The sequence below is a fragment of the Spermophilus citellus genome, assembly GCF_964194105.1.
Source record: "Spermophilus citellus genome assembly, chromosome: 5".
Classification (NCBI taxonomy): domain Eukaryota; kingdom Metazoa; phylum Chordata; class Mammalia; order Rodentia; family Sciuridae; genus Spermophilus; species Spermophilus citellus.
The window spans coordinates 151,584,797-151,873,154 of record NC_138186.1 but is presented as its reverse complement, the minus strand read 5'-3'; the positions used below and the strand labels follow the sequence as shown (position 1 = coordinate 151,873,154).

At 39.1% G+C, this 288,358-nt stretch overlaps 1 protein-coding gene and 1 pseudogene across 14 annotated transcripts; both read right to left on the bottom strand.

Moving 5' to 3' along the window:
• Positions 1–50,153: 50,153 nt before the first annotated feature.
• AIG1 (androgen induced 1) lies at positions 50,154–283,695 on the bottom strand (the record flags this gene model as incomplete). Of its 13 annotated transcripts, none has more annotated exons than XM_081294568.1 (7): positions 283,588–283,695; positions 283,281–283,400; positions 229,629–229,784; positions 200,202–200,303; positions 93,598–93,713; positions 56,290–56,453; positions 50,154–50,817 (listed from the first exon to the last, which is right to left on the bottom strand). In XM_081294568.1, exons 1-7 carry the CDS (start codon positions 283,678–283,680, stop codon positions 50,780–50,782), a joined length of 789 nt encoding a protein of 262 aa, XP_081150694.1. In that variant the 5' UTR covers positions 283,681–283,695. The 13 variants fall into 13 exon arrangements, 11 of the variants coding, with proteins under 11 accessions (XP_081150694.1, XP_081150696.1, XP_081150695.1 ...); XM_081294570.1 differs by lacking the exon at positions 283,588–283,695 and adding an exon at positions 55,753–55,871 and having other exon boundaries at positions 283,281–283,561; XM_081294565.1 differs by lacking the exons at positions 50,154–50,817; positions 283,588–283,695 and adding exons at positions 55,361–55,681; positions 55,789–55,871 and having other exon boundaries at positions 283,281–283,561.
• On the bottom strand, positions 212,696–213,509 carry LOC308650217 (small ribosomal subunit protein uS2-like; annotated as a pseudogene). The gene has a single exon. The product of its transcript is annotated as a small ribosomal subunit protein uS2-like (transcript).
• Positions 283,696–288,358: the final 4,663 nt, after the last annotated feature.

Genomic DNA, 288,358 nt, shown 5'->3' with positions numbered 1-288,358 from the left:
AATAGCAGATGTAGTGCCATCCCAAGATCCAACACCGAACAAGAAGAATAGAACAACCTCCTAGAACCTCCGGCACCAGCGCTCACTTTCAGAGCAAGGCAGGCAGGATTATCCATGAACGCCATCTTTCTAGCACAGTGACCTTTTAACTAGCTTCTACAAGACAAAGGAAGATGGGGCCCAGGACCCATGTGGATTGAGGAAGAGGAAGAAGAATTATGAGACACTCTTGACCAGTCAGGCTCTGGTTGGTGTTTTCTGGGCTGCCTGAATTTGATAATCCTCTCTCCTTGCGTTACAAACATTGAATCCCATTCTACATGTTCCAAGATGATCTACATTTACTGATTCTACGCCCCTTTAGACTGCCATCTGCATGCTGATGTAAGAAGGGATATCTCATTCTGAAAATCTCCAGCAGCTTTTGTTTGTAACAAAGCTGCAAAATTCATAAATTTTAAAAGGAAGGAGATGGGGTGGGGAAGTACATTTCACTTTTAACATATTGTCAGAAATGACTTGATACCCACGATTCTGATCTGTCACACTGATGAGGACAGACTGGTTCTTTCCGAGAGACTAGGGGCCCCCAGATGGTGGCTGGTTTTGAATAAGAGTTGAGATTTTCCTCTCATTTTCAGACTGTGTTTGCAGCATGCTAACCAGACATGGTGACCTAGAAGAGCCGCTGAGAGCTGATAACTATATACAGTATGTACAACACAGTGTATTTTTTGCAGGGGAGGTACCGGAGATAGAACTTGGGGTGGTCGACCAATGAGCCACATCCCCAGCCCTATTTTATCTAGAGACCGGGTCTCCCTGAGTTGCTTAGCGCCTCGCTTTTGCTAAGGCTGGCTTTGAATTCTTAATCCTCCTGCCTCAGCCTCTTGAGCCACTGGGATTACAGGTCTTTGCCACTGCTCAACGCATTGTATTTTAAATGTGGACTATACACATGCTTAGGAAATGGAATATCCATATATGTTATTTGGATGATCATGATACAGTATGAATACTTGAGAAAATGTACCTGTGAAAGATATTAGAATCTCTGGTAAGGTCTAAAAATTCCTATACAGATGGGTCTACCTAATATATCCCAGGGGTGTGTGTGTGTGTGTGTGTGTGTATATATATATATATATATATATATATATATATATATATATATAATATATATATATATATATATACTATTAGTGAATTATATCCCTTCACTAATATCACAGGTGCTCTGAGATTAAGGGTTACAACTAGGGTTTAATTCATACACCAGTTTTACATGTTCAATGATAAATCTACTCAACCTTCCTCTTACATGTAATAGTGACGTCCAATCCAAGGTAGTGTCCAATCACTATGAATTCCAAGGTCCCCTATGACCTGGCCCATGCTTATACATCCTACCTTCTTTCCTATTCTTGTCCCTTCCAATTCTCAGCCACATGGACTTTCTCTTCCTAGAATATGCCAATCTCACTTCCTTGGGGCCTTTGCACTTTCTGTTCCCTCTGCCTGGAATGCATGTCTAATACTAAGGCTGGCTGTTTCTTGTCAGTCTGTCTCTGTTCACAGGTCACAACTTCAGAGGTCTTTCTTAACTCTCCTACTTCCTCCCCATCAGTTCATCACATGAATTTTTCATTTTCCTTGCAACACTTATCTCTCTTAGACCTGATGTCCATTGATTGGCTTGCTGTTTGTCCATCTTCCAAGAAAGAATGCAAGTCCCATGCTAGCAGGGACATGGCTGGTACTGATCAAGATCCCATGTCAGCTCCTAAAGAGGGCGTGGCACAGAGTTGTGGCTGGGTCTATATTTGGGCCACATAGGTGCTGACTGCAAAGTCAGCTTATGTCTTAAGAGTTGAAAAACAAAACAAAACAAACAAACAAACACCCCTAACTATAAATATGTCCTATTGAACAACTGTCCCTACGAGCCATGTATCTGTGTGTAATGGTATGGATATGAGTTTTCTCCCAAAGCTCCTGTTAATGTGGGAGTATTCAAAGGAGATATGATTAGACTGAGAGCTGTGACCTAGTTCTAGTTTGAATGGACTGACTGGGTGGTAACCATAGGCAGGTAAGGAATGGCTGGAGGGGCTGGGTCACATGAGGTGTGCCCCAGAAGGTTCCACATCCTGTGGTCCCTTCCCCTCTCTCTCTCTGTTTTCTGACCTTACCATGAGCTGAGCACATGCTCCATTGTAATTTTCTCTGTCCCTCTGCTTGGCCCTATAGGTCTCCTCCAAAACCCGACTCAGAACTCACCCCTCATAAGATGCCCTTACGAAACCCTCTTGCTCTGCACCTGCGCTGGGCCACTCTCAGGTGGCATTCTAGTTTATGGACTAACATTGCTGATATTCTTTTATACAAAAGCTACTTTTTTCTTTGGTGTATTGACAGGGAAGAAGGGGACATCTTAATCATATGTTCAAGTATTTAAGAATAAAACTTTGTGGGATTGTTTTCCCTTGTAATTTTTTTTTTAATTTCGTTAACTTTATGACTTAGCTGATATAAGAAACCACCTTGGTCTTCTATGAAATAGCTTGCTGTCATTATCAGAAAGGTAATTTGTTCCCTGAGAAAAGCAACAATGCCATGTTTGACTGAAGTTTAAAATACCCAGTAAGAGTGTATCTGTTCACAACGGTCTTGTCTTCCGCAGTAATGACAACATGCAGTTCTATATAGCCCTTCGTGAAGTCATTTACTACTGAGCATCCCCAGTTGGAAGGACTTCCTGGTCCTCTCTGCCAAACTCCTACTCAAGAATGACCCTGTGGAGCCTCTCAACACAGAAGCAGAGTCATAGCATCTAGGGTTAGTCATCTCATCCCTCTCCTGCCTCCGCAGGAACAAAGCTAAAGAGTCTTAAGCAAACAGATAGCTTCCACAGGATCCCCACAGACTCTTTTTGGTGTTGCCAAAGGCAAAACCTTGGTGTTGGGTGTCAGCTGACCTCACAGGAAATCAGTCATGGGGCCAAGCCAACCGCGAAGCTCAGCCCAATCCCAGGTTTGAGACCAGACCGCGTTCCTGCTGTTTCCATGGCATCCAAACGTTTGTGTGGGCATAGTCATTTCCAGTAGAAGCTCATCATGAGGCAGCTGCCTCACCCCTGTTGGTGCCAGGAGAGTGCACCCAGTGACCTCACGCAGCAGGCTGCTCCCCCACCTCCTCTACCTGGTGTTCTGAACGTCAAACATTTCACAACTCTGCCTGACTCAGTGTGGGGTGTTATTAAATTACATGATAAAACAGGGCTACATGGTTTTCAGTGTTCACACATGTGGGATGTGGAGCTACAAAAAGCAGAAAAGGAGAAAGAGCGGAGGCCAGTGAAACCCTATAAATCATCTTCATTTCCCACCGCCCCCGTGTCTGATGTTCAGGCGTTTCTTCTGCCATTTTCTTCTTGCTGAGTTTCCATAGCTCAGGGAGAAAACAAACAAGGAAAGAAACCACGCGGCTCCATCAAGCAGAAAGGACTTCTGGAAGGTTAGTTAGAGTGGTTCAGACCTCCTGTGTCTGCACCACACAGCAGTGGGGTCTCCCCACTGCAGTCCTGTGGGCATCTGCCATGCACAGGCCAGCAGCTGGCACGCAGGCTCAGCCAGCCCTCACCTCATGTGGAGGGCTCTATGCATACGTGTGCATGTGCGTATGTGGGCATGTGGGTGTGTGCAGAGAGGAGAGTGTGAAAAAGCCTCAAAATTCAACCTCCAAAGAGGATGTTTTAATTCAAGACAGTTCCTACTAAGGAATCTGAGTACAAAACTAGAGACAAACATGTCCTTTTGTCAAAAGAGATTGCCAAGAAACATGTCAGATACTTGTGCTTTCATTCAAACTTAGAATTAAGTCACAGTAAATGGCTCATCAGACAGTTAAATAGAGATGCTCAAAAGAACAGAATTATCCAGTGCTCCACAAGAAGTCTGTTGGTGCCATCTGTCTTTGGCTTTGAGATGTCTTCTTCTGCTGATGTCACCATGTCCTGGGTGACTGAGCTTCTTATTGCCCATGTTTGTACTGCCTGTCCATCCCACTCCTAATCAGTCATTTATTTGAATGATCTCTTATGTGTCTCTTTTTTTTAAAAAAAAAGGGGGGTGCCATTGGTGGGCTCTGATGAAGTGTCACAGATTCATGACTGTGACATCTCAATAGCAGCTCAACAGAGCCAAGGTTGTCCCTACTTTGCTAAATGACAGGTCAGAGGGGCACACAAATTACTTTCTCTCAACTTCCAGCTGTTCTCTGCTTTAATGCATTTTCAGCCAGATTTCTGAGAACTATTAACATTTTAAATCACGTTGGCAGAGTGATTGCCAGGTCAGTTCTGAAACCTGAATTTTCCTGCACATTATCTGTAGCTCAGTGTTGACCTGGTAGCATGGAACCCTCTTAGTTTTCCTATTTAAGAAAAGGCACAGATGAAATGTGTCTTCCATTTACTTCTAAGAAGACATGGTTTTTAGAGTCATTTTGAGCAATTTAGAAATGAGAACAATTGCTTTTTTTCTGTTGCTTGGCTGGTTAATAGAGAACAGGGTTTCTCAAATGAAGATGGCCCTGGGATCAGAGAGTAGCCTCTAGGTCAGTGCTTTGTGCCTGCATCACCATAAGCATGTGATAGACCTGAGCCAGCAGATTGGATCCTGCTGGGATGACCCTCCTCCTCCTCCTCTCCCTCCTTCTTCTCCTCTTTCTTCTTCCTCCTCCTCCTCCTCCTCCTCCTCCTCCTCCTCCTCCTCCTCCTCCTCCTCCTCCTCCTTTCTCACCAGGCCTGCATGGCTCTTTCTACCCAGTGGGGGTCTTTCAGTCCACACTCCCTGTCTCAGCAGGAGGAACAGCACCATGCCTAGTATTGGGGGTGAACTCAGGACAGACTTTTCCCCATCATTCTGAATTTTCTAGGTTTCGTCAGTGTAAGCCAGATGCTTAATGCTATTTTAACGCAGTTGTTTTGTGTGTGAATAATATGCTCTTTTTGCCAAACCTCAAGCCCTGGAACTAAGATCTCATAAAAATGCCTAGAGTCCAAAGCTAATAGCTATTATTCAGGTCTTATGGGATGCTGAGGTCTCTGATAAAAGACATTTTAAAGTTTGTTCTTTACTCAGTTCCTACTGACAGCTTCTCCTTAGTCTCCAATGCAGAGAATAGCCTCACCTCCCACCTATGTTGAAAGTTCTGGAAGTCATCTTTGACACCTGCCTTCTCCACCACCACCCCCGCCCTCACCATCTTAAGCATGCATATCTAATCATTACCAGCATTCCTCCAACAAGTGCATCATGTAAAATGCAATTACATGCAAGCTTCTCTCCATGTACAATGATAAAGTGACTGCCTAAGGGCAGTCCAGCATCATGGTTAAGCATATAAACTTGGGGAGATGAGGGTGGTAGAGCACTTGCCCAGCATATGTAGGGCCCTAGTTTTTAATCCCCAGCACCACAAACACACACTAAAATGAACTCAGAAGCCAGACAGCCAGGATCACATCCTGCCATTGCCACCAATGAGCTAGTTCTGTGATCTTGAGCAAAGTCTTCCTGTCTTCCTCTGGGATTAATAACAGTACCTGCTTCATAGTTACTTTTCAATGCATAAATTAATTAATATTTATAATGTACTCAGTGCTTGGCACATGGTAAAAACCATGTAAGTATATAAAAAATAAAATAATAGAGGAGAAAATATTGGTACCAGACTTTACACAGACAGGTGGCATTGCTGCCACGAGACCCACATTCCTGAGAGCTCTGGGAAGCTTGAGCTGGGGGGGGGGGCTGAAGGATGAGTGGGCATCAGAGTCCTGTGGGGTTCATCTCCTGATACATTCCTCACTCAGGCCACAACCATCTCCCATCATGACCACATAGACAACTCTCTAAGGGACAGCTAAGGCCCCTCAGTGACTCCTAAATACCCTCAGGTTTACCTGCAAACTCCTCAGCAGGTTTACGGTGTCTGCATGGTTTTCCTTCCCACGTTGTCTCTCTCCTCCTGTCCCTTCTTAATACCTAGGACATGCTCACACTTGCCACACTTCAACCCCAAGGAATTTCTTTTACTCTTCTCCACGAGCCTCAGTCTCTCTCCCCTCTAACCTTTGCCCTGTTGTTGCCCCATAGGAATATGGATCTGCTCCACTCCGAACTTACCTTGGCAAATGCCTAACATCCTGCAGACTTCAGACTCGGCCTCACTTCCCCAGGGAAGCCTCCCCTGGGTGCATGGCCAGATTGCTCCTCCTCCTCTGTTCTCTTGCCATCTCTTCCAGGGCCCTATTGCAGCATTGGTCACTTTATTGATTGCATCATTTCTCTCTTTACTCCCTGCACCCTCCACTAACCTTGAGGAGAGTAGAAATTGTATTGGCCGGGCACACAGAATCCAGCACAATGCTTGCCCATGGCAGCGTATAATACATACATGACGGGATGAATTGTGTCCCCCCAAAAATCATCTATTGAAGCTCTAACCCTCAGTACCTCGGAATATGATCTTATTTGGAGTTGTTGCAGATATAATTTGCTAAACTGAGGTCATACTGGAGTAGATTGGGCTTCTAATCCAGAGTGTCTGTTGTCCTTATAAAAAGGTCAACATGTGAGGAGAAATGTACACAATAGAGGAAAGATTACATGAAGATACAAAAGGAAAAGGCAGACATCCACAAGCCCAGGAGAAAGGCCTGGAACAGAGCCTTCCCTCACAGATCTCAGAAGAACTACCTCTGCTGACGCCTTGATCATAGACTTTTAGCCTCTGTCCAGGACTGTGAAATAATAGATTTCTATGGTTAAGCCATCCAGCGTATGGGACTTTATTAAGGCAGATTGAGTAAACTAGCATAACATATTTTTTTTTTTCCCGCAAAGACTGGGTTTCCAACTCTTTTAAATGTGCTTCTGTAAGTAAAGACAGCATGTGCACAAATAAACCCTACACAGTTCCATATTCCGCAAATAGATGGATCCACAAGAATGGCAGGCCCAGGTGGCTCTTAGTCATTGCGGCAAGCAGCCAATTTTAGCTTCCTATGACCCCCTCTTCCTGGGTATTCCAAGAACTTCACCCAAGTAGGCAGGGGAGGCACCCCTTTCAGCAAGCCTTCACAGCAGGGGGATGTGAGCTGGTGGGCAAATAGGTGCTTGTTTTTCTCTCCCCGTCAGAGGAAGCAGCTGAGAAAGAACCAGAAGAAGTGGGGGGCAGGGCTGAGCCAAGAGCAGGGAGGAAGAAAAATGTGAACAGGAATGTGGAGCCAGAGTCGTGCTCATTCCAGACTCCAGTACCATGCCACAGGATGTCAGTGCCGGCTGTACGGAAGCCAAGATGTCAGGCAGGAATTTCCCCCCTTAGAAAAGTTCTCCTCCTCCATTTGATTGCAGCCTCTAATAAGCAATTCTTCCAAATTTCTTGACTTCAGAAGTTCAGAGTATGTTGAGCTGAAGAGACACAAGGCTCATAATCACGGTTATTATAGGGAGTCATGTGCCCATCACCGCAGCATCTGGCTGTAATCACATACTTAATGGAAGGCAAGATGATCCGCTGCTTATAATGGGCAGTTTCCGAGCCAGGCAGCCACCAAGTGCCCACCCTCTCACTTGGAGACCCAACAGAACAGATGTTTGTGAAAAGAGATGATGCTTGTGTCTGTCTGGAAGGTCAGTGACCTCAGGGATAGTGCCAAGGAAAGCAAGTTCCATAAGCAGGTCATGGAGCCCATATGATTTCTACCAACCAGCAAGGGCAAGATGTGGGCTTTCCCTCAACGCCGGTGGCAGGGAAGGGGTGGAGTGGGGCACGTTCCATGATTCAACTCACAGATGGTGAAGTTAAGGGATGTGACTGTGGGTCATAGTGGAGCATTTGATCCTACTAATACCAAGCACCTTGCCTCATTCTTCAACAACGCTAGAAAGGTAGGCTAGAAATTTCTCTAGCCAAACTGATAATCTAAAGCACAATTATCTCAGGCAGTTCCAGCTGCCATAGGAAAATGCCATGGGCTGCCTGGTTTGAACAACAGAATTCTATTTCTCACAGTTCTGGAAGCCGGGAAGTCCAAGATCAAGGTGCTGGCAGATTCAGCTCTGGGTGAGAACCCTCTTCCTGGCTTACGGATACCTGCCTTCCCTTTCCTGCTGGGTCCTCTTGTTGTGGAGAGAGGAGCCTCAGGGGTCTCTTCCTCTTTTCATCAGGACACAAACCCCACCATGGAGGCTTTGCCCTCATAGCCTCATCCAAACCTAAACGCCTCCCAAAAGACTTCCTAATCCAAGATATGGGGGCCAGAACTTCAAGAAGGGACAATCAATTCGCAATGATGATCACATTTCTCTATATAGTATGTGTGTGTTTGTGTGTGTGTGTGTGTACACTATCCATTTTTTTTTCTTCAGAATAGGAAAGACCATTTATGTTGGTGACATATAAGGTGGCAGTGGAGGACAGGAACAAGAGTCAAGAGACCTACAACCTGAGCAGGCCGCATCCCTACAGACAGGGCCTCTAGTGCCCTGAACTGGTTGTTCCACACTTTGACTATACTGAGTCTTAACTGGTGTCTTCAGTGGGTCCCTGAACACTATCACCATTGGGAACCCTGAAGCCAAGTACTGGAAACTCTTGTGCCATACATTCTAGGCACCTTGGTCACGAAGTGCCTATAATACCCAGACCTACATGAGGCAAGTCATTGCAGGTGAATGTGTCCTCTCCAAAAACAGGGTGACCACATGCCTAATTGGTCAAGATGGTCTTGGTGCAATACAGTATGCCTGTGTAGTCATCACAGGACCATCTCAAAAGTGTCACAGTTTAGATAATTAATCATATCATCAAATACCAGTTCATTAGTACAACTGAAGTAATTGAGAGAACTCCCCTATGTTAGTCAGCTTTGCATTGCTGTGGCCAAAATACCTGACAAGGACAACTTAAAGAAGGAAAAGTTGATTTGAGGCTTATGGTTTAATAGGCTCAATTCATGGTCCACTGACTCCACGACTCTGGGCCTGAAGTGAGGCAGAGAGCATCATGGTGGAAAGGCACGGTAGAGAAAAGCTGCTCAGCTCAGGACAGCTGGGAAGTAGAGAAAGGAAGAGAAGAGCTGGGGACAAGGTATAGATCCCAAGGACATGCCCCTAGTGACTGTCTTCCTCCAGCATGCCCCACCTGCCTAGAGTTGCCACCCAGTAGTCCATTTAATCATTGACCCAGCAAGTGGATCAACCCACTGATTAGATCACAGCTCGCATCCAATCATTTCACCTCTGACATTCCTGCATTGTCTGGCATGTGAGCTTTTGTGGGACATTAAATATCCAAGCCCTAAAGTCATCTAAAAAGAATGTGAAAGAATTCAAATATAAGGTGTCCATTTTTTCTAAGGGAATATGTGGGTCACATATCTTATATGTAGGCATAACTAGTGTTTTTCACTACCAGTTGTTTCTCTGCTTCCAGAATGTTTTCATCCATCAAGTTAATACTATGCTGTTTCTCCTGGCTTAGGACCCTTCAATGGTTCCTCAGTGCTACAGGGTTACATCCAAGCTCTTTTTTGTGGCTAACAAGATCTCTTTTTCTGGATCCCTTTGTGTTTTATAAAGCTCATTTCCTGCTTTTCCCTATGCCATAGCCTCCAGATGCATCCACATCCTAATCCCTGATACCTGTGGATTTGAAAAAAAAAAAAATCACCTTCTTGATGTGATTAAATTAAGGATCTCCGAGATCAGGAGGTTATCTTAAAATTACATGGGTCTTTATAAGAGGGAGACAAACAGGTCAAACAACAAGTGGGAGATGGGAGGTAAGTGAGAGCCAGAGGAAAAGGCAATGTGACAGAAACAGAGAGTGTAGTCATTTGCTTTGAAGATGAAGGGAGGGGCCATAAGCCAAAAAATGCAGGCTGACACCAGAGCTTAAAAATACAAGAGGCTCCAGAAGGAAACTTAGAGCCTCCAGAAGGAACCTGCCCTGATAATATCCTGACTTTATCCTGGTGACACCAAGCTTGGACTTTCTGACCTCCAGAACTGTAAGGGGAATGCATTTCTGTTATTTTAAGCCACTGCATTCATGCTACTGTGTCATAGCAACTGTGCAGAACAGACACCTTCCCTGATGCTTTATATTCTGGCAACCAGTCCATCTGAAGCTCACTGCCCACATCTTGTGTTTCCTAGCTCTGCTATTTTGCTGCCATCTCTGCAGCCTGAAATGCCTTTTATCTCCCACCCTCCTCCCTTTCTCACTCCAGCCCCCATTTGTTCAGCTTGGGTATTGCCACCACAGGAAAATATCAGTGCCCTGTTCCTACATCTACTTAAGCAGAGTCAGTATCTTTCCTCTGGATCCTGTAATCTTTTTCTTTGTCTAGCATTTCTTTTACCACGTTTTATTAAAATTGTCTAGTGATTGTGTGATTGTCGTCTCTAATAGTACAAGAGAACTTTAGTGAAGGGACTGTGTATTATCTACTTTTATATCTCTAAGTTTAATGGATGATCAATGGTTGTTTGTTGAATGATTGAAGATTACATTTTAAAAAGGTTACTTTAACAAATATTTCTTGAAGTCCTAGTTGTTTTTTTTTTCTATTTCCAAATAATTTAGGGAAGAGTCCCTTATGTTCAATAGTCTATCATATTATGATATAATATAATCATATCAAATTATGATTTGCTGCCAACTGGAGAGAAATTAAGAATCAAAATTTAAGAGTTCTGGATCTCCTCTCTTTACTATGGTCTTGGTCTGAAATGTTCCACAAGAGTTCATGTGTTGAAGGCTTGGTCCCCCGTGTAGCCCACAGCAGTGTTCAGAGGAGGGGCTTCTGGGCGGTGGTTGGATCCTGAGGGCTCTGACCTCACCAATTCATGAGGGAGGGGCTTTGGCATACAAGGGACCTGTCTCTCTGCTTATTGGTTGCCATGAGATGAGCAGCTCTTTCTCTACCACATTCTCTGCCATGATGGACTGTCAAGTGACCAAGGATTAAAACCATGAGCTAAAACAAACTTTACTAGTCTTTAGTTCTTTATTTCAGGTTTTTATAACAGTGATGAAAAGCTAACATGCCCTTTATTTCCCTCAAAATGGGCTTTTAGGAACCCTCGCCTGTTCCTGGTGTTTTGTGTTTCCAAGGAAGCTTTCCCCTCAGATGGAGTGACTCATTGGGATCCTGGGGCCCAGGTTCTAAGCTCTACTGGACCAGGTGAGAGCATAAGCGGAAATAGCTTTGTGCCAGGAATGTCTCACCCCAGCTTCAGCCCAGCTGGACTGAGCTTCTCTTTCAAACAGGACTTCCTGTCTCCACACCTTTGCTCAGTTCTGTCTCTCCTTGGATGCTCTTCTCTCTCATTCTCCATTGTTTTCTCATTTGAACTCAATATCCATTAAAGTTCACCTTCTAAAACTATTCCAAATCCCGGCTAGGCATTTCATGTTTCGGCTGAGAGGGTATGAATAATTCAGCTCAATCCATCACTACCATAAAAGCAGCTGAAGACCAAGTTCCCCCAAGATGGAGCCCACCACCTTTCTCTACCTTTGCAGAGTCATTAGACTTTAGAATGTGATGGAATCTTCCATAGACGCCTCTGAACATTCTCTTGTGTATCTTCTGTGGCCCATTATGTAAATTCCTTCTCCTCTTTACCTTTCTTTTTTGCAACTGGGCAATTATACAGCTGGTCCCTGGGTACTATAATTTGCATTGCAATATGAGGCTTCTATTTGATGCTTGCAAATTAGGGGCCCTGGGCTGAAGCTCTGATGTGAAAGATGCTTGCACGTGAGTCAAAAGAAGTTACATATACATGAGTGCAATGCTGGGAATAAAGAACCTCTTTGATAATCACAATTGAATATTTAAAAATAAAAGCTCAGTTGCAAGAAAAATAAAAGGAATGGGCCCACCATAAAAAATAGAGGAGAGTGGAAATGAGGTGCTATCGTAAAGGTTTCATAGACGACAACCACACACGTATTGCACACATGGGGCTGCCATAAAAGTTCTGCACAGGAAAAAGCAATGTTCCTCTGTCTCCCTTCCCGTTCAGGAAGAATTTGTTCTGAGTTCTGAAGACCCTCCAGGTGAGTGTTCACAGGCATTGAGGCATTTGAGAGGAAAGAAGTTAGAATCATTGGTCTGAGAAAACAGGGAGAGAGACATTAGCTCTATCCAGGGAAATCACAGACTATCACTGTCAGAGGACAAGAATTATCATACAGATGTGTTTATCTAATTCAGATTTTGCCAGAGGACATAGCTTTTGTGATCTTGAATTCAGGGGAAAACATGGTGTATTGAGGGAGGGCAATTTCTGCAGGGTAAGTAGACCTAGGTTCTAGTCTTGTTTAACCTTCTCATGACCTTGTCACCCCTCAAAAAGAACTGGGTGACTTCATCTCTTTATCGTGGAAGTCAAAGGAGAATATCTTTAAAGTTTCTTCTACATTTAATATTCCAGTATTGTTACCCAGAGCTCACTGGTGTGTGATGACTAGACTAGTAGCTTCAGGCAAAATCTTTACCTGGAGAATATTATTCCAGCTTTGATCTACATAAAGGAGTTAGTGAGACACTAAATCCAGAGGCTGGAGCTGGCCCCATCTCTACTTTGTTGGTCTGAAAAAAAGTTTTCTACTCTGTTCTCCCACCCTCCGAAAATTTTCAAGAGTTAAATTCTCTGGCATTATGTATGTGTGTGTGTGTGTGTGTGTGTGTGTGTGTGTGTGTGTGTGTGAGAGAGAGAGAGAGAGAGAGAGAGAGAGAGAAAGAGAGAGTTATGCTCAGAGAAGTACAACATTGAAGTACATGGAACTGAGAGAACCAAGGGCAAGAGGTGGAAGTGAGGAATCTCTGAGCCAGAGACTGTTGGAAAAACAGCAATAGAAAAGTACCAACAATTGTGAATAACTCTGAAGTAGGACTTGGTTTTCTGAACTTTAGCTGTAGGTCTGTGTTAAACGAGGTATATGTGGAGGAAAGCAATTTCAGATCCTGGGAAATTCATTAAGCCAAATTAATTGTTTAGTTAAACCTTAAAAATGATAGAAAATTTCTGATTTTCAATTGAGATCTACTTATTTCAAGACATATCCAATATAATGAACAATGATACAAATTCTAAACCTGCTGCCCTAACAAAGTGATACAGATGTTTTCTTGAAATTAGCTATTAGGAGGTTTGACCTACATGGAATTTTAACATCACAGTAGGATCAATCTATCATGACATGTACGAACCTAAGTCTCTTTTTCTAGTTGTATGATGTATTTGGAGACGGCCTGGCATTGCAAAGAGTAAAAGCTCTGGAGTCAATCATCCCCAAGGGGCTCAAATCTTGGCATTCCACTTTTTGTGTGACTTTCAGTGGATTTCATAATCTATCCAAACTTCTATTTCCTCTTTAATCAAAAACAGCCCTTTTTCAGGAGATGGTTGTGAAAATTAGAGATAACATGCTTAAGGGCGCTTGATAGAACTTAATAATTATAGCTGTTTACAATGGATTGAAAGTTTGAGTCCCCCCAGAATTCTTGTTGAAACCTGAATCCCAATGTTATGGTATTTGGAGGTGGGTCAGGAGGTGATAGGTCACGACAGTGGAGCCCTTGTGAATGTGATTAGTGCTTTCACAAGCAAAGGCCAGAGAGCTACTGATGACGCCTACAAGAAGCCATCAGCCTGCAACCCTGAAGAAAGACAGCCCTCAACAGAACACAACCAGACTGACAGCTGCATCCTGGACTTTCAGCCTCCACGACTGTGAGCCATAAATTTCTGCTGTTTTGAGCCACCCAGCCTAGAGTGCTTTGTCATAACAGCCCAAGTGGACCAAGACACTATCACTACCTCTGACGTGGCCATTGCAACTCGCCCAGCCACACGTCTACATGTAGAAAGAAAAAGCACCCATGCATCCCTGTGTAGTCTTGAGACCCATTTCTCTTTTCATGGAGAGAATCATGGAGGAAGTCCTGCTAACATGAACACACACGAAACCTACTCTCTCGCACCGCACCTTGACTCTCCATGGTCCTGAGTGGCAGGGATAAGACGACTTCCTGGTTCCCATTCCAGACACCATCATCGTCAATGTGCTCCCACCCCGATCTGTCGTGCTCTCCTTGGAAGGTCAAGTGACAGTTTTTGAGGGAGATCCTTATCTTCTGCCCTAGAAGGAAACTGAGCTGGAGATCTCTAGGATCACTTTCAGCAACTTGGAGAATTTATAAAGAACACAACCTAGAAATAGCGCTAAGGAGATGTTTGAATGCAAAAGCCCTAGCTGTTGAGAAGAGGTTTCATCATTCTTGAGCTTAAAACACTCCAATAGCTTCTTATCACTTAAAAAGACAACCAGATAAAGCAAACAGCAAGAACAGAGGAAGAATGAAAAGGCCTCAGTATGTCCGTCAAAGACCTCACTCTGGCCTTCAACATTTCCCACCATCTTCTCCTTGCTCTGTTTGGGCTACCCTGCTCTTGCTATATGGCCTTTTTACCCCCTTCTCCCTCCTCCTGGAAACTCCTTCTCCACAATCTTTGCGTGACTCACTTCTTCATTACATAAGGTTTCTTCTCAAAGCGAAGGTCTCTTGGGCTCCTCTGCATAAAAGACCCCCTAAGCCACCCCTTCCTTTCCTCTGTTCCTCCATCTTTTCTTCTCTACCTTCTTTCCCTGTCTCCTCATCCTTCCCTAACCCCTATATTTATTTTTTTTCTTCATTGCACTTAACACTACTGGAAAATTACTTATTTACTTTTTTTTCTCTTTTGGTCTGTGTTCAGAATTTAAATTTCATGAGAATAAGGGATTTGTGTATCTTATTTGTCACTGTATCTCCAGTGCTTACAACAGCCTGGCACTTCATCAACGTTTGCTGCATGACTGAATAAATAAACAGAGAAGCAGGAGACCAGATTGCCTCTAACACTAGGTCATGACCATTCAACTCTAAGATGCTGCAAGTATTTTCCAAGTGCAATTAGATTTGGAGTTTTAATGAATTTCTGTTTTCAGTTTATACAAGGACATAACTACTTAAACCGGTTTCTTTTTAGTAGTTATTGCATTTTTATCTAATTTAAGTCATCCTTTTCTCAAAGTAGAGCCATCTTTAGGTTGGTGGTGAAACCTGCCATATAGGCTCCGGGCATTCTCTCAGGTATAATTTGTAGCCCATTATGATAATTTCTTCTCTTTACCTTTTTTGTAACTTAGGAAGTCTTAAAAGAGCAGAAGTATTTATTTGGATTAAATAAAACCAAGAATACCTTCTGGATGTTTAAATCCAAGGCTGTAGGTCAAGGTGGGCAGAGACCATGTCTGTTGTTCTCACTGTTTTCGACTGGGCATCCCGCACAGTGGTTTGGCACATCATTTCTTGGGAAGCTCAATGAATGTCATTGAATAGACACTTAAATATTTCTCCTGGCTACTTTGACAACTAATGGAACCATTGATTATGGCCCTGGCCTTCACAACTAATTACTCACTAAGTGAAGTTACTGAGGAGCTGACACCCTCCCTCCCCACTCCTTTCCATTGTAGGATGGCTCTCCGTTCTCCTTGGTCATGACTTACATTTTTCTGCTGACTTGGTGTTTGTTGGCTTCTTCAGGAGGTGGTGCCTCTATAGCCTCCTCTACTTGTGCCTTTGTTTCCAGCTGCTACTTTGTGCCACTGTTTGGATTCAATCATCACAATGGCTTCTGAAGATGGAGAATGGTTATGTCTCAGTTCATCAACCTTAGACATACCTCGCTTCACCTAGACAACAGTGCCTCCCACTAACAGAGATCTCCATCCAGTGTCTAACATGCTATTTGCTCTTTTGGTGTGACATCACTTCCTTGTAGACCTCAGAGTAACTTAAGAGTAACTGCTAGAAGATTATGAGAAGCACCATGTGCCAGCAAAAGTGAAAAAGTATTGTTGATGCAAAGAAGACTTAGTCATATAATTCTGAATGCTTAAGTAGCAGAGTCTAGTAGAATATACAGACTTGTGTTTGTTAGCTTTAAAGGAATAATCAGTGGACATAATTGATAAATTTCATACTTGCAAAGAATCTGTGGTTTGGCTGAGGGAGATGAACCAGACATTGAGAACCAAGAGAAGATGTTTCTCTCTGCTTCCTTTTTCTCTCCTCCATCCTTTTTTTCCTCCTCCTCCCCCTCCTCCTCCTCCTTCTCCTCTTCCTCCTCCCCCTCCCCCTCCTCCTTCTTCTCCTTTTCTTCTTCTTTCTTCTTCTCCTTTTTTCTTCCTCTTCTCCTCCTTCTCCTTCTTTCTCTTCCTCTCCTTCTCTTTCTCCTCCTCCTCTTTATCCAAGCACAATTAGATTTAGAGTTTTAAAGAATTTCTGTTAAATAAACTAAGGCTTCTCCTCATCCTCCTCCTCTCTTGTCTTTCCTCTTGTTTATAATTTGTTGCCTGGTTTCAAATACTTCCTCTGCCAATCATATATCTCCCTACCACTGTATGGTTTTCATTTCCTTTCATAATCCAGTGGTATAAGTGAGGAAGGACTCTTTTTGGAAGTTTTGTCCCCAAATGGAAACAATAATGCCCAAGTCTCTCAGTTCTATTAAGGCTCTCAGTTCCATTTTGACCTCTTAAATATATATATATATATATATATATATATATATATATATATATATATATATATATATAAAATAATTTCAAAGGCCTTTTTACAACAGCACTGTTCTGCGGAGGGTAGATAATGCTCTAGAGTCAAGATTCCCTACTTTTGCCCTAAGGAGGGGAGGAGCTTTCTTCTCATGTGCTTTGGAGTGATGCTGAATATTTGTTGAATTTACTGCGAACCTGCTTTAGGGAACTATTAGTTCATTAAACTTTTCTTAGTATATAGGAAACCTGATAGGACCTGGTAAGACCATCTAGACTACACTAGGGCATTGCTATTATTTATACCTCCAAATTACTTACACTTTAAAATATAATAGTCAGTTTCTCTAGCTAATTAAGTCATATTTCCTCCAGGAAACAGAAACAAAATAATTTTTAATAATTTGGTTTGCATAATTTGGTTTGAAACACAATAGTTTTTATATTTTTGTAGTGTATGTTTTAGCCAGCTTTTAAAAAATTTATTCTAATTTGTTATACATGATAGCAGAATGCAATTCATTTCATATTACACATATAGAGCACAATTTTTCAAGTCACTGAAATACACACAAAGTATTTTCACACCATTCATGTCTTCATACATGTTCTTAAGGTAATGATGTCTAACTCATTCCACCATCATTCCTACCCCCTTGCTCCCTGCCTTCCCCTCCCTCCCCTTTGCCCTATCTAAAGTTCTGGGTGACTTTAACATACCTCTTTCACCACTGGATAGATATTCCAAACAAAAGCTAAACAAAGAAACTATAGAACTCAATAATACAATCAATAACTTAAACTTAACTGACATATATAGACCATATTATCCATCAAGGAGCGAAAACACTTTCTTCTCAGCATCACATGAATCCTTCTCTAAAATAGACCATATATTATGCCACAAAGCTAATCTTAGTAAATACAAAAAAGGAAAGATATTACCCTGCATTCTCCCAGAACACAATGGAATAAAATTAGAAAACAATGATAAAATAAAAAAATAAAAGATTTTTCAACACCTGGAGACTAAATAATATGCTACTGAATGAACAATGGGTTGAAAAAGATATCAAGAAGGAGATTAAAAAATTCTTAGAGGTAAATAAGAACACCAATACAACATATCAAAATCTCTGGGCCAATATGAAGGCAGTTCTAAGAGGAAAGTTCATTGCATGGAGTTCATTCCTTCAAAGAAGAAAAAGTCAACAAATAAATGACCTAACATTATATCTTAAAGCCCTAGAAATAGGAGAACAAATCAACTCCTAAAGCAAAACAAAGAATATAGCAACTAGCTTGGGATATTCTTGATTTGTAACTACCATAGCTTATAGCTAGATTCCCCTTTTCATACTCTTGGAGCTTTATTTTTTTCCTCTAATAAAATTCTGCCTTCTTCTCCAGAATCTATTATTGGGGAAAATAAGTAATACACTTTGGAGAAATTCTTGCTTTTCTTTAAGGAGGTGTTAACTATTAGAGACATACCCAGCATTTAAAGAGGATGTTTTCTTTTAAGTCCTTAAAGCACATGTTTACATTCTTGTTTCCTATGAAAAGTAAATTTCAATGAGGAGAAGAAACAAAAATAAACAATAAAATTGGGAACTCCAAAGTCATAACTAGTTCTGGTGTGTAGAAATGGGACAGGTGATGTGTCACCTTCCTGAAATTACTATTTTATTCTAAAGAGAATAGAAGTTGTTCTGACTTAGAACCTCTCAAGTAGTGTTGGGGACTTTAAGCTCTTCTTTAAAGGGCAAAGGTAAGTTTGGGGTACTTTCTAGGGCATCATACACAATTGACAGATGTGTTGACATTCAGAAATTCATTGTGTTATGCATCTATTTTCAAGGCTCACAGATTTACAATATTTTACAATGACATTGAGGATTGCTAGAGATGGAGGGCTTTTTCTTTTTTTTTCTTTTGAGTTTTTGTTCTATGTCCTAGAATCTGCTTTCTACTTTTTTGAAAATCTTTTAAAAATGTTATAGTGTCCCATATTTTCCAGTGGTTTTGCCTGAAGATAGAGAAATAAATTTAAGCAACCTCTCAAGACCCCTTTTGAGTCTTCATGTGTCGAGTTTGCCACCTGTCTGTCCTGCAGGCCACCAGAGGGGGATCCACCCTTAGCCACAGGAAGTTCTGAGGTACTCCTTAAGAGAGGCACACTTGGGGTCATCCTGTGATTCATTCATCCCCTTCCTCTGCAGATGCCTCAAGTATGTTAGAATCAACGTAAAGGATCTTTATAACATCCAGAGGATGGCTCTGTAAAAGGATTTGTTAAATAAGAAAAAAAATTTTCTCTAATCTTTTTAATCATATAATTTCTAATAAAGGCAAATCAGTGAAGATTCATCAATGTGTATTCTAGAATTGTGATTACAGAAACTTAAACCTCTGTAATCTGGAATTTGGGTTAAAAAAATCACTAAATTAGGAGAGTGACAATATTCCTTCTTTTAACCATGCAGACAAAATGCAATCCCAGTGGAGCTTTTCTTAGACTTCATTTAGATGCCTGAAAACAAGTCATATGAAGAATTTGAAATGTGCATAGGCATAGAAATAATGAACATGTTTTGATGTTTTTAAACTCAAGTGACAAATTTCATACCATGAATGTGAAAATAGCTTTAAACTGGAGATTTCTGTATTGTACTTGTCCTACTCTTTTTTTTTAAGTATATATATATTAATTTTAGAGTTGTATGAAGATACAGAGAATTTGAACTTGGATGGATGAAGTGCTTCTGCTCTACACAGTGCCGAGTTTATGAAGTGAAGGAAGATGGAAGGCCAGTGTAAAGAGGGGTCAGATTTATCACAAATTCATATTTTTTAATGAGGGAATTCTTTTATCTCTCTACTGAAATGAAGAGGTCCATAACAGCCTGTATCAAGAGTTCATAAATCAACATGACTAATTTTTCAGAGTTATAAGAATTTGCTTTAAAAGTCCGTCAGGAGAGTGGAAGATTGACCAGCAGTACATACATCTTATGGCAGAGGACAAGCATGGTCACACCCAGGAGATTCCTGCATATTCGACCAGGAGCCCAGATCCGCTGGTGGAAGGAGGAAGGATCCACAGGCTTTTAGATTCCTCATTGAAAAGGTGAAAATGCTCCTCCTTAACTTTCTCTCAGATTGTTTTCTACTTTCAGATTTATCAGAACCAGCTAGCTTTCCAACATCAGCACATACATGTTCCCAACAGAAATCAGCTCCGTGAATGTTGAAGTGGTAAAATGTCTAAAATGAAAACAAAATAAAACAAAACCAAGGCAGAAACCTGCATATTCAGACAATCCTTAATTTCAGAAAGAAATGTTCAAGGACAATAGGATTCTCCAAGGGTAAGCTTAATTTATTGAAAATTGCTCAAATTTCACGAGAAAAAAAAAAAAAAACAAATTTCAGGAAAACTAGACAGATCCTGCCCCTGAGTGGTAGGGAAGAAGCCTGGTGCAGAATCTAGCTCATGCTGTCTTGCCCTCATCACTTCCTCTGTCTATTTCTTACTTCTATTCCATTCCAGAACTTTTGCCTTAGTTGTTGTGATTCTTTATATAATATCAGAAGTAAAACAAACTATTCAAAAAGATGTAAAGTTTTGTGGTTTCTTTCCTGCATTTTTATCCTTAAAGCAGTCAAGGAAACAGCTGATAAAATTTAAAATGTTCATCCAGAAGATTTTTGTCAGGAGCACAATTTTTATTTCTAACTTTTGGAATGATGGATATGTGCACTATCTAGATTATGGTGATGGTTTCATGGTATACACATATGTCAAAACACAAAAATGTGCACTTTAAACATGTGCAGTTTATTATATGCCAATTGTACTTCAGCAAAGATATTTTTAAATTTTTGAAAGTTCCCACACACATCCCTTCTACATCCATGCTGTCCAATAAACTCCTGAAGCTATTTCAGTTAGTTAAAATGAAATAAAATTAGAAACTGTTTTTTAGTTGCACTAGACACGTTTCAAGTGCTCAAAATAGCTACTGATGGCTAGTGGGTACCTTATTAAACAGGGTAGACAGAGAACTTCCCATCCTGCACGTCAGGCTCATGGACAGGATTGTAAATAATTACCCCATTCCCCTCATTTTTATTTCCATGTCCTGCCTTAATTATGCCCTTATCAAAGCAGGGATCTCTTGCTTTCAGACTTCACATTGAAACTGGGGCTGTCTTTCTAAAATGGAAATCTACCCCAAATCACTTTCTTGCTCAAAAGCCTTCAAATTTCTCTATGAGAAGAAATCCAAACGTTTGTAAATGGAAGCTGAAGAAAGGAACTCACCATATTCATTTTCTGCCACATCCCATCCTTCTCTTTCCATGTCCCTATTCTCTAGAAACATTGTCAATTCATCCCCTTCTTCAAGAAAGCTCTCTGCTCAAATCTCTGGACTTTTATATGTAATGATCTTATCTAGGAAGTCTTCTGGATCAATTTGGACAATTAAATGACTCCCATCTTCTGCTCCATGGCAGCTGCCCAAGACCCTATTTGTTTCAGGGATATATGAGATTTTCTTTGTTGCTTAACAATATGGCTATTTAGTGTTTTTATGTGTACTTAAAAAGAAGGTACAATCTCTGTTTATAGAGTGAAAAATTTTATGTGTATATTTCACATCAGCCTTATTGATGGCATTTTGATAAATGAGCGATAGTTTCTTGGCCTATATCTATTCTGTAATATCATATATATTTTATTAAGTAATCATTTTTAATAAAGGTTGTTTTTAAAAGGCTTTAAACCTCATTTTTTTTGTCTGCCATAGTACATGGAGATTCCCTCAATTGAAGAATTCAATATACTTTTAGACCCTCCTCCCCATCCTCATTCATATACCTCACCATATTTTTAATCTCATGTTCTGGGTCAGGTACTTGTGTGACTTATTCTTTCTCCCCACATATGTGTGTGCATGAGGATTCCTATCTATTGATCCTCTACATATAGTAACACACATACATGAAATTGCAAGTCCTCTTTGCTGACCTATCCTTAGCCCTCCTTCCTACCTGACCCGCAGAGCTTTGGCAACCAGGCCTTAGGCCATCGAGGCCTCCAGGCAGAAATTAGACAGAATCTTCTACAGCATCTGAGAAACCTGAGAAAAAAGAAATGAAATGGAGGGCCTCAAGCTGTCCATACAAATCCTCAATGTGAAGTGTTCAGTTGGCAATTCCTTTCACCTACTTAGAAATCCCATTAATTTTTTTTTTTTTTTTGGTCTTACTCTTTTGAAAGTGAATAGATGGCCAAGAACTCTCTCTCTCTTTCTTCTGAGGAAACACCTAAAATTAAAAGTGAGACACTAAAATAAGCAAGTGGCAAAACCAATTTTCAGTAAACAAAAGTGATACAGAGAGAAAAAAAATTATTTCATACTTTAAGAATATCCTCCAGAAATATGAAAAGGGATGGTATCCAGAAGACAAGGACAGGATGCTGGATGCTGTAAAATAAGAACATTCTGGAAAACATAAGAACTTTTAGAAATTAAAAAGCCATTAGCAGCTGAAGAACTCAGTTGATGGAATGGGAGACAAAGTAATTTCCAAGAAAGTAGAATAAAAAATATTAAGAGAAAAAGGATTAGAGGAAAGATGGCTACTTTTTTTTTATTAATCAGATTTCACATTTATTAGTTGGGTGCGGTGACACACACCTGTAATTCCAGCCACCAGGGAGGCTGAGGCAGGAGGATCTCATGTAGAAGGCCAGTCTTAGCAGTTTAGTGAGTTTCTCAGCAATTTAGCAAGATTTTTCCTCAAAATAAAAATTTTGTAGCTCAGTGGTAAAGTGCTTCTGGATTCAATCCTTAGTGCTGCCTCCCCCATTCACATTTATTAATATATAAAATAATCAATCATAAAATATTTATTTGAAGGGAAGATGTTTTTTTTCATGGTCTGGCCTGGGTTGGTCATTAGGGGCAACATAAGATTTGAGGACATGACAGTTATGGGAGGGTCTGAGAGGCAGCCTTGACCTGTGGGTGATTGGACTGAATACGGCTGAGTGGTACAGGTCACAGGGGCCAATATGATCAGCAGTTGACTGGCCCTGCATGTTGTCTGAGATCATGGGTCAGAGGAGGGAAAGTTTACAGCCCTCTCTGCAATTATCTTATTAAGAGCTTGTCCCAATTTCCCCTTTTAATGGGATTTGCACACCCATTAAGTATGGGTATGCAAAAGGTTAAAGCATAGGCCAATCTCAATACATGTGGTCTCAGAATTTGTCCTTCAAAATCACATATGATTTTCCCACTGCCTCTGAACTTTAAGGTGATGAAAAGAGTCTAGGAATTGTGCCTTCAAGTTACTGAATTTTTTAGAAGTTACAAAATATTGTGTCCCTTTTATGGCATCTTGACCCCTTTCTTCAGTGTTCACCAATTTCTTGTCTCAGAACTCCTACGTTGCTATCATTTATAACACCAATCTTTGTGTGTGTGTGTTTGTGTGTGTGTGTGTGTGTGTGTGTGTGTGTGTGTGTGTGTGTATGCACATGCAGGGTGGCAGCACAGGGTGGGGGTACTGGGGATTGAACTCAGGGGCACTCCAACCACTGAGCCACATCTGCAGCCCTATTTTTTTTTAAGTATTTTAAAAATATTTAAAAATATTTTTAAAAAAAATATTTTTAAAAACTGGACACATGATCTCCAGTTTCCAGATAAGAAAACTGAGGCTTAGCAGGTTTGATGACAAGGTCTCCCAGACAGTGAATGGCAGAGCTGGGAAGGAAGGCTGCGTCCCTCCAGTTGCACAGCGTGAGCTCAGTACTGTGTCCTCTGGACTGGCTGTTCACTTCCTTTCTGCTTCAGACAGAATACTTTTCTTTCAGCTTTAGGAAGGTAAACTTGGGTATTTTTCACAAAAAGGAATGCATGCTGTCATTCTGTGATTGCTGCGCTTTCTTGTCTCTCTGCTCTTGATTATGATTGTCCCCTTTCACTAACTCAAGGGGCCATGGCTGGCACAGTGACAGGAAGGAGAGAATGTTGGAGGATCTTGGGAAGATGGAGAGTTTGGGGGTCTCTGGCAACAATCGATATGCTAATCACTTAACAATCCTCAAACAATGGAACAGGAATATGCCCAGCAGCACAAATACTTTCCATTTCTAGCCACGTAGCCACGTATGGTGGGCAGCACAAATAGTTTCCATTTCTAGCTACATATGGTGGGCAGCACAAAAGACTACTGTTCAAGGTTAGTAGGGGGCCTGGCAGAACCCCAGGTCCACTCAGTCCCCATGCCGACACCCTTGTCTCAGATCCCCTCGCCTGTCATTTCTCTGAAGAACACGGGTCAAGGCTTCTAGCAGTGGGGAATGGCCACCACTCAGTGTGTACTGTGAAAATTGCCATCTCAAAGAAGGAGAAACTGTGAAAATAGTTGGTGCTGTGGACAGGAATAAAGAGGAGGGGCGGAAGGCTGGTAAATGGGCAAAAGAAATGAATTGAGAAACCAGAATGCTAGAAAATGGCCAGAAATCTGGAAAAGAGAGGAGGGGTATCCCCATGGAGAAGGGGAGTGGGCATGAGAAAGAAGAGGTCCCACCAAGAAGAGTGAGTTGTGCATAACCACCATTAATCTAGCATCCATCCCAGATTATTTATCTTGTATTGCCTTTAGAAATGTAATATTGGATACATACAACATACAAACTCGCCCCCCCTCTCTATATATCTATCTATCTATCTATCTATCTATCTATCTATCTATATATATATTTATATATATATGATTTTAAAAAAATTTACAATACAGAAAATTGTACCCAGGGCACTCTACCACTGAGCTACATCCCTAGTCTTTTTTATTTTGAGACAGGTTTTCACTAAGTTGCCCAGGATTGCCTTGAACTTGAATCCTCCTTCCTCAGGCTCTTGAGTTGCTGGGATTACAGGCATGTGCTACTGTGCTTGGCCATGCACCAGGTAATTTTTAAGTCATTAGAATTTCATGTTTAAATAAAATATGAGAAAACACATAGTAGGTACATCAGAAGTCATGTCTGGATGCTTAGGCAAGAAAAGAGAGATATATATTTACCTGGAATATGGATTGATAATATTTCCCCTTTAATATTTGAAAGTGTATGTTGCAGGTTAAAAAAATAGGTTTTATGGAAAGCAAGCAGCTTTTCCCAGTTTTCAGGGCTTACATCCATATCTCCTGCAAAGTTAAGTTGGAGAGCTGCTTTAATCACAGCCTCTCTTGAAGGAAATCATCTTTTCTCCTTATTGTAGTCTCAACTGATATTCAAGCACAGAGTGTTATGTGCCCTAGATAACTCTTTTAAAAAAAATATAATTAGATTGTGTAGAAAATTGTTAACTTAGGAATGTTATTTGAAAAAATTAAGTAACTCCAAAATTTACAGGGGATTGGTCAAGAGAGATCTGCCTGACTAGGATGTTGGTGCCACTACCAAATGGATAACTTCACCCAGGTGTTTTCTTCTCTTATTTATCAAATTGCTTCCTCTCTGCTCTGGGACTCTTTGTCTCAGCCCAAATAACAAGGATGGAGATGCACAGGAACCTAAGAACAAGAATGACAAATTCTTCTCCTCCTTGCAGAAACCCTCAACCCATATGTGAGACAGAAGTGGTTTGGGGGACGATGCAATTTGGTATCACTGCTTCCTGTCACAACCAGATGAAAAACCTCTAAGATGGAGGGGAAGGCAGTTGAGGCAGGATTAAGCTACACACTGGAACAGGGGACTTTGCAGCCTGCTCTGGGTTGAGCCAAATCCTTAGAGGGATAGAGAATGTTAAGAGAAACACAGCATAATTTGGAGTGCTCAGGTAGAGATACTTCCTGGTTTGCTTTGCCTCAGGAATTCTCTGCTGCAGGAATATGATTGACAGTGCAGGGTATTCAAGTATAAACACACTGTTCATTTTCTTTTCATTAAGAATTATGAAATAAGAACTTATGAGAAACTTTGTATTTTATTCACAGGGCACAAATCATACAGACAGTAACCTGTGTGTGAATTTGCATGTTTTATGAATCCAGACCATCTCTAACACAGTAGTTTCCCCTTCTCTGAAGTTTCTGTTTTCATGGTTGCAGTTAGCCAAAGCCAACCTGTCTAACAACACCAATATTTGTCTTGACTCTTTCAAGAGACAGAGACCACTCTCAAATATTTTTTATTACGATGTATTGCTATAATTGTTTCGTTTTACTATTAATTATTGTTGTTAATCTCTTGCTGTGCCCAATTTATAATTTAAACTTTATCATAGGTATGTATGTATAGCAAAATATAGAGAGTTTGGTTCTACCCACAGTTTCAGGTGTCCACTGGGGTTCTCAGAATATATTCCCCCATATATAAGGGGGCACCACTGTAATAATAAAAAAGTCATTTGACTAACTATTCTAAAGAAAAAGTAAATCATCTTTCTATTCTTTCTACTAAAAGTCCTAATACAAAAACAAAAAAGTCTGAATCTAAATAAATAAATAAGACAATAGAAACCTAGTATAGAGTTGTGTGGCAGGCAATTGATAGAAAAGAATGCTTGTTACCTTCCTGGATTTTATGTTTTGGATAGTATTGGCTTTGTAAAATTAGTGATTTGTTGTGAATAAATGTTTATATTCATACCTATTTTCTGTTTGTAATTGTGTATTATATTCTTTTAAAGAGAGGTTCCCAAATACCTGCTGTCCCATAACACTTTATCTGCTTCCTCAAAATAGCAATCTTTGCATATAGAATTCATGTCCCAAAATATATTAATGAATATCTCAATATACATTATTAGTGGGAAGAATGTTTCAAATTTTTTTTCTAATAGTGCCAAATGCAGTTTCATGGTCAGTTATTCGTTACATGGAGATAAAATGTCATGGGCAAAAGACAGGCTTTAGAAACAAACAAAAACCATTTGAATACTAGTGGTGCCAGAGACCAGCGATGGGTCTTTGAGAATGTAACTGGTCCACTCTGAGCTTCTGTACCCTCAGTTCTGGGATAACCTGCAATGGGTTCACCTTCATGGAATAACACCCCCACTGGGATCAGGTCTTTCTATTCCAGAAGGCCCTATGGCTCAGGCCCGTCCACCAGGCACAAAACACATTCATGAATTGTTGTTTTCTTTTGTCAAATGCTTTTTTAAAAATCTGTTGAGATTATCATGTGATTTTCTGTTTTATTTGGCTATTGTGGTGAACTGAGCTATTAAGCAAATCTTACATTGCAGGGATAAACTCTACTTTGTGGGATATTATCCTTTTTAGATATTTCTGAATCCAACTTGTTAATGTTTTGTTAAGAACTTTTGTGTTATGACCTAGAGGGATACTGGTTTCTAGGTTCTTTATTATGTGATGTGTTTGGATTTAATATTAGTAGGAATTTCCCTAGTAATGTATGTAGGCTCCAGGCAAATAGCTTTTGCCAGGCTTTTGCCTATATAAACAATTTGATTAAAAGTATATTAGATTCATGGGTCCATGTGAGGCACAGTGAAGATTTAGAATACAGGTAGACAAAAGGTGCTTATTATTTGTTTATTGTCTAATTGGTGTATATTAAGTTTCTTTATAGTATCCATATCTCCCTATTTAGGTCTAGGAACTATCTTTTCCAGGTCTTTATAAAGAACATAGCCTCTGGATTACTTCCTATCTCCCACCTTGAGAGAATGAAGCAATGCTGCCATTACATTGCCAAAACTTATTTGCATCTAAAAAGCATAAATCTCCTTACCTCTGAAATCTCTAAAATGCCATTTATTTATGTCAGTCACATCATTACTCATTACTCACATCATCCATCTGTTACCCATGAACATTGGCTTTCCATGGACACAATACATGTTGTTCTTGGGCCTTCTCTATACCACACATAGAGGTCTCACCCAGAATCTGTGGGAAAACTGAATGATATTTTGTTTTCTGCTCATGTTAAATTTGTTGTTTAGAATTTTAAAGCATAAATGTAGGAATCTTTAGATTATAATCAGAGCATTTCTAAATGTGATCTCTTTTTTTGATGTTCGCCACAGCACTGCTTTTACACACTGCCATTTGCAGGGAGGATAGGAGAAGGGCCTGTGAATAGAGCAGGAATGGCGGATTCATTTGTGCAAGAAAGGTCAATCCCCTATCAGGCATGACTTACAACCATCCTGGCAGAGCACAGCCATGCCAATTGGAGGCATCAGAGAACAGTAATCCGGAGGAAAACTGGTGTTGCAGAGCATGATCTCAAAAGCCTCAGAGAAGACACAACTGCTTCCAGAGCACTGCCTGACTGTCACACAGAACTTGTGGAAGAGGCTAGGGACAAGTCTGGGTGTTAGAGGTGGGAGGTGGACAGAGTAAAGAATTTTTGATATCTGGTTTCATATAACTTCTGCTTATAATCAAGTTTACTGATAATGTATTCTCTCAACTTTTGTTGGGAAAAATTCTTTTTTTTTTTTGGTCTCAATTTTTGAAATATATTCTTCAGAGTATGTTACTCTAGTTTGACAGTTTTTTTCCCCCCAGCATTTTCAAGATAGCATTTCATTGTCTCCAGAACTGCACAGTTTCCAAAAAGAGATCTACAGTATTTCCAATATTTGTTCCTCTTTATGTGTGCGTCTATTCTTCCTATGGATGCTTTTAAGATTCTTCTCTATGTTACTTGTTCTCTGCAATATGGACATTGTTTCTCTTGATGTGATTATTTTTGCTTTTTATCCTATATGGAGTTTGTTGAGCTTCTTAAATTTGTGTTTACCGTTTTAAATCAATTTGGAATATGTTCCGTTGTTATTACTTCAAAATTTTCTGTCTCCCCCTTTCTCTTCTCTTTTTATGGATCTCCAATTTCATTGAGGTGGAAACTCCATCCCAAGATATTTTTTTTTAATCTCTTAATAGCAGTAACCTGCTAGTTTCTGCTTCTGTAATCTTGCTTTCTCAGCAGCTGTGCCAGGAACCAGAGCTGCCTAGATAAAGGGGAAGGGATCAAGGGTACTTGCATGAGAAAGTCTCAAAACCTGAAAGTCTGCACTGTATAAAAGATACTGAGAACAAAGGGCTGGGCTCAGCCTTTGGAGAAGACTCCAATAAGCCTGCACCTTGCTCTTCTTCATCGCCAAGTGTCATTTGTCTCTTTCCATTGACATAATTTTCCATGTTTTCTGTAACAGCGTATATGTTATTCCATATGTCACTAAGTCTGCAAATTTTTTTTCACTCTCTATTCTCTGCTTCAGTATAGATAGTTCCTATGACCATCTCTTCACATTTGCTAATCCTTTCACCCCTTGTAATTTCTACATTTTGTTAATCCACCTATTGTATTTTTCATATCTAAAAGTTCCATTTGCATTTTTCATATCTTACACTTTTCTCTGAGACATATTAATTTCCCCTCTGCCTTCTTGACACATGGGGTGCATTCATAGTAGTTGTTTTAAAATCCTTCTGTGTTGCTTTTCTTTATCGATTCTGGGTCTCCTTCCATTGATTGACGCCTCCACCCTTTATATTAGGTCAGTCAAATTTTCTCCTACATCTAGGCAGGGGTGGAAAATTTGATTGGATGTTAGGTGCAATAAATTTTATGACTTGGGCATGTGATATTTTGGGGGAGGGTACATCTTTTTTAAAGGGTGTGTACTTTATTCTAGAAAGAAGTAAAATTACTAAGGATCAGTTAAATAATTTTGAGGCTCCTTTTAAAGATTTTTCTAGAGTGGGTCTAGAATCATCTTTACTCAAGAATTGTGACAAGCATGGGACCCCTTTAGACTCCCTACTGAATGCCCTGCGTGTTCAATGAGGCCTCTTCAATCTAGCTAATGAGAACATGGATGGTCTGATGTGAGTGCCTGGATCATTCAGCTTATAGTGCCTCAGCAATTGTACTTTCCCCCAAATTGTAGATTTTTGCCCTATGTCTGTGCAGACTGTCCAAAGATCATGGAACCCCCATGTGGATTTCTGGGGCTCTTTCTTTCCATAGCTTTCTCATATTCAGTATTGTGTTCCACAAATTCCAATCACCTAAAGTCTCCCTGAACTCTGGTCTCCATAACTTAGTGAGACCCTGAGGTTTTGCTTGGGGATTCCCCTCCAGGGCTATGATCTGGAAGTTGTCTCTAGTCAGGAATTCAGGGCTTACAATTGGCCCACAGAGTTGATTTTATTTTCTTCATGGATCTTAGTCCTAAGTAGCTGTGTTGAGCAGTATCTCAAGATTATTATTTTACTGTATTGTAACACTTTTTCTCCAGTTATTTGTAGGTGTGTGTGTGTGTGTGTGTGTGTGAGTGTGTGTGTGTGTGTGTGTGTGTGTATGTGAGAGAGAGAGAGAGAGAGAGAGAGAGAGAGTGTGAGAGAATTTCAGAGCCTATTAATTCTTCAGAGAGGAAGCAGAAATCCCCCAGACACAACAGATTTTGAACTTTGTCTCAATATTCTAGTTTGAGTGAGAACAAATGTTGCAATCTGCTAGGCTTTCTCACAAATGGTGATGAACCTCTAGTTCTCTAAAAAAAGTTTTTATCCCAGAGTTTCATTTGTTTTTCTAAAATTAACATAGTGAACCCCCAAATTACAACTTGAAGTTATATATATATATATATATATATATATATATATATATATATATAAATTATATCATAATTTGTAAGTGCCAAGATTACCGTCTCAGGTTGAGCCAGTTTAAATGGAAAATTTACTTCTTGGAGGCACAGCGCTTTAAACTGGAGATCTGTCTTTGGAAAACCATTTTGTGATACAAATATTGCAGAATTAATCGCGACCCTTGTATGAAATAAATATAAAAAAGTAGTAAAGTGGGAATGAGGAACCTTTGTGCTTTCCGGTAGCTGCCAACTGGAGTCCATAGATCAGGATAAAACTTGCCAAATGTCTCACCTTTTAAGTTCAGAGAAATGCCTTCTTGGTGCCAGTTGTGTGCTGTGAATTTACTAGCCAAAGGGGTTTGGCAGAACCAGTTTCTTCATCCCCGGCTCTTCATCCATCTCTCTTTTCCTTCTTTCCCTCCTTCCTTCCTTCTTTCTTTCTTCCTTTCTTTTCTCTTTCTCTCTTTCTCCCCCTCTCTCTCCTTCCTTCCCTTCCTTCCTCTTTCTTTCCATTCATTCTTGGTACTAGAAATTGAACTCAAGGCACTTTACTGATGAGCTACATCCATAGCCCTTTTAAAATCTGAGTCAAGATCTCGCTAAATTGCCCAAGCTGGCCTCGAACTTGTCATCCTCCTGTCTCAGCCTCCTGAGTTGCTAGAATAAGAAGCAGGTGTGCTACGCTGGACAGTCCTTCCTCTTTGATGGAATTAGGCATACAGAAGGGACAAGTTGATGTGGGCTTTGAAGAAATCAGAGTTAACATTAAGCATTAACAATGCCCTTTCCTTTCTCTTTCCTTAGTGGGGAGCCAAAGAGGCAGGGGGCAAAGAAATCTCAATTTGTTCCACTTTCTTCTAAAATCTTTGTTTCCCAAGTTCCTCTGCTCCCAGGAAGAGCTGTGGGAGAGGGATGTGGTTGTATGATGCTGGACTGAGGAGTGCTGCCACTGATGGAGGGAGAGTGCCCCAGGGCAGCCCGTGCACCCATCCTTGGCTTGGCAGAGTGAGTACCTGTCATGGAAGGTAGCTGGGGTCTGCCTGAAGCAGAGACTTCTGGGTGGATTGCTTGTTGCCATGATAAAAGGGGAGAAGAGGACAGAGGGACCATGGCGAATATGAGCCCTTGTGAAGCTAACACTCTCCTCCCCTCCTGAAAACCATTGCCAGCACTTGACTCCACCCCCCTCACCATTGGACTGAGAGGCCCAGCAGGCACATAATCGTCTCTGGTGTTATTTGCTACATAAGCCTAGATCATTCCCTCTTTTTTTCCAGGCAGGAGGAAGGGAAAGTGGGTTTCAACAGTTTGAATTTCAAAAGGCACAGGATTAAATATTAAACCTGAGTGGGATGAAGAAATAACATTTCCGGCTGCTCAGGATGCAGAGTTGAGGACCCAGAATATCTAGTGACGTTTAAAAATGAATTAGTTGTGTTCTTCAATGTTATCTATGTGGAGACTCTGTAATCAAACTTAATACGCTTGTGCAAGTATGTAAAACCTGGCATAGCATTAAAACATCTTCTATCATGTTTGGTTTTACACACTTGCAAAATTTCCTTGAGAGGATTTTTATTGCTTATATTGTTTTGACTAAGGCTTTAAAAATATGTCTTCAATAAAGCTTGGCCATAAGAAGCCTCCCTCCCTTTCTGGCAAATCTCCCTGTAGCAAGCATAGACATTTGTCATTACTCCAAGATTCTTTGAATTGTACTCAAAATTAGGGTCATCTGTCTCAAAAATGTTCTTTGCTTTGCTGACGAGTAGGCATGAAAGCACCTAAATGTTGCTTCAGTGGGAACTTCAATGGTTCTCGGTGCTTCCATTTCAATAATTCAGATGATTTTTAATGATTCTGGCTGAGTTGGCAGCATTGGGTCATCAGCTTGGCTTAGTGAGAGAGAATGGCATTGGCCAATTGGCCAATTATTAGAGAATAGCCTACGTAAAGGGAAAAGCTCTTAAAGATAGCATAGGTATTAGTTTCCTATTGCTGCAATTGAACAAATCATCACAAATTTAGTGACTGAAGACAAATTTATTATGTGGAGTCAGAAGTCTTGAAATCAGAATGTCAATGGGAGTGTTCCTTTTGAAGTTCTTAGAGTCCATTTCCCTGGCTCTCTGCATTCTTCAGCTTGTGCTCCTTCCTCACGCCACTCTGAATTCAGCTGCCATGATCACATTTCTTTCTCTCACTTTACCTTCTTGCGTCCTCCACTAAGGACACCTGTAATCACAATGGGCCCACTGGTAACTCAGGGCCACTCCCACATCTTAAGATCCTTAACTTCATCATACCTCAAAATCCCCTTTGCCTCCAAGGGAACTAGATTCACAGGGATTAGCATATGGAGTTCTGCAGGGGCTGGGTGGGGTGGGCAGGACTACCACACCATATTTACTGAAAAAGCAAGAAATAGATTGATTGTGTACATCTCTGTAATGTTAAATCCCAACAGTTAATTCCCGATAGTGACTTCCTATCTATCTACTGCCCTCGTTTCCTTGAGACATCTATTTTCTAACTTCATGGAGACCACCAACTTCTGAATCATTTTATTGTGTCCCTACATTTTCCCCCCAGTTCCCTCTGGATCCCATGATCCTCTCATGCCAATACTCTTGCTCACCTGCTTGTCTTTGTGTGGCAACTCTCTTCTTCTAAACCAAACAATTTCCTTACCTTGCCTGGCCTGTTGAAGTTCTTGGAAGGAAACCTGGATCAGTCCTTGTTATCACCAAGTAAATTCACAGTCTTCAATCTCTCCTGGACCCTCGGTGTAGCCTGGAAAGCCTTCTGTATTTCCACAGCCCATGCCACTGTTTACAGGGCAGGTGTCTCACTCTAGAGACAATTGTTTGAGACAAAATGGTACCATTAAGCCCATTAAAAAGTCTATAATGCTGGGTACAGTGGTGTAACCTGTAATTCCATTGGCTCAAGAGACTGAGGCAGGAGGATCCAGAGTTCAAAGCCAGCCTCAACAAAAGTGAGGTGCTAAGTAACTCAGTGGGATGCTGTCTCTAAATAAATATCAACTAGAGCTGGTGATGTGGCTCAGTGGAGTTCAGTCCCTGGAACCAATAACTAACTAACTAACTAAATGTCTATCAGCTCTTCCCAGGGCACACATCCCTTTCTCCTTCTTTCCTGTGACACTGGGAGATGGTTCTCCGCCTAAGCCTAGCCCAGAATAGTTACCAGGTGAAGATATCCACATTTGATTCATATTCCCCATTAAACCTTTGTTATGTGTCAGTTCTTGAAACAGGATCTGGTAGTTGCTCTCTACTTCTTTACCATCCTCAGAAGCTGCTGACTCCTTCCTCATATACAATCTGCATTCTGTCCCTATAATTTCACTGAAACCAGCCCTTGACTCCATACAGAAAGATCCAAGGCCTAGATTATCACGGAATTCTACCAGCCTGGTCCTCCTTCAGGCTTCCTTCTTAAGGAAACAGTGGGGTCACTGTCTTGAACACATCCCAGGTTGCTTCCTCTCAGTTACCTCATAGTGTGTCAGCTCCCAGACCCGCGGACTCAATTTCCTACTATATATCAGTATATAACATAAACTTACCATCCTCTCTCTGTTGTGGGAGCAGATATCCACCTGTACTGTCTTATATTTCTCTAAGTCTTTATTACTTTATTCTTTCTTATTTTTAAATTATTTAGTCCTGTGTGTGTGTGCAGTTTAAGGAAAAAAGAAATTATTAACTGTTTCTTTTTCATCAAATAATTTGCAGGGGCTGGGGCTGGGGCTCAGTGGTACGGCGCTTGCCTAGCATGTGTGAGGCACTTGGCTCAATGCTCAGTACCATATAAAAATACATAAAATGAAGGTATTATGTTTTTCTACAGCTAAAAAATTAGAGAATAGTTATTCATTTGTTATAGCATAATTTATTGGATAATTTATTATAACCTTACAAATTAAAAATTGCCATTTTTATTGTTGACTAAATTTCTGTGTATACTAAGGCCTGTTTCTGGGCTTGTTGTCTATCTTTTTTTTTTAATTTTCTCTACTCTTGAGCCATATCGTACTATTTCAATTATTGCATTTTTATAATGTGTCTTAATAGACCAAAGTATGCTTTAAATACTTACCTTTTTCAAGATATTTTTTTTCAGTTGTTCTTACTGGTTTATTCTTCTGTTAAGTTGAAAAAAAAAACGTGTTCTAGTCATGTGCTATGTAGACATTTTGATCAATGGCTGATTATATATATATATATATATATATTTTTCCCTATATGACTGTAGTGGATGGAAAAATTTCTATGGCCTCATGAAATTATATCTGTCACAGCACAGTCCATGTATATTTGTGATGATGCTGGTGTAAACAAACCCACGCTCTGCCAGCTATGCAGAAGTAGAGCTCATACAATTGTGTACCATACTAACACTTGACACTAATGATAGTAACTGTTGCTAGTCTATATATTTACTATACAATATGTTTAATTATTATTTTAGAGTACACGCCTTTGTTCTACTTGTAAACAAAGTTTCCTGTAAACAAAATGCCATGGTATACCTGCAGTAGTAGTATTATATATCTTCTATTTACTGCTTCCTTTGGCCCATAGATTGACCTACACCATCTAGGTTTGTGTAATACACTTTGAATGCTTGTATAATAATGAAATTGCTGCAGGATGCATTTCTCAGAATGTGTCCTCATTACTAAGTGACCTATGACTTTATTGGGAAAAAAATTGGCATTCTTTTTAAAAATTGAGTTTTCAAGAATTAACTGTTCATTTTATTAAAGTTTTTAATACAGCAATGGTGCATGCCTGTAATCCTAGGAATCCAAGCAGCTTGGGAGGCTGAGGCAGGAGGATCACAAGTTTAAAGCCAGCTTCAGCAACTTAGTGAGACCCTATCTCAAAATAAAAAATAAAAGGGGCTGGGAATTGTGGCCCAATTACATCCCTGGTAACACACACACACACACACACACACACACACACACAAAATCTCCATGGAGAAAATATAGTATTGGGGCATAAAGATCATTATTTTATTATAGTGTTAATTTATACTTCTAGTATTTTATTTATGATAAATGAAAGATTGTGCTCTGTCGGCTTTAGGAAGGGTGTGTAATATATAGAAAATAACTGGAGAACCTTTTTGTCACTCTGCATTTTTGATGCAATTTCTTCTTAAACCTTCTTCCATTAATTCTCGTTAATTAATTATTAATTTTCTTTTTCTAGAAGTGGAAGTAGAAGCAGGTTCTCTCCTTTACATGCAGGCAGAGAGAAAAGCACCTTTTCCAGAGAGTTGCCCAGAGGAAGGAAGCAAGTGGTTTAAACCAAAGGGAGGAACAGCTGGTTATTCTTCTTTGCACTCAGTGATTACAGAGCAGTAAGCAGAGTCATCCTGATGGGCTCCTGGGCAGAATGAGTTGCCTGCACAGGTCACTGGGTACCCAGCAGCACCTGCTCCGCGTGGGCGTGTCCCAGTGCTGCAAACAGCTGGCGAGACCTGGGCTGCAGTCCTACGGAAATAAGTAGCCCAAGGCTCAGCTGCTGGGATTTCCAAAGCCAAAATAACCCACCATGAGAAAAATAACACAGCAACCCCCAAGTCCAAGGGCATACTCTATTTCCAGCACCGCAGTGCTGCATGCATCCCAAAGGGCTCACAGTGAGCTGAATTAGTTTCTTTAAAGCACACAGGTGTCAGGTTCTGTAGGTGTTTAGTGTTTGGATCAGAAAACATTATTTGCTTGAGAAAGGAGTGGGGTAGTCACAGGGCCCCAGAGGAATTTTTCCTGGAACTGCTTTAAAATTCCACTCCACTAGGTTCCTTTTGTGAGAGTCGCCTGGAGAAATGTTTTTCTCTTAGATGTTGGTTTTGCGTCTTTCCTGCTTGTCTCAAAACATTAATTTTCTTTTCCATTAATAATAGAATTCTGTAGTTGTTTATAAATGCTTCTTTTTTAAAATGTAAAAATTTCCACTGATGGTCAAAATATAACTCATTTTAAGCACGATAAATAATATTATAATATTTTTGTTGTTAGTATTTTAGTTAAAACAAGTGAAAAACATTTTTTGGGGGGGGGTTCTGTTGGCTGTTTTGAGGGTTTTATTCACTTTGAAAATAATTTGTGAAGTGTTACATCATTGTGTAATCTTAGAATAATTTAAATCATATTAGAATTATACGCAAGCGTTTTCAAGAACTTGTTCATGAAACACTGAACTTAACAACTTGTTTGAAGATGGTAAATTGAACATTAAAAAAAATCACTTCCACAAACATCAGTTTATGTTCAATTCCTTTTAAGTCCATTACCCTTGAAAATTGCACATTTCATGGTTCTAAGAATTTGTTCCTAAAGTGCTATAAACATTTTTATAATTAAAAATCTACTTAATATCTGTTTATATTGTCAAGTGTTTGTGTTTCTCTCTCTTTCAATTAACATGCTGATGGCTTGCATCTTTTATTGATATTGGTACACATGATATACTTGTATATGTTAATCAACTTGTCAATTCTGATGTTTTCCTGCTTTTTATTTAATTTTTACTTTCATTTCCTTAGTTCCTAATATTGTTCATGAGAAGAAAAATAGGTACAATCCTCACAGAGAACAATTTGTCTGTACCTTTTAAAATTACAGATTATATTTACTTTTTTTAAATTGTATATTGCATGGTCATTTTTTTTTGTCATTTCCATCCACGATTTTTAATTTTTTTGCCACATATGTTATGTATCCATAAAAATTACAAAGCATCGCTTTGCCTGTCTTAAAAGTTTACATAAATGACATTTTGTCATAAATGTCCCACTGCCTTTTCATTTTTTTTTTTGCTCAATATTATTTTGGGGATTTATTCAAAGTTGATAGATGTAGTGCTGGTGTTTTTGTTCTTAAATGCCATATGGCGTTCCCACATCTGACTATGATACTATTTTCTTAGCCATTCTCCTCTGGATGGGCATTGGTGATTTCCATTGGGAAGGTCTTGTTTTGTTTCTGTCACATGCCATCAGTGTCCTTGTACATGCCTTTTTTTTAAATTTTATTTTTTTATTTTTTTTTATTGGTTGTTCACAACATTACAAAGCTCTTGACATATCATATTTCATACATTAGATTGAAGTGGGTTATGAACCCCCATTTTTACCCCAAATGCAGATTGCAGAATCACATCGGTTACACATCCACAATTTTACATAATGCCCTATTAGTAACTGTTGTATTCTGCTACCTCTCCTATCCCCTACTATCCCCCCTCCCCTCCCCTCCCATCTTCTCTCTCTACCCCATCTACTGTAATTCATTTCTCTCCTTGTTTATTTTCCCATTCCCCTCACAACCTCTTATATGTAATTTTGTATAGCAATGAGGGTCTCCCTTCATTTCCATGCAGTTTCCCTTTTCTCTCCCTTTCCCTCCCATCTCATGTCTCTGTTTAATGTTAATCTTTTCTTCCTGCTCTTCCTCCCTGCTCTGTTCATAGTTGCTCGCATTATATCAAAGAAGACATTTGGTATTTGTTTTTTAGGGATTGGCTAGCTTCACTAAGCATAATCTGCTCTAGTGCCATCCATTTCCCTGAAAATTCTATGATTTTGTCATTTTTTATTGCTGCATAGTACTCCATTGTGTATAGATGCCACATTATTTTTATCCATTCATCTATTGAAGGGCATCTGGGTTGGTTCCACAGCCTAGCTATTGTGAATTGTGCTGCTATGAACATCGATGTGGCAGTATCCCTGTAGCATGCTCTTTTAAGGTCTTCAGGGAATAGTCCGAGAAGGGCAATAGCAGGGTCAAATGGTGGTTCCATTCCCATCTTTCCCAGGAATCTCCAAACTGCTTTCCAAATTGGCCACACCAATTTGCAGTCCCACCAGCAATGTACAAGTGTACCCTTTTCTCCACATCCTCGCCAGCACTTGTTGTTGTTTGACTTCATAGTGGCTGCCAATCTTACTGGAGTGAGATGGTATCTTAGGGTGGTTTTGATTTGCATTTCTCTGACTGCTAGAGATGGTGAGCATTTTTTCATGTACTTGTTGATTGATTGTATATCCTCCTCTGAGAAGTGTCTGTTCAGGTCCTTGGCCCATTTGTTGATTGGGTTATTTGTTATCTTATTGTTTAATTTTTTGAGTTCTTTGTATACTCTGGATATTAGGGCTCTATCTGAAGTGTGTGGAGTAAAAATTTGTTCCCAGGATGTAGGCTCCCTATTTACCTCTCTTATTGTTTCTCTTGCTGAGAAAAAACTTTTTAGTTTAAGTAAGTCCCATTTGTTGATTTTTGTTATTAACTCTTGTGCTATGGGTGTCCTATTAAGGAATTTGGAACCCGACCCCACAATATGTAGATCGGAGCCAACTTTTTCTTCTATCAGACGCAGAGTCTCTGATTTGATATCAAGCTCTTTGATCCATTTTGAGTTAACTTTTGTGCATGGTGAGAGAAAGGGATTCAGTTTCATTTTGTTGCATATGGATTTCCAGTTTTCCCAACACCATTTGTTGAAGATGCTATCCTTCCTCCATTGCATGCTTTTAGCCCCTTTATCAAATATAAGATAGTTGTAACTTTGTGGATTAGTCTCTGTGTCCTCTATTCTATACCATTGGTCCACCCGCCTGTTTTGGTACCAGTACCATGCTGTTTTTGTCACTATTGCTCTGTAATATAGTTTGAAATCTGGTATCGCTATACCGCCTGATTCACACTTCCTGTTTAGAATTGCTTTTGCTATTCTGGGTCTTTTATTTTTCCATATGAATTTCATGATTGCTTTATCTATTTCTACAAGAAATGCCGTTGGGATTTTGATTGGCATTGCATTAAACCTATAGAGAACTTTTGGTAATATCGCCATTTTGATGATGTTAGTTCTGCCTATCCATGAACAGGGTATATTTTTGCATCTTCTAAGATCTTCTTCTACTTCTCTCTTTAGGGTTCTGTAGTTTTCATTGTATAAATCGTTCACCTCTTTGGTTAGGTTGATGCCCAAGTATTTTATTTTTTTGGAGGATATTGTGAATGGAGTGTTTTTCCTCATTTCCCTTTCAGAAGTTTTGTCACTGATATACAGAAATGCCTTTGATTTATGCGTGTTGATTATATATCCTGCCACTTTGCTGAATTCATTTATTAGTTCTAGTAGTTTCTTTGTAGACCCTTGGGTCTTCTAGGTATAGAATCATGTCATCTGCAAATAGTGATAATTTAAGTTCTTCTTTTCCTATTTTTATGCCTTTAATTTCTTTCGTCTGTCTAATTGCTCTGGCCAGTGTTTCGAGAACTATATTGAATAGAAGTGGTGATAGAGGGCATCCCTGTCTTGTTCCAGATTTTACAGGGAATGCCTTTAACTTTTGTCCATTCAGAATGATGCTAGCCTGAGGCTTAGTATAGATAGCCTTTACAATGTCAAGGTAAGTTCCTGTTATCCCTAGTTTTTCTAATGTTTTGAACATAAAGGGATGCTGTACTTTGTCGAATGCTTTCTCTGCGTCTATCGAGATGATCGTATGGTTCTTATCTTTAAGTCTATTGATGTGGTGAATAACATTTATTGATTTCCGTATATTGAACCATCCTTGCATCCCAGGGATGAATCCTACTTGATCACGGTGCACAATTTTTTTGATGTGTTTTTGTATTCGATTCGCCAGAATTTTATTGAGGATTTTTGCATCTAGTTTCATTAGAGATATTGGTCTCTAGTTTTCTTTCTTTGAGGTGTCTTTGTTTGGTTTCGGAATCAGGGTGATGTTGGCCTCATAGAATGAATTTGGAAGAGCTCCCTCTTTTTCTATTTCCTGAAATAACTTGAAAAGTATTGGTATTAATTCTTCTTTAAAGGTTTTGTAAAACTCCGCTGTATACCCATCTGGTCCTGGGCTTTTCTTGGTTGGTAGTCTTTTGATGGCTTCTTCAATTTCATCCATTGATATTGGTCTGTTCAAATTGTGTGTATCCTCCTGACTCAGTCTGGGCAAATCATATGACTTAAGAAATTTATCGATGTCTTCACTATCTTCTATTTTATTGGAATATAGGTTTTCAAAATAATTTCTAATTGTCTTCTGTATTTCTGTAGCATCTGTTGTGATATTGCCTTTTTCATCCCGTATGTTAGTAATTTGAGTTCTCTCTCTTCTTCTCTTCGTTAGCATGGCTAAAGGTCTGTCGATCTTATTTATTTTTTCGAAGAACCAACTTTTAGTTTTGTTAATTTTTTCAATAGTTTCTTTTGTTTCAATTTCATTGATTTCTGCTCTGATTTTAATTATTTCTCGCCTTCTGCTACATTTGCTGTTGTTTTGCTCTTCCTTTTCTAGGGCTTTGAGATGAAGTGTGAGCTCATTTATTTGTTGGCTTTTTCTTTTTTTGAGGAATGACCACCAGGCGATGAATTTTCCTCTTAAAACTGCTTTCATTGTGTCCCATAGATTCCGATATGTTGTGTCTGTATTTTCATTTATCTCTAAGAATTTTTTGATTTCCTCCTTTATGTCTTCTGTAACCCATTGATCATTCAGTAACATATTGTTCATTTTCCATGTGATGTAGGATTTTTCCTTCCTTCTTCTATCATTAATTTCCAGTTTCATTCCATTATGATCAGATAAAATGCAAGGTATTATCTCCACCCTTTTATATTTACTGAGGGTTGCCCTATGGCATAATATATGGTCTATTTTTGAGAAGGATCCATGTGCTGCTGAGAAAAAAGTATATCCATTTGATGATGGTTGATATATTCTATATATGTCAGTTAAGTCTAGGTTATTGATTGTGATATTGAGTTCTATAGTTTCTTTATTCAACTTTTGTTTGGAGGATCTGTCCAATGGTGAGAGAGGTGTGTTGAAGTCACCCATAATTATTGTGTTGTGGTCTATTTGATTCTTAAACTTGAGGAGAATTTGTTTTATGAATGTCGCAGCACCATTATTTGGTGCATAAATATTGATAATTGTTATGTCTTGTTGGTGAATGGTTCCTTTTAACAGTATATAATGTCCTTCTTTATCCCTTTTGATTAACTTAGTCTTGAAGTCGATTTTATTTGATATGAGTATGGCCACCCCTGCTTGCTTACGAGGACCGTGTGCATGGTATATTTTTTCCCATCCTTTCACCTTCAGCCTGTGTATGTCTTTTCCAATCAGATGTGTCTCCTGGAGGCAGCATATTAATGGATTTGTTTTTTTAATCCATGATACCAGCCTATGTCGATTTATTGGAGAATTTAAGCCATTAACATTCAGAGTTACTATTGATATATGGTTTGTACTTCCAGCCATGTTTGATTATTTATCCTTTTTTTTAAAAAAAAATTTAGTTTGTTTCTCCATGATTATCTTTCCCCTCGTCCTCTGTCTTTACTGAGGCACTTCCTACTGATGGTTTTGGTTATTGTTTTTCATTTCTTCCTCGTGTAGTGTTTTGCTCAAAATGCTTTGCAATGCTGGTTTTCTGGCTGCAAATTCTTTTAACTTTTGTTTATTATGAAAGATTTTTATTTCGTTGTCATACCTGAAACTTAATTTTGCTGGATACAGAATTCTTGGTTGGCATCCATTGTCTTTCAGTGTTTGAAATACATTGTTCCATGACCTTCTTGCTTTCAGTGTCTGTGATGAAAAATCCGTTGTTAACCTTATTGGTTTACCCCTGAATGTAATCTGTCTCCTTTCTCTTGTAGCTTTTAATATTTTCTCTTTGTTCTGTATATTGGATATCTTCATAACAATGTGTCTTGGCGTTGGTCTACTGTGATTTTGTGTGCTCGGTGTCCTGTATGCATCTTCAATTTGTATATCTGTTTCCTTTTTTATTTCTGGAAAGTTTTCTGTAATTATTTCATTCAGCAGGTTACTCATTCCCTTGGTTTGAATCTCTGTACCTTCTGCTATCCCGATGACTCGTAAGTTTGGTTTTTTTATGTTATCCCATAACTCTTGGATGTTTTTCTCATGATTTTTTACCAGCCTTTCTGAGTTGGCTAGACTCTTTTCAAGATGATATATTTTCTCTTCATTATCTGACGTTCTGGCTTCTACTCTGTTAGTGATACTCTCAATTGAGTTTTTAATTTGGTTTATTGTTTCCTTCATTTCTAGAATTATTGTTTGATTATTTTTTATAATCTCTATCTCCTGATAAAGATGCTTAACTTCTTCTTTTATCTGTTTATGTAATTCATTCTCAATGTGTTCTTTCACTGCTTGAATTTGCTGTCTTGTATCCTCTTTAAGGTTCCATTCCATCTGTCTAAGGTGTTCCTTGAGTTCTTTATATGACCATTTTTCTGATGACTCTAGGTCCTCCTGAATATTTAGGCTGCCCTGCATTGTTTGTACTCCTTTTCTTCCTTGCTTTTTGAAGCTGCTCATGTTACTTCTTGTTCTGTTTGACTGATGAGTTACTGTTTACTCCTATAAATTTATTAGATGCTTGGGAGGAAAGGTATTAGAAGGGAAGGGAAGAAGTCACTAAGGAGAATGAGAGTAAGCAGGTAGAATTCAAGGAAGGGGGGATAAGATAATTGAAAAGAAATGAAAAGACAAAATAAGAAAAAAATAGGAAATAAAAAAAGAAAAAAATTAAAAAAAATAATAAAAAAAATTAAAATTAAAATTAGAAGAAAAAAAATTTTGAAAAAATTGTAAAAAAAATTTAAAAAAACAAGAAAGAAAAATGAAAATGAAAGAAAAACCCAAATCAAAAAAAAAAAATGAGAGAAAAGAAAAAAAGAAAAAAAAAACTAATAAATGCAGTCTTAGTGTTTGATTAACTTCTCTTCCAGTAGGTGGCGCTGTGCCCACCAGGCCAAGTTTCTCCTGTCAATACGCGGGAACCAATCACTGTGCAGCAGCTCCTCCCAGACTGGGCGAGTCTCCAATCCTGAGTGCCTAGGGCCTCCTCTTGTGTCTAGTCACTTCCCACTTTTCCTCTAGGCAGGCCCCTCTCACGGGTGCCGCTCACCACAATACTGGCTACACGCCAGGTCTGCTGCTCCCGGGAGCCCTGTTTTCATGAACGACTGGGCACACTCTTCCAGTTTGCCATTCCCTCAGACCCTAAGTTTGTAGAGCTTGGTGCTGAGAATCCTCAGCGAATTTTACTTGCCCTCCGGTAGCCACGCCCCCGGTAGCTGGTGCAAGAGACCTCAGCTGTAAGCAGTGGTGGGAGCAGTAGTTCTGCACCGCGGGTCCCGTGCCACCTCTGATTCCCTCGGGCTGGCTCACGGGAGAGCTCGGAGGGGCCCTTATGGGAGATCTGGGAGGGGCCCTTAAGGTTTCCCCGATGTTTGGAGAGGGAAGGCTAGGGAATTACACACCTGTAGCTGCAGGTTTCAATGAAGTTATCTCCTCCGCCGCAGTCTGATGACGTCAGTTCTCTGCCATGGTGGTGTCTCTTGCAAATGGCGACCAATGCAACGGGTGGGTCCTTACTGTCTCTCCCAAGCCCCCTTTCAAACCTGTGGCCACTACTTATGAAGGCTCGGTAGGCATTTACCTCCGTAGGATGAGAAGGGCTGACCAGTTGTTTCAGCTGGATGGATTAGTGCTGAGTCACAGCTGTTTGTCTGCGGGAAGCAGGCGAACGGGAGCTTGAATTCAGCTGATCCGGGCTCAGTGTGTGTTCTGAGAGGCCCAGACAGTTCGCCCCAGATCCACGTCAGCTCAGCATTGCCTAGTGATCCTGAGCAAACAGATTTAGGTTGTTTACGACTCCCTATGCCTGCACAGCTGAAGAGGTCAGAGACTTGATCTCTCTGCGCCCGCCGCCATGTTCACAGATTATATTTACTATACAATATGTTTAATTATTTTTAAAACTTGGAGTTTTAAAAGTTTCAAAAAATGTTTTCTATTTCTTATATTTACTACATGGCTTATTTTTGTCACACAAATTTTGTATAAAAATAAAGTCTAAGGCTAATATTTTTTCTAAATATAGCTTTGATTATTTTTGAGAATTTGGTTATTGTTTTCTGACTAGGTAGAAATTGAGTGTGTGAGTGTGTGTGTGTGTGTGTGTGTGTGTGTGTGTATTTGTTGTAGATGGACACAATACCTTTATTTTATTTTGTTTATTTTTATGTGGTGTTGGGGATTTAACCCAGTGCCTCACACACGCTAGGCAAGTGCTCTATAACTGAGCCACAACCCCAGCCCCTAGAAATTGCATTTTAATTTTTTGTCTGTAACACACTTTCCTCAGAGTTGTATTTAAATTAATTTATTACCCTTTTTAAGAATACAAACACTTTTCAAAATATTTTTTAAAATAAGATGGTGTCAAATAAGATCCCACCAATGGGGTTTCCTATCAGTTCTGTTTCATCCTTTATCACACACATGAATAACTTTGTACATTTTTGTATCTTTCTAAAGTTTCCTTATCCATGTGCAAGTGAATCTCCATCTTTTTATTCCTTCCTCATCATTTTGGCATGAAGAGTGGCATGCTATGCCCTTTCTTTGACATGTTTCTTCTTAAAATTTAAGGTACATTTTTAGGTAGATTTCCCTGTATGGATGCACAAAGGATGTTAACAGGTCCTCTACCCCCTTCCTTCTTTTTATAGCTCTGTAGTATTCTATCCCATAGAGGAACCATTATGTTTTTAACCAGTTTCCTATTAGGAAAGGAAAAATTTCAATTGTTTCCTTTTCTTCTATTATAGACTTTGGTACAATCAATAAGTTAACCTGTGGAGATAAGCCTGTTAGCATAAATTCTGAAAAACAGAATGACTAGGTCAAATGATTCATGCATCTGCAATTTAAAAAGATACAGACAAATTGTTCTCTGTGGGGACTGTACCTATTTGTCTTTTCATGAACAATTATAAAAGTCTCCTATCCTCACAAATAGTGTTTTGTCAAATTTTAGGGGTTTTTGTCTATCCAGTAGGTAAAAATGATATTGAGGGTGGCTTTTATTGTGTTTTCTTATTGTGATTGAGGATGCATTCTTTTCATATGTTTAAGCAATACTTCCCTTTTTCCTCTGAAATTTTCATGTTCTTTGCCATTATTTTCCTACTAGGTTGCTGTTTGCTTTTTTCCCCCTAGGATTTCTTTATATATTAGGAATACAAATCCTTTGTTAAATGAGTTGCAATTTTCCCCTCCAGTTTGTGGATTTTGTCTTTTCTCTATTTTTTTCAATGTAGGAGTTTTAAAAAGAATTTTGATGTAACTGAATCTATTAATTTTGTTTTATGAGTATTATAGTATGATTCCTAGTTAACTGGAAAGGTCTTCTCTACTGCTGGAAAATTCCAAATCTTCTTTTACTATAGTTTCTTAAACATTTTAAATCTTTGTTCCTTTCAAAATATGTCAGAGTAAAAGGTATAGGTATGAATCCAGCTATTTTTTCCATATTTAGATGGCTTTCTGATTATCCTTATAATATTTACTGAATAATCCATCCTTCCTCACTGATTTGAGGTACAACTTTTATCTATATACCAAAATCCCATATGTATTTATTTTTGTTATTGATCTTTCCATTTTGTTTCATAGTTCACACTGCTTTATTTAGAGAAGCTTTTATTTTAATATTTGGTTGGGTTAGTTTTCTGCTCCTTTATTGCTACTATTTTTCCCCCAGAATTTTCCTGACACTTGTTGATTTTTGCATGATGTTTCAGGATTAACTTACCTAGTTTTAGAAACAAAGAAACAAACAAATAAATAAATAAAATGATGGGTACTTTCAGTTCATACTGAATTTAAAAACTTTAGGCTTTCTAAGAACAGGACATATGTTGCTACTTGTTAAAATCTTATCTTACATAATTTTTCATAATTTTATTTTTAAGGTTGTTTCTATTGCATATGGGAACTTTTCTTCCATGATTTTCCATTACATCTTATATGTAGGACAACTACTGATTTGTGTATGTTAATTTTATATTCTATTGCCATACTATCTTAATTCTTAAGTCATTTTTCAGTTTACTTTTTTTGGGTGAGTTTCCAAATCTAGACACCAATAATATATCCTAAATCCATATATTCTTTTTACAATGTAACATTGATACTTCTCCATCAAGACACGGGGAGTCTATGTTTCCTCCCCTTGAGTCTGTCATAAATGCAGAAGCACTCTGAGACTTCTGAAGCCAAGTCATATTAAGAAGCATAACTTTTACCTGGATTTGCTGGGACCCAGCCACTATATTACATCAAAGCCAACATAAAAATGACAGTCAACTATATAAGATGAAGCCAGCCCCCACACGGAAAGGACACATGTAGCTGTTCCAGGGACAGCCTAAGCTGAGGTCTCAATTAAGAGCCAGCAACAATCACAGGACACGCACATGAATAAGCCCTTAGATGGCTCTAGCTCCAGCCTTCAAGTCACCTTGGCAGATACAATCCCCATTAACAAGCTCATGCTACTAAACCCTGCTCATGTGGCCAATTCTTTGGCAAAGTAAATGTTTTCAGCCATTAAGTTTTGTCATAGTGTGTCAGTGGTAAGAAATAATCAGATCAGGTTTTGTGTGTTTGTTTAAAATCATATCATTACAAAAGTGATATTTTTACCTTTTCATTTTAATTTGTAAAGCTCTATTTTTTCTCTGTGGTCAAGGGTTTGGAACCACATAGTCAATGTGATACATATTTCCTTCAAAAATCCAATAAGACCCCATGGTCTTGCGTGCATGAAAACCTTGGATTTCACTTTAGAGGCATGTAATGTCATGCTCACATGGATTATGGGAACCCCAGAAACTTCATAAAGGTGGATGGCTCCTGCATGTTTATTTTGGAAGGGGCCATTTATCTATTACCTATTGGCATGCATGTGGCTTATGAAGGTCTCTAGGGTATGTGTTGCATCCTGCAAGGAGTATAATTTAATCAGAGTAATAGAGGCTTGATGGCCCATGCAATGATTAGACAACCAAGGTCACTGATACACCGCCAGAAGGCACACTGCTGTCCTTGCATGGTAGAAGAAAATTTTCATAGCTTTATACCAGAGCTTGCATTGAGTTATCCCTACAAAAAAGGACCTTTCATCCGGAAGAGTTCCTGTAAGTGGAGTCACCACCTAAGTAAGTTTATAATAACTCATTACCATTCTCCAAAAGCCATTAGTTTGTTATGCACAGCAATGTTAGTTTACTAGGACTACCATAATAACCACAGCCTGGGGCGTAACCAACAGATCTATTTCCACAGAGTTCTGAGGCTGGAAGTCCAAGAACAAGCTGTCAGCATGTTGCAGTGTCTTCTGAGGCCTCTTTCTTTGGCTTGCATTTGGTTCTCACATGGCCTTTTCTCTGAGCATCCCTGGTGTATCTTTGTGCATCCAAATATTCCCTTATGAAGACACCAGCATTTTGGATTGGGGCCTACCCTAATGGCCTCATTTTAACGTAATCACTTCTTTAAAGGCCTTATCTCCAAATAGTCACATTCTGAGGTACTAGGGGTTAGGGCTTCAACAATAGGAACTTCAGAAGGATGCAAATCAACACATTACTACGGGTCAAACAGGTGAGTTGAGTGTGGTTGTGATGGCAATCACCAACTCTGTAAGTCTTTGATAGTGGCACTATCAAAATGTGGCATTGCTTTTCTGTTTTTGGTAGATTTCTGCTTGACGTTTCCTACTTCCTCGTTCCAACTCTGAGAGTTAGGGAGTCAGTATGGTGATTCTTCCAGATAGTCTGTGATCTATCAACTGTGCTTTCAGAAAAGGGCCAAGGAATGCTAAGTGAAATAAACCAATCCCAGAAAACCAAAGGCCCAGTGTTCTCTCTGATATGCAGACGCTTACTCAAAATAAGGGAGGGGGAGGGAAGAATAGAAGTTCTTTGGATGAGATAGAGGGGAATGAAGGGAAAGGAGGGGAGGTGGGGATAGGAAAGACAGTAGAATGAACCAGAAATAACTTTCCCATGTTCATATATGAATACACTAGTGAAAATCCACATCATGTACAACCATAAGAAGGGGAAGTTATACTCCAGGTATGTATGATATGTCAGAATTCACTTTACTGTCATGTATAGCTAAAAACAAATAAAAAAAGAAAAATAAAAACAAAATTTAAAAAGTGGGGGGCATGGAGTGCCTCACCATGAGGGACTTGGGTTTGAACTTCACATTAAATCACTGTTTGTTTTAGTTTACCATTTTCAGGTGTACTTTGGCTATTTTTTCTATCTTTCGGAATGACTTTGTGTCTGTTTTGCAATATATAGAATAGAGTTGGATTTGCCTTTGAGATGTAGTCTAAAAAATATTTTTCTTTTAATATATGAATACTCTTTTATGTTTATTGATATTGACATGTTTGGTTAGAGTTCTTTTGTAATATTTTATGATATGTTACTTTTCTACATTATTGTAGTTACTGACTGAACTTTCCTTCTTCAGGCTAGAAGTTTTAATAAGTAGTATGTTAAAAATTGGATGTATGTACTGTGAAGTACAAACAAATTTACTATTAAAGTATATCTACTTTGAATTATCTTCAGTAAATTATCAGGAGCATCCTAGAACCTTCTCTCCTCTGCAGGTGGGTACTGGGCCCTTAGCAGTTGCCAATGGGAATACTCAGCCTCAGTTAGGAAGGGGTTGTAATTAAGAAAAAATAAATAGAGGAAGAGAATGTATGTGTATGTGCATGTTAGGGTATTTGTGCAGGTGTAGGCGTGTGTGTGTGTGTGTGTGTGTGTGTGTGTGGTGGGAAGATAGAGAAAGAGAGGGGGAGAGATATTTCAAGCATTTTAAAAATTATATTATCATCAATTAAATAATAATTATTTTTTTGTGATAGCAGGGATTGAACCCAAGGGCGTTTAACTACTGAACCACACACTGAGCCCTTTTTATGCTTTAGTTTGAGACAGGGTCTCACTAGGTTGCTTACAGCCTCACTTAGTTGCTAAGGGAGGCTTCAAACTTGTGATCCTCCTGACTCAGCCTCCCAAGCCACTAGGATTACAGGTGTGTACCACCATGCCCAGCTTTAAATAATAATTTTTCTAGTAAATTATTTTATATCATTTGCTGATCCAACTCAGGGTGGACAACCAGCACCTATAATTGTGTTAGGTATTACTTTATAATTTATATAGCATTCCATTTTCTACTTTAAAATTAATCATGGTCATCAGTAGAGAAAGGGACTGGGGGCAGGGAGAGGGAGGTGTGGCGGTACTAAGGAATAAAACTGACCAAATTATGTGCACATATGAATATGTAGCAATGAATCCCACTATTATTTATAATTATAATGCACTAATTAAAAATAAATAAACATAGGCAAAAAAGTAATTATGTCTCAAGATTTTATAAGATAGTGTTGAGAAAGTTTTTCTTTTTGGAATTGCCATCTACACTTTTTCTAAGTCAGAAAAAGTATAGGAAAGAACTAGGCATAGTAAACCCACTTTCTTTTTTTTTTAAGAGAGAGTGAGAGAGGAGAGAGAGAGAGAGAGAGAGAGAGAGAGAGAGAGAGAGAGAGAGAGAGAGGGAGAGTAAGAGAGAATGAGAGAATTTTTAATATTTATTTTTTAGTTCTTGGCGGACACAACATCTTTGTTGGTATGTGGTGCTGAGGATCGAACCCGCCGCACGCATGCCAGGCAAGCGCGCTACCGCTTGAGCCACATCCCCAGCCCAGTAAACCCACTTTCAACAGGTGATAATGCAGAATAAGAAAGGAGATGCCAGTGTTGTTAGGATCTTGAGAAACACCACGTGAACATCAGATTTGGGGTTGCTTGGTCTTTATTAAAGTTTGCATCAAGGGAGTTTCACAAGATTAAATCAGGAGATTGAGTACACTCAGGGTTTTGACTAATTTGATGTAATTATTACTAACATTGCCCGGATGAGGTGACTGTGACTTAATTGCAATTGGAACCATCTGTCTTGCTTCCTTTCAGGCCCCCATGATGGCTTAGGTGTGTTATTCCAGCTCCTTTGGGACTAAATACACTCATGCCTTGCTCCACATACCCCCTTTGACTTGAAATATTTCTCAACAAGAAACACAATAGAATTTTATTCCTCCTTGATTAAATGGAGTTATAATTGTAAAAAGGAAAATCCAATGATCAATTTTAGTTTTAAAGCTAGAAAAGGAAAAAAAAGATGTTATTATCAAAAATGAATTTGGAAAGAATTCTTTAAAACACAGCCAGGGTGAAAGTATTTTGGAAAGCACTGTATTCTATTTGTATGCATATTTGTATATAAAAAGTGTCCTCCCTCTGGGGCAGGGAGGTGGGGGCTGATGACATTGCCTCTTGTGAGGTTCTGTTCTACATTGCAGATGCTGGAGGTGACAAAGCTCAGTGGTGATTCAATCCTGCTTTTCTGTTTAGACCTGGATCTTATTCCAGTTTAGGCTTCTCTTTCTCTTCTTCCATACCTAGAAATACAAACAAACTTCTTTATTTGGGCATCAGATTAAACTAGGATCAGATATGTCAAAACTGCTCACAAAACTCTCATCTCCCCACCTTCCTATAGACTGCTCCCCCTTTTTCTCTTAACGGAAAAGGAAAGCCATGTACAACTTTTCCCAGAAACATCCTCAGTCACTTCTTTCCACAACCTTTCCCTGAATCTGGACACAACACCTCTGGGACACAGCCAGCTCTCTCTCTTCTGTGGGTGAGGAGCACCCATTGATTCTTGATCCATTGAGTTTGTGTGAAAACCCCAACCCAACCAACAGAAGCCGTGCAGCTGATGTATTTCAAATGGACTTCATTTATTTTTATTCTAGTTCTGTTTCTTCCTAAGGCAAGGACTCTGGATTTCCAAGAGTTAAGACTTTAAAAAAATATATTTATTTTTATATTTTAAAAAGCTCATAGGGATCTTATTAGTCACAAGAACTATTTATTTCCATACCTGTGTGTACTTTTTAAAAGACATTTTTGCAACGCTAGGGGTGGAACCCAGTGTGTCATGCATGCTAGGCAAGTGCCCATCACTAGGCTACACCCCAGCCAAGTCTTCCTTCTATTCAACCTGCTGCTGATAGACCTACACCTTTCTTCTTTTCCTCCTGCAGTATTTGTGTGTACTAGACTAGTAAGATCTGCCTGCTGTCTTTGGTGAATAGCCAGCAACCTTTCATTTTCCTGGGGATAAATATGTTGGAGTCATTCTTATAAATTATAATTAACTTTTTTCTTTTGCTCCTAGTTAAACATTTTTTCTCATGTTACCAAATTTTCAGAGACTTTTTGCATGTTGTTTTCAATAGCAATGATGGAATGAAAGAATTCAGAATACTGCTTTCCAGGTTTTAGTAGTATTCTTTTATAAATTGCTAGCTCTCTGAGAGCAGGGCCCTTAATTGTATCTCTAGCATCCAATATGCAGTGTCTGTCTCATAGGAGGTACTCAATCGTCACTGAATAAGTTAAGAAACCATGCATATAAAGAAGGCCTCAGAAGACTGGACCTGCAGGAAAGCAGTAGAACAAAACATGGGCCTCCACAATATAATAAATCATAAAGCTCCATAGGGTCATATAGCCCATATTGGCTCCCCACCAACTCCCACTCCCAGCTCCTAGTCTGTTTGGTGGGGTCAGGAGGTAGTGGGTGTCCTCAACAGTCTTTTGTGTTTGGTTCTCATAACTAAGGAACTACAACACTGTTTCCAAATTACTTCTCAGATTATGAGAAACCTCATTTTGAAGAACAAGGACATTGAGAGGGAGGAGGAATAGGGCTTCCCTGTTGGTAGCTAAGGCAAATAACCGATTCTGTTCAAACTGCACACAAGATTTGAGTTCCAACTTCTGGCCCACATTCTCTGTCCGTGGAGAAGGTACTGGGGACTAATATGAACTTGCTTTCTAGTGTCTTTTTCCTCCAAATCCTCTTCTGCTAATGGGCCAAGGAGGCAGCATGGTGGAATCTTCAGAAGCGGGAGTGGGGAACAGGGAGCATTCTCTGATCTAGAGAAGGAAAATGGATCCCTACCTATTTTGGTTTGGCAGCTGTGAGATTGAAGTGAAAAATTAGACAGCTGTAATGATTGTTTAGAAGAACCAGGCGTACAGTTTCCACACACAGCAGAAAGAACCCTGTCACAAAGCTGATGGTGGCTGCAGATGCAGGACACCAGGACAAGACTGTCCTTGAGGGAGGCATTTAGGTGTGTCCTCAGGCTGGAACAGGGGCTCCACCAGGGGGCAGTACTTTGACACTGCCAGCCTGCTGGGCCCAGGCAAGAAATGACCTGGAGAAGAAAGGCCAGGGGGGTTCTGCATTCTCAGGCTCTCCTTCCCAACTCATGTGTGAAAGTCCTAACCCTCTTTTCTGATGGTTTGGCCAATCGCACAGAGGCCAATTATTTTTTTTTGCGGGGGAGGGCGGGGATTTTCTACCAGCAGAGACACTGCCACTTTGGACAAGCACAAAGAAATGAAGGAGACAAATCACTGGTCAAGGTGGCTCAGGCACTGCCTCCTGGTTCCAGAGGGTGGGGCTGTAGCCCAGGGCTGAAGGGGTGGAGCTACTGCTGGGCCCAAGGCAGGGCCACGCCCCCTTCCCTGTGAACCCTGAAGACAGAGCATCCAATCAAAGAGGATTATTCTCAAGCTTTCAAATCTGATGGATTTTCCTTGCTGGCTTTCAGACTTTCTTGGGAACCACCAGGGGCCTTCTTTCCCCTGCCATTTCTCTCCCACCATTGTGTCTTAGAAGCAGATAATTTCTTATTTGGTTTCATAGGTTTCCATGCAACTGGAGAATAATTTTGCTTCAGGATGACTCATACTTCAAGTCTCATCCATGCCTGATTGATACCATATTAAGATGAGATTTTGGACTTAAGAGTTGATGTTGGAAGGACCTTGGGGGCCCCTGGGATGAAGGGGATGTATTTTGCATGTGTGAAGGTCATGAATTTTATGAGGCAGGGAGCATTATAGGCTGAATTATGTCCCTCCAAAATTCTCATGTTGAATTCTGAACCGCTGGATTCTCAGAATGTGACCTTTTTTGTATAGGGTCTTCACAAAATTAAATGAAAGTCATCAGGATGGGCCCTCATCAAATATGACTTATGTCCTCAGAAAAAGGGGAAGTTGGGGAGCTATCTCACATACAGGGAGAACACAAGTAAAGGAAGATGGGTAACTGTAAGCCAAGGAGACGTCGGGAACAGATACTTCCCTCACAGAGGAACCAATTATGCCAATACCTTGGATTTTGGACTTCCAGTCCCTAGATGTGTGAGCTAATGAATTTCTGTCATTAAGCCACCCAGCTTGTGGGACTCTGTTCCCACAGCCTTAGTAAAATAAACTTCCATGAAACCATCTTGAGTTACTTTATTATAAAAAGAGCAAATGCTTGATTTTTAACTTAGCCTATTTTAAGGGATTTTAAAAATTTATATTTCCTATCAGCTTAGCCTGTTTTGCAATTATATAGGCAAGGTCTGTGGTTCTGATGAAGTCTCTGAGTTCTCATATGTCTGGATTTCTAAACATGATGACATGCTGATGCTTCACTAGCAATAGCACTGGACTGAACCTTGGCTAGAAGGTATTGGCTCTGCCACCAACTATTTTGGTAGGTTCCTCTATTTTGGTATGACCCTCTGGGGGCTTTAAGATTTCTGAGCCTCAGCTGACTTTGGTAAAAGGAAAATGTTGGTTTAGATGATTCCTGATCTCTTTTTCAGCAATAAGCTTACACAATAATACAATCATGTGATTTTATCTTGAAGTTATAGTTGACAAAACTAAGTCAAGGAACTCAAGTCACAAAAACCATTATGGAACAAGGGAAGGGGGCTCATGTGTAGTGTTACTTCTTCTGGGGGGATTCTGTAGTAACTGGTGTGGGGTAATGATGATACACTGTATGCCACTGTATTCAACACACACACACACACACACACACACACACAAACACACTCACACTCCATGTTCAATCAGCAGTTTCAAAAATCAACTACTAATGAGCCAGGAAACTAAGTAAAGTGCCAGATGAGAATTAGGGAAAATTAGAGAGCCATCTAAAGCAGAGAGTCAATTATAATTCTTGGTTGATAGAGGGAACAGTGGGTTTGGTATTCCTAGATCTTAAAATATTTGATAGGAATTTGAAGCCTGGCCTTTATGTGAAGTCTCCCAAGTTTTAAATGATGGTTCCAAACTCAAAGCCCCACTATGTAGGCCTAATGAAACTTCTTGGTGGATACAATTTAGGGGCAGGTGATCAGTTTTGTGATTCCCTATTGCAAATGGGAAGATACCTACCTGACACAAAACATCAGCCTCAATGGAATCAACTAGATAGATGTAGACAAAATTAATTTAAAACCTGAGATGAGTTATAAAAAGTTAGTCTTCACTCAAGAGCCTTAAGAGAATAGGACAATTAAAGTGAACAGACCATTTGAAAAAGTCTTAGTTTCACTATTCATTTTAAACTCCTCATTCAAAGTTGTTAAAAGCAATATTATTTTAATCTAGAAAGGATATTTATCACTCCTGGTTTTTAGGCCATCTCCTCTTAAAAGTATTAGAAAAATGGTCAAATGACTGTCAGACAAATCAAGGGGACACAGACAGTCATAAATATTTCCTGTCTTGGACTATTAAATCTAAATACAGTTTTTCTTCCAAGAATCTGAAAAAAAGCTTAATTTTGTTTTCAAAATATTTTCAGTTAACTAAATGCCTCTATAAATTATATAAATTAACTAATAGAGAAAGATTATTATTCCCATCAAACAGAGGGAACATTATTAAAAGATAACTTCTGATTCCCCAAACTGTGGCCTGAACTGAATAAAAAATTTTGACATCTTTTCAGTAGACTACTCATCAAACCAAAAAGCTGAGAAAGTAAACGCTCAATTCCTCTGGGCCATTTAGCATTGGCTAACACCTTGACACACACAATCTTAGAAGATTCACACAAAAAAGCCTGAATCAGTAACTGCAATCACTGTGCTTTATTTGTGTATTAGATGGAGTTCCTGGCATAGTATCTGACATGAAGTAGGGTGCTCAATGTTTGTGGAGCAGAATCCAGTTACTGGTGACCTCTGGAATGCTGTGATTGTTGGAGATGTCCAGAGCTTTCTAGAATCCCCACACCATCTTGCCTTTGGATGGTATTTTCATGCAGGATTCAAATCACTACACATGTATCACTTTTCCCATCTTCCAGTGTTTATGTTATATTACATACAATTTGGACAGGTTTTGCACAGCTTGGACAAGATTACACGTCTTGCCCAGATGGAGGCTCTGCCATAAATGGAAACAAAACAGGAATCACATCATGGGTTAAGAGAGCTTTTGCAACAATGCAGTATTACCTTTCACAAGCCTGTACCTCTTTGCCATCTTCGTACCTTAAAGAGGACAGCCACTGGAGAGTCATTTGGCCAGAGGCATTCTGAGGTGCTAATTATGTGGTGGTGAGACTCCTCTGAGACTATTGCACCCACATAAAAGAAAGTAGACAACCAGGTGACTTAACAAGACCTCTTGGCTACATTTCATGACTTATCTATTAAATTTTGGGTCCTTTTGGCTAAGAAAGCATTTGGATAACCAGAGCAAATGTCTCTAATATTTTTTCCTGTTAATACTATGTTTTTCCCTATAAAATTTTATGGATTTGGAGGTTTTAGCTAATAAGACTGAGTGAGTAGTCAACCTATCAAGTAAAACCTCCAACAGTTCCTAAATTAATATTGTAATTATAAAAATGAGAATTTCAGAAGAGATCCAGAGCGAGGGTTAAAGGAGAGGCTGCTGTGGAATTTTCCCTCAGTCTCTGCATCAGCTGTCGTGGGCAGCACTTCTCCTGTTTTATGCCCTCCCTCCCTCTCCCGCCCCCAAATACTTACTTCTCTGTGTATCCCAGATGTAGTTGTTCAGAACTTCTCCCAGCAGGTACAGAAAGTTCATCAATATGGTCGTTGACCCAAAGAAGATGATCCTGGCTCCAGGGCCAATGTGTTCCAGGAAGGGGTACACCCACATGCCGGTGACATGATGCACCCAGCACACCCTGCCATGGAGTTGGAAAGGAGACAGAGGCAGTCACTCTCATGGCAGATGTCAGAGCTGCTAGGTTACAAGTACACACACCCCCATCAAACCGTTCTTCAGCAGCTGCCAGTCCCAAGTGTGGCTTCTGATCCTTGGGAGTGACCAGAAATCTGGTGGTTGGTGGTTTTTACCTTTTATTTTGAAATAATTTTAGACTCTCAGAAAGAGGTGCAAATATGAGGCAGAGAATTCCCATCTGTCCCACTCTTAGCCTGTTGACATCCTGTATAATCCTGGGACCATCACTACATCTAAGAAGTCAACCTTGGTACAGCAGTATTAATGAAGCTACGGCTTTATCTGAAATTCCCCATTGTTTCCATCAATGTCCTTTTCCTGTACCAGGACCCACTCTAGGGTCCCTCCTTACATTTAAAGGCGTGTCTCCTTAGTCTGCACTCTGGCAGCTCCTCAGCCTCTCCTTGTCTTTGAAGGACACTTACAGCTTTTGGTCAGGTATTTGAAACTGTTATACAATCTTTTTAATCTCGTCTTTACATAATGAAACAATGTAGCATTAGGCAGCCACACTGTAACCAGATCTAGGTGGGGATGCACAGGCATCCTGCCAGACCACCTTCCAACCAGACATGACTGCAAGCCGCGCATGCTGGCAGGACCATCCCGGAGCCTAGCAGACACCAGGCTTCCTGCTCCTCTGATCTTCTCATCCTACGTTCATTTCACCATCCCCCATCCCCATTTTACATATGTACTTGTAATCATTCTATTTGTGTCTGGAGATATTTTTGGCTCAGTGGGAACAGCAACATCATCAATTGCCTCTGCTTTCAAAAGTTTTGTTAGAGTAACTGAGCCACTGGCTTGATCCTGACATGACTGTTCATAGCTGTTTTTCAAAAATATTTTGGAGTTCATTACTCTATTGAATGTTGTCAATTTTGAAGACCAAATAAAATATGAATAACTGTACTATACTAGGAATAAAATTACTTTTTAAACTAATGTATTCTGGGGTCATCTCATTTTCCATGATTTCACTCTTTAAGGAGTGTACTTACATATTCATTACCTACACATAAATTCATTGAAGAAGGAAACCTGGGGTCTCAGAGCTTGTATTATCCATGAAGATAACCCCCAACCCCCATGGAAGTCAAAATTCATTTTGGGGTGTTAGTAAAACATTCTTACTTTTTAAATGTAGAAAGCATATACATACACAGCTAAAATTATGCATGTGTGTGTATATATATATATATATATATATATATATATATATATATATATATATAAATGCATGCACATAAAAAGATATACACTATGTCTGTGGTATCAGAACTTCATGGCTCAGCAATTCCACTCCTAGGTATGCAGCAAAATAATAGAAAGCAGAAACTCTAAAATATTTGTACATCAATGTTCTATCAGTCAGAAGGATGAAATAATCCAACTGTCCATCAACAGATGAATGAATAAATATGATGTTGGATATACTGGCAATGGAATATTATTTAGCCATAAAGAGGAATGAACTTTTGATACATGTTGTAACATGGATGAACACCGAAAACAAGCTAAATGGATTAATCCAGATATGGGACAAATGTTGTAGTTTTCACTTATATGACACATCTAAAATAGGCAAATTCAGAGACAGAAACTACAATGCAGGTTACCAGGGACTGAGGGGAGTGGAGAATAGGGAGTTTACATTGGAGATGATGAAAAAATTCTGGGTATAAATAGTGGTGATGATTATGTAACATTATAAATGTATTTAATGACAACTGTACATCTACAAGTGATAAATATTGTGTGATGTATATTTTACTACAATAAAACATTTCATGGGATAAAGATTAAGGGGAATGTATGAAAGGGCTCCTTGGCTCGGGGAGGCAGCTATTAAAGAAAGGTGGAGAAATTGTGCCTTAGGAAGAAGAGGCAGTCATTGGGTCCATCCATGGCTTGAATCATGTCCAAAATCAGAGTTGTTTTATTTTTTTAAATAAAAAATGAGGTCATGCTAGCAAAAATAAATACATAAAATAAATAAATAAATAATAATTTTTTTAAAGCTAAAGCATTTATGAGACTCAGTAGAAATTAAATTGTCAGAGCTAACCTGTGGGCTTCTGATACATCACATTCTGTTTGTTCATAAATCAGAGGCAGTTTTATCTTCCTAATCTTGTCTTAACTAATGTGTACCCATCAAGTGGCTTATTAATTTCCACAGAGATAATATGCAATATTCCCCCAATTTAATACCATAAAACTATAATTGATTTCTTTGCAAATCAACTTATGACAGTATAATCTGACTCACAGTAAAACTGTTTCCTCAATTAGGCAAACTGGGAGCAATTCAAATTATAATTGCTAATGGTACTTTTTATACTTGTTCCTGATATTCAACTCACTTTTGTAGAATGAGCTTTCCATTTGCAGGTTTTGGGATCATCTCTGATGTCGGGATGAGGTCTACTCTTCAGACCCTATTGGATGGCAATGTACTTTTTTTTGATTTGTATGGAATCATCCTATAATACCAAACAGATATAACCATGATGCCACATCCTATCTATCCTTAGACAACTCCTAAATTCTCATCTCCAGCCTGGATCTCTTTCCTGAACTCCAGTATTCCACACCCCACTGCACACCTGCCCTGGGATGTTTAGATGTGCTGTTAGGAGCATTTCCAACTGAACATTTCCATACCATCAACTTCCCTGCATCTGATTCGGCACACACCCTCTCCCCGTCCCCATCACTCAATGACAAATGTGCCTATTCTGCATCTTTCTCTTCCCAGGTTGATGGCCACTATATTTTTCTAGTAGTAGCCTGGGGCAGGAAACATGACCCACACCCAACCTATCCTTAGATCTTTTTGGCACCACTTTCCAAATATTGTCATCACCTGATATCCATAGGGGATTGGATATAGGCATCCCACAGAGACCTAATTCTGCAGATCAAAAGTCTCATATAAAATGGCTTGGTGTTCACATATCATCTATGCACACCCTTCTGTATTCTTTAAATCATCTTGATTACTTATAATACTTAGTCCAATGGACATGCTGTGCCACAAGTTGCTACACTGTATTGTTTGGGAAGTAATGACAAGAAGTCTGTGTGTGTTCAGTATAGATGAAATCCCCCCCCCCCAATATTTTTGATCTGTGATTAGTTGAATCAATGATACAGAAGGCCAATCATATGACCCATGTATCTACCTCCCACCACTCCCTCACTGTCCCTTGAGCTCAAGCCATCCTTGCTTCTCCCAGGAACAATGAGGCACCCTCTAGTCTCTGCTTTCACCCTCCCTACACTGGAGCAGCCAGACAGGTCAGGATCCAGTGCCCACCAGGCCCTGCTGCTTTTCTGCTCAACTCTTGCTTCCTCTCCCACTTAGAGAAAAGCCCAGTCCCTGGGTGGTTCTCAAGGCCTGACCTAAGCTTGCCTGGTGCCTTCCTAACTTCATCTCCTGCTCTTCTCCCTCTTGCTCACTCCATTCCCACCACACCCACTTCTTGGCATCCCTTGAGCACACTTAGCATTGTCACTTCCCGGAACACTACAGGGCTTCTCATCCTCCCTGATCCCAATATCTCCAGGGCTCCCTTGGGTCTTCCAGATGTTCACCCAAATGCCACCTTCTCATTGAGGGCTTCCCTGGCCCAAACATTGCAACCCCTGTCCTGAAACTTTCTATTCTCCATCTCCCTAGCCATTACTTTGCTTTATTTATTTACTTGTCTGTTTACTGTCTGCACCTTGAGCCCAGACATTTTGTCTGTTATGTTCACTGCTATACGCCACGGTCCTTGCAGCAGTGTCTGGCATACAAGATGCACCAAAAGCATGATTTGTTGAATTAATAATTGAATAAAGGAACATCTACTGCAACATCTTGTACATCCTTATATTATGTAGCAGGCACTTTCCCAATATCTTAAAAGCAATCCCAAATAGAAATGCAAAGTAAACAACTCAAATCTACGCTTTTTGTCACTACATTTGATTTAAGTTAGGAGTAGGCAAACCTTTTCTACACAGGACCAGTAATGTTCTCAGCTTTGTAGGCCACTATATGGTCTCTGCCACAAGTAAAGTCTGCCACTGCAGTGCTAAAGCAGCTACCGATATTAGCTAAACAAATGCATGTGGATATGTCCCAATAATTTTATCTATGGATATTGAAATTTGAATTTTCATATCATGAAAGTATCTTCTGTTGATTTTTTTCAACCATTTAAAAATGTAAAAACCACTGGTATTATTTTTTGTGTGTGTGATACCCCCCCACACACACACACACAGAAGTGATGGACTGAATTTGGCCCATGGGCTGTCATTTACTAACCCCTAGTTTAGTAGTTTTTTTTGTGTGTTTCATAAAACTCTTTGTGTACATCATCTCATCTAGTCCTCTCAGCAATCCTATGTATAGCATGTCATTCTAATTTTACTGATGTGAAAATCAGAGATTATGAAGAATATGTCAAAATTGCCAATGCCAATTGCCAGGTTTGCATCCTGCAGTGCAGGGCAGTGAACAGCTATTCTGAGTATGGTGCTTTAATATGCAAGTTATCTCCTTGACCTATACCACCCCGTGACAAGGTACAAGCATCCCTATTTCACAGATAAAGAAACTGAGACCAGTTTTTTTTCTAAAAAGTCTCTTTCTAAAAAGCTGGCTAATCCAGGAAAGAAATGCACATTTGATTTCTCTTTTTCTGTGGCCATTGCTTTCCATAGTGAAGCATTTATTACTGCTGCCAAAATGGAAGTGAGAGTTTCTTTCTTTCTTTTCTTTTTCTTTTTTTAAAGTTTTCTTGATCTGGGAGGTCAACACACCATCTCAGATACGGAAGTACTGTTACCTGGGGCTTCACCTGGATCAGTGTGAGGATGCATACACTTGCCCTGACAGGCTGTGCTTTCATAATTTGCTTCCTTGATATGATCAGGGCCCAATTTTCTGCACCAAGATGACTCATGCCCCTGTTCATTTATTTGTGAAGAGTTCTCAGTTCTTGGTTGACTCAATTTCTATCTTATTATAAAGCCTTCTTGTCTTAGTGCCTAAATAAATCACACTTAAGGTAATGGTACCAAATTTAATTTAAGAAATCAATAACCATGGTGTGTGCATGCACAAATATGTATATATTTATACCATGAAACTTCTGGAGTATCTATTTTATCAAATATACCTTCAATTCCAATCACTTTAATGTGTCATTTTTAAAAAATAACACTTATCTATGTCTCCCACCTGAGTACTTTGCTAGCAAGGATACAGAAGTAAATGAGACAAAGGTAACTTCTGTCCTCTTGGCTTATAGTCTAATGAGGGACCCAGCTATTAGAGAAACATTTATAAGTGTAGTCAGAATTAAGACAGGGTAAGTGTAGGGGTGCCGTGGGTGCACAGGGACTGTTCCCTGCTTTTTCTTTTAACCTTCTACTTATCATTAGTCTTTCTCTTATATATATTCAACTTTCTTTCAAACCATTTTCTCATAAATATAAAAATAAGAACATGTAGGATATAAATATAAAAAATATTTGAAAGAGTTAAATATGAAACTTTTTACAGTGGTTAATATACAACTTTTTATAATGGTTTCACAAATATGAGAAAATGATAATAAATATGCTCAAATATCTTTCATTAAACTACAACCACAAGGTCTCCACTGGTGTCAGAAATACTGCTGTGTCTGTCCTCTACAAAGACAAACTGCTCCAACAGTGGCCCACACTCTGACTCTGCTACTTTGCTCAGCACTCACTCCTCCACTCATGACTGCTTGGCTCCTTTTCCCCAGCTGCCTGAGCTACTTAGTTCCCTTTGTGAGTTCACCCTTCACTGCCTCGCCAGTAAATGTGGAACTTCCTTAAGGTTGGGTTCCTAACCCATTTCTCATGTTGTGCATTCTCAGGTGATGAGCTCATTTATGGCCACTGCAGAATTCCACTAAATACATGGATATTTCACAAATTTGCACCCTAACCCAGACTTCTTCTCTATTTTAGAAAAGATTATAAACAGTCCTCAAAACACATTGTTTTGCACATCTTAAAGATATCTTAGTTCAATATATCTAAAGCCAAAGGCACGTTTCCCCCAGACCTCTGGCATTTCTTATATCTGAGAATGGTACCACTGTTCTTTCAGTACAACTCAAACACCTGGAGTCACCTTTGACACCTTCCTCTCCTTCATCACATATAGTCAATCCACAATCCTGTCTTCTCAAGATCAGCACACAAATCTCTCCCATACATTGCTATTTTTTTCACTTCCATCATCAGCATCTTAATTTGTGTTACAATGATCTCCGTCCAGAGAACTGCAAAAGTTTCTAACTTATCTCTACTTTTACTTTTGTCTCCTTTGTACTCATTATCATACCTGCCACAGTGATTTTTCCAAAACAGAAATCTGAACACATGATATTACAGATTTCTACACACTGATGGATTCCCATTGCTGTTTGTTAAAGACAACAAGGTCTGGAGTGCCCTTTAGGCCCTGGCTGCTGCCTGTCCACATGACTCGGTCTCAAGCCTTCTCCTGCTCCTCTTTACATTCCTGTTACACTAGATTTCATTTGGTTCCTTGATTTTGCCATGTTTCCCCTGTCATGTGAATTTTCACATGTTCCTCTTTCTGCTTTTGCTATTACCACTCCTTAAACTAGTTCAGTTGTATTTATATTTTATATCTTATATCACCTCTTATAATTGCTCTGTTGGTCCATACTAAGGAAAAATTCCTTGATTTACCAGATGAGGGCAGTTTTTTTTAATAAATTTTTATAGGATGGCAGATCTCTTTTATTTTCAAAGTTCTTTTATTGGTATTTAAATTTGAATAATGTCTTTATTTGAGCATTTCTTCCCTCTAGAGTACAAGTTCTGTAGGGCAAGACTGGGTCTATTTGTACTTTTCCTGACATCCTTAATGCTTGCCATATGCCTGTCCGAATAGAAGAATGAACAAGTGAATAAAGTAGCATTTAAGCTGTGATATGGAAGATGAGTAAAAGCTGAGTAACGATGGAAGCAAAGAACCTTCTAGCCAAAAGGAATAAATAGCAATATCCAAGAAAAGGAAAAGCTCCTAGATGTTCAAGAAGAACATTTTTTGTTGTTGTTGAGATCAAGAGAGACAGCACAGGATGGGTAGGCAGGTTCCAAACTGTGGATGGTTTATTAAGAATTGTAGACTTTGTCTTAGTCTGGACAACAGGAAGTCTCTGAAACACATTAAGTAAATTTAAAATAGATCAGATTGACCTAGAAACCAATTTTATCAGAAATGGTGGTGGCTGGGAGAAAAATGGCAACATTAGGAATGAAAATTAATGGATAAATTTAAGAGAGTTGTAGACCAACAAGTGTCTATCAAGCTATAGTTCAGAAACATTGGCATCCTGGAGATGATCATGAGAGCCAGTTAAATCTTTAGGAAGTTTGTAAGCTGATTGGCTGGCAGCTTGAATTCAGCTACCATGGAACTACTTATACCAAAGACATGGGCAAACACTATACATCAGGTGTCCCCTCCCCTAACCCCCAAAGAACTGGTTGTTACACAGTTTCCAGTAACCACAGGTTACTAGCCTTTAAAAAAAAATAAGAAAGTAAAAAAGAAAACATCAGAGGACACTGCATATAATGATAAAAATTGTTTTGCAAAATTTCTGTTTCAGTTACGCAAAAATGATGCATGAGCACACATTCACACGCATGTTGGCTGGATCATGATACAAAGGATGTTTCTTTAATTCATAGAAAAAAATTGACAAGCACTGATTTAGGAAACAGAATTTAGAGAACTTGGTGATTGATTGGATTTGGGCAATGAGGGAAATGAGATGAGTCAGGCATTAATCATAGATTCCTGGCCTGATTAGCTGGGTGGAGGGTGCTACTATTTCCTGAGATAGGGAGTGCTGGGAGGGAGGCTGCTTTAGGGGATCATGAGTTCTGTCTGGACACGTGGAGCCTGAGATCTCTGCAAGATATCCAAGTGGAGATGTCTTGAAGGCAGACAGCAACACGGGCCTGAACTACAGAGCAAGGACTGAAGTGACTGCAGGTATTGAGCTCATTGGCAGAAAGATGATCTGAACAGATTGAGATCAGCTGGAGAAGAGTGTAAGGTATGAAGAAACTGGGCCCATGGGAGAGCCCGGAAAAAAAGTCAAGATTTAAAGGGCTTCTTAGGGAAAGGAAGCTAAAAGGAAGACCAAGAAATGTGGGCTAGTGATATGGAAGCAAGATGGAAATTGCCATTTCTTGAAGCCGGGGAGAAGTGGCTCAAAGATAAGAGTAGACATTCTCTGTTAGCACAGGAACTTTAAGAATTATTAGAAAACTGGATTTTTGCCTATAAAATAGAAGTGAGACATTGTCAGATTTCAAGTGGTATGTGTATCATTCACATCTATTCTGAATATTGACTGGGAAGAAGTGATAAAACAGTACATTTAAAAAATTGACGTTGACAAGTTCAGTGTCTCTTTTCGTCACACAGCCAAATTTCATCTGATCACTCATATCATGAATTGTGGTAGTCCCAGGAGCCTTTGAGGAGCCGTAGTGAGATAGATTTATCATCCCTACCTTTTCTGGCTGTTACTCTTATTTATTCTGGATAGACACAGTACCTGTCTGACCACTGAGAACCTTTCAGTGTTGAAGATTATTTTAAAGAGGATTAAAATTTCTCTTTACAATTCACATTTAGATAAGGATCTAGGTTGTTTGAGAGTCAGGCTATTAGCTCATCAGACACAGAGGATACAGACACACACAACAATAGCAAACAGCCAACTACACTGAATGCTTCATGACAGGCACTTGCTAAATCCCTTACATGAGCAATTCTTTGGAGAAGGTATCATGGTACCATTTCACAGATGAGGATACTGAGACCCAGAGTGACTATGGCATGGAGAAACTGTGATGCACACTTCAGCAATTAAGTTCTCAGCCTGTATACCAGGCCCTTCTACTGCACCAAAGGCTAGATTGTGACGGATGGGAACAGGGCCCTGGAAAGCTTTTAATGCGCTCAGAACCAAAAAATGATCTAAGTATGAAATCTCTCTATAACGTTTTTCTTTTTTCCCACTGACTATAAAAGTAATTCATACTCATTACCAAAAATGTGCGAGATGCAGAAATGTTGCAAAATGCAAGATAAATCACGTTTGGTGAAGTTTTAACACAAGATTGAATGTCTTATAAAACTCAGGGACCTGATTTTATAACTTCCCTTAGGAGCAGGGAAACCACTGCAGGGATAAAGTAATGAACCCTTCCTTCAGAGAAAATAATAACTTACCTCTTAAGAAACAGTCACATGATGTGACTACATTTCACCTACTGAAATTTACTACACTGAGTGTCAGCCACAGAGCATGTGTCCTGGGTGGGACACGAAGTGCATCAGCTTCTCATTCCCTGGGTCTCTGTGCATCTCATGGTACTTCCAACCTGATGCCTGAAGGTCTTTTCAAGGGCAGATTTGACTTTTGGCTTAGATGCTGACTTTAGACCTGGCAGTCTCTTTAGATCTATTTTAGGGCTATTTGAAAGGTCTCTTAGACTGTCCCCTGAGTATTGACTGTGTGGGTCTGGCTATATTTTATGGGAATCTGCAATCCTACTGGAGTGTCTAGAGTTCGTGAATACATTTCCTTAACAATTTTTCTTTTTTTTAAATGCTGGGGTTTAAACCCTGGGCCTTACATGTGCTTTACCACTCAGCTATGCCCCTGGCCCTAGTAAATATTTCTTGAGTCTTGACTTTGTGTCAAGTTTCGTGAACAACAGTGGGGATGAGTGTGATGGGTCTGCCAAGACTCCCAGGGACTAGAACAAGGGTCATTTGCTGTGATGGAAACAGGGCTCAAAAAGCTCTCCTAGCTGAAGCATATGGTAGTGCCAGAAAATTAATGAATTAATTCACAGGCAAATACTAAACAGAGGGTTCCCATCTGAAGTAGTTTTGAACTAATTCTCTAGTTCAGTTACAGATATACTTTTAAAAGTCTATTTTTCATAAACTGTGGGTTTAAGAAAAGTTTTTTTCAAAATAATATTTTAAGGCAGAATCATAATTTAATATTCATCAAACATGACTCATTTTTTTTTTTTCAGTGGAACTAGCCCAGCAGACACTGGGGGGTAGCTATATATGGGGTAGGCTTTCTGGATATGTGTCCTGTGTAGTCACACAAAGCACTGTGCCCAGAAGGGTCCCATCCTTGGTTAAATGACCTGCTGTGACCATCCTGAAATTCTTAATTTTCGAACAAGGGATCCCACATTCTTGTGTTGCCCTGGGTTCCATCAATTATGTAGCTATCTTGTCTCTAAAGCTGTGTCATCTACCCTTCAGTAACTCCTAGCTGATTCACACATTTGTTAGGCTACCTTGAATATTATTTAACTTCTGTGAGCCTCAATTTCCCATTTAGTAAAGTGGCATACGCAATATTGCCCAACTTAGAGATGTAACTATCGGGTAGTATAAAGTTTTTAGCATAGAAAACTTACATCAGATAAAAGAAAAATAACAAGCAATGAAGCAAACAAAAAACCTTCCCATTGCTTTCTTAAGCAGAAATATAGACTATTTTTCCCGTACTTCTCATACACAAGAATATTTTCAAGGTTACAAGTCCCTCCACCCATCCCTGGGGAAAGAGGCAAATTGTGCGTGCCTCCCGGAATGAATTCCTGTAATGAGGTAATGAGGGAATGTGCTCAGTTCCTGATTCTAAATCACCAATATCAGAGTGATTTATCCAGTAAGGCAGGCTTTGGAATAATCTGTTTCAGAATATTTTCCTTTAACACATCTCCTGGCACGTGTCTAAGCTGGTTGCAAATGATTTGTTTCCATTGAGCTCCACTCTCTACAATCTACCTGGTTTTAGGGTGATGTTTTCCTGGAAATAATTCAATTTGGATTTCTCATAATAAAACCCATAACTATTTTTCTTAACTTCAATCATTTGGAACTTCTCAAAGCATACAGGTGCCAAGCATTAAGTTGACATATTGAACACCACAGGGAGTACGTGTACTTTTAGAAAGGAGGTGGGGACTCAGCAAGGGACCATTATGGCCCAAGTGATCATCAAAGTTGGCTGCGGCAGAAAAAAGCAACACACTTAAACTGGAAGGGAAGGAGGAAGAACATCCTGCATTCCACAACAGAAAACCATAATCGTCCATATTTTGCAGAAATTACCTCCAGTGTGTCTCTAGCATCTTCTCTGTGTCTCCCTCCACTAAGTGCTTATATTTAGGAGTGTAAACACCATTCTGGTTATCCCTGCCATGACACTACCTTCTTTGATCCAATCTTTCTCTCTCATTGCCAACATTCCTTAATAAAGAGATGATTTCCCCAACATTCTTGAACCCCTGCTTTTGTGCCAGGGCCCCATATCAAACTGTAGCAAGGCCTTCTCTGTGTTGTTCGCCACGTGTATCTCCTGGGTGCTGCCTCTACCACTGTGAAATGTTTCTTTTTATTTTTTTCATTCAACAGCTAAGTAGCAGGCCTGGAAGGTGGTAGACATGTGAATAGAGCAGCCTGTGAAGTGGACGTGGCCCCTGACTTTTAGATGGGGTTCCAGTCGAACAGTCCATTTACACCACCATACAAGTGTGCCCTCACTAGTGTAAAAAGATGAGTTACAGTGTTCCTTCTTAAAGCTCATTTTAAGGGCTGGGGATGTGGCTCAAGCGGTAGCGTGCTCGCCTGGTGTGCGTGCGGCCTGGGTTTGATCCTCAGCACCACATACCAACAAAGATGTTGTGTCCGTCGAGAACTAAAAAATAAATATTAAAAAAATTCTCTCTCTCTCTCTCTCTCTCTCTCCTCTCTCACTCTCTCTTTAGAAAAAAAAGCTCATTTTAATTCTTATAAGAATTAAAAGTGCTTATAAAAATTTCTAAGATGCTTAAAAAAAAAAAAAAAAGAAGAAGAAGAAGGCCAGGCACAGCGGTGAATGCCTGGATCCCAGTGGCTCCAGAGGCTGAGGCAGGAGGATTGAGAGTTCAAAGCCAGGCTCAGCAACATAGTGAGGCACTTAGCAACTCTGTGAGACCCTGTCTTTAAATAAAACTTGACACAGCAGTGTGCAGAGGCAGAGCTTCTGGGAGGTGATCATGATGGCTCTGACCCCATGAATGGATTAATCCATCTATGGAGGCATAGTTTCATGAAGGAGCTTTGTTATAAAAGCAAGCTCTGTCTCTTAACTTCCTGGCTGCCATGAGGTGATCAGCCTGCCTTTATCATCCACTGCCACCATGATGTACCGTCTCACAACAGGGCTAAAAGCAACTGGGCCAACTGGACATAGACTTAAACCTTGAGCCAAAATGAACCTTACCTCCTTTAGGTTGATTTCTCTCAAGGATTTTCTAATAGCAACGGAAAGTGGAATAACACATGTACAATACAGGATCTAATTACATGCACTATGCTGTAGATTAGATTTCTAGGACTTATGATTTTCTATGACTGAAACATTGTACACTTTGACCAACACCTTCCAGAGTCTTCTCCTCCAAGCCCCAGGTAGCAACCATTCCACTATGTTTCTATGAGTTTAATGATTTTAGATTCCTGATGTAAGTGGGATCAGATGGTCTGGCTGATTTCACTTAGAACAATGTCCTCCAGGTTCATCCAAGATTTATCAGATGAAAGAACCTCCTTTCTAAAGGTTGAATAATATTCCATTGTAAGCACATGCCATCTTTTATTTATCCACTCATCTGTTGATGGACATTTAGGTTGTTTCTTTGATCTTGCTCTTGTAAATGCTGCTGCCATGAACATGGGAATGCAGATAGCTTTTTGAGAGTCTGATTTCAGTTTTTTGGGCTATATCCCCAGAAGTGGGATTACTGGGTTCTATAATAGTTCACTCTTGATTTTTTGAGGATCCTGCATACTGTTTTCCAGAATGGTTGCACCAAGTGGCATTCCTAGCAAGAGTGTACAAGGCTTTCCTTTACTCTACATCTTCACCAGCATTCATCTTTTGTTTTTTCATAACAGCCATCCTAACAGGTGCGAGGTTATATCTCATTGTAGCTTAAATTTGCATTTTCCTAATAATTAGCAAATGTGAACAACTTTTTCACACACCTGTTGACCATTTGTATGTCTTTTCTGAAGATATATCTATTCAGATCTTTTAGTTTTTCAAAGTCAGGTTTTTTTTTTTTCTCTATTGAGTTATAAGTGTTCTTTGCATATTTTGGATATTTAACCAGTATCAGAAAAATGGTTTGCAATTTTTTTTTCACATTTCATAAGGCCTTTTTAATTTGCTGATGGTTTCCTTTTCTGTGTAGAAGCTTCTGAACTGGATGTAATACCGTTTGTGGATTTTTGCTTTTGGTGTCATATCCAAGAAATCAGTGCCAAGGTCAATGTCAAGAGTCTTTTTCCCTATGTGCTCTTCAAAACATTTTATTTATTTATTTATTTATTCTTCTTCAAAACATTTTAGTGCTTCAGGGCTTACATGTAAGTCACTAATCCATTTTGGGTTGATTTTTCTGGATGCTGTGAGATTGGGATTCTTTCTCATGTGGATGCCCAGTTTTCCCAACACATTCACTGAAGAGAGTGTCCTTTCCCCATTGTGTGCTCTTATCCCCCGAAATCCCTAATTCCCCTGGCACTTGTCAAAGATTGGTTTACTATAAAGGTGCGCACTCACTTCTGGGCTTTCTATTCAATTCCACTGATGGATACATCTGTTTTATGCCAGTACCATACTGTTTTGAGTACGGTAGTGTTGTATATGTTTTGAAATGGGAAGTGTGATGCTTCCTGCTTTTTTTCTTATTCAGGACTGCTTTGGCTGTTTGTGATCTCTTGTAGTTCATTATAAAATTTCAGGACTTTTCTCTTCCAATTCCTTTACAAAAACAAAAAGCCATTGGTATTTTGACAGGGATTGCATCAGCTCTGTAGATCTCTTTGCACAGGTCATTTTGACCATATTAATTCTTCTAATCCTTGAACACGAATGTCTTTCTCAATTTCCTTAGTTAATGTTTTATAGCTTTTACTGTACAAGTTTTTCAGCTCCTTGGTCAAACTTATTCCTAAGCTATTGTTAATGGAATTGTTTTCCTGATTTCCCTTCCAGATAGTTCATCATTAATGTAAAGAAATAATATTGATTTTTGTATGTTGATTTTTTTATCCTGCTGTTTTAAAGAATTTAACAATGCAAAAGAGGTTTTTTTTTGGGGGGGAGGGGTCTTTTGGTTTTCTGTATTTATTTTACATTTAAAATATTTTTTAATTGTAGATGGACATAATGCCTTTATTTTATTTATTTATTTTTATGTGGTGCTGAGGATTGAACCCAGTGCCTCACACATGCTAGACAAGTGCTCTACCACTGAGCCACAACTCCAGCGCCAGGTTTTCTACATTTATGATGGTATTATCTGCAAGCAGATAATTTCACTTCTTCCTTTCTGATTTGTATGCCTTTTATTTCACCTTCTTACCTAACTGCTCTGACTAGAAGTCTCACTACTATGTTAGTGGTGACAGTGGGCATCCTTGTCAAGTTCCTGATCTTAGAGGAAAGAAAAGCTTTCATTTTTTCACTGTTGAGAATGATATTATCTGTGGGCTTTTCATAAATGGTTGTTATGGTATGGAGGTAAATTCCTTCAATACTTAGTTTGTTCAGAATTTATTGTTTTTAAGTCGTGGAAGTTAAATTCTGTCGAATGCTTTTTCTGCCTGTATTGAGATGATCATGTGATTTTTGTCTTCTTGCTATTACCATGGTGTGTCACATTAGTGACTTGTAAATGTGACATCACCCTTGCATCCCAGGGGTAAATCAACTTGGTCATGATGTATGATTCTTTAAGGTGCTATATTGTATTCAGTTGGATATCATTTTGTTGAGGGTTTTTGCATCTATATTCCTCAAGGATGTTAGCCTGTTGTTTTCTTTTCTTGCAGTATCTTTGTCTGGCTTTGGTATCAGAATGAAGCTGGCCTCATAAAATGGTTTTGGAATTCTTCCCTTCTGTTTTTTGGCAGAGTTTAAAAGGGTTGGTATTAATTTGTCTTAAATGTTAGGTAGAATTCACCTGTGAAGCCAGATGGTCCCTGATTTCTTTGTTGGGAGAGTTTTGATTACTACATCTGTCTCCTTGATTGTTACTGGGCTATTCAAGCTTTTAGGTTCTTCTTAAATTCAGTCTCAATGGGTTTAATGCTAATAGGAATTTATCCATTTCATGTAGGCTTGTGCATAATTGCTCATGCATAATTGTTCATTATAATCCCTTACACACTTTTTAAAATTTTATTTCATGGCATCAACTGTAATGTCTCCTCTTTCATTTATCATTTTACTTGAGTTTTCTCTCCCTTTTCAGGTAGTCTAGCTAGGGTTTGTTGATTTTTTTTTTATCCTTTAAAATATTAACTCTTAGTTTTATTGATTTTTCCTGATGTTTTTATATTTTATTTATTTATGCTCTACTATTTATAATTTCTTTCCTTCTGCTAACTTTGAACTTAGTTTCTTGTTCTTTTTCTAGTTCCTACAAGTATAAAGTTAGGTTGTTTGAGGTGTGTGTGTGTGTGTGTGTGTGTGTGTGTGTGTGTGTTATCAGTGTCTGACTCCGGGACCTTGTTTCTGCTAAGCACATGCTCTACCACTGAGCTACTCTCCCAATACCTTTCTTTCTTGCTTGTTTTTTTTTTTTTTCAATGTGGTGCTAATTGTTGTAAAATTCCTTCTTAGTATTGTTTTTGCTTCATTTTATAATGTTTGCTATGTTGTATTTACATTTTCATTTGTCTCAGGATATTTTCCATTTCCCTTTTGTTTTCCTTTTTGACCCAATGGTTGTTCAAGAGTGTGCTGTTCAGTTTCTCTATGTTTGTGAATTTCCCAATGTTACTGATATCTAGTTTCATTCCCACAGTGGTCAGAAAAGACACCTGGGATGAAGTCAGTCTTCTTAAATTTTTTAAGACATGTGATCTATCTTGGAGAATTTTCCATGTGTGCTCATGTGTATTCTGCTATTGCTGGATGGGATGTTGTGAACATGCCACTTGGTCCACAGTGCTCAAGCCTGCTATTTCATTATTGATTTTCTGACTGAATAATCTGTTCATTATTGAAAATGGGGTAGTGAAGTGTCCTCTACTATTATTGTATCAGTGTCTATCTTCCTTGTTAGGTCTGACAAGGTTTGCTTTATATAATGTTAGGTGTATGTTATTTATAACTACTATCTTTTGGATGAATTGGCCCTGGTTTGTCTCTTATAAACAGATTTTGACTTAAAGTCTATTTTGTCTGATTATAAGTATAGCTACCTCTGGTCTTTTTTGACTACTATTTTCTTGGAATATCTATTTCCATCCCTCCACTTTCAGCCTATATGTGACAAGTCTAAGGTGAGTTTCTTGTAGACAACATACTTGGACTTGTTTTCTTTATTCATTTACCCAACCTACATCTTTTGATTGGTAAGTTTAGTCTATTTACAAATTAAAGTGATTACTGATAGGTAAGGGCTTGCTATTGCCTTTTTGTTGACTGCTTTTACAGTTTTATAATTCTCTTGTTCCTCTCTTCTTCTATCACCTTTTCATGGTTTGACGATTTAGTTTTAGTAGTCGTGTGCTCTTTTCTTTTCTCATTATCATTATCATTTTGAATACACTATAGATATTTTCCTTTGTGAAGACCATGAATCTTGCTTCAAACTTCTTGTAGAACTTTCTATTTGAGGCTGATAAAATCTTTACTTCAATCACATATGAAAATCCTAGACTTCTACTGCCTTCCTTTATGCTCTTAACAGCAGAGTTTTGTCTGCTTATGTGTATATGAAAAATAGATTTTTTGTGTGGTTATAGTTATTCTTTTGGGGAGTACTGGAGATTTAACTCAGGGGCACTCGGCCACTGAGCCACATCCTCAACCCTATTTTGTATTTTTATTTAGAGACAGGGTCTCGCTGAGTTGCTTAGCATCTCGCTTTTGCTGAGGCTGTCTTTGAACTCCAGATCCTCCTGCCTCAGCCTCCTGAGCCACTGGGATTATAGGCGTGCGTCACTGTATCTGGCAGTTATAGTTATTCTCAGCACATTTGCATTGTGACTTTTTTTGCTAGTGAGATTTGCACTTCCATATGCTTTTGTGTTGCTGTTTAGTATTTGTTTCAATTTGAATACTCCCCTTATCATTCTCTGTAAAGCAGATCTTGCAGTGATGAACTCCTTCTGTTTTATTGCATGGGGTAAGTCCTCTACCTCTTTTTCATTTGAAAGGCAATTTTACCAGGTATGGTATTCTTGGTTGGCAGTTTTTCCTTACAGTATTTCATATATATTTTCCCTCTCTCCCCTTCCTGCAAGTTTTCTGTAAAGAAAAGCATAAAGAGACAGAAGCAAACAAGGTGCAGGGGCAAAGTAAAAAGGCTCGCTGAGCTGCAGGTTTCTGCTAAGTCCACTGATAGTTTTGCAGGGGTTGGGGGTGGCAGGACTGAAATTCCTAATATGCAATGACTTAGTTTTCTGTTTCTGCTTACAAAATTTTCTCTTTGACTTTGATTTTTGGTAATTCAGTTATAACAAGTCTTTGTGTCTGAGCTTCATGAATCTGCATATCTATTTCCCTCCCCAGACTTGGGAAGTTTTCAGTCATATTTCTGTAAGTAATTTTCCACCCCTTTCCCTCTCTTTCCCTTCTGAAACTCCCATACTGTATGCCATTTCACTTGATGTCCTATATATCCTGTAGAGATCTTCACTCCTCATTCTTCTATCTTTTGATCCTTTGATTGGAGGATTAAGTTCACATGACCTGTCTTCATGTTTGTGAATTCTTTCTTTCACTTGATCAAGTATTCCTGATCTCTTTGCTTATTCTGAAGCATGCTTTGATGGAAATTGCTATAGTTATACCAGCTTAATTTTCATTAGTTTTACCACACTATACTTTATCCATTCCTCTATTCTTTGCCTGTGCTTTTGAATTTAAAGTACGTTTCTTGTAAGCAATGTATATTTTAGTCTTGCATTTTATCTACAATAATAATCTTTGTCTTTTGATTGGTGTATTTATACTACCTACATTCAAAGTGATTATTGATGTAGTCAGATTAATAAGTACCATATCTATAATTGTTTTCCATTTTTCATGTTTGGTTTTCATTTCACTTCTTTCTTTCTTTTTTAAAATCTCCTGACCACTTTTCTGCTTTCTCTGGTAGTTTTAACTGAGCAATGTATATAATTTGGTTTCCTCTTGAATACTTATAATTTCCTAGAAGTACTTCTTTATATATTTTTCTGGTCTGTTCTTGGAGATATTATATATATATATATATATATATATATATATATATATATAACACAAATGTATACTGTTGTAAAATAAGCCTACTAAGTTAAGTCCATTCTTCAAATAAGACTCTCCCTCCAAAGATAATTCAAGCACCTAAATGAGGGTATTCTCGGTTCCTTTCATCTCTTTTAACATCACTGTCTTTAATTCCACTATCCACACACTATAAGCACCTGATATTGTTACCATTGTAACTTTAAACACTTCTCTACTAATTAAAGATAAAATTAAATCATGTTACCTTTATTTATTCCTTCTTAAATGCTCTTTCTTTAAAAAAATTAGATCTAAAATTTTGACCTGTGTGATTTCCTGCTCCTGAAGAACACCTTTTAACATTTATTTTAGGGCAGGTTTGTGAGTGATGAATTCCTTCAGCTTTTGCTTTTTTCTGAGAGAATCCTTATTCCTTCTTTACTTTTGAAAGATAATTTCGCTGGAGAGAGAATTCTAGGTTGATGGGGGGGGGTTCCCCCTAATACTTTAAATAGTTTACTCCACTCTCCTCTAGATTGTGTACTTTTTGATGAGAAGCATGCTATATATAATTCACAGTATCCTCAGTCTTCTTCAAGTAAAATGTATTTTTCTCCACCTCTGAATTCTTTTAAAAATTTTTTGACCTTGGTTTTGGTTTTTGTAGCTTGAATACAATGTGCGTGTGTGTGTGTGTGTGTGTGTGTGTGTGTGTATTTTTTTTTTTTTTTTTTTTTTTTTGGTGCTCAATCTGCTTGGTGTTCTCTGAGTTTCCTGGGTCTGGATCTGTGATTTGGTGTCTGTCATTAATTCTGGAAAGTCTTAGCCATTTTTGCTTCAAATATTACAATATTTGTAACTGTTGTTCTTTATTTTCTTTCTGATATTTAAATTTTGTTTATATCATACCTTTTAAACCCTGAAGTTCTTGGATATGCTGTTCCACGAATCATTCATTCTTGAGTCTCTATTAGCTAGCACAACCATCTTGTAGTGAGCCATATATATATATATATATATATATATATATATATATATATATATATATATATATATGGTACAAGTCAATCAGTGAGTGAAGTTAAGTCCATAAAGAAGATGGTTTAGAATAAATAGTATGTAGTGCTTCAACCTCAACACCGATGACTGCATTAAAATTATACACAACTCTTATTTTCTGTCCATTATAAGCAAAAAAATGTAAATGGGAAAACAATGGTGTCCGGCACACTCTAGAAACAATGGAAGACACTCCTGATTCTAAGACTGAGTTGGCTCACTGTTCACTATCTGGAAGTGGCAGAATCAGTGGGCCCAGCTCTTCCTCCCACATGCTCTGACTCTGTTTCTGCTCCTACTCTCTCATGTTACCCACTGGAAGGAAGTCCTCTTCTAGATCCTAATTCTCCCCAGTTTCCAGTCCTGCTGACCTTCAATCTCTCTCCCTTGCCCTGATCTCAATCTCATTGCTCTACAAGGGAAGTCCACATTCTCATCCTCCACCCTAAAGGTGGATGGGTCCCTCCTGACAACTTCCAGCTGGAAACTTCAACCCTTAATTTAGTTTAAATTTCTCCCATCTCAATCCTAGTTCCTTTCCATTTTTTCCTCACTGGCCACATGCATACCTAAGTCCCTATTAATTCCTACTGCCCATCCCATGGAAGTTTTTTTTTTAATATGTAAAAATATATTTAGTAGATGACAGAAACTTTTATATACCCCCATGGATGTAGTACCCACCTAGGTCATTTATACTGAGGGCTAAATCTACAAGGGAAAGACATACAACATCTTACAGAAATTTCACAGATTAAAGTAGCTAAAATGGAAGCACTATGGACCTACTAGTTCATAGGTAGTTTGGACATCCCAGCCTAAAAGAAAGAGAAAGGAAATTAAAATGAACAAGTATAGTCTTTCTTCTCTTGCTGAGTAAGTGGGAAAAAATATGTTTCATCCAGTTGAGCAGCAAAATTATGGTAAGCCTTAGTCAATTTTTTTCTATTTTGAATGGAAGACCGAGTTGAATGAGCACTGACTGACTTCACTGTCAACATCAGTGAGAACAGGCAGGCTGTATAATGAAGCCCACATGTACTCCTATGATCTCAAATAATCAATTCATAACCAAAGAGAGGTCACACTCACCAGAATGCATTTATTTTAGACAATAAAGACAATGAGTAAATCTAAGTGCTGAGCCACTGGAAAAATGAACACATACATGAACACCACAAACAGCCATTTTTAATCCTTGATGTTAATCCTTATACCTTAAAAGTTTGAGCTGTTTTATTCCATCCTTTTACATTGCACTATAAGTGTATAATCACAAACTTCTTTTCAGCTCTGATGAAATGATTTCACCTGTCATTCAGTTCTATTTATCCCTAGAGCAACAATTGGGACAGGTGAATTAAGTTATTAATATGCAATAAGATCAAAGGGACACTAGCCCTGTTTTAGTGGACAGCTGCTTAAAAGAAAACCTGAGTAGACATTGTGCCTTCCCTAGTGCAGAACCCAGAGACCTGCTTCCTCATCATGCTGGTGTTATCAACATTCCATTTCCTTTCCTTAAGCAACGACACGGTGCATATTCAGGTACTGTCTATGTTATAAATGTGAATAACAAAAGAAGGACTGCTACCATGGAAACCTACCTGATGGCCTTTGTGGAGAGCTCCTTGTTACTTGAATTCTAGCAAACTCCACACAATAAAGGGCCGATCAACGTTAGGCATACCGCTTCTATACAAGAGCACTGATTATTAACTTTAATGAATGCCTTGAACATTGCAATCTGAGGCAGCGTTATTTTTGTCCAACCTCATTATTAGATAAGCAAAGGGGAATTTGTACCAAGATCTACTTTGGATTGCAAGGCAAGTGTCAATTGAAGGCTATCTTGTACTATTTGTCTCTTATAAAAACAAACTATATAGTTGGTTTAAAGATGCATGCACTTAGAAATAAAGTATTAAAAGCAAACCAAGAAAGTGGATCATTGCCAGCTATATTTTAATAGATCAAGCTCACTGAGGTTGTGTGTGTCATCTATTTCTTCTGCATAGAGGAAAATTCATTCAAACACTTGGTGTATGCTGATTTAACTGTAGCTGTTTTTTTCTAGGTGTGACTATCTTGAAGAAGGATTTATTTGGTCAATTCTAGGCAATATCCCTTTCAATTCAATGTGCTAATTAAAAAATCTGATTTTTCTATATAATTTAGTAATTTTTAAAAGTGCACATAGTCAAAAACTTAACCAAGTTAAGAAAAAAGGTCTTTGCACCTAATGGAGGGTAGGCATATTAATAGTAATTCTTTGCTTTTCAAAAGCACTTTTACACTCTCCAATGGCCATTCAAACAGCCTGTCTCTACTGCTACATTATATTTGAAGGCCTGGCTAGTATCCCGAACTTCTCTACCTTTGAGTATTGGGTGAAGAGCCTTTTGCCACTTTCTAGTGGTGGTGCAGCAGTGAAGGTGTTATGGGAGTTGGAGTTATAGCACCCGACACCAACTCAGTGTCAGGGAGACCTGGCAGGGGGTGGGGGAAAGCCCCAGGTAGAAAGAAGACACAAAACCCATAAGTCATTACAAGAGGAGCTACAGGTAGTTGAGGAGGGATTACCATGTGGAGTTTTGAGTCTTCTCCTGCAACTTATATATTACATAACTGTGCAGCATTGTTCTGTGACCACCAAACACAACCAGGCTCCTTCTGTGGTATGGAACTCCTGTTCCCATAGCTCCTTCTGTCTTTTGACATGTGAACACTGTATACCTTCAAAATTCCATCTTTAGCTAAACAATGCAAACCACCTAGGGATCTATCAACTGATGAACGGACAAGCAAAATGTGGTATATCTTCACAATGGAATATTATTCAGCTCTAAAATGAGTAAAGTACAAGCTGTGTGCTCAGTTTAGAACCCTGTAATAAAAGGATATATGTTGCATGAATTCCAGAATAGACAGATCCATATAGATCAGAAGTAGATTAGTAATTGCCAGAGGATAGGGGAGGTGATAAGTAACTGCCTAAAGAATTTTAAGATTCTCCTGGGAATGACAAAATATCTGGAATTAAAGAGTAGTGACAGTTGCACAGCCTCATGTATATTCTCAAAACTACTGGATCGTACACTTTAACAGGGTGAGATTTATAGTAAGTAAATGCTCTCTGCATAAAAAAAATCAAGGTAGAGTTGGATAGAACAAGTTTGACAATAAATTGGTAATTGTTGAAATTAGATGATAGGGGTTCATTATACCATTTCTTCCTGAAAATACCAAACAAACAAAACCCCACCTGTCTCACCCACCTTTCTTCTTATATTTCAGTCATTTCCTGCCAGAGAGAAAATAGAAGCTAGAAGAAAACAACTCATCCAGCTTGCTGTCATCAAACCTTAACACTCCTTCACACTTTCTCCTCATCCATTTATTTCTCCATTTAACTCACGCTTCAAGCTACACTTTCTGCTAAGAAGTTGAGATACTGCAATGAACTGAAGCAGCACGGTGCTAACTCTCAACACTTCACTGACTAGAAGGAAAACCAGAAATTTGAGAGTAATTCCCAATAATTATTGGGAAGCAGAAACACAGACCTAAAATAGGGGATAAAGGAAATTTTCATGGGAACAAGTTGAAGTTTAAGGTGAACATGAAAGCATGGATGGGAGTTGGTAGGTGAAGGGTTGGGTTGGAAGTGGAGCAAGTGACAGGGGAGGGACAAACGTATGAATGTCTTGTGGGAAGAAGGAACATGGTGTGCTTGCCAGTTGGGGTTCACAAATGGCTATATACACATATATGACACATATGGAAAGAGATTTATTACGATCCATTGGCTCAGTGATGATGGAGGCTGAGAAGTCCCACCATCTACTGTTTAGAAGCCAGAGGTGCTGAAAAGCTGGTGGTGTCATCCCAGTCTACCCCAGAGGCCCAGGACCCAGAGGGCTGGTGGTGTAAGTCATGGTCTGAGTCCGGAGGCTGGAGAACCAGGAGCTCTGCTCTCTGTGGGCAGAAGATGGATATTCCACTTCAGCAGAGAGGGCAAATTCGCCTTTTCTCCACCTATTTTATTTAAGCTCTAAGTAGACTGCAGGATGCCCAACTGCATTGGTGAGGGTGATCTTCTCTATTCAGTGTGCAAATTCAAATGCCAACTTCTTCCAAAACATCCTCGTAGACACAACTAATGTTTTTCCAGCTATGTGGGTACCCCTTAGTCCAGATTCACAACCGCAGGATGTCTGAGGGATGGAAAGAAGTTGAATGTGGCCGAATCATAAAAGGCAGATGGACAAGGTCAAGGGATGAGGCAGCACCAGCAGGCAGAGGATCACTTAGGGCTTTGGGGATCATCTAGGGATTTCAGCAGTGGGAAGCTCTCCAGCTGATGGCATTGTTCTAGTTCTTTCCCATCTCTGTGAATGTGGCAAATGAAAGCATCAAGAAGAATCAAGAAAGAACCACTGCTCTTTCCCTCAACTGTGGTTCAGGTTGAGCAAAACTGCCTCTGCTGAAGGCAATGCCCACTGTGCCTCATGGCCCAAAGCAAGGATGCCACGGCAGGTATGGGAAGAAAGGTAACTATGCAGATGAAGAACCTGGGACTAAAGAGTTATCCACCACCTGAGATTCCTGTTCAATGCAGGAATCTTGTATTGTGAGATAGGGAAGTCTGGCAGTGTCCCTTCTACAGCAAGATGCCGGTCGCTCCTGAGGAACACTGTGTTTACCTTACAAAGCTCCTCTCAACCTCCTCTCAACAAGGTCACTTGTCACAGACCCCGTTCGGCACCTCCAATCACCTACCTGCGTGTGTTGCTATTCCTGCCACACTGTCTGTGTGCTTCTGCTCATGTGCTGCTGGCGTTACAGACTAGGTGATAGTGGCACCACATAGTGTCTTTCTATGAGGGCTGTACTGACTCAGGCCATCTTATTTTTAGACCCAGCCATTCCAAAGATTGTGAGAAGAAGAGGCCACAATGTCACTACCCCAGGAGAGAAGAAAATTTTACGTGATGCTCAGGAGAAGTGGGGCCTCCTTGTCCTGGATGTCAAATAGAACTACCATCCTCCCGAGTGATAAGAAGTGGGTTCTCTGCCAGTCAGGTGATCAGCTCTAGCAACAAGGTCATGGATCCAGTTTTTGTTGTTGTTGTTGTTGTCTTTCCCAGATATGGAATGGGTGGCATTTAGGAGAGCACTTCCAGCCAACCACAAGCTGTGATGCTTACACTGGAAAGGACATACATGACAACATAACACGCACCAGCTGGTCTGGCAGCACTACCACGGGTTCTGGTATTACTGACTTTAGAACATGAACAGACGCCACAGCCCTGGAGCCAACCACAATGAAAATCAAGGCTATTTCTCCTTAGAATGCAGATAGTGTGTCTGGCTGCTAACTTGACCTTCTACCAGGGGCCAAGCAGGACTGACGAGTTTGGACTGTTAATTACTCACTGAAAACACTTTTAAGTGGATGACTGACAGATACACTGCACATTTTATATGAGTTATTTTGCAAATAGAAGTTGGCCTTAAAGATCTAAGTGTGTATGAATACTATTATTAAAGGAAGAAAAAAAGAATCAAAATACACCATCTATTAGAAGAACATCCCAAATTAAAAAAAAATAATCTGAAAATGAAAAGAAGTTTTCTGAAAAAGGTTAAAAAAATTGACAAAATGAATTTAACCTTAATGGAATTGTTAAATTCAAGGGAAGACAGAACTTTAAAATGTATCCTGATAATAGCAGGTTGTTCTCTAAAGAAATGGCACTCGCTTCAGATTTCTTCACAGCAAGATTAGAGACCAGCTTGGCATGATGGCTACATGGTCAGATGAGGCAAGAGGGTTGCAAGTTTGGGGCCAGTCTCAGAAAATTAGCAAAACCCTGTCTCATAAAATAAAAAGGGCTGGGATGTAGCTCAGTGATACAGTACTCCTGGGTTCAATTCCCAGTAATGCTGGAAAAAAGTAGAGACCAGAAGTTCCTATAGCAAAATCAAAGAAATGTTACAAGAAAGTTTATAAGAACTTTAACTCAGTCAATATGGTGTTCAGTGGTAAAGGTAACAAAAAGGAGATTTGAAAAATGAGCAAAATAAGAAAATCTACTTGAATTTTAATCCTATCATAGTCACAAATAAGGAAATAGCAGTCTGCTTAAAAGGAGAGGTTAAAAAAAAAAAGTTTCTCCAACCGATAGTTTTTTGCAAGCTATTACTCCTTTGGGGAAGGAACAGGTCTCAACAGAGTTACAATGACAATTCTTGGATTTCTCTAGAGGCTGACATAAATTTCTCTAGAATTTATGAATGAATTGTCACTTCCTTCTTGTAGTCTTCCAGCAGAGCTAGAGGACACAGCTCATCCAAGTCTAAAGACTCCATTATCTTTCACATCCAATATTTTTCCAGCAGAATATCAAGGGGTTAAATGATTATCATTTGAAAATAGTTTGTATTTGTACCTGTAAGTTTATGCATCATTTTAATTTTCATAGGATTTTTGTACGTGATTCTCAGATTTTAAGGATGACTTACATATTTTGTTTTCCTCTCTACCGTCATGTGAGAATATCACAGCCCAGGGAGACATTGTGCAAGGGAAAAAGAAAAGTGCTACCAAAACAAAAAATCCCAGAAACCTCAAACTGGGAAAAGCAAACGATTGAAGTTTTAAATAGAAGGACTGACATGATAAAATTTGCATTTAAAAAACAAACTCTCTGGCCAAGAATTGGAAAATAGATGGGAGGCAGGGTAAGAATGCTTGCTCAGAGTTGGAACACAGGGAGGGTGTGGAAGAGTGGGCTGTCAGGGAGGCTGGGAAGAAGTGACCAGAGAACAGCTGGTAGCGCAGAAAGGGGACAGAACACCCACCCACCCACTCAATCACCAAGAAACCTGCTCAGAGAAGGACGTTTTGGGAAGGTAAAATGAAAGTGGGGGAGGATCAAGGTCACTGGCTCCAGGTGCACTGAACTTCTTTGGCTTTCTGAGGGTTGTCTCTCCTTCCTCTGGCTGGGGCTTTTACCAGGGACCTTCATAGGGATCGCTCCTATTCACCCACAAAGGGGCAGGTTATAATGTCACTTTCATGACTCTGTAAAACAGGTTAGAGAACCTTCCTCTGGGCTCTCGGAGGTCCACCTACTTCTCCTTTTTATAAACAGGCTTCATCAAGTCTAATTGCTGCTTATTTCCCTGTGTCCTTTAATAGTGTAGAAGTTTCTAGGTCAGAACCAAAGCTCTTCCCATTGTTTACCTCCCCCACCTGGCATAAGGCCTTATACATGGTAGGCACTCAACAGACACTTCTTTGAGAAAGTCAGTGAACTTTGTCATCTATCAACATGTACCTAAATATGTCAAAATAAGATCTAGAATATTACGGTAATAATAATAATCAAGATGCTTTGTTTACTTAGAAAACTATTAGGAAATGTATAAATCAAAATTTTACATGGTGATTTTTAGACCAAGTTTCTCTCGCCATTTCCATTAATCTCAAACAAACGATCTTTTGGCTTTAGATTCTATTGACTCTTAGAATATAAATTCAACTCTGGTGCAGATATCTCCTCATCTGAATTGTTTATTTTCAATTGGTTTTTATTCTGTGTCTCCTGGGAACCCAGCACTTGTGGGAGAGACCATGCCTGGGAACTGTTTTCCTCCTGGTTATTCCTGGCTATGGAAACCCTCTGCTGAAGGTGAGCAGGGCAGGGCTGAGGTCACTGTGAAGATGCTCCTGTAAAGCCTCCAGTGCAGCCCATCAGAGAATGTCCTGAGCCTTCAAAGTGCTCTCAAACTCTCTGAGAACCTGCAGAGGCTCGGCTCAGGAAAAGGCAGAGGCTATAATTTTGCTAAAAAGAAAATGAAATTTTCCTCTATTTGAGATGTTCCTATTTTGCCTGAACTGGACCATCTCCCATACAGGATGTCACTCAGACAAGAAGTGCAGTCTGTGAGGTTTCTCCTACAGGATTATCAGCTTCAGTTGGCAATTTAAATGAATCAGGCAGGTGGGAGATGAGATGATACAGTTGAAACTCAGTCTTACAGAAATAAATGGGAGAGGCATTGCAAACAGTTTATGTGGCTACCATCAAGCTAAGTGTTAAGAGAGGGGTGTGGGGGGTATATATACAATGTAACTTTCAGTTAGAACTCACTGTCACAATCTCTTCTTGAGCTCTCAAAATTAAGAATCTTGTCTATGACATTTCGATTGATGCTATGTCTAAAGATAATTAACCCTTAGAATACTGTAGAAGACAAGGCTTTCTGTTTTCTTTAAGATTATTTCAGGTGATGATCTTCTCTTGCTCTAGATAGTGAGGGGAAAGGACTATGGGGACAGACTTTTGGGGATAAAGAAAACCCCACAAACTTACAAGACTATATGCAATGTTGAAATCCCCAGGCACAGATGAACAGGGGATTACAGTAGGTGTACCACACAGAAGCTGCCAAGTGTGGAGAAACCCAGAAGGCCCCCACTACTGAGAAAGAAAATCAGGCCAGAGCCTGAGAGATGAGTTAACAGAAGTCATGGTTGGGGAAGGTGGGTTGGGTGGGGTATGAACAGGGTGAAAGTGGTAAATTTGGGAAGATAATTGGATAATCTCTTGATAATCAAAGAGACAGTTCACTGCGGCTGGCCTAGTTAGCAAAGGGGAAGAGGAAGCAGAGGAGAGGTCATCAGGGATCAGGTAATGCAGGGCTCCCTAAACCACCATGTAAAGAATTTTGTCCTAATCCCTAGAAGCAATGAGAAATCAGCCAAACTTTGTAGCCAAGGAGTGGCATGCTTATGTTTGTTTTTAAAAGATCACTCAGTGATCCCCTGAATAGATAGGGTGGGTGGAGGATGCTAGTTTTATGTGGTGGTTTAGGATAGAGATAACTGAGCTTGGATCATGGTGTTGGCCATGGAAGTAGAGCAAAGTGTGAGGGTTATAAAAGTTCCTTGCAGGTATAAAAGCCAGAAACTGATAAGCAACTGCCTGTTGTATGTCCAAGAGAGACTGAGAGTGTCTCCTAGATTTCTGACATGGGTAGCAGGGTAGGTGATGATGGCAGGGTATGCAGGTTTGGAGGTGGGATGGGAAATCAGGTATGATATGAGGTTGGCTTGAAATTGCTAAGTGGGTAGATTATGGAGTAGGCTCAGTAGAGAGCTGCTGGCTGAAGATTCGGGAGGTACTGCAAACACAGAGGGGACTGAATGGACCAGGGAGAATTGGTAGTAACAGAAGAGGACCTGGTACTGGGTCAAAAACACCCCTCCAATATAGAGGTTTGGGTAGAATTGGAAGAACCGTCAAAAGAAGCTAAGGGGATCACCATGAGAAACTGGAGAGGGAAAGAATAGGGAGACTGTTATATTACTGAAGTCAGGGAAAGAGAGTTTTGCGGAAAGTGTGCAAAAAACATCCATTGAGAAGAGGCCTACAAAGCATTCCATGACTTCCTTAAGATACAAGCCACTAGTGATATCAGCAAAGCCACATTAAAGTGGGTTAATAATAATAATATTACAGTACAGACTCTGTGCTAGGTATTATCTTACATGCCTTATATATACTCAAGATGAACATTATTTTAATGTTTAATGTTAAGAAATAGGTACAATTATTATCTCATTCCACAGATGAGGAAATCAAGGCATTGAGAGGTTTAATGAATTGCTCAAGGTCATGTAGCAGAAAGAGAATTTAGACATGAGTTCATTTTTTCAACCAGTACACTACATTATCCTGTCTCTTTGATGTGTAAGCGAGAGTTAAGACAGTCTAAACGACTCCTGGGAGCAACTCGGCTGTGAGTAGGAAGTGGGGTAGTAGCTAGATTTCCAAGGGGGTGATCTTGGAAAAGCAATTTTTGTAAGGTGAACATGGGGACTAGACTGTAAGGATCCAAGAGTGAGGCTGAAGTTACAGAAGAATGAAATGATGATTGACAGATGAGGTCCCAGAAGCTGGGAGGGGATGGGGCCAGCTCACAGAGGGGAGGACTGCCTGTTGAAAAGTGAGGAAACACATCTCCAAGATGAGAAGAGGGTGAGTGCAGAGAGCACCTGCAGGAGGAAGGTGAAGGAGTCCTTGTTGGAAGTCTGGTTTTCTCTGTGGCATAAAAGCCCATCCATTGAGAGGAGTGGAAGAATGAGGTGGAGGAAGATGAAAGTGGACAGAGATGTCCACATGAAAAAACTGCCAAGTAGCATCAAAGACACAAGCAGCATCAACCTGTTAATCTGAGAAGACTGAGGGAAAGAAGGAATGGTGTGGTTATGGGTGGGAAGCTGGGAGTGTGGGAAGGCCCATAACCATATAGAAAATGACTCTTGGGTGGGGAAAGTTAATAGCACATGGGGATTTCCCCGTCTCCAGGTATTCCCAGAATGTCTGAGAACTGACTCTTGCAGGTAGGAGAAGATGAATTCCAAATGATAAATCCTGGGAATTGAGATGGATTAGAGATACAGGCCCTTTCTGTGTGGAAGCAGATCTAAGAAACTGATTGGACACGCACCCCAGCCAATTCTCGGAGTGGCCCAGCACAAGCCACGTCTCAGTGGCTAAGCCCTCAAGAGTAAAGATAGACTTCTTGTTAAAAGAATGAGAAAGCAACATATTCTCAACAAAGTGCTTCTGAAAACAAGCAGATTGGAACAATGGGAAAGCAATGACATTCTCAATTCTCAGGGGGAAATCAGAGCTCCAGAAATAACTTAATATATGAACCATAAGAAAATTTCAGAAAACTCTTTAGCATTCTTAATAGGGTACAAAGATAGAAATCCCATGAAAAGGACCAAAACCCATAAGAAGAGCAGAGGATAAAATGAAAATTAAATAAGGTTGGTGGGGAAGAGAGAGAGAAAGAAAATGGGTGTCTCTCATGGAGACTCTGTAGACATTTGGGTTTATTTTTATTGTGGCCTAGAAGGAAGGAAAGATCCTTTCATTTCCTGAGCATCCCTACATGCCTGTGACACAGGTGTTCTTTTGTGTTTTATAGGTGGTAAAAATGAGGCTAGGGAAGGCTAAGCAACATGCTCAAAGGCCGAGGAAGAGGGAAACTGAACAAGGAGCCTCTGAATTCAATGATCTGGACTTCTGCTCCCAGAATAAGCCCCACAGGTTCATGAAGGAAGACACATGCAGAAAGTGCTAAATCTAGGCTTTCCAAAGACCGAGCATTCTCAAGAGTACAAACAGAACTATAGTAATGGCCATTGTACTGACTGTCAATTATGGGGTGGGCATTGTATACCCATTTTTCCTGATTCTCACAGTAATCCTGCCTGTTAAGTATCCTATTTCTTATTTCCTCAAGTGGAGAAACTGTGGCCCACAGAGATTGAATGATTTGCTCAAGTATATTAGTTTGCTATTATTGCTATAACTTATCGCCACAAACTTCATGACTTAAAACAACATAAACTTAAAATTCTATAGTTTAGATGTCTAACTTCAGAGGAAAATTCTCTTCTCTGCCCTTCTCAGCTTCTAGAGATGGCCTGTGTTCCTTGCTCATGGCGGCCTCCTTCCTCTACCTTCAGAGACAGGACTGGAGGTCTGGGTCCTTCCCAACTTACATCTTTGAGACTGTTCTTTCAGATCGTGTCTGGCTCTGACCTCAGCTATGAAAGGTTCTTCCCCTCTAAGACTCCTGTGTCCTCTGGGCCAACACAGGATAATCTCCTCCATCCTTAACCTGATCACACCTCAAGGTCCTTTTTCCAGGGACCATTCACATTTTCTGATGATCAGGGTATAGGGTAGGGTAGGCATTTGGGGGTAGGGTAGGCATTATTTTGTCTTCCATATCAAGGTTAAATATTGTTAAAGGGGCTGTGTCTGGAGTTTATTGGCTGGGTCACGAAGTCCTGTTGACTGTACCTTCAGCCATTCCCATTTCTACCATCAGAGGCCAAGCCACTTTGTCTCTCAGCAGGATTACTTCCATAGCCTCCCATTTCTTCCCCTGTCCGTCCCATCCCTGTTATGGTTTAGATATTAGGTGTCCCCCAAAAGCTCATGTCTGGGATAATGCAAGAGCATTCAGAAGTGAAATGATTGGGTTATGAGAGCTTTAACCCAATCAGTGAATTAATCCCCTACTGGGGATTAACTGAGTGGTAACTGAAGGCAGGGTGTGGCAGGAGGAGGTGGGCATTGGGGGCATGCTCTTGGGGTCTATATCTTGTATCTGGTGAGTGGAGTCTCTCTCCCTCTCTCTCTCTCTCTGCTTCCTGATCATCATGTAAGCTGCTTCTCTCCACCACACTCTTCTGCCATGATGTTCTGCTTCATCTTGAGCCCCGAGGAATGAAGCCAGCTGTATATGGACTGAGGCCTTTGAAATGGTGAACCTCCTAATAAACTTTTCCTCCTCTAAAATTGTTCTTATTGGGTCTTTTAGTCAGAGCAGTGAAAGAGCTGACTAAAACAATCCCTTGCCCCAATCCACTCTTAACAAAGTAGCCCAAGGGACCCTTTAAAAACCTCTTGGGTCATGTAAATGCTCTGTTCCAGCTTTCCAATGACTCTAGATTTCACTCTGAATTAAGCACAAAGTCCTTACAATGACCCACAAGGCCCTCGGCGGCCCTCCCCAACCCCAGGAGTCTCTGTGCACTCTCCCTTCTCACTCTGATCCAACATCTGGCCCTCTGCTTTCCTCAAACACAGGAGGCTCGTAGGTGGGGACTTTGCTTCTTCATTCTTCCACCACTCCAGAGCCTTGAGGGGAGGGCATGGCCTGGTTCTGAGATGCCTCTCCGCTGCCCGGAGGTCTGAGAGGAGAAATGAGAGGAGGATAAATACCTTCAGACTCCACTGCCTTTTTTTCTGTAAGTGGCTGCCTCTGTTTCTCTGGCTAATCCCAACATCTTGCTGATCAGTGTACTGAAGCTGCAGTCTAAATGCCCACTTTTTCTTGAGACTCAGGTGTGAGATTTGTAGGAGTCTCTGAAGGGCTTCTCCACTGCAGAGTTTCCTGATGCGGGGAATATGGCTGGCTCCCTCGACACATATAACACGGCTCAGCTTCTGCCCATGGGAGCACAGCACAGAGTTGTGGATAACTGAGTTGCTGGATAACTCTTGCCCAGGGGGCTGGACTTCTTGAGGGCCTATCAAGACAGCTCAATGGGAAACCTTCCTCTGTGTCAAGTCATACCCATAAGAAACTCATTCATCTTGGAAACATACAACCATGAGATCGGGGGCGGCTCTACAGCAGTCCCTCTCTCCACATGCCACTCTCCTTGCACAGGTATGAGGCATAAGAGAAATGAAAAGTCTGCTTCTTGAGTGGATTCCTGCCTCAGCCCCGGTATTTACCAGAGATTCTCTTGGAGCCTCTCACACTTGGCTTTGGTGAGCATGGGGAGCACTTCCTTTACCTGTTACATTTTTCCATCCCCTAATGGCTCCCTCAGACCCCAAATTCAAGTCTGCAAAGACCCTCTTTCGCTTTCTCAGTCAAGCTGGAGCTGGAGGCTGGGGGAGACGGCCATGATGAAGAGTGTGGGTAGCTCTGGGGATGGGCAAGGGAACAGAGTCCTTTGGTTGTCTCTTACAACCCCAAGAAAGGCATCTCTATTCAGAATGTGAAGTACTTAGAAGTTACTCGTTCATCCCAGGCCCAGAAAAATCAGGAAAACCTTGAAGCACTAGTACAGACATAAAAGCCAACAGGTGGGCAGTTGTGGTGGAGTGAAAGGTTCAAGCTGAACAGAGAAAAGTGTCATCCTCTGATCAAAGAACAATTACCCGTGGGCCAGATATGTTTAACTGGTGAAGAAGCATCCAATTAAAAGGGAGGACTTAAATGTGGTCTAAAATTTCGTTTTCTTAGTCGAAATTTTACTCGTTCATGAATAAAATTCTTTTAAAAAATCTGAGTGCACTGTTTTTTTTTTTTTTTTTTAATTCTTTTTGTGTTTAAAGGTAATATGTGTAAATAGAAATAATGATGTTTCCAGTGGAAACTTGAGAAAATGCAGAAGTTTCAATAAGAAAAAAAATTATCCACAATCGCATGACCCAAAGATAATCAAGCTTAGTGGCAAATAAAATCATGAGACAATTTAGGATTGCATCACAAAGTAAAGGTCTTTTTTCATTCTGCTTTTGCTCCATTTCCTGTGTTGGAAAATTATGAACACATTTGAGATAATGGTGTTTGGAATATGGTATTTATATGAAACCATTAGGGCCCTAAGACAATAAAAAATGATATTTTCAAGTCCCATAGAAAAAGTGAAGAGTGAGTGAGTGAAATAAGTAAAGGGAGAAAAAACTTATGGCATCCTAACTAATATTCTCAAACCTTTGAAAAGAAAACATTAGGTGCTAGTATTACCATTTGTTGGGGAGTTTCTCAGAACTGATAGTAGCAAATATAGGAACTTTTTACTATGAGCTAGGCATTGTTCTCTAGGTTGTACATTCAGTCATTGACTTCTTACAACTGTTCTGTGAGGGATAAACTATCTTTCTCCCTATTTTACATCTGGATGAGCCTAGAAAGGTGAAGTGGAGGGGCCAGAATTCCAACCCAGGAAATAGGCTTAACTCCTAGACTTTGCTGTTTCTGGTTTGTTTCTTTAAAATACAACAAAACCAAAACTCCATATAATACTTTAATCCATAGAGTTACTCTTCCTACAGGAAGAGGCAGGCAAGGGTATAGCTAATAATATGGATTCTGAGCCACACGTCTATAGTTCTGGCAAAGCCCAGTGTCTTGTCCTGATTGAGTGAAACAAGTTTTCTGAGTTTTAGCTCCTTTTTTTGTGAAATGGGAAAGATATGCCCATCCCATAGGTCTCCTGGGGGAACAATACTGTGATATTTGAAAAGCACTTGGCATGGTGTCCACTTCAGAAGAATGGTACCTACTACAAACCTTGATAATCACTGTCATACGAATAATCAAGGGGCCCTCTGTGTTGTATGCAGCATGAGACAATAAGGATCCTTTCATTTATTAGGAGAAACCTTACCAATAGGGTGCAGAGAAATGATGATGGGAAATGATGATGGAGGACAAGGATTCAGGAAAAGAGTTGGGAGCTCTCCATAAAGTGAACAGAAGGTTGTTTATGTCTGAAACATTTGGGTAGATGGAGAAAGCAGCCTGGTGGGCAGGCAGACATGGTCACGAGAGGACCTGGGATGGACTTGGGTGTTAAGCTTGGGAGGACTGGGACAAGGTTGGGAAATGGAGCCACTGAGTGTGGGAGCTCAGGGTGCATCACTGAGGGAAAGTCCAGGCATCTCTCCTGGGATTTCTCAACTCTCCTTCTCCAAACCTAAGAAAAGAATACCTTTCAATGGGGAGGAAACTGAAAGCCAGTTAGTATCTGAGGAAAGAAGTGGATGTGCTGGCCCGCAGCCCCAAGGTACACAGTCAGCTCAACCCTACTCAGTACTATAAAGGAGATCTACTTATTTTATAATTAGCACATGATAAGAAGACTGCTTTATTTTTTCTTCATCTTGGCATGAGGTTCCAGAATGTCCAGTTCCAACACTGGAATGCTATCCAAAGATTTCATATCCAGAAACTTCCGCTGTTGTGTTACTGGTATGTGAGTTCTGAGATAGTCTAAAAGGGAGCAAAAGCCAGTGCCTTTTTGATAACAATTAAATCTCTGGGTTTATACAATGTGACATGACATGAGAGGCATTGTTCAGCTCTTGGCATGGCTATGAGTGCCTGGGGCAGAACACCAAAGGAAAATGCCTACTTTGAAAGCTTTCTCAGAACAAATCTGAGGGAATTCTCTGGTTAATGCAAACACATGGACCAAACAAGTACTGGTTTGCTTGGGAGTACATGGAGCTGGCAAGCCTCACTTGGCACAAGAGCATGAGTCATGCTTCACTGTAATGAGGGATCTTGGGGGTCTATAATGAAGACTGTGTGGTATTTCCCCCATGCCTCTTTGAAACATGGGTTGATTGTATACACAGTTTTGAAGAAAGGCCATCAAAAAGAACACAGTTCCTAAAACCTCTGGGGCTTTACAAGAAAACTGAATAGGATAAAAATGAACCCTCAGACATATACCATGGTTTCCAGAGAGCAAAACCTGCCTGTCCCATAGGTGGAGGTGTGGGTATGAGAGGTTGACTTTTAAGCTAATGTTAAAGGCAGTTTCAGGTATGTTTAGCTTTTGTAGCATCCTTGTAGTGACTGTAGCTTCCCTACTCGATTCTTCTGAAAGGGAACAGTCATTGAATATCAAGTTTATATGTAAAAAGCAGGGAAGTTCATTTCCAAGACATAACGTTAATCACATTTCATCTGTGATCTTTTGGACTTTTTCTATCAGACCAAGTCAATACTTAAGGTATTGCATGCAGAAAAACAAAACAAACAAACAAACAACAACAATAACAGGAAACCACCTCTGGAAAGTAATTAGGACTCTTTCCCAGTGCTTGCAAATGGCTCCTTACTAGTTGATGGAGTGTCAGTTGGGATGAACTTCTCTGCATGTTTATTTTGGGGTCCACTATCTGGATGCCCCTTGGATCCAGCCATATAGTGTGACTTTCTGGCAGCAATTTCTCCTTCTGATCAGATCTGGGGCATTATGTGATTGTTTATGCATAGTATGTGAAGTCCTGGACTGGCTGTACTTTATTTTATATTTCTAGGCTGGATGAAGCAAATACTCCATGGAGACTGGGCCTCCCAAAGAGCTCTGGGCTCTTGGCGGGATGAAGTACAGTTGTGGGGTGTTTGGAAGAACATTATCCAGTCCTTCAGGCTTAGAGGAGGGGATGGTGACCCAGAACTCAGGACAAAAGTGTCTCAAGAGACAGAAATGCTGGTGGGAGGGACAGCTCAGTCAAGAGGAGTATGTGTGTGTTAATATATCAAAGCAGATGTGGAATTATAAAGAGAAATTAGTACTCCTCTATGGTAAGATAAATAAATTTTGAAGTATTAAAACATGATAAAAACTTAAATTAATGTGAAGTAAACTTGCCAGTCAAAAACTCTTATCAGATAAATTTGTCACCTTACTCTTGGGACTTCACTGTGTCCAATAGACCACATGGAGATTTCTTGTGGCTGATGTACCCCAACATTCAACCTTCAAACAATTAAACACACTCTATATGTAATAGCTAATTCTGGAACAAGTTTTAAACACATTCAGAAAATTTTCGCTCGCTTCCTATTAAAGTTGCTGTTCTAAGAGGTCATTTCTTTTGTCCTTATTTCATGTTTGTTGCAATTTCTCCACCCCACCCCCAACAAAAGCGACAACAAAAAAATCCCAAGCTAAAAAGCCCTTAAGCTATAAAATTGGTGTCCAAGAAAAACATTTAGTTTGAAAAAGAGTTGAAAAATGTAGCCTTGGAAGAACCACTGCTTACATGAGATTGTTCAACAAATTCCTGCTGTGTGAGGTTTGGCATATACTTTCTAAAAATATAAGCATCTGGGGAAACGAGACAAAGCCCAGGTCTTGGACCAAATGAGGCACACAGTGTGAATCTGTTAGTGATTATATCCATAATGCAATATGTGCCCAAATTTAGCTGTGCAAAATCTCATACAATATGAAGGCCCAGCAGGCACGGTCCTTACCATAATATATAGCCCACAGAGAAGGTGCATATGGCTGTGAGTCCACTGCTCCTACTGGGATACTGATGGTGCGATGTCCTCATCTCGATTAATATAAAGGGCAAAACCGTCGTGTGCTGGAAAAGAACAGAGACTAGGTGACACAGATTCTTATCATTGCCTTTCTACAGTTGTATTTTTTCTCCAGTAGGAAAATGACAGTGTAAATTCCCAAGAAGGGGCCAGAGTAGAAAGTATATAACACGCCAGAGAGGGAGAAAGACACGACAACATGTCCTGCAACAACTGCTCCGTTTTTCTTCTGTATCTTAACTTTTGAAATTTTGTTTTATTTGATTTCCATGATAGGAAATTTTGTTGCCATAGAAAGAGGTAGAGCAAAAAGAACTGGAACAAAAATAACCATAGCTAACATTTAGGGGGGATGGGTTGTTGTTTCTTTCTTCCTTGGTCATATTATTTATATATCTTTAAGATCATACTGTGCATGCAATTTAGTTTTAGATTTTTATCTCACTATTGTAGCATGAGAATTTTTGTTACTCCATTTTAGAAATTCTTCTAGACCACCAGCCCTGACCATAACTGCTTAAAACTCTATTATGTGGATGTACTAAAATTTATTTAACCAATTCCTGTCCTTGGGCATCAGACAGTAAAGGGTTTTCAATTTTTCATTTATTAGAAATGTCATTATCAACTTTTTAAAATAGAACTCTTTGAAGGTCTGAATGTTAAAGTATTTCCTTGGAGTTAAAGTATCTGAAGATTTTAAAGCTACTGACACCTACTGCCAAATTATGTGTGTATCAGCATCAGATTAGGAAACAACATCAAATTTGCTTCCCAAAAGGCTTTGCCAGTATATACCAGCAGTACATGGATTTAAATATGATGTTTGAAGGCAGAATCCCAAGAAGTTAAGTGGAACATTCCCTCGGTCTTTCTGATCCAGTGGTTACTCTATATACTAAGTACAAGGGACCAGAATGGAGATGAAATGTATCTACCCAAAGGGTAAGAAGGAAATTCAAGTTCTTAAGTCCTTCTGAGATCCAAAATATTCTTTGGTACTGAAATATGGTAGCTAGACATAAGATTCCAAGAGCTTCTTAGATAAAAGTGTGTCAGGATATATCCTTACCTGTCAACTCTAGAGTTTCTTAAAAGTGCAAAGATGGCAGAAATGACTGAAAATGGATCTGTTGGCAGGGTTGAATTTTATTTAGTAACTCCTGAACAGCCATGGAAGAATCTTTGTCCTGCTCACGCTGTGTTGTTTGCATATGCAAAGAAAAGTAGACAATTTAATGTCCTGATTTTCAAACTCATATTATAACAAGTATTTCAGCAAAAATGAAGCCAGGTGGCAGGTAGGTGTTGGCAGGTCAAAGACATGCTGGGGATATCAAGGTAAGCATCTCTGGAGCAACTTATTGTTAGTGTCCATAGACAAAATAGAAAAAAAAAGTGATTTTGAAAGAAATATTAAAATGGTGGATTTTTTATTTTTTAGCCTCAACAGTCTCCTCTAGATAACTGTTCTAAGTGCCATTTCATTAGTAATTAGAGTGGCATTCCAAGGATGTCAGGAGAGTGATCCCACAGTTGGGTAGCTTTATGTTTCTTCATCTTTTATCTTCTTTACTATTATTATTGTTTTGAAACAGTATAATTAGCTCTGTAGGGAAGCATGCAAAATGCACATATGTGCTAATACAGAAAAGATAAATGCATTTTAAAGAACCATTCTCTTGTAATTTTATTGTAATCGAGTTACCTCAGATGACACTGGTCTGGAATTTTACCAACAGTTTGAGATAGCAACAATACTTTCACTGTGTAAAATTAAAAATACGGCTAGCAATAAGGTCATTTCTTATCAAACCTTACATAGAAAAAAATTCTTCGAACCTTTACATTGAAGATAATGTTGACTCTGATAACCCATGTGGTTATAAATGAGAATGATATTAGTTTGAGCTCATTCATATTAAGGTATTTCTTAGTTCTGCCTCTGCAATCCAAAATGAGTAGAAATGAACCCATTTTTCTACAAATTTATATTAGTTCAAACGATCAACCTAAATATCCTTAGTTACCCAGTGACTATTATTTTATCTAGTCTACTTGCTGACAATCAGCACAGGGTTAGGGTGTACTTTACTGATGGCAGGCAGAAAAATCTACTTTAAAAAAGGAAGATCTTTGTAGATCACTTTACCCTTGAAACACTAAAAAGGAACAACTTGTTCCACCAGTGACATAACCACTAAGGAGGAAAGTTTTTCTAGACCATTCTTATCATTCAGAATTTTCATGTACTAAAGAATGTTTATCTTCTCCTCTGAACATTTATAATGCAAATCATATTTACTTGTAAATAGCATCTACTAGCAAAAGTCAACATAATACCAAAGATTTATTGCAAGTGTTGCCCTAGTTTAAAGTTTTATGAACTAAAAAGATGATAAAACTTTATAGATGGTCATTTTGAATTTTAAGTAACTTTTAGCAGCTAAGCTATAACTCCAAATCTGTGGTAGCAAGAGGGATAGTTATTTTAGAACTTTAGGTACAAGAAATATAGTTTGAATCCATTTCTAGGCAACACTGCTTCAAAGACTTAAGGACCAGGATAGAAAGGGTCTGTTCCCTTTTAAGACCACCAGCTGCACAAGAATGGAAATCTTATGTTTTTTTCACTGTGGCATTTGCAGTACTTAGAAAAGACCTTGTTGGCGCTTAGAAGGAACTTGAGGAATATTTGTTGAGATAACTTAATGTTCTGAACATTCTCCTAAGTGATTATTATTAACTTCATTCTGTAGATGAGAAAAAAAAAAGCTCATAGAGGTTAATTATTTTGCCTAAGATCATTCAGCTACTAGATCCAGAGGGAGGATTCAAAACAGATCTGTTTTGAATCTGCCTCCAAATCCCATGTTTTTTTTTTTTTTTTGCCTTAGCATTGTATTTTTCAAATATAACAGAGTTGAATAATCTTAGAATCATAAGCCTGTGCATGATTGAAGATCACGTATATTGTTTCCCACAGATGAGAATTATTTTTTGGTTGGCCCCCCAAGGAACAAAAAGTTCTTCACTCTAATAAAATGAATTTTACTCACCCTTACTTCCTGTGATTATCTGAATAATCATAAATGACAAAGTGGGCTACTATAAAGTCAGAACCCTCTAGTGGTTTGATGACAGCTACAGAGGACTGGAGACATAATCAAGAAGCACCTGTTTCCTCTCACCCCAATACTATTTAAAACCTGAGTATTCTCAGGTATGTGTAGGCTCACTTTGGATTAACAGAGGAAATAAACAGTGGGGTAAACAGTGGGGGCTCCTGTTGCTGTGGTTTTTGGTGTGGCTTGTTCCCAAGGGATCCTGTGTTGGGAGGCTTGATCCTGGGAGTACAGGTGGACCTTTAAGAGGTGGAGCCTAGTGACAGGCCCTTAGGTCATGGGAGGTACACCTGGAAGGGCTGTAAGACCCCAGACTGTCTTTCTCCCTAAAACTTCTTGTTTTTCAATAGGAGGATGGTATTCCTGTACCATATGAAAATAATTTCTTCCTTGGAGGCAAAGCCTGGGTTTGAATATGAGGTGTGACCAGCCTAGTTGGGTAACAGAGCTGGCAACCTGGGGTCCACTTTTCTGCATCAGCAGGACACAGGCAGCCTCTGAGAGTGTGCTCATGGTAAAGGGTGCATCAGATCACCAAGCAAGCTTGCTTTTTCTTTCACAGTTGTCAGGACATCTAGATTTTCTGATATCCCTAAGACAACTAATGATCAAAAATATAAGGACAGCTGTGTAGGTATGCATGGCACCTGCGTATGTGTGCATGTGTGTCAGTGTGTACCTGCAGTCTTATGGGCACCCAGGTTTCAGGCATGCTGGAGACATGACAGGGCCTCCCAGAGAAGATGGGGTAAGAAAGAGTCCCCATGAGGTTCACCACAAACGGAAATAATATGAAAAGCCTCCTTAGGATGCAAAAAGTCATACACTCCAGGTTGTAACTTGGATGCTTGGTTTTTTTTTCATCCTATTAAAAATAGGAAATCTGTATTTGTACATAAAGTAAGAAGGAATTTCCCAGTTTTTAAAATAAGGCCCATTATATTAGCAAAGTAATATTTAAAGTGATAGAAGGGGTGACATCAGAAAACAGTGATATCACAAAACACTGGCTGATTCCAATCTTGGGCAAAGTTCTGGGATCCCTCAAAAGTCCAGTGCTTTGTGAGTACAGGAAAACACTACAGGTGGGGGCCTGTGCAAAATTAGGGTGGATCTTCCCTTGGGGCCAAAAATTTAGAATCTGTTGGTGAGGCATCTTCCTCTTACAGAGAGACAGAGATGACATCCAGGCATCTTGGAAATAAAAACGATAAAGGCTCAGCTGCGAACCTAAAGTTTTACCTCTGAAAATATGAACAAATGTTTTATCCTGAAGCTGTTGTTATTAATTCTACTATCAATTCAAATCAGCCACTTCTTCCCTAGTAGAGATGTTTCAGTGTTTAGAGTGACGGAGAGCTGCCAATCTCAAACACTATAGTGTCCTTTTCTGCAGAAGTCTCCAGAATGGAACCTCCTCATGGGACTCCCTCTCCTAAAAGCTGAGGTGTTAGTTTTTGTTTGGTCATGCCTGTAAACATGATGTAGACTCTCTCTAGAAAGTTCCAGAACATTTTTGATTATGCCTTTTTGGTGCGGTTTTGGGTGTCTGTTCCTGACAGCTCTCAAGTGGGATTGAATTGCTTTTTACACATGAGCAGCTTCATGTTCAAAATGAGGTTAGAAAAACTGTGACCCAGGGTCAAAAGCTCAGGTTCAGATGGAACCAACATGCATTGCGAGAGAGTCTGTGTGTCTCAGGTACTTCCCAATCTGTTTTTGGCCTAAGTACTAAATTTGGGATTCATTCAGCTCTAACTTTAGCCCCAACAACTATTAGGATATGGTTTTATAATTAGGCCAAATAAATCAAATAATGTCACACATTATAAACAAAGACACACATATCTTTGCAATTAAGAGCAAACTATGCATCACAGAAACAATTACACTAGGACAGGGACATGGTTCACTGGACTATTATTTTGCATTTAAAAAGCATTTTTAATATGACTGGAGGGCAGTAAATACCTCTTGCAAAATCTTCCTAATGATGGCGGCCATGAGGTGCCAAGGGGACTGGCATTTTTGGGAGGTGAGTGTGGTGTAATATTCCTTCCAAATAAGGAATTCTTTTTGAGAATGGGATGCCAGAAATGGCCCATGTTGTACCATAAAATGTAACAGTGATTTTTGAGGGACCTATTTTGTTTACTTCTCCCATGACATTTGACAATTAGCATTCGTCCTTCTTATAGGCTATCTCTCTAATTACTGCCTTCTTCAGAAAACCAGACAACATGATGGGCTATAGCCAGATGGCTGACATGCAAGGGCCTGAGGGATCTGCTCTGCTTGGGTGGGTCAGGAAAAGACTGCACATAACAGGAGACATTTGAGCTGGGTTTTTACCTGTGACTGGGGATTACAAAGCAGAAAGGAAGGAATTCATCTACCAGGACAAGAAGAAGTCAAAGTGAGTGATGGTCCACCACGGAGACATGGCCCATGAAAGAGTGTGAGGATGAAGACTGGCTAGGTGAGGTGACCAGAAGGCAAATCACCAAGGGTTCTGGTGTGCGCTTTGCCAAAATGCTCCTGCCATATTGTTAAGGTGTACAAGGTAAGAGAAACACATTTGTATATAAATAGTGGGAAGGTCAGGTGGGGTGGAGGACGAGCAGGGAGAGGCGGATCTACCTGCCATGGGCTCCCTTGTCTGATCTTCTGTCCTGCAGGTCTTTCAGCAATGACAGGGCTCCATGTGCCCCACAACTTTGTTCAGGCCTCCTCTCCAGTATTTTACCTTATATACCTTTCTCAGCCTGATTACCTACAATTTTTCCCTCTTTTCTCCTTTTTTATCCTTTAATAAGCACCACAATACTGAAAACAATGTATGGGGAAAAGTACAAAAAACTAGTCTGTATCTTTGGGAATATTTGACAGGCACACACAGGAGGGAATGTGACTCTTCATCCGTCTGTGTTTGCAATGCTTCCTCCATTCGTTATTGATGCACATAAATGTAGAATAAATAAGAAGAGCTACCATTTACTTAGCTACTGTGCTAAGTTCATGCTAGACATTTCAACTATTATCATATTTAATTCTCATGACAATCTTTATGCAGTAGTTATTTGTACCTTTATTGTATGTACAAGGAAATAGCAAAACAAGGGTTTGACTGGCAAAGGTAGTATAGAACTCCTAATTGGTTCAGTCAGCATTTGACATCAAGTCTCCGTGACTTCAGAAACTGTGCTCCAACTGAGACACATTGCTTCCCAAGCTCCTTTTACATTCATTCAATAAATATTTTACTAACTGGACTTGTACTATGATGTCACTCACTATCCCAGTTATCTTAAAATCTATTCCAGAACAAAGATTCTTGCCCCTCATGAACTACTCTTCTTGGAAATGTATTTCAATTAGCCTAATACAAATTTGAAGTCTTTCACCTTTGAAAAGAGCCAATTCACTAGGGTTGCATGTATGAGATCCTATAGTAAAGGCGGCTCACTCAATATATGCAAATATGATTGAAGTTATTCTGTGTGATCTCTTTTCTGCATGCTAGCAACTGTAGCACTTTATATGGATTAAAACTCATTCAATTTTAACAATAATCATTTGAGGTATATTTTGTTGTTATTTTTATCATTATCATCATCATCATCATCATCATCATCAATTCCATTATAGAGAAAAATGAAGCAAAGAATAATTAAGAAAATTGCTCAGGTTTATCTGATGGGAAGGTGGTGGATTGGGGCTCAGACCTGGGCAGTACAGCTTCTGAGGCCACCCTTTGAGCCTTGATGCCACGTTGCCTATGGAACACGGGGAGAACATGAGCCTATCAGGGCAACTCTCTCATGGTGGAGCTTGAAAGAAGGAGCCAGGAACCTTTTCTCATCCCCCTGCCATTCAGGTTGGAAAGATTCCAGGGGCAAAGGTCTGAATGGCTTCTATATTCAGTATGAAGCCAATCTTCATGCTCATGTTGCAGGGCAAATCCCCCGGGCATTGAGAACCTCACGTAAGGAGAAAGAAAGGAGTGAGAGTAACAGCAAGTCACTGTCACAGAGAAGCACCCTCTGGGATTTGTACGACCTTTCTTTTTTTTTTTTTTTTTTGATGGCCTATTACTCAAAAGTATTTTGCAAGCATTTTGGGCCATGGAGTGAGAAGAAGAAGGAGGGGAGGAACCTCAATGCCAGATAAAGTAGAGGTGGAAGGCAAGGGAAAAGGGACACTGAACTGGATGTTCCTGCAGTCAGTAACATTTGAAAGCCTTGGAGTATTTTCTTAAACATCAGGAGAAAATGGCAAGTTTGGGGAGAAATTATAGAAAATGAAACTTATTGTTAAGAGACTTCTGGAATTAAAAAAAAATAAGAAACTAGGATTTTAATGCTAATCGCCTGCTTCTCAGAAATTATTTTCTCTGTAAAATTCACTCATTCAGATACATCAGCACCCTCTAATGTCAAGGGACAGCTCTCAAAACACAATCCTGATCATCTGGTTCCCTTCTTTAAAGCATTCCAACTACCTTCAATCCGTTTCTTGGCATTGCGTTCAAAGGCCTTTGCTATGAGACTCAACCTATTTTTCCAGATTAGTCTTATATCACTCTGCACTGGTAACTGTTCTTGTTTTGCTAAGAAACCTCAAGTCTTCATGCTTATGTTCCTGTTCTACTCTTGGAGTGAGATCCCTTGACACTGGGGTTTTCTCTTTGGTATATACTTAGAATCATTTCTTCCCATCAGAGAGCACCGCTCACCTGTCTCTGCATCTTTACAGTTAGGCAGGGCCACTGAGGGGTCTAGTTCTGACCAATGGGCCTAATGTTAACAGAACAGATGTGAACACTTGTAGACCAGGGTACTTGAAGACTACTCTCAGTTCGCTTTCTTCTCTGCCATACTGACCTGGAGCCATGTGTTGTCATGGAGCCACAGATGGAAATGGTCTGGATTCCTGAGTCACCACCTGGAGGGGAGCTACCCAGAGAATCAACTGGATTACATCAGACTATGTGAATGAGAAATAAATGTTGTGGGGCAAATCCAGGGAGAGTTCAGGGTTAATCTGTTACCTCAAGATAACCTGGCAAATGAGATTCCATGATGTCAACCCTGTCCCTGAAAAAAAATATTCCTTATTTTTACTTGTGTTCTCACTACATACCTATGTGATGGCACTGAAAGGTTTTCTATCTATCTGTATCTATACAAAAGGTGGAGTAAGACACCTCATAATGCTGGCTCTAGTTAGCCTGACGAAAGGTGACCCTAATGCATTGAGGCACTGCAGGGAGAAGAAACAAACCAAATTGACCATAATATGCTTGGCTTTTGTTGAAGGAACATATTAGTCTGAATTTCCCTTAAGCGAATCTTATTTTCCATTAGCTTTTATTAGGGAAAAAAATGCCCCTGTAATTGAAGTGGAATTAAAAAATTAGTTCCTGAATGCAATGTATAAGTAAATTTCAAAATATATTTATCTTTAAGAGACAAAAATTATAACTGTCCATTACAGAAGGGAAGGGAGCTATTATGACCCAAATCATATTCATATGGGAATAAATAGCCAAATTAAAGCTGCATATTCACAAAATGTGTAGAGGCATTAATTTTTTGAAGTGAAAATAGTAACACACTTGTATAAACTTTTATAATGTCACCACCAGAGTTCTCTATCACAGTGTAGTGCAAACTTGAAGGTTCTAAAATGTTTCTTCACTGAGTCTTCAAATACAATGATTTCAAATGGTTTTAATTTACTCTTGTTTATGATAAAATAAATGTTATTTTGATTGATTGGCAAATGTCTACTAGCAGCAATAAGAGCAATTAGGTTTGACATGGAGACATTATAAAATCTACAACCCAAACCTTTAAAGCCTGATTTGAAATGTCAAATTTGACTTATGAGAACCAGTTATAATCCTGCTTCATGCAAAAAGCATTAGGTTAATCTGGAGCAAAGTGCTGTTGCCAAGCGTGCACTGGCATAATTAATCAGGGTTATTTCAGAAACGAATCGTCTCCAAGAAGTTATTGATTTGCTGTCATGACAAGTTTTTCTTATGGGCTATGATGGTACTCTGGATCTGGGATGCACTGGCATGTATTTTTCAGTGACTAAGCCTTGATCTGTCCTCCTGGATTCTTGTCTTCCATGCTCTGACATCTGCAAACACTCACATTTGACAGCCTCATGCCTGAGTGTGGTGGCTTCCAAATTGATTAGGATTAGTTCAGAGGGGTTTTGGACTAGTCTGAGTATAATCGAAAGCAGAGAGCCATGAATCTCAAGAGAATGACATGCACCCTGCAAATGACAACATATTAATAGAGAAATGTGCGTGTGCATACAGTCGCATGTGCATACACAAATACACCCCAATGTATACAAACACCCATGCAAGTACATGCATCTATGCAAACACACACCCATACAAAAATATACAATCATACCCAGCCACGCACATCCATGCAATCATATACTCATAAAAAGAAATTCACAAGCACATGAAAACACACACACACTCATATACACACACACAAATACACATCCATGCAAACAGACTGTCAGGTACACACCCATGCATACATACACAAGCAGACATACATACACAATGTATACATATGCAAATATACCCTAAGTACATATCCATTCTTATGTATACACACAACACACATGTGAACACATGAAGCACATACTGATGCACATTCACAAATTAACATACTTAAGGAATTGAGAAGATTTCAGTTTTAATCTCCATGGTCATCTCAATAACCTATTAAACAAAATTTAAGCTCTTAGAGAAGCACTTTTTTAAACATATAAATCAGCTACAACTTAATTTTTTTTCGTAGTAATTCTAGGACATAAGAGGCTCAGAAAAGTTCTTAAAGAACAAAGTAGTCAGATGTTCTCCCAAAGATTAGAGGAGAAAGTCAAAACAGAAGACACAACTCAGCTCACAAGTCAAAACTTTTTCTCCCTAGTCTTTGAAAAGAGTAAGTGACAGATTTTCAACAAAAAGCAATGTCAATGGTTACAGAAGTGTGGATGAGCAGACAGCAGGTAACGGATTGAAAAAGACCCATAGGGAAAGGAAAACATCTCTGTTACCCCGGTACATCCAATTCCTATGCCTTTCCCAATCTGTTGAAGATGTATTTCCCTATACCTTCCATGCCTTGATTAAGCTGCCCTAATGACTGTGTGGTCAGTGTTGAGCCCAAATGAATGGGGACTTTAATAGGCACAAGAGCTCTGATCACTGGGTTGATATAGGGAGAGGATGGGCCCATGATGTCATTCACCACTAGCTGGTTATGTAACTTGGAACCAGCTGGAGCTCTTCTGGACCTCAGGCCCCTCATCTTTAAGAGCCTGCAGCACTGGACAGTGTAAGTCCTATACAGGTCTGGAAAATTTGTGCCCACATCCTTGATGATACACTTCTGTAGAGTCTATATCTGCCTTTCTTTTCTCTTTCCCTCACTGTGTCAACTTTCAGTTTAAGTATGACATATATACAGAAAGTGCACAAATAATCACTATCCAGAAGATCAATAAATATTCACAAAGTGAACTCACTTCCATAATCATGGATCATGGACCAAGATACAGCCTTACAAGTCCCCCAGAATATCCCCTCAGACCCTTTCTTGTCACTATTAATCTCCTCCAACCAAGTTAAACATGATTCTGTCTTTGACTTCAAAATCAGTTTTGTCTGCTCTTAAGATTCACAGAAGTGGAGTCACACAGTATGTATTCTTTTGTGTCTTGCTGCTTTTGCTCAGCATTGTCTGAGACTCACCCAGGTTGCAGTGTGGATCTGCAGGTTTTCATTGCAGAGTAGCATGCCTTTGTTGGAACATGACACAATGTACTCACTCATTCATTCTACTGTCAATAGCACTGACATTCTTTCTAAACTGGTGTATTCAGAATGCTGTAACCTCTGTTCCTGTGCTTTATTCTTTGGGTGAACAAGTTTGCAATTTTCTAGGGCACATGCTGGGAAGAGGAATTGCTACGTCATAGGACATGATCCCATGTATTTGGAGATCCCAGGTATGTCGAAGTTTTCCAAATGATCATACCAATTTACCCTCCCTCTAGCAGTGTGAGTTTCACTTACTCTGCACCTTTTCATTTCAGTGATTGTTACACCTGTCCTTTAAATTATGGCATTTCTAACTTACATCACCTTTTTACATACTACTCTATGTCAGGTTCCCTGGGAAGCAGAATCTGAGATGGAAATCAGCACACAGAAGTTTCTTAGGGAGGGTTATTAGGATCAACACCTTTGGGAGGGGAAAAGGAAGTGTGATCAGCCCAGGAAGTGGGCCCATGAGGCAGCTGACCCTATCAGCAGCTGAGAAGTGTGATGGCCCTTCAAGTAACCCCAGATTGGGATAAGTGGGTCAGGTCTTCATACCCCAGGGTGGACCAGTTATGGGACATGGGCTACCACAGGAGAGGGAGGCCTGCTCTTCAGCAAGGCAGCTCTTTCCAAATGACAGCTGGTCCTGGAGGAGGCTGAAGGCAGAGAGCAGAAACCCGCATGCAGCACTCTCAGCTCCTGGGTAGTACGTCCTTTGGTGCTCAAATAAGGGACATCACAGCACCCATCAAACATGTTACCACCAAACCAGGTGATGCAGTCAGTCTGAACCTCTCCTTGTAAAATCCAAACTCCAGCAAATGGACTCTGACCATTCCCACTTGCACTGCAGAGACATGAACTTGCCATGTGGCAGTGCACTTAGGAGGGGTGGCTGGAGGGAGACAGGCTCTGAGCTCCATAATGAGGTCACACTACCCAACTGTAGCTTGATTTCTCTTTATGGCCTTCTTTTGTCATTTTTTTTGTGCACAAGCCAATATTTTAAACAATTTTATTTCCCAAGCCATATATATTGCCATAGTCCTCCCTATTTTAATATCATTAATCAAAGACATGTATTTGATCTCAGCTTCAAATCAGTATGGGACCAACAGTATTATGACATTGTGCTCACAAAGTTCAGATGAATCAAAGAAACCTGATGTTTTCATTAGCCTTGGTAACCTGATAGGGGTAGAGACACATTTAAAAAATTACATATTTATAAATAATAGTTGTATATATAGAGATACTTTTTGAAAGCTTAATCACAGCCCTGGATCCATCCCCATCTCCACCTTGGTTGATCCTAGAAGTCAGGTCCCCATTCTATAATCACTTAGGCAAACAGAAAAAGCCCCATGTCGGTAGAAGTAAGTGGAATATATGTCTCCTCACCAGGAGCCTTTCTCATTAGCAGAGACTGGACCTCTGAGAACTGGGGGGTCAGCATGTGTCTTCAATCTGTCTTCAGTCCCGTGTTCCAGCCATATCTTACTAACCCCATATCCTCTCGTTTTCCTGGTCGTGAATTAAGCCATCTGGGAGCCACTCAAGAAGCGAGCAGGAAGAGGTCAGGACTCACTTGAAGCCTTGAGAATCTTTTCAGCTTCAAGAATCAGAAAGGATGAAGGGAAAAAAGTCTGAAGAAAGATTACTTTTGGTCTAAGATGAGGAACACTATAGGTTGGATGGACTAGAATAACAGCCAGTTCCTAGAATACTGGGGCTAGCAATGAAGTGAATTGAGGAATACAGAAAAGCCCTGTGCTGTGCTGTGAAAGGAGAGGCCACTTCTGGGTTATGAAAGTAGAATGGTCTAAAGCAGAAACTGATTCAATAGATGTTTTGGTAATTTTGTTAATGTGATCAAAGAATAAGAAATGGCTAGGAAAAGCTAGGTTGCATTAAGAATATCAGGCGTCAACCATTGCAACTTAGCAAGCCCCTAAGCAACTTAGTGAGACCCTGTCTCAAAATAAAATATAAAAAGGGCTGGGGATGTGGCTCAGTGGTTAAGCACCCCTGGGTTCAACCCCTGGTATAATAATAATAATAATAATAATAATAATAATAATAATAATAATATCAGGTGTCCTTCCAGTTATAGGCAGACAAACTAGCAAACCAGTCCTCCTCCAATGGCCTCAGAGGACCTTTTTCTCTGGCCTCAACACACCCAGTGGCCATTGCTCCAGTGAGGAGGAAGCCAATATGGCTTCCAAGATTTGAACAAAGATGTTGGGATCCTTCAGATCCTTTTTCAGGAGATGTTTTTAAAATGTAGATGAGAATAGGAGAGAGAAGGGAAGAAGAGAGGACACCGACAAGAGCTGGGTCACTTTTTTGATTCATGGACATGTTCCTTGAAGTCCCGTTCTTTCAGCTCTGCTTAGATTGGTGCTTGATCATAGTACTGCCCTTTGTCAATTCTTTTTTTGTTTCATTTTTACTGAGGTATAGTTGACAAATATAAATTGAATTGGTGTACAACTTGATATTTTTATATATATATGTACATTGTGAAATGATTACCATAATCAATCTAATTAACATATTTGTCACCTCAAGTAAGTTAGAGAGTGTGTGTGTGTGTGTGTGTGAGAGAGAGAGAGAGAGAGAGAGAGAGAGAGAGAGAGAGAGAGAGAATGACACTGAATGTTTACCCTCTGAGCAAATTTCAAGTAGACTATGATTAATTCCTAACAGATTATCTCATGGGATTTCTGCTTAACACCTGCAGTGAATTCGCCATATTCTTATTCTCGTTTCCTTTTAATTCATCACCTATGGAACATTACAGATAAACAGGATTCTAAATCACAGGAACGGAGAGAAATCTCACTGAATGATATTTAGATGCCCTGGTGTGGTAAGGGCTAAAGATTAATGAAGCAGATGAAATGCACATTGTAAGGGCTGACTCCACAGCCTCCCCAGGACAGCCAGGAAGGAGCAGGCTCCTAGGACTTCCAAATGGTAAAAGGTGCTTAATGCTTTTTCTTTTTTCCCCCCTTTTTTGGTGAGAGGGAGTGGGTGAGGATTCTGCAGAAACACCACAGATGCAGAAGGCCTGACCTGGTGACTTTGTCATTTTCAGTTCACAGGGAGCACCAGCGGGCACTTAATTCCATCAGGGTCCCTCTCAGAAATCTTTCTCCTCCGAATGAGGTATATTGTGTTCAGCTCTTGCCAAACCTAAATTGCATCCATGTTAAAGAGGAAAAAGGCTTTAGCACATTCCTTTGGGGAATGGAAACAATTTATTTTGTTTGTTTCTAATGGAGAGGTTCAGCTGCAAAATCACACTGTGAGGTCTGAGAATCGGGGTTGAGGACGGGAGAGCAGGGGGAGGGAGAGGAGAGGGACCAGGAGACTATCAGGTGAGTGGAAACAGCAGGAGCAGCCAGTTACAGCAACCACGAAATACAGTTCTTGGATTTACATCAGGAAAACACCTTTAACCAAATATTACATGAATAGAAGTTGCTTCATGACTATTATTTTAAAAAGAAGTGATTGATTTTTTCCCCCAAATTAAAACCTTCCCCCTGTTCCCTACAGCCCCGTACAACCAACTACAGTATCCTTCTTTGGTGTGGTGTGGGGCAGTTTTTGTTTATCATTTTATTTTCCCTCCTTGTGTTTCCCCTTCCTGCGAAAGAAGAAAGGCATAAATGTAAATGACCCGAATGGTCAGAAGCAATGTAATGAGATTTTGGAAAGACTTTCAGATTCCCCCACGTGAACAGGGTGATGAGAAACATAAGCACAATGTCTCATCTGTGGGTTCCCTCTGAGAGCTTATTCTATAATTTACTTCCAGAGGGTGGCTTGGTCTCTTAACAAGAGTGCAACATTGTCACTGCAAAGCAGCAAGCGTCAGGACATGGCCTCAAGGTTAACATGGGCGGCATAAATAAAAAGGAAGACACATCTTTCTCAGAGTTCCCAGGCCGACAATAAGACTGCTGTGTGTTCAGTGATATATGACATCTTTTTATTTTCAGCAGAGAGAAGTATGCTTTAAGTCTTCAAAATATTGTTTGATTGCTTTACAGAAACCAATCAATAACACACAGGTAAAGTTTTGTGCAAGGCACATAAATCCTAGCCTGGGGAGACCAGCTGTTGCAAGGTTCTGGATGGGTTCCAATTTCCAACTGGGGAGTCTCAAGGAAATGATCCTGAATCTGGGGCTTTGTTTGGATTTCAATGGAACATAATCGGGCGACATCTGGTCCCCCACCTTGTGCTGGCTTGGCCACACTTCATCTGTCATGGCTCTGGGCACCTCCTGCAGGGCTTCCTGTGAGTGCCAAGCACTAGTGCCCTGCCCGTCATCAGCTGCCAATCAGTTTCTCACAGTGGGGGACAAAAAGAGAACTTGGGGCCTTGACGTCACCTGCTGAGAAGGACTCATAAAAATGATCTTAAAATGCAATTTGGGTCCCTCTGCCCCACAAGTTACTGGACACCAGACAAAAGAGAATTACAAAAATAACTCCAGGGTGGGGGGGTGGAAGCTAGCAGAAGGGAATAGGATAAGCATTGGAAATGAGCAGAGCAGAGCACGAGATAATGAGAGGGTGAAGAAGGGGCAAAAGAATTCATGAGTAATGGCTGACGATAATCAAAAGTTCATGGAAATACACGCACTCACACCAATACACAGTTGCCATCACGTGAAATACCATTTTCACATACTGAATTAGCAGACTTTTAAAAGTATTCAGAGATGCAAGAATGAAAGGAAAGGCACATGTTCGTGAATGCCAGACACAGAACACCCACAACCAGTTTTGAAAGCAAGTAAACCCTCCTGTCAAAGGTGCTAATCCCCTTTTCAAGAATTATAATTCGATTTCTGTGCATCTATGCTAAAGAAGTAGTAATCAGCCTAAATAAAAGAGACAAACACAAGATACACACATTCTGCTCAGCTCAGTGAAGATGTTTTCCCTAACGCCACTTAAAACAATCTTAAAGATCTACAACTTGGGAATGATGTTTTTAAACTAAGATATTGCTGATCAGTGGAATATTATACAACCATTAAAATATATTAGGAAAAGTATTCATTTTTCATATTTAGACATCAAAGAACATCAAAGGATACTTGTATCATCATATTTACTTTATAAATCTTATTCATAAGACAGTCTAAAAGGAACAAACTGTAATGTTCACAGTGGATTCTTCCTTTCTTCGTTTTCATATTTTTCAAAATATTCTTAAATTTGTGTGTATTCCATTATCATTAAAGATAAATTCATAAAAAATTTAAAAGAATACATTAAAGAAAATGTGGCATATATCTAATGAAACATTAGGACAAATTTTTAAAGAAAACACAGAAATATGAGGAAACAGATCAGGGCTTACAATAAAAATTGAGAAGGTCAGTAAGAGAAAGAGTAAGCTGACCAATTCCAGCAATCAGGGGGGGAAAAGGATAAAGTAGAGGGAGATGCTTAAGTGGTTAAAAAAAAGGGAAGAAAACCCAGTGAGGTATCAGGACACAGAAAACAATAATGGGAAGCTATTAAATAAAAGCGGCATAGCTTAACGTTGGATCCATTTGGTTTGCTGGGGGACCATTTAAACACGCTTGGTTACCATAAGCAATGCCGAGGTAAGCCATGAGAATCTGCAATACGAAAAAGCCAAAGCCAACTGGGCTGACCTGGGGGATGCGCTGAGCTGATTTCCCTTCTTTAAAACACAGTCGCAGCCAAAGGAGTCATTCCAAGTTCCAAGTCGGTCTACCGGGACACAAGTGACCTAACAAATATTCCTTGTGGCTTTCCCCTGCCAACTTGATTATTATCCTCCTGCTCATCTCTGGCGTGGGTTTTATGAATATTTCAGGCTAGCCATGCAGATTTGATTGAGGAGGAATGTGAAGGGGGGTGGATTAGAAAGGATTGCAATAAGGACACATACTGAAAACTTGAAAACGTGACCACAGCGGTTAGGCAGAAAACTGCAAATAGTGTGGCTCTCATCTGTGGTCCCCCACACGATTTTCCATCCCTGGATTGGCCCTCCGGGAATCTAATGGAGACCTTAATGTTGCACATTTCTAAGATCTTCCACTTGTTAAATTGTAAATCTTTTGTTAAAAACAAGCCTCCAATTTTTCAATTCTGTTTCAATGTATATTGGCTCTTTCTGCCTTTGTTGAATCCTGTGTAAAATCCCTTCCACCATGTTAGAAACCCAGAGAATCCAAACTCCTTAAAACCCATATATAATCGAGTAGTAAGTTAATGTGACTCTTGGCAGCAATTTCCTTCATTTAAAGGCAATGGCTTCTCAGAATCTCCTTATTTTCCTCTCTGTTCCCCTTTTTCCTTGCAGTTGGAAAAAACAAAAAACGATGAGATAAAATAGAGCACTTCTTATTTTCCAGCTGCCACTTGAACACAAGGCAGAGCTGTGAGCATTTCAGAGTTTCTCCCACAGCAAATAATTCTTCCTACCTCTTACTTGCAGATGGAGATTTCAATCTTCCAAAGAAAAAAGTATCTTGAAAATGATGTCACCCTGTTTTAACAACATGAAGTATTTACTATTTCCTGTGCTACATGGATTATGAGACCCATTTAACCCTCCCCTGGCACAGCTTAAATTTTCAAGTGGATTTAATGTAGAGTTGTTTTTGCTAAGTAATATTAGGAAGACACTTCCTCTTGCAAATTCTTAGGCTGCCTTCTGTTACTTGTTTCATTGAACATCCCTGGTTGAGCTACTATTGCTGAAAGTCTCTTAGCAGCTGTACCTGGAACATGTCATGCAATCTTATTTTTCAACAGCAAGGTAAGTTCAATACTCCTTCTCATAACTCACATGTTTTCTGAAAGATAATCATTGAGAGAAATTGGCCATAAACTAACCATTTGCTTCTCCCAGAATCCAAGATTTTCTTCCCTAGTGGCAACGAAAATTCTTTTAAGTCAACCCATCAGGGGTAGGTGCTATTTGGTGGTGATTCTGATTGGACTCGAACACTTAAAAAAAAAAAAAAAAACTTTTGCATGGAAGAAAGGTAAGGGTTATCATCTGTGTGTGTTTTCTAAATTTTATTATCCCTATTTTTCCCCCCTTATAAATTCTGACATTTAACCAAAACTCTTTTTCAGGGGGAAGCTTTGATCTGCTGAGGCCAAGGCCACCAGTATTCACATGACTCCCTCAAACACAGCCTCTCACAGGATGGAAGATGCCAACACCAAAGAGCTACCATGCTTTCCCTCCTCCTTCCTCGATACCTGAGAACACCAGATATCTGTGGGTTACAGTGAGGTTCATCTCCAGGCTGTTTGCTTGTGTGCTGATACTCTGGGACTCTCTTTCCTTTTAATTTCTCCTCCTCCTTCCTTCAACTAGAGAACTGAAACCTAAGAGAAAGACATTCTTTTTGTTGTTGTTCATTTGAATGAGCAAAAGGAAACACGGGGCCCCCTTTGGGTTTCTCTGAGCAGGATACACTAATTAATTATTTGGAAGTTTTTGCAGAGGTGAGATAGGAAGCATAATTGAAGGGGGAAGGCTCTGAAGTTAGTCTTGGGTTGGAATTCTAGCTTTGCATTTATTAGCTTTGTGAGCTTGGGCCAGATATTTAATTTATTTAAGGCTTAGTTCATACAGCTACAAAATGGGGTTAAAAAAGAATATCTAGCTAATGGTGGGACTAAATCAGACTATAAATATAAAGCATTCCTCATAGTAACTGGCACAAAGTAAGCATTCAGTGTTTGTATCATCATCATTTCCTAAATCTGGTAGTCTTTCCTGGCAACAATAGCACCCCAAAGATTCCTCAGTGATCTTGAGATAAAGTGGAACTAATGGGCCTATATAAGGAATCTGTGATCATGGATGAATGAATGAATGAATGAATAAATGGGAGGATGAAATTTCAATTACTAAACACTGAGCACAAGGATGTATATTGAACTGATGGGGAGGAGTGGAGAGTAGTGTCTTTGAGAAGTAGGAGAATCTCACTGTCTCTCCTATATGACTTTGATCCAAAAACTCTATAGAAATAATTTTTCATTTGACATCTAGGTCTTGATCAAATCCTCTGATACTTGAAACTTTATGCAGCTCAAATGCCCTAAGCCTGGAGTAAATCCATGATCAGCTCTTTTTTTTTTTTTTTTTTTTGGTTGTTGTTATTTTGTTTTTTAACTATCTCTGTTTTTCCAGGGCTCCCTATTAATTATCTAAGCAATTGCTCAAATGAGACCCTGGGGGTCATTCAGCAGATAATGGGGACAGAAGGCAAATGTCCATGTATCCTACTAGCCCATATTATCCAATCTAAACTCTTGGGTTTTGAATTTGAGATCTTTTCCTCAACCTTTTCTCAATTACCAACTTAAGCTATCATTTACCAATTAAAACTTTCACTTATAAACTCCATAGTGTCTCTTAGCCTCAGTTATGCCACGTCTTTCTTGATTCTTCCTCCATTCTACTGACATGGTCCTCCCTGATTTTCTCTGCCATTCAAGATCATGAAATACCTTCAGGGTAAGAAGCATGTAAGAAAAGAAAAAAAAATTTGAAAAAGGGTTGCTATGAGTTCTTTCAAAGGGGAATGGGTAAGAATGGAAGGCATCACTCTCTTTAATGTTAGTAATGGCTAAGAAGAAATCTCTGGACTGGGATCACATTTAATTCAGCCTCGGTGAGTCAGGCAAGCATTAATTTTGTTGATGACTGGAGTCATCATGTGCTGATGCTTGTTCACAATTCATAAAGGGGCTGAACGAACGTAAGTTCATTTGAATCTGTTCAGCCACATTCACTACTCTAGAATAAACGACAGACCCCAAAATATTTTTGTTTTTATTTAGATAAGAAAACTCATGGCCCACCTTCTCCAACATTTACACAGAAATGGTTCTGTCAAGTGAGAAATATCTGGCCTTTGTCTTTAGTGAAACTGAAATTCAAATATGATTGATGTCACAAAAGGTGGAGAACCCTGGGCACTGATTTGGCTTTTCTCATTCTTGGTTTCCTCATCTGTCAATGGGGATAATTCTTCTTATGGCACTGTCATGAGGATTAAATCCATGGCCTTCCATGTACAGGTACTCTGTACTATTAGTTTCTTTTTTCTTCCCTCCTTCTTTTTTAACCTTTGAAATTCCAATTGAAAAAAGCATGACCCACTGTTCCTGGATACACTTAACTTTGAGGGCTGGTGGGAAGCAAAGAACAGTTAGTAGGAACTCAGCCTCTCAATCAAGTGCATGCTCTCAACTGTTTCCATTTTCCACAGACATCACTGGGCATAAGTTAGAACTGGAACTCATGAAGAGTTACCATGGTCTATGCCAATGACTGGGACAGGGCTTATCTGTGTCTTCATGATACTTAGCCCAGTGCCTGCCAGACAAGCCCACATACAAAGGTCAGTGTGTTGGCAACTGAAGCAGCATATTAAAAAATCCAGGAAGGCCTAGGGCAAATAACATAAAATATGGCAATTTTATTTCTTTGCCGAGTGGAACTGGAATTGTTAGTAGAATTAAAAAATAAACAAACAAAAAAGCCCCAAAACACCAAAACCAAACCAAAACAAAATCAATCAAATAAACAAATCAGGCAGAAAGCCCTTTGCAAAAATATAAATGCTTAACTGTAATAATCCAGGCACAAAAAAATATAGACAGACACTCCGTGTGTTTCCATTGAGATGCTCCAAGATTCATAAGTGTTTTATTTTTGCTAATTTCAGATTTACTGTTTTTAAAAAATATTTATTTTAGTTGTAGATGGACACAATACCTTTATTTCATCTTTTATGTGGTGGTGAGGATTGAACCCTGTGCCTCACACATGCTAGGTGAGCACTCTACTTCTGAGCCACAACCCCAGCCCCCAGAGATTTACTTTTTAAAGGTTTTCTTAATTCTTTGGGGAGGCAGCAATAAAAGACTCTTTCTTTTTCAAAGTTATACTCCCTAGAAATGTTCAAGATCACTCTAATTAGAAAACTACCCATTTCAAACTTTATTTAATTTTAGTGATTCAAGTTGCTATTGACTCCAGAATGGATGGGACCCCAGGATCTTGGAGCACTCCCTGAAAGCCATCAGGCATGGACCAAGGCCGTGGGAGATGCCAGCTGCCTTTGCAACTGACACAGTGACTGCAGCAAAACTGGCATTGAGGCTTTGTCATAATTCTTTACAAAACAGCTCTCCATCATTGGGGAATCAGAGGATGGCTTAAATATGTAGGTTCTATGGCTCTAGCTGTATTCTTTTGGGGAAAATGAGGCTCAAGGTTAAAAATGTTTCTGAAGTCAATTATGCTATTTAAGATTTCCAGCTCCTTCTCTCTCATTGTCTGAAAATGAGAAAAGGTAAATGAGAATGGTGTTAATTTTCCTATCCACTACTGATATTTTTATAAGTGATTATGGTCAGAGAAAGTAAATATGACCCCACTAAATCTGTTCTTTTTTTAAAAATAATAATTTCTTTTCTTCTTCTGATATTCCATTATATAAAGAGTGCTAAATACACAGGGTAAGAAGCCACTGCAAACTTCTGATGGAGGGAAACTCCATACAGAGTTCACTTGGGGTGAAGGAGATACTGGATTGGTAGTATACTTCCAGTTCAGTGGGACCCCTTTCCCATTCCATTCCAGCTGTAACTGATCCCTTTTTATCTGGTTGGCACCCAAGGAAGATTTTGCTTGGATGAAGGGTTCAATAACTAAAGCAAAACTTGAAAATTCCTGTGTAAGAAAAATATCTAAACCTATCAAAATGAAATTTATTCATTTCTTTTTGGTGCTGGGGATTGAACCCAGGGCCTCATGTGTGCTAGACAAGCGCCCTACCGCTGGGCTACATCCCCAGCCCTCCAAATGAAATTTATTGATGGCAAACAAAAATCCACTGTTGAGGTTTAAGAAGCTCATCAGCACAAATATGCATTTAAAATACCAGCTGCAGAGATCAGTGTCTAGTGTGTGTGTGTGTGGGGGGGGGATGGGGGGGCAGCCATACAAAGGAAAGCCAGAAAACAACATGTGGAGGTAAAATTTAAGTATCCTTCATCTTCTATTTTCCATTTAAAAATCATAATCTCTTTAGGTTTTTCCCACGTCATCTGTTTCCTAGCCATTTGTTTTCACTACTTTGGTCCACATGTGAATGATTATGGACATACTGCTGTCTAGACTGGGCAATCTACTTCTATTTGCTTGCTTTCTTATTTTTGTAACACTTTACTGTGTCCTACGTTCTTGGTTACTTTTCAACTGCTTTTCCTTGACCTACCTCAGATGTTTATTTGATTCATAAACTGTATATATTTACTCAAGCACCCAAGCCTCCTTGTATGGAGGAAGATTCTAAAACTTTATAATAATAGAAAATTATTACTTTAGACATCTCTGAAGGGTAAACAAACAAACATGTTTTTCAACCATTCCCTGAAGTTTTTGAAAGATTCATTATTTGTATCAAAATAGAATATCTCCAAAGTTAAAACCACAGTTAGTATGACCAATATCAAAAAGACCCAAAATACCACGTGCTGGTAAGGGTGAGGAGGAAAGGGAACCTTGAACCTGTGGGTGTGAATGTAAACTAGTATGCTGTTATAAAAGACAGTATGGAAGTTCCTTAAAACATTAAAAATAGGAATAGAACTACCATATGCCCTAGCAATCCCACTACTGGGCCCACATCCAAAGGAAGAGACACTGTGCTCACACTCCCATATCACTAGTCATGGTAGCCAAAAACTGGAAACAACCCCAGTGTCCATCAGTGACGAGTGGATAAAGACAATGTCACATGTGTATTCAATGGACCACTATTCAGACAGAAAAAAAAGAATAAAATCCTATCATTTGTGACAACATGGATGGAACTGGAGATTATTATGTTAAGTGAAATAAATTAGGCACAGAAAGACATGTAGCACATGATCTTACTCATACGTTGTATATAAAATAGGTGATCTCACAGAAGTTGAGAGTCGAATGCTGGCTACTGGAGGATGAGGGCAGGAATGTGATGGGGAAAGGTTGATCCATGGGCACTAAGCTACAGCTAGACAGGAGCAAGGAGCTTGGGGTGCTGTTGCACAGGACAATGACTATACATGACAATATGAACTGTGCAATTTCTAAAAGCTAGAAGAAAGGATTTTGAAGAGTTTTCACCACAAAGAAACAATAAATGTTTGAGGAAATAAACAGGTTTTAACCTGATTTAAACTTTAAGCAATGTATACATGTATCGAACATTGTCCAGCACTCCATTAATAGGTACAATTTTGTTTTTGCACATCAGTTATAAAAGAAATTATAGAGCACAGAGCAATAGGGTTTCTAGAAACATAGAATCTTTGTGAAAGGATTAGCATATAGCATCATGCCTAGAAAAGTAACTAGGGAAGTTGGTATAAACCAGTGCGTCCTACTACAATCCTCTGAAATTCCCATAAGGGTGTGAACGCTCTCCAGGACAATCTACCTAAGTACACCCTCACACACACATTGTCTTAAACTATTTATGACCTCAGATCCATCCATTCAGGAATACTGTGAATGATCCTACATTTATGGATTGAATTATATTCCCCAAAATTCATATGTCGAAGTCCTAACCAGCCTATATGCCCATATCAGGAGATATCTGAGTGAGCTGAGGTCATTAGGATGAGACCCTAATCCAATAGGACTACTGTCCTGACAAGACGTTGAAGAGATCTCACAACACAAGGATACAACTAGAGGGCACCATTTTGCAAGCCTAGGAGAGAGGCCTCAGGAGACTGCCGACACCTTGATCTTGGACTTCAAGCCTCTAGTACTGTGGGAAAACCAGTTTCTGTTGTTTAAGCCACTCATTCTCATTGTATTTCATTAGGATAGTCATAGCAAAATAGCGGACTCCAGGATGAAAAAAAAAATTTCATACAGTGAGAAAAGCATGAAGTGTGACTGGATTGTTGTTGCTCACAGTAGACCACTGGCTGTTCTAGACATGAACTATTCTGCACTTCGAGACAACCAAAGGGCTATTCCATGTACTCACACGTTTGATAAGATTCTAGAATCATATTTCGACAACAGGAAGAGCTCAGTTTTAAATACCTCACAAGGCATTGCAACAACTCTAGTCATATCTTCCTTAGAAAATAAAACAGGACTTCATGAGCACTAAAGCTGTCCAAATCTAAATCAGCAAGTTAAACTGGGGGGGAAAAAAGGACAAGAGAATCAACTCAATAATGCAGGAGTCAATAAAGGGAGGAAATAAAAAGGAAAGCTCCCAAGAGTTTCCACTTCATTTGTGTTTCAAGATGAAGGGAAACAGGCACACCACCAGGATGGCTAGGACTTGGCCTCAGGGCAGGTTCTAACTCTTCAGGTGCCTAGGGAAGATTCCCACTTCAATAACTTCCATTGCTTTAAATTTCCCAGGAGACTTCTGGGACGCCCACCTGGGTGAAAATCTCCACCTATGCTTGGTCCACTTTCAATGCCACTCCCTGTTTCATGCAAATTATAGCAAACTGCAGCCCACTGGAGGACCTTGCATGTTAAGCACTCTCTAAGTCACAGAGCAAGGAGGCTTTCCTTTGATTCCCACTCTCCCTCAGCTCTCTCAGTAATCCCCAAGAACTGCTGCTGCTGTTGATTATTACTTTTGTTTACTGCTGCCTGCTCCAACAGACTCAGGTAAGGCAGGAACCCACTACTTTCAAAAGGTATTTTCTCCCTGCACAGAAGGGAGCAAGCCTTTGAAGAGGAACATGGTCAGTGGGAGCCCAGTTCAAAGCACTCCCTGATGGTTAGGAAGCCAGAGAAGACTTCAAAAAGGGAAAGGGTCAGTCTTTGATGAATCTAAAAATTCAAAAGAGTTTCTGCTCCCAACCTAACAGGGAGGTTCTTCCATACTGAGCTACAGGGAGAGGAGGTGGCATCCATGGTAACCCATGAGATTTAATGTCAACAAGGGACCAGGAACTTCAGAATAGGGGACTCAGTGTTGCTTGGGAAGTTTTTGTTTAATTTTAAGAATCTGAAACAGTTTGAAATATTTCCTTGAATTATACATTATGAGACATTTGGACTTCCATTGAAAACACTGAGGACTTCATAGGATAACTCTGCAGTAAATGCATCATTGGTCAAGATCAGTTCATGGCCACATGCTCTTTTGTTGGGAAATAATTTGTTAATAGTCCTCATGTGAAACAGTAATAAATTAGTGATGGCAGAAGTATAGAACTCACTTCCTCACATGGCTGAGGATTCATTAAGTGGAGAATTGGTCCCAGGATATCAACCTGAAATTTGGAAAACATAATTCTCACAAAATAACAATGGGATAAATAAATGTTGGTTAAAGTAGTTTGGTTAGCATGACATTTGGAATATTTTGGCTAAAACAGGCATGACCTATGGGTGGTAAGCCCCAAGAACATAACTCTGTTGTTTTTATAAGAAAAGCCTACAGAATTCTTAGTTCTAACTGAGCAAGAAATAAATGTGGGGGATGAGACCCCATTCTGTACTTAGAGAGTGCCTATGGTGCTTACCAGGTGTGACAGATTCTGCAATGTTTTTCAATGCTTCCAGATTCCTGACATTCACGCCCTTGTTTGAGGGTTGGGTGGCTTAGTGATTTGCTTCTAATCTACAGTATATGATAAAAAGTTGATGAGATGCTACTTCTTTGATTAGGATAGATAAGACCACAGATTTCATCTTGTCAGCAGGTTTACTCCCTTACTGGCAAGGTGCCATGAAGTAAGGTGCCATGTTGGGAAGGCCCTCATGACGAGACCTTGGGGCATCCCCTGGCCAGCAGCCCTTGGGAAGACGGATCCCATCAATAGACATGCATACTTGGAAGCAGATTTTTATCCTGTCAATCTCCCAGATAAGGCCTCCAATTTTGACTGCCACATTGTACTTTAAGAGGCCCTACAGTAGAGGATCTAGCTAGGGCATGTCTGGACTTGCGACTTACTGAAACTGTGAGATGATAAACATGTCGTTTTAAGCTGTTAAATCTGCTAAAGAGCAGTAGGAAAGAAATGAGCATAGACTCACCTAACCATTCTGACCTTATCCATATGTGTTTGGGTTAGCCTACAACCCAGTCAACGGAGGCCTCTAATGTTGTTTCAGAATAATTTTATTTACCTTCTTAGATTCCTAGAAAATTAAGGAATTTATTCCATAACATCGCCATTTTTGTCAAACCTCCTCAGCTCTCCCATGCTCCGTCTATTCAGTTGTGTGGTATCTGTTGGGTTCCTATACTGTTAGGTGAACCAGATGGTAAGGCCATTCTAATGTCTGGTAGAAGATAGTCACATGAATACCTGGTTTAGTCTCCAAGAAAAAACACAGTGATATGGAAAAGGAATAAGTTGGCATGATGTATCCCAGAGAAGAAATTTCTGTAGGGAGGGGGCAGTTTTGATGTAGCTTTGGAGATGGGGAGATGGGGAAATGGAGTGCATAAATGGAGAACAGATGTAAACAATAGTTTCCTTTATTGAAAGCAAACCAAAGGAAGGGCAGGTTGCCTTTTTAATTTTTAAAATTTTTAGTTGTAAATGGATGAAATACCTTTACTTTTTATTTATTTATATGTGACGCTGAGAATTGAACCTCGTGGCTCACACATACAAGGCAAGTGCTCTACCACTGAGCCACAATCCCAGCCCCCAAGGTTGCCTTTCTTATACAGTGTGAGCACACAGAGAGTGAAGGAAGAAGCAAGAACAATGGAATGAACTATTAGCCAGAGACCAGGATGGGACTCAAAAAAGGCCAGAAAAGTACAGATTTAAAGTATAGTGCCATCTGGGGCTGGGGGACACAAAATTTTTTGTGGGCACACAAAATCAGAAAAAAAGGATTAGAATGAGGGATAGTTTTTTATTCATCCAGTGAATAGTTATTAAGTACCTATAGCATGCATCACAGTGCTACTTTCATAGATATTACAGTTCAGTAATCTCAGGTCCTAGTCATGGTGCTGCTTCAGGCAAAACCCGAAGAGCCCACTCTAGTCTGCAAATAGTGTCTCAAGAACTCTGGAGACATCCAAGAAACGTTTAGCATCTCACTCCAGTCAGAATGGCAGCTATTATGAAGACAAACGACAATAAGTGTTGGCGAGGATATGGGGGAAAAGGTACACTCATACATTGCTGGTGGGACTGCAACTGGTGCACCCAATGTGGAAAGCAGAATGGAGATTCCTTGGAAATCTAGAAATGGAACCACCATTTGACCCAGCTATCCCTCTCCTTGGACTATACCCAAAGGACTTAAAAACAGCATACTACAGGGACACAGCCACATCAATGTTTATAGCAGCACAATTCACAATAGCTAAACTGTGGAGTGCTTCAGTGGATGAATGGATTAGAAAATGTGGCATATATACACAATGGAATTTTACTCAGCAATAAAAGAGAATAAAATCATGGCATTTGCAGGTAAATGGATGGCGTTGGAGAATATAATGCTAAGTGAAGTTAGCCAATATCCGCCTCCCCCCCCCCCAAAAAAAAAAAAACAAAAACAAATGCTGAATGTCTTCTCTGATATAAGAAGGCTGACTCACAATGGGGTAGGGAGGGGAACATGGGAGGAATAGATGAATTCTAGATAGGGAAGAGGGGAGGGAGGGAAAAGGAGGTGGCAGGGGATTAGCAAGGGCAGTGGAATGTGATAGACATCATTATCCAAAATACATGTATGAAGACAGGAATTGGGTGTCAACCTACTTTACATACAGAGATATGAAAAATTGTGGTATATATGTGTAATAAAAATTGTAATGCAAAAAAGTACATATATAAAGACATGAATTGGTGTGAGCATACTTTATACAAAGATATGAAAAATTGTGCTCTATATGTGTAATAAGAATTGTAATACATTCCACTGTCATGTATTTAAAAAATAAAATCAATTTAAAAAAAAGAAAAAAAAATTGAAACATTTAGGAAAGTATATGTATTAGTTTTGCAGGGCTGTGTCATGATCTGGATTCACTTGGCAATTTAACTGCCTTCCTAAAGGTAAAGGCTGGGACCTTGAAGAGATGATTAGGTCAAGAGGGCTCTGCCCTCATGAATGGATGAACGCTGCTATCCAGGGACTGTGTTAGCTATATCTCAGGAGCATGCTCCAATAGGAGCATGAGTTAGGCTGGTTTCCTCTCTGGTGGGGGCTCCCTTGTCCTTCCTCCATGTCGCCATGCAGCACAAGACCTTGACCAGGTGAGGGTATTGTGCTCTTAGATATCCCAGCCTCCAGAACTGTGAGCCAAATAAACTTCTTTGGTTGATAAACTACCCATTTTGTGGCATTTTGTTACAGTGGCAGAAGTTGGACCAAGCCAGGCTACTATAAAGAATGCCACAAATTGGGTGGTTTAAAACAATAAAAATGTGTTCTGTCACAGTTCTGGAGGACAGAAACATGAAATTAAGGTGTTGGCGGGGCTTCAGTCCTTCCCAAGGCTTGAGGGGAAGGATCTGTGCTTGTCCCAGCAGTAGTAGTAGATCTGGCTAGTAGCTATATCTCTCCAGCCTCTGCCTCTGTGGTCACAGGGCCTCCATTTCTTCTAAGCAGTGTGTCTAGTTTCCCTCTGCTGTTCTGCATGACATTTGCAATGGCATTTAGTGCCCACTCCAATAAACCAGGATAAGTTCCTCTCAAAATTCTTAATCGTATCTTTTTTTCTGTATCAGTCAATAATCACTCTTTTGTCATAATAGGTAATATTCACAGGTTCTGGAGGTTGACATGTGGATACTTTTTGTTGTTGTTAAAATGTTCACACTTTGATATGATTATATAATCATGGAATAGATCTTATTCTAGTTAGAGTCTCAGACTCGGAATGAATAGAAGATGCAAGTATTTATAAAAGAAAAGTTCACTCTTTAATATAAACTACTCATAGGAAGTCTTTTGAGATTTATAATCCCTTCTTTGGCATTTTAGTAAACTCATTCTCAAACCAGAGTCCTCAGCATGAACATTTAAATCAGATAAACCAAGTAATTCTTAAAGGGACAGAAAAGTAAGGGGTACAAAGTCAAAGAGCTGCCTCCTTTTCCAGAGCCAGTCTTGGCTTCCATCAGGTGAAGAAGACACAGGTGATAACAATTATGGAGAGGAGCAATGGAGCCCAGAGACTGTGAACAGGGGTCTACAGAATGCTCAGCCAGGACAGGGGACTGTGCTGGGGGTCAACCTGCAGTGCTGCTAATGTGGCCTGTTTACTCTGGATAGCCAGTGCTTTTGGAGAAGCCCCATTCCCACAGTTTCCTTTTTCTAGACTTTTAAGAATATTTTTTTTAGTTGTCAATGGACCTTTATTTTTATTTATTTGTATGCGGTGCTGAGAATAGAACCCAGTGCCTCACACATGCAAGGCGAGCTCACTACCTCTGAGCTACAATTCCAGCCCCATCCTTTCCCTAGACTTTTTATGCATGGCTTGCCATGTTGTGTAACTCTGATACCACTTTCCTGGTCAAAGCCAGGTGGATATAGAATGAGTACTTGACCCAAAGATGGCCTTCTGTAGGCAAGCAATGCCCTTGTGGAGACTTGTTTGTTGCAATATATGCTCACTAAGGGTGCAAGACATGGATCATGACTGGTCACCCTACTCACTTGCTTTTACAGGCTTTGAATATGAGACACACAAAGAGCATCAGCAAACGACACAATGGGCTGAAGCAAAGGACACAAGAAGAAGGTAGTAAGCAGTTCCATGAAGATAGTAGAGGCTCTGAATAAATCAAAGCTATGCAGTGGGGAAATAGTCTATCACAACAGCAGAGACCAGGAGCTCAGTGCAACAGGAAGTCCAATCTAGCAGAGAAGCAGAGATGGAAGAGCCAAGTACTGAGTTAGTAGGCTATCAGAGTTGCTGTTGGTTTCCAGAACTATTTTCAGATGAAAGGAGCCCTGTCCAGTCCTGGCTTAACAATGACTCATGTTCACCTTTCTATGAGATCTAGCCATGAGGCTGCTTGGCAGATTTTGTTTTTCTCACTACACACATGCCCTCCTAACACATCCACGTTGATGTTGTAACCCAAGCTTATTTCTTTCTTACAACTTGAAAGAACTTAAAATTCAGGCTACAGACCCCATATCCATGTCAATAAATAAGAACTGATTATTCCATCAGTATCATATGGATGGTGTACTGAGGAAACTGCTTCAAACAAACCTTTTATCCCCACAAAAGATGTACAAATCAAAGAGCAACTCAGTTCTTGGAAGCGACTTTAGGAAGTTCTTCAGCTGTGGTCATTAACGTCTAGGGTGAAAATACTGTTAAAAAACTGCAAAAGATTTATAAATGACAATAAAATTACTTTGTGGCAAACTTATCCCAATTTTTAATATATTCAACACACATAAATGCATTTACTTTTAATGAACAGTACCAGCCCCTCTTACAAACCAAAATTAAATCTAAGTGGAGGCTGGTCATTTTATTTCCCCTTTAAGAATGAACCTGTCCTATGCTAAAAACTAGCATTAGATGATAAGTTGTTCTGTTCCACATTTTTTTGGCAAAGTTAAGTTTTTAAGTGGTGTTATTATTTCAGATCTATTATGTCTTTGACATTCGTTGTAACTCCGAATCTCCTGTAGAAAAAAATCCAGAGTTGTTCTGCTTTGACCCAGGAAATGCTGATTAAGGAGGAATCCAACTAACTGATGGGCTAGATAGGAATTGGAGGAGGAAGTGCACCTATTTTTTGCTTTATTCAACTCACATAGTTTGACTGCAGGCTCAGGGATGAGCTGGCCTTGCACATTAGCACAGCCGCTCCGTGGGTGGGAGGTGCCCGCCCCTTTGATTTTCATCAATGATCCCTCTCTGTTTGCAGTGGTTACCCAGAAAAGCTGTTCTCCAAGGGTGGTGGTGGGGGTGTGGATCTCCTCCCACCACACTCCACAAAACCCTCCAGGCCTGACAAGTAACTGAGAGATGGTCTTTAAGGGAACAAGCTGTGGCTTGGTATCTATAATTATATCCAAAATTTCAGGGCATTGGAGACAGCTCCAAGAAAACACTGTGCATTCAAAAATATGTGAGGAAGTATTGCCCTTATATGTGCCATAGTGGTGTACTCTGTGCAAGCAGAGGCCAACTCCATTTCCATACAGGCCCTCAGTATCTTCCCTTCCCTTGAAACGTACATGCCATATAGTTATGTACTGAAACCATGTTTTTTTCCCTCTATTGAAATATTGGTCCCAGAGGTAATATTTTCAAGGCTTATACAAACTCTCCTGACTTAAGATACTCCCAGAAGACAACAGAGGAGTGCTTTTGAGATAGATGCTGTAAGGCTCGATTTGCCAGCAGTAGAACTTAGTTGAATAAAGCAACTTCACTGAGGAAGAATCCAGAGTCTTGTGGACAATATTCATTCAGCAAGGCTCTCACGTTTATGTGAGGAAAAAAAACAGAGGAAGATAGAAAGATCAAAAACTCTTGAAACAGATCCACCCAGGTTCAAATCCAGGACCTACCTACCATTTATTAGTAGTCTGATTCTGGGGGAGTCAATAAATATATCTTAAGGCAGCCAGGAGTAATACTAACACATTCCAGAGAAAGACTGCCTGGTTCTCAATCACCATCTAATTCTTATGTAAGTCTCTTAACCTCTCTGTGCTTCTACTTCTCTTCCTATAAAATGGTAATCACATTAGTAAGGAAGAATTAACTTTATCCAAAGAGAGGTCTTGCCATTGACCTTGGCTACTAGGAGGTGCTCTCCAGGCCTTTGGGATGTGCTGGCTAATAGGAGTGTCTTGGTTTGCCCTGGGGTTTTTGACAAGCTGACAGCCTAACAATGTGATTTATAATGGGGGCTTTGGGCCACTGCTATCATTTGGATCTATTTTTTGGAGGGTACCAAGGATTGAACTCAGGGTACTGAAGCCACATCCCCAGCCCTATTTAGTATTTTTATTTAGAGACAGGGTCTCACTGAGTTGCTTAGTGCCTCACTTCTGCTGAGGCTGGATTTAAACTCACAATTCTCCTCTTAGTCTCCGGAGCCCCTGGGATTACAGGTGTGCGCCACCACTCCCAGCCTCTTTTGGATCTTAAATGTCCCCAAAAGGCCCATGTGTTAAAGGTTTGGCAGCCAGTTCATGGTGTTATTGGGAGGTCATGGAACCTTTAGGAGGAGGGGCGTAGTGGACTGAGGTTAGGTTATTGGGGTGTGCCCTTGCAGGGGCCTCTTCCTGCCTGTCTCATGCTGCTTCCCAGCTGCCATAGGAAAGCATTTTTGATCCACCGTGTACTCCCCACCAGGATGTTCTATCTTGCCACAGGCCCAGAGGCAATAGAGCTGGCTGACCATGGACTGAAACCTCTGAAATAATGAGCCAAAATCAATCTTTCTTTTAATTTGATTATCTTAGATATTTTGTCAAAGCAGCAGAGAGCTGACTGACGCAGCCACCTAGCATCAGTTTTGCCTCTGGAGAGAAATGGACACTGAAGGTTGGCCACGTGGGCAGTCCACGGCCAAGCCCCCAGAACCCTGCACAGCAAAGCTCAGGGGACCTCCTTGGCTGGCAGTACTCCATGGAGAAAGAACAACTGCAGGTCCCACATTTGGACCCTTCTGGACTCTTCCCTTGGCTGACTTTAATTAGTGTCCTTTTCCTATTGTAAACTATAACCATGAGTATAACAGATTTTGGTGAGTTCTCTGAGCCCTTCTTGCAGACTTTTGAGACTTTATATGGTTTTGGGAATCCCTGAACCAGCAATGGGTGTCACAAGAAGTGAAAAGTGAAGATGCTCTTTGTCAACAGTGTTCCTTCTAATTTCACAGGTGGCTAATTGTTGAAGTTCACTGAAAAACTTTTGCCTGACTTCCTCATGTGGTTATTGAGAGAATTATATGTTTTAACACATAAAATGCACAGAATAGAACATGGAATATGCTAGCTATTACTTTATGAACTGCACAAGTGTTTACTAGTCATTTTTTGCTGTTCAGTACTGACTGCATGCCAGTTGAATAGTTCAGGTGAGTCATCGTGCAGCTACCTCTGGAGAGAAAACTGAATGAAACGTGGAGAGCTTCAATAACTTCCTCAGTTAAGTCAATTAGTAAGCAAAGTCAGGACTTGAACCCAGACTCATATGTCTTTGAAGCCTGTGCTCCAGCTGATAAGCTACACTGTCTTATAAAATACCCCTGTTGATAGCATTCATCAACTGTACTGCTGCCAGGTTTATAGACAATGTTTGCAAGCTCACAAAGAAATGTTCAAGAAATGAGAACAAGAAAATGTTCAAGAAATGAGAACAACAGCTCTCAGATTTTCAGTTTTTTTCCTTGCAGGAGAGAAACCCTTGAAATGCTACTGTGGAAAAATCTGGAAGAAGACCCCACTTTTGGGATTGCTTCATTGGCTGAGAACACCCTCATCCCAAACTTGTTTATTTCTTTTCAAAGCAATTATCATTCTGTAAGACTCTAGCTTTGGGAGGGGCAATATTTTTCTTGATTGGATTTTATACTGACATATGAAACGAATAAACATTTTAGTCTCTGAATTAGAGTGTATCAAATTCCATTATAGTATCAATAAAATGAAAGAAGCAGTAAATTTAGTGCAGGGGGAATAATTCAAATCACCATGAAACTTCTATATATTCCAAATTTTCACTAGAAGTTGTGTGTGTGTGTGTGTGTGTGTGTGTACTACTTTTGTATAAATAGATGCCATTTCCATACACTTTGCTGCTGCACATATCAAAATGTTAAAAAAAAAAAAATGACTGACAACAAGTCCTGCGATTGTTCTCCTCTGGTGAATGGCACTAATTATTTATGTCCCCATGGCTCTACTCCTCCCCCACCTAGCACATCTTTCCTTTCTCCTTTTCTGTCTTATTCATTTCAGTCTCTTTCCCCTCTCTTCATTTTCTTAAAAAAAATCTCACTTCTTTTCCACTCAGGGATACATTCTGTACTTATGAAAATGTACCATATTAATAGCAATGCTTCGAGTTGATGATAATTCCTCAAATTTCAAGCTGACTGGTTGCCATGGGACACTTTTTTTTTCACTAGGTTCATCTTTGAGGTGTTCAGTCCCTTTGAAGAGAACTAAATGGCTGTCGTAAACCCCACATGACCCTTCTGTGATTTAACTGGCATGGAACGGGCAAGACCTGGTGCATGTAACTGTCCCAAAATTCTCACTGCAGATAATTATTCAAGCCTTTTGTTTCATTGTTTATGTAGATTATTATTTTTTTCTTTTTAAATCCAGACTCTGGATAGTGATAAAACCTATCACTAAAATAGATCTAAGGGCTGGGGATGTGGCTCAAGCGGTAGCGCGCTCGCCTGGCATGCGTGCGGCCCGGGTTCGATCCTCAGCACCACATACCAACAAAGATGTTGTGTCCGCCGAGAACTAAAATAAATAAATAAATAAATTCTCTCTCTCTCTCTCTCTCTCTCTCTCTCTAAAAAAATAATAAAATAAAATAGATCTAATAAAAACTTTCCATCTACTTTGCATCATGGTTGTAAGCATCAGATAAATCTATGTGAGAGCAAGTGTTTTGCTAACTATCCTATAAAATTCAGGAGATTATTATAATGTTCACTTGAGTCATGTTCAATATTTGGATGAATAACCCAGAATTCTTTTTCTTTAAGTGGTTTTGGGAGGTATGATTTCCATCCCTCCCACTAAAAGGGACAATAGCTGCTGACCCTTCACAATGCTAATTCCATAGTGACTCTGTTGCAGATCTGTTTCTTCTTCCAGGATTGGACTATGAGGTTAATGTCTGAGTGTATTTCCTTCATAGCATATTAATTAAATATAACAATTTCCCAGAGAGCGAATGCTAAGTTCAAAGCTTGGGCTATGAGAAAGGCTCCAGTGGTAACTCAAGTTAGGGTTTGGGAATCTCCAGCTGAGAATCCACACTAGTCTAAAAAGGAGAATTAAATTGATGTACATGATATAAAACACTCGAGTCCAGATCCCAGGACTCAAGTCCCCACATTTCCCATCCTGCACAGGGAGGAACTAGGTTAAGTCAGCTCTGCAGCTTGTACCTTGATGCCCATGGTGTTTTTGTGTACATCGAGTTAGCCACTGAGGTCAAAAGCCTACTTTTCTCTGTATTGCCTACTGCTAGAACCACACAGGATGTGTGCTCTTAGCAGTGACATTATTAAGGTCCACAGCTGTATGATATTTCCCCCATCATCAGAGGTGTGCTGTGAATTCATGGAGCCCTTGTCAATGTTTCATGGCTCCCAAGGGGTCCACGTGCCTTATCATCTTACCTGGCAATCCAGAAGGTCAAGTTCTTGACCAGAAGCCTAGTCCCCCTTCAGCCACTGCCCTGCTGGACCCCGGGCTGGGAAAGCACTGTCCAGGGTCATGCTATTAGAAGTCCCATGCCTCCTTCTCTAAGAACTGAACTCCCCTGTCCCCCTTTCCTTCAAATTTTGCTCTTTTTCTCCAGGCAACCCTCTTTACCTCCTTCAGGAATAGTTACTCCACCATCCCAATACCACTGAGCTTATAAATTCTATCATTTTACCTCCTAATACTCTACTAACTGATGCTAGGTACGATTCCCACCTCTGTCAGCAACTGTTTGAGAGCAGGCCCTGTTTTATTCATTTTTTTCATTACCATTACCAACCAGAGAAAACCAACAGTTTTCAACTCATGGGACACCTGTCATGATTTGAGAGGATCTGGCTGGAGCCTTGAAGTGAGAAGGACTTTGATGCCAAATCCAGGCTTGGCAGGAAAGAGTGCTGTGATTGATTAGTTATGGTCTGCGTTGGGAGCCAGAGAGGTGACTGAGGTATGAATGCCATGTATGCATCCTTCCTATGCAGGTTTGAGACTGCCCACTGCATGGACCAGAAGTGCTTTCTGGTTCAAAATGAATGAACATTGAGGGTTCACAGAGGAGACCAGCAAACACAAATTACAAATGCTTGTGTCTGTTTTTATCCCCTGAATATCAGCTCTGTCCAGAAGATCTCTGTCTCTTAAGCTTTCCTTTTCTCCTGCACCCAGGGGATTTCTTTTTCTGATCTACCTTCAGAGGAAGGGCAACACTTCAGAACCATAACCAGGGGGAAATAAAGAGTTCTTTTATTTTCTTAAACAATTCATAGAAATTCTTCTTCCTCTACTTTCTTACATTGGTACTTTGAAGATACCTATGTTAGCTCTGCCTATTGCCAAATAAAGTGTACAGGCTTATCTGGGGTGATATAATCTCCGATATCTTGAAAGAAGAGATGTCACCTGGTCAAAAGATTCCTGGCATTTTGTATTTTAGGATACTTTATCTGGTTATTTTTAACTGGCAGGTCATTCAAAGAAAGATAAGGCTAGGATTCTAAGCAGGTATATAATTACAGGAAGCACCTTGCCAATTCCAAGAGTGCACAGGCTTTCTCTTTTGGGAAAGTCTTATCAGTGTTATTTTCAAGATTTCATTTAGCATTACAAGAATATCACTCCTGATGACCCATCCTGGAATGGCTTCTTGAATTGCTTTAGCCAAATGGAATATCCTAGATGTATCTCCAACTCCACAGTCAATAAACCTTTAGTATCTACATATGCAACTGCAAGTGTTCCTACATAATCAATTTCTTGATTATTAAGAACTGAAAAGTAGTTGGACCTAGGATTATTCTAAAAGAGATATGAAATGTATTTGTGCAGGATCTGGGGAGTAATGAAAACTCCTCCAGCCCAGCCTCAGGGACCAGCTCCATTTCCCCACAAACTGTATGTTGATCTAGGATGGAAATAATGCTGGCAGAACACAATAACTCTAATGGGTCACCCATCCAGGACATCAGATAGGCACGAGGCCCAGGAACAGCATTCCGCCTTCCACAGACCACATACAACCTGGTGTAAGAGACACATACCCCAGGACAAGTGCTAGCTTCTTCTCAGGGACATAGGCTCAGCCATCATGTCACATATAGCTCTTGCAGAGGTGCACAAGACATTGCACTTGTATGAAATAGATATATTCTGTAGTTAGTTAATGGGTGCTAAGTTTATCTTTCTTCATTTTTGCAATTTAAAAAAATTTAAATTTTACCTATGGGTGCCATCATTTGGAGATTTCTTGGGCACACAGTGGCTCAACACATGGATTTAAGATTCTCCTAAGCCATCCTTCTAATGGCACTGGGTAACTTACTGATAAGCAGCTGGGATCAGTGATATGTACCTTTATTCCCAGCAATACCAGAGGCTGAGGCAGGAGAACTGCAATTTCAAGGCCAGCTTGAATAACCTAGTGAGACACTGCTACAAAATAAAATGAAAAAGGCTGAGATGCAGCTTAGCAGTAGGGTGTCTCTGGGTTTAATCGCCAGTACTGAGAAAAAAAAAATAGCTTTTAGTGATAATAGAATATTATCACTAAAATAGATAATAGACTATTATTATTCTATTGCCTATTATTCTACTATTATTCTAATATTCTATTATCACTGTGATAATTACAGATGTATTAGCACGTCCTTGGAAGTGAGTTTGGTTGTGATATGTGATTTTGGTTCTATTTTCTTGTATTACATAATAGCCCTGCCACAAAGTCCTAAGTTGGTTTTCCCATACTGGTGACTGGAATCCTGTGCTCTTTCTGAGATGTGGCTGCTTTCATGTGCCAGGACTGTTGCTTCTCCTGGACTAAGTTAAATTCTCCCCATTACCACTGCTATTACTTGTGCTCATTCTAAGCTGGCACCTCTGCCTGTCTCCTTTACTCTGGAGGAAGAGAGTAATTTACTTGTCAAAATTTACCTGTGTGACCAGGAATCTATTTCTTAAACATTCTGTGCTTTAGTTTCCTCATCTACATAAATCAGAGAAAATAACAGGAACTACCTGCTAGGGTTGTCCTAAGGATTAAATGAGTGGATATTTGCAAATTCCTTAGAACAGTTCCTGACACTCAATAAGCACAGTGGGAATACTTGTTAAATAAAACGGGATGAAATGAAATAGAAAGCTCTTGTTAGGAGGTGTAGCAGCAGGGCTGCATGGAAATACTCTTTTCTTCATTCATTTCGTTTCCTTTGTCTCTCAGTGCTTCAGCAGAGAAGTGGCAAGATGGTGACAGCCCAAGTGGGGTTTGCACTTGCAGAACTCGCTGTCAAGCAAGTCTGGTTGAGTCAGGGAGGCAGCCTGAGGGGTGAAGGGGCTCCAGGAGACTCTAAAATAGTTCAGTCTGCCTGACAAAGGGGCAGGGATTTCATGTAGGGATTTGGGCCAGTTCTGGGCTAAAATACTGTTTCTGAAGTAGGACCAGAGCTTGTTTCCTTCAGGGTTCTCTTGAGCCTTTGTTAAAAGTGACTTTAATATTTTCTTTGCACCTAGCACAAGATGAGCTGTAGAGGCTGTTTGGTTGTTGCTGTCATATTGTTTCATATCACTTTTTAAATGTCCTCTGAGAGTGGATACAGGTCCTCTAGGAAGCTCTGCAAACACCAGGTCAATGTTTATAAAGGAAAATCTATAGAAATCTAAGTAATTTCTCCAATAAGCTAAAAGCAAAGAGGAATGTGTATCATTTCCACCTGACTAGTAACTAACTCTTGGTGGAATTCTTGAAACCAGATACTCAGAGTGTGGTCTGCAGAGTGGAGACTGGCCACTGGTCCAGTGCCATGGAAAGACGAGTACAGGAACCAAGGAGAAGCACCTAGAAACTCCATCAGCAATTCTCCCACTGAACCTAATCATACAAAAGATGGAGCTGGAATGTTGCTTACTTGGTTTTCATATTCATTTCTTTTTTTTTCTTTTTTTTTTAGTAATTCTCTTTTTTATTGTATTTTGTAAAAAATTTTGGTTCATGACAGATTGGAGATTAAAAAAAATACTAACTAAATACAGAACATGAAAACAAATGCTCCTTCACCACTGATAGTTTTAAGTGTGAGGAAAATTCTAGCAGTCACTTGGTCAAGAGACAGGAATTAGACAAAGTGGCCAAATCTGTGATTCCATAATTTTCATGATCCTGGCAAGAAAGGGGAATTTGCTGTTTATGTTTAACATAGAAACATGAATTTGTTAAAGGAAATATTTTTATGAAGTTTCAGCTTCTTTCTCACATATAAAGGTTAAAGTCAATGGACTCTCTGATAGCATAATACTATATGGCCACACTAATTTCTTATAATGGGGCTTGTAGCGTCAGGTTTAAATCTCAATCTCAATTCTCTCATTACCTAACTGACCTCAGAGATGCAGCCCCTATTTAACATTTATTTTTAAAAAATTTTTATTATTGGTTGTTCAAAACATTACAAAGCTCTTGACATATCATATTTCATACATTTGATTCAAGTGGGTTATGAACTCCCATTTTTACCCCGTATACAGATTGCAGAATCACATCCATCGGTTACACATCCACTGTTTTACATATTGCCATACTAGTGTCTGATGTGTTCTGCTGCCTTTCCTATCCTCTACTATCCCCCCTCCCCTTCCCTCCCCTCCTCTCCCCTCTTCTCTCTCCACCCCATCTACTGTAATTCATTTCTCCCCCTTGTTTTTTCCCCTTTCCCCTCACTTCCTCTTATATGTAATTTTGTATAACAGTGAGGGTCTCCTTCCATTTCCATGCCTCTAATAAAATACAAAACAGGGCTGGGGATGTGACTTAGTGGTCGAGTGCCCCTGAGTTCAATCCCTGATATCCAAGAAAAAAAATAAAAAGAGATGAGGAATGGAATAAGAGTCCTTCCTACGTTCCTTCGGTACTGCTTACCCTCCGTCCAGCCCACAGTGGCTCCTCAGCTCTTCTGCAAGCAGCCGTGTCTAATTATCTACCACCTGCTCATTCTGAAGTCATACCCACAGTCTCTAAACGAAGGAAAAGAGCACAGCTTTTCTGAGTAGTAGTGGTGCAGGTTCTTGGGGTCCTGAAAATTTTATCACTGATAGCTACTGAAAGAGATTCAAAGGACTTGAACTTCTGTTATGAGATTCCTCTGGACTAGATTACTGTCTCCTATATTTCACTGAGTGTGTCTTTTCCTTCTTCAGGGTCCATCTCAAATGCCATTTCAAGTGCACCCCTCCCTGTATCACTGCCTATCCCATTCTGAGCAGAATCAGCTGGTCCCTCTAGAGGGTTCCAGCTGTTATCTGCGTGGACCATTGTCAAAGCCCTTACCATACTCCAAGTACTTTCAGAAATGCTTAGATATCCAGAATTTCTGCCTGTGAGTGGACGTGTCTCAGGCATCTTTGTGTCACAGTGCCCTGTGTAAAACAGACACCTGGATGACTGAACTTCTTTCCCTCAACCTCGTGTCCACTTTCCTGGTAGTACTTTTACTGTGTCTAAATTGAAAATAAAAGGGAAGTTGTAGCTGGCCCTTCTCCATTTCAAATACAAGATAGTCAAGGAGCATTCACAGGGGTCTCCCTAGTGGCAATCTATTGCTTGCTTTTCTCTTTTAGGGACAATTTCCTCTGGTAACAAACTGTTTGTGGACAACAAAGGTTTTGTTCCTGAGTATATCCTTCCCAGTGTTAAAGCATTGAGTAGTCTCACCCATTACGGTGTTTTTTTCAAGGGTTTTTCTAGGGCCAAATGATACTACAGTGTTTGCTTCCAACCCAACTCTCCATGACTACTTACCCTTCTCCTTGCAAATTCAACACAGGTTTTAAAGAGCTGACAAATCTCAGGACCTCAAAAAATACAGAATTCACAGACTCAGATCCAAAGGGTGAATTATGATTGGCTTAGCGCTTGACCTATGACCTGGTTCTAACACATGAGATAAAGCAGGAGGTTGGCTGGGGGAGGGCTCCTTTTCCAGATTATTATCATTATTTTTTTAAATACATGTGCCACAGCAAGAAGAGAGTCTTTCCTCCTATGGCTTCTTTTCTGCTGGGACACTGTTGTAAGAAAATAATACTGGGAATATCAAATACCATTTTGTAACCACAAGGAAATGACTGAAGATAAAAGGGCAAGATACCAAGCAAGATGGCAAATGAGAAACCTAGCCCAAACTGGGTCCTTGGTGGCACTGCTGAGCAACTGAAATAATACCAGCAACATTTACCCTTTGACCTCTTCTTGTATGAGAAAACTCCTAAGTCTCAAGCCCTCGGCCATCATGTTTTCTGCTACCTGTAGACAAAAGCTCTCTAGTTGATGTACTTGTGGAACTTCTTTTTCCTCACTGCCTCAGGAACCTGGATTACCTCTTTCTTCTTTTCCCACATTTCTAAACCCTCGCCTTCTTTCAAAGCCAAATTTGATTAGAGTAGAAAGTATTTTTTCCAGAGCCGGAAGTAACTTTATGTATTATCTACTCAATAGATGAAGAAACCAAGAGCAAGACAAGCTCCAAGCCTGGCCAGGACACACATGCCAGATACTCATGCTGGCACCCAGCTTTCGGATTCCTAACCTGAGAGGCCCAATACACTGGAAAACTGTGAGTTCATCATATAGCAGATCAGGGATACACACCATACGTCCCTTATAAAGGTTTATTAAATGAATAAATGTAGCCCCACTACACTATAAGCTTCACAAGGCAAGACCTCCTCATCATTGTGTCCTTAGAGCCCAGCACAGGACACAATACTCAGAAGATGCTCAAAAATATGCACTGGGTGGAGAAGAGCCTGGGAATTGCTAATAGATGTATGATGCCATATTTAAGGCTTCAGGGTTTAATCAGTCAGTGGAAGGCATTGCAATTCAAAGCACTGGATTATTAATGTCAGGGTGGGGGCAGTGTACAAGAAAGTCAAACTCTTACCCTCTGGAGCCAGGCAGTTGGGCTTAGTTTCAGGTCCACCACTTAGCAGCATGGTCATGATAAGTTCCTTGACCCATCTGATTTCCAATTTCCTTAAGTGCAAAAGCAAGGATACTAACAGTACCTCCTTCATTGAGTTTCCATGAGGATATTATGATTGTCTATTTTCTTGGTAAAAATAAAATTTCTCCAGGAGGCATGAAAAGGTATATGGTTCTGAACAGATATTTAGGCTTTCTTGATGCAAATGAGTTTCACTCAGGGATGTTTTTGTGGGTTGGTTAGGTGGCTCATTTTGCTTAGTTTGAGGAGGGAAAAAGCTAAGCAGATGGCCCAGTGACACAAAGGACTGGAGCCTACTGTTGCTAGAGGTTGTAAAAGTGGAACCCCACGGCTGCCAGCTTGGCTGAACTTCAAATGAGTCCCACAAAGAGTCACTGGCTCAAAGGGAGCAGGCTTGGGTGTGAGGTTCTCTAAAGTGCAAAGGGCAATATCGTTAAACTCAGGCCAGCCTGACTCAGCGCTGGGTCCTGGCCACAGGCGGGACAGGAAGAGGGGGTCAGGAAATCGCAGCCAGTGCCCCTCATGGAGGGAAGCCAGAGACTGAATCCTTTGAAAACTCCTGACTCCAGAACAAGGACAAATTACCAACAGATGGCATGAGTCACAGAAGCAGAGTCGGAATGAGGCATCCGCAAACGCACGGCAGAGGCCCTGCCCCGCTGGGCTAGCCGGACAGACGCAAGTCCTGGCCCAGATGGCTGCGAAGGTCACCAGGAGGGACACCAGCCGTACGCATTCCACTCCTGAGAAAAGCACAGCCTGTGAAGTCCACTGAGGCTTCCAGGAGCAAATCAACCCAGATGTCCTGGGCAGGTAAGACCTCACACTTTGGGACTTATTACTTACGAGAAAATAAAAATGTGATGTGGTTGAGGATGTGCTAGCCCAAAATACTTGACGCTAAAGGTATACGAGAAAATGGAAGAAGCAGGATGGTCATCCCCACGGCCTCTCCCCAGCCTCTTCTCCCCTGAAGCACGTCATAATCTGAGATTGGTTTCCTGACCTACTTTGAACCAGGTGAGAAGACCCTCATTGGAGAGATGCTCTCCCTATTCCCAAAGCAAAATCACGTTCAAGACAAGGTGAAGATGTTGCTATTTCCTCCAATACATTATGTTAGGTCATATTTTTTTTTTACTCATTCATATTTTACAACTATCTACTCTTCAAACCTAATGTAAAAAATTATACATGTTTAACTGTTTCTTTCATTTTTCTTAGGAAGGCTCTTGTGACATGAAAAACTTGTAACATACATTTGGATGCTTTTCTCTTGTTAATATCTGTCTTGCTATGGGGGCTTCAGCCATGTACCTAGAAGTACATTTAAGGGGGTGCGCGGGGGGGGGGGGAGGAATTCGGGGTGGATAATCCCTTTGCCACACTCCAAGTCAATCAGACTGAAATTCATTTCATCCTCACCTCCCAATTGGTTTTAACTCTTGCTATGTGTCACACAATATTCAACACCAGTGACTGAGTCATGAAAGGCTACTCTCTGAGTGAAAGGTCCAAGCATTTCTCTCCCAAACCACTGTTAAAGTTTGGCTCAGGTCCTGTATTCTAATTCCATTCTATTCTTCCCCCTAATCAGGGTCTGAGTAATCACTCCCCCTGTTCCCCAAAAAGCATGTGAAAGCCTCTGTTTAAGAAAATAAAAAGAACTCAGCCAGGTAATACTGGCTGGCTGAATTCTTTTTTTCCCTTAGTATTTATTTCTCCAGTAATTAAGCCTTTTCTTTCTGTATAAAGACAACTCCTAGTCAGCCTCAATCAATATGTTCTTCCCTTTTGAAACAAAGCTCTCCTACAAGGACTCTGATGCTCCCAACCAGGTGGGGGAAGTTGGAAGGATTTTCTCTTTTCTTTGGGAAAGCCCCTTAGGGGTACTCAGGGCCTTATCACTAATCACTCTAATCTATCTTTGAAAGAAGGCAATTGACAAAGCTACAGGAGTCAACCTCAGTGGATGTAGTTTTCCAGAGCAAATTCACTTTTCTTCCTTTATGAATGTTTGTGTGATGAAAAGATCATAAAAAGAAATCTTTCACCTTGGAAAAGGCTAATTGCCTAGCGTTTTACTTAACAGTGGGGAAAATATGGTCAAAGTCCAAATCTCCTCCTCCTCACAGTGACGCTGTCCACCCCACTAGAATGGCCAGAGTTGCGTGCGTGCGTGCGTGCGTGCGTGCGTGTGTGTGTTGGCATGGGTGTCTTTCTGGTTTTCAGAATATCCTCAACCACCCATCAAGCACCATGGACAGATGCCAGTAAGGCTACCCACAGTATCTAACTCAAAATGAAAAAAAAAATGTTTTAAATAAATAAAGGAGACTTTTCTAGTAACTTACCATCTCAGTAAACTAGGCACATGATAAGAAAAGTGACAGTCATTCACATGTGACATGGCAAAATTAACGTGATTCCTGAACTACTCACCGTGTCCATCTTTACTCTCTCATTAAACCACCAAACATTCCCAAATTTCCTGGACTCTAATTTGAGCAAAACAAATTAAACCAGCCCAGGAGTTGGTTTTTAAACTTAAGAAATTTTAGATTCAAAAAATTTAGGTTTAAATGTTAAGATTTAAGAAATGGTTGCAGGGCCATGCAAAGCCACCCCTGTGGTCCATGTCCCTGGTGATGGTCATCTGAATCACTTTATGCTTTATCATCTCTGGGGTACAGAGGATGGTGCCTAGTGTGGGGCAGACCCCAAGAGTCCAGGAATGAACTCTGGACACCTCCTCCTCCGGGCACCAGCATCTCCCTGTGCTCCTGGTCTCCAGGCCTGGGGCTGTTCCTTGTACATTTCAGTGATTTTAGTTACCATTGTTAGGCTCAGGGAGACCAGCAGAGGCATGGGAGCTCCTAGAGCAGGAGAAAGAGGAGGCATGGCCAGCACGTGACTCTGCAAGAACACCATCTGAAGTTTCCAGGTTCATTTGCTCTGCACATAAATATCCATTGATGTGTGGCATTTGGATTAGCAATCAAGGAGCTCGAAGGATGCCAGAGAATGAGGCAGCAGAAAAGCAGAAGATAACAGAAGGAAGGACCCTGTGAAGTAGACAATCCTGAGAACAAAATGAACTCGGAAAGCTTGTCTTAGGTCCTCAAGGGGAAAGAGTGACAGCTTGACTATCAGTAGGTGTGGTGAGAAACTATGCAACCAACTCAAGACATCTGCCTTTTTATAAAAGAACACAAAAAGTCAATTTTTATCTCAAAGGAAACAAATTACTACCTAGAACTGTCAAAGGAGGGATCTGGGACAGTGGGATATTTCCCTTGGATCGACTGCCATCAAGGACAGCAGTCCTGCACATGTGTATGTGGTGGGGCACTCTCACTGCCTGCATGGTGGTTTGTGGATGGCAAGGTCTGTTGATGAGGAAATGCCACCATGAGCTGTGCAGCCTAAGCCCCACAGTGTCTGCAGTCCCTGTGCGGTCTCTCTTATAACCTGATATTCTTTGCTCCTCTTCTACCATACCCTTAATTCTCACTAAGGCCCAGAAAAAGATTAAAACTCATGAAACGCTGGAAATTAAAGCTGTGTACTAACTGCTAGTGTTTATGTGAAAATTCCATAAGCACAGAGAAAGACTTTAAACAGCATTGCTTTTCAAAGTGCCTCCCCAATCAGTCCTTCACATCATTGCTGACATAATCTTTCAAATCCACAAATTATACCTATATAAAGTGTTTCAAAGGCGTCAAAGACTCCTGAATGTGTTCATGATTAAGTCGAGACTCCCCCATCTTGGCATCCAAGGCCTTGCCAGTCTGTTGTCTGACTGTATCCCCTTTTCATCTTCCACTGGTATCCCACACATCCAGGGCTATAAGCACATCAAAGATCTCTCAGCTTATTTAGTATTCTGGGCTTTTCTTCTATCATCTATACCTGTGCTGTCAAATTCAGTAGCCACTAGACACATGTGGCTAATGAGCACTTGAAACATGGTTGATCCAAACTGACAAGTATTGTGGATGTCAAATATATACTATGTTTCAAAGATTTTTATACAAAAGAATGTGAAATATCTCATTAATAATTTAAAATATTTATTACCTATTAGATGATAATATTTAGGATTTATTGAGTTAAATATATTATACTATTAAAATTAATTCTATGCATTTCTTTGCATCTTTTGTTTAACCTGGATTATATTTGTGGCTTGCATTATATTTCTGTTGGACAGTGCTGGTCTACACAGAATATCCCTGCCCTCAGCCCAGGAAGCCCTTCTGCACTCTCTCCATGACATCACCTGTCTTCATCCTGTCAGGCTCAGTTTAAGCATCACCTTACATTACGCCTTCTATGGTAATTACCTCTTCAGGTAAAGCTTGATTCTGTTCCTTGAAGGGAGCTTCCCTAAACTGAGTTCCTTGAAGGTAGACACCCTTTCTCTGATAGTTCTGCATTAGGTACTGCCTGCCATTTCATGAATGCTCCCTTCATTAAATAAGTGCCCTTTCAAACCTGAACACTGGTGATATTCATTCATTTATTCTCTAACACGTCCTTAACGGGCACTTATTCTGCACTGAGCACTATAAAAGTGAAATATTATAACCCATTATATTTCTATAATTTATTTCATTTGACACAGTACTAGTACATCCAGAAACTTTTAAGAGACATCTGCTAGGTTACCATTCATTACTTTCAGTCCTGTTTTAAGTGAGGAAACCCAAGAAGTTTAAGTGACTTTCCCAAGGTACTAAGTCAACACTAGAACTCAAGAATGGGAGACGTGAAAGTTAATTGGATATTTAAAGGAGCAGCCGATATTTCTTCAATTCAATACTTCTGAATTGAAGGGCAACAAGATATAAAGCTGGATATAACCTGAGGAGTCAAACTTTCTGCTGTTGGTAAACATTTAGAGATTTCACATATTTAAGAACCACCTGTAGCATTATTTACTTAGTATTAAAAATGGATTCTATGCTGATTCACTTAATATTCTTATCATCCTGAGCAATAATATCCATAATTGATATATACATTATATATATACAATATATTATTGTACATATTGTATATATACAATATATACATTATATAATATAATGTATATGTTATAATAATATGTATATAATGATACAATTATATAATATATATGATAATATATATTATATATATTGTATATATATAATATCCATAAATGATATATACATTTTTAAAATATAATATAATGTTAAATTACTTTATTAATGCATAACATTCTTAATATATAATAATATGTAACATTACCTATGATAATTTTACTTTAATATATCACCAGGAACAGCCATGCCATCCATTGGGAAACTGCTATAGACGGTGGGGATTTTCAATACAGAAGTCACATAATCAACTTGTTGTTTTAGATTTCTAGAAACTGATCACCTAGACTTCAGATGAAAGGAAGGAGGGTGATGGGATAAAAGCGCTAGTTAATAGTAAGATAATAAAAGCTCTGAGAGCTTAGAATCACATTTTAGATTACCTTTAAATAAAAGAATACTAAAGATTAGGTAATGTCCTACATGTCTGATGTAATGTCATTTGCTATCTCTGAATGGTGAAGCCTTGTAAATGGGGCAAACTGCACATCAAACACTGTTGTACCACATAAACCAGCAAAATTCTTCTTTGGTTATAGTTGAGGATAATTTTTCTAAAATGTCCAAATGCCAGAAGCATCCAAATCAAATTATTACAAAAGGCCTAAAAAAGTTAATCAAATGATCATTGTTTTATCAGTTGAAATACGAATGATGAATTGGCAACCTCATGACGATGGCCCAGCCCATTTAGGACAATATTAGCTAGTGACATCATCACAGTCTCAGAACAATTTCTTTTTGGAGCCAAAGGTCTTCAAACACCAGTGGTGAGGGAAATGGCTGTATTTTGTTCCAATTGCAGGAACCACAGCTGCTGTTTTTAAAGAGCTTTGAGGCCATGTCTGAGGGTCTCCAGAATCAGGCCTTGTTCCTATTGGAGGGCAGGGCCCCCTTAGGGTCACATTATTCTTCCTGTGGCTGGGAGCACCACAGACCTTTCAACTGGACCAAAATCTGGGTTTCTATTATGGCCAAATGGTCTTTGCCAGACATCTTTCCAAATGATGGTCACAGAGGCCACTTCTGCCTTTTACAGGAAATAAGAAATGAACTCTTAAATGGAGAGTGAGTTGGCGTTTCACACTTGACATCTTGAAAATGGAAAGAACACATTTTTAAAAAGCTAGCTCCACACCTACACAAGGAGGCAGATAAAGGTTACTTTTGTTTTCCTTGTTCCCCAGACCACACCCACTTTGGGACCAATTAATCACACTGGTGACAATTGTTTCTTTATTTGGTGCTGAACTTCCAACAATCCCAAGTCCAAGCCCCTGGACCCCTCTCATTTGCACAAGTGAAGGTGGTTTGGATGTCCCTAATGGCTCCTTCAGATCCTCTTTCTGGCTTCTCAGCTGTCCTTTCCTTCTAGGTGGCCTTAGCTGGTTGATGCTTCAGCCTCCTATATGCTCTCCTGGTTTGGGTGCCAGGACACCTGCTCCACTATCATCATGACTAGACGTGGTGGTCATGGAAGCCATCACCTTACCCAGTTCCTGGTGAAGGGAAAGCCTTACCTGGTCTCTGTATCACTTAACCTCATCTTTAAATTGGTCACAATTGATGAGACCAGAGGTGGCTGCTTCGCTCGATGCTAGTCCAGTCTGTATGTAAACAGGCCTGGTGCAAAAAACAAAGTAGCCTGTGAGATTCTACCGCAGGCCAAATGTGGTCAGAGCAGGTTGTGAGGAGGAGTCAATGATGAGAACACCAAAGCCAAGGGACAGAGCTGAGGTTCTCAAAGTGTGTTCCAAGGGGTGTTGGGGTTCTCTGGAGACAGTGTAGGGCTTGATGCAGGGATGAGAAGAGGGCCACAGCTACTGTCACTTCCTTCACTGCAGGCTAGTTTATATCAGCTTTAAATAGAAGATGCTGCCTGCAGAAAGAATTTCATTGCTTCAAGTGTTTGAAATCCCTAAGGAAGAGGCAAAGATAGAACCAGGGGAGGTTAAGGAAGCTAGATGACAGAAGCAAACTAAGGAGATGTAGCAGGCCTGGGAGAAGAGCTGAGTCACATCAATATGGATCAGAGTGCAGACACCTCTGTTCTTCCTGAAGCTGACTCCTCCGTGGCCCCAGCTCCTTCTGGCTTGTGTTGGGTCCCTTTGAAAGTGTGTCTCTCCAATAGACTGCTGCCAGCCTGTCCCAGTTCCTCCAAGACCTCGTCACTTAAGCAGCTGAGTCTTAGGTTCTGCATCCAAAGAACCTTATTAAAAGAATCCTAAAGCATGTGAGGGTTCTCCACGTGAAAACAATGTAGCCCAAAGAGATCACAGCCCTTTTGGCTAATCAAAGGTCATGACTTCTATGTGGTTGTTGAGATATTTTAGGCCCTAAAAGTTGGCCTGTTTGGTTTCTTGTTTTGCTTTGGTTTCTTTCAACTTCACAATCTCTTGGATCAAAGAGTTTAGAATTTTCCAGGTTCCAGACTAGAAGATAAACACAAGGAAACTGTCACTGTTGCTTTCTAAAGCCTTCTTCCCAATGTCAACTGGGCCAAATAGCGTAAAGGAGGGGCAGGGAACAGAGGCACCTGGGCAGCCACGATGGTGCCTCTCGCCAGGCATCCACCCCGTGAAGAGGGCCCTGGCCATGCCTGGCAGGTTCCCACTGCACCTCTCAACACTATATCCCTACCTTGTTGGCAACAGGTGCTGAGTAAGCATTTGCTGTCAGGTTGACTGACTGGCTACAGGTGAAATGCTTGTTTTCTTTTTTTTTTTAATTTTTTTAATATTGTTGGTTGTTCAAAACATTACATAGTTCTTGATATATCATTTTCACACTTTGATTCAAGTGGGTTATGAACTCCCATTTGGCTAAGATCAAGTGTAGTATCTGTTCTTATCAGTTTGAAATGCTTGTTTTCTGAGACAAACTTCCTACCTCTGAAAATTCCAGTATCTTTGCTGAGAGTCTTAATGATAGAAGTTTAGACAGTGAATTCTGTTTTTTGTTTGTTTTGTTTTGATTTTGTTTTAGGGTATTAAGTTAGCTATGGAAATAAGATGCATGGTGGCCTTCCCTGACATCCCAGTTCCCTATGAGGGAATGTGAATGAGCTACTCCCGGGTCACTCTATCAATATTTTAATGACCACCTAAGTTAAGTAGGGTTTCTATATAATTTTCATTAAATTATGCTAATTCTGAGGCCTGAGCATTTCAAATTCAATAAAAGTTAACTGCCTGTATTTTCACTTCTGAAAACCCATGCTGGGATAAAAGTGGGGTAAAAATATTCACAGCAGTTAAAAGAATTATTTGAGCAATTATCCAATGCAAAGAAAAAGATCTCTAGGATTAAAAAGTTTAGGAGCAGGGGATCTAGAACTGTTGCTTTCAGGTAAGACCAAGCAGGTGTGACTCTTCACTGCACCAGGACACTTTTGTGAGAAAAACGAGTGGATAAATGTTGAAACACGAGCCAGAAGATGGTCTGCTCCTCTATAGCACATTCCCCGGGATCCAGCGGCAATTCCACATGGTCTCTTTGCCAACAGGCAGCTTCTCTTAATGAGATCTGGAGCAAAAATTAAAACACACCACCACCACCACCAACAACAACAACAAAAACTAATAGAATCTATTCCTTTAACCACAGATGTTTTCATTAAAAAATAAAAGATTCTAGCAGCTCAGGAGGCTGAGGCAGGAGTGTTGCAAGTACAAGGTTCAAAGCCAGCCTCAGCAACTTAGCAGGACCCTAAGCAACTTAGTAAGACACTGTCCCAAAATTTAAAAAAAAAAATGGCTAGGGATGTGGCTCCGTGTTTAAGCACCCCTGGGTTTAATACCAGTACCCAAAATATAAAAATTTAAAAATAAATAAATAGATGAATAAAATAAAAGGACTGGGCATGTAGCTCAGTGGTAGGGCATCCCTAGGTTCAATCCCCTGTGCCACAAAAACAAAGAAACAAACTTTATGTCTTAGTGACTATAAGACAGTTGCAAAATGGATATGCTGAAAGGGTCTAGCCCTATTTCTTTAAAATATATATAAATTTCCATCAACTGGGACAAAGGCAAGGGAAAAACAAGACAAAATTTCCTGCACATTTTGGAGTTTGGGGGAAATCAGTGAAGTCAACCAATTTTAAGTATTTTCTGATATCCAAGTTGTAAGCAAATGCCCATTTTTACTATATACATATGTCAAATTTGCCTTTGAACCAATTATTTTTTCCTAATTATGAAATGATTTTTTTTTCGTGGAAAGTAAAGCTAATTTCATCAATTAGAAGATGCAGGAAAACATCTTGTGTAGTTTTATAACTATTGGCTTCATGGTTATCTTAATTTAAGCAATTTTAAACTTTGGTTGATGATTTCAAATTTTAATTTAAAAGAGACAAAAATAAGTGAGAATCCATGTCATAGTCTTTAAAATGTTTGGTCACTCAGGGAGGCAAGGGCAGGGTTTAATTACTGGAGGGGCAAAAGTGACTTCCATTCACTCACTTATTCATTCAACAAGCATTTACTGAGTTCCTCTTATGTTAGAATTGAGGCCAAGAAGCATGAGCCAGATCTATTTGTTGCCTCCCAACCCCTTTCTTTGTGGGCTGCCTAAGATATAATTACAATAAAAAAACAGAGCACGAAGAGGTCTAGGAATGAATAAAACAAGGTTAGGTTAATTGAGGGGAAAAGGGAGATGGGGAAAGTTTACATTTCTGCATGAAGGACCGAAGGGATTTGAACAGGTGGAGGCAGGATGAAGGTTCCATTGCCCAGGAGAGACAAGGGCAAAGGTACCAGGGAGGTAAACAGCTGGGAAATGCTCATGTTTGCTAAGAACATGGTACAGATAAAGGACAGTACTGGAATGAAGCATGAAGAAATCTACTGGCCCCCAACAGGAAGGCTTTTGCATGCCATCCTGGCGAGTCTTAACTTTAATAGTAAGTGTGTATGGGCAGTTGTTAAAGGGTCTTGAGTCAGAGAATGGGTTGAGAGAGATGGTTTCAGAAGACTAATCTGGCAACAGTACAAATTACACATAGGAAGGGAAAAATAAAAGGTAAGGAGCTCAGCTACCGTCTAAGAGGGAGGGACTGAGGACATGTGGGATGGGAGGAATGACAATGAGAAACAGTCAAACACAAGCTCCAGGGAGGGAAAGGGAACTAGTATTTATTGAGGACCCACTGCATGTGACTCACAATACTAAATATACAGGAGGAACACACGACCTGCTTAGCTGATCTGAGTTTACCTTTTTTTTATTTTTTAGACATGGAAAAATTAGTCTGTCCACCTTTACTATCTCAGTGTGGCCTGGTTTGGGATAATGTGTTACACTATCTTGTACTAGTTTATTTTATTTTTTGCAATGCTGGGAAATGAATCCAAACAATCATATAATTTAAATAATTTTTCTATTTTATTCCTTAAGAAAGTTTCCCATTTTACATACAAAGGATCTAAAGATTTGAGAGAAGAGTTGCTTAGTGGCATGTAGCCAGTGTGTGGCAGCATCTGGATCTGAATCCAGATCTATACAGGTCCCAAATCCATGGACTTTCGACTATCTTCTGCTTAATGGCTTTTATGGTTTAGATATGAGGTGTCTCCAAAAAGCCCATGGGTGAGAATGCAAGAAGGTTTAGAGGGGAAATAACTGGGTTATGAGAAACTTAACTGAATCAACTCAATAATCCTCTGCTAGGGATTAATTTGGTAAGTTCTGTAGGCAGGCAGGTTATGGCTGGAGGAGGTGGGTCACTGGGGTTTATACTGTGTCTTGTTGAGCAGAATATTCTATCTGCTTCCTGGTGTGATGTCTTGAACTGCTTTCCTCTGCCACACTCTTCTGCCACACCCTAGGGCCTTGAGGAATGGAGCCAGCTGTCTATGGACTGGGACCTATGTATGAAACCATGAACTTCCAAATAAACTTATCCTCCTTTAAAACTTTTCTTGTCAGCCGGGTGTGGTGGTGCACACATGTAATCTCAGCAGCTCGGGGGGCTGAGGCAGGAGGATGGCGAATTCAAACCCAACCTCAGCAAAAGAGAGGTGCCATGCAACTCAGTGACACCCTGTCTCTAAATAAAATATAAAATAGCACTAAGGTTGTGGCTCAGTGGTCCAGTGTCCCCAAATTGTTCTTGTCAGGTTTTTTGGTCATAGCACTCAAAAAGCTAACTAAAAAACAGTAGATACGTTCATTAAAAGAAATACGGATGTCATGGAAACCAAAGGAGGGTAAAAGTGCATTCTGGTTTGGATGTGTGGTCTACAAAGCGCTGGAAGGACACTGAAGCAGTTGGAGATATTGGCTGCAACTCAGAAATGGAGTCACACTCTCGTTACACATTTGTGAGCCTTCCAAATCAACAGATGCAGGAGTCAAAACCCCAGGACTGAATGACATCGCCAAGCACGAGACCACAGGACAAAGGTCGTGGCTCAGTTGCCTGCAGTAGCCAGGCAGGTTGCACAAACAAGTGAGGAGCACCCAGGAGACACTAGGAAGAGATGTCTGGGCATGTTCGTAATTTCCCCTGGAATGATTTGCAAATTTAGGTAGAAATAAGATAATTATTAAAATGATGGCCTATTTTTTAATTAAAGCTGGTGACTAATTTAATTTTAAAGAAATCTCCATTTATTTATTAAAATAGTTATTCTGTTATAGAGACAAGGCTCATTAATAGAACAGAGAATTATAAATTGTAATGATTCAGTTTTTGTCTACCTTTTCATCCTGGGACTTCAAACGAGAATTTATTTAAAAAAAAAAACGCAATTGGGTTTTATCAATAATATTAGTTTCATACAAGTATGATAATAGCAGTATTCTTACTGTCCTAAACACAAATATAATTCAGACACTATTCCCATAAGCATGTAGTAGAGGGTGGGAAGAGAGTCAGAAGATAGGGGAAGGAGGGGGGAAAACATTTTAAAGTCAACATCCCTAGATTTTAAATTCATTTATATTAGAACAAATTAATTTATTAACGAGAACTTTATGAATCTTGTCATTGCTTCATACTTTCAACTGAAAGGTAAAATTCCTGCAGCCCTCATGGGCTTAAACCAGGGGTTCTCAAACTTTTCTCAGCATCAAAATTACCTAGACTTATTACCTGGAAGACTCATGACAGCACAGATTGCCACACCTTGGAACTTACTAGCTCAGGATATCTGGGATAGGTTATGAGAACGCCTCTACTCCAAGGGCCAGGAGATGCCAATGCTGCTGGCCCGAGGACCACACTTTGAGAACTGCTGATCTACACACCAGTGGGTATGCTAGACAGAGGCTGGCTGGCTTTTGCCATTTGCAGAATTACTGTGGAGCACAAACATCCAGGAAGGCCCTGTTTCTCATGGCACTCTGGAAAATGATTCAACGACATGGCTTCGAACACAGGTCCAACTTTTTGCCTCATTGTCTGTGTTCTGAATCCAACCTAGTTTAATATTTTGGAAAATGTTACCCTTTTCTGTACCGAGCAAAGTAAATATTTTGTCAGTTGTTAAGGATGAGCTGCATAGTAAGACCTAACGATGTATCCAAATTCAGCAGGAAGGCATGGAGCTGCTTTGGAACTTTTTACAGATTGTGATTTGTAATGTATTTCAGGAGCCAGCAGAAATACCAACCACTTGATCTATTAAGAAAAGGCTGAATGAACCTTTTCACAGCAGAATATTTTTTTTCCATACCAACTCTCATTATACTTGGCAAAGAAAGGAGAAAGGGGAGACCAAATGCTTTTCTGTCCATAGGATTTCATAGGAGCATTGTTCTCATATGAAGAACTCAGGAGCAGAGAGTTTTAAAACTGGAAGAATTTTTTAGCAATCCTTTTGCTTTGACAATTAACAAAACTAAGACCCAGAGAAGGTCAATGTCATTTGCCAGTGAACCAGACGGTGGCAGAGCTGGAGCTGAACTTACAGGGCTCTTGACTCCTGGGTCAATGCTTTTCCTACCACAACATACCACTTCCCATGTGAAACAAATCATAGTGAATTGATTTAAAAACAAACAAAAACTCAAATACTACTGATAGTGTATTTTATGCTGTGCTTTCCTTGAAACTTCCTAACCCAGTTGGTTACTGACAGATGGAGGAACAGAGAGAAGGGAGATCCGGAGGGTCCTTTTCCAATCTTCCATGCTGAGTACCTCCTACCCTCTTTCACTATGATGATTTGGGTCTCTGCAAGGTTCTGTGTGGGCTAATAAATGTAGAAATATTATGATGAAATTCACATTTTGTCAAGGAACTATCTGGGAAATGGCTTAAATATGTCCCCCGGAATTCATGCGTTGGGAAACATAATCCTGAAAAGTCATATACTGATGGTATTTGGAGATGGGTCTTTGAAGGTAATGAGGACTAGATAGGGTCATCAGGTTGGGGCCTATGTGGTACTATTAGTAGTTTCAGAAGAAGAGGAAGAAAGGCCAGAGTTAACACATCTGTCTCACCTTGGGATACCCTCTGCCACATTATGAGGCAGCAAGAAGACCCTCTCTAGATACCAATGCCAGACTCTTGAGACTTCCCACCCTCCAGAACCATGTGCCAAACAAACCCCTATTCTTTATAAATCATCTAGTCTGAGATATTGAGTTATAGAAACAGAAAATGGACTAAGGGAGGATACACAGGGGGTAAGACAGCTTAGAGCCGCCAGTTGCACACATTTTATATATCAATGAGAAATCAAAGCTCTCAGGAGCTGAGGAACTTCTGGGCTGTTCACAGCCTATCCAATGGTAGAACTAAAGCCTGACCACAGATCTTTTGGCCTGTAGCATGTTGCTATTTCTACCTTATCTTTCTGTCTACTGTAGTACAGTGTGTTGATTTAAGCCAGAAAATTATATGCTTCACTGTGAGTCTAGATCCAAAAATACTGAATCTGCACAGCAGCAAGAAAGTAATATGGTAATCACAGCTGCTAACATTTTTGAGGTGCTAACTCTAGGCCCGATACTACTGTTCTAAGTACTTTACATGGACCACTGCATCTGATCAGTCATATCATGGAAGATAGAATATTAGAAAGTAGGAAATGGAAATTCAGGTTGAAATGAAAAAAAAAAATGCACAAAATAACAACAACGAAACCCATGTTACTTTCCTAGGACATACTACTGTCTATTAAATGTGACGATCCTAATTTTCCTGTGTACATATATGAATACACTGCAATGAATCTCCACATCCATGTACTGGTATCCTAATTAGAATAAGATACACTCCATGTTTGTATAAATATGCCAAAATATACTCTACTGTCATGTATAACTAAAAAGAATAAAAAATGTGATGATCCAAGTAAGGGATTTAGAAGAGTTGTTAACTTATAGAACACACTAAATATTATCACATTTTCTCTATTTCTTTCTGTGGGACATAATAAAAAATTTCAATCTAGGGGGCTGGGGTTGTGGCTCAGTGGTAGAATGTTTGCCTAGCACATGTGAGGCCCTGGGTTCGATCCTTAGCATCACATAAAAATAAATAAAAAAAAGATATTGTGTCCAACTAAAAAATAAATATTTTTTAAAAATTTCAATCTAGATAAAAGTTATGAACCACATAAGATTCCAATACAGGTAATAGTCTCAGGAGTCAGCTGCCACCAGTGGAGACCACAGACCACAGGGTATTTAGGACTCAAATGTTCTTAAAGGACAAAAGCTGAAAGCAGAGACCACACTTTTGTTTTTCTGTTCCACAGAATTGAACAGATTTGTATCGGCCTTTGTTGTGTGGAGCTCATAGGATGGCCTCAACATGTCTCTGTCCATCTTTATCACACACATGTTAGAAGGGGGAATGAATAAGGTGTGTCACAAGGGGACAGTTTGCAAAGACCAATCAATCACCCATGCTAGTGGTGAGAACTCACTTTCCTTAATAAATGCCTTATCGACTAGCTAAAAAGAGGAATATCATCATTGATTAAGGTGAAACAAGAACAGTGATGCTCATTAAGGCACCATGGCAAGTGAACTGCCTTGTATATTACCTGCAATGCTTACTGGTGCTTGCACACTGGTGAGAAACTAGGAATCTCCACACCTAGTGAGTCCTGCTGTCACTAATTTCCTCTCCAAACTGGAAGCTAGAAAGTAGTCACTCTATTTTGTTACAAAGGGATAAACTTCAATCAGTGAGTAAAAGATGCCTGAGGGTAGATTTCAGCTCAAGATAAAAACTTTGAAAAAATCATAAGTATCCAAGCCTGAATGTGCTGCTCCCTAGGATGCCCTGTGTTCTGAAGATGCAAATGATCAAGGAGAGGCTCAGTAACACTCACGGGGTGAACAAAGATTGGCATCACAATTTTCATCCTCATTATAATCATTATTAGCATTCTACCAGGTAGATATGCCTATATTTGAGAGTTCAAAATTGTTCCACCAAGAAAGGCCAAATGGCAATCAAGACATGCTTTGAGGTCAAACTTGAGTTTGAACCAAGGTTCTATTACTGTGAGTTAGCTTTCTATTGCTGTGACAAAACACCTGAGGAAAACAACTTACAGGTGCAAAGATTTATTCTGGCTGATGGCATCAGAGTTTCAGTTCACTTGGTTCTATTGCTCCTGAGCCTTTGGTGAGACAGAACATCACAATGGGGAGCATATGGTGAAGCAACACTGCTCACCTCATGGCAGCCAGGAAGCAGAGAGAAAAGTGAAAAAGAAAGAGCCCAGGGTCCCAAAACCCCTCCCAAGACATACTCCCAATGACCTGACCTACTTCTTCCAAGTAGGCCCTGCTCCTAGTTTCCATTACCATCCAACACTGCAATAAATTCCATTTGATGGATTAATCCACCATCAGAGCTCTCATGACCCAATTACTTCCCAAAAGCCTCACCTTTGAACATTGTTGCATTGGGGACCCAGATTTCAAAACATGAGCCTTTGGGGGACACTCTAAATCCAAACTACAACAGTTGCTTCCTAGTGATGTGACTTAGAATTGTCAATCAAGCCTTTCTACACCTCAGTTTCTGTGCCTGTCTGTTAGAGAAGATAACAAATGCCACTCACATTCATTTATTCATTCTCTAGGTCCCTATAAGGCATTCACTGTGGACTAGGCACTTTAAAGGGGGTTGGGTGTTGGATGAATGAGCCAAGATCTTTATTTTCCTTGCATTTGCATTTGGGGGCATACAGAGGGATTGGGAAATATGCAAGTAAACATGAACATGATGACTGGACTAAATATTTATGCAAACAATGATTAATACTGTGAATAAAATAAGACGAGATGCCCCAAAGATCCAGGATCATCAAAGAAAACTTATCTAGAAAGGTGACATACAAATTACAACCTAAAAAAAGAAAAAGGACCAGCTTTAAGAAGCTCTGGCAGGGTAAATGGCCAAGGTGCCAGGATCACCCCTGTCCTCGAAGCTGGGCTGGTGTGTGCCAAGCGGGAAAGAGTGAGTATTTCAGGATGAAGTTGGTGGTGAGGATTAAAGGGAGTAGGGCAGGGTGATGTGCAGCAGAGTTCATGGCAAAAGGAAAGTGCTCCATAAAGGAGTATTAAGTCATTACTCATATTTAAAAATGTCCACAATGTACTGATGCCCCTGTGTAGTCAGGTCAGATAGAGACCATTGCTACTCGACCCTTTAGAATCCCAATATGACCAGGCCTTGCCACAGGAACAGGTCTCAATGCCTCTCTGCTGGTCTAAACTGCTCAGCCTAATCCCAGCATGATCTGTATTTTAACCACTGGGGAATACAAGATGTGGAAGTGGATATGAACTTGGTCTGTGTATCAATTTTCATATCACCATAGGAAACTTCTCAGGGTTTTTCAGAGTAGCGTTGGAAACCCTGAGGAGTGCAAAGTTAGAGGGTAAGAGGGTGGGACTCCAGGGCTCTGGTCAACACAAAAATGTACATAAATAATTTCCAAAGCTATTAAAATCAGAATAGGTATCAGAAGCTGATCCCAGTCCCAGGCTTTGCATTGCAAGGAGTTCTATGGGTGTCTCTTTCATGTTTTAGTTCTCACTGGAAACCTGAGGTGTGTTGCTAAAAACAATCCCAAAGTTTGAAAATTAGCAACTGACTCCTGTTTTATAGATAAAGAAACTGAATCTCAAAGTCTGGGACTGGGATCAGCTTCTGACTTCTTACTTGATAATTTTCCCATATGCTTTGTTACATAAAAATACCTATTCTGATTTTCATAGCTATGGAAATTGTTTCTGTACAACTCTGTGTTGACCAGTAGGTACTGCCCGTCGTGAAATGAATATCTGAGTTCTGATGCCCTGGAAAGTACTCTTCTGTTTAATTAGTTTTGACTAACAAACAATTTGGTGTTCTGCCATTCACGGAAGTTTCCTCAGAACCAGAAGATGTTTCAGGTAAGGTCTAGGAGTGAGATTTGAGGGAAAAGAAAGCAGCAATTTCTAAAAAAGATAATAAGAAGTTGAATTACTCTTATCTGAGGGGGAACTAAAGCTGGAAGAGAAAGCTTCAGGATCAGAGGTTAGAAAATAGCAGAATTTTAGGAAGACTTATTGTCTAATAAAGATAGGATTTTCAAAATGTTGAGACTGAATTAAGGAATCTTTCAGGACCCCCTTTTTAAGCTACCTTACATAGTGGCAACAGCTCCTGATGTGTTCAAACTCCAGGTAGAGGGAAGGTGCCACCTGGCTACTTCAAAACATTAGAAGCAAGTTTAGAGGAAGAAAGAAATCGGCAAAGATTTGTAAAGACAAAAGTTACACATGTGCTTCGGGGCCAGGAAGTTGGGCAGATTTGGGTCACAGGGGGGCAAGTTTTCTATTTGGAGAAGAACAGTAACAATAGAAAAAATATGCTATTTTATTCTACTTTTGACAATGAAAAGCAATACTGACACATAGGAAAAGGAAATCGAAGATGTCTCCCAGATTAGTGGACAGCAGTCTTGGGTAGATTATCCTTCCTTCATTGCTTAATGCTGGCAGCTAAAGCAGATGACAGGAGCATAAATAAGCTGTCAATTTTCACAAGTTCAAGCTACTCTCAGAAGAAGACTAACAGGTTTCTTTGCAAAGGAGAATGAAAGGGGTCCCTGCAGCTAGTTGGAAAAACAAACTCCAAATGAGGACACTGCTCCTCTCTCTATGGCTTTCCCTCCCATTGCTAAAGAGAAGTAAGTGAATTCACAAAGGAGAAAATACAATGAGTAACATGCAAATGAGAAACACTGATGTTAAAGTAAGGGTGAGACGTTGCTCCTCCTTGGATTTCAGAGTGCTTCCAGGGGTGTAGGGAAACGTGACCTCATGCATGGCAGGTATGTTGGAAAGCAGTTTGGTAGTAGTGAACCCAAAACATGGTCACACCATGTGACCAGCAATCACACTCCTGGGAATCTCTTAAATAATAAAAAATATTTAAAAGGTCTATCCATAAAGATGTTTGCTCAAATCGTGTTTGAAAGAGTACAGTAAGAAATTTTAATTCAATTGGATGAGTGATGACTGAATATCTACCAGGAGCTCAGTGTAATGAGACAGACTTCCATCCCTCAATCATTTAGAGCCACCATTTAATACCTGCATGCTCTGGAATACTATGTAACCATTGGGAAGGAGGCTGTTTAGACACTGAGATGAAAATACATGTGATACATTGAATTTTAAAAGCTGAGCTTAGCATCATGTTCACCACTATGTTTTAAGGGGAAAAGCAAAGGAAGAAGCCCAGAAGGAAAAAAAGCCCAAAATGGTTAACAATGATGGAATGATGGGTCATGTTTTCTTTTTCTCTGTTTTCCTATGATGTGGTTCTACTGCCTTCTAAATAAAGAACAATAATAAAAAACAAGAAGAGAAATGGAAAAATAAATCAGTGACTAAATGAAAATGAAGTTTATGAGGAAAGTACCAAGTATACTTAGGAATTTTTATTTATATAAAAACCACAGTGGTGCATGTCTATAATTCCAGCAACTGCAACTGGGGAGGCTAAGGCAGGAGGATTGCAAATTTGAGGCTAGCCTCAGCAACTTAGCAAAGCCCTAAGCAACTTACTGAGATGAAACCCTGTATGAAAATAAAAAAAATTAAAAGGGCTGGGGATGGGTCAATGTGGTAATGTGCCCCTGGGCTTATTCCCTAGTAAGCTCCCCTCCCCCAATGTTTTTCACCATATCTTGTAATTGGCTAATACAAATTATTTGTTAATTTCATAAACTAGTTTATTTCAGACGAAATATCATGAGGCATTTAAACTAGAGTAATTGAATCCCTACTCATGGAGGTCTTTAGATTCTCACATACATAAAAGTTACTCTAAACTTTGAAAAGTTCTGTTGCCCAAACATGAACTGAAAAACTAAGAGTAAAATAGATCACTAAAAAAGATCTGATTTACTGGCTTGAAAGGATATGAAATGAAGATCTACCAATATTTTGGAGAATTGTCTTATCATAGGCTAAGATTCACTCCAAAGTTTGGGATTAAAGGACAGGTAAAAGAATTTTCGTGTTCAAACCAAAATGGGCAACTGATTTCTTCTGGCAAGGGACTTCTATAGGTGCTGGGGCAATGAGGGAGCAGAAGCCAAAAGAGTTGAAGGCAGGAGTAGCCAAATCCAAGGGCAAAGAAAATCCAGTGTGGGAGACGATTTTTAGGAATTCTGAGTCTCCCAAACTAACTGCTCCTATTAACTTGGCTCTTCCCAAGAGATCTGAAGACCCTGAATTCAACTAAGATTGTGACTCAAAAACCCACAAGATTAAACTCTTCAGAATCATTTTGTTTTGCTTTGTTTTAATGAGGCTACATTAAAGTCTACTTGCATGTCCACTGAAAAGTTCCTGCATTTTTCTTTTGTCTTAAACCAAACACATGTGGACTTGAACCCGACATTCTATTTCTTTATATTCTCCAATGGTACAGCCCACCTTAATCCCTTATGTCCTTTCTGTTCTATGGCAGTGATGAGCCCACTTTTGCCCTTGTGAGCAGATGACTCCAGGTGATCTCAGATGCCTTTAATAAGCCAGTTTACTAGGTGCTACAAGCTGTTAGAACTATAGCCTGGGTATGAAATAAGGTATTTTTGCATTCCACCTAATCCAGATTAGATAATCAATTCCCAATTCCCTGTATTGCACTCAGGATCTGTTTCCTGAAATCCACGCCCTGGGATCAATTTCCTTATCAAACATAGTTCTTGACAGCAGGTGGAAACTGACACTGAACAACATTAAAAAAACAACAAAGCAAAGTTATTGGAAGACTAAGAGGCATATGGGACTAAAAGGAGTCTGAAGAATGGGCTCTCACAAAGCATCAGCTGCAGGAAGTCTGGAAGTGTGGTTGTGGGAACCAAGCAAAGATCCCACCAACAAGCAGGTTCAAGTTTGATGTTAGAAAGAAATGATTAAAAATTAACAAGAAGTATAAAAACATCTGAATCAAATGTGTAGTGCCGTGTAAAGAGAAATGCCACTGTTGCCTTCTCCAACTGGTTTTGCTGCTGATAGTCATACAACCCTGCATGAGCTGATTTCATTACTGATAAGGCCATCTGTAAAATGAGGAACCAGATTAGAGGCTCTTTAAATGATGGCTCCCTTCTGGCCTACCTGCTTGTGAGCTCTCCTCTGCCCCATCCCACTCCCAAGCACCTGGGGATGATGCTTTGGAGAAGCACAGACTACTCCTGTAAAAACTCAATGCAGCCCCAGAATCCTGCTCCACAGAGCTCTAGATGTCTACTGCCCATCAGTTGGAGTTTGCATGTAAGGGGAATCAATTTGCCCTTCCTGGTCTGTACTCTATTGTTCTGCTTTCACAGGATGCGCCGAATCAGAAAAGCCAAGACATCCTGACAGCATCAGGCAAAGTCTTCTCTGAAAAGAATCTCCAAGACCAGCTCATGCCCTGCTGCTAAACATCGATTCCACTTGTACAATCTCCTTGGTAACGGAGTATACCGACTGATCATCCAGTCAGCCTGAAAGTTCTGTGGTATAATTCAAACATGTTTTAGGAGCTGTCAGCATGGTGTTCTTCATTCAGTTCTTGCAGGCCTTGCCTTTGTCCTCCATTCTCCCTGCCCACACACTTGACGACTCTCCCATTGATATTCTGCTGGAATCCTCCAAAGGGAACATAATGGAACCTGGAGTAACCCAGAAAAGCCCTGAATCCAATTGGGCTGGTCTTAATAATCAAAAGAGTTTGGAAACAGACATGACAGAATTTTGTACTATTCAAGTCAGGATAAGCCAAGGGAGAAAGAGCCTACCAAAGGAAAAATTTTTAAAAATGAAACAGGAGGCTTGGTAGTTTGTTTCTTCCAAATTTAACATTTCAGATCACCATAACAGATCACCAAAAATGATTGGTTAGTTAGGATTAGATATGGCTACATATGTCAGAAAGACTCAGTATCACTGTGCCTTGGAACAGGGATCCGCAGGCTATAGCCCAGGCACCTAACCTAGCCTGCCACCTGGTTTTGCAATTAAAATTTTATTCACTCCTTTGATTATGTACCATCCAAGGCTACTTAGGCAGCATAAGTTGGGCAGTGACTACATGCTGGCAAAGACTAAAATATTTAATATCTGGCCTTTTACAGAAAAAGTGTGCTAATAAAATGTGCTAATCGCTGCCTTAGAATATTGATTTCTTTTCATGTAAAGAAGTCTATAAATGGAAGACCAGATGAAGAGGGCTATCCGAGAAGGGACTGCTTTGGCTCCTTGAAAGTGGCTGTCATCTCTAAGTTGTGGTCCACAACCGCTGATGGGACTCTACTCGCCAAATCTAAAATGGGAAAAGTAGGAGATGGTTAAGTGGGACTCTTCATTCTCCTCCATGATGAGTCAGCTGTCATTAAACAGCCTTCCTGGTTATTCCACAAAACACTTCCACTTCTATTTTATTTGTCAGGACTTAGCCCTTTGCTGTAACTAGCTGCAAGGGATAGGGAATATAAAGTTCTGTTGTTGTCATTGTATTATTCCCAGTGTCAGTATATCAGCTAAGAATAAGAACCTGTTGCTGTGGAGAAAGGAGGGAGTGGATGCTGAGTTAGGCCAGCACAGTCTTCGCTACAAAACGCTACTCAGAGACATGGTGAGTACCAGGATTCACAGGTAACCCACCTTTTTCCATTCTGGAGTGGAAAATTTTAAAGAATGATGAACTTGAATCCTGATTTCATAATTACAACTTCTCTCATTTAATAATATGCACATCACTTGATATGCATATTAGTCAATTACATAACAGCGACTGATCAATTAATTCCTTCAACAGAACTTACTGAGCACCTACCACATTCCAGGCACAGGGTAAGGCCCAAGGATGTAGAGTGCAGTGACCCCTAATTGCTACCCTCCAGGAGTTCCATGTCAATGACAAAGACAGAGAAGCAAGTGGGCAATGGCTGTTTAGGGTGAGATGGTTCTGGGGAGGTGTGTGTTGGAACATTTTGGAAAGCCCATACGTAAGGCTATAAAGACTTGAGCTGAATGCTGAAGAATCCGGTGGGAAGAGGTTGTGGGTAAAAAGGGGAGCACAGGGATTCCACTATGAGAGAGCAGCACGGGCAGAGACCTGGACAGAGAGTGAGCATGTGTAGCCTGGGAAGCGCAGAGGAAGAGGGACAGAGATCCGGTGGGCAGAAACCATACCCTTGGCACCAAGATGTTGGATTTCAGAGCAGAATGATGGGACCAACATGTTTCACAAGGATCATTCCAGTCACAGTGAAGAGGGTTTGGATGGGATGAGCAGGAAGGAAGACGAGAAGATTTCTGTTTACCGCCATCACATATTCTTCATTCATGCTTAAGTTAAAACAGAATTTCGTATTGTTGCTCGAAAAGCTCCACTCACTGGAGAGCTAAATAGTAAAGAGACATAATGGGTAACAATAACCTGAACTTCATTTGCTCCTCGAAGCTGTGCTGTGAAGCCCCATCACATGAGGTGAACTGAGGTTCAGAAAGGTGAGGTGGCTTGTCTGGATTCACAGACAATGGGTGGCAGAATAGGGCTCGCCCAAGGTCTGCTGAGCTCCAGTCTAGGGTTCCTTCTGAGGCACGTCAAGAGCAACACACATTCCAGTCTCAACCTGTCACCCTTAATCCAGCCCAGACAGTCCTTTCTGCATGTTTTGGCAGTACCGTATCTTAATGGCATTAAACATAGGAAAACATGGAGGTATTTCACTTGTGTTTCTCTCTGAGGCAAGATATCAAGGGTATTTTATTAGGCTTTGGCAAAGTCTCTTAAGAGGAAAAAATCAAGCATATATTTTATTATTCTTTTGTTCAGTACCATGGCAGTTATTCAAACACACATGAAAGATCTACTTCTCCAACTTTCTATTTGATGACAGTCCATCTTTCCTCATTTATGTGGGGAGCCATAAGAATTTTCAAGATGGCCTTGCTTAAAGTCTCAAGGCAACTACATTTAATACTTTTGTGGTTTTGGTTGTTCTCATATATATTTACCATTACAGAAAGAACTTTCCACATACCTGTTCTTCTCCTTTGACCTCCATGGTTGAGTTAGAAGCTGCCTCTCATTGATTGTGCTGCCCAAGTCAAAACACTTAAAACCTTGAGTTGTGATTTTCAGTTTCTTTCTCTTTTCCTCAATTAGGTGATCAGACCCTTAATCAGTGAAGGGGTACAGTTAAGACCATCATACCCACAAGTTCTACTCTGAAGATTCAATACCCCATGGGTTAAAAATATCCAGGGGACAGGGGGTGGAGCTCCGGTGGACAGCACATGCTAACATGTACCCTGTCCTGGGTTCCATCCTCAGCACTAAAATTATACAACAGAAAAAGTGCATCACTACTGAACATATACTTACTTCTTTTCCTTATCATTATTCCTTAGAAACAGAATAGAACAACTATTTCTAAAGAATTTATATTGTATTAGGTATTATAAATAATGAACAGACATTAAAGTCTAAGCAGATGTGCACAGGTTATATGCAAACACTGTGCCATTTTATATAAAGGACATGAGTTTCCACAGATTTTGGCATTCCTGGAGAGTCCTGAAACCCTTTGCCGCATACTGAGAGACAACTATATTAATTTATATTTACACCTCTAGAGTCTGGCACAGTGATTAGCATTCAGTAAGTAGCCCACAAAAATGGCTTGTGGATTAATTAATAAAATGCAGTGACAGTGCAAATGAACACACACAATTAATTTAAAATGGTATGCATCATAATCCCCAGCACATTAAAAGAATTTTTACTTTCCTGCAATTTTATTGCAAAAAAAAATTAAAAGTTCTGGGAACCACCTTGGGATTGTGGCGCTTAAAGGGCCTACCCAGGGTCCATTTTGATATTTGCTAAGACTTGAGATCACAAGCCTTTTTAAGAAGCTGAGCCTGAGATGACTGTCTTTCAATTCTACTTTTTCCCCTGTCATGTCTCCCACTGGAAACTCAGACTTTGTGGGTTAAGTCTGTCTAAGTTTAAAAGCACAGAGTCTTTCTGCTATCTTAAGGGACCGGGCATCTTGATGGGCACAAATGCCTCAAAATCGACTTTGTCTTCTATTCTTCTTATTTCCATTTATGTTTGACTTTTTAAAAATTAGTTTAATTGTCCAAATGTATGGGTAAATGTGATAATTCAATATGTACATGGTGTAACGATCACATCAGCCACCTGGCTGGACATGGCAGCACATGCCTATAACCCCAGTGACTGGGGAGGCTGAGGCAGGAGGATGACAAGTTCAAGAACAGCCTGGGCAATTTAGTGAGACCCTGTCTAAAAATTTTGAAAAAGCAAAAAGGGCTGGAAATGTAGCTCAGTGGTAATGCACCCCTGGGTTTAGTCCCCAGCACAAAAGAAAAAAAAATATTAAATTAAAAAATCAACTACCCATCCTTGCTTCCTAGCAGGAAAAGCCTTCTAAGTTTGTTCTGAACAGGACCAAGGAGCTCTCACTCACAGATGCACACACACTCAATACTCTTCACCATTATACGGCTCACCTTTCCTCATTTTCATTTTGTGGTTTAATTTTAATGCCCTAATGGGGTGTAGCTATCAAGTAAGGACACATTTTCACTAACAGATCAAAATTCATCACCTGGTCAGTCACTTGCTCAAAACCTTCGTGGAAGCCACTGCCTTATACCCTGTTTCATTCATGCCCGCTCCTCCCTTGTCAACAGCTCTTTTTAACTTGGCCTATCTTTTGTTCCCTCTCTTTGCTCTGTTTAGCTGTCTCTTCCCTTCTCCTGCTATGGAGCCAACAACCCAAATACATTCAGTGCCTAGGAACCCTGGGGGAAGGTGTGCAACAGAGAGAAGCAAAAAACCCAAACAAGACTTGCACCTCCAGAGTGCCCAGGAGGGTCCTGAGATCCCACTGGTTACCTGGCATCCCACTGAGGCTCCTGCCCATCCCAAGGCTGGGGTGCAGGTGGTGGCTGAACTTGGAACATGCAAAACTGCTGAGCTTCAAAGACTGTGTAGTGTTGCTGAAGATTTCTAAGAAGGCAGAGAAAGAAAGAAGAATGGGCTGGAACTGTTCAGAAGGGTGATGGTCTTCAAGAAAAGGTGGGATGTATATCACTGGTATGGTTATCAGTGCTTCCCAAGCCAGTGTGGTTTTGCTCTTTGGAGGACATTCAGCAATGAGTGATGACATTTTTGGTTGTCACAAGCTTGGGGGCGTGTTATTAATGGGATGATGTCGGGATGATGCTAAGCAGCCTGCAATGCACAGGATAGTTCCCCACCCAATAAAGAATTATCCAGCCCCAAATATGCAACAATGCTGAGTCTGGGAAACCCTGAGTTAGAGGACATTCAGAGCACATTAAAAAGGGGGGAAATGTAGATATTAACTTATTGTTAGACTTTGAGAAACAATTCCTATCACATCTCATCAAGTTCTACTTTACCTAGTATTTGCCTACGAAGCACATAGACATTTCATATGTAAATATTCATTTGATCTTGGTACAAAGTATAAACTAGAGAGACTGGGTTAGTCCACACTGGTAATCATTGTCTCAGAATCCTGCATTCTGTGACTTCTTCACAGCACCAGTCTCAACAAACACTGGTGTTGAGTTTTATTTATTATGTCTCCTTGGGAGAGTGTGAGACTCCCAAAACCAGGGACTGACTGGTCTGATGGACTTCCTGTTTATTGCAGCGCCCAGCACATCCTGGTGTGGGGCAGCAGGAATGGAGCTGAGACCATGGACTCCAGAATCAAACTGCCTGGGTTTAATTCTACATACGACCACTAACTTAGCATGTAACCTCCAGCAGGTCATCTACCTTTCATCAAGACTCAGTTTCCTCATCTCTATGTGGGGGGATTTATGGTGTCTGCCCAGAGGCTTAATAAGATGACATGTGCCAAATGTTCAACTTGTCACATGGCACTTGATGGGACACGTTCTGAAAAATGCATCATTATGCAATTTTGTCACTACAAATATCATAGTATGTACTTACAGGGACCTAGATGGTGTAGCCTACTACACACCTAAACTATATGGTATTTATATATACCTGTGGTATAACCCATTGCTCCTAGACTACAAACCCATTATAATATTACAGTACTAGATCCTGTATACAATTCTAACCCACTAGTAAGCATTTATATATACAAACATAGGAAAAATACAGTAAGGAAACTAGAAATAGGAAATTTTGAGCTCCATTACAATCTACTGGGATCACAATTGCATCTATGGTTCATTGTTGACCAAAGTGATGCATAATTATAAATGTATAAATATCAATGGTGCAAAATTATAAATATTTGTGGATGATTGAAGCACTTAAAAGAAAAAACAGAGCTAAAAGTCTCTCTGCACACTTTCATATTCAAAAGGAAAAAAACTGCATTTACCTTTTGAGTATTTAGAAATTTAACTGTTCTTTGTGATGTTATGAACATGGAAATATGTTAATATTTATCTGCAAAAGGCATTGAAAGCTGTATTTGGATACACCTTTTACCATATTGATTTTACTTCATAATAAATGTTCTACCCAGTTTCTCTGCTATGTCCAGTTCTTTCCCTATATTTATTGCTACAGGTTAATTTCATTTTTATCATCTCCTGATAAAAACTGATTTATGGCACTATGCTAAGTCAACCTGAAAAGGAGCTGAAGAGTTTTCTGTGGTTGAATACTACCAGTCTCCTTCCTGTTATTAAGAGCTACTTTAGGCCACAGTTATACTTGTGTACCACAGGGCTCTCTCAAGCACTCAACATGTTTACATTTTAATTGTTTTGTAATTGATATTTTCTAAAAAAAATTCATTTCCCATTCCTTCAAGTTCCTGATCCCTCACTACTTTTGGTTTTTCCTTTATTTTCTATGTGTGTATCTTATGGATGGTCCCTGGGGAGAGAAGTGGGATTTCAAATCACTCATTCATATAATAAATAAAACGCACACCAGTGTTTGTTGAGACTGGTGCTGTGAAGAAGTCACAGAATGCAGGATTCTGAGACAATGATTACCAGTGTGGACTAACTCAGTCTCTCACTTGACACCCAGGAAGCATTTATTGAGGCCAGTGTACTCTAAGCTCTGTTCCTAGCTTCTGGGATACAACAGCAAACATACCTGACAAGGCCCTGCCCTCCCAAGAGAACATTCTTGAGTGTGGAGGGAGACAGGAAGAAGTAAGCAGATTAATGAACCAGGTAATCTCTAACATTATTATAAATGAAATCAACTGCATGGCTGTATTAGATGACTGTTATAACAAATTACTATGAACCTGATGGCTTAAAACAACACAGATTTATCATCTTACAGTTCTGTCCAATGTGAGTCTCCTTGGGCTAAAATTGAGGTGTTGTCAGGGATGTATTTCTTCTAGAAATGCTACAAGAGAATCTGTTTCTGGGGCTGCGTTGTGGTTCAGTGGTAGAATGCTCGCCTAGCACGTGTGAGGCCCTGAGTTTGATCCTCAGAACTACATAAAGATAAATTAAAATAAAGGTATAAAAAATAAAAAATAGAAAAGAGAATCTGTTTAAGGGCTTTTCCTAGCATCTAGAGGGTCCTTGGTTCACAGCCTCCTTGCCATCTTCAGAATCATCAATGACCAATCACTAGATCTTCTCACTCTGACTGTACCATTCATCCTTGAGATCACACTAGGCCCATCTGGATAATCAGGATAATTCGATTTAAAGTTAGTTTATTAGCGATCTGTATTCCATCCACAATCTTATTTCCCCCTTTGCCATACAATACAATATATTCAAGGGTTCTGGAGATCAGGACAACTACTCTCAGGGCCATTACTCTGCCTCCTACGATGATATGGTGGAAACTATAATTTTAGTATCCTGTTCAATACCTACATAGATGTTTAATGAACTCATACATACACATGCTTCTTGTGAAATGATCAGAGAACAGAGCTGTGTTTTCTTTATTGTAGGAGCAAGAAGGGTGAGTGGTTTCAGCCAACTTTCCAGGTTAACTACAAGTCATCCCAGTGCAGAGGCAGGACCCCACACCCCCATTCTGATGTGTCAGATTCTGGAGGAACAGCCTCCCCTGCCTTGTTCTTGCTTATTCCTTGGAGCTGGCTCCTGCCTATGGCTGGTGCAGGATCCACTGTGGCCAGCATCTCCTCCCCTCCTCTCAGCAGCCCTTTCCTGAAGCTTCCCCAAGAGCTTTCCCACCTTCACTGCAGCGATTTTCCTGCATTATAAAAAGGGGATTCTTTTTTCAAAGGATCCTAAAAGATCATTTTCTAGAAAATGACAATGAGTTTCAAAATAGCTGGGGAAAATATCTAAAATGGTTCAGAAAGGTTTCTGGTGAGTGAAGGGTGAGATTCAAAGTTTTTGTGGGGTTTCTGATGCAGAAAGAGGATGGAGAGATTAATTTTGAATTTCTGCAGTGTTGCTTCATTGCATGATGCTTCTGTTTTGCAGGGTGCATCAGAAGCAGACCAATCCTCCTCATTAAATTTCAGCCTTCTGTTCCTAAAAAGGTCTCATAAGAATTAATCCTTGAAAAATCTAACAACACTTAGTGCCCCTGCCTGTCCCTGGTTATATAACACAGTTGGCCGTATATGTGTTACTTTGCCTCACTTCTCTGCAGCCATCTAGTTTACTGCGGATTCTTGGCTGTGTTTTCCATGCAACAGTAAGTGCCCAGTAGAAAACAGAAGGGGCCCATTGCTCGTCTTGCTTGTACTTTGGCCAGAAGTTGTGGAGTTAGATTATTCCATATAGTGTTGCTTGAAAATATTTTAAAAAATAATTTTTATTTCCTAGTTGGCTTTTACCTGTGCAGAAGGACATGGGCACCATCCATCAAAAAGATTTTGGCATACACTTTCATTCATGAAGGCCAACCAAAAGCCTTGCAGTGCACACCTTAGCCTTCTTTCTCTAGAAACCCTTCTTGTTTCATTTCATGTTGAGTTAGATCTTATTAGAAATTACCCTTCATTCAGACATTTTCATTTTGCTATAGAATGGCCATAAATCTCACTCTGTCTCTGACAAAGAACATCTCTGACCTAGAAGATAGTAAAGTATATCTGAAACATCCTAAAGACATGATTCTACTGACTGAAATTTCAAGAGAATACACTTTCCAGGCAATATGAATATATACATTAATGTTAGTTTTATTCATAGCAAAATGAGCTGTGAAAATCTAAGAAGGTATTTTCTTTGATTCCTTTCTAATTTTCCCTTAAATCCATTCTCAGGATTAAATGTCAGCACCAATTCATTATTTTATATACTATGGCCAAGAATATTAATAGCCTAAGTTTTCATTCTGCTATGAGAGTCCAAAGAACTGGTCTCACCTCTGCTCTACTGATAGGAGAATCCAGTTAATTGCACTTTATACACAAACTTGAAGGAATGTGTGTTTGTGCGTGTGCACCCAAACTGCAATAATTTCAAGAAATCTAGGTAGAAACTTTGCTACATGTAGTTACAATGTTCACTCGGATAATAGCTTTTTGTAAACAGTTTCTTACAAAGTCGTAGCTTGCTGCTATGGAAGCAATGACATTAACAAAAATAACAGCGGTGCCACAAATCTTCAGGGATTTTCTATTTAATGGAAAGGAAAATTCTAAACTAAAAATACACTTTTTATTTGCAACTATGGGAATACAAACACCAGAAAAACACGAGAGGACTGTGTAATTGGGACATGGAAGGTATTCTATCTGGTGGTTCTAGAGAAAGGACAGTCATATAGGATGGAATCTGAGTCTTAGGTCATTACAAGTGGGGCAAAAGACAAAACAACTAAATGTACAAAAGAGGAGACATGTTGGAGGGGTGACAACCTTCCTCACTTGTTCCTGAATATACCAATTTTATGCTGTCCAGCCTAATATTTTGTGAGTTTATATGACTTATGACATCATGAACCCGATCTTCATAGGGACAGACAACCACCCACCACAGAGGTACAGTCCCCCACCTTAGTCATCAACTGTCAATCTTAATGACATTTATTTTACAGATTCCACTGAAAATTGTCCAGGTTTAAAAGTACTTAAATAGAAGAGAAATACCATCTCTTTTATCTCAACTCAAAATGTCAATACTGCTTGGACTTCTGAAGCTACATTATTAAGCTCAGTGGCCTCCTTCATTCAAATTGGCTTCTATTAGCACTATTAGCAAAGACCATGAAATGGTTTTCCGCATGCTTGAACTTAATGATCTTATTATACTAGCTGTAAATTATTTATACCAAAATGCTGATTCATAAAAATTGGTTATAGAATTTTTTTTTCAATTAAGAAGCTCTATCGTGATTTTTGTCTTGGTTTAGTTTGGTTTTCAGATCTTTTAGAGGGTTAAAAGAGGAAATGCTCCTTTCCACATTTAAATCCACGATAAGGCTATGGTAGACTTGCACTAAAAAAGCAAAGACTTGTCTGTATTTCTCTTATCTAATACATATTTGAAATGAACACCATCACCTCTGGAATTTGAAAGAGAGTTGGCTTTTTGCCTTTCTGTTAGTAGGCACGCAGGAGAATCTTTGCTTACAAAGTTAAGAATGAGTAAACAAGGATTTTTTATCCACTTAAAAATTTTTAGCAGTTAATTAATTTAGAAAAATATTATCCTAGTTTATTTTTTTTTAACAGAGAAACTATTATGGTTAAAGATTAACAACTACCTTGAGAAAGGGGGGAAAAACTGCTTCTTAAAATAGAACCAGAATGACACCATCCCAACATTACATCAGTGCTGTCCCAGGCAAGTTGCTTGCTGGCCACTTACAATGGACAGTGAATAATCCAACTTTAATTTCTGTACTTAAAGTTGTGTCACACCTGTGGCTGGGTCAGCCTCCCCTGACCTTTTGGAGCTGATGGTACAACTATACAAACTCTATGTAGTGAGTCAACACTGAAAAAGAAAGAGAGAAGTTGTGGGACATTATAATCATGACACCTTGGTCATTAAGACAGACTCAAGAAATAATTAGACATAAATGATTTCTAATGATCTAGAAGAATGAAATTATGTAACAATTAAACTGCATTTCCACTGTCAAGTTCATCAGAAGTTGCTTTCTCATGCACTTTGGCTATCTGTAAATTCTCATGGTTGACACTTATTATTTTGCCCTACAATCTGCATTTAATTTTTTAAAAAATTCAGCTTGGGGAATTCTTTGTTGCAGGCTGAAAGACCTCATGCCTGCCCTGGAGTATTGTAACAGCACATTAATGCAATATTACATTAATCAATGGCACCACAGACATATACTATTTTAAAAGAAAACAACTGCAAAATCCACATCTGTGCTGTATGGGCAAGTGTGATTCTGACTTGGCAAAATTTCACATTCCAAATTCAGCTATCCTGAAATGAATCCAATTTATGCACTTTATGTCAACAATCAAAAACACTGATTGAGAAAAGGTAATGTACTTATGCATCCATCATTTATCACCGGAATGTATAATGTGAAAAGAATGAGACGCAGAGCCAAAGAGAAGCATTACTTTAAAATTAATTAGCAAGCTTCTAAAGATCCTTATCAAAAGGATGCATGCAAGTAAAGCTGCATAAATCACCCTCATGAACATCTCTGTGGCTACAAGAGGGGCCAAGCCACAATCACTGCAGCTTTCAATAAATGCCAGACTGTCACCCTCATATGGCTGGTTTTTATCCAGAAGGGGATTGGAAGAGATTATCTGGATAATTTGTGGAAAGCGGATTTCACATTTTACTACTTAAGCCTCAGTTCATGACTGGTCTGCTCTGGGAATGAGTCACAGATAGGCTTATTTTCTAGGGAGGCCAATTTACCTGCCCCACCACACTGGACTACACAGGAGTTTGGTGTGCTTCACGGGCTACATGAAGAGCATACAAAAACTTGGCCAAGTAGCCTTGCACACAATGCTTCACAGAAGTCTGTTTTAGCCATGCCTGGTGAAACCAGTGACAATATATTACCAAAACCAGAAAACAACAGGTAAAGTCGACTGTCAGTGGGTAAGTGGCCTGATTTTCATTATAGGAAACCCTTTTCCCATTAAGTGAACTGGATGATTTGAACTCTGTGGAAATAATTCCTTCTCTTGTCTTTGTCTCCAAATGTCTCTCTCTCTACCTCCTGGATCCCCTTTTGTCTCCAAGGAAGACACATTCTCCATCGTTCTAAGGGTAGTCCTTCTACCGTGGCTCTCAATTTGTATTATCCACATTGTTCAGGATCTCCTTCTGCTGACTGTCTCCAAGGGACATTAAAGATGGGTTATGAATTCTCTGGCATTCCTCCCACAAAGCAGTGACATCTTGTTCTTGTCCTTGGAGTCTGAACTGGGCTTAAGGACTTGGCTGACCAGGAGGTGCAGTCAAGTGGAATGCAAAGCCTTGCAGTTCAAAGCTTTGTAGTTCCAGGCCTCCTGGAATACTGCTCTGGGAGCCATGAGCTGCCAATAAGTCGGACTACACTGAGAGGCTGGTGAGGCCACGAGTAGGTGCTCATGTCAACAGATTCACCTGAACACAGTCTTCTAGCCATCTCCCATCAGGGCACATGTCAGCCAAGGACCACAAGTGCTGATAACATGTGGAACAGAAGAGTCACCACCTGAGCACTGTCCCAATCCCAGTGCCACACAATCTGAGATGTAATAAAATAATCATTGTTTGAAGCCACTAAGTAGCCTTCCCATTCACAGTTTCACTTTCTAGTTTCCATTACCTGTGGTCAACTGCAGTCCAAAAAATAAATTAAAAATTTCAGAAAAAAATAATTCATCAGTTTTGAATTACATGCTACTCTGAGCATTCACCTAACTTTACTGTCTTGAGTACACATTGTATTATCTCACACCATCACAAGAAGAAGGGTGAATATGGTTGAAGATTTTTCAAGAGTGACCTCATTCACCTAACTTATATTAAAGTATATTGTAATAATATACTCTTATTGAAGGGTATTTTTTCAATTTTTAGTTATTGTTATTGGTCTCTTATGGTGCCTAATTTGTAAGTTAAATTTTGTGATAGGTATGAATGCATAAGAAAAATTTAGTATATATAGGGATTTGTATTAAATTTGTTTTCAAGCATCCACTGAGAATCTTGGAATGTGTCTCCCTGGTATAAAAAGAGACTACTGTAGCATGTTATGCAAAATATACACTGAAACAGCATCCTCTTTTAGTTTTTCTTTTTTTAAAATTTTTAATTCCTACTTTATCTACACATTGGTTCAAGGTGAAATCTTTCCTCAGGCCTACCACATCACATCATAAAGCTCTGCTTCCCTCAGGGGTAACCATCCTCCAACACCAGCCTAGACCCTCTGCTTCCATTTTCTCACTGTCACTCTTTAAATACATAGCAATTTGGCTTCCATGGTCTCCATTCTAAAATGGCAGAATTTCACAGCTGGAGAGACCTTAAAGGCCATGTTGTCCAGCCAGATGTCCTGTATTGAATTCCCCTTCATAATGTCTTTTCTCAGTGGTGGCTGTCTCAACAATGCCACACCATCACAAGGAGATGTCATGTGGAGCCACCCAATGGTGCTCGGTCTGTGTTTGGACATCTGAAATGGTGAGCAAGTCATCTTGATTCTGCACAGAATTCCCTTCATTGCTCCTAGTTGTTCTTGCTTCTCGCTACATGGGGAAAACCTGACATCTCCAATTTCGAAGCACCTGCAATACTCCAAGTAAGTCATGGATTTAGTGATGGCAGAAGTAATGGCTTACATTTCTTCTAATCTCAAGCATTTTAATGTTAATGCATCTTAAAATCTATGTGTAAAGCCACAGATTATTTCACCATCACTTTAACTTCCTATAATGCAATTTTATTTGGGTCTTGAGCCACCATCCCATTTGGTTGTGGGGAACATGGAGGTAGCAGAATTGAGTAGAAAATGGTACTCTCCAGCCTGGTGATTCAGACTGCCTAAGCTACAATTCTGGCTGCGTGGCTTACTGTCGAGCCATGTGACCTTGAGTAACTTAGCTACTAAACCTACAGCCACTTCGGGATATTCAATCTTATAATTTCCAGTTGAATTACAATTTGAACATCATCAAATCAGAGTTCTATCCTTTCTTTTATTTTTCCTATAATAGGATCTAAATGCTGAGAGTGCCCATATGTATCATGGCACCAGGGGAGCAACATCTGTTCCATCAGCCCCTCAGTCCTGCTCATCTTTCATGGGAACTTCTATCCATGGTATTTTAGCTGCAGACATCATTTCTGTTTCCATAGCCTCCTGCATGGAGAATCCACATCAAGTCTGCTGTTGGAGTTCCCCGACCAGTACACCCTGGCTGTCTGGTCCCCTCCCAGGGTTGCTTCCTCTGCTGGGGCTCAAACCCAAGTCTCCTGTACTCTGGGATTCCCCCCCCCCCAATACTTCTGAGGTTGCCATTCCCTCCCCTCTCCAGTGGCACAGGAAATGGAGTTCTCAGGGTCCTTCCATCTTTGAACTACAGATTCTCCTCCTGCAAGCAGCTAAGTGATTATCTCCTTTGGGACAGAAAGCTCGAAGATATCATCCTTCATTCTTCCCAATTCCACTGCTGACCTCAGTATTGTCAGCTTTGGCTCATGATATGTAAAGCAATAGAAGTCAATAGCCAAGAATTTGCCTGTTTTCTTCAACTTGTCTGTCCTTGCACCTAAAAACCCAGAGGGGATTCCTCCTACTCTAAGTGAGGTAAAAAGGAATTACCAAGGGAAGAAGAAGAAAAAAGTACATTGGTTAGGACTTTCAAAGGCAATCCCACTAAAACTGTGTTTGATTTGGTAATGCTTACTTTATTTCTGAAAACTGTTATTAAATTAAATTGATGGTACATCTTACATCAATGACACAATAGCAATGGGTGGAAAAAAGACATTCAGAGGTGGTATCTATGCAACACAGTATAACAAGACTGATTAAGAGCAGACTTGAATAGCCTGGACTTAAATCCTGGCTTTGCATTAGCTGAGAATCTCTGAGCAATTTCCTACCCTGCCCCAGGCCCTGTCTCTTCATCTGTTAAACAACAGTAACATTTTACTCATATGTTGTTAGGATTAGATGAGTTCATACATACAGAGTACCTGGAATAGTGTCTGGCACAGGTAAACATTCAGATGGTGTCAGTTAATGTTTGATGTGGGGGAAAATAAAAAAGGGCGGGGGATAAGGATAACTCTACCAATTAGATTTACAACAACTTGCTGGTTTCTGAGGCAGAACTAGAAGCAGTTCTAGTTGGATCTTTAACTTCCTATACTGCAATTTTATTTGGGTCTTGAGCCAAATGTTGGGTCTTTCTATATAATACAGACTCATAAGGAATGGATAAAATGCAAACCTACTTTAAACCATCCTCTCCCAACCCAGTGAGATAGAAAAGAAAGAATCCCGTCCTTCTCAAAAACAAAAACAAACAAACAAAAACTAGGGTTGCTATTTTTTGTACCACTCTGGGCAGAGGAGAGAATGGTAGAGATGTCCATACCTGCAGATTTCCAGTCTTACTGAAATAAGACCAGTACCTGTATCTCTCAGATGACTTCAGAGATCCCTTCTACTTTGGAGGCCCTCTGGCGCTAGTCTTGACTGTCACAAAATGTGGTCAGCTCAGAGAGCTTGACTGCTCAGTATAAGTAGCCTACAACATTCTTTAAAAATGTGTAGCTTAAAGTGGACCATGAATTGAAGTTAAAGCTAGCATTGGTGCCTAAATGGAATTCCTATGTGGCAATGAAGTTACAAAGGAAAGCTTTATCTTTGAGGCTTACACACTTCAGCTATGCTAATGAATAATCTAGGGATCAAACATTTCATGATGAAATAGTATTTGCTTCGGCTTCCTAGTACAGTTGTCCTATGAGCTCTGCAAACTAAATGATTCACTTCACTGGTCTAAGCACCGTAGATGGTGATGAAATTTACTGAGATGGTGGGAGGAGACAGTAGTTCAAATTTCAGTTTTGCATTTGTTACCTATGAAATGTTTGTGAGAAATTCAAGTGACAAATGAGGTAGACCAGAATTTTAATGAGATTTATGTGAGAGCTGATTAGGTCAAACTAGGAAGTAAGAAGAATCCCCTCCAGGAGAGTCTGTCAGAAAGGACATTCTGGGACTGGTCCCGAGGTATCACTGCCTAGAAATGTTCAGTAGTGGAGGAGTCTGCACAGCAGCCAGAAGAAAACGCAAGGAAGAATGATTGAAGGAAGAGACTGAAGTTGCCAAAGAGGTCAGAAGCTGTTCAGAGAATCAAGGGAAGTGAGAAATACAACAGGCAGCCACTGATAATTCTACCAAACCACATCAATGGAGTGGTGACTGGAATTCTGATTTAGAATGGGTTAAATAGTGAATGGAGCTGGGTGCAGTGGTGTACCCCTGTAATCCCAGCGGCTTGGAAGACTAAAGCAGGAGAATCTCAAGTTCAAATTCAGCCTCAGCAATTAGCAAGGCCCTGTGCAACTTAGGGAGACCCTGTCTCTAAATACAAAAAACAAACAAACAAACAAAAAAAAAACAAAAACGGAGGACCAGGGATGCGGCTCAGTGGTTAAACACCCTTGGGTTCAATCTTTGGTATTAAAAAAAAATAGTAATAATGAATAGAAATCAGGAGGTGGACATGTTCTAGACTGACAACTCTTGGCTGAAGGAGGAAGAAGAGAGAAAGTGAAGCTGGGTGGGCTCTGTAGAACAAAAAGTGCTGAGAATTTGGGGGAGAGAGAGAGGAAGGAATACACATCTTGTCTTATCAATGACTCGTTATCTTTAATGTAAGCGGAAATCATTATGTAATTTTTACAATGATGTCATCATAATTGCCATCCTCTATGGTAATAAAACCAGCTTTAAAAAAATCTTTTCCTTGTTCTTGTCAGTAGTAAATTCATCACCTACCTGCAGCTTCAATGATCAGCCTCAGCATCTGCCTACCACACACCCTAAACATTCACTGTGCCCCAGCACCATAGTTCAGCTGAACATCTCATTTTGAGTTTCGCCAGCATCTCAAAACTGTGCATCCCTATACACAGCAGTCTTCCCATTTTGTTCCCTTTATTTTCTCCCTGGCTTTCTTTAATGGAACATCCAGATACACATACTAAAATAAACCCCATATCTCCCTTTGCCTTTACCAGGAAACCAGCTCAAGTTCTCTGGCTTGGTGCCTTTCTCTTGGTGGTCCACTTTCCCCACTACCTCCATCTGTCAAAAGCCCATGCTTCCTTTAAGCTTACCAGATATGATCCTGGAAACTTTTCCTGATCCTTCAAATTTGATGTAATCTCCTAACATTTAAGCCTTCTTGTATATTTCTGTAAATCACATTTATTTGAGAGACCATCTCATCTTCCAGATTTGATTTTATACTTGCAGAAAGGGACCTTATTTCACTCATTTCTGCATCCCTTGAATCACTAGACGCAACAACCATTCATGAAATTTTTATTTAGTTAACTCAAAAGCAAATTGTTAACAAACCCTGCAGGTGGAAAAAAACAGTTTTCTGGGTATATGTATGCATGCAGAATAAACAGTAATCTGGGAATTTAAGAAAGGACTTAACTTGAGTACAGAATCAAATTGATATGAACATTGAGGCACAGCCAAAACTTATTTTTATTTCTTGCAACAGTATTTATTTAACTTTTTATTATGGAATATTTCAAATATACATAAAAGTAGAAAAAATAGCCTCCCATCATTCAGCTTCAACAACTAACATGTTCCTAGTCTAATTTCATTGATGTATCACCCTCTCTTCTATTGTTCCTGGGATATTTTATTTTATTTTGGTACTGGGGATTGAACAAAAGGGCACTTAAATACTGAGCTACATCCCCAGCATTTTGTTTTTTATTTTTGAGGCAGGTTCTCTCTAAGTAGTTTAGGGTCTCGCTATGTTGCTGAGATTGACTTTGAACTTGTGATCCTCCTGCTTCTGTCTCCCAAGCTACTGGAATAATAGGCATGGCCAACTTCCTGGGGTATGTTAAAGCAAACTCTAGGTATCATACTCCACTTACAGATACCCTATCTCTACCAGATGAGACTTTGTTTTATAATCTAATCATACATGAAACTGAATGAATTCTAGTTACTTAATATGATTTAATATCTAGTCTTAGTTCAATTTGTTGCAACCATTTTATTTGAAGACTACTGATTTTAACAGTTATCACCTATTTTAAAATAAGTTAATGCAAGACATTGACTCCTGATTCTTTTAGCATAAGCACTGGAGGAGGAGAATATGAAAGTGGATCTTCAGTTTCTGATTTTCTTTGTTTCCTTAGTTCATTTACTTCCATTTATTGTTTTGGTTATTCTGGGTCTTACTCATTACCATGTTCATAAGAAGGAAACAAAGTGTGGCATAGGCTGATATTTGTCTAGTCCTCTTTTTTAAAAAGTATGAGAGTATTGTCACTTAAAAAATGACTTTTCCTATACTCCCTTCAGATGTTCATGCAACCATGCAACTTCTGTGAGAAAAAATCACAGGTACAATTTTGGGGACATGCCCTTAACTGCAAAGAAGCACACTGTCTCCTCTCTTATAATCCCTTTCTAACATCTTAAATGCAGAAGCAAACTCTCTGGGCATACAGAGGAGAAGCAACCTAAAGAACCCAGCAGCTGCCAGATGAAAGAGCTTGGGGCCCTAGCTGACCTCATGAAGAAGAGTTGGCCTGTGAACTCCAGACTCAGTGTTGAACTACTATTGATTCTGTTACAACTACTCTTCTGATAACTTAAGATAGAAAGTAAAACTCAACAATGATGGAATTATAACTAAATGAGAGTTTCAGCTCCCAATACCATAGATTGTTGTTTATTTGTGTTTCAAATTGTTGCTGTCATTCTATCCCAGAGCACAGTGATTAACTGACTTCAACAATGTAAACTACAAGAAATGGCTTGTAAAAAGCTTGGCTATGTTTGCTTCCCTGCAAGCTTCTGTTTGATTCCTCCCTTGCTGTTACCCTAGCTCTGACAAAGTAATTTAACCTAAATGACACTTTAAAAATCTGTAACATGGGAATGATGGAGCTGGGTAGGAGATTCACCACAGAGAACAAATAAGGCTGTGTATACCAGAGAAGGGAACACTATTCTTGGTATTATGCACAGAAATATCTAGAAAACTACCCTTCTCTTTGGTTCTCTGTGCACATAAGTTATAGGGTCTGACATTTTCCAAATATCTTTTAGTGTTACAGCCATTCAGGTCTCTGGGCCTCTTCCAAAACAGCAAATTTATCACTGGACAATGGATACTGCTGGAATTGAGAGCAGTTTATTTTTAAAGATTGTGAAAGAAGTTATGAGAGACACTTTTGGATGAAAAACTTGAGCCTTCTCCCAAGGATTATATGGCCCATTTAGAAGAAACATTAATAAGCACTGTATCAGTTAGGGTAACAGTAGCTGATGTAACATACACATTTAAGAGGTTTTGTCTCATTTCTATAAAATAGATGTTACTAACCCACAGTGAGGCTCTGCTCCACCAAGTTTTCTAAGGACCAGGCTGATAGTTTCCAACCAGACTGGAAACAGGGATAGGATGATTAAGTGGAATTAAGAGACCAGACCCACAAATGGTTATATACAGTCATCCATTGGAGATTGGTTCCAGGACTCCCCCAAATACCAAAATTTTGAGTATACTCAAGTGCCTTATATAAAATGGCATAGTATTTGTATAGGACTATGCACATCTACCTGTGTACTCCAAATCATCTCTAGATGATTTATAATCCCTAATACTTGCTATATGAAGGGTTTTCCTACTATATTGTCCAGGGAATAATGACAAGAAAGTGTGCACATGGTCAATACATATGTGTTTTTTAAAAAATATTTTCAATTAGCAGTTTATTGAATCAAAGATGTAGAAACTGTGGATACAGATGGCTGAATGTAATATCTAATCACATTCCACCATCCTATGATTCCCAGCAAGGGACGCTGGGAAATATAGTCCAGTTGGATCCCCAGGAAGAAGACAAATGAGCATGGGCATTGGTTAGCAGCCCCTGCCACATGCAGTTAGCCTGGAAGGTAATTTAATGAACTGCTTTATTTAGTTTCAGCTTGGGTACTGGAAGAATACATTTGGAAAAACTATCTCAAAACCTCTACTAACAGTGTCTCACAAAAACTCTTCTATGATACAAGAAATAAATTTAGCAAAGATAATTTTTAAATGAATTGATAAGGAAAAAAAAAACTTCCTGAACACCTGAAAGTGATGTCTGCAAGTAATAATTGTTACTTAAATTTTTTTTTCATGTCAGAAAACCTAAATATTTTAGTTAAAAAAAGATTCAAGCCCTGGGTTATTTTCCTATAGGAAAAGGATAAGCACCTTGGGGAAACATTTGAACTTTTAAGGATTCTCAAAAGTCATTAAGTTCAAGTTGTCTTTTCCTAAACAATGATGTCCTAGTTACTGAATCAACAGCACACAGGTGGCCCAGAAACCACACACACATTCATCACAGTCATCGTCAGAGTCTCTGAGATATGTGGAGAAACTTGCTAAGAGGCTGCTAACTATTATGTTTCACTATAATGACATTTCCAGAAATAAAGGGAATTACACATTAATAAAGCAACGAAACTATGCAGGTAACCATGACGACTGCTGCAAATTCAATAACATTTTATGCTCCTGCAGTGATTTTTTTCTTTTTTTTCCTTTTTATTGCCAGTAAGATCAGAGAAATTATGAGAAAGAACTTAGAAGCATTTATGTTTCAACTGTGTGCTCACAACCCCAAAGATGGCCTGGGCTTGTTCAGTACCTTATAATATGAACTTTACAAGCAACCCTGAAAATGCCCCTCCTGGTTCCTCCATGCATATCTGTCTTGAGAGACAGAGCTTGGGCCGTTTGTCCTATGCCTTTAAATGACATCTGGTCAGAGAACTATTTCTCCAAACAGAGTCCCAGTTTCATTTGTTTTCTAAAATACATTTTCCCTTTTGAATCTCCACAAAACAAATGGTTTATCTCTAGCAGCACATCCACAGAAATTTCTGAAGGCTCCTAAATATCTATAACAGATTTTGAGAAATGTAAACAAAAGACATACAATGGAATTCATGTAGCCAGCCTTTCAGTTTATCAAATCATGGGTAAGTTGTTTGTTTGTTTTGCCTTTGTTACTTCTGATGTGTTGACAACCAAGAAGGAACAAAAGGGAAGAATTATTCAAAGTTTCTCTTCTTCCTCCCCCAAGTAATTGCTTTTTAACCATTTTCTTACAAATCTTCCTGTGATTTCTCCTTCTCATTTACGGGTTAATTTTCAAATCAACATAGGAAAACATTACACTGGGAGAGAGTCCATTGGCACATAGCTGGGGTAAGTTCTGACCCTGCTGAATAAGGGCACAGGCCAGAAACAGTGCCTCTTTCACTGGGAGAAAACACAGGGTCGCAGGGTTAGGGTTAAGGAAAAATCGTTCCCTCCTCAAATGCTGTTACTCAACATGCCCTTGTTTCAATTCAAGTGACTGATGAAGTGACCAATCTTGTTTCACCAAAAAATGCCACATTGCTGAGATTTTTAATTGCTTTCTTTTCAGGTAAGCTCCTTCTCCTCTGGCTTCACCCACTGTGGTCATTTTGACTCTTGCCAGTACCCATGCCATTTGCTCCATGTGGTCCAGGAAGGCCTGACTCTTCCTTCTGGAAGCTCTCTCCTTCTTGGCTTCCCTGATGCTTTCTCCCTCAAATACTCTCCCATTCCACTGAGGGCCTCCCAGCTTCCCCTCCCTGGGTCCATGAGCCAAAGCTCCATTCTCAGCCTTCTTCTCTCTCTTCCTAAAGCCAGGCTGCCCTTATGGGAGGAGACTATTGCACAGATACCTAATGTAAAGAACACTGAGTAAAATAACAAAATATCTTCAGAATGGTTTATCAGAGCAAGTAGTTTAGACTGGCAGAAAGAGCCCCAAGTTGGATGAACCTGGTTTGAACCTAGGTTCTCTGCTGTACCATCTTTGGCACGTTTCTTAACTACCCTGAGTCTCAGCTCCTCATATGTGAAATCATGATAATAATCCCTACCCCTCAGGGTTACACTGGGCATTCACTGAGATAGCATATGTAAGTAGTCAATCCACAGCAGGTATGTAAGGATGACTTAGGAACCCCCCTTTTCCAGATGCATCCTAGGTGTGCCAACATTATTCCTTTTAATCTGTATGGATTTTAATGCTAACCCAATACATTTTAATAAAAATGGATGAATCCCAAGTAATCATCTATTTGAAACATCATTTGATTGTCTCCCCCACTTGATTATAAGCTTCATAGAGGTTTCTTTATGTTTTGTCTGGTAGGATCAATGGCAAGAACCATCTAGGACACAGCATGTGCTCCTTTCAGATTTGTTGTGGGAAATAGAGGCATTTATACTGAAGACTCACTGATATGGTCTCAGGGCATTGCTTTTTAGTGACAAGCCTGCAACACACATGGCCACTTCTTTGACTGACATTCTCCAATATCAGCATTAGCTATTCTGAACAGCCTCAGAATCTTCAAATCACATCTGCTTTCCTTCCATGACCAGCATTAAAGATAAAAGTCTGAAGCAATTCAACAATTGATTTTATTGCCTTGATGTTCTTTAGATCTATTAGGTTTCAACTGTATAGTGTGCCATTTATCATTGTAAATGCACAATAATTCAGCTTCAAAACAGAATAAGGAGAGTTTATGAGCTAGCCTCGAAAATTAATTACCACTTATATAACAAAGTTTTTGCAGGCAAACACATTTCCAGTTCCAAGTAACTGGCTCAAGAAAGAACTTTTGAAACCCAAATCTACTTGCACTTCAGAGTTGTCTAAAACGTGCCAATGACAGACCATGAAAGCTTTACCTTTACGATGCCATTGTAAGTTTAAAGACAAATGCAATCTAAAGTGAAATACTTTATGCCCGTCTTTCTCTTCTTTTTTCCCTTCTTCTCTCCCTCCCTCCCACCCTTCCTTCCTTTTCTTCTCTTTGAAAATCTCCTATATTCCAAGCTGCACTGGCAGAAACAGCTCCAAAAAAGTGTTAAGACTATGACTCACCTCATTGTAATTCTGCTTATAGGATTTATGGAAAAATAATGAGATCCAAGAAAATAAAATAAAACTTTAAAAATCCCACTGACAAGTAAAAATCCTTTCTGAAGGAAATAGAGTTATATAAAAGATTTATATTTTGCTTCATATAACTCAGAGGAAACCCATATCCCCTGTTAACTGCAGACTCTAATTAGTTACAGACCATTGAACTCCATAAATATTTTCAAGGATTAATGATAATTGACACATGTACCATGTTTTTAATCTTCTTATAAATGGTAATATTAATTCACTTTTTCCTAGAATTTAGGGATGGTGCCAATATTTTATTCCAATAGACACCAAGGCAGAGATACTGCCTCGTAACCAGCCCACAAGAGTTAGATTTGCCTGCTTGTTCCTATTTATTCAGGTTTGTCTATTTGCCATAATCTCCATTCAGTTCAGCTCCAGACATAACCAAATTGACTTATATCCATTAACCACTTTCCTTAACCCAAGGATGCCAGCAAGACTAGTGAATTCGAAGGTCTTCAAACCCACCCTAAAACCATATGAAGAAGCATGACAAAAACACAGAGGGGTAGGTTCCATCCCAGATGGAATGAGTCAGGTCCTCAGCATGCAGCCTGGACTACCAGGGTTGACCACCATTAGTGCATGGTGACCACCAGTGCATGCAGAAAGGACCTCTACAGATAGGGTTAGTTTATAAAGGAAAAGAGTTTTCAATAGGGATCCTATTTCTTTGAACTATCTGCACTAGTATAAATACAAATGAAAAATAATCTAGAAGGAATTTGAGAGATAGAGTACTTTCTCCTTCTCAGCAGTGTTAGGTTCCAAAATTCCCAGTGGAGGCATGAACTTCAGATTGCACCAAACTCTCTATATTATGTGTTTTCCTATGTAAACATATCTACAATAAAGTTCAATTATAAATTAGAGACACTAACAGATTAACAATAACAAAAAAGAACAATTATAACAAATACTGTAATAAAAATTATGTAAATATGGTCTCTCTCAGAAGTCTCACTGTATTATATTCACCCTTTATTATGGTTTAGAGATGTCCCCCAAAAGCTCAGGTGTGAGATAATGGAAGAAAGTTTAGAGGTGAAATGATTGGGTTATGAGAGCTTTTATCAGCAAATTAATCCCTTGATAAGGATTAACTGGGTGGTAACTGGCCATTGGGAAGGTGTGGATGGAAGAGTGGGGTCATGGGGAAGGGAGTGTCTTCTGGGTATGTATTTTGTTCTAGGTAATGGAAGCTGTCTCTCAGCTTCCTGTTTCTGTGTCCTGAGCTACTTTTTGCCACTGCACCTTTCCACCATGATGTTCTGTGTCACCTTGGGCCCAGAGCAATGAAATCGGCCATCTATCAACTGAGACTGCTGAAACTGTGAGCACCAAATAAACTTTTCCTCTTCTAAAATTGTTCTTTTTAGTATTTTGGTCACAGAAGTGAAAAAGCTGACTAAACACCTTTCTTGTGATGATGTGAGAGGATACAAAGCCTGTGTGATGAGATGAGATGGATAACCTGACATGGTGATGTTGTGACACTGTGATTATGTAAGGGTTGCCTGAACCCAAGCACTAAATACCACGGGAGTAGATCTGATAACGGAGACAGATACTGAGTGGCTAGAGGGTGGGCAGCACAAACAGTGAGAATTTTGGACAAAGGATAGCTCACACCTGGGGAAGGACAGAGCAAGAAGGTGTGCATTTCATCAACGACTCAGAATAATGGGCAAATTAAAATTTAGGAATGTTTTATTTCTGAAATTTTCCATTTAATATTTTTGCACTTTGGTTTACCAAGGATAGCTGAAACCATCCAGGGTAAGTAAAACCAGAGTGGGGGACTGCCATAGTCTGTAAGAGCTGAAAGCCACAAAGACAAAGTGCTATCATGTTAGAACAGGGCTAAGTAAGTCCTTATCTGCAGTTTCAAAAAGACTTGTGTTCAATTGGGGGATCCTGTGCTATGATGCAGAAGTCCATAAGCCAGTGCTTTACAATTTGTTCACATACAAATAGATAATCTCATATGACTCTAAAAATTAGAATAGTGAGATTCTGAATATACATTAAAGGTAAAGATATTGTTTGAATATTTTAAATAATGGTAAGTTTTCTACTTCCTCATATCTTAAATGTTTACTGAAAAGATAAATGAAAATGTCACCAAGGAATAAGGCACTGGGACTGCTGAGGTCACCAGGCAGCAGGGCACAAGGAGTCTCAGGCATCACAAGCTTACTGGCCTGGGCATTTTTTTAAAAAAATTCTGTCAGTCTCTTGGTTCCTTTGATCTGTAATTTATGATACTGAATATCAGAAGCATGGCTTTCTCTGCTGACATTCCTTTCTTTTTGTCATCCTGCTATGGTCTGAATGTGTCTATCCCCCTCAAAGGTCACAAGTTGAAATCTAAATTCACAAAGTAATGGTGTTCAGGTGGGGCCTTTGGAAGGTGATTAGATCATGAGGGTGAGGAGCCCTCATGACAGGATTAGTACATTATAAAAAGGTCCCTACCTGAGGATACAGTGAGAAGTCATCAGTCTACCACCTAAGAGAGCCCTCACAAGGTCCTGATCATGATGGCACCTTGATTTGGACTTCCAACATCCAGAACTGACAAGTAAGTGTATGGTTTTTACAGGCCCTTTGGCTTATAACATTTTGCTATAACAAGCTGAATGGATAAAGACATATACCTTCTTCATTCAAGAAGCTGAGAAACATTTTAGAAATAACTTCAAAATAAATCATATTAAAGTAAGAGGTCCCTAAATTATGGATGAGGATTATTATATAATTTATATTCTTCAATTTAAAATATGTAAAAGTTTTAAAAAGTGATACTACAACTTAGAGCAAATTACCTTGAAGAGAAATTAATAAAGAAAATAAGATAAAATAACAGAATCTTTCTGAAATTCCTATACCAGAACTTTTAAAGCAAACTTATCAAATAAAGGCAATTAGGTGGGGGAGGGGGTCCATAAGCAAATAATCTAGTATATGACACTCAGCAAAACCTAATAAAAAATCACCAAGATGGACTTTCAACATAGTTACTTCATGCAAAAACTGGTTTTGCAAATATGTTACTGGTTTTAACATGTTTCTACATAAAATGTGAACAGTTGTGACAACAACTATAATCTGTAATTTGGAGTCTTAGTTGCCTGTTTACTTATGTAACTCTACAAAATGATGAGTCTGGAAGGTTTGAGCTTATGAGGAAAAAATGCCTTCATTTTAGTGATTCTAGTTTAAACTTACAGAAACATCAAATTACGAATTGAAAACTCCCAGATGAAATAAAAAGAAATGTCCTGGGAAGTTGCTGTTGAAAGTATGTTTCCTTGCTCATATAGATGTACATTTCTCAAAACTGCAGTGAAGACTATCAGTTTTGCAAAAGTGAGAGTGGCCAGAAGTCATTGAGTCATTTACAGCCTCTTTTGGAGAGCCCCAGAGGTGCTGACTAGTTTATTTTATATTTTTTAAAGAAATGTAGAATTTGATTTTGTATAAAAGTCTCACAGCTGGCTTAAGAGAATATATGACTCTCCCCATTCTCTTCTGCTGTTCTGCCTGATTGTCCCAACCTAGGATTGTCTCAGCCTTAACATAGTTATAGAAGGGAGGTCACAGGAAACACAGAGCTGGGGTACCTGGCAGAATCATAACAACCCTGACTTCCAAGTAAGATTAAAGAGCAGCTTCATTTTATCCAGATCCTTAGATTCAGTCAAGTTCACCAGAATGAGCAGTTCTAGCAGGTGACTTTATGCACTAGCATAAATTCAGCACTCAGTAACATGGAAAATATAGAGCAACAATTGGTGTGAAAATCAATTAACATGTTTAAACAACAACATCAGTTCACTCTTGGGTGTGAGATCAAGCAATGTCCCCTCCTAGAATCTAAATCTGGTGAGCCAGAATCCTATCAATGGGCAACTTACGAGTAAAGAGAGACACCTCTCTCATCTTTTCTTTATTCCCTAATTGAATCTCCATCTCCATCTGTACCTTCTACTTCATTTTAAAGCTCCATCTTCCCATTTAAAACTGTGCCCTTTGAGCATCCCTATTTCTTTAGGCAAATGCTTGGGGAAAAAAATCACCTAAGAGAAATAAGTGTGCAATGCCAATTTTCTCCATTACCTAGTTTTTCCAACCTGTTACAATGTGCAACTAATAAAACCAAGAGTGCGCATCATTCCTTATAGATGTTAAAAACTTGTGGTTACCCAATACCAAATTCAGGGCACAAGTTCTGACAATGCTGAAAAACTCTTCTACAAATCACTTGAAAAATGGCACTTCTTGAAGGCCCATATTTCATTAACTTGGCAAAACTCTGTTTCAAGGTCATTTCCAACTGCTCTTCTTGTGCAGAGCAGCGTGTGGAACAGCACCAGTATGGCATCAGGTCAACCCTTTAGTCATTGCAGGAATGAGCTTTCTGTAGAGAGGCAGCCTGCTTCAAAGTCAGATGGGCGTTTGAACAACATGCCAAGGAGAGTTCAAAATTTGAAATGTTACAGAAAAGAAGGTCGCAACATCTTTTAATTGTCTACTATCCTTGCAGAAGTTTGCTTTTAATATTTTTAGGCAAATATTACAGATCTACCCTGTGTGAAAAACAGTCAAAAAATGTGGTGAGTTTGTGCATATGTCTTCAATTGAATATAGTGCCGAGTGCCAAATGTCAACCAAGCTGATCACACTGTAAGTCCATGTAAAAGCCTAACGTGGTGGAATCTAGTTGCTATAGCTGCAAATCAAACAAATAAATGAGACACCATGGAATGCAGCAAAATATCTGTGGTCTGATTAGTTCACATTTGCCATATGTGTGAAGATTAGCAGTCAAATTCTGAGTTGAAGCAAAGTTCTTTGCGATAGGTGCAACTGAGGGGAAATGCTTAAAGCTACACAGGAAGATTTGAAGTCATCGTCCAACAATAAATCTCTTACATTTTATGTGAACTTTTAAGGAATTTTATTAACCTTTTACATTAGGAGAGTCTACAAACTCAGTGTTGTTAGATGCATAAAGGTTTGTCTCAGGGTGTTTTTCCTTGAAACTTTAGGCAGAATTTGATACTAACTTGCTACTTATTATATGAGAAGTTACAATAATTAGTTCTAGGGATATCTGATGCTATTTTATTTAATGATGTTTTATTTTACATTCTAGGAGTGACATTTATTGGGTCTACTGTGTGGCAGGCACTGTGCTTTTTACAGCCATGGTCAATCTCATGCATCCTACAACAAGTCCTAAGTTTCCCACTAGTGAACTTAGGAGAAATTTAGGCGGACTATTCAATGGAGAACTCTCCTCTTACCTCTTAAATCATTTACACTAAACTGTAATAATAAAGCCAGGGAAAATTTGGAGGTTACTTGGTTCAGTCACCCCTCCCAGATACCTCAAATGTCCGTGGCTATTATAAGTGCAGTCCATAGAAAGAATGGCTCTTTGGGGTTAACCTGGTATGAGAAGAATGGAAACAAAAGACATCCTATTGTGTGTGCAGTGAGGGCTACAGAGCTGCTACAAAGGCATGTTTACTCACATCAGCCTTCTTATCCTAACCAGGACAGCAGCTACATGAGCAGTAGAGCAGTCAGGGCTGGATGTGTAGGACAGTTGGACGTATTCCCAGGTCAAATGAATCCCTATATTTGAAAGGGGTTGCATAATGGTGGAGGAAACATTTCCACTAATCAGGGCTAATCCTTGTCCCTAGGTTAAAAGCATATCTGAATTAGATCATTATGTGCAAACTCACTCTCCAGATATGGATATAGAAATGGTAAAAACAACAGGAAATGATCATATCTGCTTAGATGAAAAGGGAAGTCTATTTTTTTTCTCTCTACCAAAAGGATAACAATGGTTTATGAGTGCCACAGTGTTGGATATGAATGTTCTCTGTGTTCTCCTGAAAGATGTTTGGTTAAATATAATGATAACTTATACTTAAAGGTAACTCCTAAACTGGATTTCTACAAGGCTAAGGATTGGTCAAGTGTGGCTGGCTGATGGGTGGTTCACTCCCAGCTTGGCCACTCATGAGCTGTGAGAACTTGGATAAATTATTATACAGGACACTCGGAGGCCAGCAGATAAAGTTCTGCTGTTTGAAGGGGGAAGACTAATCCTGAAGGTTATAAACCAGTGAGCTTGACAAGGATGCTGTAAAACACTGGAATGGATTGCTGAGAGATTATTGTGAAACATGAAAATGAAATGTCAATCATAAATGGTGTGGCCTAGATATAAGGTATCCTCATAAGCTCATGTGTGAGAAATTATAAGAGGGTTTAGTGGTGAACTGATTGTGTTATGACAGCCTTAACTGAATCAGTGCATCAATCGACTTGAATGGATTAATTGGGTGATAATTGTAGGAAGGTAGGGTGTGGCTAGAGGAGGTGGGTCACTAGGGGTATGCACTTGGGTTTATATTTTGCTCTGGTGAGTGGAACGTGCTCTCTCTGCTTCAGGATTACCATGTCCTGAGCTGCTTTCTTCTTCCCCACCCTTCTGCCATGATGTTCTTCCTTACCTCAGGCCCAGTGCAACACAGTCAGCCGTCTATGGACTGAGACCTCCTCTGAAAGTGTGAGTGCCAAATAAACTTCTACTCCTCTAAAATTCTGCTTCTCAGGTCTTTTGGTCACAGCGGTGAAAAAATTAATGAAAACACATAAAGTACCAGCTTAGGTTCATGTAGAGAAAATAATATCTTCTTTCCAGAAAGTGTCACCTGACTGGGAGGGTGAGGAAGGAAATATGGCAGAAATCCATTCATTCACTTAATCATTCCATTCATCCAACCATTCAAAGAATATTTTCTGAGACCTAGTCTGTGTTAAGCACTGAGCTAAATAATGGGAGTACGCAGAGGAAGCTAAGACCACGTGCCAGCACTCAAAGAACATCCAGTTCCAGAGAAATGCACAAATAAGCTGTAAATACTGTACAGTGGGTGCTATTGTGGAGGTAGCTAGAGGGTAATGAGGCTCTTATATAAGGGATGGAGGAAGAGAGGTGATTATGCAGGAGCAAACAGATGATGTTAAGGGAAGAGGCAATGATAAGTAAAGTTTTGACAGAGGAAAAAGGAATCAGAATAAACTCAATCTTAGGAGTCAGTTTGGTGAGACTGTGAAAGGTAAAGCTGGAGCTCTGTGGTAGCCACAGGTTAAGGGTGGGGGCAGATACTTGAGACCTCCTGGAGAAGCCTCACTTGGTGGAGTCATAGATGAACTTGGGAAAGTCATCCAGGACCTCAGTTTCCCCAAAGGACCAGGTGGTTCAGGGACAAACACAGTGGTTTAGATTCAGAACAAGTGGTCATGAAATAAAAGTTAGACTCAACATTTTCTATTGGATTGTCATGCTCTTGCTTCTCTTCACCAACCATTTTTTTTTATACTACTTGGATAAACAGGCACACAGATCCCATGAGGACAGGGAAGACCATCAATAAACCTTATTCTCTCCATGATCTGAAGCCAGAAGAAGGGTGTGGGACGATGATTCTAGACTCACAAAAGTTTCTTTTCCCACTTTATCTAAGTATGACCAACACAACCACCCCCTCAGGAACTCTAGATACGTAGAGGCCAGCCACCTTGGTTAAAAAGCAAGCAACTATCCATTGTTTCCAGTTCCAGCCCTGTTATAATCAGTTTGCTTCTCAATGGGACCAAAGTACCAGGCAAGATCAACTAAGAGAAGGAAAAATTTACTTGGGGCTTTGGTTTTTAGAGATCCAGTCTCCTCCATAGTTCTGAGTCCACAATGAGACAGCATGTTATGGAGGAAGGGAATAGCAGAGGAAAGCAGCTCAGTTCACGACAACTAGGAAGCAGAGACAGCTATACTCACCAGAGACAAAATAGTGACCCACCTCCTTCAGCCACACCCTACCTGCCTGTAGTAACCACCCAGTTAATCCATTCAAGTGCACTAATCCACTGCCTCGGTTAGAACTCTCATGATCTAATCATTTTACCTGAACAATTGTCTCACACAAGAGCTTTTGGGGATACCTCATATCTAAACCGTAACAGGCCCCCAGACTTTTTTATCATGAGATCCCTTGCCACACAATCTTCACCCCTCAGTTTCTTATTTCTGCATCAATGAATATAGTAGCTTTTCCTGCTGCTCGCCCTGCCCTATTGCCATGATGTGTCTTGGCCTTAGGAATCAACCATTCACTCCAAGCAAGGTCTCCATGTGGTTAAAATTTATGGCTCTGAAAAATCAATAATTTTCTTACAGACTATACCACCCTCAGTCTCTGAAGCAGCTTTAACTCAACAGCACACACTTAGGTACCTCAATTTAAAACAAAGAGCACATCACTATTAAATCCTAATATAGCCACTTGATGATCCTCATGTTCTTAATACTGTGGCTTCCCTATAGTTCTTCCTGTATTCACACTGAATTTAGCAAGTTGAAATTAACTAGGAAGACATTTGGTCTGAAAAGGCAAAAACTTTAAATCTTAGCTTAACCACACACTAATCAGGCAAGAAAGATGTAGAAGTTTTATCACAGAGTATAATGAAACTGTCAAAAATGTTGATGGAGGTCTGGATGACACTTATAAGCCTAAGGACAATGCCTAAGTTGCTTTGCTGTGTATTTGCTAAACCACAGGAAACTGTAAAAACACATAAGACAAGTCGAAACAAGGTTAGAAGAGGCTGGGCATGATGGGGAAGGGTCTAGGTATCATTTCCTCCATCATCATTTCCAGAGTGTGTACCAATTTCTAGATTCTAAGGAAAAGGTAGGGAAAAAATTGCTACCCTTTATGACTCAGAGACCAATGGGGGGTTAATAAGCAATCATATGGTAACCAAACAATGCACTAAGAGCAATCAAGGGTGCACAAACAAACTGTTAAGGGTGTGGTGAGAAGGGACCCACTCAACCTAGGAGACCAAGAACCGCTTCACTCTAAGAAAGGAGCCCCCACTGCAACGCCCATTCTTTGAGAAAAATAAACATGGGCAGCAATAAGGAAAAGGGGCTGTAAAGAAAGAGGAGGGAGGCAGGAGGTGTAGAGAGAGCCTGCAGGCTCAGTTCACCTGGGAGACAAGGAGATGGGAGATGGTGAGAGACAATGGATATGAGGAGGTGGGAGCAGACTGGGGAGCTACTTGAAGGTCCAACAAACAGGATTTGTCACCTAACTATATGGGGATGTGGTAGAAGAGCTTTAGCATGCGTCTCGCCCTTATTGAAATGGCAACATAAAACAAGTGATGAGATTTAAAGGATGGGTTAATGTAATGCATTTGTCTTAATGTTTACTTCAGGGTCCATGTGTCAAATGCAGTGTGACGTTGCACATAGTTGCACCAAGAAGCACAGACTTGGGAATGACCCATGTATATATTGCAGTGGTTGAAGTCATGGGGGAGAGTAAGAACCACTCTGAAGAGAATATGAGAGAAATATAGAGGACTGCTGTTCAGAAAAGATGAAGAGAGTAGGTAGATTTGGACTGGGGCGGAGGGGAATAACAACAAAATCTCAGTTCCCTATGAGAGCCTTTCCCACAGCTGAAGCCCACCCCTCGGTCATGGTCTGCTGCTAGAGCCCCATCAGTGGAGATGCTCAACCACAGGCTGGAACGTAATCACCAGGTTATCGTTCAGGTATTCCTGCATCACATCCTGTATGGACCAGATGATCTTGAGAACCACAAGTCTAAGACTCTGGGATTCCATGGCAGAAAACACAGTTTCTCAGCTTCTTTCCACTTTACTTCCTTTGGCAACTACATTGATATGAGCTGAGGTTGCAGCATCAATTAAAAGAGAACTGGAAAGGATACAGGTGTGGACCTCAGCCAAGGCATTCAGTCTGTGGCTCATGAATGATCCGTCTGTGGAAGTGAAGAAGGAAGCCAGTGCCTGTGACAGCACCCGCCCGCCACTTCCCCTCCCCAAAACACGAAGACCTAGAGGCTCATGAATGGAAAACAGATGAGCGAAGTTTACTTTGAAATATCTTTGGATTTAAGGATTATTGGGGAAAAGGATTTGAGTAAACCACACTTAGGGTTTTGCTGACCCCCCCAAAAAAATCTGAATAGAACTTATAGACCTTTTGACAAACTAAATACCACTGCTGGGCCTGCTTATCTTTTAAACAAAGTAAGAACAAAGAGAGAATGTAAGCTAAGTAATAATATTAGCCTTGAATTCTACCCATGCATGGAAAATTAGTTCCATAAAGAGATTTTTGATGGCATGAAATTGTCTTAGAAATTCATTGTCTATTTCATAAATACCCAGATACAATAAACCAACATATAGAGGTACTTTTCAATAAATTTTATTCAGCCTATTATTTACCTGACTTGTAGCTCTTAGATGTTCCAGGGATGTGTTATTTTTTTTAAAAAAAAAAATTTAGTTGTAGATGGACACAATACCTTTATTTTATTTATTTATTTTTATGTGGTGCTGAGGTTTGAACCCAGTGCCTCACGCATGCAAGGCAAGCACTCTACCACCAAGCCACAACCCCAGCCCCTAAGGATGTGTTCTTTGAAACATAAGTTCAGGCCATCTCAGACAGCAGGAGCAATATAATCTGTACAAAAAAGATTCCCTGGAGGAACAGCAGGCCATGCATGCAGGATTTTGCTGCAGTGCAGCTGAGACTGAGTGATGTAAAATACAAGTTAGAAAAGAAGCAAAGAGTGGGGTTGCCTTCTCTGTCAACTACTATGAAGGAAAGAGAGAAAGAGGAGAAGAAAGGGAATGAGAAAACTTGCACATATCATAATCTTTTTGATAAGATCAGTTTATTCACACGAAAATATTCACTGATCATCCATGGTTGGAGGCGATGCTATAGAAGCATGAGATAAACTCCATAATAGGAACAAAGATGCTGACCTTATGGACATGACAGTCTAGTAGAGGGAGACGGACAACAAATCATAAATACAACATATAAGCAAAGTCATATTCCATGTCGAGGATGGTAAACATCACGGGGGATGGAAGAGGTGTGTACAGGGATTTTCCTGGGCTGGCAAGTACGGGGTGGTTGTGGTACCTAACTGACTTCTCAGGGTTGGTCTAACAGAGAAAGCAGAATTGGGCATAGACTTAGAGGCAGTAAAGAATAGAGCCAAGTAGATCTCTGGGGACACATTTCAACAAGAGGAGGGTACCTGGTGGGTTCAAAGAGCAGCAAGGACTGCAAGGAGTTCAGCTTTATCTACTGATATCCACTGACTCATCAAATGGCTGCTGAGTACCTGTGTTATACCCAGCGCTATGCCAGGTGCTGCAGGGCTGAAGAGAAAAACATTAATCCCCAAACCTCAAGAAGCTGAGAGGGTGGATGGTCTGACTTTGCCACTCTATCTTCTTTATTCTGGGAGTTTTTTTTTTTTTTTTTTTTTTTTTTTAGTACTAAGTATTGAACCCAGGGGTACTGTACCCCTGAGCTACACCTCCAGCCCTTTTTATTTTTGATTTCAGCAAAGGGTCTTACTAAGTTACTGAGGTTAGTCTCAAACTTGTGATCCTCCTGCCTCTGCTTCCCAAGGACCTGGGATGACAGGCCTGAGCCAAAACACTCAGCTGATTCTCGGACATTGTAAAACTCCTTTGTCCTCTATCTCCCTCATCTCAGCCCTGTCCTGTATCCTCTTTCTTATGCCCCTCTCTTTTCTTCATTGCCCCTTTTCCTTTTCTCTTTCCCCTCCTTCTTCTCTCTTCCCCATCCTGGCCTCTCCCAATCTTTTTAGTTTTCTTTCTCTATTTCACAAAATTATTCACAATCTTCTCAAACAATAACTTAAAATACATTGTTTCCTGACTTAAAATGCATTGGGTTGAGATAAATAAAAAAAAAAAATGAAGTTAACTACAACTCAAATTGAATACATTGACATTTGTAACTGATTTAAAAAGAATAATCAAAAATCTTCATGTCAAAATTCAAATCTGCAAAATCTGATGTAAGAGAATTGGACTTGGTTGAACAAACAACCACAACTGAAATTTCACAATGGGAGAAGCCGTCATCCATCAACTCTGACCTACCACAGCTCACACGCAGAACACCATGCAACATTGCTGAAAGGCTCTGCCTCGTGTGGTACAGCTCCTCTCCTGGTTCCTGATCTTTGGGGTCTTACTTGTTTTGCGGGGGGATCCTAGAAAGGGGTTCCTAAGACATTTTTCACCTCTCTTTAGGTTTCTTTTATTTTGAAAACTGCCAGATATCTCATGGTTACTTTAGCACACTATGTGAAAAATTGAGAAAGCCCAGTTTTTCTTTTTTTCCTATGCAATGTTTATGAGGTTTTCTTTCAACCAACAGCTTATTTCATGAAGCATCCAAGCATTAGGGTGACACAGACTCCATGGGTCATAAAGTGCACAATCCGTGTAATCCAGAGCTGGAAACTGTCCATAAAGTCACTCCATCTACCAAAAACATGGTATCAGAGCTGATTTCGTGCAAAACTAGAGATCATCCAAGTAGCATTTAATGTCTTCTCTTAGGGGAAAAGACGGATGTATAAAATCTTTCGTAATTACCAAATGTCAAAATAATATTGAACAGAATAAATAGTTGCCTAAATTAAGGTTCTCTTGAGGATTGGTTACATATAACAAGAACAACTGACGAATCAAGCATGAAGAGAGCTGGGGCTTATTATTTTTTCTCCCCATAAATTACATGGGGGAATGAACAATTCCTGCTGTGATTACAAGAATATCAAGATCTCATCTGCTTTAAGATCTGTGGTAATAATAATAATGTCTTAACCTTCTGCTGTGCTTTGCATTCTCACAGGACTTGATAAACATTAATTAGGTCTTCAATAAGCAGAAACATTCATTGTTGGTTTTTCCTGATTTAGCATCACTGAAAGTCCATGCTCTTTCTAGAGTTTAAATGGTTATTTATTGCTTTTAATGTATATTTAGTCCACTGACAATGCTTTAAAATTCTTATCAGCAGAAGAGAAAGGTTCAGGGCTCTATTTCTACAACCAAGAAACAGACCAGAATAACAATAGCTTCTCCCTTGCAGAATGAATATGGCCCTTTGGGAACTACTCTGTTGGCTTGCAGAACTGTTTTCCTATTTATCTTTCTACACCACATACATGCCATTTCCATCCTTTAAAAGTGATTATGTTTTTTTTCTTTTTCTCATCCTGTACCCAACAATGCCTAGCAGGGTGCTGTACATATTGCAGGTTTTCAATAAATATTTGTTAGATTGGATTAAATCAAAGCTCAGCTCCCATGTGTTTCAGGCTTTGCAAAACTGTCTCCCACAACTGTTCTCTATATAGTTTAAAAACTGATTTGTTTGCTGATATTACCTCTTTATACTTTTTGGGTGACTATCAGTGGTTAAAGGATAAAGTAAATGTGACATTCTTCTAACCATCAAAAACAAATGCACAAACATCCTTTTAGTTGCCAACACTTAGTGAATGTCTAATGGGCATCATGTGCTATTGAATGGCTGGAAACACAAAGATAAACAGAGCTGCAAGGATAGAACAATTTTTGGTTTTAGATATTGAACTGGCTATAGTTAAATGTGCTTTGTTTATATGTTTAGATTTTCAATTGTAATAAACTAAAATTCTGTGGAGTTTTTTTGTTTGTTTGTTTGTTTGCCTGCAGATTATACAACAAGGCTTTCTATCGCCTCTTCTCTTCTTCAAATACACTCTAGGATTGGTTATTGAGAGAAAAAAAGTAAACAACAGAATGGAACCAAATGACACCTTCTTTATTTACAATTGCTCAACTTCTGGCAATGGTAGTATAAATTAAAATGAAAGCCCTGTGAATCTCAGATACGGAGAGTTTTCTTGGACTTGTTGTTTGCCTGAATTTGGTAGTTGTGTGCTATGAATTCGAGATTAGACTGATGATGACATTCTTTGAGATGGTGCCATGATTTTATACTCTATGTTTCAGTTCTGTGGTTCTACTTTAGATCCCTTAAAGTTATGTTTAGCATCTTCGAAGGGTGGATGTGATTCTGCATGTGAACAGGATATATACTCTCTTGGTATTCTTTTCTTTATAAAGATCTAAACAGATAATGGCAGTGTATTGTAAATTTTGAAAAAGTGAAATTTTAGTGATGCCTCAATATCCCCCACAAATAAGCTGTGAGTACCTATAACCCTTGTGGTATGGCTGGTCCCTGACATGAGTACCCCTCTTTGCCCTCCCTCTGACTCAGTGACATTTAAATATAACAATGAAATCCCCTCCATCCTGGCCCCTTAACAAGGTATTAACCTGCTTAACTGAGCTTGCTCCCTGGATGCTCCTCCTACTTGGACTTTGAGTGGACTGATTCGCCATTCCTCCTGTCTCTAGGACCTGGGAGTAGAAGTCCTTTAATTTCATATGCCTTTCCAGTGGGATTTCCACAGCTGTGTTGGAGTGATACTTAAAGACTCCAAAAACAGCATGTACTTAACCCATTCACTACACAGGCAGGCAGGCCTAGAGAGTCATAACCATTTACAGGAATATTGAAAAGTTACAAATTAAACAATAAAATGCATTATCCTCCTATATTGTCAGATATATGTTCACAAAAAAACTAGAAAATTTTCTGATGTAATTAGTAGCAAATCATGAGATATTTATAAATTGAAAATATAAAAATTAAAATATTTAATAAAACATGAATATAAATGTTACAAAATTTTATTTTTCTTGCCTCATTTCAGCAAAATCACCAAGTACAATGGATGTTACAATAGAAATTATTACAAAATTTGACCTCAGATATTGCTATCTATCCTAGTTGGCAATCTATGCTGGGTTCACAAATCTGACTATTCCAATATTTTAAGACAATGACAAAGGAAGCAAGCAAACACACAGAAGTACCTGTTCAAAATCCGGGATGGCTCTCCGACCTTAGGGGTCCGTGGAAAGAAAGAGTGACCCACTGGAATACTTTATTCTTATATAGTGGACATACAAGGGGAGGTTCCATGGAATATTCTATCCCCAAAAAGGCAAAGGGGTAGAATTACAAATGAAAAGGTGAGTGTAACTCAGCCCCACCAGGTGACGCCTACTCCTGGAGCCACACCTCATTATCCAAGTTGGGGTAAGGCCCAATGTGTTGCGGGCTGCAACAACAGTTCCATTCTCCATTACTCAGGACTTTAAGGTGTGTACAGTCCAGAGCGGTTCCCAACACTCCGAGAGTAATAATCTAAATGATCCATCAAAAGAAATATAATCATTATCAAAATATGAATAATTTGAATGCTTTAATCAAAATATATACATTAAAATAAGTATAAAGCCTTTCAACTGAATTATTTTCATACATTTAAAAATACTATTTTCAAATTAAATATTCAAAATCATATTTTAGAATTAAAAGCAAATACAAATTATAATTGATAGTTATTAAAACTTTAGAATTGAAACAAAGTTGAAAAATACTTAAAATCTGATGATATATTTTTCAAAAAATTAAATGATCTATGATCCCATTTAATGTTCATGTTTTAATTTCTAATCCTCTAAAGAATCAGCATCATGCTTTATGCAGGTTGTATCTATAGTAACATACATACAAAATTTGAGTAATGTAAATTAATATTACAAAATATTCCTCAGTCTCCATGTGCAAATTCTTTTTGTCAGTAATTCTGAAACCATGAATTGGAACATGAAGAAAGGCAAGGACACAGCCATTCATCTTTGCTAGGAAACAAAATTCATTGTGAAAGAATCTACTGAGCTCATATTATCTCAGAGGATTTGACATGTTAATTAATTTATCTTTTCTCTTTCCTAAATATTTGTGTCACTCAATTTCCCTAATGTTTCTAAGTAGTGTTCATCTCCAAGAGTAAAAACTTTAACCCATTAATGATTCAAGAGAAAATTAAGACTGTCAAGTCCAAGTTCCAAAGGCTACATACATGCTTAACAGGTCATTTGTTTGCAACATTAAAAATTAAGAACAAGGATCTGCAACTTTGTGATTCATTCTCCAGCATGAAGGTAATTTTGTGCAGTGTAAGTATATAAACAATGGACCAAATGTCCAGGACTGTGCTTCTATTACAGGAGACCTCCCTGGTTGTTCTCAGCTAAGACTCCAATGTCAGAATTATTTCACATTCAGTAAGCAGCTTCAGATGTCTCCCTTTACTAGTTCATTCATTTAGGATACACAATAAAGTTATCTAGATATCACTTCCTGAGCACATGATGATGTGCTTTGGTTTGACATCTGGAGGGGTGACTTGCAAAGCCCATCTTCACCTGCAATTCAGACTCTGGAAGTAATGAATGCCCTGAAATTTTTTTCTTTCTTTTTTTTTTAATTGTATTTTTTTATTGATTATTTAAAGCATTACATAGCTCATGATATATCATCTTTCATACATTTGACTCAAATTGTGTTTTGAACTCCCATTTTCACCCCAAATACAGATTGCAGAATCACAACTGTTACATATTCACATTTTTACATCATGCCATATTAGTGACTGTTGTATTCTGCTACCTTTCCTATCCCCTACTATCCCCCCTCCCCTCCCCTCCCCTCCCATCTTCCCTCTCTACCTCCCCTGCTGTTGTTCAATTCTCTCCCTTTTTTTCCCTCCCCCTTGCCCCTCATAACCTCTTATAATTCTATGTATCATTGAAGGTCTCCTCCTATTTCCATGTGCTTTCCCTTCTCTCTCTGTTTCTCTCCCCCCATTCATCTTTATTTACTGTAGTCTTTTCCTCATGTTCTTCCTTCCTGTTCTGTTCTTAGTTGTTCTCTTTATATCAAAGCAGACATTTGGCATTTGTTTTTTAGGGCTTGGCTAGCTTCGCTTAGCATAATCTGCTCTAATGCCATCCATTTCCCTGCAAATTCTATGATTTTGTCATTTCTTAGTGCTGCATAATACTCCATTGTGTATAGATGCCACATTTTTTTTATCCATTCATCTATTGAGGGGCATCTAGATTGGTTCCACAGTCTAGCTATTGTGAATTGTGCCGCTATAATCATTGATGCAGCCGTATCCCTATAGAGCGCTTTTTTAAGGTCCTCAGGGAATAGTCCGAGAAGTGCGATAGCTGGGTCAAATGGTGGATCCATTCCCAGCTTTCCCAGGAATCTCCATACTGCTTTCCAAATTGGCCTCACCATTTTGCAGCCCCACCAGCAGTGTACAAGTGTACCCTTTTCCCCACATCCCCGCCAACACTTATTGTTGTTTGACTTCATAATGGCTGCCAATCTTACTGGAGTGAGATGGTATCTTAGGGTGGTTTTGATTTGCATTTCTCTGATTGCTAGAGATGGTGAGCATTTTTTCATGTACTTGTTGATTGATTGTATGTCCTCCTTTGAGAAGTGTCTGTTCAGGTCCTTGGCCCATTTGTTAATTGGGTTATTTGTTATCTTATTGTTTAATTTTTTGAGTTCTTTGTACATTCTGGATATTAGGGCTCTATTGCCTCTTTCATACATTGGTGAAAAGATAGCCTCTTCAACAAATGGTGCTGGGAATACTGGAAATCCACATGTAGTAGAATGAAACTGAACCTCTATCTCTCACCCTGTGCAAAACTCAACTCAAAATGGATCAAAGACCCAGAGATTAAGCCAGAAACCCTGCACAAAATAGAAGAAAATGTAGGACATATTGGCTCAGGAAATGACTTCCTTAAAAGACTTCCAAAGTGCAAGAAGTAAAATCAAGAATCAACAAAAGGGATGGCATCAAACTAAAAGCTTTTTCACAGCAAAAGAAACAATCAAGAAATGAAGAGAGACTATAGAATGGGAGAAAATTTTTGCCACCTGCACCTCAGATAGGGTGTTAATCTCCAGGATATATAAAGAACTCAAAAAAACTTAACATCAAAAAAACAAATAACCCAATCAATAAATGCCAAAGGAACTGAACAGACACTTCTCAGAAGAAATACAAATGGTCAACCAAATATATGAAAAGTGTTCAACATCTCTAGCAACTAGAGAAATACAAATTAAAATTACATTAAGATTCCATCTTATTCCAGTCAGAAGGGCAATTATCAAGAATACAAGTAACAATAAATGCTGGCAAAAATGTGGGGGGAAAGGTATATTCATACATTGCTGGTGGGACTACAAACTGAGGCAACCACTCTGTAAAGCAGTATGGAGATTCCTCAAAAAACTAGGAATGGAACCACAATTTGACTCAGCTATCCTACTACTCTGTATATATATCCAAAGGATTTTAAATCAGTATACCATAGTGATACAGCCACATCAATGTTTATAGCAGCTCAATTCACAATACCTAAGCTATGGAACCATCCTAGGTGCCCTTCAACAGATGAATGGATAAAGAAAATGTGGTATAGACACACAATAGAATATTACTCAGCCATAAAGAAGAATGCCTTTATGGTATTTGTTAGTAAATGGATAGATCTGGAGACTATCATGCTAAGTGAAATAAGCCAGTCTCAGGAAACCAAGGTGCAATTTTTTCACTAAGTGAAAGGTAACCTACAATAAAGGGTGAGGGGGAATTAACAGATATTCAGTAGATTAGACAAAGGGGAATGAAGGGAAGAGACAGGGGATAGGAAAAGGAAAGACAGTGGAATGAATCTGAAATAATTTTCCTATGTACGTATATGAATACACTGTAGTGTGTCCTACCATCATGTATATCCACAAAAATGGGGTCATAATTAGAATAAGATACATTCTATGTTTGTGTAATTATATCAAAATGAATTCTACTGTCATGTGTAACTAAAAAGAACAACAAAAACAACAAAAATACCTCTCTCACCCTGTGCAACTTGTTTTTCAGTAATTCTGGAACCGTGAATTGGAACATGAAGAAAAGCAAAGAAAGTGTCAAGTGGTTTATCTTAGAAAGCTGAACTATGCTGCTTTGAAAACAAGCTTCAAAATATCCCAAAAGTGTTTCTCCTATATTTTCTTGAGGTACAGTTGTAAAAGCTACATGAAGTAATAATTTCTAAGAATCGATTGACGTTTTGCTTGTTGAGACAAAATATAAACTAGTAGAAGGAACACACACTCCAGGCCAGAGAGGCCTTGGCTCAGACCCCATTTCTCCCACCCTAAGCTTATTGTTTTGGGACAAATTATATAGCTTCTTTGAGCCTCAGTGTTTTTATTTGTAAATGAGATAATAATTCTGTGTTCACAGTGTCAGTCTGAACACTAAATGGTGCAACTACCATGGAATGAGGGGTGACAGAAGAGACTCCAAAAAATGTACATATTGGTATTGATAAGCAAAGAATTATAGAAACTGGTTACACTGAATTCATTTGCCGGTGTAGTACATATGTATTGATCCCACCATATGCCAAGCCCCTGGGCACAGTGCTGAGAATTCAAAGGCTGTTGCTTTATACTAGGAGCTTGACATTTTTATGGGGCTGCAGATGTGCATAACAGAGACAGGGAAGTGGTATGCAAGCACAAATAACGGAACAGCAAACTTCGCAAGGAGAGTTAGCAAAGACTTCTTAAGGAAGTCTGTAATGATGGCAGCTAGATGACCTAGAATGTACCAGGGAATAATAAGAGGGGCACCTGGGGCAGGTTGCAAAAGCACGGAGCTATGAAAAGGCTTTTCACCTCTGAGAAGAGTAAAATGTTGAAAAGAGGCAGAGTACACTATTGGGCACCTTAGGTGGTTAACTTTAACCCATAAGAGCAGCTTATGTTGTTTGAATATAGCTCAGATACCAAGGTAATCTGTCAACAGTGTGGCTCCAATTGATCGCAAAGAAAATTTCAGTTCCCTGACATGTGCCACTTTCAATGGGCTGGCCTAAGAAAGGTTGGCTCCAGGGCCCTCAGTATGCTAGTGTTTGTCAGTACACACCACTTTTCTTAAAAAGTACTGAAATTGGAGACAGAAGGGAAACAGTTATTTTAGACCTAGGACTCATGATTTCTAGCTCTTCATTCCCCTGTAATTTCTGTGATGGGTTGCCCTTTTCAAGAGGAACTCCCTGGAACCTATTCTAAAAATTGCTGTAACTAAAATACATGTTTCATAGCTAATAACCCAACAGTACTCCATTCCAGAAGCAGAAAAGGAGGGTGACACAAAATATCTCTGCAGAAAATATGTCTTCAAATTTTGTAAAGTGGTGTGCGAACATTTCAAAGTAATCTACTGGAAACGATTGAAGGGAACACCACAGCTAGAGCATCAGAAAGATGCACAGAAAGAAACAGCCCAGGGCCAACAAGCCAGGAAGGGCAGGACTTGATGAAGCAAAGAAGCTCCTGCCTGGACACCTCCAGGGGCTGACAACGATTCTCCCAGGGAAGTAACAGTCTTGCTGTTCTTATGGGGGCAACTGTCCATGCACAACAGTTGCTTCCAGCACAATCCCTGGGTTGTGAGGTGGAGTTGGAGCAGAGGACTGATGATTGTGTAGGTGGAAATCAATCTACTCCGTAGTCTAGACAATGACTCAATTCCATGATGGAACATTTTTAAATTTACATGTGGTATTCTCCTCTAATGATAATCTCTCATTATTATTTTCTGAGATTTGATGGCTAGTTAAGTCAATGCCATGGGAAGTCTAAGATAGAATATAGTTCTAGAACAGATTCTGTTCAGTCAAAGGAAGCCAGTTGTCTTAATCTACTCACCATTCCGTGATTCAACCACCCTGGGATAAAATTATCAAGCAACTTTGGGTATATCATCTCTCTGTCACAGGCATAGATGGTCCAGAACACTGATACGACGAACTGAAAAGGAAAATAAATATTTTATTTTGAGTTCATTAACTGTCTACAACATACAGTCTGTTGATTATCTGTTGTTAAAAGAACCCAACAGAATTTGAAACTGATGCTAAAAGTCAGAGAATAAACCAGCTCATGGCTGTAAACATGGGTCAGTTAGTGGTGACAGTTGGGGTGCCTCCTCTCTCTTAGGACTCCCAACTATGTTCTCTAAGGCAGAGCAAGAGGGAGAGGAAAGAGGCCTGTCGTCAGGAGCAGCACCATATCAGGGCTAACTGAGCTGGTATGATTCCTCTCAAGAGGGTTTAAAAGTTCGCTGGTGATTTTCTCGGATCCCATTCCCCACTTTACAGAGCTAGCACACATTCAAGAAGTTGTAGCCTTCGTCCCTTTTCCTTGAACCCATCATGTGGTTTAAATTAATCTTCACCTTCTCAAGTTTCCATTCCACCACTAACAGCACTGAAACCACTGCTTATAAAATGTCCCAAAGTCACATTTCCAGCAAATGTATTAATTTATACAGCCTCAGCAAGGGCTTTAGCTGTGCTGAAAAGCAGGGTATGTGGAGGGTAAAGGAAGATTCCGGGTTCTCTTGGAATAACTAAGAAGTTCATCTGCGTTTCAGAAGTTTGTTTTGGCCCATTAGCAACATAATCATTGAAAGAGAGTAGAATACTAGATTTATGTTTTTACTATTCTTTGAACTAATAGGGAGAAAAAAAAATTCAGATAAAATAAAGAAATAAGTGGCCCATGGTCTTAACCTTCAGCATAGAATTTAAAAGAAAAAGTACATGCTTTTATAAATGTCAAAAAATAGAGTAAAAAATATGAAAAGGGAGACGGTCTAGAAGCATCATAGTGTTTATATAATGTTCTCAAAATAAAAAAAGATACTTCAAAATGAAAATAATGCAGCATGAATATTAAACAAAAGTTTTTATTTCATTTTCTAGTTATTAATTCTCTCACATTTTATTAATATAAACAATAAATAGTATAGTGCCATTTTTAATAAAACACTTTGTTACACCTGATGCTCAGACTAGCACTCAGAAGAGTCCCAAAGTTTTCCCACTGTGAGTTATGATATGGGTAGTCTTAGCCAGGACACAACACACAAAAAAAAAATCACCTTTCACATTTAAGTGGAACATTCATTATTTTATAAAATATAATGGATGATCATTAATTCAAAAGGCAATAGTACCAACCTAAGTGTCCTTCAATAGATGAATGGATAAAGAGAATATGGTGTGTGTGTGTATATATATATATATATATATATATATATATATATATATATATACATATATATTTTCAATGGAATATTACTCAGATTTAAAGAAGAATGAAATTATGGCATTTGTCACTAAATTGATGAAGTTGGAGAATATCATGCTAAGCAAAATAAGCCAATCCCCCAAAACCAAAGGCCGAATATTTTTTCTACTATGTGAATGCACTAGGGGAGAACAGAGTTACCTTAGATTAGATAGAGGGGAGAGAAGGGAGGGGAGGGGAAGTGGGAAAGGAAGAATAGTAGAATAAAACAGACATTATTACTTTGTGTGTGTGTGTGTGTGTGTGTGTGTGTGTGTGTATGACTGCTTGACCAATGTGTTTCTACAACATGTACAATCAGAAAAAATAGAAATTATACTCCATCTAGGGGGTATAATATATCAAAATGCATAAATGCATTCTACTATCATGTATAACTAATTAAAAGAAATTTAAAATGTTTTTAAAAACAGGCAACTGTATATTAATTACATTGCTTTAATACCAGATTGGATCCCTATCTTGCTTTTTTTCACTGTAGTTTATAAATGCACAAGATTTTTTTAAAAAGAAAAAATCTATTGTTTGCTTAATGCTAACTACCATAACTTTTCAAGTACAATGAATAGTTTTGAATTATCCATAATTTAGAATTATTTACTTCAGATTTCATTTATACTGAGTATCCATGCTGAATGCATTCGTAAGGTACATATTTGATAGTTACTTCAAGTGTTTATCACATTACCTCTCAGTATAATCTCCTTATAGCAGGCTGGAACACAAATTATTGTATTTTTTCCTTTCAACAAATAGAGAAATTAAGGTTTTTCTTTTCACTTTAGTAACATTTGTTTGTGTGTAAGGATTCACATATCATAAATGGAATGGAACCTCACTATAACTTCAATGATTTTAATCTCGCTAATTTGGGTGCTAATGTAGACAGAATCTATTGTGCACTTAGTTTATTTTGTGAAGAAAGGATTTATTAAGGAACTACACACACACACACACACACACACATACACACACACAGAGGCATGTGACAATTAATTGTAAAGCATGTAAATTTTTTTTTCTTTGAATGACCTTGCAGTTGGTGATCTGAATACTTTGGTGAAGTCTGGATTACCAGAGATCAAGGTGGTGTAGGGACAGGCAGAGTCAGTGGAGTCAGGGATCCCAGTCACAGTAGGCAAGGGGAAAGAGGCCTTTAGCAGGGGATAAAGTAAAGTAGGCACAATTAAAAAAAAAAAAAAAACAAAACAGGAGATCCGGACAATATTTAGAGTGGCTAAGATCAGAGTCAAAGGAGAGAGGAAGTTAGGGAATTATCCACAAGCAATACCCAGAAGAAAGGGATTAGGACCAAGTACTCTTTCCTTTTTAAAGTGAGATGAAGCACTTTTGCTGCCAGTTGGAAATATGCTGAGCACTGAAAATGATCTAGAGCACTACTGTGGATAATGTGCTAGGAAGCCAGTAAGATATTTAAAGAAAGACTGTCAAGGATCAGGATACTACATCTGAGGTTAATGGGATGGTTTTGTAGAGGAACCAACAGAATACTGTCCAGAGCTATCGTAAGATATTTTAAAAAGTGGATTTAGAAAGAGGATCCTGGGAATTTCCCAGTGCTGTGAACTGGGTAACTCTCATAGACAGAAGGTCTGAAACGAGGAAGCTATAAAATCAGAAAGAACACCTTTCAGTGACTGAGCAGTGTTTCTAAGCTGTTATCTAGGAAGGAGTAGTTCCCAATGACATACATCAATCACCTTCTATTGAAACACAGTGGACATTCAACTAATGATAGTCCTTCCTATTTTTACTCTCCTCTTGTTGTATAGATTTGGAAAATCTGAGTGAAATCAATCCATCAGGGCTGATTTCATGCCTTAATGCCAGGGTGTTCTACTAGGTTCCATAGCGGTTCTACCCTTAGACTTGGACCCAGGCTTTATAGCCTGGCTCCTCACAGTATGGATCAACAGCACCCATGTCACCTGAGAGTTTGTTCCTATATGCAGAAGACCAGTTCTCACTCTGTTAGATTCTGATCCTAAATTTTAATAAGATGCTGAGGTCATCCATGTGCACATAAAAGTTTGAGATATCTTGCTTAGTGAGGCCCTTTCCAGCCACCTTGTGCCTCCTGCCTTCCCATGGAATGAGGAGATCCCAGGTCTGGAGGCCTCTTTACCCAGAGACTACATTCCTCCCTTCTAGGCCACACCCAGGTAACCATGACTCTGGAATTCCCTCCCCAAACACACACAAGTATGACTCATGGTGCCTCCTCCTCTGGTTATGAACCCCGGGTGGACTTTGTAATAAATGTGTATTTACCTTGATCTGAAAGGGGGTTAAGACATGTCTGTTTCTGTAGGCTAAGCACCAAAGTTTCATGTTTAATCCGGGTATTCACACATAACCACAAAGCCATGCAGTCCTGAAGAGCCATTGGTGGAAATCCCTTCACCTCTGCTATATAATATCACCCACTCATGAGAACAAAATTCCATCCTGTTCAGTCCCCTCCTCCACACAAAGCCAGGAGATTATACTGCCCTTGCAGCAGAGCAGGGCAGAATCCTGGAGCCATGTCACAATCCTGATCACACAGGCTCCCACTCTGTTCTTTCCACAATTGTTTTGACTGTTTTAAGTCCTTTGCAGTCCCAAAGTTCCATTTAACTTTCAGAATCTCAGCTTGTTAGTTTCTACAAATATCCTGCTAGAATTCTCACTGTGACTGTTTGAGAACTGACGTCTTCACATGGAGTCTTCCAACCCATGCACACAATTTACTTCTCCATTTACTGAGGCCTCCTTTTAATTTCTCTCAGCAATGTTTGTAGTTTTCAGTGTACAGATATTCACATATTTTGTGGAATCCATCCCTAAGTATTTTATGTTTTGTGAGGTTATTGTACAACATATTACATTTTTGACATTCTTTGTTGCTAGTCTATAAAAATACAGCATGTTTTTGAATATTGTCATTGTTTCTTTACTTTGGCTAAATTCACTTGGTAGTTCTAGTAGCTATTTTGGGTTTTCATTTCTACATAATAAGCAAATAAGAACAGTTTTCCTTCATTTCTTACAATTTCTATGTCTTTTACTTTCTTTCCCTTTTAATTGTGCTACCTAAGATCTTTGACACAATGTTGGATAGAGTGATCTAGAATGAGCATCCTTGCCTTCTTCCCTAGTGTAGGGAAACTATTCAGTCTTTCAACATTGAAGTTTGGTATTAGTTGCATAGTCTTCTTTGGTGCCTCTTATCAAGTTGAGGAAGACCTCTTCTGTTGTCAATTTACTTGGGAGATACATCTATACACACATACACACACACACACACACACACACACACACACTTATCATAAGTACTATATTTTTTCAGATGGTTTTATTGCCTATCTTGAGATGATCATATAATTTTTCTTCCTAACTCTGTTAATATGAAGAATCATATCAACTTATTCTGCACGTTAAGACAACCTTTCATCCTCGATCATCACGTATTATAATTTATGTATGTATGCTGCTGGATTTGATTTGCTATTTTGTTAAGGATATTTTTTATCCTCTATTCATGAAGTATACTGATCTATAATTTTCTTTTCTCATGATGTCTTCATCCGATTTTGGTAACAGGAAATTGCTAACCTCAAAAAGCAAGCTGAAAGTGTTTTCTCTCTTTTCTGAAGGACTTTGTGCAAAACCAGTATTTTTTTTTCTTATCCAAGTGATAGACATCTCTAGCAAATCTCTCACAACTTTTCTTATAAGCAAATTTAATCATGAAGTGATTTTCTTTAATGAATAGGACTATTGAAGCTTTTTAATTGTTCTTAATTGATTTTAGAAATCTTCATCTTTTGTGGAATTCCTCCATTTTGTCAAAGTTTTCTTTTTTGCTATTTTTGTTTTATTTTTGGTTTTGGTGCTGGGGAAGGACCCAGGGCCTTGTGCATGCTAAGGAAAATAACTGTGTTTCTCGAATACTGGGTTGAATCTCCAGCTCTCATCTAAGTGTTTGAATCCATAAACTTGTTCTTAATATTTCACTGTGGAAATTGGAAAATGCTATCCATCAGGTATGCTTCCCCTGGAGCACCAGGTGTTCTTTACCAGCACAACACTGTTGGGAGCTACTTTCTGTTCGCCTCCAGTGGCCCTTCATGGCATCCCTAAAGCACCATGGGGTCACTGCTCAACACTGGAATTTCAGCCAATACTTCAACCAGTATCATGAAGGAATTATAAAGGTTATTCAAAGTGAAGTGATTTCCAAGGAAGTGCGAGTCACCTTTCTGGGGATGAGACTAGAAGGACAGGAGGCACAGCTAAATGAGTTAGGTCTCATAAACAATTTTTTTTTTTTTTTACATATAAACACAGAACAGATGGTAGTTTCTTGGCTTCCTACGCTGATATCCTCTTAATAGTATGGTCATCAGCAAACCCAAAATAAGTTTGAACTCTACTACCAGGGCATGAATATGAAACAGAAATAGTTTCACGTGGACAGGCTAAGTGATACTGGAACGTTCTGACACTGTAAAGAAGTTGCTTCTCTGGCCAGGATGAATGGCCAGCTATGCCCCATGGCACACCTGCTGCTTCTTGGCTTCCAGGACCAGAATACTGCATTTGAACGAAGAACAGAAGGCACACAGTTACTTTCCAGTCCTTCAGGTTTCAAGAAAAAGTACTTGAGTGACAGCTAACATCAATGCCCCATCCTTACCCCTAGAATGATTGGAAACTAATGCCAAACAACAAAAACTCTGGACACACAGTTTGCCTTTTTTAAAAAGCAGTTTCTCATATGATAGCTGACAGAAGCCTAAACTTCAGCTTTAGCACACTTCTAAGAAACTTTCCTGATTATGTTTTTTTCTTTAATTTAGAAAAGCCAATTAAAATGCAAAGGATGTTGTAGAGAAATACTCATTTATAAGGGCCAAGTTGCATGATGTCAGACATCCAAAGAGAGAAGGAGAGGGAAGAAAAATAAATATATCTTTAAAAACTTCAGCTTCAGCATTCAGATATGATTCTATGAAATTGCTTTCCCTTTTGCTATTTTGGCACTCAAATAATCAAACGCTCATAGGAAAAACATTCAAATTTGGGGTGGAGAGTTTTCACCTTGTTTAGGGGGTTTCTTTCTCATGTTTGTTCTTTCCACATGTGTGCTGTGGCTCTGAGGCCATCTTTAGAGATGCCTCCAATTGCGACTCCTCTTTCCAAACAGGAAGCACAAGCATGGGAATGTTGTGTTTGTGTGACCTGCTCTGTTCTGATGGCCCTTATGCACAATGAATGTCTCACTTCGCTGTGACCCTAATCCTGTCACCTTCATATTGGGGAGATTTTGAGTCCCTACGTTGTCTCCTCCTGGCTTCTCTCCCTCAACAACACTCTCAAATTTAGAAATGCAGAGTAAAGCACAGGACTCTCTAAAATGTCAGTGATTTTTGTTCCAGAGTACAGCAAGCTTCTAGAACTGCTTTCTAGAAATGTGATGTGGAATTCCACTCCTTATAATTATGACTCTGTTATATTTTTTATGCTATGCATTTTGCCCAAATTACCTTAAAATCAGCAACTCCATGAAAAGAGCTTCTAAAGCACATGTTGATGTTATTCCTTTCCCCCGCCCCCCGACTTTCAGTTACCACCTTTTTGGTAGAGCTATAATTTATCCATATTTATCTACAGTTAGGTCCTTAATTATCTCCACTGACTAAGTCATGTGAGAATAAAAACCCAACTCCTACAAGGGCCCATATGGTGTGGTTCCTGCTTTCCTCTCCAACCTCAGCTTGTGCTCCCTAAACTCCAACTGGCAATTTGACTGTTCCTAAAAATTACTAAGCTCTTTCCTTCTTCAAGGCCATAGCCTTTCCTACTGCCTATGCCAGGAATTCTATTCCCCCATTTTCACGTGGCAGGATTCTCTGTTCCTCTGGATCTGTCTTCCAACAGCACCTCTGCAGGAGAGCCCTCATAGATCACTTGACTGTGTTGCTATTTCCTATCATAGACCTTGATATAAAAGAGGCTGTTTCTGTTATTATTATTGTGCAATTGCTCATTGTCTGGCTCCTCTAGGAGAAGTGAATTGTCAGAGAACAGGGACTCATGCATCTTGTTAGTTGCATATTCCCGACTGCCTGGCACACAGCATGTATGTGATACAAATTTGTAGGATAAATGAATAGAGACATTGCTGCTCCCCTTGTGGGCCAGACTCCCCATCTCCCACAGGAGCAAGTGTCTCGTTACTCCTTCAATTTTCTTCTATTGACCTAGAATTTCTCCTTCATGTTGTCCCCAAGTGTGTAAGGAAGAGAAAGCCTCCTTTCCTGGCCACTTTCACACTTCAGTCCTTCTCAGATCTCTATCAGATACTCCCTCTTCCCCTGTGAAAGTCTTCCGCCATCCTGCAGTAATACCCTGGACTTCCAGATCAAGCTGGAAGACAAAAAAAAAAAAAAAAAAAAAAAAAAAAAAAAAAAAAAAACAGAACAAGGAGAATAAGAAACAGAAATATAAGTGATGAATGTGAGAAATACTCATAATCCAAACATCACTCTTTAGAAAAGCTGCCTGCCAAGGGCTCAGAAAATTGACAAATGACTGGGGAAGACTCTCTGAGGAAGAAACAAGATCCTACTGCTCCCTGACTGAGTGAGCAGAACAGAGAGCTCTTCAAGGTGGCACTCCCTGGGGACATTCAGTGACCCTTGCTGGGAACATTATGGCTTGACATGCAGGAAGACTAGGAGGTGCTCTGATCCCTGTATAGCTTAAAGGTGTGGAAACGGGCCAACGTGTCATCTCTGTGAGAGCAAGGGTGGTATGGTAAGGTCAACAAGAACAGATCAGTGCAAACAAACCTAAACACACAGCCCTGTGAAACCAAGCACCTGACGAAACCAAGCACACGTCATTCATACAAAAGGACCATAACAACATAAGTCAGGGAGAGAGGAATGAGCTGAGTGCAGAAAAGAGCCATCTCCACAGCAGGATGCTGGTGGGAAATAGATGGAAATCAAGCTGCCCTCGCTCAGTTCCAGAGGTGTCTCCACTTCTGTCCTTTCACAAAGCACTAGAGCAAGAAGAACAAACCCACTGACGGATGAGCAATCACAGGACAAGAAATAGTATCAGAGACACTCCCCCCACACAGACCTAAAGAAGAATGTGACAAAAAAGGCAAACAAACAATACAAACCAAAAAATAACTCCAATACAGGTATACTTTATGATCAAATAATTCTCCATTGAAGAAAAGAGGTCAAAGAAGAAAAAATAAACCTGAAGAGAAGACAGCACTTTCAAGAAGCCGGCAAAAGTGAGTGGAAAGGATTTAATAAAGAAATAAAATATAAAAGGTAAAACCTAAAGTCATATTAGAAGCAGGAAAAGAAAAGTGACCTCTGGTGAAGACAGTTGGGGTTGAGTTTTCTGCAGGACTGTGGACTGCATACACTGAAAACCCAGCCTGCTGCGAAACACTAGGTGCTAAATAAATTACCACACATACACTTTCAAATGTACTGCTGAACACACAAGAAAGGAAGGCACATCATTAGGAGCCAAAAAAAAAGAAGAGTTGGGGGAAAACAGAACAGTAGAAAACACAGGATCTGGGATGGGACCACCTGGGAGGCAAATTCCAGTACCAGAACCAGCATTCTGTGGAAAGAGGTAGACCAGAAGGCCTGCTTACATATAGTCTAGGGAAGAACAGGAAACAGAATTTGGGGCCATATTACAAAGGGATTTTGATTTTATCCTGCAAATAAAGAGCAGCCATAAAAGGTGGTAGAGTGGCACGAACTTGGGGGGTCTGACCAACAGAGGAGCTGTATCTTCAGTGAAAGAAGAGTCTGGAAAAAGCACTCTCGGTCAGGTTTAAGAAATTGTTTTTTATTCCTAATTACTAAGATATTTTAATTTTGCTTGAAAACTTTTAATTTCACAGAATTTTTTTCTGCATTGAGAAAATCAGTTTTCCTCCTTTATCTTCATATTAATGAAAGCTAAAAGTGGTAACTAAGCAAGGTCTATAAAGTTGAAAATAAATTTTATATCAATTCCAAGTTTCCTTTAGTGGATCCTGCAGTACCTCTCTGGGACCTCCTTCTGGGGCTGATAGACCCATCCCTCACCATTCGGATTATAAATTGCTGGCAGTTCTGCTACAAGCCTCACTGGGAACTGCCCTCAACCCTAAGCAACTGCTTTGTCCAAGGTCACGCTCCCTCCTCCAGGTCAGTCCAAATCCAAGGACTGATGCAAGGATACAAAGACCCAGCCTTGTTGCCTCAATTGAGGACAACTCTGAAGGGCCAGCCCAGCTCTAGAGCCCTCAGAATACCTGTGTGATCACTGCAGTGTGGGTCAGCCTCCACACTTGCCCAGTAATGTCTTCCTTACTTCCTAACAGGTTCATCTAGTGTTCCATCCTTCTGCATGATTCTACATCTGCTCTGGTTTGAATATGGTTTTTCCCTCTCATCACCCAAATTCACACAAGAATTTCATCCATAAATTTTTATGTTCATAGAATTAAGAAGCTGGAACCAATTATGATGTTTAGAGGTGGTACCTCTGAGGAGTAGTTAGGTTTAGATAAAGTCACTAGGGTGGAGCCCCCACCACCAAATCCTGGGGGCTTTATAAGAGGAGAGCATAGACACACGTAAACACGCACTCTCTGTCTTTTGCCATGTGACACTCTATGCTACCTCGTGACTCTCACAGTGAGTAAGCCATAACCAGATAAAGTCCTTGGACCTTATACCTCCATAATTATGGGCCAGAATAAACATTTTTTTTCTTTATAAAGGAGCCTGCCTCAGTTTATAGTAACAAAAACCAGACTGATACACCATCTCAGAGCCTGTTCACAGAGAACCCAGTCTAAGACAATGCTGTTCATGTGGAAGTGCAACAGACAGATGTTTTTAAGCATGAAAACATTTGCAATAAAGAACCATGAAGAATAAAAATTCCTTGTAAAAGAAATCCAAAAATAAAAATAATTTACAATCCCAGCCTGCAGAGATAATCATTGTCAAAAAGGAGGATTATATCTTTCTATGCATGTAAAATGTGTTCCACACATTATTGTATGAAATTGGGTCATACTACACCCATTCTTCTGCAATTACTTTGACTCTAAAATATTTATAGAGATATTCTATTTTTCTTAGGTGCTCCACAGAATCCCACTATATGATTGTGCACCATAACTTACTTAAGCACTCACTCATTCACTCACTCACTCATGGTGTGTGCATTCTTTCCAATTTTTAAAATTTCTAATAATGCTGTTATGGGTGGGTTAGGTGCATGCCTTAGTGCACCTTTTTGAGTACCTCAGAGGAATATATTACTAGGAGGGGTCCGAGGTCCCACTGCCTGTTGAGTCTCCTTTCATAATGGCTCCTCTGGGATTCTCTGTGCCCAGCATCCACTTCCTCTAATCCCATTCCAAGCTATACCGTCCCTACCCTGGACTACTGCAGCAGCCTCTTGGCTAGGCTCAGTGGCTTCAGTTTTCTTTTAACTTTGTCTAAGTTTTTTTTTTAACTTTATCTTGGCTTCAGAATTAACTTTGAAGAACTTTTCAGCTAAAAACCTCCAATGGCTGCTCTTTATTTGCAAGATAAAATCAATTGTAATATGGCCCCAAATTCTGTTTCCTGTTCCTTCTCTAGACTATATGTAACTCTGAGCTCAAACTCATCACAAGCTTCCAAGTACCCATTTCTTTGTATATAACTGCAGCTTACAATGTCTTAATTTTTTTTCTTTTTGCAAAATCTAAGCCCTATTAACTGTTACTTTCATTGTGCAGCTGACTTCCTCTCTACAATTTTCTTGTCACAAGGACCTGCTAGCTCATCCAAGCCACTTGAGGGTCCCTTTACCCTCTAGGCTCCACATGTGTTGCCTACAATGTCTCCCCCAACTCACCTGCTCACCTTGACCATACAGGTGAGAGTTCAATGTGGTACCCTCCAGGAAACCTCCCCTGTGTGGCCCTAGCTGACCCCTTTTCTTTGTACATGCTCTAGTAGCACATTAAATTTTTCCTTCATAACACCAAGTATAATTAGATGAAACAACTGACTACATAATTACTAATTACTAATTTTTCTTCACAAGGAATATAAACTCCGTGATTGCAAAAACCCACCTTATCTCCTTTCTGTTCCATTTTCAAGCAGGCTACTCACCAGAAGCTGAAAAATAATAGAGACTGTTCCTATGTTTCCTTTACTCAGCTTTCCTACACATTCATGTAAGGTGGCACCACCTTACATAGCTATGGTCCATTTTCAAAACCCCAAAAATGGGCACTGATATTATACTATTAACTAAACTACAGATCATGTTCTGATTTCACTAGTTTTAAAATGCACTCACTTTTTCAGGGGAGGAAGAAACTGCACAGTGAGATTTTATCAGATACATTTGGGTACCCAGGGCCATGAAGAATATACAGAGGATGCCATTACTACAAGGAAACTCCCCATCTACCCCAGTGCAGTCCCAAGTTCCCCTCCATCCCTAACCTCTGGCAACAGTTGATTTTTCTCCATCCATGCAATTTAGTCATTTTGAGAACATCATACAAATGTAGCTTTTCTCAGTGATTTATTAAACCTGGCTTACATTTGTTTAGTCTCTAAAATATATGGGCCAGAGACTTTACAAGGAAGATCCTCCCTGAGAATCACAACTACCTTGAGGTAGTTCCTCAATAATAGCTACTATTACTTTTCTGGTATTACACATGAAGAAACTTAGCTTTAGAGAATTTAAACTACTTTTCAGTGTCCGAAAGTTAATGTAGTCAAGCAGAATGTGAAGCCAGATTGTGGGACAACAGGATCTAAGCTTTTAACCTCTTTAAAAATTTTTGCACATAGTGGGTACTAGATACTTTTTAAATTTCTTTTAGAAACTGGTGTTTAATTTTCCATAACTTTTTCCATTGTGCTTAATAAATGTCTGCAGAAAAGCTCAACAGCTCAACACCACACAGTGGGAGCTGCAGCCCAGTCTTAAGTGGCTGGCTGGGTATTCCAGCCTTCAGTAGGCACTGATGGCTAGGCACAGAGAGCACCTGTGTACCTTCAGAACAGTCTGCAACCTCAGGCTGAGCAGCAGTGAACTCAGGAGCTGGAGCAGTCCATCCACCCTGAAATTCCTCCCTGGTCACAGCTTTTTCAGCAGCAGCCTGCTCTTCCTTTTCAGTCTCTTCAGGATATCCACAGAAATAGAGCTCAGGCATGACCTCCCATGGGAGTTCCCTGGAAATGGTGCCACCCATACACAGAACTTCTCAGGCCAGTATCCACATCAGACCCACAGAATGAGCTTCCCTGTTGTTGCTCAGAATGGCAATGTCCACGTAGCACAGGGGAAAGTCTGTGTTACACAGAGCCATGGTAGACAGATTGACACAAGATGCTTCTATAAGAGGCTGGTGGTCAGCCCTGGGATCAGTAACCACCGGAAGACATGGCTCCCGGAAGGCTGCCTGGATCTGGCTAGTGAAGGTTCCAGGAGTGAAGCAGCCAGCAAAAGGAATGGCTCCAGTGGCAGCAGCAAACTTCAGCACAGCCCGCTGGCCAGTATTCCTAGAGGATATGACACAGACATGAGTAGGGTTTTCGATGGCAATAATGGCACGAGCTGCCAGAAGATGCTAATCCCAGGTCCTCTTCAGATTTATGATGAAGATGCCATCACATTTTCTTTTGTAGATATATTGTTCCATCTGGAAATCAAGGTTGGTGCCGCCTAAGTGGTTCTTGTTGCAAGGAATTTGAGGATATCCTCCTTTGTCTGCAGCACGTCAAGGGCTCCAGACATTGTGAAAGTTTCCTTTTAAGTTACAACAGGAATCAAGAACAATGGACTGCTCTTGGGTAGTGGTGGTGGTGGTGGGGGTGTTACTAGACATTTTTGAATGGATTAATAATTGGGTGAGTGAATAAATTAAATGCCAGAGACTATTTCACAGCTGATTTTTGGGCCCATGGAAAAGCTTGCATTAAGTAGCAATGTTAACAATTTTTATTGAGCAAATGTGGCTAATCGATGTGATTAATCATTCTAGGAAAAAAAAGTATGATGTATGGGGGAAAAACTGTAAAGCTGCTCTTCTGGATCAAACATCTATGACAGCAGCATGGAATGCAGACAACTTTGGAGAATCCTTTCTTGTCTTGCTAAAAATAAGCACACTCGGGGAATCTTAATCATGTCAGTAAGGACTGTCTGACAAGGCACATATTATCTCTAGAAAGGTCACAGCCACAGGATAGAAAAGCAGTACTGATTTAGAATATTTGTTGGTCCTAATATTTGAGTTTGCCTTGCACCTTGGATCCATACACTGACCTGCCTGAGAAGGTCAGCTTGTATGGACAGGTGTAATTATGGTTTGAGTCTAGTCCATCCCCACCAAAACTCACGTGAAGCATGGTCTCCAATGAAACAATGCTGAGAGATGTTTGAGCCTCTAAGAGGGATTAACGATTAATGCTCTTCCCACAGAAATGAGTCCTAGCTCTTTCAGACTTGGGTTGGTTGCCAGGAGGATGGGTTGTTATACAGCAAGCTGGTACTTCACCTTAGTCTCTCTCTTCCGCATGCATCTGCTTTCCCTTTCCACTTTTTACACTATGAAGTGAGCTGCCATGAGGCCCTTCCTAGAAACCAACCAACTGCCAGTACCATCTTGTTGAGCTTCCAGAACTGTGAGCTAGATCACCTTCTTATTTATGACGTTCCCAGATTCAGATATTTTGTTCTGTTAACATAAAACCGACTAAGATAGATGCCTACCACCAGTCCTCTGGATTTGTGGATGGAGTCCCCAGAGGTTATTCCCTGTGTTGTCCTTGGGCCTATAGGCTGACACCTTGCCAATCATGCCATGTTCCTCTAGTTCTGTTTTTTCTTGGTTTGGGTGTTTTCTTTCTCTCCAGGAGACAAATTGCCTGAGGCTAGCCTCTAGTGTAACAGTCTTCTTTGGTGAAGAGAGATGTTGGAAGGTTTACTGCACAGCCTAGAAAGCATCCTGGTTAGTAAGGTAGTGTGTGCTGTGAAAGGGTAGACTGTGGAGAAGATGAAGCCCAAAGGAGGAAAAGACAGTTCACTTTGTGGTCACCCATCAAGCTGCAGACACAGGGGCTGAGAAACTTGAAGGTACCACTGCTATAAAGAATAAATCAGGGGCTGGGGATGTGGCTCAAGTGGTAGCATGCTCGCCTAGCATGCGTGAGGAACTGGGTTTGATTCTCAGCACCACATTAAAAAAAAAAAAATTAAAGATACTGTGTCCACTAAAACTAAAAAATAAATATTAAAAAAAGAATAAATCAGAGGTAGTTGTGATTCAAATGGAAAACTACAAAGATTACAATCAACTGCACACGGAGTAAAAAGGCAATCAGACACTCCAGAAAGACCCAGGGTGGTGCACTGGTTTCAATGGGTACAAAGGAAACAGTTCTCTTTCACTTAGGTTAACCCTGGTATATGTGATGCAACTGTTAGAGTTAAGATGACTTCTGTAATTGAGATGTTGATACAAGGAATATGTGCAGTAAAAGGCACAGGTGAACTTATTCTTGACATTAGACATGGAGTGGAAAGGGGTCAAGGAATTACCATCTAGCTTCATGATGGAATAAATGTCCTGAGTTATTTTCCCAGTACAAAAAAAAAATTATGTACATTTGGAAATCTAAAAACATTCTTTCTTTAAAACATATGAGTTGAATGTGAAATCATAATGGACTCCATAAAACATTTAGAAATAAACATGGAAAATACAAACCTTGTCAGATATAATTAGTATATTAATTGAGGAAGTTTACAGGTTTTCATACTTACATTAGAAAATAAGAAACAGCAAAATTAATAAGTGGTTAATACATCTTTTGAAAAGCAGCCAAAAAACTGAAGAAATAGAAACAAGCATAGAAGACAGGATTGATGAAAAAATGCCCAGAAGTTCAAATTTTTTGGAGATCACAGATTAATTCTGCAAGAGTGGTAAAGAAAAGAAGAGAGAGAGGAAAAATAAATACAAATAAGCAATATTAGGAAGGAGGAAATTCCTACAGATAACCTGAGAACAAAAACATAAAAAAACTTATGAACAAGTTTGACATTAATTAACAATCTGATGAAATATAATTTTTATTCAGAAAACACTGCTCATTAAAACTGACTCAAGGAGAAATACAAAATCCAAATAGCCTCATAATTATGAGATCAAATTAGAGGTTAAAAATCTTCCCAGAGTGTGTATGCTAGACACAATAGTGGTTTCCACCAAACATTCAAAGAAAAGATGATTCCAATCTTTTACCCAACTTTTCCAGTGGATAAAAAGAAGGGACTATGTCCCATGGCACTTTATGAGGCTGGTACAATAATGATGTAATAATAGAAAGGAACATGATAAGAAAGGAAATCATCATTCATGAACATGTGCAAAAATCCTAAGCAAAATCTTTAAAAACATATACCCATCAATGTTTATAAAATGCACTGTATCAGGAGCAAGTGAATTTTATCCCAAGGATGCAAAATTGCTTTAATATTAGAAAACCATATGTAACTTACTACATTGATAAAAATAAAAGGAGAAAAATTTGATTACCTCCACAAGGGCAGAAAAAAAATCTGATAAAATTTGGCAATCATTCATGATGACAATTCTGGTAAGTAAGAAATACAAGTCCTTGCTACAGGATAAGGCTGGCTGGAGTCTCACAGACTGAGGTCACCACACACACTGGTAAGTTGGCATTTTGTCACAGCAGGTGGTTGGGGAAGTGTCACCCTAAATGATCTCTTACAAATGTGAATCAGGAGCCATGTACAGAAATGTTCAGGGCAAGGTTGCCTATAACAGGCAAAAAAACGGAAACAAGCCCAATATTTATCAAGAGTAGCACAGATAATAAATTTCCCTGGTGAAAATTCTAAAGACTGGTAAGATCTTTTGAAAAATTTCTAAGATTTTTTTAAAATTTAGTCTTCTCTACAAATCTGGATTGTCATGTTTAAGTCCATTACTGATTTTCATTATAAAATAAAATATGTGTTGCCAGGCACAGTGGCACATGCCTATGATCCCAGCTACTTGGGAGGCTAAAGCAGGAATACTGTTAAATTCAAGGCAAGCCTGGGCAACTTAGTGAGGAGATTCTGTCTCAAAAAAAATGAATATATAAAAAGGGCTGAGATGTAGCTCAGGGGTACAGCATGCTGGATTTAATCCCTAGTATGACAGAGAGAGAGCGAGAGCGAGAGCGAGAGCGAGAGCGAGAGAGAGAGAGAGAGAGAGAGAGAGAGAGAGAGAGGGAAGAAGAAGGAGGAGGAGGAGGAGGAGGAGGAGGAGGAGGAGGAGGAGGAGGAGGGGAGGGGGAGGAGGGGGGGGGAACATTCATCACCTCCAAAGTTCCCAGGAAATCTAAGTTAGAAAGTGCTGGTGAGAAAGAGGGGTAGAGCAGACCTGTTCCTAATTTATGCTGTAAAATCCTATTTGTTTATTATTTTTCTCTCTGAACCTTTTCTTAAAACTAAATCTTTTCTCCTGACTTTGATCTGTGAACAACTCAAATTCCTTCTATGACTTTGAATGTGTTACCACATCCTTGGAATTTCAAGAACCTGAATTTTCTGGCCTCTTGAAGGAGTATTTGCAATGGGGCAATATCACACTACACCCACAGATACTGTCATCTAACACAATATTCTCTGTGGCTTTAGGCCAACAGAAGTAAACTGACCTTCTTTGACTACATGTCATGTGTCACTTTTGTTGACCTTTAAAATAACCCAGGTAATTTGGACTTTTCTGCTCACATTTCAATACCAAGGTTTTGACAGTAGGAAGTCCTGAATCCACAGTTAGAACCCAGATCTGTGTGTCTCCAGATCTGGTGTTCTTTGGACTGTATCTGGCTGTCTTAAGCCTCTCACAAGGGAGATCTACTGATGAAGTGATCATCTTAGCAATAAATAACTGATTCCACTTTTATGAGTTCAAAGTTAGATCCATTTTAAATTGAATTCCACATCAAAATAAATAAACAAGGCTTCTTTTACACTCTGTCAAGTGGTAATAAATAAATAATTAAACAGATACCCATAAACCTCAAACAAGGCTATTTTAACTCATCAGTTAGCATTGATATTTTTGCTTTAAAAAAAACTATATGGACCTTGTGTCTATCATAAAATCACTTAATAATCGCATGCCTATGTATTGCTCTTTTTTTTTTTTAAATAAAAGGGGACTATAGTCTAGTTACAGATACAATTACATTGTCACAAATATCCACAGGGTAGCTCTAAGTATATAATAGAGATCCAACTAACAACAACCAGAATTTAAAGTTACCATCTGAGAATAAAATTAAGAAAAATCTAATTTAATAGAATCTAATAAAAGTTAATTAGATTATCCTTTTGCAGAGCATACCATGTTAGAAGACTGTGTCAATGAGTGCCTACATGCAGTGACTCAGGTATAATATCAGAATGACAGAATACTATTGACCTGAACACTACAGTAACAGTGAAAGGTAAAGTCTACTCAAATGAATTACAATCTTCCCAAGAAAGGTTTGTTGACAGGAGAAATGGGGTCATAGTGGTGAGTAGCCTTATAGGTACTGAAGGGCAAGAATATGTCTCTAACTTTACACAGATGAGGTCATGTCCCTTGGTCACTGAAGAAAGCATTCTGGCCTACCTAGTAAGTTAATCCTTCAATACAGAAAGATACATCCAACTCTAGTTTTGATCACCCGTCATTAAAATCATTCAATTATCACTCCTTGCCTTGATCTCAAGTTCACCCAGTAATCTCCTGGCATCCTTCTGGCTTTTTCAAAGTTATTTTGCCTGTTGAGGGAGCTTGGGCAGATTTTAGTCTACCTGAATATTTTTTTCCTCCTCATAAATGACTTATCCTTCTGATTTAAATTTTAGAATGTAATTACTTAATTGGTAGGAGTTAACTGACAAAAGAAGAATTATCTTAACAAAGACTGACAAAACCAAGTGTTTAGATTTTGGTCCTGGACTACAGGACATTTGAGTTCTTGTCCTAGCATACCAGAACATCCCCAGAGGAATGCCTTTGAACTGCTCTGGAGATAGGACAGGAGGAGGAAGGATAAGGCTTTCTGTTTTGTTACTTTCAAATTACATACAAACTAGGAAAATATGCCACACCCCGTACAAGAGTGTACAAAGGCAATTTGTGTACATAGTTAGCAACAAGAAAAACTATGGAGACACTGATGTATTTGTTTCATGGCATCATGCATATCAAGAACATATTGTTTCTTTTTTCTCTGAGTGATTTGTCCTTTAATTTAGGACACGAACATTCCTAATTGGGAATGCTTTTGCAAATATGAATGTTATTTATTTCCCAAATATAAGTAGTTGTCTGAGGGCTTTCCTAACATGTTTTGTGGGTTTTTCTTGTTATAAAAGTGATAAATCTACTGTGGGAATTTGTGCGGATTTTTGTTTTTGCCTTTAAATCTTCTCTCTGATGACCTACACTGTATACCAAAATGAAAGGCGTCAGCAAGCAAATGTTCATCACTGGAACCAAAATGGCTCAAAGATGCATATGTGCAACCCAACTGTCAGCAGTCTGCCTGGCAGCACTTTGAACTTTCTCCCCCTTGGCATTTGATGTACCCTAAATTCGTTGTCAACTGTTTACTTAGGGCCCCTTTAGAACTGCTGATCCATTATGAGATTTTTTGTTTTGTTTTGTTTTGTTTGTGACAGAAGAGCCCTTCTTGTCAATTGAGACAGGAGGTTTTACCAGACTAATTACTCTGAGGATCAGCAAGCAGTTCAGGAAGGTACCAGGTTGGGGAGAGACATCTGCTTTGATGCTGATCTATGAAAGAAGCCAGGGAACCCAAAGAGAACCGATGTCATGTGGGTGAGTTTTTTTCCCCTGAAGCTTTTTCTTCTTTTTCCTCTCATCCTACCTTTTTGCTGAGACTCTTTAAGGACAAATGCTGTTCATCCAACATTCCTAAACAAGTCCAATATGGCAGGCATCTTCTCTAAACAGGTCAGAAGCCCAGCAAGAACAAGCTGCTATGGCCAGGATGGCAGCATCTCTCCCTCCCCAAAGGACCCCAGTCCTCTTCCTGGCATTACAATCTGTGGGGGCAAGTGACTTCCTGTCACCTAATGCCTCTTGGTTATGTAAGATCCCCTTCTACTGTCAGCAAAGTCACATGATAATGGTTAAAAGAGTGACAAGCACTCAATATATGTTAACTGAATTCACTAGAAGGTCTATCAAAGGTTTCTGCATCTTTCTGGTTTTCCTCCCCTTTCCAGATAAAAAGGTAAATAAAGTTGCACTGTTTTGCTTACATCATGATATAGAAAAATACCCAAACAGGCAAGATTATTTACAGGAGGCCTTTGATGAATAACACCGAGGCCCAGGATGCTGTGATGTTTTCTGATTAACTGATTTGACTTACGCCACCTCAAGTCCTTGTTGAAAATGGGTGGAGGTATAAACTAAAAATTTAAAAAGAAAAGCAGATTTGGCTGAAAACTCACTCTTGATTAAGGAGAACAAAATAACTTTCAGGAATTCTTAGTAAAATATTTTACTGACTAGGCATAATTCATTTGTTAGGATATTCCTGCCCACATGGAATGTCCTGGATCATTTCTTGCCAAACACATTCTTTTGCAATTGTGTAGCTACAAACTATGTCTTCTTGAAAGTCCAGAGACAATTTATAGATTATACTGGATGCATTTAGCAAACTTTTTTAATGTAGCGAATTCTACTGATAAAACCTTATTTGCTCATATTAAAAAGAAGTATAATGAGTAAATATGCAGAAGCTTATGCGATTGTTAAGATGAAAAGACAAAGTGGGAAAAATTTTCTTTTCTTATCAAAACCTGTACTTTACAGATATAAACTGGTCTGTAAAACTATCAAGCACTGGACCCCACAGTGTGAAAAAATAATTATCAGAGAGAAACAACAAAAAGCACACATGAACTTAGTCTTCTGTGAAACATCAAGGAGACACATAAAGCATTGATTTTTGTTTCAGAATCTGTGCAATTCCTTTTCTTTTTTTATACATTCTCCTAAATTAGAAATTTTGGTCAGCTCAGGCTGTATTTATATAGCTCAAATTCTATGAAGTTCATGATGAAAAGCAAAGTTAGGCTTGGTTTGTCAGAAAGTTTGGAATCGTTGCTGGAATAGTTCCTAAAAGTAAGCACTTCATTAGTCTGTGTCGGGGTTCAAATCTTCCTCCATCTACTAGCCTCGGGTACTAGCTTCATGACCTCACGCAGGCAAGCTGTGAAATGGGAGCCTGTCTTCTCTGTACATTGAGGTAAGAATAATGGAAACTCCTACCTAATGGGGCTCTGAGGACCAAATAAATCATTTGAGGAAAACCCTTAGCATGTTGCCTGGCTCACAGCACACATGTAGTAGAAGTAAGCTGTTTCCTTGGTTTTTCGGGATCTTAGAGTTGTTTGTGGGTTTTGGCACTGTGGAAAGGGAGGTGGTGAGAAGTCTCATGAAATACAAGTGGGGCTGCTCATTCACAGGCTGCAAGAAAACCTGAGGGAAGAGCAAAAGCCTCTGGGTGTAAGGGGTTCCTAAATATCCAGACATGAGAAACTGTCCCAATAAACCTGGGACTGACTTTGTTGCCCTAATCCTGATTTAATTTAGCTGCAGCCCCTGGGCATGTGCATGCTCACATTGTCCTTTCTGGCCATGGGTGCACTGAGGCTTCTTTTTAGTTACCTGTGCTTTATGAAGAAGAAATCTTCTTTTTTGTTGTTGATTTTTAAGGCAAACAAAGGGGAGAGGGGACCCTCCTTAAGATCAAGTGGTGAGGTGATAAATCCTCTCTAGTCACGGTTTTTAACTTGGGCACATCACCAATCCATATTTTGGATTCTTCTTATTTTATGTCTCTCTTCCATCTCCTCCCAGTGAACAATGAACAAGGTATCAGAGAACTCAGAAAAGCACAAAAGCAGATTAGGCCTGAGGGGCTGCTTCTGGTTCCCTCTTTGACTCAGGTCTCTTCATTGTCCTCATGTCACTTTACACTTCACCAGCACAGCCTAACCTACCAAATAAACAGACATTCTCTAGAGGGAAACTGCACAAATTGGCTCTTCAGAGGTGTTTAGGAGAGTGCGAACTGGTTTAGCAGGCTACATATGAATTATGGCTACACTCTGTCCTCACCGTCTCCCATCTCATCTTCACACCTGAGTTTCTGGCACACTCATAACTACACCTCAGCAAAGACATGATGAATGAAAATCCTATCGAGACTGGCCATTTGTGGTAAAACAAGCAAATCATTAACATTGTAATAACATGGGTCCAACAATAGTTAATAAATCTTGTGTAGCTCCTTCTTTTGGGGAGAAAATGTTTTTATATCCAGCTGATGTAACATAACACTCTCTGATCCAGCCAAAACAGGTAAGAGTTACCTCAAAACACCCATGGGAACTGTTGTAATTTCAGGAACAAATTGTTTCTTCTATATAGGAAACAATTCTCAGGATAGAGGGAAAGAAAGGGATGACAGAAAGGGATAATGTAAGGAGGGAGATATGTAGAGAGGAAGAAATGATACATTTTTTCTTTGGTTCCCAAGAGAAGGACATACGCAAGACTCTGTTATAGGACAAGAACCATGTTTGTTTTATAATGTACATCCATTACTAAAATTACTGAAGATTACTTCTAACATCTTGAGATCAAGTTTCAAATACATGTGAATAAAACTATAGAAAAATGTATCTTCATTTTCTGAGATATTTTGTGATTTTTTTGCTCAGTAAGAGTGAGAACTCTGTGAAATGATATAGGAGTATAATACTTTTCTATAATTTCTAGGGAGACAGAAATTGAAAGAAGATTTTACTCCTTGAACCCAGTTATCTATGTTTCTAAGACAGTGGTCTAAAACAAAAGTCACCTCTGATAAATTTTGTAGGAAGTTTCAGAAATCAAACATAAACCATTTAGTCAATTGCCTAAGAGATCTGATTTTCTCTTAATAGTTTATGATAATACTGGCAAGAATGCACTGAACATGGTATTGGAAGAGAATGAATGGAAAAAATAGTCCCTTATTTACTACAACAGAAAATGCTCATGATTAGCTGATCAGCATTTTTCATATCAATATGAATTGATATGAAAAATGAATTACCTAAAATCCTACTAGCTTTTACTTACTTTATATTCCACTGTAATTCTCAAAATGTGTTACTTATAATAGGTTTTAAACTCCTGGTTCTGTTTGGGCAGCAATATGCCCAGCCCTAAGGATAAATCATTAGTTTAAGCTCTCATGGTAACCTCCCTTCCTGCTGCTTCTACCTGCTTGTCTGGCCTCTCATCAAGTTGTTTCTAGCCACATGATGGTTCTAACCACCAAGACCTAAGGGGGAAATCTGCAATTGGAGCTTTTGGAATGATGCATTTGCCTGAGGAAGAGACAAATACTTTGGTATGGTGGTGTCGGGGGGGGGGGGGGGGAGGGGGGGGCTCCCTAAAGAGATTTATTCCTCTTCTTGCCTTGAACATGGATGTGAAGGATGTGATCCTTGGTGCTTTTTCTATCCTCTTGAGAATTAAAAACCAATCCCAAAGTCAAAAGGATGAAGATGAAAGATGAAAGAGTTTATGAAGATGGAAGAGTCTAAAACAGAAAATGCCCAATTCTTAAATCATAATCCTGAGCAATACCACCCTGAAACTACCTGTTGACAGGCCTACTATTTTATGAGAGATTAAATATCCTTATTGCTGAAGCTAGAGTGGAACAGATTGCACTCAACTAATATTGAATTAATATTTAGACATTGCCCCTGATGCATGGATCAGCAGGAAATGAAACATACAACCTATACTTACCTTGGTTATGTAATTATAGTGTTCTGAGCCTTTCTCCTGGAAAAGGGGAAATATGGCTTATTTTGCTTACCAATCTTGAACAAACTGTCATCTATGAACTTCCTTTTTGGCAAATTAACTCATATCCTAATTTCTGTGCAGGGGGTGAGCATATGATTGACTGAATCAGAAGTGAACTTGGTTTTTCCATAAAATATGACCTAGCTAGAATTGTACTTTTAATTTCAGAGGTGAAAAGAAAAGGGGCATTTAAAATAACTTAAGAATCTTAGCTAAGGCTTAAAGAAAATAGAAAAGGGTTTGATTTTAGTATTTTTGTGAAAATTTAATAAAGAGGATTAGCAGATATAAGGTATATTTTAAGTTCCATCTTGTTGGTAGTAGAAAGTAAACAATGTATTTTTAAAATATTTCCCCTTAAATTTTAAAACAAAAGCAAAAATATTTGTTTTTATTTGTAATCACAAATAGAATCAAATTCCTTTCTTTTGTGTGTTTCACTAACAGACACTAATATTAGTAATTAATTGATATGCTTGTTTTCGTGTTCTCAATGTGTGTTGTATATTACATTAAAAGGTATTAATATTAGAAAATAATTGAGATGCTTGTTTTCTATTTAAGCCAACCTCTTACATTTAATGAATGTATAATGAAAATAATATTTTTTGAATTATAGGGATATGATAATCTAAACTGTTATACATCTCAAAAGTTTTCTTCATGTAGCTTAAACTTAGGTAGAATATCAATAAATGAAGACCATGGAGAATTACCTTTTTTTTGGGGGGGGGGACCAAGGATTGAACTCAGGGGCATTTAACCACTGAGGCATACTCCACTCCTTTTTATATTTTATTTAGAGACAGGTTCTTGCTAAGTTTCTTAGGGCCTTGCTAAGTTGCTGAGGCTGGTTTACGAACTCACAATCTTCCTGCCTTTGTCCTCCCAAGCCACTGGGATTACAGGCATGTGCCAACACACCTGGTGAGGAATTACTTTTGAAAATAATTGCAATATACTTTTTCGTGGAGTTTGCATCAGAGATTTATTTTATTTTATTGTAATAGTTTTTCCCTTTATTTCTTCCCCTGTCCCCACCCAGTACTGGGGCCTGAACCCACAGGCACTATGTCACTGAACTACATCCCCAGTCCTTTTTTATTTTTATTTTGAGACAGGGTCTTGTTAAATTGCCCAGCTAACCTTAAACTTGTGATCGTCCTGCCTCAGGCTCCTGAGTTACTTGTATTACAGGCATGTGCCCAACCAACTTGAGTGGTAATAATAAAACAAGAACTTTCTTCCTTATTAAATATGAACACTTCCTGGAGCAAAGCCACAAGGAGTCACCTGAAGAAGCACTTTACTCTTCCTGTGGTTCCCGGCCCTGAAGGGAGATGCCCAGCCAATGGGGCTCACAACTGCAGAAGGATGGAAACAGCATTTGTGGCCAGTACCTGATGGGCACAGTTATAATACCCGCAGGAATTTGTAGCATTAAGAATTCTTACCATATGTGCACATGATTCATAATAACATGTGAAGTAAACGCCTTTCATCATTTTGGTTGATGCAAACAGAATTCCAGAGAGCAAAACATCTAAGCACCTTTGAAGCATGAGGGGAGCACAGGTCCTAGCTCCAGCAACCTAAGGTAGAAAGTATCCACTCTGTGTTTGGAAACCCTTGTGTCCCAAGGGCTTTTCTGCTCTGCTGCTCTGGCTGCAAGGTGCCTGGCTGACCACGCCCAGTGCTCCTTGCTGTAACAGGTTTCCTCTACCTCACACTTCTTGTCAGTTTGTTCCTGAGGAAGCAGTGTTATCTTTGCTTCATAGTACCTGCATGAGAGACTGTTTGGCCCAAGCTTTTCCTGGTACTCCCACTCTCCCTCTTTCTCTCATATGCACACATGTGCACATACATTTCACAGCTGCAACGAAGGCATCAAGGAAGACAGGGTGGGTTATGCAGGATTGTAATTTCTGCACTAATGCATCCTCCAGGAACAAGGTTAATTGAGAGTTGACAGTAATTGCTTTCTGTGAGCATGGAGCACTAAATATGATTTGGTGACCCGTGGACCTAATGCATCTACTTCAAGCTCTCTCTTACCTCAAGGATATATAAAAATAATGAAACATTCCAATCAAAGATAATTGGAGTAAAGGTTTGTTTCAGTGTGACCTTGAAGAAATCAGGCAGCTTTGCTTGAGTGAACAGAGCATGTATCATCTTGATTTGTGTTGATTCCCACAAATGCAAAGCTGGCCTTGATTAGTAATGCTAATGGCCGGAAATCACCACCACTCCCAAAGCCTTGCAATTCATTTCACAGGGATAACCCACGGGAGGATCTTCTTACCATGTGCAGTTTATTTCTGAACCCTGTCACCCTTTTAAAGAAGCATTACAAATAATTCTATGACATTATGTGGTCTGAAAGCACTGAAGTTTATTAGGAACAATCAAACCAAGAATGTCTTTTGTCTTCTGTGTGTTTGTTGACTTTTGTGCTGGCAAGATACCACTCTAGTTAAAGAGAGTAAGCTTATACTTTTAACCAAAAAACAAACAAACAAACAAAGAGTAAGATGAGTATGAAAGTGTCCTTCTCCCAAAACCCTAAATGTGTCCCCAGTGGCAATCCAATGCAACCCTCTTAATGAAGAACAATTGTACATTTTCCATAAATTCAACTCTATGCACTGGATTCATTTGTTATTCTGCTTGAAAAATGCACACAATCAAATTTCACTACCTCGCCAGTACATCTTTGTCTTGGTAACGCCTTGGGGTGGCTGCTGTAGCCCAGATGCTGCCCTGCCCCTGTGAAGGTGCAGATATCTTTTGCTGGGTGGGTTTGAGGGGACCCTGAAGGTTGTGCCTGTCCTGTCCTGGGATTAGAGTACACAGTCGCAGAGCAAGGCAGTATGCGCCTGAATGAATGTTTCAGGAATCTGTCTTTATTATCTGAGTTTAGTCTTAAAGTTATTTATTAAGTCACTATTTCTGACATTCTAATCATATCTTGAAGAGGCGGTGAAGATTTAATATGTGCCAACCTCTTCTAGAATCATCTAAAAATTGTTTTTACTACTGATGAGGCACCTATGAATTTCTATTTCCTTAGGAAACATATTGAAAATCGAATTTAAACTCTAATGCAATGCCAAGTACAGTGACAACTTATTGAGACCCTATAAGAAAATAAAAATTTTAAATGGGCTGGGGGTGTAGCTCAGTGGTAGGGACACTTGCCTAGCACATGTGAGACCCTGGGTTTGATCCCCAGGACCACAAACACACACACAAAAAAAGAATAAAACTACAGTAGTATTTTAGACCCTTCTGAGAAAATGCATGACTTCACAATAAAATTAATGTATCTTGAAAGAATCCATTTATCAAGATTTTTTTTAAATTTTTGCCTCAAGATGAATTTCTGTGCATTAGAGTTAGAAATGTGGAAGAAACTGGGTAAAGAGATACAAAGCCAAATGACACAGTAAGGTATAAATGGTAGAAAACATAAGATTTCAAGAGAATACTGGCCAAGATTGTTCTTAATTGAAGAAGAGTGGGAAAGGGAGGAAGGGAAGAAAGAAGGAGAACAAAGAAAAGTAACAAAAACTAAAGGAAGTTAAAAAAACAGACTATAATAATAAGAAAGATTATGAAAAATGGAAATAGTGACTATAAGATACCAGTGGCCAAGGAAAAAATGAGTGGAAGAAATCAGCAAGTTGCATATCTGTGATTCATCAGTACCACTTTACTCTCTTCTATGACTGCATAACATTGATCACCTCCTGTGTGCCAGGTGGCACAGGATGGAGGTACCAGGTGTGAGGCCGAAGCTGGCCCGCTGCTTGGGAACTTGTCACCAGGAAAGTTGAACACTGTGCTGTGACAATGTGATGCTGTGACTTCTGGTTAACAAGGGTGTGGAGATGAAGAGAAGTGCTACTCCTCTCCTTCTTCCAAAATATGGACAAATCAACAAAAACAGTGAATCACAGAGGAAAATATCAGATGTAATAAACACAGAAGCAAATCAAAAGGCTCACAAACTCACACCTGTGAAACACACCCACACTGAATTTAGGAAGAACGCTCAAAGTTGATGAATACCTCAAGTCTCAAGCACAAAAAGGTGCAAAAAAATTCCCACCAAAGAATGTCACAACCATCCAAAGAGCATAGGCAATGAGCCTTTGAGAAGCAGGTAAAATTTACACCTTAAGTCAGAATGCTCCTGTGGAAACACTCTGACATCAGTTAACAGGAGACGTGGAGCTAAGAGAAAACATGCCTTTATCTGTGCTCCTACTTTTATTGTATTACTATTGTATTCTTTTTACCCAATGAAGACTTCCAGAGGCAATGATACTCCTATAGAATTATAAAGTTTAAAAAAAAGAAACACACACACACCAACTATATGGACACACAGACTTGAATATCTAGATAATTCTTTTATGCAGAAAGTGTACGTCTTTACACTTCATGCTAGAGAAAATTTTCTTCTATATGGCTATTCTGATGCAGGGTATTTGAATTTTAGAAGGCAAGTTCAAAGAAGGAATATGAAATAATACAAAGTCAAATGACAGAGTAAAGCATTTAGATCTGTTATGTAAAGGACAGAACCTGAGAGATCTGCTAGATGGCTTGGATCTGGGCACTGGCCCAGTGGCCTTCAGAAGACAAGCCTGGAGGAACGAGGGGTCAGGGACTGGCTGTGAAGCCCCCCTTGCCCTTGTGCAGTTCTCGGGAACTAAGGGCTATCTCACCCAAGAAAATGCAACTCAGCACACAGAAAAAGAACTCAGTCACACACATGGGGCCTCTGGCCAATATGAGGAAGAGCCACAAGAAGGATCTGGGCATAACTTTCTGACAACGAGCCTTGGACTTGGTGCTCTTGGTGCCTACATCAGTGGTGCTTCTGCTCCTCCAGGTAAAAGATGGCAAGCGAGAGGTCTGAATTTGAACTAGGTATAACTCTTGGACCTGTCCTCACAACTTGAGATATAGAATTCTCTCATTCTTCTCCTTGCTATACACAAGTTCAAATCTACAGTCTTGTGGAGACTTTGAAGAAACAAGGTTTATGGGCAAATGTAGGGAAGGAAGTTGAGTTATGGGGAGAATCTAACTGGAAACAAAGAAAGTCAGTGAAGCTGGAATGGATCCAAACATTCAGTGGCATTTCTTAAGTGATGTTAACTAATGGCACAGTTGACAACTTGAATAAGTTAAAAAGGGTGAACTACTGCTGATTTCTCTCTAAAACTAAAAAGCAAAACAATACAAAAAAAAAACACTCAAGTATCTAATCAAATTACATACATTTCAAGTTTGGGGCTGTTTAAGACACCATTATGGATTAAACTGTGCCCCCCCAAAAGTCTCATGTTGAAGTCCTAACCCCCCCCCCCCAGAACCTCTGGAGGTGATAACACTTGGGCCTTTAAAGAGGGAACTGAGGTTAAATGAGGCCAGGAGGGGCATCCTGACCCAATATGAGTGATCTCCTTATAAAAAAAAAAAGAAATTAGAGTACAGACCAGCACATGGGGAAGGAGATATAAGACACAGTGAGATGGTGATTATCTAGAAGTCAAAGAGAGAGGCCTCCAAGAAACCAACCCTGCCGATTAATCTTGATCTTGGACCTCCAGACTCCAGAAGTGTGAGACAATAAGCTTCTGCTGGTTAAGCCCTCCAGTCTGGGGTACTGGCAGCCCAGTGAACTAATCTAAATCTAAATCTAAACCTTGGGGCTGGTGTTGCAGCCCAGTGTTAGTACGTGTGCTTAGCATGCACAAGACTCTAGCTTCAATCCTCAGCACTAAGAGATAGAAAGGAAGGAAGGAAGAAATCAATCTCCTATAATGTGTATTTTTTTCTATCTTAAAAATCTGAAATAAGATCCATGCTTTTTTTTGGTGGCTAAATGCATTCTACATCATACTCACAACCCCAACGGGAAAGGCCAACACAGCCAGCATCCAGTCCCGCAGAGAGATGAGCTTCTTGAGCTGCCTCTCTTGCTCTTGGTTCCCACTTCCTCTCGTCAGAAGACTAGAAAGATCAGTCAGCACGCAGATCCCGAAAAAGACGGCCTGGATAACCTGTAGGGAGACAAGCACGGGAACTCATCAACAAGCACAGAGACACCGAGCAGTGGAACAGAATGTGAGCTGCACTTCTGCAACACAACCCAGGGTCAAAGCAGATCAAAGGCCCCACTGAAGAGCTGGACCTAGGAATAGGAAACAGGATATTTACAACTTGCCATTATAGGTTATCTTATAAACACTACTTCCATTTGCACTACTTCCATTTGCACTCACCTCAGCACAAGTGCAACACACACAAGCACAACACACACAAGCACACACATATCCAAGGAGGCCCAACAGAAAGCAGCATCCATCAGCACACTCCACTTCTGCGATCCTGGAGCCTCTAGTTATACTGACCAGAGAGGTTCAGCGAACATCCAAGAAGTGGAAACCCAAGGACCAGGGGAGTGTGAATGATAAACAAGATAACTCAGTCTAAACGGGAAGAAGCTTTCCTAGGCTTTAATCTCTTAATTTAGACATTCTCCCAACAAAGGAAGTGGTAGAAATCTTGTCTTGAAGTCATAAAGAAATCAACTGAGCACAATCATCCAGAATCTGATATAGATCAATTTTCTGTCAGCAAACTTGAACTAACTGACCTCCTCCTCCAGTTTTTCAGTATGTGTGAAATAAAATATTTCCAAAGTAATATAAACAGAGATACCCAACACGTTTTCCCAGAAGAGCTCTCAGTATCAATAGCAAATTGAATCAGTGCCATCAGCTGGGTTCTCACTTGTGCCATCTCAGGGAGAGCACCCTGAAATACTGCACACCAGTGACATGGAATGGAGTTCCAACATGGGGATAAAAGCACTGGTGATCCATAGCTGAGTGAGTCAGGCAACATACTGTCACATAGGAAAGCAAATGACAATTCAGACTATAGAAGGGACAGCACGTGTGCCCCCTGGGGTCAAAACCTTATCTACTTAGCACCAACGGTAGATTCAGGGAAATTTTTCTGGCTGCTTCTATTAGAAATAATTTGTAAAACAATTTTACTCATCACCTCTTCAGAAAACAACAAGTACTTAAAACATTTTTTTTCCCACACAGGCAGTGGAAAGTCTGTGAAAGCTTTGCGGGTGATTCCTCACTTAGGCACAGCATACAGGCCAAAAACAGGTCGTAAAGAGCATCAAGGTCCGTCCCTTTTCTCAGCATAGGAACCCCCGGGTGGTTGATGTAGGCTTTCTGGGGCTCCCCAAATCCTGCTGATCTCAGTCCATCTTAGTTAGAGGGGTGCTCTGTGTTTCCTTATGACTTAGCCTCATCCTGAGCATCAATGACTTCAGGTTTATTGTCATTCTTTCTACAGCCAGAACTGGATTAGGAGAAGCTAAGGCTGTCACAACTGAGAATGACACAGGAGATGCATGGGCAAGCTACATGTTTTGATAATCAGAAGTAACTTAAATGACTCAGGGAATAATTTCCTACTTAGGACATCTGTCTATATTATTTTTAAGACTTTAGTCATTTGAATCTGTCAGTCCTACTAGAGTGTGAGACATTGGGGTGCTCATGCCTGGGAATAATAACTCCATGCTAATCTGGCCAGTAAACATTAAGGTGCCCTGTGTGACAACCACAGAAATACCAATGGCAATTCTCACCAGTATAATGATTTACAATATAATTCTGACAATACCAAGTTTTATAAAGATGTAGAGCAACCAGAAAGCTTATAGTGGGAATGGAAATCTGGACAACCACCTTGGTTGGGGCTGACAATATCTAGTTACTTAACGAGCATATGTTCCTAGTAACTTAACAATGAAGACATTCCCTGGAGTACACACATATGCACTAATTACACCTACTGACAATTAATTTCAGCAGTCATTACTTCAAAAAGTTGGATAAATATAGGGTACTGAATTCATACAATGAAATTCTAATTACATATCAATTTTTAATTTTCACAGCAAACCATGAAACTAAAAAAAAAAAAAGAAAGAAAAGAATGGTGTATTTTGACATGATCAAAATAAATTTCAAAAAATACAAAGATAAATATGAGGATGCAGGTACATGAATTAAAATAGGTAGATTAGTAAAATATGGAAATTGGTAACACTGAATTCAGGTGCCTCTGGAAGGAAGATGACAGTGGGAGAAGGACACAAGGGCCTCGACTACATTGAGAGTGTTTTATTTCTTGAAGTTGATTCCTGGACATACTGAAAGTTTTTTGTATTACTCAAAAAAATTTGTAGTGTAGAATAAGTCCAAATTAATTAAAAATAAAAGTTAAAATATGGCTTCCATACTTTTAGAATAGAATTAGCTAGTCTCTTCATTCCTTTCCTAAGTTCCCCCTAGATTTAAAGATTGGCTAATCACAGCAGGATTTGGTGAGCTCAAAGGCCAAGACACTGTAGTGTATGTATAAATTCCGCAGGGTTTTGTTTATAGGCAAAAGAAAGAGAATCTTGGCTTGGTACTGATAAAGAAAAATATTTGGAAAACAATTATTTTTTTTAATGCATCCTGGGAAACTTAGTGGTGGATAAGTGCAAGAAAAACAGTTCTAGTTACAATTATTGCGCTACTTTCCAAACACAAGTGAATTTGCTACTACTTTTCACTTCAAAACCCCAAGATATAGTATCTGATACCAGACTTCCTTTTCCATTGTAAACAACCAGACCTCTATTCTAAATACACGAATCAATTTTTTTAGATGCTGATTTTGTGACGATTAATTATATAGGTTGAATATCTCTAATCTAAAATGCTCCAAAATGCAAAACATTTTGAGTGCCAAACAGGATGCCACAAATAGAAATAGACCTTGAAATGGGTCAGTAAAAGTGCAGGTGCACAATACAGTTTATTCCATATAACCAAGGGGAAAAAAGATCCTCCAAGCCCCTTTAGCAGCAATATAAACTGTGTTTTGTGTACCAATTATTAAAAATGGTGTACAAATTATCTTCAGACTATTGTGTAATATGTATGTAAACATATATGAATTTTGTGTTTAGACTTGGATCCCATCCCCAGGATATCCATCCCACTGTGTATGTGCAAATATCCCAAAATCAAACATTTCTGATCCCAAGTATTTTTAAAAATATTTTTAGTTACAGATGGACACAAAACCTTTATTTTTTTATTTAGTTTATTTTATATGGTGCTGAGGATCAAACCAAGTGCCTCACACATGCTAGGCAAGCGCTCCACCACTGAGCCACAACCCTAGCCCTGATCCCAAGTATTTTAAATAGAGGATATTGACCTGAATTACAAAAAAGGGGGGTACATTTTATACATAAAAAGTTCACATCATCAAGAAGGTAAAATGATCTTAATTATATTTATACCTAAATAACAGACTTTCAAAAGAGAGGAAAAAGAAACCAATTTAACATGAAACTAAATTACTTAATAAAATTTTGGGGGGGATAAATGAATGATTTGCTGATTCTTGGGATGCAGATACTTTTATAAAGACTTTTTAAAAAGGAATAGCAATGTAAGGGAACTTTAAAATGAAAAAGGGGGAAAACAATTTCATATTTTAAAATTACCTCTAGATAGGGCATAGGGATGGGAAAGAAAGGAAGGGAGAAGGGGAATAGCTAGGATGGTGGAAGGAGATGGTCATCGTTATACAAAATATATGTATGAAGATGTGAATTTGGTGTTAACATACCTTATATACAAACAGAGATATGATAAATGGTGGCATAAAGGTGTATTAAGAATTGTATGCAAAAAAAGAGAGCTCGTGTATAATGGCATAATTTGGCTTGAACATACTTTATATACAGAATTGCAAAAAGTCGTGCTGTAAATGGATAAGTATGAATGTAATGCACTCCACTGTTGTCATCTATGTAAGAAATAAATAAATAAAATGGAAAAAATTTTTAAAAAAGAAAAATAATTTCTAAAAATATACACATAATAGGCTAAACAACATTTTGTCAAATTTGCATGGTTAAAAGCACATATGAATGGGGTCTACACTTTTCTATGGCTACCTCATCATCATCTTATTTAAAGTGCCATACCCAGGTGGCTGCCTCTCACTCTCTGGCCTCTCTGCTGGTTCCCCTTCCTGTGACTAGAGTAGGCGCCTCCTCACCTGCATTGCTACAGATTTCCCTAAGTGAGAAGGTGGAGGTCAAGAAATGCAGAAGCCGTAAAACTATCTTCTAGTTTCTGAATATAAGGAGACAGGAAATTTGGAGGTTTTATTCTTGTTCCTTTACTTCAGATATTAGGCTGAGGACAGAGCTCAAGAGTAGAGTGCTTACCTATTCTGTGAGAGGCCCTGGGTTTGATCCTCAGCACTACAAAGAAAAAGAAATCTTTGTCTTTAACTCACATGATCAAAAGAAAATCTTTGAAAATTATGAAACAGCATACTATTCCCTGGAGAATGGACTGACTTTTGGTTATTTGCTTTAGAAGCAGTTTGCCAATATTGTAAACCACTGTAGATTTCTGCTATTTTTATCAGAGTTTGATTTGAGCTGACAGTTAACAAATCTCATTAGTGACCTTTCATCTGTTTTTCTATTGCTTGTGTGTATATCATCCTTCCAATACAACTTAAAATTCGCTATACTAATTGGATAAAATGTATACATTGTACAGAGATGTACAAGTGGGCCTTAAGCAGGATTACCTTGAAGTATTATTCAGCTCCAGCCATTCTGCAGGGCTGGCATTTCCAAACCATCAGCTCAGCATGAGACACATATACACCATCTGGCTTTGAATTCTTAGCAGGCTGGTTGCTCTTATTATTTTACACCCCATGTAGAAATGAAGTGGTCAAATGTATCATCTGTTTCCAAGAAACATAAATAGGGATTGATCAGAATGTAAACGAAAATTCCCAAGATATTTTTGAGTCACTCAGTGTTTGCTCCTCTAGAAGGTTCTCTACTGTTTAGTTCCTTTGATATCTTTTCTTCACCTCCTCAACTCTTTCTGTCAGGAAATTATAGCTTATTTACTGAGTCACTTTGGATTTAGGATTCATTTTTACAAGTATAAAAATATACTCAAATTCCATTCATATTTTTAATCTTTTTTTACATGATGGTTTTCATTAAATTAATATTATTTTCCTTTCTCCTCTGGGATACACTAAATGATTACAATTCTGTCTGCACTAATAGACAAGTCTGTTAGACTCCTACCATTTATTCCTTGAATGTACATAATACAGTTTATTCAGAATCAGTTTTGTTTTACTCCATGATCTCATCTTCAATTCTCTCAATTAAATTTATTTGCACCAAAACCGTATATATCAAGTTATGTCATTAATTTAATTAGTTTCTAATTTGTACATTTCTGCCTAACTCAGTCAAGACACAAGAATTTGTCCAAGTAGGGAAAGCAGCACATAGAGTAAGAAATGAAATCATTATTTATATGATTTTTAAAGGTCAGAGTGCAGTTGTCATGACCACAGGATCTTCAGCAACTGCTGTCTGTGGTGCATCACACTTTGATTATGTTGTGTTTTCATAAGATTAAAGAATGCCGTGATGTCTACTTGAAGAGGATGCTTAGTTTCAAGTTAATTTTAGACAAAGAAGACAGAAGAAACAAGAAGGTGGAACTCTGGGGTAGCAGTGGAAACTGGAGTGACAAGGATCATGGAAAGAAGGAGCACTGTGGAGAGAACAGATGGGAAGGAGGCAGGGAGATTTATCGGTGTCATCAAGAAAGGCCTGGAGGAGTCTCCATATGAAGATAAGAGCATTAATTAAAGGCGAAATGATAAGGAAGTAATGAAAACTCTACCTGGACTCTTCTAATTAGAGACCATAAAGTATTTTGTGACACTTAATAAATGTATGTGTAATCCAAAGAATAGATAGGTAGTCTACATGTAGATTATCTACCTATCTCTGTTATCTATCTTTACATACAACATATATTATGTAATACAAAGTATGTGACAGGCAGCAAGAACAAAAGAGAAAGAAGATTATTCTATGCAGAAAGGTAACTGATTCATTTGGAGAAATGGTTTGAGTTCAGACCTTCCTGTATCTCACCTACAGTCACATATTATGAGGTCTTTTTATAACATAGATGTTATTTTGTTTTCAGTTCATAAAAACTTTCATGAAGTTCTTGTTGGAAACCAACCTAAGCAGTGTCTCTGTGCAACCAAGAGCAAATCTGACTGGAGGATTAAGGAGCACATTGGAAGAACAGAGGAGCCATAAACTAGCAGCACCAAAACATACTCTCTTCAAGGGACTCCCCTCTTCCCACAGATATCCAACCTTCTAATAGTACCTAATACACTCCCTGTCATCAAGATCAAAACTGCATGCCAAAGGTAATTCAGCACCATGAGACAGTGACCCAGGATGCTACCAGATGCAATGCTACCAGTCTGCAATGATTTCCTCTGCATTTCTTTCCAGGGTCTTCCTTGACTGAGATATTTGAACATCCTGTGGCACTTCCACAGCCAGGGAAGTTGATCATCAGTCCCTTGTACTCTGTGATCAGGTGCATGCTTAAATGCTACTCTCTAGAGAAATCAATGCGTTTAAAAGTACATCGTGCTGTCTCTGCCTCGCTTATCCACTGAGACAAACCATCAGACACACCGTGCGCCCAGTGAATTAGCCTCTATGACCTGTAAGGAGGTTAGCCTGACCAAGCCAATATGGACCTCTCACTCTAATGACTGTGTAACTCTATTTCTCTAATTCTGTCATTTAAGTGCTGTGCTTTAAACCAAAGCTTTTTCAAGAAACCTTCACCACAAACATTTTCAAGGAGATGGACTCAAGGCATCATCATCAAGCTCATGGTTTGCAGAATGTGATTTAGAATCCCTGCCCGTGTGCACAGACATTTACCTCATACTGCTCCATCTCATTACTGAAAATCGATGAAATAAGCCATAAGTCACTACTGGCAAGCAATCCATTCAGACAGAAGAAAAAAAAAAAAACAAACAAGCTTTTCAGTCAGAAGTAATGTAGTCTGATAAGCAGCTTTGGAAAGGAAGGTTTGTCAACAAAAATTCATCCAACATCATGTAACTACTTATAAGTAGCAAGGAGCAGTCATCTAAGAATGCATTTGGATATGTTTCACAAGGAAAAGGGTAAGACATGCCATGTTTTCCACAGACTCCACAGTTATTTGCAAATAATGACAGAAAACTGCCCCCTGTGGTGTTCTGACTGCATTTTCACAGCTATGAGGGAGGGTCTTACACCTACACCACAAGCTACTCAAAAAGTATGAACGTAAAGATTTCCTATAAACTATTAATATTAGCACAAATCCCTTTTCAACACTGAACTAAACACCACTGATTGATTTAATAAATATTTATTGATTACTGTGTACAAAGCACTCAGTAAAAAAATGCAGAAATGCAAACTATTCAATGATGGAACACTATCTCACAAACCTAAAGATGATCAGATAAACCTAACTGCCCTAACTTATCTACATTTGCTAAATAGATGAAGTCTAGGCTTATGCACAAAAATAGGGATGAATAGTTATTGGGGGGGAGATGTTGCATCTTTAATAACAGAAATCTGAAGTGCATTAAATTTTCTAACATTGCAAAATGTATTTCATGTAACTAAGGTTTTACTCATGGTGAAAATTTGTGTCACCAGGAGATTATTTAAATGTCAAAAGAAATCACTGAAGAGCTTGATAAATCTTAATCCTAAATAAAAGAGGGCCTTGACCTAAGTCAAGATCAGATCAGATTTTAACTGATAGATGATACAGAATCAGATAATTATATAGAACCAATGCACAATCTGTATAGTGTAAAAGAAATTTTAAGTATTATTGCATATACACGTGTACAGGTGAAACTGTATTAATGAAATGATGCCCATTAGAAAGATGTGGCCCCTTTCATAGAAGCATCTATTTAAATATTTTAAATCTATTGATTGTGGTCTGGCCAAACCTTAGCCTACATAAAGTCTATGTCTATACAATTTTTGTTAAATTGATGACTGGTTAAGATAGTTATAAAGGCAGTTCCCTGTTTCTAACTTGATTTGTGTTTTGGGGAAAAGAACCTTCCAAGCAATAGTTTCTGGGTGGCTTTGCAAGGGTTCTTTCACTCTTTATCAGATAATATTTGTGACATTAACTCAAATTGGCTATTGTTCTACCATATTTTTTTTTTATATTTTGGAGTTTACCAGCATAGACCCTGAAAGAGTTGAAGATAAACCATTCTTCTCATTATACTCTCTGTTAGTACACCTGTGACCCCAACTTCAGGAGTGTTTAGGAGTCTAATATCTTTAGAAGTATAAAGCTGGTGCTATAAGAGTCCCAAAACTACCCAACTTAAGTGACAATGTGAATCTCAGACAAAATTAAAAGTTCCAAAAATAGTTTAAACTTTCATTAATGGCATAAAAAAGAAAATATCAGGGGCTGTAGCTATGGCTCAGCAGTGGCATACTTGCCTGGCATGTATGAGGCACTGGGTTCGATTCTCAGCACCACATATAAATAAATAAAATAAAGGTCTATCAACAACTAAAAAAAATATTTAAAAGAAAATATCAAGTGGAGAAGATAATGTGGAACAATGCAAGTGGGGCTATATTTTGGTTCAATCACTTTGGAAAATAATGGCATTATCTCAAAAGTTAAGGATGCATATCTCCATGAATGGTCTTACATATGTCTCTTGGAACCCAGAGCTGATGAGTAGAATGGGACTGAAATTGTAGACATGTTTCTGTCCTGTAGACTAGCATGAAAAAAAAAACTAAAATAAAAAGAAAGAAGTGGTTCTACTATTTATTATATTAGGAAACTGAGAAATACATTCAGTAAACAATTTCTTAGATAACACAGTCAAGACCTCCACTAATTTCTTCACAAATTTATCACTTTAAATTTCTATTAAGGAACAATCTTTTTTCTTGAAGATTGAAAGTAATAGATACAATTTTGAGTTACAACTAAAGAGTTAATATACGACTTTCTCATACTTTAATGACTCACTTGGAACCTTAAAATTGTAGGTTTATGTTAGATTTTAGAACTGAATTTTTAAATTTCTTAATACAGAGGAAATTAAATGTAAAGAATTATTAAGCTATCATAGGAGGGAAGGTATAAAGAGACTATAAAAAGGCACCAGAGGCTTATCTTAACATTTTAAACATAACAGAACTTAAAATTTGTTAATTTTTAGTAGAGAAAGCTGAAGTGAATGGCCAAAAATAAAATTTACATATATATTGAAAATTTACCAATCTTTTTCATGCCCTTCCTATTCATATTAGAATTTTTATAATGTGAAAAAAAATAGAAAACAGATGTATATAGGCTCGACCAAGGATAAAAACAGAGGTATTATAAAGCAGTGAAAATAAATTCCTAAAGTTACATGTATCAACATGGGTGAATCACATAAGCAAGCTCCGGAAGACTGAAAAAGAATAACGCCATTTAAACAAAGTTCTAAGCCGGGCACAGTGGTGCATGCCTGTAATCCCAGTGTTCAGGAGGCTGAGACAGGAGAATCATGAGTTCAAAGCCAGTCTCAGCAATGGCAAGGAGGCTAAGCAACTAAGTGAGACCATGTCTCTAAATAAAATACCAAATAGGGCTGGAAAGCAGCTCAGTGGTCAAGTACCCCTGAGTTCAATCCTCAGTACCAAAATAAATAAATAAAATTCTAAAAGAAATTTGAAAAAATACAAATATTGACCCAGAAAATACACGTGTAGTAAGCTATAAGAAAAAGCAAGTCACTGGGCTTGGTGGCACATGCCTCTACTCCCAGCAGCTCAGGAGGCTGCGGCAGGAGGATTACAAATTCAAGCCAGCCTCAGAAACAGCAAGGTGCTAAGCAACTCAGTGAGATACTGTTTCTAAATAAAACACAAAACAGGGCTGGGGATGTGGCTCAGTGGTTGGAGTGCCCCTGAGTTCAATCCCTGGTGCCAAAAAAAAAGAGAGAGAGAGAGAGAGAGAGAGAGAGAGAGAGAAGGAAAGAAAAGCAAAAGAAAAAGGAAGTCAATGATAATAAAACCTACCTATAGCCCAATTAGTGTCTCCCCTTTCCTATCTCAATCATAAGCACTTTTTTTTAATCACCTGATTCAGTAAAATGATATCACCATTAGTGTTGCTATTTTATGTGTCTGACTCTCTTGTAGGCTACATAAGAGTATGGTTTGGTTTTGGTTCAATAGTGTATCCCTAGAGCTTGGGGTATAGTGTTAATACACATTTACTTATTACAGAATTAATCTCAGTGGGGAAGACAACTCAGTGGAGTGGGAAGGGACCTGACTTTGAACTGACAGAGGATGGCCAAGAAATGTCACAGTCCCTGTAAGGAAAGGGGCTGCAGAGCTGGATTTCTACTCATCTGTACTGCTATACTGCTGTTTTTCAAAAAGTGTTCAGAGTCTTCATTTCAGGGCATGCAAATGGTAACTAATGGGTCTGAGGGCTTCAAGGCAAGCCCAGCACAACACGGGGCACTGAGCGTACGAAGAGATGAATAATTAGAGATCAATCATGGAGCTTGGAATGAATGGACAGAAAAAAAGGTGAAGTCAAAAGGGAGACAAAATGAGAGTACTTGAGAGTGTCACAGGGCAGTGGGCATGAACATCTGCAAGATGGGAGAGACTATGGATCGGGCAGTTCTCAGTGACAAGATCCAGTAAACTCCCAGATGGATGAAACAGATGTCAGCAGAGTTGAGGAGAAAGGAAGAATGTAAGAAGTGAGTCTCATATACTAACTATATTATTGTAAATGTCGTGGCAAAAAAAAAAAGGTTAAAAGAAATTGGAATCAAAATTTAAAATAACTTATATTTTAAAAGAGCACCAAAGATGTTAGAAACCTTTCAATACAAGATATAACTTAAAAATAGATGTTTATGAAATAATGAATAGCAACTGACTACTTTGAATCAATAGAAATATAAACAATGGCAATTTCTGTTCAGTAACATTACAGTAATGCATCATCTTCTTTTGATTTTGCCACATTTCTGTTCTCATAAACATACAAGGTACGTGTTTAAATGCTAATCTAATGGAAAAAAATCAATAGCCAAAGTTGTACATGGACAGAAGAATTCTTTCAATTTGATGAATATTCCCCATAAAGGAATAAATTTAGTTTCATTACTTTCACTGTGGATGGAAGAAAGAAGGTAAATCCCAATTTTTCTGGAGAAGTTCCAACAGGTATTAAAAAAATGCATATATATTTTTCTAAAAAGCAGTATTCATCTATAAACTACTTTCTGAGAGAAGTTAATTCAACATTCACTCATCAAAGGTCAAATGAAATGGGGAGGAAATAACAGGAAGAGCTCTAAGAATTCACAAAATAAAAAATGCATAACTAATGTTGACTTACAAAGTACAAGAATTTTGAAAATTAGCAATAATTTCCTCACCAGAACAAATATAAACAAAATAACTTGCTGCTTGTTAGAAGTTAGGAAGTATACTAAATTTTGTATTAGAAAGCTCACTAAAACTTTGAGTTGTTAAAGATAGCTGGGAAAAACAAATGGATGAAAAACTTGGTATAGTATACTAAATTTAGTTTAAAAAAAAAGATATTTACAGAGCTGGGGCTGTAGCTCAGTGCCTAGCATGTGTAAGGTCCTGGGTTTAATCCTCAGTACCATGTAAAAGTAATAGAATAAAGTACTGTGAAAAAAGTTCTTAAAAAAATAAAAATGTTTACAAATTTTAAGTGATTCTAAATGAGATTTTCCTAAGAAGCAGTTGGGGAAAAAATAGAATTAACAATAACATTTAAAATAATTAATGTAAGGTTTTACCAGTAGGAAATCAAATACTTAAGGCTTATGAGTGGCTAAGAGTTGTATGAATGGATATGTCCACCACTTGGTGGAGAAAACCCTGGTTGCTAACAGTAACTGGAGTTATAGCAAATGGTTTCAATAGCTTCTCCAAATAGTTCACAGTGACATTTTTATGGCAATTTTGCCTGTAGGTAAAGAAGGAAAGGAGGAGGAAAAGGGAGAGAGGAAGAGAAATAACGGAAAGTTGTAAATCTAATGATCTGAAATATATTATTTACATATACCCCCCACACACACACATACACCCTTCATTCTTAACATTACATGAAATACTCAACACACAGTCAATAACTCCTGATCAGAATATAACAGCTGAAGGTTGATGCTTCAAATTGGTTAATGCTGGAAGAAATCTTATGGTTAAAAATACAGTGGGCAAATAAGAGAAAATCTACCCATCTTTTCCTATCATAACTGATACTTGATGCTAGAGCTGAACTGGAAAGATCATCAAATTATGTCAAATTTTTAGACAGTCCATAAGGCAGCTTATGTAGTGCATACAACATGTGCCTCAATTTTTTAACTTTATTATTGATGCTGAGGCCAGAACAAAATATTTCAGTAGATATACAAAGTCCCACTATTCTTTTGCAATTTCAAAAAGTTTATGATGTGTTTGATATTAAGTTGAGCATATCTGGGCAAAAATGAAGGATATTCTGTTAGCCATAGAGCTCCCAGACATGAGCTGAGAAAATTGTTAGTAAGGGCTAAAGACAAAGTAGTCCAAAAATGCTCTCTTCAGGACTTTCTCCAGAAGCTCCACCTTGAATAGCTTCAGCCCTGATCATGACAGAGATTTCCCAAGTCACTTTGTTATAAACTCTTTTTTTTAAATTTAGACTAGCAATACTATGTTCTATTTTTTTATTTAATTGGTTTTATTTTTTAAAATACACGACAGCAGAATGCATTACAATTCTTATTACACATATAGAGCACAATTTTTCATATCTTTGTATATAAAGCATGTTCATACCAGTTCATGTCTTTATACATGTACTTTGTGTTTTTTGCATTACAATTCTTATTACACATATATACCACAATTTTCATAGGACTTTATGATTTGATTATTTACTATCACTATCACTCATAAAGCAACATAAATGATAAGGTTATGCTATTAAACTAATTTTCGTTATGGAATACATGAAGAAGACATGGGGAGAGCTCTATACATATAAATGAAATAAGTTCTAAAAGCACAGGTACACAAACTGCTTTCTGGAAGGTGTGTTTATCCTAGAAGAACTGGCCTATGTCTTAAGTCCAATGCACAGGGATCTTTTACTTTAACATTAAACGCATACTGTTGGGGCTGGGGTTGGGGCTCAGTGGCACAGCTCATGTCCCGCACATGTGAGGCACTGGTTCAGTCCTCAGCACCACATAAAATAAATAAATAAACAAAATAAAGATTTTTGGTTTTTTAATTTTTACAAAGCATACTGTACAGGGCTGGGGTTGTGGCTCAGCCTAGCATGTGTGAGGCCCTGGGTCCAATTCAATAAATATTCAATAAATAAATAAAATAAATGTCCATTGACAACTAAAAAAATATTTTAAAAAAGCATGTTGTACATTATTCACACAGCCATTTTAGTAATATTATAATCTCCAAGGATCTACATTCCTTTCGTATTTTTCTGAATCTGTGTTTTTATATAGTAAACTCGGAGATCACTAAGCCTGTTTAAATACTCTTCAGAAGCACCCTTCGCAGAGCTGCACATAACCAGCGCCAATAGTGCTCAAACTACACTAGAATCAACCCTTGACAGGAAAATACCTTAATAAATCTTTCAGGTCATGAATACATAATTTAGTAAGAACACAGTGTTTCTAGCAGTGACTACTAAATAGATAAACACAACATATCATCAAAATTGCATCAAAAAAATACTCATGATATAGCATATTTCTCCACAAGTGCCTAACAGTTGTAAGTATCCTCTTAAGGGCAGTTCACCACAGGCCTCGGTCATTGGAACTTTCTCTCTCTCTCTCTCTTTTTTTGTGGTATCTGCAATTTATTTTTTTTAATTTACATATGACAGTAGAATGCATTACAATTCTTATTACACATATAAAGCACAATTTTTCATATCTCTGGTTGTATACAAAGTATATTCACACCAATTCATGTCTTCATACATGTACTTTGGATAATAATGTCCACCACATTCCACCATCATAATTACCCCATGCCCCTTCCCTTCCCCTCCCACCCCTCTGCCCTATCTAGAGTTCCTCTATTCCTCCCATACTCCCTCTCCCTATCCAACTATGAATCAGCCTCCTTATATCAAAAAAAAAAAAAAAAAAACATTCAGCATTTGGTGTTTGGGGATTGGCTAACTTCACTCAGCATATAGCCTCAAAAAATATAAATAAAATACTTGGGAATCAACAAAAGAGGTGAAAGATCTATATAATGAAAAATATAGAACCCTAAAGAAAGAAATCAAAAAAGACCTTCAAAGATGGAAAAATCTCGCTTGCTCTTGGATCAGCACAATTAATATTGTCAAAATGACCATACTTCCAAAAGCACTATACAGATTTAATGCAATTCCAATCAAAATTCCAATGACATTCCTCATAGAAATAGAAAAAGCAATCATGAAATTCATCTGGAAAAATTAAGAGACCCAGAATAGCTAAAGCAATCCTTAGCAGGAAGAGTGAAGCAGATGGCATCACTATACCAGACTTTAAACTATACTGCAGAGCAACAGTAACAAAAACAGCACACAGTATTGGCACTAAAACAGACTGGTAGACCAATGGTACAGAATAGAGGACACATAAACTAACCCATAAAACTACAATTATCTTATATTAGTCAAAAGTGCCAAGAACATGCCTTGGAGAAAAGATGGCACTTTCTCTTTTTAGTTACAATTACTAGAGATCTGATCTAGCCTCCTGACTTCAGATACCATCTCTGTGATGATCACTCTCATTTTTACATATTTAGCTAGGACCTTATCCTTGAATTCCAACTATTATGGAATTTCAAAGACTTGAAATTTTTGAATGTCAAATAGGCATCTCCCACCTATGGAGATCCAAAATGGAACCCCGTGCATTTGCCAATAAATCTGTTCTCCAGAGTCATCCTCATCTTAGTTGATGGTTACAGTGATGCAGCCACAAACCCTACCAAAGCAATTCACTGGCAAATCCTGTTGGCATTATCTTAAAATAATCTCCAGAAGCTGATTCATTGTACCAAGCCTACTGCTATGTCCCTAGTGCCCATCATCACCATCATTCACCAGGAACACCGGGATGGACTTCCACTGGATTATCCTCTTCCCCCCCTTCCTTAGTCCATTCTGGGTAGAGGCCATTCAAGACAACTGCATTCCTCTGCTCACAGTCTTTGAAAGTCTTTTATCTCAGGCCTAAGAAGAGCTAACCTCACTGTCCGGCCATTCCCATCTACTCTGTGTTGGGGCCGATTCCTCTCTCCATTACTTCCTTCCCTGGCTTGTCCTAAGTCCTTCCCTGTCACTCTGTGAAACTGCAATCACAGCCGCCCTAGCTTCCTTCACTGCCTTTTTAAATTTTCAGAACAATTTTTACATCTCATCCTACACCAGAATCTAAACAAGCTTCATGAGGGCAGGTATTTTTGTATATTTCTATCTCTGAATCTCAAGCACTCAACAAATACTTGCCAAATATTTGTGGATGGATGAATAACTAAATTTCAACTTGTTTTCATTTTCTTGTTTAAAATGGGCTTGTCTTGCTCAAAGGCATCCAACAAGTAAGCTTTGAAGCTCATAGGAGCCAAGGTCCTCTGACTGAAAGCCCATCCTCTCTATACCATAGTAGCCAATCAACTTAACTGTATGCCACATTCTTACCCACCTCAGGTATGGGTCTGGCTTTATCATTATTCACTTTCACAGTCAAAACACCTACTAGTGCATGTCTCATGGGAAGAGCACAAAAGAATGTTCAATAAACAGAAAGAAAGGGATTTCATCCAGAAAATATGGTGATCACTGTCTAGATTGTGAGCCTTTCAAGGACAAAGATTACATTTAATTCATTCCTGCATCATCAAATTCTTGGTTCAGTGACTGGAACAAAGCAGGGGGCCACACGTGGACTAAATCAAGGCATAAAACTGCATTAAGTGGACCCTCAGCAGGACCTTCAGCAACGCTGACAGTACAAATGAAAAGTGTCACAGAATTCTGCCCTCTGCTCACTTCATCCATGGAGCAGCCAGAACACCTGATAGGGTCTCTGCCACTCTATGAAACTAAGGTGCAATGGACTGAGGCAGCCTGAGGCTCGCTCTGCAGCAGAAATCACACTCGTGGCCAAGAACACTGTGATCAATTGCAGGAGCTCTCTATGTGCTTGGTGCTTATCATGCAACATCTGAACAGCCACAAAAGTCCTCTAAGATAGATACCACCCTTTTATCACTTGTGAGTCTATAACCTTGAGAGGCAGAGTGACTTCAAGCTTATACATATTCCTCTATCAGTCTGTACAGTATTCAGGCCTCTTGACTTCAATGCAATGCTTTCATCTCACCACACAAAAGATGAGCTGTCTTGTCTCCCCAAGTATGAATACACACCATGGCATAAATTATTAAACAGCAAATGCAAATATTCCCACTCTGAATTTCCAGCCTTCTATAACATTTCTCCAAGTTCTTTTACATTTATTTAGTTCTTATGTAAACACAATAACAGGGAAGGACACTTTCAAATAGGTATAATCTTTGGAGATGTAATTTGGATCTATCAATTAAAAGACTTTAAACTATTTAAACCTTCTGACCCAATCATTCTATTTTAGAGCAGCACCTTACTTGATCATAAATACTAATGCTTACATTATAGAGTTTATATTATGTATTAAAAATCTACAAATCATTAAAGAGACCAAAATGACCTTATTTAAATCTTAAGGGAGTAATAGGATAGTATATGTTCATGAGATAGCATGATTAATAATAATAGTTAACAATCTGAGAAAATGCTTACAATATATGATAAAATGTAAAAACCAAGTATCAAGAACAACTACCTGCATGCCCACCTCGTGCCAGGCTCTGTGCTGGGTGCATTACTAACCTATTCCATTTACTCCTGTCAACAACACTATGAGCCAGGTATTCCAATAGCTAATATTTCACTGATAAAAAAGTAGCACACAGAAAAGTATACTTCACATGGCATAATCTCAAATTCATTAAAACATGTAAAAAAATAAATAATGGTAGGCTGGAGGTGTAGCTCATTAGTAAAGTGCATGCTTGTCCAACACTCTGGACCCAATTCCAAGTACAAAAATTAAAAGTAAAGCCTAAAAATAGAGGCTTAGCCAGGGTGCTTTAAACAACTGATGTTCCCGAAAGTATAAAGGTACATGGTATTCCACGATCCTATGTTCTCTTTATTGATGGAGAAACTGTAAGCTGATATACACTGTTTTTTATCTTCAAGTGGAAAAATACATACTTACAACCTAAATATTTTATTCAAATTGCAGTTCACTATGCCTAATTGTTAATACAAGAAAAATAATGTTAGTTTCGTGTTTTCTCATATTCTTTCTTCCCTGATGCCATTCCCAACATGGAGCATTTTCTTTCTCATCTATTTTATAGTGGAATTTATTCTGAGAACTGTTGAAAACATGTAGCAGGCAGGAAACTCATTACATAGGAGGCTCTTGCAGCATTTTCCCTTAGGAATCATCTAGCATTGTTTAAATTAGTCGTACTGTTTTTCAACAGAAAATAAAACAACAAAACCAAGCATTAAATCTTTTATCCCTATAATATTTTTACAGACAGATCTGTGTTTTCAGCTTGAAGACACACTGTGCTACTTAACTTTCCTGCTATTCAGGACCAGGAACTAGTTGAAACAATTACCTATGTGTTTGGGTTAATTGTTAGGTTTGAGAGTTTGTTGTAATCAGATTAAGTTAAGAAAATGATTATAGTGTTTCTCTGTCCCACAAAAACTACTGCTATGGTTTGCATGAGTCCCCCCAAAATTCATGTGTTGGAAACTTCATTCCCAATGGAAGAGTGTTGGGAGGTGGGGCCTAATGAAATGTACTTAGGCTGTGAGGGCTCCCGCTCATGAAAAAACGAATGCTGTCAGTTATGAAGTCTGCCCGCTTTTTTCCTTTTTGCCCACCGTCTCTTTCTTTCACCTCTGACAGCTGCCAGGCGTGGATTGGAGAGTAACAAAACTGAGAGCAGAGTCCAGTTAAGAGGCTGTTTGGGTAAACCAGAGGTGAGAATATATGGGAACAGAGAAAAGGCAGTGGGGACAGAGGAGGACCTAAGTGGCAGAGACATGATGGATATTAAGGAGGAAGCCTAGCTGGACCGTGTCACTGGTCACGGGGAAACAAAGGAGAAAGAACAGTTAATAGTCACTTGAGGTGTTGAGCCTGATGGCAATGGCGCCATTCACCAAGGTGAAGAGCACATCCAAGACTCTCCTCTTCAACACATTAAATTTCAAGTGTCTTACAGGCCCTTAAATGCAGAGGTCCAAAAAGAAGTCGTGTGTTTGTTCGAACAGACATTTCAAGACTAGCCTTCAAAATCAATGGATTCTGGTTGTCAAGGGAGTCAGAAGAATACAGGCCTGAAGCAGGTCACGTGTGACACCCACACTATAGAACAAAGAGAGCCCGAGGAAGCCTGAGAAAGAATTTGAGAGGGAGAAGAAGACCAGGAGAGAAGAGAAGGCAGGGAAGCTACGAAAGAGATGTTCATGGAAAAAGAACCCATAACTGCAAAGGTCGAGAAGAACTTGGACACTTTTTCACAGATCTGGCAATTGTGAGGCCACCTTGATTCTGAGAGTAGGTTTGTGAACCTTGTAAGTCAGGAGCCAGCGTGGGGAGTGAGTGGTGCTGAGATGCTAAAGTTAGTGAGAAAGGAATATTCTCTCCCAAAGCACGATTGGGAAAGGGAAGAAAAACAGTAGCAAACAGAAGGAATTCCAAGAGACTTCAGCCCGGAGACGGTATGACTCAAGCATGAGTTATTAAATTCTGAAAGTATTTTTAATGGAAAACATACTTGGTGGTACCTCCAAAAAACATCCCTTATTTAGTTACCTGAGCAATATTATAATCATTAATTTTAAAACTACTAATCCCCAGTGATTGTCAATGATAAATCAAAGATTTAGGAAGGGAAGTCCAGGATATATAATTTAACTGTTTAGAATGGCCATTTGTATTGCATCAATGAATGTGCTTCAGATACTTAAAATATGCATAGGTTTATTCATTCAACTCTGCAATTACTCAAGGCATTAAGTAAGTTTGCTTCTCAATATACTCCGTCATTCTTCCCACACACATCTGCTGCTTTTACGGATATTCTGAAGATTCCATCTGGACAGGACATGCTGTATCGCACCTAACTCAAACCAACAACAAAAAAAACCCCACACCTCCTCCTCAAGGTGAAGGGCACTTCCTCTCTTCCGTTTCAAAATAGAGTTTCTCTGTAATACTCTGCTAAAGAGTGTGAATCTAAAGGAAGATTCTGCTTCTCTGCAAACTAGAAGCAGCTCTATACTAAAAAGAGGGCACCTAAGTAGAAACATAGCTAGAGAAAGACATGCAAGAACTCCACAAAGAAAAACGCAAACTTTACTGAGATAAGGTTAGATAAGAAATGAAGAAACACAGTGTGTTCCTGAAAGGCACTATGTTGACAACTGTCAATGTTCCCTAAATTATACATTACAGATTCACTGTTATCTCAATTAATAACCTAAAAATCTTTGTGGAAATTTGGCAAGCTGATTCTAAAATTCAATGGGAATACATAAGGAATAGTCAAATCAGTCTAGAAGAAGCACAACTTGAAGGGCTTATGCTACTGGTTGTTGAGATTTAATTCATAGGTATAATCACTACAAGAGGGTGGGACTGGTGCAAGATCAGAGGAATAGACACAAACCCTAATTTATCGCAAATCTGCCACTGGGAAAAAGAATGGATAGCAATACAGGACAAAATAATACTTGTCTCCTCATACCATTCATAAAAATTGCTACCACATGAATCATAAATGAGAAAGGTAAAACAACAAAGATTCTTGAAGACAATACAGGAAAATATCTTCATGATCTTGAATTAGGTGACTCCTTATCAGCAAAAAAAAAAAAAAAAAAAAAGAAGAAGAAGAAGAAGAAGAAAGGCCCATAGTAATAAAGTGGATTATCAAATTGAGTTTCATTGAAAGCAAGAATTTCACTTGATCAAAAGATAACATAAATAGGGAAGGTAAGCCACAGACAAGGAAAATATATTTGTCATGTAGATGGCTGAAAAGGGACTTGTATCTTAAAAAAAGAAATAAAAAATAAAAAAGCTTCTATGAACCAGAAAGTAAAATAGAGACTACTCAATTTTTAAATGGACAAAGGACTTTTAACAGGCACCTCACAGAAGAGGTTGTTCAAATGAGTAAGAAAATAAGTGAACAGAAAAAGCCAAATTAAAGTCACAACAAAATATTAGTGAAGATCCACCAGAATGCCTAAAATTAAAAAAAAAACAAATAAATAAAATGAAGCAAAATTTTAAAAACACTGGCAATAGAACATGTTGCTGAGAATATAGAATAATTGGACCTCTTAAACACTGCTGGCAGGAATGTAAATTGCTAAAACCACTTTGGAAATCTATCTGGCAGAATCTACCAAGTTGAATATATACGTACCCTATAATCCAGCAATTCCACTCCTAAGCAAAAATACATATACAAAAAACAACCATATACAAGCATGTTCATAAAAGCATTATTCTTGATATCTAAAACTGGAAATAACTCAAAAGTTTATCAGCTAGAATGGAAAGTAAATTTTGAAGTCCAATAAGTGGAATCCTACACAGCTGTGATTAAGAACAATTGCCTGCTACACTTAACAGCCTGGAGAAACCTCAGAGACACATACTAGGTAAAGGGAGCAAGAGAAACAGTGAAATCTGCATGACCCCACTTCTGTGAAACTCAGGAACTGGCAGCACCAATCCACAGTAAGCAAAGTCAGAACAGTGGCAACCTCTGATGGGCTAACAGCTAGAGGGGACACAAAACAGATTCTGGGGTGTGTGACGTGTATGATGGGGTAGTGGTGACACAGAGGTACTCCCTTTGCAAAATGGTTGCTGAGCTATTCCTGTAAGATCTGTGTATTTCTCAATATGTCTGTTATGCTTTGCTATAAATAAATAAGGAGGAGTAGTAACAGAGAGTCAAGAATATGGAATCATGGTATTCCACACTAATATACCTGTAGTGCAGGGGTTTAAAAGACATTTTAACAATAAATATATTTGAAAATTGAAGACCTGTGTGAATCCCACATATACATGTGTGCCTGCATCTGGCAATGGGAAGTGTTAATATCCACACTTACAGTTGAAAGTGTAACTTTATACACCAGAGCCAGATTCTGGGCCTCATCCCAGCTGAAGCTGTTAAGTGAGAATTCTCTGAGCTGCAAACTGCCCTTCTGCATTTTATTCCTAGAAACAGAGGTTAGATCAGGGAAAAGGAGAAGGAGGCATTCTATCTTCCCTGTTGTACCATCAGACACCACAAGCATTTGACCACGATGTCAGAAGACCTTTTCTGTCCACATCTTTTTACTTGGTTTTAGGTTTCTCAAAAGACTGACTTAAATTCAGTGACTTTTTTCTTACATGTTATATTGCAAGTAAGAAATCTTAAAGATTTCTCTTCCCATTTTTAGAAGAGAAAAATCTGAACTGTTTCTTAAATGAACTTGAATCTACTGCCTCTAATCCACACTTTGCAAAATGCAATGCATAGGGTCTGACCTTCCCTGCTCTTTGGAAACACTCTTTGCAATTGAGAAGTGAAATCAGAACCAAAGCTTTCATGCATCCATTTCATCAAGTCTAAGCGCTCAAGCAAAACAGAACTCAAGGTAAAACAACAGTAATTCAAGCAAATGAATTTTCAGAGAAAGTTTTATGTAACACCATGCCATCAGTCAAATACTTAACTGACGAGGAATTTAATGGAAGCATTTGTTTTTTGTTTCCTTTGTGCAACAAAATAAAAACCAACACAAGGAACCACAGAAGCTGGAACACACAAAAGATAGTGAGGTCAACAATGTTTTCAACTTATCATAATATATAAGGATATTTTAGCTGATTTCCAAACTTTCAGAAATGACTTCTAACTCATGGTTTCAAAAAACTGGGGCTGGGGATGTGGCTGGCATGCGTGCAGCCCAGGTTCGATCCTCAGCCCCACATACCAACAAAGATGTTGTGTCCGCCGAGAACTAAAAATAAATATTAAAAATTCTCTCTCTCTCTCTCTCCTCTCTCACTCTCTCTTTAAAAAAAAAAAAACTATTACAAAGTAAATTCCTTCCACCTCTGACCCAGAATGCTCTGCCTTTCCTGTTCTATCTATGCCATTTCTTCTTCTTCTATGTCTCCAATCAGACTCCTGTTCCCTTGCTTTTCCACCCTTTGGTACAAAGGTTAAAAACTCAAGTAAATAGGGCTGGGGTTGCAGTTCAGTGGAGGAGCGCTTGCCTAGCATGTGTGAGGCACTGGGTTCAATCCTCAGCACCACATAAAAATAAATAAATAAAATAAAGGTATAATGTCCATCTACAAAAAAAAAAAAAAAAAAAAAAAAACCTCAAATAAATAAATGCTGAATTTTCCAGATCTAGCCAGTTGGCACATTTTTGTTGCTTGCATTTATGAAGGAAAGTTTTCCAGTTTACATTTAAGAACCCACATTTTTACTTATGGTTAAAAACTATCTCTGGCCACATATCACCATAACTTGATATAGCTAGCTTTTATAATCTAGATGGCAGCTGTCCATATCCATGATAATATGCTTTGGATAAGCTACCACTCCACTTAGTCTAAATAAACTGTCCACTTATATTTTTAATATACTTAAGACACCTGTCTACATGAGTAAGCATCTTTATATTAAAATTAATCTTTGACTTTATTTGTCAATAAAATACTACTATTCCTCCCTCAAAGAAACCTTAACCAAATGCTTGATTATATATATATATATATATATACATACACACACACACATACATATATGTATATATATGTATATATATATATTTTTTTTTTTAAAGTTTTCTAGAACCATGGTATAAAGTTTCACTTTTCCAGCTGGGGCTATGGCTCACTGGTACAGCACTTGCCTAGCATGCATTAGGCTCTGGGTTCGATTTTAAGCACCACACATAAGCAAACAAATGAATAAAGGTCCACCAATAACTAATAAAAACATTTTTTTTAATTTCACTTTTCTAGGGGCTGGGATTGTGGCTTAGCAGTAGAGTGCTTGTCTAGCACGTGCGAGGCCCTGGGTTCAGTCCTCAGCACCACATAACAATAAATAAAATAAAGGTATTGTGTCCAACTACTTCTAAAAAATAAATGTTAAAAAAATTTCACTTTTCTATAGATACTATGAAAACTGATATATTTAACTTTTGAAATACAGAAATATTTATTTATTTATTTATTTTTTTTTTTTAAGAAATATTTTTTTTATTGGTTGTTCACAACATTACAAAGCTCTTGACATATCATATTTCATACATTAGAATCAAATGGGTTATGAACTCCCATTTTTACCCAAATACAGATTGAAGAATCACATCGGTTACACATCCACATTTTTACATACTGCCATATTAGTGACTGTTGTATTCTGCTACCTTTCCTATCCTCTACTATCCCCCCTCCCTTCCCCTCCCATCTTCTCTCTCTACCCCATCTACTGTAATTCATTTCCCTCCATGTTTATTATCCTGTTCCCCTCACAACCTCTTATATGTAATTTTGTATAACAATGAGGGTCTCCCTCCATTTCCATGCAATTTCCCTTTTTTCTCCCTTTCCCTCCCACCTCATGTCTCTGTTTAATGTTAATCTTTTCTTCTCAAAAAATTAGACAATAAGAAAACAAATAACCCAATCAACAAATGGGCCAAGGACATGAACAAACACTTCACAGAGGAGGACATACTATCAATCAACAAGTACATGAAAAAATGCTCACCATCTCTAGCAGTCAAGGAAATGCAAATCAAAACCACCCTAAGATACCATCTCACCCCAGTAAGATTGGCAGCCATTATGAAGTCAAACAACGAGTGCTGGCGAGGATGTGGGGAAAAGGGTACTCTTGTACATTGCTGGTGGGACTGCAAACGGGTGCGGCCAATTTGGAAAGCAGTATGGAGATTCCTGGGAAAGCTGGGAATGGAACCACCATTTGACCCAGCTATTGCCCTTCTCGGACTATTCCCTGAAGACCTTAAAAGAGCGCACTACAGGGATACTGCCACATCAATGTTCATAGCAGCACAATTCACAATTGCTAGACTGTGGAACCAACCCAGATGCCCTTCAATAGATGAATGGATAAAAAAAAAAAAATGTGGCATTTATACACAATGGAGTACTACTCTGCACTAAAAAATGACAAAATCATGGAATTTGCAGGGAAATGGATGGCACTAGAGCAGATTATGCTTAGTGAAGCTAGCTAATCCTTAAAAAACAAATACCAAATGTCTTCTTTGATATAATGAGAGCAACCAGGAATATTTAAATGAAGGACATTGGAAGGGTCTGGAGAGAATCTATCGAGGTGCTATGGTCTGAATGTGTGTTCTCTCAGAACCCATAGGTTGGAACCCAATGCCCAGTGGTAGGTTACTGGTGGGCCTTTGAGGTCATAGAGGTGGAGCCCATAGAAGAGACCCCACAGAGATCCTCCCTCCCTTCTACCATGTGAAGACATGGCAAAAAGATGGCCATCTATGAACCAGGAAGCAGGCCCTTGCCACCAAATCTACCAGTGCCTTGTTCTTGGACTTCCCAAACAACAAAAGTATAGGAAATAAATTTCTGCTCTTTATAAGCACCCACCCTGTGATATTTTGTTATAACACCAAACAAGGGAAAGACACAAGGGAAGCCACTCAAACTTAACCCAACATCAACACTGCCAACCTGGAATAAGTTTGAGACTTGGGAGAATAGTATACATGCTTTCCTAACTGAGAGACTACCAAGTGTTTATTGGTAAAAGTGAACATTACTAGTTTTTAAATTCAGCAATATTTGTGAAAGCCTCTTAAATTTGCTAAGATTGTTCTTTGTGATGAGAATTTATGTGGAAATGACCATGACATAGTCCCTGGCCTCAGCGAGTGCCAAATGATTTGAAGAGACAGATAAGAAACATGTTAATCATGTTCATCATGCATTCATGTGCTAGGCCTGCCATAATGAAGTCTGACAAACTAGATGGTCTGAACAATAGCAAGCATTGTCTCACTTTTGGGGGCTAAAAGTTCAAGATCCAATTGTCTACAAGAAGTGCTGGGGGGAACATCTGTCCTGTGTCTCTCCCTAGCCTTTCCTTGGGTGGTCTGCTGGTGCTCCATGGCCTGTAGAAACAGCATCTTCATCTCTGCCTTTATCCTCACATGATGTTTTCCCCACGGGCATGTCTGTCTCCATATTTCCCCTTTCTATAAGGACACCAGTCACACTGGACTTAAGGCCCACCCTACTTCAGCATGACCTCATCTAAATTATCACATCTTGCAATGACCCTATCCAAACAAGGTCGCCATCTGTAGTATTAGGAGTTAAGCCTTCAACAGATGAATTTTAGGGAGACACAATGCAGAAGGAAAGTGGGAGAAGGGAAGGGAAGTGTTCATACACACCATCACCATTCTCCAGACTTTGGGGCATCCTTGAATAAGACCCGCCATTTCTTAATAGCTTCCACATTCCTACCATCTAGCTCCAAAATCAGTTCCATATTCATCCCATATGGTCCACCTTCAAGTCGGTTACCCATAGAGGTAGAATATAATATAATATAATTCAAGGAATGTATCCTAATGTCACAAGTGTGTGTGACACACACAGGAAGGACGTTGCCCTGCACTTCCAAAGCACAGTCCTGTGTCAACTCAGAGTTTGCAAAATACATATTGGAGAATTCAGTACTACATTCCCCTCCGCAAAATGATCCATTTCATTTGTAAAATCACCAATTCAAGGATAAGACTCTGCTTTTGGACACATTTTTTTCTGTAACTGTGGGAGAAATATTGATATCATTCAACACTTTTTTCTCAGCAAAACCTACACTTCTGAGTGTTTATAGTCAGCTTGGGAAAAGCATCCTGGCTATCATATTCCTAGACAAATATTGCAGCTTGAGGATATGAGTGATATTATAATTACAATACACAACAGATTTCTGAACTTCCTGGCATGTTGTTCTCCAAAGGCCTGTGCTCTATCTGCTCCCCCTGGTGCACTCCTCCTGAGGTCTGCTCCCACCCCAAGTGCTGTGCAGGTCCTTCCCAGCCCCTTCACACATGCCTTGGCACCTCCCACTTGCTACTGTCCAGCATGTCCTTTTGGTCCTTGCTTTACCTGGCTTTCTTGGCCTGGGTTACTCCATTCACCATTTATACTATGCTTGCTTGAACACACCGTCAGAACTCTGCTATGTTCTTCTTGGTCTGTGCCATGTGACCCATATTCCGCATAAAATTTTATGGAAATGTGGAAATGTGACAATGAACTAAGAGACATGGTAAGAGCCCTACCTTAGCTGAGCCAAACTGTTAATATGCCATTCTCCACCCAAGACAGACAAGTCCCATTTCTAGGGTTCAATTCCAGGCCTACAAGTTATGCCTCTTGGTCACACTCAGGTTATTCTATAATTTCTGTTTCCTTTGATCCAGCACTGAAAAACAAACAACAAACAACAAAAAGTCCAGAGGCCTTTAGTGTACCAGATGTCATATACGCAGAGGTTTTTTAACAATAAAAAGCTTAGCTGAGGCAAATGACCACTATGCTTTTGCAGAGATGGCATCTCAGGCTGAAAGGGGAGAAGAAAGTTCCATGGGGAGAACTAAGAGAGTCCAAGTCCTTCACTTATGCCTATGCAGGGCCTGGGGACACACAAGGTGAACAGTTTTATATAATAGCAATATGCAATGTAAACTCCACATTTCTATTTTTAATTTTAGTACCATTTCTGTTCCCACAGATCACTCAGTTGCATAGCTCTTAAATAAGGAAGGTCTCAAGGAGGCGCTAGACAGGCAACAAAGATGATTCTCAGAAACCAATTCAGATTGACCCTTACCTCCATGTTGACTCGTCACATGGCTTTAGGGTCCTCCTCTGGTGAGTTAAGATCAAACCAGAAGTCTCTCTCCATCAGACCCACCACTACCACTACCACCAGCAGCACTCACTATCTGAAATACTTGTGAATTTCTTCCACTTAGAGTTGAAAATGAAGGTAAATTATTTTGATGGGACAAGTACTTTTCACTAAGTTACCAATAAGAACCCTAGCTAGTGACTATCTTCTTCCAAGGCCCAGGTGATGTTCCTTTAGTGAGAAATTGGGGTTAGAACTTATCAGGAAGAAGGGCATTCAGGAGCACATTTTAGGAAATATCTATATTTATCACTTCTACCCCGTGAAGGCTATGAATGACCTCAATGAGCTGAAACAGTGTATTTCTAAATACAGCCATTTACTTCACCAGAGCAACAGCAGAATGGGCACGTGTACATCTTACAGTGCAGCTCCTAGAGTAAGCTTGCTTAATTTAGCTGACAAATGCTCCCCTAGAATCCAACGATGAGGGTTAGGGTAGAGTTTTTCATCATTTATAATACCCTGTGCATCTATTATACTTTTCCTGCTATTTCTCAAGGTTTAGCGTCTGACATCCCTTTAAACTGCAATGCTTTTAAGGCAGGGGTTGTGTGTTCCTTGTGATTGTCTTATAACTAACGTAAGGGTGGGCACAAAGTAAGTATTCATAAAGTGTTCACTGAGTAAACAAGTCAGCTAACAAGAATGACTATCTTTTCACTGCCTTTGCACTGGTTTAAATGTATAATTCAGTGACACCTTTCAATAAAAGGGATACCCTATAATGGTGTTTTAATCAGCACTTTTTTTTCATCCCTATGACCAAAAGACCTAAGAACAATGTAGAGGAAGAAAAGTTTATCAGGGCTTACAGTTTCAGAGGTTTCAGTCCACGGATGGCCAACTCCAATGCTCTGGGCCTAAGGTGGGGCAGAATATTATGGCAGAAGGGACATGGTAAGAGGAAGGAGAGAGAGAGTGTGAGTATGAGAGACAGAGAGAGAGAGAGAGACAGACAGAATATGCTCCACTCACCAGGGACCAAATATATATCCCAAAGGACTGCCCCCAGAGACCTACTTCTTCTATCCATACCCTATTTGCTTACAGTTACCACCCAGTTAATTCCTATCAGTGGATTAACAAAATGGCTACAATCAAATATCACCTCCTACGTGCATGCTGGACATCTGTGCTCATTGTGTATACAAATCTTTGGGACTCTTGGATAATATAAAAAGATAAGGTGACAACCCAGTGTACAAAGTTTTGTTTCCTTGCTTTACTGTGGTTTTAGCTCTGATGAAATACACAGCTGCTTGACATGTCTATATCAGTCTCTGCTCATAATCAAATTTTGTATTTTATTAAATTAGATACTTTTTCAAAATACAACTATGTATGACAGAAATAAAAAACAATATCCACCTCTATTATTTTATCAAGAATACTTCTATATGTTAAAATGGATGCAATGATGAACAATTAATATCATCTCCAATGGGGTATGTCTAAAAAATATCCTGAGAGGCCATGAAATAATTGGCATTTCCATTTGATTGCTCCTGGATGTTTTAAGTCCTTCTGGCTGTAATTATTTTCTCAGACCTAACTGAAGAGTCAATGTAAGAGGTTTGTCCAGGGCCGTGTCTGGCATTCTGGCCTCTGTCCCCCCAGTTTCCTTCATGCTGTCCTTCAGCAGGCTCCAGGGCCCCAGTCCTCAACATACTCCAAGTTACCCTACAGAGAGAAACCAGGCCTTTAACCATTTGTCCATCATCCAAGATGTGGGACATCTACAGAAACTTAAACTGAGCAATAAATATGCCACTGATAGTAACTTTGAAATAATATTTGAATGTTTATTATGTTCACAGATTTGACAACTTGGGACTTAGTGGTTTAAGCGTGTCTTCCTCCACCTGTCTATTCCAACTTGCCCCTGTTCTCCAATCAATAATTCCTTGGAAATCATGCTAAAATGGTGGAAGAAAAGCAATGTGGTTACCAAATTAGTGTAATGCACACAGTGTTGTGAAGAGTTGGTGTGCGCCACCCTTGCAGGCTGCTCGTGCTCTACTTGACAGCCTGATGTACTCCAGGATTCCTCTGGGCATTGGGCGCCGTGGTCTCCCAACGCTCCTTTATGTGCCACTCCATCATCTCCTTTTCTCACCTTATCCTCCTAAGACAGAATATCGAAGAGTGAAAGTCATCAACCTGACATCTCATTTTAACTGACCTACACTGGTTACCTAATGGAGTTTAACATCAATTTAACGAGAAAGGATTTTAAGAAAAATAACCTCTCAGACATGCACACAAAGACAAAACAAATTAAAGCTTAAGAAATTTATAAAAGTCAGATTAAATTAATTAATAAGACAATAAACTTCAATATGATCACATTATTCTCTCTGTTAGTATCTTATAAATCTTTACAGGTAGGTGTTTTCCTTTTAAAATAAAGAAAATAAAGATAGATATGAGCATTAATGGAGCCCTTTTGAAATAGGAATCCTTAATTAATACATTTCCTAATATTGACTTCTAATTCCTAATTATTTCCTAAAGTAGTAAATTTTTTTAAAAAAATTGTAGAACAATGTAATGGCTAAATGATGATTTTTCTTTTTTCTGTGTCCTGTGAGTATCTGTGTGTATGCGTGGCGGGGAAGGGGTGCTGGGGATTGGACCCAGGGGCACTCTACCACTGAGCTATACTCCCAGCCCGTCTTATTTTTTTATTTTCAACTAGGGTCTTGCTAAGTTGTTCAGGTGGACCTCAAACTTGTGATCTGCCTGCCTCAGGCTCTCAGGTAGCTGGGATTCCAGGTGTGCACCATCATGCCTGACTTCTGTTTTCTTTATGAAACTAATTGATATTACTTTCTACCTAAATCAGAAAAAAAGACAAAATAGTAAAACCAAAAGAATATTTTTCATGAAAACAAATCTCCAACCATCTCTGAAATCTTAGTACACAATCTAGGTCAATGAGCCACAGAGATCTTTCACAAAACAAAACAAAACAAAAAAAGTCCTCCCCAGGTAAATGTTGAGGCTCCAAGGTCCACTTTTCAGTGCAAATGGGGTCAGAACCAAGACCTGAGCAGAACAGAAAGCACCAGCCAAAGCAGTGTGCTCTGTGGTGGCATCAGGTCCCCTGGGTTAATGACGCCCACGTGTGCTGTAAGTTTCAGTGACATAGATGAAAGCCACAGACAAGTAAATATGTTTTAAAATAATCATGACACCACTGGCACACAAATGAAATTGTCCTCGAGTGGAGCTCACGGAGGCTGAGTCTTCCTGAGCAGCGGGCCAAGGTCTGCCATTGTCACTTGTGCTTGGGTTTGGCTCAGGGCCTCCCAAACAATAAGGCAGGAGACACTCCACAAATCTCTGCTCTGAAATCATTCTGTCAGTTAGACAGTAACATTCACATATCATTCCTCCAATCCCTAATTGGCTAATCAGCTGCAAGACCAAATTCCATAGTACTGAAGGCAATAAAAACACAAGCATGTTGACAGCACCACAATGGACCACCACACCAAGTGTGCCGGGTCAACACGCTGGTTCTATTGGGATGAATAAAGCCCTTGTAATGATGGCATCTTTATGAAGGCCCTGCTCAGGCAAAACTAAACAATACAATATTTGTTTAGGGGTACACACTGTTTAAAAAAGGGAGAATAATAAACACAAAAGGCAGAATAGTAGTGACTTCTAGGCAGGAGGCGAAAATATGGGCTGGGAAAGGAAAATGATAAGGAAGCAACCACAGAGTTAAATTACTTGCACAATTGTCCTTAATAACTTATGCACATATCACAATTATCCCATGTTCAACTTTTTTTTTTAAATCCCTCTCTTGTTTAGCAAAAGGAACACTGTATGGAACAGGGAACAGCAGGTTTGCCTTATGCCGAGGAAGCACCTATATTAATTTTTAGAAACTGCTTGAAAGCACTTTGATCTTCATAATATGCATGGCTGAAAAGCTTATGAAGGTTTCTGCATTAACTGCAGCAAATAAAAAGTTAATATTTACCACTTTTTGGTCAAAAACAAATGTTCTCATCTTTCATGAACTAATAAAAAAGGACTATGTGGTAACCACCCTAAATGCTAAGTTAAAAACTGATTTTTTTAAATCAAATATTTTTCACTGATAGCTGCAGCAATTTAGCAAGGTCTTAACTTATTGAGACCCTGTCTCAAAATAAAAAATTAAAAAAGAGTTGTGGATGTAGCTCAGTAGAAAAGTGCCTGTAGATTCAATCCCCAGTATTAAAAAGTAAAACAATAAAAATCTTCACTGAAATTTCTCCAAGATCTAAAGCTGGTTAAAGTTTTTTGTTTGTTTGTTTTGTTTATTTTTTGTTTTTTTTTCATTATGTGCTTCAGCCAATGTAAAGATTACTCTCTGATCTTGGGCAATTCCCAAATGAATGGTAACTGACCTTTTTCATCAAATAACCAGTATAATAGTTGCATGGACAGAATTTTTAAGAAATTTTTAAGAGCCAGATATAGCTGCTAAAATCTTTGCATTTTTAGTACAATCTAAATAAATAAGATGGCCACTGGGAAAATGTATAGAAGATGCTGACAGAAGTTCAACTAACAGATAAGAACCACACACCTAGGATGATGGTGGCATTTATTTAGCTAGAAAACAATGGGCACAAGCAGATTTGGGAGGTGAAATTGATAATTGTGTTGAGTATAAGTTTGAAAATGTTATAGAAATACAGAGCTCAGGAGAGACCAGGGTTCAACATTCCAATTTGTGACTAGGGCTAATCATCACATATTTAAAGCCAAGGTATTAGGTGAACTCCCTAAGGGAGTGAATGCATACTAAAGGGAGAATACGGTCTTGGGATGACTCCTGGGGACTTCAACATCAAGGGTTAAGAAGAGAAAGAGAATCCAGCAAGGGAGACTAAGGAGAAATAGGAAACAGCCAGCAAGGTCAGAGGAAATCCAGGGCAGGGTCAGTTTCCAGAAACCAAGTTTTAGGACCATGTTTCAAGAAATAATAAGTGACCAACGGGGCCAAGCATTCCAAAAGTGTATGCTGAATGAGGATTCAGCCATGGCCACTGTGTTTGTGGAGAGGGTGGCCAGTGACAGTCTTGATAGAGCTATCAGTGGAGTAGGTATGGGCGAGAGAGAATGGGGGAAGCAGTGTAGTCTTCTCTCAAAGAATTTTGCTGAAAACTTAATCAGAAAAATAGGGTGGCACTAATTCTGTTGTGTTATGTTTGAGGTGACAGATGGCAGGGTTAGTCTGTAAACTGATGAAAATGAAGCAGTTGATATGCAAAACCGTATGATATACAAGGGAATGATCAAAGTATCAAGAAAGTGTTGGAGGCCAGGTACACAGGAAGTATAGTTCATCCATGGGAACATGGGGGAAGGTGGAATAGCTTCAGATAAAGGTGGACTGATAGATCTGTGCTAGCTCTGTGATGCTGTGACCAAATTCCTTATTCTGGCTCACAGTACCAGAGGTTTCAGTCCATGGTCAGGGGCTCCACTGCTCTGTACCTGAGACAAGGCAGAAAACATCAAGGTGAAAAGGCATGGTGGAGAAAAGCTTCTCAGCTCATGATGGCCAGTAAGCAGAGAGAAAGAGAGGAAGGGGCCAGAGACAAGGTAGAATTTGCAAAGGCATGTCCCCAGTGAGCTACTTCCTCTAACCATGCCCCACCTACCTGCAGTTACCACCCAGCAGTTCATTCAAATTATTAATCCATCAAATGGATTAATCCACTGATGAGGCCAGAGTCCTCATGATCCAGTCATTTCCTAAAAGTTCCACCTTTAGACACTGCCACATTACCTTCAACACATGAGCTTTGGGGGACATTCCAGGTCCAAACCATAGCAATTTGAAAGTGGGAAAATGTGCAAGTTTCTTCTGATGGGTTTTGTTTTCATACTGAAACAAGCAGCAAGATCATCCTGTTCTTCAGCTAATAACAAAGACTGTTCTCTGAGTAAAAGAATGAGCTGAGTGAGAGGATCAATGAAGGGATGCCCAAAATAGGAGGACAGAGAAACAGGTGGAAGAGGCTCTGTGAGATTAAAAAGGAAGCTTACTAAAGAAGCAGTACTTTCTGAGCAGCACTGAGGGTCCTCTTAACATGTCTGGTCATAAAGACCACATCATTCCTAACAGCAGGCCTCAGAGACTTTCTTTAATCCTGCTCACCTCCTTGGGTGCAGGCAGAGGTAGGCAGGTACTTGGGTTCAATCAAGATTACAGATTTTCCAGGTGAAAAAGAAAGAAAATAAAGTGGATATAGTAGTAGAGAGTATCCTAAGGTGTTCTTCTAAGGGTGACCATGGAATCCAAGCTGCCCAGAAAAGAAAATGAGGAAATGATCTTAGGACTAGGAGAGAAGTTAGGATTTAAATATTCTTGTACAGCAGACAGTGTTTCAGAAATTCCCCCACTGTGACCAAGCACAAGAAGCCCCACTCCGGCAACAAGCCAAGGAGGTTCCAGGAGATAGACACTCTCCTAGAAAAAGAATCTCACTTTTCCTGTAGCGCCAAGGTCTTCTGGGACAGTGCTGCTCACTTTCTGTTTGTGCCTAAGGTCACTAAAGGCAATTTTGATATATCAAATTAGGTTACACCATAATGGCTTTGTGCAGCAAACAGAAATTGGTTCAATTTATGTTTGTTACAGTCAAGCTATGAGTTTAACTTGTGTTCATATATGGAGAAATTAAATGAATTAAAAGAAAAAATAATTTTGAATTATAATGCTAGGTGGCCCTTCAGTAGGAACATGAAGTAGGAAGAAAGCAATTGCAACTGGGTTGTGGCCTCTATCACACACTCCTATTAACTTCTAACTTACATGGGATAGAGACCCATGCCCAGCCTGAGAGATGTTCTCAATCTCCTTTTCTTTTTCTTTTTTTTTTCCTGAAATTAACTCCTCAAAGACAAGGAATACATAAAGAAACTCTTATCAGTATAAACATAAAGTAGCTATTGATCATCCACATCAGCATGGACCTGGGGGACTGTACCCATAAATGAAATCACAGGGGAATTCACCTTGTGAGGTATTGAGGCTCAACCTTATTTACAATGGTAATAATACAAAGTTCTTCATCTTCTCTTTTGAGTCTTTTATTTAAAATACAAGTTTAAGAGCAAAGATTGGGTGAGATTTTTTTTTAAATAACTTAGTCTTTCTCATACTAGATATACCTTGATTAACCTCAAATTTGCCCTTGAAACTGACCAATGTTAAAACATAATAAAAGTTTAGATGAGATTATTTGGCCAATATAGACATATCAATTTATTTTCATTCATGTAAACTACAATAGTAGAAGCAAAAGCCTATATTCAGGTTACTGTTTTCAGGTACTGATTAACAAAAACTCCTTAAGTACTCATGACAGGAGTGCCTCTGCTGGTAAACATCTACTACATTAGTTCTCTTTAATTTTAATCAGGAAAACAGGATTCAAAAAACCTATAAGCAAGTGCTGGAGGTGTAGCTCAGTGGTAGGGCACTTGACCAGCATAGACAAGGCTCTGGGTTCAATCCCTAGTGCTGTAAAAGCAAATAAAATATCTGTAATTAAAAACACACTACCTTTGCTAGATTTTTTAATCAAGAGTCTGCATTAGGAACATTTTAGTTTTTAATTGTACCATTTTTCCTTGTAAACTGAAGACAACTAACAAATTCTTTAGATTTAACTTGTAATCAGTTTGATGGACAACAAAAGTTTTATACTATTTCTACTTCATTCCTAAATTTTACATTTTATTTCCTCTCTAAGTTTGTTCCCAAAAAAGGCAGTAACAAATAGAATGAATGAAAAGACAAGAAAAGATATATAGGTGATACTTCCTGAAATCCTATATAACTGACAATATATTTCTATTATCTTAACTCATAAAGATAACCTCCGGCTGGGGTTGTAGCTCAGTGATAGAGTGCTTGCCTTGTTTCAATTCTCAGCACCACATAAAAATAAAAAAAGGGAGAGAATTGAATAACAGCAGGGGAGGTAGAGAGGGAAGATGGGGGGGGAGGGGAGGGGGGATAGTAGGGGATAGGAAAGGTAGCAGAATACAACAGACACTAATATGGCATTATGTAAAAATGTGAATATGTAACAGATGTGATTCTGCAATCTGTATTTGGGGTGAAAATGGGAGTTCAAAACACAATTTGAGTCAAATGTATGAAAGATGATATATCATGAGCTATGTAATGCTTTAAATAATCAATAAAAAAATCTAAAAAAAACAAACAAACATGTCATTAATGGACTAATAAAACAAATTACAAACAAAAAAAAATATATAGGGACTGGAGTTGTGGATCAGTGGTAGAGTGCTTGCCTCGCACTTGTGAGGCCCTGGGTTCAATCCTCAGCAGCACACATAAATAAACAAGTAAAATAAAGGAATTGTGTCCATCTACAAAATAATATTAAAAATAAATAAAGATATTTAGAAAACAGATAAGCTGGTTAGGTACGAAATTTTTTATATCCTTTGCTCCTCAAGATTCTGTAAGTGTTGCTGTATTAACTGATGAACTCTGTATCTAAACAGTACATACTAAATTTAGGCTATGCAAAGCACTGCATTTTTCCTCCTTCGTACATAATTTGTTGAAGGGCTTTGTGTTTTGTTCGAGCACGAATACTTACATGATATTTAATAATTATCTTAAAACACAAAGGATGAATCCAAATAGGTGTCATTTCTTATTCATTTTGCTTGAGAGACAATGAATCTTTCTGACCCATGTACCCTCTGCAGGTTTTCTAGTTATTTATTTATTGCCCCTAGCATGGAGAGTTTTCTTCAATTTTGTTTGGATTATTAATTTTGTTCTAATTGCAGTAGTTTATTTTTCAGGAACAATGAACAATCAATAGTTGCTACTAAATTTCCATTCTCTTCACCTCACCTTTTCTCTTCCATTATTTTCCTTTACCTTTTCTCCTCTTTTCATCTCATCCTGCTGCCTTTTCATTTCTCCATTCTCAACTTGGCCATATGCTCCGTGTCACAGAAGCCATAGCCTTTTTCATTGTAGTGACGACCCTGAAAAGTTTTCTAAATTTTTTTTTGTTTCCTATGGTAAGTACTTTTCTTTTCTGTTCTCTTCTTCATGTAAGTTTTCAGATTGCTATCCATTTCCTTTGTTCTGTGGTCAGTTTCAAAGGTTGCATATAGCTATCTTTCTTTTTTTTTCTATTTATTTATTCAGTGCGGAACAAGAAAATATTTGTCTAATGCTGTTATTTTTAAACATAGGATATGTAGATTAATCTGGGGTCACTCCTTTACTTGAGTGCCATTCTTGTCCCCAATCTTTGGTTGAAAATGTTTATATGTACAAGTCTAGCTCAATTTTGTATTATTCTGTAGGCTTCCACGTTAGGAACCTCTGCTTTCTTGAGAAGCATTGTTCCTCCTTATAGGCTGGTTCTGGCACTCTGAAACAAAGGAGTAGACATGTATCACTCAACCATGGAGATACATTCTGAGAAATGCACCATTTGGTAATTTCATTAGGACACAAACACTACAGGAATACTTGCACAAACTAGACAGTGTGACCTACTACACCCTGACACTACCACTTTTAGACTACTGAATTCTGCTGGCAATCATGACTCAACATTAAGCACCTGTCTACTTAAGCATAGCTAAACACAGAAGAGACATGGTGAAGACATGAGGGGAGAGTGATACTGTAGCTCTTCCAGGACAACATTTATATGCAGTCTGTCTTTGGGCGAACACCTTTAGACAGCTAATGACTGTACCTAAAAAAGAACCCAGACATCCCAGAGCACACTGCTGCAAGCTCTTCCTGCTAGCAACCACCTACAGCACTTTATCTGGCACAGTCTAATCCCGGGATGCCATGCACTTCTCTTAGCTCTTGTCAGACTTCTTTCCTACCCAGCTGTTTTCTGCTTTAATCATCAAGCAAACAAATTCAGGCTGCCTCTCAGGTCTGCACCCTGGAATAAGAAGTCTTTCCAGACACTGAGTCAGAAACAGAAAAGAGTTTTATGGACAATGTCTCAATTGTTAGACCAGCAGATAGGGGGTGGGTCATGAATTCCATGCTTGACTCCTCCAGTCTTGGCTTTTATGGAAATATTCTCTTAGATTCTGGAAAAAGATTGACTATAAATTCCAACTTTTTGACATTATTATGAATTTTCCTACTTTCCATTGTATACCTAAAATTTTAAATATCCATCTCTATATATTTATGTCTATATTTACTTATCTAAGAGATCTTACTCCATAGTCTATGAATTTAATTATTGAATTCTTTATCCCTGCTAAATACTATTTAGCAATTGGTCTCTTCCTAAAATGACCACAGTCCTATTAACTCAAGGTTTTTGTGCCTAGTCACAGGTACACATATAATAATTAGAACAACAGATAACATTTATTTATTAAGTTCTTAACACATATTAAGTATTGGCATTGGGTTATACCATTTACATACCTTGCCTCTTTTAATCCTCACAACAATCCTATGTGATAGGTACTATTCTTACTTCTGTGTAGTCAACAACAACAACAACAAAATAGTAACATTAGGCCTTTCAGAAGGTAATACATTTGACTCAGACAGCTGGTGGATGGAAAAGTTGAGATTAAAACTCGGTTTGATTCCTGAACCCTGGCACTCATCTCACATACTATAAAGCCTAATGGATATATAATATTATACTAATTGATAAATAATATGCTATATATAATTCTCTAATAAACTGGCAGCATAATTTGCTAAGAACTCATATTCTAATAATTATCATTTTATATATCCGACTATAAATTAATGCTTTGAAACAAACATGCTGCTTCATCATATACAATTATCTGCAAGTTAGCCAGAGACTTCTGTACACATTTGTGGTAGGAGGTTTCAATGTAATAATTTCTCCTGTATTCTCTTCGATAGATCTTTGCATACTGCATGAAGCAGCTTCCTTACCTTTGATTTCTTCTAGGCTTAACCAAGGAGAAACACTGACAGGAGACTGGACAGAGGAAAGAAGAGATAGTTGGGGGTCTATGTTTTGCTCACCTCCCATTCCCCAGGGAATCCTGCACACTGGATGAACACTAAGGGTCTCTGCTGCAGGTCTAGCATAGTAACCTGCTCTCAGTTTCTAGCCTAGTTTTTTATATGCTGTGATCTCTCCATCCTTCCCACACTTATAAAAATGATTCCTTCCCTAAACTCATTCAAATTACCATTTGGAGTATGCCAACTCTCTCCTCTACCTTGACCTGCTCTGATACAGAAATTATTTATTCTGGCATAAAATACGCTTTAATGTTTTAGAAGAGGCTGCTTTCCCATTCTATATGGATTCCAAAATGTTCATATGTCTTTTTTTTGAAACAACAAGTATGTATAAGTGCAATTACATAGAAAAGGATGTGTAGTATTACAGCAAATACACTTACCTTGGACCCCTGAATGCTGAGGAGCCAATTTTTCAAGTTGAGCCTAATGAATCACTCATGACTAAGCTAAGGGCAATTTTAATGCATAGGGAATGGACTATGCCGGCAGATTCATGTTTGCTGTACACAGAAAGCCACTCTGCTCTCTCCAGTCTTCTCAATTCTACACTAATTAAGATGTTCTAGGCACCTAAAGATTTATATTTGACTCAAGTATGAGTCCAAACCAAATGTACCTAATATCACTGAGTTATAAAAACATGGAGTCAAAAGTAGCTAGTCACTTACATTTATGAAATTTATGGTGAAAATTTTTCAGTTAATGTACTAGACAGGAAATTGTGAGGCTTATGCACCTGGAGTGACTATTGGTATTATTCTTCTACATATGTTATCAGAATACAAAGAAATCAATATTCCAAGTATCAGAGAAGATGAAAAATTGATTTAAAGTTCAGACATTCCCTTGAGACTTTAGTATAATTATTCCACCTCTAAGAATTTATGTAAGAAAACCTTCATAAGTGTATGTAAAGATCTATGTATATATTTCATATTCACTGCAACAATTAATAGAAATACCCATTGATGAATAGGCAATAATTTAAAATTATGTCATGAAAGAATGTACAATGGCATGGAAAACTGTTATAAAGTATTTTAAATGGAAAAAAATAGATATTAAAACTATATATAGGCTACTTCTGTGCCATCATCAATGGAGTGAGTTGGCCCCTGTCATTCTCACTAATCTCTAAAAACTCTGAACAAAATACACAAAGCAGCCACCTGAGGACTTTGAAAAGCAGACAATGGCAGGCAGATAGGAACAAAAGTAAAAATGAATAAAGGCCCATAAGGGGGAGGTTCTGGAAGTTTTCTTCTTTTTCCCCCAGATCTGACCTGAGAGCAGACTGATACCTGGAACCCTGGAGCAAGTGCTGAGGGCAGAAACTGCAGCCAGGTAACTGGGAAAGAGGCTACAGCTCATGTCACCCCAACCCTGCTTTTTTCTCCTCAGTGTGGGTAACGAAAACCCCAAGAATAGCCTCTCTCTCTGGCCAGAGAAAGTAGGAAAAAGAAAGCCCTGTTGTATAAACGTAAGGCCAAGGGGAATGTTTTCTCTCTCTCTTCTCACTGCGTCACTCTGATGCATGTGTGGACTGCCTGACAGCTGAAATCCTGAGAGGACTCCATACTTCTGACCAGAGGAACCAAGAGAAAGGCAATCTGAGAGCTGTAGAGGAAGACAAAATCACAGATAAAAACCTGAAAAGGGTCAGTGCACAATTCTGCATATGCACAGACTTCTGTCCTGGACGCAACTCAGAACAGACCTAATCAAGCATCATAGAAGCCTCAAGACCTGAAATACAACATAAGCCACTGCTGACATCCCAGACTAATTCCTGAGTGGGGCAAGCCACAGTCCGAAACAAAAAGCTACCAAAATCTTTGAAATCTCTGCTGGCACCAGAACATCCATGAGCTATAGAACATGAGATCTGAACCTAACCAGGTTGACAGCCTGCTATGACAGACAAGTATCAGTATTCTCTATAAGGTTTTAAAAGAATCCAGAATATCACAATGTAACATCCAAAATGCTCTGGGTATAAGCCCAAATAACTTGACTACAAAGAGCCAGGAAAATCAGACCAATATTAAGAGAAGAAAAAGGTTATTAATAGATGTCAATTCCAAGATGGCCTAGATATTGGAATTACTAGACAGGAACTTTAAGGCAGCTCTTCAACATTCCTCCATAAAGGTAACTGTGCAAGTGAATTAACAACAGAAATTTATCTTGGTAAAATAATAACTGTAAAAAGGAATCAGTTGGACAGTTTAGAAATGAAACATATAATATCCAAAATTTTAAAAATTCACTGGGTGGGCTCCATAGCAGAAAGTAAATGACTGAGGTAAGTTTCAGTAACTTCAAGAAAGATGGGTAGAAAATATACACCCCAAAACAGAGGGGGGGGAAGACTAAAAAAAAAAGGAATGAATCCTCAAGAATAAAAATAAAAAGATCTGACATTCATATCAACAGAGTCCCAGAAGAAGAGACAAAAGAAATAGTTACAGGGGCTGGGATTGAGGCTCAGTGGTAGAGCCCTTGCCTAGCACATGTGAGGCACAGGGTTCGATTTTCAGCTTCACATAAAAATAGATAAAATAAAGATATTGTGTCCATCTACAACTAAAATATTTTTTAAAAAAGAAATAGTTATAGAAAGAATACCTAAATAAATAATAACTGTAAACTTCTCAAATGGGTGAAACACATAGACTATATACTCAAGAAGCTCAGCAAACCCCTATCAAGATAAACTCATAAAAACATACCCAGACATGTAATCACACTGGTGAGCACCAAAAATAATTAGGAAAATATTAAAGGTAACTAGAAAAAAAAATATTATATTCAAGGAAGCAACATGTTGAACTTCTACAAATTTGTCATCCAAAATGAAGGCCAGATGACAATAGCACATGATCTTTCAAGTGGTGAAAGAACTGTTACCAGAATTTTATACCCAGCAAAAATATCCTTCAATGAAGGCAAAACTGAAGGAAAACTCAGAGAATCTATAGCCAGTAGACTTCTTAGTAAAATGCTAAATGTAAATTATCAGGCTGATGGAAAATAATACCAAAGGGAAATATGGATATAAGAACTAAAGAAAGAACAATATAAATGGTAAGTATTTGAGTAAATTTAATAGAATATTTTACTCTATTAAGTTCCTTAAAATATTTTACTATAACTAGCAAAAATTATACTATTATCTATGGAGTTATATAAATGCAATCAATATAACTATCTCAAAAAGTGGGAAGGGTAAAGTGACATGTCTTGCATGTTTTACTTGAAGTACTAAACTAGTTGCTTTAATTAGATTATGTAAAGCTAAGTTTGTATATAGTAACCTCTGGAGCAATAATTAAAATAATACAACACTGAGGATATAGCTCAGAGGCAGAACATATATTTTTAGTATGCACAAGACCCCCAAATAAATAAAAAAAAATAATAGAAGAGATATATATTTGAATAGCCAACAGATAAATTAAAATGAAATGCAGTGTGATAAAAATATTCAAATAATTCAAATGAAGGCAGAAAATAGGAAAATAAAAACAAAAAGAATAACAAATACTAAAATGACAAGCCTAAATTTAACCATTTTAATAATGGCATCAAATAAAAACAGTGCCTATTAAAACAATGATCACATTAAATTTAAAAATGAGATTCAACTATATATTGTCTTCAAGAAAACTTCCTTGAAGTATACTAATATAGATAAGTTAAAAAGTAAAAAGGAACAATACATACTATGCAAACACTAATCAAATAAATCTGTAATAATAGGTTTATTAATATCAGATGAAGAAAATCACCAAGGAAAAAGAATCAGATTGGTAATGACAAAAGAGTCAATTCACCATGATACACATTATTCCTACATGTGTATGCACTTAACATTGTTCCATGCTCCAAAATACATGATGCAAAAACTGATAGAGTTGGGCCCAATGACACATGTCTACAACCCAGCTATTTGGTAGGCTGAGGCAGGAGGATCACAAGTTCAAGGTCAGCCTCTGCAACTTAGCAAAATCCTGTCTTAAAACTTAAAAATAAAACAAACAGAAAACAAACAAAAACCTGATAGAACTGAAATGTGAAATAGACAAACACATAATTATACTTACACAGTTTAATTCTTCTTTCTCAGTTAATCAGAGCAAACAGACAGTAAATCAACAAGGATATAGAACACCTGAGCCATAGTATTAACAAACTATGTAATCGACATTTAAGGAACACTCCACTCAGTAACAGCAGAATACACATGCCAAGTACACATGGAATATTCAACATGATAGGCAGGTAAAAACAGAAATCAATGAAATTGAAAATGGAATAAAAATAGGAAAAAAGCTACTCATCGAAGGAGAAAAAAAAAAACAATAAATGTTGAGAAACATTAACCAAACAGATGAAGAAAACAAAAATAAGATACATATTACCAATTCACATCTGAAATGTGGTTATGACTACAAACCCTATGAACAGTAAAAGAAAGATAAGAAGAGGATACTAAAAGGTGGAATGGACCAATTCTGTGAAAGACAAACTATCAAATATCAATTTAAAAAACAACTAATAACCTTAACAGTTCTAGGCCTTGAAATCAACCAAACTAAATTTGCAAATGAAACTTTTCAACAAAAAAAATTACAGTGATTTTCAGTAGTAAATTCTACCAAATATTTCACAAAGAAGCAATACTATTTCTACTTAATCTTTTCCAGAGCACTGTAGAGGAATGAGGCCAGCATAATCTAATATTGAAACCAGACAAAGATTTTAAAAAACTGATGAATATTTTTCAAGAAAAGAGATTAAAAATAGCTCAAAAATTATTAGCAAATCAAATGTGGTATATATAAAGAGGACAATACTTCACAATTAAGTGGCATTTACTCCAGGAACACAAGACCAGTTCAATAAGTAAAAATCAGGTAATATAATTCACCATATTAACAGGAAAAAAAATAAAAACCATATGAAAATATCAGTAGATATAGTTAAACTGCATGACAAAATTCAACATCTATTAATATTAAAAAGAAAATTTTCAGAAAACTAGGAATGGAAGGAAATTTAAACTGATAAATATCAGGAAAAAAAAACTCAATGTAACCCCATAATTACCTGCAAAAGACTGAATGTTTTCCCCTAGGAAGAAACAAGGTAAAGATATCTGCTCACATCTCTTCTATTCAACAGTATACAGACAGTCTTAGCCAATGCAATAAAACATGAAAAAGAAATAAAAGCTACGCTGATTAGAAAGGAAAAAGTAAAATGTCTCTATTAACAGATAACATGATTATCTACATTATTTTTAAAAATCCTATGGGATCCACCACAGAGTTCCTAGAACTAATAAGTGGGTTTAATAAAATCAGAGGACGTAAAGGCAACATGCAAAAACCAAATATATCTCTACATGCTAACAATAAACAACCAGAAAGTAAAATTTAACAAAATAGTATTATTTGCTTCACTAAGGAGGATACACAGATAACCAATATGCACAAGAAAAATATGAAATGAAAATTATAACCACAATCTGAAATCACTCCAATCAAACACCAATCAAAATGGCTAAAGTGTACAATATTGACAATATCTGGCAAGAATGGGGAGAAACTATCATTCACACACATTTGGTGAAAATGTGAAATGGTACTGCCATTCTGGGCAAGAGTTTGGTAGCTTCTTTTAAACTAAAATTGCAACTACCATACAATCCAGCAACTGTCCTCTTGGATATTTATGCCAAATAAATGAAAACTTAAGATAATATAAAAACCTAAGCATAAATGTTCACAGAAGCTTTATTTAATAGCCCCGAACCAGAAACAATCCAGATGTCTTTTAATGCACAAATAGTTAAATAAACTGTGGTGTAGCCACAACCATGAAATATTACTTGGCAATGAAAAGAAACAAACTACCAATAGACGTGACAACTTGGATGACTTTCCAGGGAATTATAGTAAGTGAAAAAAGGCAATCCCCAAAAGCCAGATTTCTATGATTGAACTGATGTAACATTCCTGGAATGACAAAATCATAAAAAGAACAAATCAGTGGTTGCCTGGTTCAGGGATGAAGTGGAAGTAAAAGATAGGTATGGTCATAAAAAGACTATGACTGTAAGTGTCTATATCTTGACTGTTTCAATATCAATCTCCTGATTCTAATAATATACAACAGTTGTATAAGATGTGACCATTAGGGGAAACTGTGTAAAGGCAACTACACAGGTGTCTCTGTATTTCTTACAACTGATGTGACTCTACAATTACCTCAAATAAAATGTCAATTAAATATAAAAGGATTAATAAAAATAATTTAAAGTAGCATTCACAACAACCCTAATAAAAATAAAATAAGTATAAACCCAGCAAAATAGGTACATGAGCAATATGTTGAAAACTACAAAACACCAAAGAAAGAAATGTATTTATTTATTTTAGTTGTAGATAGACACAATACCTTTATTTTATTTATTTATTTTTTATGTAGTGCTGAAGATCGAACCCAGTGCCTCACATGTGCCAGTCCAAGTGCTCTACCACTGAGCCACAACCCCAGCCCCCAAAGAAATTAACTCAGAAATCTAACTTAAGATGCATACCTCATGTTCCTGAATCGGAAAAATAAATATTAAGATGTCAATGTTCCCTAGATTGTTATTTAGATTCAGTGACATAATGCTAAAGAATACCAGTGGGATTGTGTGTAGATATTGAAAAAATCGTTTCAAAATTTAGACAGGAAAACAAAGTAATTAGAATAGTCTGAACAATCTTTGATAAAGAACCAAGTTGGAGAACTTAAGGCACTACTTGCTTTCAAGACATACCATAACACTACAACAGTCAAGACAGTGTGATACTGAAGGACAAAGATACTTTCCTGGCAGAGAACAGAGTTCAGAATTATACATATACATAGCATGACTTAGGAATCAAAAGCCAATCAGAAGTGAAAGGAAAATCTCTTCAAGAAATGCTGTTGGAAAGATTGCACATCATATACAAAAAAAAAAAAAAGGAAAAGAAAGACTCAAAACTATAAAACTTCTAGAAGGAAAAAGGCAGGGGTGGATCTTTGTGACTTTATTTTAGGCAAAGAGTTCTTAGATACATCAAAAACAGGTTCCAGCTGGGCTCAGTGGTGCACACCTGTAATTTCAGTGGCTTGGAAGGCTGAGGCATGAGAATCTCAAGTTCAAAGCCAGCCTCAGCATTCTAGCGAGGCTCCAGGAAACTCAGTGAGACCCTGTTTCTAATAGAAGACAAAAAAGGGCTGGGGATGTGGCTCAGTGATTAAGTGCCTCTGGGTTCAATCCCCAATACCAAAAAAAAAAAAAAAAAAAAAAAAAGTTCCATAAAATAAAAAAAAATAATAGCTTAGATGTCATCAAAATGATAAACTTTTGCTCTGCCAAAGATATTACTAATAAAATTAAAAGATAAGCCACAGACAGGGAGAAAATATTTGCAAATCACATATTTGACAAAGTATTATTTTTTTGGCATACATAAAATTTCTCAAAGCTTAATAATAAAAAATCAATTTTTTATAGGCAAAGATTTGAATCCATCCTTTTTCTTTCTTTCTTTCTGTGTGTGTGTGTGTGTGTGTGTGTGTGTGTGTGTGTTTTGTTCTGCTTTGTTTTGTTTTTATTTGTTTGTTGGTTGGTACCAGAGATTGAAAACAGGAGCACTTTACCTGAACTACTTTCTCAGTCCTTTTAATTTTTTGAGACAGTGTCTTACTACATTGCTGAAGCTGGCCTTAAACTTATGATCCTCCTGGCTCAGCCTCCTAAGTCACTGCAATTATAAGTGAGCACACAACTGCACCCAGCTTGCACACACTCTTTAACAATCACACACACACACACATACACATAGGCATACACACAGAGAGAGGATAAAAATGCATAGGAAATATAATTTAACATCATTAGTCAGGAGAGAAGCACAAATTAAAATCAAGACAATATATCATCAGGCAGACACCTTTTAGAACAGCTAAAACAGAGAAAAACCCACACTGAAAAGGACACAGAGCAACTGAAAAATTTAGATATACTTCAACTTATGGATAGATAAACAAGCTGTGGCACCATGGAATACCACTCAGCAATCAAATGGGACAAATTATTGATATGCAGGAAGTGAATGAATCTGAAATGCATTGTGCTAAGTGAAGGACACAGACAGACTCAGAGACATGCTGTAGGCCTATTTTTTTCTAGAAAACAAATCTGCAGTTGGTAAAAGTCAGGGGAGGGTTCGACTATAAAGAGGCCAGCACACATGAAGGGATGCTTTTAGGTGGTTAATTGTAGCCACACAATTCTGCCAAAACTTACAGAGCTTGCACCAACAAGAATTTTGAAGTATGTGAATTAAAAACCAATTTTTAAAAACCAATTTTTAAAAACCATGTGTATACATTTAACTTTCTTCTTAAAGTACATATATGATTGAAAAGAAAAATATCAAAATACTAACATTGATATCTGAGTGATAGCTGTAATTTCTTAAAAATTATATGACTTTTTTCCTGAAATATGACAACATATAAATGTACACACATATATCCATATATATCTGTAGTATGACTGTTTCTGTGTATGTAAACACCACCTTGAAGCACTAAAATACTAAAATGCAAGGAAACTAGGCAGAATTTAAGATGTAATGTATTTTCTTCCCTATGATTTCACATAAATACATATGTATAATAAGTTTTCTTTTTCTTTTTTTGTGGTGCCAAAGTGAGGTAAAAAATGTACAAATTCTCTATATTAGTTATGCATTGCTTTTGAAATTAAAATTTTCAAATTATAATGCAATCTTAGAGAGCTGACAACATGAAGGGGCAGGCACATTGTCTGACATCTTATAATTCCATGCCTCCCTCCTTCATCTTATTCCACTCCCCCAAGAAGCTTATCAAGGGGTGTGTCATTTTCAAAGACATTTCAGTCCCCACTGCACTGGTACAGGACTACGGTGCAGGTGAGAAATGAGTCCTTCAACTTCACAGCCACAGGCTACACCAAAGAAAGAAGTGGTATTATGGACTCCTGAGCAGTAAGACTTTTCCAAGCATGCTTGGATCAAAGGAACATCTGATTCAATGTGGAAAATTGTACTATTGTTCATGCTTCCACAGAAACATGTGACAATTCAGGGGAACATAGAGAAACAAATGAAAACCCTCAAGAGCAGCTACCAATTTTGCTAAATGTTATACCAGACACCGGGGAATGGTGAGGATGAGAAAAGAAGTGACCTCAACCAGTGGTCAGATGACTTTCTGTAATTTCAATAACATTTGCAACTAAGAGAGGGAATGGGTAAATCTACCACCAACCACTTCCCCAGATCTGACAAAATCAGGCCCCTGTTTTATGTCTGATCCAAAAGCAACATTTGCACAAAGGTAAGGAGGATTCTCTGCAAAGGATTAATCTCAGGATTATTCTCCAGGTTAGGGAAAAAAAAAAAAAAAAAAACACGATTTGATGCTTTATGCTTATGTGCACATTATGGTCTGAGCCTACTGAAGTAAAATGTGCAGATTCAACCCCCCAAAAGGAAAAGTGAAAAACAACAACAACAACAAAATCCCACCTAAGTTTGTTCATGAACTTCTGGCCTTTACACGGCATTCTGTGCTTTTCACTGGCTAAACACCATAGTTAGATAATAACATGCAAAAGCTCTTCTCAAGATATTTTATTTCCTATTTAAATTAAGTCATGAACTACAGTCAAGACTGTCTTTTATGATAAGTAGGTAAGTAAATATAAGGCTAACTCAATTGCAAAATTCTGTATACTTATGCAGTTCACTCTGCCTTTTCAACATTTTTCCAAATGTCAAAAATTCTCATGAGCCTTAAAGCAAAAAATGTATCAACCAGGTATACTTGACCATTTCCTGCTTTGAACAGCACAATCTCTTCCACATCAGAGCCCTTATTTATCTGGCTCCTTCTGTGGTTTTCCTATGGATTTTGATAACAAAAACAACAATGTACCTAGATTATATTACCTTTAACTTCTCCAGAAATTCTTTCACTCTGCCAAATGTGTTTGGCTTTCATAAAATTACAATAAAAGAAACATCAACTATAAGGACATTCCTGTACATTCTGCCAAAAAAGTAATTTAAGGAATTATCTATCATGCTACCTGATGTCCGTTATATGAGGATCTGAGTGATAAATAACCTTGAAAAGTTAATGTGTGGAAAGAAACTGTCTTTTTCCTGATAAATTGGTATGCGTCCTTTATTCCAAAGCTAAGGACTATCAAACAATTTCTTCATTTTTGCATTGGCTGCCCTAAAGCTTATTTAATTCATTTCTCAATTGTAATAACTACCCATCTCTGTGCCTGTTTCTATTTTTTTCTTTTATTTTCAAGTTGTAAGTTTTTACATGTGTTTAATTATGTCATAGTGAAAGCCACTTTAAATATGTTTTGAAAGTAGGCAGAATGCCTACATGAAGGCTGGGCCCTACAGCTATCCCACATTAAACTACAAAATTCCTAGAGTAGCTTTTATCAAACCAAAATGTGCAATGGAAATCACCTGATAAGCTCAGTAAAATGCAAATTCTGACTCAAGGTGTGGGGTGAAGCCAGCTCCCAGAGATAGCAGCTCATGTGGGTCTCAGCCCACCCTTTGAGTAGGCAGCATCTTGGCAACAATATACTGCCAATGCATGAATGAAAAGTCCAGTACAGGAGGAATAATGAGGATCATAAAGAGTAAGTACCATAAAGCAGAGCAAAAGAGATAGCCAGATCTCTGTTCCAATCTTTAAAAATCCAACTCTCAAACCCAATATCATTATTAATTTAATTTTTAATAACAAACTCACAGTTTATGTTTTTCAAAGAAGTTGGTTCTGACTTATTTGTTAGGCAATTTACCATACACATCCAAATAAAGTTCTGGTTGATATGCTGCTTAAAATTTCTATTATTTTTAATATTTCTGGAGGAGAAAAGAAAAGAATGCTCATTAAAAATCTGGAAAGGGAAAATTCCCATATACCCCAAGTACTAGGGTGAAGCTTCAAATTACAGTTGCCGTTTTCATTTATTTATTGCTGGTTTTATTTTGATTCTTCTTTTTATATTGTCTTTGGCAGTATCTACGAGAAGGATCACAGCAAGGAATAAGGGAACAAGTCTCCATCATCTTAAGAAAATTCATCAGTTGTGATATTTATTAAGGAAATACTGGAACATCAGTTTGTTTAAAATTTTCATTTTTTTCCAGATTATTTCCAGTTAAGAGGATTCCTTCCCTTAGCCTTGGCCTGGCATCTTGCAAACAATAGTTTCTGAAATAATTCACAGTTAAGAAAAGGCCTAGGGCTGGGGTTGTGGCTCATCGGTAAATTGATTGCCTAGCATGTGCAAGGACCTGAGTTTGATCCTCAGCACCACATAAAAATAAATACAGGTATTGTGTCCAACTACAATTAAAAAATAAATATTAAAAATATATTTAAAAACAAAGAGAAAAGGCCTAACATTTTCCAATGTTTTTCAGTCTATAAATTCTCACACTGTGCACATTACATGCATGTCTTCTCCACAGAGTTTCATGGGTAAAAACCTATGTTCTGGTTAAAGATAAAATTAGCCAGTTATTTAATATACAAGGACTAGTAGAGTATGTTGTTTCACATAAGTAAAAAAAAAAAAAAATTAGGTTTTTTTTTTCCAGGTCAGAAGCTTTAAAGCCAAATGTATGAGTTTTCTATTGCTCCTGTAACAAGTTACTATTAGTTCAGTGGCTTAAACAACACAAGTAATTGTTTCACAATTCCTGAGGTCAGAAAGTCCAAAACTGGTTTTATTGGGTTAAAACTCAGGGCTGTGTTCCTTCCAGAAACTCCAGTGGAAAATCCATTTTCCTTATTCTCAGCTTCTAAATGCCTTTCACACTCCTTGGCTCATGACCCCTCTTCCATTCAGCACCAGCAATGTTGATTATCTATTTGTGACTTTCCTCCTCAGTCACATCTTCTTTCAAATGACTCTTCTGTTTCCTCATTCCATTTCTAAGGACCCTCAAGATTCTGTGGTAGTGTCCATTCCGATTGTATTTTCATCAGTCTTTGAGAATAAGAATCATTCCAAAAGAACCAAAGCCATAACATTGGGCCCAACTAGATATTCCAGAATAATCCCCCTATTTTAAGGTCAGTTGACCAGCAATCTTCATTCCCTTTGCTATACAATATAACATATTCACAGGTTCTGGCCATGAGGATGTTGAAATCTTTGGGGACCCATAATTCTGCCTACCACACCAAGACAGTGTTTCTTTTTCCATTTACTAACTTGAACTTTCCAAAAATGATCAGGTTCTTTTACAATCTTTCAATACTAGGAAAAGAAGCTCTTGGGCCATAATAGTATGTGATTACTGGTAATAATAACATGCTTTCCAGTTTTTGACCATGAGCTCTGATGCTATTAGAATGACTTTCATACCCAAAGAGCAATGCAAATACAGCTAGAGGCCACTACCATGGAATCATCTGCACCTGGAGACATTAGTCCGCATTTCCCGACTCCCATTAGAGTAAACTGATGCCATAGAACATGGAATCCAACTGTGACCATCAGGATTAATGCCCTGACTCTGCAACCAGGTTGGCCAGAAAAAGAGCCTTCTTATTAAAATTCTGATGAAGCTAAACCCTCTTCCAAATTGCTCCAATAAGTTTAGAATCATTAAAATTGTCAAAGGCACTAGGAAATAAAGTTCATTCAGTATCTTCTTAAGTACACAAAAAAATGTAAAATTAAACAGGTACATTTTAGTAGCCTCATCTTTTCATGCCATCATGGCAGACTGACAAGATGGTTGCTTTAAGCTCTAAGGACTTGAAATCTCTAATAAAAAGAGTAACACTTTGCATGTGAGCTTTTACAAATATATTCCAGACATACTTTCTCACAGGAACTCTTGGCTAAGTATAATTATTGTATTTCAATCAGGAGCCACAAAGTGTAAAGATTTTGAAGGGTTGGCTAAAGGCCCTATACACACACAGGGCCAAATATAAATACAAAAGTACAAGTTTTATATTTGAATCTATCGTCTAAATACTGGAATAGAAAACAAAAGTATAGTTTTGAGATTACTGATGTTTAAAATAGGCAAGTCCAATAATCAAATGTTAAAATAGAAACTGCATGACAGCACATCAGACTGACTCTACTACCATTCCATGTCACACGAAGGTTACAGGAGGTGTATTGTTTCTTGTGAGCCTTGTTTTCTAACACATTAGAAGCGATGCCATTGTGAGAAAGCAATCCTCTCTCTTGGGGTAACCAACACACTCAATTTCCACCCCTCTCACCACTGATCCATTCACTTGTTCCCCGCAAAATAGCATCTAAGGCAAGGGCAGGGCTGTGCACTGTTTGAAGAATCTATGGCTCCCTCCTTAGCAACACTCAAATGGGCCAGTTCTAAGAAAAGATTTGCCTTAGGAATGGGATAAGGAGTTTGTTCACCTAGGCCCTTAAAAGAATTCTGAACATCTATGTGTGTATTTTTAAATACATCTAAACATCTTTAACTTAAGATTAAATACTTGAAGAAGGGACATGATTTCTGGTGCTCTGTATATGGTACTTGTGTCTTTTACACATCTTTACCAGAACTTTAGGGATATAGAGATAATTCATTCAATCTATGCAAAATTTCTGCATAACATAATTGATGAAGCCAATTCTTATTGATAAGCTACTCAATCCAATGAGTCTTTCTGTCAAAACAACTCCAATTGGTTTTCAATCAGATATGAAGATAGTCCTGGTGACAGTCACATATTTTCTGAATGCTAAAAGGAGCATTCAGAAAAAAATAAGACACAGCCTTGGCATTTGCTCCTCACCTGGATGAATGGAGAGGAAGAAAGGCTATTGGAAAGAAATTCACATGCTCAGAGGCAGATTAGTTTCAAGAAAGAGTTGAAAGTGGAAAATTTGAAAATGAAAACTTGGAGCACTCCATGTGTGCCTAGGATTGCTGGGGAAAAGAATTTAAATTGCTCACTGAAATATATTGCAAATATAAGGTGGTATTCTAAAGCCTCTAATGGCTTTTTTTTTTTTTTTTGAGGCATACTGAACCTTTGGAAAGACCTTAAAGTAAGTATCAAGTTCTCTTTATCAAAATGAAGGTTCAATCAAAGTGATGATAGCTGTGGTGTGTGGCCAACTTTGTGTAAATCTTGAACAGACAGTTCCAGCATTCCAGCAGCTGGTTCTGCATTTTCTCTGAGTCCTTTAGAACTCTATTGCTTTTGTTTTAACCCTCTGCCCATGCTTGATAGTCTTTTTGTGTGCGTGTGTGTGTGTGTGTGTGTGTGTGTGTCCTGATCTTAGTCACCTTTGGCCCAGAAGTTCCAAAGTCCACCCTGTGTCCCTGTGGAAGCCCTTTTAGTGCCAGAAACAGACAACCTTTAAAATAATAATAACCTATACCTGTTAAGAGTATCATGTGGTGCCAACAGAGGACCTGCTTATGCAAACACTGCAAACTTATACCAGAGGAGACCAAGAGCAGTGCACAGCCACAGTAGGAATACACTTTGAAAATCTCTCTCCCTTGATGTTTCTGGGGCAAAGGTTGCAAGGAAACTATTGACAATGGGCAAAAAAAAAAAAAAAAAAAAAAAAAAAAAACAGATGCAAACAAGTTAAGTTTATTAGGTGCTTCATCTGTCATAGAAGAGGGATTTGGGCACTTTCACACGAAGCTTCAAGTAACTAGACAATACCCAGTTTCCTTCGATGCTGCAAATTTATCCGGTGGCGATGGCGGGTGCTCTAGAAAGCACCTTGAGGGCGAATGCGACTGAGGCCACTCGTGATCAAGGTCGTCGGATGCTTTGGGTAGATGATGAATCTTCTCATGTCACCTCTTAGAAGCAGGTCTGTGTCCCTCTCCAATAGCCCACCGCCTGGCCACGCCCCACCTCCACTCGTCCCCAGCTACCAGGTAACGGTGGGTGGTTCCGAAGGTGCCACAGCGGAGGCAGCCAGGCCTTCAGACGCTGTGAAGCGTCACTGGGAAGACGGGAGCACAGGGGAAGGCGCGCAGGTGCTGGCGCCCGCGAAACGGGACACCGGGCACAGGGCGGGCGGTTGGGGGGAGGGGACGGCCTTACCAGATCAATGAACGTCAGAAATTTCCAGCTCCCTCCGTAGGTCTGATGCGAGGGCATTTCGATGGCCTTGTAATTGCACAGGATAGAGCAATAGGACAGCAGGATCGCCACCCGCAGCACCTGGCAGGGGACAAGCGCCATGTTCGCGAGAGGCCTGGGCGGGCCGGGCGGCGCGGAGGGCGCGCGGGCGGCGCCAGGCGCGCGGGGGCGAGCGCCGTGGGAACCCGGACGCGGCGTGACAGGGGGCGGGGGCTGCGGGAGAGCGCGTGCCCCGCGGGACTGGCGCGTCCGCGAGCGCCCGGGCGACCTGCGCGGGCGGGGCGTTGTTTGTGGGCGCTCCCGGTGGCCGGCTGCGGCCAGGCAGGCGGCGTGGCGTCATCTCTTCCGTCACCTTCGTCATTCTGCTCCTGCTTTCGCTGGGCCCGGGAGACCCGGCCGGGGGCGCCCTCTAGGCGTCCCGGGAAGGGGTGGGCGGGTTCCGAGAGTGTCACCCGGGCTCGGGAAGTGCACAGTGACTTGGGGAACTGCCGCTGATGGCATCTGCCGGGCGTGGAGGGAGCAGGGCCGGGCGAGGGGGCCAGGAACCTGGATTGAATCAGGGGACCCTCCTGTCAACCAGTGTTCCAGCCCCTGGGACGCTGCTCTGGGCCAGGCGAGGTGCCCAGTGAGGGTCCAGGGGAGGTGTCAGCGCTGTCAGGTCGCCCCTGACTCATAAATCGTGCTTTCGGGCGGGGACTACCCTGCACTGTTCTGCGAGAGGTTTATCATCCTGACAACACACAACACAAGCTAGAATATGAACTTTGGACAAGAGGTTTATAAATGTAAAGTTATAAAGAAAGTAGTGCCAGGTAACACTTGCTGCTAAAGACTCCATTCAATTCAAAAACAAAAGCCATGTGCTGTAACTTAAGTCCTTGGGGCGTTAAACTCACTTTTACCCATTGACTTCCGCCGCCCCACCCCACCCGCAGTACGAAACCAGAGCTTAATGGGACGAAAATAAATATAAACTGGATTCCCTCTGCCTTCCAGTAAATGTTGTCACTCTAAAGTTGCCTCAGTCTGTGGGCAGAATTTTTTTTTTCCTTAAATCATGATCGTATTTCAACCAACCAGATGCAGGGTCACACTGTGATAGACCACATAGGTATTTCCTGTGGATCCATTTAAAACAGGTGTCCTCTCCAAATAGTCTCTGAGTCAGAGAGGATGTGGAGTAAGAAGTGGCTGGGTAAGCATAGCTTCAGAGGTAAAGAGAAAGTAGCAAATCAGAATGTTTTCCTGCGTTATTTTCAATGAACATCTAAACTAAAAAGAGACCCACTAGATTTTCTGAAATTGGCTTTGTAATTTTGCTCATAGAAATTGAAATCACAAGGTTGTATTAGCATAAGATTGTTCTTCATTGATGATTTATAGACTTACTGTCATGTAATAGTTGGGTCTATTTTTGTGTGTATCCTTGTTACATATTCATAAGTTCCCAAAAAAGATTTTTTGGAGACTTACCTAGCTATCAAAGGCCTTGACAAAGTTTTTTGTGTTAATGTGATATTCTCAAAGTTGGATGTACCTTTCCTAGTTTAGATTTTAGAAAATCATCTTAAGACTCCCTGTCCCCATCATTACAAAATAAAATGATATTTCCATAAAGCTCTTTAAATTTTTTTCCCTATGGTCAGTTTCTTTTCAAATAAATAATACTTAAGTGTTCAAACATAATAGGTTTGGTTGTGTTGTGTGATTTGCTAACCATAATGAGATAGTTCTATATATTTTTCTTTTTTTAATATTTATTTTTTTAGGTGTAGATGGACACAACACAATGCCTTTTTATTTTTGTGTGGTGCTGAGGATCAAACCTTGGTTCTGTCCGTGCTAGGCAAGGACTCTACCGCTGAGCCACAATCCCAGCCCCAGAAATTCTATATTTTAAAAAACGAAGCATTTGCATAAAGCTTGACTCAAATACTATTTTATGAGAATGTCAGTCTACAATTTTTAGAACTTCTTAATCACTATTTGTAAACATGTCCAGGGTTGCTCTCTTTGATTTTAATCCATATCTAATAATGTTATTCATGTTTTACAGGTATTCTTTGTGATATAATATTGATATACACACAGATTATATTTTACAGTGTAAATAATACAATAGGCTATTGCTCTTAGAACTTCACTCAGTAGGTTATTTCTTTTTATAAACTGTAATACATTACTCACTTCTACGTGTGTATGATGATTCCACATTTGATTTAAGGAATACTGTTTACATTCTATAGAAGAAATATCTGCATGCCACTTTTTAAATTTTTTTCTTCTACTGCACCATTAATGAGATGGAAAAGAAAATCCTTGTCCTACTGAGTTTGATGGATACTAGTAAACATAAGAAACACCAAGGGAAGATTTCAAACCCTATTTTAACTTGTAGTTATTTTAATGTTCTTACTCTTAAGGCTGTATAAGGGCTGAGAATACTCTAAGTACTTCTAAAAACTGATACAAATTCTGTGTGTGTGTGTGTGTGTGTGTGTGTGTGTGTGTGTGTGTGTTTGGAAGGGGAGAACTTGGACATATTGGTGGTGATAATACCTGCTAATTTTGGAAATGACAAGAACCCCTGTGTCTCCCTTATGTTGTATTCCAAGAAGCCAACTTCATTTAAGTATAGGTCTTTGCTTTAATATTCTAGAGGAAGAACTGTGTTTATGTAAAGTTTATGATAATCAATGTCTATGCATTTACTTTAGTTCTGCATTTACATTAAATAAGCAATTTCTAACAATATCAATATATTTGGACCAATAATTTATCCCCCTTCACACTTTTTTGCCACCAAAGGGGTGGAAGTCAGGACATGTCCTTTTCAGAGGCTTGGGCATTGGAAAAATCCTCTCACTATTGCAACCTTTCAGATGCTTATTTTTTCTTTATTATGAAAGTAGCATGTTGATAATATGAAAATAGGAAAAAATTCAACATTAGCTCCACCCAGAGAAAACACCGAATATTTTAGCATTTTCCTGCCTGTTTTTTTTTTTTATAATGCCTAGTTAGAAGGGTGTAACCTACTATATAACCATTTGCATCATTTAAATTTATCTCTTAAGTTTAATGAGAATTTTCCCTCATGTAAAATTTGTGAAAATCATGTTTAATGATTGCATAGTGCAACATAATACGGATATATCATATTTTGCTTAAACTTTTCCCTGTTCTTGGTTGTTTCCAGTTTTTTACCACCAAAAGTACACTGTAATGTCTGTGTTTTGAATTGAGAAAGTCACTTTTCAAGTATTCTTTGGAGCTCAAAACCAATTAAGAAACCACACTTTTATAACCTAACACGTATACTTGTTCACACCTGTTTATATGAGCTGAGGTGCCAAGGAGAGTGCTTTTGCCCTGAAGAGCAGTTGAGAAAGACTAAGCGAAGTAGGTAAAAAATCATTTTTCCTGAAATTGATGCTCATTATAGCTTTTAAATTTTGCCTTAGATATAAAACGTAGTGCCAATACATTTGATTAGCCAGATATTTTTCCTATTAACCAGGAAGAGTTGTTTTTTGTAGGCCAAATGGAACAGCAGGCACTAGCAGTTTTGTTGATGTTGCTGACTATACCAGATTTGCTGATTTGAGAATGGACTGTTTGTTATAGAGATCTTTGCTAAGGTATGAGATATCTAAATGCTAAGAATTCTATCAAGAATTGTTAAAAAGCTTTAGAAAAGTTAGTGTGTAGATCAGTGCACAGATCTCATTCATAAGTAATGTATCCTACTGCTAACAGTGTGCTGGCCAATGCTCCTTGTCCTGCTTGGAATGTTCTCTCTTCACATACAGTCAAATCCAGCCCATCCCATAAGACATGGTGTTTAAGCCCATATCATCTGAGAACCCCCCTTGGGGGTTTATGATCTGGCCTTCCTATTCAGAATGATCCACCTGCATGGTTCATTGGTGGTTCAAATTCTACATATATAACCTGTACTCATTATTTCCTTCTCAAAAATTGCCCTCTCTGCAGTTCCTAATTTCTGGAAATAGTACCTGCCTTCCATGTGAGAAACATCAAGACAGAGCCAGATGGCCTGAGGTTCCAGCCTCTTCTGCTCAAACATGCTGGAGGCATGGCAAGATAAAGGTCATGTACTACCAGAATTTTCCCAGGGGAGGATACTGTGGGTTTTTAAATGTTTCTTTTTGTAAGCAACTTGGGTAGATGGTGATGATGGACATAAGGACCTCCTAAAACATTTTAGAGTAACAACAAAGAGTTGCTAACTGTCCTCCACCCTCCACATGGGTGTCAGAGTAATTGCAGAGTTTTGTTTTGATGAGTGGAATATATAGGAATTGAGGAGCAGGGCTAAATTTTGCTCTGGATAGTAGAGGTGGGGCTATCATAACCAGGGTCCTTTTTTTTCACCACCTTTAGCCTCTATTCTAAATAAATACTGAACAAATATTTAAAGACTATTTCAAAAGGTTTTAAATAATTTTGAATGTTTTCACCATAAAAAAGAGATAAATATTTGAACAGATAGATGTATTAACCTGATTACACAATGTCTACATGTATTGAAATATCATAATACCCTACTAATATGTACAATTTTATGTATTGGTTTAAAAACTAAATTTAATTTGATAAATAAAAATGTTTTAATGCTGGGCTGGGGTTGTGGCTTAGTGGTGGAGCACTTGGCTAGCACGTTCAAGGCCCTGGGTTCCATCCTCAGCACCACATGTAAGTAAATAAATAAATAACATAAAGGTATTGTGTCCAACTACAACTACAAAAAAAAAAACACATTTTTTTTAAAAAAAGATATTGTGCCCAACTACAACTAAAAATTAAATATTAAAAAATGTTTTAATGTCATAAGCTCAAATCCTGTAGAGACCAGACATATACATAGTTAAGCTATGTGTAAGGTAATAGGACATGACTAGGCCTATGAAAAATGAGAACAAATACCATTTACTTTTATTCTAATAAAGGCATTCCAATTTAAATTTTTGAAAATGTTGTGTCTTAGTCCTCTTTCTGTTACTATAACAGAATGC